We start from the raw sequence: 243,793 nt of genomic DNA, 5'->3' as shown, positions 1-243,793 counted from the left end.
GGCACGGCGCGGGTCTGCTGCGGAAAGGGGCCCGGACCTCTCCCCCTGGAGCCCCCCTCGGTGTCCCCGCGCACCGTGACCGATTCCCTTCGCTCCTGCCGGGGCAGCTCCGCGTCCCGGGGGAGGGTGTGGAGTCCCGCAGGTCCCTACTCACCGAGCGGGGCCGCGCCCAGTTAAGCCGCGATTACAGAGGGAATAAATCGAATTTAGGGTCTAGTCTTTGCCCGGCTGTGAGCACGCTGAGACCGGCCGGTGTTCGGGCTCCTGAGGGGAAGTGTTTGGATAAAAGCACCTGCGCTCGGGCCTAGCCATTCCCACCCAAGTTCTTAAACGAAACGAGGGGACGTTATGGGAGAAGGGGGCTCCGACACCGCAGGACTGACAGCCCGGCGACACGGCCCCGGGCAGAGGGCGAGCTGACAGGACCCGTCCCCATGCTGGGCCAGAGCCCGTCGCTCCTCGGCTGTCCCGGGGCTGCGGCGGGGCGTCCGCTGGCATCGGAGCGGCTCGGCTCACCCCGCGCCTCCGGATTCGCCTCCGGGGCTGTTAAAATGCCAAAGCTGCGTTTCATGAATTTCGGAGGGTTCAGTTCCGGGGCATTCTCAGTAGCCAACCCCGGCAGGTGAGCGGTGCGCCCTGCACCCCGAGGAGGCTCGGGCCCCGCACGGCCCGCGGCTGGAGGCTGCAGCGAGTTCATCTGCACTCGGGGCCCCGGCCCCTCTGGAAAAGGCTGGACAGGTTTCTTCTGAAACTTGGGATAATCATGAAGGAGTTTATGGTGGCACATTTACTGACCTGCTGAGGACTAGCATCCTGTGAACGGCTCGTAAAGCTGCATCACCCTCCTCTCATCAGGGCTCCCGTACCAGCTCCTCAGTGGCTTTTACTCGGTTTGTATTGTGTTTTGATTAACACCAGAACTGCATCCTATCGTAGAAGTTTTAATGTGAAAAATACCCTTGTTGCTTGGTGGAGTCAAACGTATCTCAATAAGAAATGTAACAATTTAGTAATTTCCCTGTAATTACCAAATTAAAGGGGCAGACACAGCCATGTTCACCATGATTAGTTTTATTGCTTGAGAACCAGAGTACTCATTTCTAAAGGCCTTCAGAGTTATGAGTTGAGTTTGCTTAAATAGAATTACTGTGTGGTTATAATGCAACATGGCACAGTAACAATACAGAGCTGCAGACACCCTCTGGGCAACAATACTTGCTATAAACTGGGCTGTACTGTTGAGAAAACTCTGCAAGCAGACATCAAATCATTTCCAATGGTAGTGATTTATACCAAAATCAAGCATCAATCTAATGCCATCGTGCAGTCCATGAACTCTGTAGTGTTCTAAATTAAATCAATAAAACATACATTTGTGTTTCATCAACAGACTCCCTAATCACCTTTTAATGTTGTATTTAGTGGTGGGAGGAAAATGTCTGTAACAAGACTATATTGTAGGCTGCACTGAGCTACTAACCAGGAAAATTTACAGTTGGGTTGATGGTTGCGTTTAGTTTTTTTTTCTTTAATACTGTATAAATACAGTCTGTGTCCAATACCGTTGCTACTTGAAGCAGACTATTATTTTCTTCTCCCGTGTTGTTATTGTTTCAATATAGAATATGGCACCATAAAACAGTAACAAAAGACGGACAAAAACAGTTTACAAAATTCTGGAAAGTTACACCCAAACCTAGCTAAGAACTTCACATTCAATCCTTAATATTACATAGAAAGAAGAGATTATAGGAGTAACAAAGTGAAACTGCTAATATATGTGCTATATAGTATGCTATATATCTGTATCAAGGATGGCACTGCTATATATTATTTATTATATAAATGTTGGTTGTTGATGTACACTTAACTAAACCTGCTAAGACTCCAATACTTACTGCTGATATGGCACTCTCAAGCATTCATATTGGAAAGTATATTTAGCATAAGTTTTGGTCAGGTTTATAAATTATTTATATATCTGTGTATATATACACATACATACATATATATACACACATATATATGTATGTATAGAAAGCAGCTGCTGTGTGATTCAAAAACCATGTAACATGGCAGTATAGTAAATAAAATGAGAAAAAAATTAAAAAATGAAAACCAAAATACTAAAACTAAAACACAAACCATAAGCCTTGGTCAAAAAAGAAAATACCATTTAAAACCATCAATATCTCTATCTATACAATCCAATGTACAAAATCCCAAAGTGGTAAAGATATATAATGGGTATGATACCTTTAAAACTTTATAATATGCTGAAATAGCTTTTCCACATTGACAAACACTTATTAAAAGTTGAAAGTTGTGAAATCTAGAATACATAACATCTCTGCTGTCTATTTAGAGTTTTGGCAACAGAACTGTGACATATATATAAAAAATAATTCCACATTTCTACTTGATGTCACATGAACATACAAGACAGTGAGGTATGTGAGGCGTCTCTTGAACAGAGTCCAGATGCTGAAGCATAGTGTACGATCAGCAGTCTAAAAATGTGGCACTCAGGACTGGATTTATCAATACAGCTGTTAGGATTACAGATTTCAGTGTGCTGCCTTCCCTCCTGGCTACAGTGTGGTTTCACGGAAAATCTTCTCACTTCGTAGGCATCTTTTTCCTGTTGCAGAATTGGCATTTTTTTAAAAAGAAAGATAAACACAGGGGAAATGATGTAGAAAATGTAATAGAAACGTAAAGAAAAAAGATGATATTTACCACCACATCACTGCACGACACAACACTTGTGCACATTTGCAATAGGTTTACCTGCCCCAGCAGCTATTCGAAAGGACAGGAACACAGGCTGCAGCAAGTTAGGGAAAAATAGAAGTTACATGTTTGAAACATATGTGTTTTGTTTTTTTTTTTTCTTTACAGTCAGTAGTAAATACAACAAAAAAATCTCTATGACTGGAAACAAAATATTGCAACAAGTTTTTGAATTAATCTAATTACAAAATGCATAAAGGAACAACATAATCTCCTCACAGATTTCTGCTCCCACTGAAACCTAAAGGAAAACTTTCCACAGATTTCTGTGAGAAGAGGTTCAGGTCCCATACACAACTCCCTTTAGTAACAGTGCTGCACCACTTTCGTGATGAAGGAAACAAAAACTGCTGTTTCTGAACTGGCTGACCCAGAGCTTTTTGTTTACTGGATAAATTAGTAAGTTGCTCTGTTTTAAAACCTTGGATGATTCTGGACCAAATGCCCTAAGTGCATTTTTCCTTAGAAAACAATTCTCTGTCTCACAAGAACTCTGACCATGGAATTAAATAGGGGTATGCATTTGTGAGTTCAGATTTGCAAGTACACATCCATCCACACATACAATTACCCCCTATCCCTGTGAATTATCATTCAAGAGCCTCAGTGCTGGTTTTAGATAGGCTTTCAGAGGTTACCTCCTACTCCTCAATTGGCTTTTTTCAGAGAAAGTAAATACTCTGTTTTATTGTATTTCAAACTTAGGTTTCCATCTGGTATGTTCAGCAAAGAAGACCATAGAATTCAGGTATTTTACTAATTTAAACTACTGGTATTTATTTATTTATAATTCTTTATCCTTTTTCTATATTCTTTTTATCACTTGTTGTTTGAATATGGAACTGCCAATATATTCTTTTACTATCAAGCACCTATGCATCAACCTAGTTGAAGCTATGCTTTGAAAGCATTGTTGATAACCCCATGAAATCACTTGTGTTCTGCTAGAAGAGCTTTAAGTGTACAGATGGCTGCTCCTCTTCGCTTGCATCGTATCCTGCTTTCATTCTAGCACCCATCCTGTTGATTTCATACAAGCAGCCATTCTGATAGACAGACTGACTGACAGACAGACTGACTGCAGCTGAATTCAACTTTGAAACATTTTCAAGGTATTACTTAAAAACAGGACAGAGACGTAGCTGACTTACAATTAGTAGAACCTAGTGCATACATTCTCATTCCTAATGAAAAAATTAGAAGATAAAAGACTAAAATGTTTAATTTAATTACCTTGTGATCCCCCATGCAGACATTTGGCCCAATGTGGTCATATATTACTATCTTCTCATCATTTTCTGACTAGTTTAAAGAAAAAACAAAAAACAACAAAACACTAGTCAGTCCAAGAATTCTCCAGATTACACACACAGAAAGGAACACTGGAAATATTGTGCAAATAGGTGAAACCAATTTCTGAATGAGGTGATATTAACACATCTTGGCTTGGCTTCTCCAGAGAAAGAATGTGTAAAATGAACTTTTATGCCCAGTACTGCTTGCAGTAATTTGTGCATTTTGCCTGCATAAAAACCCCCTGAGATCTCTATGCCTCTTCCCTGCTGATGGGACCTAGGGAAATATTTGTGGCTAACGCTGCACTAAGTGAAATGAGTGACTCGTTGTAGTTGCATTCCAGGCTTCTGCTGCAAAATGCAGCAAGCACATTTGGCCAGTCCTTTTTTAAGAACAACACAATTTTTATTGAATTAGGTGAGACAAATGTTCTTTGAATTAAATGCAATCCATGTTGCCTTATAACAGCATTTGATTTCATCATATAGGGGATTTTAAATGTTCAGAGAGATGAATGATTATTTTCAGGTTATGAGCATAATCTTTAACCATTTCTCTGAGAAAAATTTCTTCATCTGAAAAAAAGCACTCAGGGATTTTAAGAAAAGCAGCAAATGACAGATGACATTCCTCTGGTCTCCATTATGAATTGCTTTCATTTTGTTCCATGTTGAACTTTACCCTTATACACTGACTTCTTTAGCATTTTTATCTTAATGAATAATAAAATGTACTCATCTTTCTGCTGTTTGCAATAAACGTGATTTGGAGGAGCTATTTTGATTCTTTAGCACAGTACTTCAGGAATAAATACAAATACATTGCCATACAAAATGATTTCTTATTGTGCTAAACAATTTCTATAAGCTAATTAAATCTGTAATCTGCACACTCTCCAGTCTCTAATGCAATCGTAGATGTGCTTTAAACTAGTTCGCGATACTAATTTATTTTGTAGGAAACAGCCAAGACTTTTTCATCTGTAATCAGTCAAGTTTGACTGGGCAATAACTTTATATAAACAGTAGCATTTAGGACTATAAAGTTAAAACTGAATTATCTTTAATGCAGTAAGGAAGCTTAAGGTCAGATTTACTTTACAGCACGGCTGTCTGCCAAAAATATAAAAACATAACCTTCTGCATTGTATGCATGAGCACTTTCCAATATTTCAAGATCATAATGCCACCAGCATCGGAAGTGGAGATACATTCATCAAAAGCGACTTGATAATTTACAAAGGCAGCATAAAATTGTGGATTTTCAACTGCATAATCTTTAGACAGATAAACAAATTACAGCAGTGCACAAGCAGAAACAATATACACTTGGCTGAGCATTCATTACTTCATGCGATCAGGCATCAGCGCAGCTCCTGAGCAGTGGGCAACCTTTGGTGGTTTAGGGCTCAGGAAGCATAAAATAACATGATGGTGAGGTAACCGACCATGGCATGATAGATGATGTTGCATGAAAGCTGTTTACAGCCCCATGTCAGTACAATCTGTAATGCCTACTGTGTAGCTGAACACACTGTACAGTGGCAATTTGTGCACCCTATCCTTTCTTTACCTAGGATTTAAATGCAGATTAGCTACAATTTTTGTTTAAAATAAAATACAGAATTGCCTAGGCAGAAAAATAAACTCTTTAATTGTCTATAAGAAAAGGTAATACAGCAAAATAATTAGCCGAATAAGAATATTCAATAGATAGTCATGATTGAAAAAATTCTTTAAAAGTTCATATACATTTTTATTTTAAGGATTTGTTAATCAGTTAATTAAAATTTGCTTTTACTTTCTACAGAGTTCCTTTTAAAACTTGAAGGAATAGGTCTCTGCAGTGGAGTAAATTCTCAGTCAAGGCCAACACTGCTTCTTGTGTAGAACTACAGAAACCTGTGGTTTTGCCCTTTCCTCTATCAGTTTGGCATTATTTTCTAGTAGCTATTTCACTAGGTTTTATGGGCCAGAATGCTGGTTTGGCTTTGGGCTGGATAAGCAAACTCCTATGTTGGTTACAGACTCACTGAGTCAAAGCCCAGTGTGGCCTCAGCAGCACCCATCACTTTGCATACGAGCTTCAGGAGAAGTCCCAAACTGCCCGACCACAATTTGCAAATGCAAAGCTCCAGAGACAGAGCTGTGTGCACTTTTAAAGGTGAGCTCTGAAGGATCCAACTGATGAAGTTTCTGTTACACGGAGACAGGAAATTGTAACTGACCTCACAGTTACAAACTTCGTCAGCACTGTAACTTTGCTTTCCCTTGTTGAATTTTCTCCCATTATATCCAAGTCATAGCCCTCTAGATAATCAGAAAGAATTCCTTTCCCTCTGTACTGTTTACACTCTTCAAGCTTTTGTGTACACATTTATCTCCTTATTCATAGCTTTAAAAAAAAAAATCCTCCCTCACTGGCCACTCTTTTCATGGTTTTAATCCTTTGTTCTTTAGGAATTTCATGGTCGCCAAGCACTATCGGTAACATTTTGGGTAAAGTCTCACTTTTTCACATGACATTTTTGTGTAATGAAAATAAATAACACTGATTTTGACATTACTATTTGACTATAAAGCCTGTATTGCCCTTAGGCTTCACATTTTTTTACTGAATACTGCAGTACATGCATTGTCTAAAATTTTGGGTGAAATTTCATGATGTCACGCAGACACTTTTTACACATGAAAACATGTGAGGAAGTGCATTGACTTGGAATTCAAGCAGCTGTGGAAAACACGTTCCCAGCCTTTCAGTGAGTTATATACTGCAAAGCAAACAGTCTAATCACGAGATAAATAACCCCAATGAGAGAGAAAAAGAAGGTTATAAACTTCAGGAGAGCAAGTTTCAAGGGTGTAATTAATTTAAACTGGAAAAAAAAAGCTAAGAAGCTATAGAACATTGATTTACTTAGAAGATTATTTTCTGTAATTCACTCCCACTAAACTGCATTAATTATATAGGAGCACACAGACAGACACATGACTTTTGGCAATTTTAGGTTCAGTAAGTCTGTTAGAGTCATCCAGTCTGGTCAGCCAAGACAACCTCACTGCAGCACACCCATTTATGCAGCCACCCATGGCCGCTGCCAGCTGGCCAGCTCAGAACAGAGAAGTGGCAGAGATCTCCTACCACATCCCCATTTCCTGGTCCTGGCCCTCTAGGGCAGCTGGCAACCAGTGTCAGCCAGGAGCACACACACAGGGACAGGGGCACTGGAAGCTGGCACAGGTAACCAGCTGACCTAGTCCAGTGCTCCCAAGAAAACAAGGAGGGCAGAGTGGAACAAGAAGGAGAGAGCAAATGACAGGAAAGAAAACTGCAAGGCTCCTGAACCATATTTAGATCATTTAACCTTGGACAGAACATCACCAACCAACCCTAACCCTATCTACAAACACTAAATCCCAAGAGGAATTGTATGTTCTAAAATAATTGCACAAGCTTATCTCTAAAGCCTCAATGGAATGTCTAAATTTAGGCACCTAGCTGGTGTACCAAAGTTAGGAGCCTACCTGCTGGAGACCATCCTCATTCAGGGGACAGCGATAGATGTGGCCTACGTAGGATTTGACATATTCCTGGGAGTACCTTAGGAAATCTACCACTCTGGTAAGTCAGGTGCCTGCAGCTGTTGCAGTACAGGCTTTCTCTCAATTGTGCCTCCTCAGCCAGTAGCCACTTGTACCTGCTCCTGTTTGCATCCCTGCTGAATCCTTGGTAGGGGCAATATTGCTGCTTATGTCACTGTACGGTGGACTGGGCTGGGGGACTAATGGAGACTTTTCATAGGGTTTTTATAGGGGCTTTTTTATTTTCTGTTACTCTCTTTAAAGCAAGCAGTCAGTCTCCCAGCGCTGTGCATCCTTGCACAGAAGAGGCACAGGACAGAAGACAGTCAGTCATCATTGGCAGCTCAGATACCAAAAGAAGTGCTTGTGAAAGCTCATCTTTTAGTCACTGTCAGCAGTTTATGGGGACAAATCCCCCCTGTTGGGTGCAAAGCACTGGAGGCACACCCCTCCATTTACTACCACGGTGTGCTGTCTCCAGTTCAGCAAACTCAAGGGCAGAGTCTTCCAGCCATACCTGCCTTTGGTGCAGATAATGCAGTGTGGAGGCATCAGGGGGCTGCAGGTCTGTACTTACTTTCAGAATGAGCTCCTTGGCTGAGTGGGACATCAGGATTCTGTCGCACCAGGCTGGACATCTCGTGTTCATGTACTGCCTTCCCTGGCTAGAGTCCTCGCTGTAGGGATAACTGCAAACAAATCCCATCCACAACCATCAGTGACTCTTGGCAAAGCAGTCTGAAACCTCTGGCTCAAAGGGCCATATTACTTACAAAATGTCACTGTTAAAAAGCAGCTCTTCCAGACACTTTTTTTTTTTCTCCTCCCTCTTTCCTTTTCATGTGCTCTTTTTCTACATCTCTTCTCACGTCTACAACTCTACTGTATGGTTAAGAACTTAAGACATACACAGTTTAAAAACTCTCACCTCCTACCTTGTGTTTTTGTGAGAGTGTTTAAAGGCAGCAAACTGTTTATCTGTGTGAAGTACAAAAAATCGGCTCAACAACAACTTGAAATTAGACAAGAGACTACGGAAAATGTACATGCAGAAGTTGAGAAATGAAACCTAGGGGAAAAAAAGTTCATCTTATGTGATTTCTTCACAGGATTCTCTCAAGGGGAGTTTCCATGAATATTTTAACAGAAAACAAGAGTTCAGAGTGCTGGGACCGCTGCAGCAGTACACAAACTTCTCCTGTATGGATTCTTTAAGGGTGACAGAAAGGAAGACAGGACAAGATAGCAGGGTTTGCAGGAGACTTCTTCAGAACCAAGGAATCAGGAATGTGGTTTAAAGAAAGCGATGCTGACTACATAAGATCCCATACCTATGAAACTGTGTTAAGGAAAAGTATATTATTTTGTAAAGACATCTCGAATAGAAGCAGATTAAATGGTAGTTACACTCTGGGGCCGTCATAAACATGCTATGACATTGCCAGTGCATCCTAACTTAGCTTTAAAGGGCAACAGAAAGTGTTTATTTTAATCTACAGAATATAACTAAAGGCAACATACCAGTGTGAGCCCATGGGCTGAGATCATCTGAAGCACCTGAACGGCAACCTCTGGCTCAACCTCAATAAGCTGAGGCCAGAATTTTTCATGTCTCATCCAAATCTTCTCATCATTTTACTATGACAGAACCTTGCATTCAATGATGGCTCACAACACTGTAAGGCCCACTGTTTTCTTAGACCATTTCCAAAATGGCATGTGGGAGTAGCTAAGAAGGGGTTTTGGAGAAATCCAGAAGGTTTGTGACAGGCTCAACTTCTTGAATACTGGGCCTGAATTAACTGAAGTCTGCCCTTGATAAAACTCTTAAAACCCCCAAACATTTACATATGTATGTGTGAGAGTATTTGAAATGACATTTGCATTTTATTCTGCTCCTCACTGAATTGATAAAGGAAACACTGAGGTTTTTCTGATATGTGTCTTAAAATAAAATTTCTAGTATTGTAAAAATAGGGTTTGCATGCTTGAAGAGAAACTTATTTACCATCCTGTTTTGGTGTGATACTCTGAAACGGAGACATACAGCTCTCTACCAAATGGGTTTACAAGCTACACTGCCATTAAAAAGATTAGCCATGGCAAACATCCAAGAAAAGCGTACTGAATGTATTGGAACAAACCAGTGATCTCAGTACGTTTTCCACCTCATCAAACCTAACAAGACTCATTTTCAAAACATATTATGAGAATTCAATTTGCTGCTTCACTGACATACAGAAGTACAGCTTATTTCTGAGTGTCTGTGAAATATTTTGATGATGTAATACTATATTGGTAGTAGAAGCTCTTTGTCTGCAACTTAAGGGTTGACTTTTTCTCATAACCTCTTACTTTACTTATTCCAGAACCCCACATAACTGAAGCTACTTTTTATGACATAAAGGTATAAGAATCAATCACATTTCATATAATCCTTCCTTTTACAGCATTAACTGTATGGCTTTTGAAATATGATGTTCCATACCTGGAATGATCTGTTACTGCTATGTGTTAAAGCATTAAATCCTAGAGCCTATATTCTATTAAATGGTATTTATCAATTTGCTTTATGTATCTTAATGTTTTCACAGGATGAAAAGTTCTGCCAATTTTTCAAGGTCCTTAGCACTGATCACCCAGTCAAAAAGTTACTGTAGTTTACAAGTATCTTTGACAAATCAGATTTCTAATGGCTGGGACAGAGATGAAAATAAATGCTGCAAAATTGTCCAGACAAAATGGCCTGTAGGTAATAGTTTAATATAATAAAGAGAGGCAAACTCTTATTTTTATAAGAAAGAATCCTTTAAAGGAAGCAAGAAGCATGGAGTGTTGTGTCTCACTGCACTCCAATGAATAAAGCTCCCTCCCTGCATCCACTCTGCCATGTGGAAGTCCTAATCTCAGTGAAATACTGACACTAACATAATAAAATATCCCAAGATGCCCCCAAAATTGGGAGAACTATTAGCACTCCTTCATGCTCTAGAGGGGTCACAAACACTTTGGAATAAGCAAAATTCTTTTGTAGATGGGCTCAAATAGTGGCCATAGCTAAATATGAATCAAAATTCCCATGAGGGATTCTTTTTTTTTGTGACTTCTGGGGTTGTAGGGCTATTTTAGTTTATTATATGCCATTGATCTAAAATAGATTTTAGCAAATAGAAGTTCTATTAGAGGTTTCTGGAATATAACTGTCACTGAAGAAGATTTTGTTAAACATGCTGCTGAATGTATACTATTCCAGAACAAAACTTTTCAAATACCATACGCCTCAGAAGTTGTCACCATCATCCTGTTCCATAGCTAAGTGAACAGTGGCATGAAAATAGTGTGACTGCTTCCAGAATCATCTGCATGTGAACTCTGAAGCTTTTCTTGTTTGGTGTGTTTTTAAGAGTCCTGTCCCCAAGGACTCCCATCCCACAGCCACTGCCTGAGAGCACCAACCATCCCACAGCCACTGCTGAGAGCACCAACCCATCCCATCCCACAGCCACTGCTGAGAGCACCATCCCATCCCATCCCACAGGCACTGCTGAGAGCACCAACCCAACCTATCCCACAGCCACTGCTGAGAGCACCAACCCATCCCATCCCACAGGCACTGCTGAGAGCACCAACCCATCCCATCCCATCCCACAGGCACTGCTGAGAGCACCATCCCATCCCATCCCATCCCACAGGCACTGCTGAGAGCACCAACCCATCCCATCCCACAGGCACTGCTGAGAGCACCATCCCATCCCATCCCATCCCACAGGCACTGCTGAGAGCACCATCCCATCCCATCCCATCCCACAGGCACTGCTGAGAGCACCATCCCATCCCATCCCATCCCACAGCCACTGCCTGACAGCACCAACCCATCCCACAGCCACTGCTGAGAGCACCAACCCATCCCAGGTGGCACTCAGGAAACTGGAAAATACTTCCACTTGCTGCAGTGGGGAACGAGAGACACGAGTATGCCAATATACGCTTCTACTTGACTGTTCACTTTTTGTTCTTTCTAAGCCGGCTTCATGGTTTCCCTTCTCTTTTCCTTCCTCTCAATCCCACTTCTTGACTGCTTCTTTGCCTTTAGGCATAAATAATCTCTTAAAAATTGCTGTAAATTTAAGGTTGTGTACATGCAAAAAAGCAGAACTATTCTTGTAATACCCATCTTCCAAAAGACATTAGGAATAAGACTGTCTGTGATCAAGGGCAATAAGTTAGATTTGTTTTGCTGACATGTCCAGCCTCTTTTAACACATTTACTCCAGGCACGTAAGGAACTATCAGTTCTTAACTGAAAACTTGCTTAGTAATTTTAGTCAACAGATCTTCTGATTTGTGAATGGTAGAAATAATTACATATTTGATTAAAACAACTGCAGGTCTGATAAAAAGAAAGTCAAGGACTCTATACGAAATAATCAAAAGTTTGAAATTCCAATATCAATCTGCCGTTGGGGAAGTATTGTGCCATCCTTCTGTGCTTCCATGGTTAGTCTTGACTATCAAGACAGTGACTGTGGCAGAGAAAAAGGGAAAACCAGCTCTCCCTATCCCAATAATTAGACAGGAAAGAATGTATTATTTTTTCCTTTCATTAGAATTCTGCCTCAATCACAATCTACCTTGTGTAATACACAGAAAACAGTGATCTTGAGAATGAATAGGGAGTGCTCATGTAAAAATGATGACATAACAGATAAAGGCCTCTAGGTACCACTGAAACATAAGTGAGAGATAGATATAATGCTAACACATACAGGTGCTAGAGGTAAGGTAAGGATGTACACACTTCCATAGTATTCTGCACAGTTACACACTTTTCTACACACACTATATCATGTCTATTTAAAAATACAATGGGGAAATGGGGAATTCCCTGTGGAACAAATTTGATGCCCTATTTAAAACAGTGGCAAAGTTCTAGGAATTTAGGACCTTAGCCACTCATGTTAGCAGGGTAATAAATAGCAAAAAGAGACTGTTATTCTCTGTGTATTCCAGCCAGCAGAATTATAAAAAATACACTTTGACTCTGCATGCCCCTGGACATGCAGACAGGTAGTTCTGGAGCATCCACATGAAAAGCTTGCACAATTTATTTCCACTTGTTTAGGACTTACTCCTTCTGAAGATGCAGCTTCTAGCTGCTTTTCCATCCTGTTTCACAAACTTCTGTTTCAGTTGCACTCATTTAATCAGGATTACTGTCAGGTGGGTTTTCTGAATAAAACTTCCAGCAACATCATTAATATAATGTTCAATACTGTTGAAATTTAACCAAACACTTTGATGAATTGCTAACTTACTCTGTTAATAAGGAGCAGGCCGTCCAATGAACTACTGTTGTCACAGTCAATAAGGATGAGAACTACTTGGCAATTGTTTGGGGAAAATAAACCATTAAGAGGGTCAGTAATATCACAGCACTACTACTGTTGACAGGTATTGTCAGAGATGATTAGACACCTTTACAAAAATGCTTACTGCAGGGTGAAAAGTTGTCCGACATCATAAACCATCCTGTCAGCAGTGCCTTAACTCAAAACACAAGCCAACAATGCTGTGTATATAAATGTCTCCTTAACTGCCATTTCCAGTTAGGAAAAACGCTCCTAATGAACTCTTCTCGTGTGCAAGCATGGATAAAATCTGTTAGTGAGATGGGTGAAATGTACTTTCTAACAGGAAACAATTCATTCCCTCTGGAGGGCTGCTACCTGTAGCTACCACAGGCAGTGTCCTCTGGCTCACGCCGAGCCCAGCATGGGATGTGCTGGGACACCCCGTGTTGGGGACATCCAGTGCTGGGGACACCCCGTGCTGGGACAACCCGTGCTGGGACACCCTGTGCTGGGGACACCCCGTGCTGGGACATCCAGTGCTGGGGACACCCCGTGCTGGGACACCCCGTGCTGGGACATCCATGGCTGGGGACACCCCGTGCTGGGACACCCCGTGCTGGGACACCCTGTGCTGGGACACCCCGTGCTGGGACATCCCGTGCTGGGGACACCCTGTGCTGGGACACCCCGTGCTGGGGACACCCTGTGCTGGGACACCCCGTGCTGGGGACACCCCCTGCTGGGGACACCCTGTGCTGGGGACACCCCGTGCTGGGGACACCCTGTGCTGGAACACCCTGTGCTGGGGACATCCATGGCTGGGGACACCCTGTGCTGGAACACCCTGTGCTGGGGACACCCCGTGCTGGGGACATCCAGTACTGGGACACCCCGTGTTGGGACATCCAGTGCTGGGGACACCCCGTGTTGGGGACACCCTGTGCTGGAACACCCTGTGCTGGGGACACCCCGTACTGGGGACATCCAGTACTGGGACATCCATTGCTGGGGACACCCCGTGCTAGGGACACCCCGTGCTGGGACACCCTGTGCTGGGACACCCCGTGCTGGGACATGGACTGCTGGGGACATCCATTGCTGGGGACATCCAGTACTGGGGACATCCATGGCTGGGACACCCCGTGCTGGGGACATCCATGGCTGGGACACCCTGTGCTGGGACATCCAGTGCTGGGACATCCAGTACTGGGGACACCTGGTGCTGCTCTGGGACTCTGCCTTCTACAGACCACGCTGCCGGTGCTGCCCTGGGAAGTGTGGCAGGACTCACCAGGCAACAGTGGGGAAAATTCAGCTATTTAATCTTTTTTATTCCAGTAAAGGTCATTCTGAACAACTGCAGCCTACATCTAGGTTCAAATGCAGATCATTTAGCAAACTTTATCACGTTTCAGGGAGTGGAAATGCCTCCTGTTCAAAAACCCCTTGTGCTTGCTCATCTGTCAATTGTCCCCACTTTTTATATCACCAATTTTTTTATAATACAAAGTATTTGAGATGGGATGGAACTATAAAGCATCAATGAAAACTGAGCTCTTTATGGGAAGAACTGAGACAATTTTGATTTGGTTCAGATATTTTTGAACTTAGGTATGAGTCCTCACATTTACTAAACCTTTTCTCACTTTTAACTCCAAAAGGGGAAAAATCCCAACCACTCTTCATCAGGAAATTATTTACTATTTTCATATTTTCTGAGAAAATGTTGGATCAATTTACCTTCAGCTCTGATGTGCTCTCAGATTGTCTAAGATACTTTTACCTGAAGAAAGGATGGTGAACGTGGACTGCCAATACAACCTTTGGGTGTTCTGAAAGTTTTAAGGCCAAATATATAAATAAAAATATTTTGATATTTTTAATTTACAGTCAGCACTAGTGTGAGCTGGTACGTAAGTGTGATTTCAACAAAATGCCATTGAACAAATCAAAGGGTGACATCTAATTTTTGTCAGCTACCAGAGTGTTTCTTCCTCAAAATTGAATTAACACTTTTTATTTCCCTGAACCTGAGAGGGAGAGTTGGATTCCCTAGATCTCTTCCTAACAAATGACCCCATGTAATTTATCTTCATATGCACATCTTAGGCAGCAGATCTAAGCTAAGCTGTAAGACACACTGGTGTTTGAATTAGATTATCTGCTTCATAGGTACCAAAACACTAATAAGCCTTGGTGATGCTCTGCGAGCCAACTGGCCATGATACGTGTCTCACTTCAGCCAAATCAGGAGGGCAAACAGAGCCTGCAAACACAGTAGTTATGGAGCAATGTGTTAAACAGCTGCTACTTGCACAGGCTCCGCTAACACCATGGTGATAGTACCAACAATTGGAGTCAAAGGTGACAGTGGGACAGGGGGTCACCCGGGCAAACCAGCAGCAAAGGGCAGGATGGGTAAACAAGACTTGAGCCCTGAGTCTGGGCACAACACAAAACAGGAGGGTTAATGACATGGTATTTTTATCAGAACCTTTTTAATAGATTTATGCTGGGCATATTGCTTTTTGGCTTAACAGTCTTCTTTAGAAAATACTGGTCTGTAATATGCCTCAGAGTGAGCATTCCTGTATCACCAGCATTGCAGGACCTTTTTCAGTTTAAAATATAAATAAACCCAGAGCCCCTTTTTTTTTTCCAGAAAGCACAGTGCAACCCTTCACTTTCTGTGAAGAACACTCACCCAGCACTATGGTGTCCATAGTGCTGCTGAAAACCACCCTGTGGCCAAGCCCTGGTGACAGGAGGACACGTGCTGGCACTGGCTCCGGTGCCAGACCTGCCCAGGACCAGAGGCTGGCACACGGCTGATGGCAAGGGGCACACTGTGCTCTGCTCTGGCCCCAGAGCCATGGGGAGGCCCAGATGGCAAAAATTGATTATTTGGCAATACCAGTGCCTCAGCAAGTGAACACTGAGTGATGAACTCTATTGCATTAATAACAGTAATGCTGTACCTCACGCAATGTATGCAATACTGCTACTATTACAAGTGGATATATGGAATTATGAATAATGTTGGCTTGTTGGGAAGGACCCAGTGCTGACTTGTTGTACCAGAAGAGCCTGATGTTACTATCTATGACTGTGATTGAGCTTGATGTCTTTTCTGGTAATATGCCTACCTGTACTTCTCAAAAGTACCTTACTCTGGGGCTAAATTTTACAAAGCCTCATATTGAAAAAAAAACCCCAAAAACTGTGAACCTGAGGGAAGAAATGGATCAGGATTCAAGCTCCAAACTACTGGGCTTTTCAGCAGTACATTCAGATGGGACAGCCTGGCTGGCAGCAAGGACCATAAGCTCTTTTGAATATACTTTATTTTCTGCTGGCAGTGTGGTCTGTAGTCCTTACCTTACACATGGTGTAGAGTAATTCTTTGAAACTTTAAATTCATTTGTGGTCCTTTCTTTTCCCCTTTGCCACAATTCCTTAAACCAGACTTTAGGTAATGCTGTCAAGTTCCTCACAAATTAAAGAAACACCCTGTTTCAATTTGAAAATTGAGAATTGGTGATAGTGGCACTGGTTTAATGTGAGTGGAAACATGGAGGCAAGATCTGTCTGAAAAATCATTGTAATAATTAAATTCAAATTGTTTTGGAGGAAATGACAGCTGTCTCTGTTTCCAGCTGGGAAATTGTTGCTGTGCTTCAGCCTTATCTGCTGGAAGCACCCAGACAACTGCATCATGTCAGGTGGGAATTTGTTTCTTGGAGGGCTGAGAGATCCATGGATGATTTCAGATACCTCACTAATACCTGGAAGGAGTTTTACAGTGCATGAGTGAGTCTGAAGTATTTCTGTTCAGTAGAAAATACTTCTTAGTTGGCAAAAAAAAAAAAAAGTGTTATAAAAGTAACTGATAATGCAAGCATAAAAATAACCTAGGGCTTTTTCATCTGAGTGCCTAACTCCCCTTTTGTGAGACAACAGGACCAGCAGCATTACCGAGGAGAAGTTCTAGGAAATGAGAATCCCATTTGCTTCAGGAGTGCTGTCCTGCCCCATCTGCAGGCAGTCTGTATGATCTGAGAACATGCAGAGAGGCAGTGAGAACACTGGAAAGGAAGAGCTGACACCTAAACCATCATCTTGTCCTTCCATATTATACCCAAGGGTGACACTGGGGCTCTGTGCACTGGCACCCAGAGGTTCTACTCTGCATAGTCTCTGCAGAAGAGAAGGAACAAGGGAGCACTCTGGGCATTGCTTCATGCAGAGCTGGCTGGCTCGGTGTAAATCAGACCACAAAATACTTGTGTCGTTGGGCAACCTCCCAGAATGGAGAAGGGTCATGGGACAAAATACAAGGTAGAGAAAAAATATTTTATAGAATAAATAAGATTTTTGCAGAACAATGAGCCAGTGTTAGAGAGAATTCCAAAGGAGGAACACTGTGCCGAGAGTAAATGAGATTCAACCTGTCTCTCCTGCTCAGAGGCGTCAAAAGCCAAGACACTGCCAGCGCAGAGGGTCTGCTTGAGACAAATATCACACAGAGGGTATCTAAGACACAAACATATGTCCAACCAGTAAATTACATGACAGCCTAATTCAACAACAAACAAGAATAGGTCACTTTAAGAGAATGATTAATACATGAGATTGCTGTGCATGCAGCCTTATCTGAGAGCAAACCTTGTATGTGGGTGTGAACTCTTGCTAAAGTCAGCTCCTATCTTTGTTATACAACAGCTACAAGAATAATTATAATAATTAATGGAGAGCAGTGATAAAGGTAACAATTGCCCACCTGTATATTGACACACTACAATGTTTTTACTTCTTTTTTTCACACCTCCTGCCTTTTGCAGTGATTGTTGACTACCACGAAGCCCTTTGCAGCCTCGCACTGGGCTGTTTGCTCATGGCCAGACTCTTCGGCCTGTGAGTGACAGAGCTTACAGAGTTTAAAATTCTAACTTGTATTTAGTCTCCAGTGGCTTGGGTTGCTATATGCTACACGAGATCACAGAGGATAACAAGATGAAAACATGAACATTCACTATATAAAATAAAAGACTGCAAAATATAGGAGTGGGTGAATAATGTCTGAGGAATATTCTGTTGGAATGATTTTTACAGGTTGTCTAACATAGCAGACCTGCCACGTGGTCTCTTGTTAAACTGTGGCTACCCTCCCAGGCTGCCTTCACCTTTGGCACATCTCAGCAGGACACAGGGAGGGTTTGTGAGGGAAGGGTGGGCTCTGGACAGGGCCAGAGGAATGCCTGGCCCTGGCTGTCCTCCTGCCACTGCCCTGCAGGCTCCAAGGACCCTGGACAGAAGGTGTGGGAGGCCCTGTGGACACAGCATCAGCAGATCCAGGTCCAGAACAGGTGGAATGAGCCTCTTTCCCCTGGAAGTTCATTCACTGCATCCCTGGCATGCTCCTCTGGGCATAGGCATACAGGGTGGTGAGCTGACATGGTTTATGCACATACATTAAAGAACTGAATGGAACTCAGAATTGAAGATGAGTTTGGAAAATGCTTTAGGGATGCTGAACAGAGAGGAGATAACTGACAGGCCTGCAGATGCTGTCAGTGCTATAAAATCACAAAATGAAGGAATGGTTTGGGTTGGAGGAACCCTTGAGCTCAGTCAAGGCTTTGTTCTAGATGGTTCTAAGGGATGACTACCTGAGAACCCCTCCCTCTGCACTGCATCATGATGGTCACCCACATCAGGAAGAGGAATTCACAGCAGATCAAGCAGACATTTGGTCTTAAATTACAGTACTGCACTGGGGAAGAACAATAGATTAGTTTTGAGTTCCCTGAGTATGCCTGCAGAAATGCTAGGTTTAGATGTGGCTGTAGGAGAGCTCAGAAGTGGCTCTCCAATCCTTCCCACATTCAAAGTTAACTAAAAAGGCCTGAAGCTAATGTGCAGTAACACAGGGTCTGACAAGACTCCGAGGAAACTCCTTTGTATGTACAGAAACAATAATTTGCTGTGCTGCCTTAATACCATTGCATTTACAGATACAAATTCAATTTGTAACTATAAATCTCATAGAAGTATTATATAAGTAATTATTTATACACACCAAAAATTATGTATGACTGAAAATAGTAACGTATTTCTGTTAAAGATACATTACTGAGCCTGTGGCCATGCAAGGACCACAGGAGAGGCAATAGAATGTCCATGCCTTATGACACAGAAAGCAAGGAGGGATGGGTGAAAAAACATCCTAATAAAAAGCCAGTTTGCTCTTTATATATAGATGCCATCTCTCAGTATATAATTTTTTTTTTTTACCATTTATTATTATTATTACTGTTAGCTAGTTGTTGAGAAGGAAACAGAGTGAGTAGAACTAAAACACACAGAGATACTTACACCTAATTGCTGATCTCTGCTTGAGGGGAGCATGACACTGAAAAGCTCTTACAGAGTCTGAAGAAGCTGAAAACTATTCATGGAACAATGTATTTTTGGTAAGCCTTGCTCTGGCTGAAAGTACTAGTGTTGGAGAAACGAAGTAGAAGAGTATGTACGGCATAAAAATTGTATCCCTTCCCCTCACCTTCATCTGCCCTGCCCAGATACAAGACGAGTGAGACACGCTTAGGGATGTACACACCCTGCTGGTCTACTGTTATCATACTCAATCAATAGGGACAATTTAGAGTGGTGGTAACTCCGTGCATACTTCCAGTGTCCCAGGGGATCAATACAAATCAGTATCGCAGCTGGCTGGTAAGAAGCAATGAGATTATGATCACAAAAGGCAAGCTTCCCAAATTTTTTTTAGTGCATACCAAAACATCATACTTTCCTATCTATTCATGAAGCATAAAATAGTAGTATTTAAACATATTAAATCTATTAACAAGAAAGTATATAAAAAACATAGTTTTATCTGCCTTTTTTCTACTACTTTTTGAACTTTTTCTTTGTGAATGCAGTATTTCTTTCCCTTGAAAGCAACTGTGAGATTTGACTTCCTCAGTCTTGGAAAGGGACCATACCTGTACAGAATGGCACCAAATCTTCCACGCATTTCTCCCAAACAGAACTGCCATTTGCAAAATGCTTGGTTTTGTATGATAGCAATAGCTGTCCATCCATGGCTAAAACACCTCAGGGATACTGCTGACTAAAACCATGCATGTGTATTAAACCAGCCCATTTATGCTAACAGTCTTAAGTAGTTATATGATGTTTAGTGAAACTGAAAAAGCAGAATCTAAGTTCCTGCCCTCCTTCCTGATAGCCATCTTGGATTTCCCTGAGTGATGGCAGTAGCTCCACAGCCCCAGCTGACTGCACTCCTGCTGAGCGCCACTGCTGGCAGGCATCAAACAGCTTGAGGCAAAGACTGTCTTTATGGTTGCAATAATGCGATTTATCAGGTGGTCTGGGCCCAGTGCTTAGAAGTCCTTCCACATCTCTGAGCACACATTCCTGCCAGGTCTGTTTTAAGAGCAGCTATAAAAGACAGGATCAGCGGAACCCACATGATGAGCTATGGAGCACTACTGGCATGTGGTTTATTAGTGATGGAGGGGATGTGGGGAGAATAAACAATCATAAAAGGAACAGACATCATTATAATTTCTGCAATAAATATGGGAACATTCACATTTTACCAACAGTGCAAGTAATAATTATGTTGTAGCTAGTTAAATAAATGGATTATATATGAATCTTACCTGGGAGGAAATGAGATGTCCAGTTCATACAATCTGTCTTTAAAGACTGACAGCTCTCTGTCAAATTCTAAAAGCTATAAAAGATAGAAATAAATGCTTTCACTCTAAATGTTGAACTGCAGCAATTTAAAAATACTACATTATACAAAAGGAAATAAAAGAAAACTATGATCACACACAGCTTGAGGTATAGCCTTCGTAGAAGTGCAAAACTGTCTGGACTATTTTGATACATAAACAGTGCCTTGAGAAAAGTGTTGAAAACATTCATTTTCCACAGTGAAAGTTGAACACTGGCTCTTCACAGCACTGCCCTATAAGTGCACTTACACCACAGGAAGGCTGCATTTCTTGAAATTTTGTTAGTAGTCTCTTCAGAGAAAAACTAGACTAGCATTAAAAAAACCACCAAACTGATATGCTAACCAGCCCGTGAGAATGTCAGTGAAATGCATCATATTAGTCTGTATTATCTTTAGTGCAGATAAGCAGGTACAACAATCCCAATGTGCACATCACTCTTCCCAAGCAAAGCCGAGTTCCTGTACACCTGCTCTGGATGGTGCATGGCAGACAGCAGACAGAGGGAAATGTGACAGTAGGTAAAGGCTGCTCCCAGGCAGAGCACCAGAAGCAGGTGTTTAACAGATTTAATCTCCTGTATAAATATTAGTCCCAGCCACATTTGTTTTCTCCATGACCTCTACAGAAAGAATAAATATCCAGAGTCTTTGTTCATAAACACAAACCCACACACAACTCAATGATAATTGTCCCCATTAAACCCGTAACTGTTCTGATGGACACAAAGGATCTTACTCCAGAACCCGGCTGGGGTGCAGCCCATGTCCCAGGGAACTGCAAGCTAAAGACAAGAGCTCATCATGCCCACGATGTCCCAGGGCACTGCAAGCTAAAGACAAGAGCTCATCATGCCCACGATGTCCCAGGGAACTTCAAGGTAAAGACAAGAGCTCATCATGCCCACGATGTCCCAGGGCACTGCAAGCTAAAGACAAAAGCTCATCATGCCCACGATGTCCCAGGGCACTGCAAGCTAAAGACAAAAGCTCATCGTGCCCACGATGTCCCAGGCCACTGCAAGCTAAAGACAAAAGCTCATCGTGCCCACGATGTCCCAGGGCACTGCAAGCTAAAGACAAGAGCTCATCATGCCCACGATGTCCCAGGGCACTGCAAGCTAAAGACAAGAGCTCATCATGCCCACGATGTCCCAGGGCACTGCAAGCTAAAGACAAAAGCTCATCGTGCCCACGCTGCTGGCCCTGGCTCTGAGGGCCACTTGCTGTTGTGATGAGCGTCCCGGCACTGTCCTGCGCCACGGCGCTGTTTGCCCACCGTTCATTAATCATGTCCCATCTCACAGCTGTGCTGATACCATTGTATGAATGGCAGAGGTTCCCAAAGAAATTAGATCGTGTCCCCCTTTCCCCTCTGTCACCTCATAAATCATTCCTGAAATGTGCAATTAGCAGCTACTTGTACACATTAATTATCTGTGTGAAAAGCAGCTACCTGAACCACCTGCACTGCTGATTAGCTCCCTCTCCATGGCTCACCCAGCTCTCTCCAGGCTCTCCTGCCATATGTAGGCATCTTTACATGAGGATGCCAGGTGATGGGCAGCTTTCCCTGCTTTATTTCATTTGACACCAAACTCTATGAGTATGCTGGAAAGATTCTGCAGTACCAATAACTGTGACAAATTGTGCTTGTTTTAACATCTGATTGAAAGCCTGAGAATTCAATATGCCTAGATAAATATTTTGAAATATCTATGCGAGAACTTACAGTATGTATCTAATAATATACTCAATACTAAAACTGTTGGGCTGGTCCAGCACTCACTGGTCTAACTGAAGCAATCTCAATGCACTTGAAGAATAAATGGATGTTTCCATCACCATGAATGTTTCCAGGCTCTGATTCTGTATTTCAGTAAGCAGAACAGATTGGTAGCCACAATACATAGACACTGGCTATGAAAACAAATGTTACCATCCTTTTCTTGCTCTGTGTGTTTTCATTTTAGAGCTATCAGCCATCCTATGTGAATCTGAGATAGGAAAACAAGTTGCCATCCCCAGTTAAAACTATTAATTGAAATGTATGTCTGTACATTTTTCCTACTGTTCCAATTAAACTGCTCAGAGTAGGGAAGGGGAGGTGTCAGGACAAAGGCTGTTTCTGAAGTGTTAAACTGTGAGGACTGAATGAAAGAACAATGCTCCACAGAACACAATGGTATAAATTACTCATGGGCATCCCAGGGGTTGGCAAAGTTCAATAGATGCACTGTCCTCTCACACCAATTCACATTTTCAAAATTTTATACATTCAGATTGTTCTAGCTATGATGATATTTGCAAACTCAATGAGGCCTGGGGTTTAAAGGACTAAGCATTGGGATGTGCATTATCACCCACAGAAGTTTCTGCTGTGTTTGTTTGCTGCAGTTGTGTATGCAGTGTCTGTGCTATGCAGATGAGCTGCTGACACTGGTGGCAGATAACAGGAACAAGACAGCATTGTGTACTGTGCTGCCAGTTTCCCAAGTTTCCCCAGGTAAAGGGGCAGCTTCAACCTGAAGCCAAAGCCCAGCTAGGTGCCTAGAAGGATTTAGGGAATGCTCATGGTGAAGAATTCATCCTGCCATGTAAAACAACCAAATATTTTTACTGTATTATTTGCAAAAGCTTTTACTTCCTGCAATATATTAAATAATAATGCACTTTTATAAATTATTTTTTCCTAGTTATTAAGTGACTGTGTTACAGCACCTGTAACCTTCTGTCCAGACACGTCCACCGAGTGTGCACACAGACACCTGCTCGCTCTTGCAAGGGCAAGGACAGGTTATCTGTGTGCTCAGGGCTGAGCAGGGAACCCCCCTACAACCTCTCTGTGTTTACCTGGCAGCACTGCAGGCAGCGAGGAGAGGAACAGAAGAGATGATGAAAACCTGAACGGTGCATTTTGAGAAAATTGCAGTTATTCTTTTCAGCAGCAGACCATGTTTTAACTATTTTGTTTTTTGTGTGAAAAGCACTTGCATTCTCATTTAAGCCTGTAATCTCAAAATGCAAGATTTTTTGATGCAAATGCAATTTGTTCACTAAGCCTTGTCACAATGAATTACAAATGCCATTTGCCCTAAAAGCAACTTTAGTTAAAAGAAGGCACAGGGCCTGACATGGGCATCAGTCAATTCCATCTGCTTTACAGGTACATGGGTGCCTGGAGCAACCTGGCATGACAGAAAATGAATGAAAATTAACATGGGCAAGATGATACTGAGGAGCAGTCAGAATTTCACAGGGTAATGCCTTTACTTTTAAAGCATCTAACATTGTCTCTAAAAAACCCCATCTGGAACATACTCCTTTCATGGCAATTTCACCACAAGCTGCTCACTCATTTCCATACTGTACACCAATCAGCACTGTGAATAATGTCATTGCTGGAACAGGAAACATGAGTATGTCTGTCACTCTAAATGCCTTAAAAATGACCAAAAAAGTAAGTTCAAATGCCAGAAATCAATATATTGTTCTATTTAATTTACTCATAATAAGATCCTCTTTAGGAACCAAATCTTTAAGGTGTTACATGACATGCTGTGGTAATTTGAGCAATTACACAGACATTTTAAAATGCTGTGACTGGCAGACCATTCCAGAATTATATGTCATAGGCAGTTTTCAGAAGACTGTTTTTTTTCTCCAAACTCAGTTTCACCAATGTATTTATACCTAAATAACAGTGAAGATGATGCAGGGTCTACGTTTTATGTTTTCCAACACCAAGTTGATGATATTACATCAAGATGTTTGCTCAACAATGTCCAGTGACCAGCCCAACAGGAATGTTTGATGAGCACCTGAATGAACATACCATCCATCCATCCATCCATCCATCCATCCATGCATCCAGGTAGTGTATCAATAGTTAGCTACTACCTGTGAGTCACTGTGACCCTCACTGCTGGGAATGCAGCCACGCAGTATGTGTAGGAATGACTGCATTTGCAGTAAAGGATATTTCCTATTTATTTTGAGGAGAATTAAAAGCTTTCAGGACTGATGGCTGTGTCAGCTGCAGTGCCATCACCTCCTAGGGGGATCATCAGAACTGCAGGTTTTCCAGGGTGCTGTATATTCTGCAAAACCTGCTGAAGGGAGTCTCACCCTTTGTTCCCTTTTTCTTGGCAATTCTGTAACATGCATTTATGTGCTGGGGTGGAAGAGAAAGCAATGCACAAAATTCTAAATTCCTACATTATGCAGCTTCATAGTAATCAAAGGGTTATAAGAGAGTCTAGGCAGTTGCAGAAACCGAGGTTCTGCTTGCTTCAATTTAAAGCACTGGTAAAAGGTCAGCATCTATTGGGTACAATGCAATGGGCCACCTTGGCTAAAATCATACACGTATGAACCCCTTCAAACAGGGCAACTTAATTCAGTCATTGGAGTAGAACAACGGCAATTACTCATCAAGACCTACAGACCAAAGTCAGAGCACTGGTAGATCAGGAGGTGATATTAGCAGCATTTATCAAATCCATCCGCAGGGCCCACAAGAGAATTCACAGCTGTGAAAGGGAAATGAAGTTTCAGACCAAAAAGAGGAGATGAGTATACAGAAGTGACCTCAGAGAATTAAAACATGTGGACCCTGGTCACTGTAACCTCCTTTGCCAGTCCTGTGGAGCACACATTTTTTTCCAAGAGACTTTGGAAAGACAGTAATTTTATCCATCTTTCCAGTCCAAGCAAATTATTTAGAAACTGATTCAGCAGTCTACTGACTTCAGGTAAAAGCCTGTGGAAATGCTGATCCTTCCCCCTTACCCATGAAAATGCTGTACATAACTCTGCCTGATATAAAGCTACTTCTTTCTCTAACAAAGACTATGTAAAGTTATCTATATTACTACATATTTTGAATCTGAATCTTCTTTCTCTCAGTGACAGTCTTTAAAATCATGTTTCACAGAAATAAACCCAAATCACTGAATACAAATTTACCATTTTGCTGTTTTTGTATAATATTATATTTCTGCAGATATCTATGTATCCTGAATGGCAGCGTTGTCAAATCACAAACACCCACATAAATGTGGATCTATGGCACACAGAGAAATGTGGTCCTATGGCCGCAGAAATGGCACCAAAGAGATTGTTCTCAGCTTTAGGGGGGTGAGGCACAGCACAGTGCTAGTGGCACTGAGGGCTGACATGACTGGTATGGATAAGCTGTCAAACACCCTGCTAACAGTTCCAAGGGCTCTGCTCTGCAAGATGCAGCAGAGAATCCAGATCTCATCCTGTGAGACTTTCGTTACTTGAAAAAAACCACATCAGAAATCAGAACCTGTTGTGCTACTTAGGAATTAGCTCTCAGTGAGAAGATTGGAGTATATGTATAGGATAAACTAGTGAAGAAGCCAAAAGCACTGACAGAGGTTAAGCCTGGGCTTCCACTCGTGCAGCAGCAGTGAACTTTCTGCTGACCACAGAAGCTCCTTCCACGCCCCAAGGGCTGCCTGCCCAAACGCTGCCTGCAGCAGTGAACTGCATCCCATCCATCCCTCAGCTGCCCTGAGCCCAGCAGGGCCTGGAGCACAGAGCCCAGAGCCCCCTCACCCTGTGCGCAGCCAACTCCCCCAGCAGACGGGCTCTGCTCGCCCGTACACAGCCTGGTGTGGCACAGGCAGGGGCTGTGCCCTGACTGCCAGCTGGTCACAGCTGAACACACGCTTCCCCTTTTCTGATGGGAAAACTGGATTTTGCTGCTTACTCTCCTGGGATTCCAGTGCTTACGTCAAATTAAAAGAAAGTTGACTCTGGAAAAATGTATTCATGCAAACTGACTTTTCACAACTTTTCTGGGACAGACACTAAATATTATTGCAGTAATTCATATACTGTGCATAACAGCTTGTGACAAAGCTCCTTCAAAACGTCAGGAATGACTGAGTGGATGCTGTCTTTAAAACTAAAAGACTTTAATTAGGAATATCCTGTGACAGTGGTCACAAGGGTTCTTGGATGAGGGAAGAGACGGGAATGTTGACTCCATGTTCAGAAGGCTTGATTTATTATTTTATGATATATATATATATTACATTATAACGATACTAAAAAGAAATAGAAGGACAGTTTCCTCAGAAGCTTGCTAAGCTAAGAATAGAATAAGAAGAATGAAAGCAAAAGGCAGCTCACTCAGACTCTGTCCGAGATAGCTCCATCTTGATTGGCCATTAATTATAAACATTCAAGATGGGCCAATCAAAAATCCACCTGTTGCATTCCACAGCAGCAGATAACCATTGTTTACATATTGTTTCTGAGGCCTCAGCTTCTCAGAAGGGAGAAAAATCCCAAGAAAAGTTTTTTCACAAAAGATGTCTGCGACAATATCCTACTTGCAAATATGACACACTCCATGGATTATTTCATTAAACTTAATATATCTGTTACTGTGAAACATTAGTTTGTCCCACTTGGGAGTCCAAACCCCCATGCACCATCCTGTTACACAGTTACTTGTGAGCTGCAATTTGGCAAAAGCATGAAATATGGAGAATATAGTTTTAGTATTACTTGTAGAGTGGTTAAAAATGGAATTTTCTTGAGGAACGACTATGAAATTTTTCTTACTTGGGCAAAACTCCCACTGTGGATTGAAGATTCCCTGAGGCTTGGCTGGCATGAGTGTTTTGGGGAACAGCAGGACCACAGAGGCCTATCAATGCTGGGTGTGCCCCAGAGGGCTGTGGGGAGCTCCAATCGATCCCTCTGCCGCCCTCGCAGAGAGTCAGGAATCTCCCAGGGTCACTGGGAGCTTCCAGACACCTAACACTGGGGTGCTGCTCTTCCAGCAGGGATTCAAATTCATCCCGTCCTCGTGTGGGCTGCTGGAGGCTGCTCTGGGAGCAGCAGAGAGAAGGACTGCAGCCCGTGCCTCCCACACCTGTGTAACAAGAATACACAGACAGGCCCCAGAGCAGGGGCCAGAACCCATCTCTCCATCCTCACAGCTGGGTACCCCACTCCCATCTCTCCATCCTCACAGCTGGGTACCCCACTCCCATCTCTCCATCCTCACAGCTGGGTACCCCACTCCCATCTCTCCATCCTTGCAGCTGGGTACCCCACTCCCATCTCTCCATCCTCACAGCTGGGTACCCCACTCCCATCTCCATCCTTGCAGCTGGGTACCCCACTCCCATCTCTCCATCCTCACAGCTGGGTACCCCACTCCCATCTCCATCCTTGCAGCTGGGTACCCCACTCCCATCTCTAGCTGTGCCTTTTGGATGAGTGTCCTCAAGCATAACTTTTCATGTTAAACTTAGTATTTGCTTTTCTCTGTGCAATCTTTTGTGCATGCAGACATTCATCTGGGAGGTTATCAGGGGTACCTGGACAGCACGAGAGGACTGAGCTACTGTACAGAGATGGTGAAAAAACAATTAAGCACCTTTCTATTCTTATTTGGCTTGCCACAGGCCTCAGGCAAGATGTGGTAGTTTTGGTATGATGCTTGTGTGCACAAATATTAACTGTAGGGATGATGGTGAGATCCATAAACTTGGGGACTGGAATGCAGGTGCAAATGTTGCCTCCCTGGATATTCTCTTCCATGTTACACAGGTTAAAAAGGGCCAAAACACATTAGCAGATCATACTACAGGCTGGATTACAGAGTGCAAATACAGATGCTGAACCTATTCTTAGGGCCAGACTTAAACAAGAGCCAATGCCTAAAAAAATAAATATATCACAGTACACTTGAATTATCCAGCAGCTGTATAGAACAGGGTGGGGGAAAAGGTCATGAAATAATATTTATAACTTTGTGCTATGGACAAATTTTACACCAGAATAATTAATCTATTTGAAGCTTGCAGTAAACAGCTAACCCAACACCTCTGGATTGACTTCTTTGTGAAATCTGGATTTGCATTTATGTTTTGCTTGTGAGAACAATTTATTTGTAATATTTCCTATCTCTGTCATTTCTCATTTTGCAGTTTTTCCAGTGGCATATCAACTAATCACTAATTTTAAGCAAATGCAATTCTAAACACAAGAATGCTGCTTCTGAATAAAGATACAGAGCATGAGGCCATTTTCCTATTTATATTTTATGAAAATCAGGCATCTCAGAAGATGATGTTAAATAAAAGAAGCAGTTTCAGGATAGGCAGGATTTCCTTATGACTAGTCTGAGGAAGCAATGGTCCTAAGCAATCAATTTCCTTTCTCTATCCTAATTTGCCCTTATACATCATATTCAAGATTTTATCTGGACAGGGGCTGGTTGGCTCAGTGGATAAACCTCTGCCTTTTCACCCCTGGGATCATGGTTCAAGTCATACCCTGATGAAATGCACTTGATCGTCCTAATCTAGTTCCTAGTGGACAGTATTCCCATTATCTTTAAAAGGGTCAGAGCCAAGGCCATTGGGAAGAGTGCATTGTGCTATATCTTGTCTGTTGATTAATACATTTTCAGTGACGCCAGATCCTTAATCCTCATAAGCATACATATTCTCACAAAAATCTTAATAGAGGTCCCTTGTGGACTATATATTTCTGCTCAATTTGTGTATCATTTCAGGATTTCCTGGGAATACACGCAATACCCCCCCCAAAATATATTGCTTAAAATTTAAAAGTATGTTTGCCTGTACTGTTTGCAATAACATCTCTAAGTTAACTAGCATGATAACACATCACCTTAAATCACTACTTCTCAGAGGGAAAACAAGACCTTTAACTCAATCTGCACTTAGAGCACATTATAATTTTCTCTTAAGGCTGAACAGACACAGAATAAAGGAAATTTGTTCTGTGAAGGGAAACCGAGTCAGAACATAATCTCCATAAGGTTCACTGTTTGTCCTCTGCACCAGGAGAGCTGCTGCACAATTAAAATAAGAAATAGAATCACTTCCATTCCATAAAAATCCAGGCTTGGAATCACTGGGCTTTTCAGCATAACACTCTTGGCTCTGGTTTGGAACGAACGCTGGTGCCCCACCAGGGCCCTCTGAACCCTCTGGTGATCCTGGAGCTGCATGCAGCAGCACCCTTGGGCTAATCCTTCTGCCCCCCCAGCAGCCCAAACCACAGAGGGACAGGGGCTCTGTTTCTGTGGGCCTGGGGGGCTGGGGCAGAGATCAGGAGATCAGAGAAAAAAGAGATCATGATTTCAGCAGGAATATCATCAGGTATGATGCTTATGACATCATACCATCAGGTATGACAGAGGGACACGGGCTCTGTTTCTGTGGGCCTGGGGGGCTGGGGCAGCAGGACCCAGGGGCAGCGGGATGCAGGACCACCAGAGCAAGCACAGCTTCACTGCTAGCCACCAGCTTCCACAAAGATCAATAGAAAAAAGAGATTGTGATTTTAGCAGGAATATCATCAGGTTCCACTCTAAAGACAATTAATTCACTGATCACTTTTGCTACACAGTTGTGGTCCAAATCCTAAGGCCAGTGCTTTAGCTTCTACCTGGATTGATTCTTTAATACAGATCATAGGAAAGACAGGGATGTAGGTACCATTCCTCACTTCTAATTGCAGTTAAAGATTATAAAATGATTCCTGATGATTAAATCGTTCCTCTGTAGTCATTACAGGTTTTTAAATTCTTACTACAGATTTATTTAATTGACTACTGAAGAAATACAATTTAGTTTGTGGTTCTTTGGTATAAGTCAATAACCTGATTATATTTTTTCATTACATAATTACTCTTGGCTTTCTTTTCTTTTGATTGTTTTGAAATTAACAGAGAACTACTTTTGAAAAAAGACTCACTTATAGCCTGATCTATCACAAACAATTAGAGCATCTCCAAATATCTGGTAAAAGTGTAGGCCTATTCAAGAACCCCCTGCTCCTCTTCTGGAAGCACCAGCACAGCTGATTTTTATCACTTAAGGGCTGAAAATCCAAAGGTACAACTGTGTTTTGTGTGAGTGACATGCTGGTGAGCCAGAGTGATCTCAGAGCCCACAGGAAATCCGTGCAGGGCTCCAGGGCACTCTCTGCACCTGCTGGGCAGAAGAGGAGCAGGGCACAGAGGAGTGATGGGGGCATGGTGGTGGCTCCTGGTCAGGGGCTGCTGCCTCTGGGAAGGTGTGAGAACCCTCATTGTCCACCACTCCAAAATGAGAAGCCTCATTTGTGCTTTTCCATCACTTGTGGACAAGCCCCCAGAGCAGGATGACACCATGGAACCAATCAGCACAGCCTGGCTGTGTCCTACCATCCAGGTCAGAAATGCTGAGCTTTTGCTAACTGAAAAACAAAACCTAACTGTGACCTGTGTGATGCCAAAGTGGAACTCTGCACGCTGCAGCTCCTCCTGCCCACGTCTCTCAGTGCTCCCTGCAACACCCTCCCCACACACCCACAGGACTCACACCCTGGTCTGTTGGATGGACCACAACTCCAACGGACAATTCAGAACATAAGAATTAAATAATAAAACAGTTCTGCATTATTGCAACACCTGCTTGCAAATAGGCTTTATCTTTTTTCCTATCACCACACAACTGGTTAAATCTGGGTGTTTCTTTCTGAAACACAATGATACAGAACAATCATTGTACTCTGGGGTAATCAATATAGGTAATTGCTAAGCCAACTTTGGAATAAGCTGCAGCTAAGTCTGAATAAGCTACAGATTAGTTTGGGAAAATTAGACGCGACAGATTACAGTATGCATTTCAAACTGAATTTCTGTTAAATAGGTGATTTGTATCTGTATCAGATTTTTCATAAAAAATAATCATTTTTATAAATATATATTATGATTCTTTTTGTTGATTACAACGTAAAAAGGAAAGAATAACTGTGTATGGACAATGAAAAAGTAGCCTGTTGATAATAAATATTTGTCAGGCCTTGTCACATCCATATACATTCCAATGTTACTGAAGAGACACAGCACTGATAAAAAAATACCCTCTGAAAAATCAATGGATTTTGAGCTAAAGCAGTTGCTAAACACACAGAAAACATCTTTATCCAACAGCCCCAGTGCTGTGAAAATTCCCAAGCCTTGCATTGGTACAGCTAAGGAAAATTTAATCTTCCCAAATACTCATCAGGGCACTCCATCCTGCAGACCTGACAGCCCCACTTATAATTAATTATACAATTTCGATGGGAATATCGACTGCACAAAGCTATAAATCATAGAAAAAGTCAATAGGCATGGACACATTCAATCATGTCCCGACCAATGATTACTACTCTTAAAATACAATAATTATTTTCAGGAGCCAGCTTGAATTAAATTTCTGTCAGGCCGGTACAAGACCGGCGGTTGATGAAGGATGCGATGGATTTTTTGGGTTGAATTCGGCACAGAGACATTTATCGTTTTAGATAGGTAGTTTGTTTTTAGTGATCATGGTGCTGCGTGTTTAACTAGACCATGAAGATTAGATTATCTCCAATGGCTCATTATATCGTTTATCTCTTTCTTCCATGTTTGATCTGGAAGATTTCCCACTTCTTGATGCATGAAAGAAATGACTACTGATTTTGAAATGGAATATGTTTAAGTGGGATTCTGCCTGTACCTTCACACCCCACAGCCCTGTATGCAAATCAAGCAGCAGCCATCCAAAATACCACTAGGACAACCCAAACAAGCACCAAGAACAGCTTTACACAGCTTCAGGAATGCACTGGGGGAAAACACAAATGACAAATACTTGAGTTGTTTAAAAAAATCTGGAAAAGTTATATTAATTATATACACAGAGGAAAAATTTGAGACAGGAATGTGATTAATATGGGAAAAGGAACTGGGAGGAGACTTACTGCTTTGAATTAAATGTCCCCAAAACTGCAAAACATCAGTGAAAGAAACATTAGGCATTTCCCGAGGATGCATTCACCTTGTAAATTGAAACCAAAGAAGCCCAAACTGCATTTGAAGGTACCACAGAGGTACCTCTCGGAGTGAGCACACAGGCCACACGAGCCACGCTGTGGGACAGCAGCAAAGATCAGAAGGGGAATCAGATCTTCACCCCTCATGGGTCTCACTCATCAAACTCTTCTGACCTCAACAAATGAGTGAAATCTCAGATTCTCACATGGAATCAATCTCTCAGGTGAAGCCAACTTAAAATCAGAGAGGGCATCAGGGCTTCAGCTGCCCTCCATATCCTAGAGCCCTGCAGACAGCCCTCCAACAGCCTGGCTCTCTGTGAGCAGTGAGAGAATGAGCTGTAGGCAGGGGAAAAGAGGAGAGAGGTGGAGAAGCAGGGATCCTCTGCTCAACCCATCCCTGGGCACCAAGCAGCAATGTGCCCTGTGAGTGGGCACAGTGCGTGACTGGTTCAGAGTGCAGCTAAACTGGGAGCTGGGGACGAGGGCCCTCTCTGTCTTCCCTTGGATACATAACCCTTAGGAACCCTGGATGAAATGGAGAAAGCTGCAAGCAGTGATACACAGCTTTTCCAAAATGAAGTGGCTACCATTTGAAACAAAATCACATTAAAGAAACTACGATGCCCCTCTCCACATAAAAATCAGATTCCTTATTACAAATCAGAGGGTTAGTGTCCTCTAATCCTCTTGGGAAGCCCTGCATGCTTGTCCAAATAGTGACAGTCTGCTGCAGAGCTTGAGATTGCTATTCTACTTACTCTTGTGTTTCTAGTATATTTTTGCAGACTTAGAAGACCCAGGTATTTTCAGATGGGCTTTGCATTTAAGGGCTTTTCCTAAGTTACTGTGTGATGCACAATGAGGAGCTAGGAAGAAAAACAGGATGCTTGAAGAAATGCAGACTAGAGGACAGACAAGAAAAGTGAATTGTTGTGTACATTTAATTTACAATATATTTGTATAAAAAAGAAGGTAAACATGCCAAAGTTAGGAATCTGTACACAAAATAACTCGCTAAGTGGTGAGGAAATCTGGAGCAGTTATTGTGTGGCTGAATTATCTCTTCTCATTCTGCAGACAGGAGGGGTGATAAGGATAAAGGGCTGGTTAGAGAAATGCAATTTGTATGTGAGCTCCCAACTTACTCCTTTGAATGAGTTTAGCAATGAACTTACCGCAGTGCCATTGTTGTCTCTAAATACGTCTTGATTGAAATAGTCAAAGAGCTTCTTTTCTAATTGCAGCATAACCTAAATAAAAAAATAGGGAGAAAGGTCAGCAAAGCTCTTGGACTCAGCAACTCAACACCCAGCTGCTGGCAGTGACCCTTTCAGAGACACGCAGCCCTTTAAAACCACACATTTCCACATGTCCAAAGCCCCTTGTCAGCTTGCCCATTTGCTTGGCTTGCAATCACTTAAACAGATCCAATTAACTGAGCATTAGGTGTGACAATCTATATCCTCCCCTCCCTTTACATTATCAGTTTGGAACAACTATATTCATGCTTTGCAGAAAAGAAAATGAACATTCAACACCGTTTCTATTTACACAGGGGTGCCAAGGGCATTAAGTTGTTTACCTTTCGGTCATTATCAGATTCACGAAATATTAGCTTGACTACTTCATTTGTGTCAGCTGCCCGGATGGTCTGCATTGTGGCCTTTGCACACAGTGTCTAAGAAAAACATAAGGGGAGAAAGGGAAACGAGCTTATATGCAACAGAAGACCAGATTTAACCAAACATTATCAATAGATGTATCTTCAAAGCCCCCCATCAAATATAATTTGCCATAGGTCAAAATACAAAGCATTGCTAATTTAAGTCACTTCCACTTATGATGGACTTGAAACAATAAACTGAATTACCACTTGAAGAGAAACAGGCAATATGAAGAAAATATCAATCAGGAAAGGCAAATAGTCATTCAGCTTGTACCATGTAGACAGGTTCTTTCACAGGTATCACTGTATGCTGTATCACACATTACTTGCAAACATCCTCCAAACCACTGCTTACAGATAATGACCAGATTTTGTGCCGATTCTTAAGAGCTGATAATGACATTGAAACTACACTTCTGTGAGTTAACCCTTGTTTGCAAAAACATCTGCCTGTAAATTCATGTTACAAGTACACTTTGCAAGTCTGAGAAATGCTTACACAAATCTGACAGCAATTTTCACAATTTACTTTGCATTGCAATTTCCCTCTTTTAAATAAGAGACATCATGTCCCTAGATATTTTGAGGACTAGGTGCCTAAAACATGTTATGAACCAACATTTTATCAGGCACAGATGAACATAGATGAACACAGATGAACAACTTTATATCAGGCATAGTATGAATTTCCACAAAAGTGTTGGGCCTTGATCCATTGGCCACTGGCCTGGCTGGGACCCACAGGTAGTGGGGAATAACATGAAATGGGCTGCTCAAAGGGTTGGCTCCACCGCATGGCAATAGGTAAAAATCTAGAGCTTTTAGCAAAGCAGCTAGTGAAACTCTAAGTATGTTAAGTGCTTTGAAACGGAGGCATCTCCATCTTAACCAGGCACATTTTGTGAAGTGCTCTGCAGCCTCCCTGCCTGGGCAAAACTGCTGGCTGTTGTGCAGAGCCACCCGTGCCCCTCTGCCTGGCTGCTGGGAACCACAAGGAAAGTCAGAAAGCAGAACTGAGGAAATTGTTCAAACTGGGCACTGTTCAAAGACAAATGTGTCCCCACACCTGGGAGGCAACTCAGCATCCATGGCTGCTGCTGAGGCACATGCTGCTGACAGGATCTGTGCACAGACGAGGATACGGATACTGGCAAAGACCTTCCCGAATTATTTTGCTAGAGGTTGTTAAGAAAAGCGTTTTCTGTTAAAGAAAGTAACTGAGTCAAGGAGAAGTAGCGAGGTAAAGAGGTAACAAGGAATGAGGTGCTCACCCCATTCCTTTTCAGAATAACCAGACAAAAGGTTTTCATTTTGCATAATGTTAATTTGTAAAATAAATACGTTCTGTGGTATAGACTTTATGTTCTGTGGTACAGACTTTCACATCCTACTATATGCTTCTATCTCTCACAGACAGAAATACTTATATTTGGATTCATTATCAGAGGTGCAGTGTATACCAGACACAACACCATGGACTACAGCTCACTTCTCCTTTCCCCATTCTCGCCTTCTCCTGAAGGCAGGAATTCATGCCAAACATGTATTTAAACAAAAATCCATCTGCTTCCAAATAATTAAGATCTCAGCTGAGGATCTCAGTGCCAGAATGGGAACAATCTGCCAATGGACATTTTGCTCCCATTTCATAAAAATTTGATCCTTGATGAAGGCCCTTGCCTATTGGCACAGTACAAATAAAAAGCAGCAAGCTGAGTGCTTTCATTTTTAACAAGTAACTTGAATGGGGTTTGGTAAAAACCCACAAATCTTGTTATTTTCTTACAAGTTTGTGAATTAAACAGGTGTTGATTCCCCATGTCACTGAAAAAATGACGTCCATTTCTGACAAACTTTTCCTGACTGTTTCCTCCATCCCCAAAAGCAGTGCCACATCCCTCTGACTCTGGGTTTACTCTAGAACACAGCACACTCAAGTACCAGAACAGCTGCAAGGTGTGTGCAACCACGGGTTTCACTGGCACAAGGAGCACTGGTCCCACAGGCACAGGCACGGGCTGCTCTGCGAGTGCTTCATGTGATCTGCAGGACTTCAGGGTGGTTTTCTGAAGCCTTGGGAGAAGAGAGGTAACGCGCTGGTTCAACGCCACCCTGCCTGCAGGAGGAGAGGCATGCTGGACTCCTTGTGGGAGCTGCACCTCCGGGACCTTTTACTTTTTAGCACAGACCTCCTACCTGTTCCCTCGCAGCCAAGCAGGGGGATGATCCCTTTGTCTGCTCAGACACGCAGCGGCCGTTTTGCCATCTGTGCCCATAGGAGCTAGTGAGGTAATCCAGCAGCGAGCCATTCCCAACCTCGCTCCCTCCACGCGGGTGATTGAAATTCAGAGCACAGATCAGATAATCGGGTCAAGCCCAAAAAAAGAGGCTTTGGGCTCATGTGTCACAAATCAGTCTGGTCCCTTCAAACAGCACACCAGATTAGAACAAGCACCCGAACAAACCAGAGCGGAAAACCCGCAGCTCTCTAAAGCTGGTTTCAAAAGCTCTAACAAATCGCTCCATCTTTCACTCATTTAAACTTTCCAAATGAGGGTCAATACGGTCCCCGAGCATCCAAATGCTAATGCGCTTAAGTGCGCTTAAGCAGCTTTCCAGAGTGAATGGGCCAAAGAAGGGCTCGAAAAGACACGGCAGAGTTACTGTCACTGTCAAAAAGTCATTGTAGCCACCCCCAGAGTGGTTGCAATTCAAAAAATTCATGATTTCTGTCTCTTAAAGGCATCTGCTTGAGAACATTTTTTTCCCTGAGCTGCTTTATCTCACAACGTCAGGCTGGCTCCAAAAGAAAAACCCTGCGATCGACTCTTGAGAACCAATACAGAGAAAGGACCCACATACCTTATTGCTTTCAAATTTCACACACACAAAAAGTTACCTTATTCACAGACAAAAGTGATTGGGCAAAGGTTCATTTCTTATACAAGCTGGAGGCACTCCTTTTTTCCTCCTCCTTTCAATTTCTGCACAGTCGTAGTCACCCAAGCAGAAAACTTTCAGGATCATGTGCCTTTTTAGGCAAGCCTGCTTATGAAGGGATTTTTTGTTGCTAGCAAAGAAAATCAAAATGCTATGAAAACTCACTGTTCCTTGCTGGGTATTCCCTCAAAGGTATATTTTTACAAGGGCAGAAAAGTTGAAATCAGATATCATAACTTGACATAAGTTCTTTTTAAAAAAAAGCATCTTTTTTTCTTTGGAAACAAGATTTGTTAAAAAGCTTGCAGGAGGGCTGTATTCAGAGCTGAGAGAGAGCTCAGTAGCCAGCCTTTCCCTAGCAAACACAGCCATATCTTATTCCTGTTTTCCCATACTATACACAGGTAGATGCTTTGTAGCACTTCTGAAATAGCCCTTTGCGATAACTTATGTGTACCGAATTGCAAAACATAGTAACAACTTTCCTGACAACGGCCTTGGAATGTAATAACAACATCCTGTTACACAAAGCTAGGAGGAAATGGTTTTTATATTTACAAGAGACAAATCTGAAACTTCTTCTAAACTCAGCAACTCTCAGAGTTACACTGGTTACACTGCTGATTCACAGCATAACACACCTTCTGCTCCCCCATATACACCACAAATCATAGTGTGTAAGACTGCATTTCTTCATAGAGTAAATGGGATCCAGGCATTAAAACAACTGTTATATACATAAAACACACAACAGCCTATAACATACACTTTATATCGTGTGTACAGAGGAACACTGTGAGCAGCTGTGGGCTGCACTGCTGCCTCCTGCTTGGCTGGAAACTGCAACTGATTTTTCACTGATTCCACACTTCAGACTCGGAGTCCACCTCCTGATGTGTGAGCTATTACATGCTTGTAAGTCCCTCAATAATTTTTGGGGGGTGGGAGGGAAACCCCCCAAAAGGGGGCATTTAAACACCTACAGACTCAACCTGTCCTACTGCATCTGTCCACTGATGCTAAAGATGCGCACTATTGTTCTCTATTATTTGAATACTCAGGACTTATTATCACTTTGAATTCTTCTAAAAAACAGAAGAGAAAACAGAATATATACACTGTTCCTTTACAATAAAAAAGTTCAGCAGTAGCTGCCACTGGAATTTGCAGCAAACTGCATAGACTGACACAGATGTGCTCATGGCTGTGAATGCTAGCAGAGAAGTTCAGAGTGAAGATTCCTGACAGGAGCTAATTGAAATAAAGTCTTGAGCACATGAGCAACCAAATCAACTAGATTTAAGATATTTAACTTTTTTTCAGTTAAATACTCTGTGGATTCTGGAATGACAGAAAAGACAGACATACATGTATCATCTAATTATGAAAGTGAAATACTACTGAAATGCTGCTCAAGACCCAAAATCAATCTGACACTTATTAAACTAGGATAATTTTTAAAAAATTATTATAATCTGGATGCAAATTGTATTTGAAATAATCAGCAAGGTAAAAAATTTGCTACTTTGGGAATAACAGAAGCATCTGTCTTGTTTGGGCTCCTCCTTACCTTTGAGGAGATGACATGATTTCCTGGATATTGAGAATATAATAGCAGCAAATTCCTCAAGTCAAGTGATGTCAGAGAATTAAAATTTATAAGTGAGAAAAACAAAGTTACACATAACTTTCTGAATCAATGAGAGTTGTGCATTTAGCTATGGGACAGATAACACCGTGCTTTTTAAACTGCACCTTCCCATTGAAATGGAGGCTTATTATAGCCAATTTTTCACAGCCACAGAAGTTTTTGGCTTCACAGCTGCTGCAAAAATCAAGGGCATCCCAGGGCTCAATCTCCAGGGTACAGCAACCAAACCCTGTCTGAGAGGACATACACTTCTATTGAAAAAAATATCCTTTAGACTATATATTACCTTGTGTTAACTTTAACTGTGTGCAAATAGCAATAATATCCCAGAACAGCTACTACACTTTCCAGCAGCAGGAACTGAACTCAGCAGTGACGTAAGTGTTAGCTGAATAAAGAACAAACACAAACAAGTATTAATGAGAATCCACGTGAAGTACCAATAAAATTACTTTCTCTTTGGATGTTCCCAGCGGGGACAGCTCATGATGTCCAGGGGAGGCAGTGGCAGCTGAGCCGGGTGCCCGCAGAGCGGGGCCCTGCCCTGCCCTGGCTGGTGGCACTGCTCACGTGCCCTGTGTACGGCCCCTCTCCCGAGGGCACAGCACTACCACTGACACGGCCCTGCTGCCTGTGCCCATGTAGAGACTGACTTAACCTCACGGGCAGGCTAAAGAAGCACCAATCTCACCCCTGTGAGCGCCTGGCTCAGGAGCTATCCGGGACCTATGGGAGCTCTGGTCCCTTCCATGCAACTCCCCTACTGAACTGTGGCACAGGGATATTCTGGGATATTTTAAAATGCTTCTTTGGCTGGTGTCTGTGACCAAAATGTCAGCACCAAAACATTATCCTCATGCTCCCATTGTCCCATAGATCTCCTGCCTCCCTAAAACAGATGATCCCTGCTGGAAACAACCTGCCTTACTTTGGTCTCTATTTCACAGCAACACAAGGTTAATTATAAAATGTATCTTCTTGTCCAGAAACCGAGATAATTCATGACAAGGTTACCACAGCATGTCACCAGGCAATGCTAAACCCTTCCTGTTTACTTTTCAGGCACTGTGCTGAGTGACCTGAGAGTCCAGGGACAGCCCGGCCGCTGTCCGGCGGCACAGCGCACCCGCCTGCGGGCAGGGTGGCTCCCCTGCCCTGGCGCTGCTGCCCAAAGCACCACCCAGCTCCTACAGAGTCATCCCTGGCAGCCCTGTGGTTCCTGTGCGTGTTTGCTCAGCAGGCAGTAGGCCAGGCTTAGCACAGCATGCTGCTGTAGACCCTGGCCCGGGCAGGGATGGCCACTGGAATGGCCGGCTCACAGCTGGAACAGCTGGCCCCGTGCCAAAGTGGCCGGCTCAATGCCATGTGTCAGGGGCACAGCCTGCCCTTCTCCAGGTCTGGAGAGAGCCCCGAGGCCCCTGACTGTGGCCTCTGCCTCAGCAGCTCTGCTCTGTGCCAACAGCTGGTGGCAATTATGGCTCTTTTAAATTCTCTTCTTCAGAAAAGAATCTGAATTAATTGCAAAAGGCCTCTGCCTCTCAGATTCTCCAAGTTTATAGATCAGGCTAGAACTCCTTTTCCATAGTCCCCTGCACACTGCTTACCTTCTTATTTTCTCTCTCTGTCTCTCTGGTCAGGTTACACATCTTTTTGTACTCTCCTGTTTCATTTTCCTGACTATGAGCTCAAGCCTGAGTTCAGCAAAGCATCTACATGGTGATCCACAAACAATTTACCTGGAGCTGTCTGGCACCTGTGTGAATCAGGACATGGAACTGCGCAGGGTCTCTGTGGACAAAGGTAAAGGGCTCCCCTATTCACTTTCTTAGGCCTCAGTTTAAATTCACTTGCTGACATCAGACATCAATAATATGGATTCAGGACTTTGATCAGATCCAGGTAAGTCCACAGCACCACAAGATCGGAACTTGGAAGCAATCTGCCAGAAAAATCCCTTCCCTCCTCCTGTCCACCCTTCTAAATAATTTTGTATTACCACTTGATGTCAAGTAGTCCTGAGGGAGTATTCTAAGAGAAATATTTGCTTTTTCTTAATTACAGAAACTGGGACAGTCCAACTGTTCCTAAGGAAATTCTCTACATAAATGTAATATATATGTCTTGTTCCATAAGGCGTGATCCTCTTCAGACCTAGTCAGATGTTCTGTTACTTATCTTCCATTTTTTTTTCTGCTTTGGCTGTGCAGTAATGCCAGCTTGAGAAATTCCTTGTTGGAAACCTTCAGAGCACTATTCTCCTTGATGAAAGCTAAGATGGATTGACAGATCAGCATGTGTACACACCCAAAGAAGACTGGCATCACATAAAAACAGCTGAGGGTTAGAACAGTCAATGTGGAGAGAGGAAACAGGGTGGCACATTCTACGTACTGCCTCTATTCACCACCCTGGTAATGCAGCTCTGAGCTCCTTCTGGCTTGGTCTGTGATGGTGGGAGAGTCAAGTGTTGTGCAGTACAGCAATGTTCAGGACCCCCGGGACATGGTCTCCACTGGCAGGTTCAAGGTTCGGGACCAAAAGCCCTTGGCCAACTAGGGGCAAGCTGATCTGAGAGAGAACAACTTGGAGGAACGGCAACTTCACAGCACTGGCTGGGGATTCAATGGGATTTAACCCCGCAGTGAATGCTGATCCCTGGCTCATTTGACCCCTTCACTGAGGGCACCACTGAGTGAGGACAGAAAGCTCTGCAAGAAATGAGACAAGCAGGGTCCTCCTGCTTGTAACAACCAAAGACCCCCCCAGAGGGGATGGGACCTGACTGTGTCAAACAACCAAAAGTGTATTCTTCAGAGTTCCTGAAACAGAAATGAAATTATGCTTGTTACGCAAACCAAGATTCAAATATGTGAGACACGTGAGTACAGAAGAGTTAATGCAGCATCATTTTAGAGCTCGCAGCTGGGGCTGGCTTGTGAAGTGCTATTCTTTCCGCTGTATCTTTAAGTGCTGTTAAATTCATTTGTCACTTGATCGAAAGCCAACAGGCTACAAATCTCCCAAGCCCCTCTCGCGCTGAATAGTGACAGGAGGATTCTGTTCTGCCATCAGAAAACATTTGTGCGCAGCTCTGTCCGCAGTCATACACGCTACTTTAACTCATCTGCCTCCCCATTCTCCCCAGCCCGGGAGGACAAATTGCTCACTGTGGCTCCCTTTCAGAGGCAGCGCAGCGCGCAAAGAATCATGACTGAGCAGAAACACAAGGAACAGGCACATAAAAATTCATCACTTTGGCCTACTGACCTCTTGCCACTGGATTTGGCAAACCCCATCTCAAAAAGTAGCACCGAGGGAGAGCTAAGCAGAGCGGCTGAGTGAAATTACTGACAAAAAATATCCTGGACACAGGAAAACCCCACCAGATGCTTCATTGTCTTTGCAGAGAAGTGGTGCTGAAAAAGGGGGTGATCTACCACATGGCATATTGGGTGGAATAAGTAGTGCCATTGTTTCAGGGCAGCTCTGTCACTTTACTGACCGCAATACAAAGAGGTGTAAAGCAAGATTTAATCCTGACTTTTTAGTCAGCAGATTAAAACCAATCATGCCAGATGTCCACAAGACTGTTTAACATACAGAAAGCTTTTTCATACTCTACAAAATAGTAGAAGATGTAATAACTTCTTTATTTCCTCTAGAGAGGCCTTTTTCACTCACTTTTAGTCAGAAAAAAGGGAGATGTTGTAACAGATTTTAAGATGTGCTATTAATTTTTACTCTAGCCTTTCTTCTTTTCCCTTTTGAGACAAAGCTAAACAAAGTAAATTCTCTAACCCATCCAAAATTAGACAAGTATGCCAAAGAAAACTGCTGGTATAAGAAAGTTGTGATTTTAAAAAGAATTTATACCCATTAATACCAGCAATGGATGCTAACAGCACTGTTTAAATTCTTCAAGTCTAAGTACTTGAAGTGGTGGTCAGCATGCTGAGAAAGGAACAGATTATCCTTTTCCCCTCAAAACCGGAATCGTGCTGGTGACACTTCCTGCCAAGATGTCTCTCACAGCTGGTGGTGCACACCTGGTCCGAGGACGTGTGTGCTCTGCTGCCTGCCTGAACAGGGGCACACAGGCAGGGCACGGCCGGGCTGGGGCTGGCAGGACCCTGGGGAGCCCCGGCCACTCAGGAACCTGTCAGGACCCTGACCGGCACTCACGGGGGCAGATCCCTCTGTGCCAGCAGGGGATGTCACCTCCACAGCCCTTCCTGCTGGGGGACCCAGAGCCCTGACCACAGCCACTGCAAGCTACAATACAAGGGCTAATAAGTGAAAAATACTCACTGAGCGGTCTTCTTTAAACTCACCTACACAACTGTTACACGCTTTGGAATGTTGCTGCTTTCCTCTATGTCTATTTATGAACAAATTAATATCCAAAAGTACTACCATAAAGGATATAACTTCAACAATAATCAAAGCATATTTAGTAATTTTTTCTACTATATTAGCAAAGTGGAAAAGAGTCAGCGTATTAGTGTTTCCCTGCTGAATTTCCACAGCCAAAAATGCTACTAAATTCAGCAGAACTCAGAATGTATATTTACTTTGTCATATTAAATTACAAATAATTTATGCATTTAAGAAAAAAAATAATTAACCTCTCTTTGGAAAAAAATGATAGAAAAAATAAATCTCCTTGAAATTCCAGTATTGGGCTGATTTGTATCACATTTATCATTTAGTAATTCAGAAGCCATATGGCAACAAGATAACACCTTGCTTGGCAACCCTTATCTATCAGTTGTTGTGGAAAAAATACAACTTACATATTTAATTTGTTTTCTCATCATGTGCTTTAACAAAATCCTCATTACAAGCTTCTAAAACAAAAGTAACTATCTTAGTGAATCCCTGACCTAAACCAGTACTGTTAAACCATTTTCTTCAATTCATACCTGGTAGAGACCTACGTGAAGAGTTGAAATCATAAACCAAACAAACTAGCAAGGCACTGCTTTAGTTCTGCTGGCACTAAGCTAGGGACAGGCACAACTCTTTCCTGGCTGTTCAGTGCTTTCAGAGGAGCACCTGTAAGACACCTGCAAGCTCTTCCTGCTGGGTTACTGCTGGTGTGAAGGGGCTCACTGTGTGTGACTGCAGCTCCTCTGCCCTCCTGCCACCACATGAACCACTCTGCATTTTTCCAAAGCAGGGTGCCACTTCTGGAACTCATGTCAGAGTGTGTTTTGGTTGACCATGGTTTGCTGCATTATAAACCACAGCCACAGGTACAAGGGCAGTAGCCTGCTTCCTTACCGGAAGATGTGTTTCATTAGGTTAATTAAGATGCACAATTTATCTTTCTTTCATCATCATCATCCTTACTGTACTTCTTGCAGGTCTTGAATCATACAAGCCAATGATTCTGTACTGAAAATTTTGGACAGGCAGAACCTCCAGTAGTGCCTCTCATTTCCCCCGTGTACTCTGATGGCTGAAAGGTGTAACTCACTGGCTTTAAATCTTCTGGCCTCTCCCTGTCATACTGAGGGGATGTGGGCAGCACGGCAGTGAAGATGATGGTATTTTCTTTGTAACTAAGTCCAACTAGAGGCTCTCAAGCCACCTAACAGGAATAAGTCAACCAAGTGTAAATCTGACTAAGAGATTTCTGCCAGTTAAACACTTACTTCATTACTGCTTATTCCACCCTGGAATTTGCACAAAATTACAATTCTACTCTCTACTTCTGAATTTATCCGGGCAATCTTGTGGGTGGCCTTCAAGATACATTTTACCAATTTTTCATGCCCATCCCTCGAAATGTGACCCTGCTCCTGTGCTTTTATCTCTCTGACAACTTCACACAGGAAAACATGCAGCCCCTCTGATAGCATGAAATCGGAAACAATAGCCTCTGGAAACAAAGGGGAGGAGGGAGGCAGGGTACAGTCCAGGTCCTGGCTGATTTTAGGCACAAACAGATGTTCATAGGGCCCAATACCCTGAGCAAGCTGAAAGGAAAAGCTTGTAAAAGAAATGGACCTTAAAAACAATGTATTGAAGAGCTTTAAAATAAAGGCAAAGGGAAAGCAATATGGCTTTCACTGATAAATCTCAGCTAAGAAAACCAAAGTGGCACCATGAATTTCAATGATGCATTTTTCTTTCTCAATGAACTCTACAGCTCATTTTGAAATCTACAAATTGCTTAAATCTCAACTTAGTTTACAAGTCTCCCACAGCCATTAAAAGGTTACAATACAGGCATTTCTATTTCTTGTAACTAATCACCAGAGCTGGAAACACCCAGCGAAGCCCTGAAACATAGGCTAATGCCATTATTTTAAAAGCTGCTTACAGCTCAACAAAGAGGAATATGCTGAAAGAATCTTGATTGGAAAAAATCTTAGACTAGCTGTTGGAACAAATTATGTTCAATCTCCTGTTCTTTTCATGTGCACTATTTCAGACTCAAAAAGCCCCATGGAAAGAATCCTTGAAGCGCTGTCCTGAATTGGACTTGGGCTGTGTTTCACAAAAGCCAAAACGCAGCATTTACAAATGAAACAAAGTGTGGAATCATTCCTCTGACTGAGGTTTCTGCTTTTGTGATTAAAACTCTCTTCCTCTCTCTTGAAGAGCCTGCCGTCCAAAAGGCCCTGTGCCATGCTCCAATGCACAAAATACATGTATTCATTACAGGAGAAAAACCCTGAAAAATTTGGCACAAAGGCGGGTGCATAGCTTAAGTCCCGTTTAGGGTAGCCCTCACTTGAACTCCGCTCATTTGCATAGATTTTACCTATTGATTGTCTCTATCAGGGATACAGTGGATGGCTAAAAGGAATGTTCCATCAGCTGCTTGCGGTCAGGTGCAGATTTAATGTGATAGTTATTAGCATCAATGAGACTCACACAGTAAAGAAATAAAGAAGTGGAATCTTTTTCCACCAGCATCACAATCAGTAGGAATTATTTTAATGACAAACAAAGCTGAGACTGAAGGTATCTGAGCCTGCTTAGGAAGCTTAAGAAATTACAGCTTGAAACTCCATCCAGAAGTGACTGTGCATTTGTCTACTCTAATCATGCATACCGGATCCTACGTGGCACTGATTTAATCTCAACTGAAGCAAATGGCACCTCTTTGACTAAAACAAACCTTCAGAAAGGCATGACCTCTTGATAACACACAGGACACTCACTAATTCCTCTGGCAGCCACTCCAGGAACAGAACTGCTTATTGATCACTCTTACGGCTGATTTCCCGCATATGATTTTTCATTTTAAATTGTCTGTTAGCAGCTTCTAAACATCACTTAGACCCAAAAGGAAGGGGGACACTGCTGTGAACACAGCAAAGTTTGAAACTGCAGCCTTCTGACTGCAAACTCCTGGGAAACCCTCTGACCTACTGGCAAGGGGTTAACTGGAGGGGACCTCTAAGGAAGCTCGGCTCAGCAAAGCTGGCCCTACAAGCTCTGAAAACAACTCCTCCTTGGCACTCAGATCTGGCCCAGTGTCTGGGTAAGAGGATGGAGGGCCGGCTCTCCTCTCACACCAGACTGTGACTTTGCAATACCTGGAGTGGAGGTGTGAGATGGATTTCAACACACAGGCTCAGCAGTCACATGTAAAGTCAAATATGCAATTACAATAAATTTATCTAAAGATGCCTGAATGATTATGCCATGGTATTGTTGTGGGAGCTGGGGTTCAGCTGCTGGCAGGGGTTTGCCTTTGGTGTCTCCCATCGCTCTGCCACTGACCCCTTGGTGCTCCTGCATGTGCAACACAGACAAATGCAAAGTTAAACACTGGCGTTTCCAACAAACTCCTCTTGCCATAGGATCACTTGTTAATCTCAGGATAAACTGCCTTGTTCAAGCATGTTTTGTGACTGCATTTTCTCTCTCAATTTTCTTCTCATTACCAACTCTTGCATTAGGTTGCCTGAAATGAGTGTCAAGCTAATGAGCCTTCAGCTATTGACAACCTTGCCTGGTGTCTCTCTCCTTTCTTCCCCTTAACTACAGGAACAAATTTATTCTTCTAAAATTCTGTAATGTCCCAGGTACACCCATTTGTTCCAAACCAACTTTCAAACATGTTGGTTACAGATGGGCAATTACAAACGGCCATTCCTACTCTTTAAATTCCTGACTCCCAGGAATTCCAGTTCCTCCTGACTGATCTGTCAGGAAACATCACTCAGGCACTGGTGGCTCAAAGCTTTCCTTCATTTTTAAATTATACATAAATATATCAAGTTTAGGAAATTTCCAGTACATTCAGGGAAAAGCCTAATGATTTTTTTACTTCCAGATGTGAACGAGCTTTTGAACCTTTTATGGCTACAATACTGACATCCTTGTGAAATTCAGCACTTGTTAAAACAGCAAAAATAAAGGATAGAGATGAAAATAAGTTTTGCTAACTCTTTCTATGACATCTACAGGTCAGGTAATACTGTAAAGAGCTACCCTTCATAAGCCTTCCACCTCTAAGGGAGAGAGAATTTATATTCATCTGAATTTTTGGACTGTCATCAGAGATTTCTGCATGAGTGCTAATAATGTAGTATTACTTATAGTTGCAGTGCTGAACGATCTACAGCAGTGTGATTTCAGAACTGCTATCAACTGAGCAACCAGTGCAGTTTGCACTAACTTGGCACGTTTTACTCCATCAAGGACTTTAACTTCTGAAAGCTATACTCAGTGTGCAGGAAATTGAGCTGCTCATATTACAGGATTTTAAAATTACCATTACAAAAACCCACTGTGAACTAGTACACAGATCTGATCAGTTAAAAATCTGTAATTCACCAGCTTCAGTGCAAATTCCATTTGGTTCTAGAGAAATTATCAAAGGTGGGAACAATGTTAATGCTAACAGTCTATATATACCCTTCTGTATCTCCCCAGTGCACACACATGGCTGAAGGAAATCTGTGCGAGTTATTGGAAAAACATCAGGTGAAACAGCCATCTGTATAGGAATCATAGGCAGAAACTAGCTTTTATTTCAGTGGTCATGGTTTCACCAGAAATTCTGACAGCAAAGGGCCAGTGTCAGCTGTTTGCTGAAGCACGTATAACATGCAGCATCAGGCAGCAGCTTGGGCCCTCTGCACAGCCTAACAACAAAAGAATTGCAGCCTTCATTTTGTCTAACCCTGCTTTTATTGTTTGTCATTGTTTCTTAGAGTTATTCTGCTGTCAATATTTGAAGAACAGAATCCTGTCTGGGTATTGATTTCCTAAAGAGTTTGAATCACTGCCTTCATAATGCATATATTTTAAGGCAAGTGCATGCAAAAGGTGGAGGTGAAGTTGCTTATTGAATTAAATCAATACAAGATACTGCACTGGCAATTATCATCTAGTATTCATTTTACATAATGTAAAATACCCAGCAGACAGAAGAAAAACAAATTTCCATCCCCCTTTGGCAATCTTAATTTAAATCTCTTGTATACTCTGGACTTTGGGCTTGCTTAAGTTCAGCTGTTGTCACTCAGGCATTTAGCACACTCTAGTCAGAGCAGGTGATGACGGGGTGGCTCAGTGCCACCTCCTGTGACACTCCCTCGGCTCCCCCTGAAGGGAAGAGTCAGACAGCAGTGCAGCTGGAGTCTGGAGATGCTTCTCCAAGAGCAGCTCAGGGGCTGCACTGCAGCCTCCATGACTCAAAAAGCCCCAAATGACACTGACGGGGAAACACAGGACCCACACTAAAATCCAACTCAATTCAGCTTATGTTTGTGTTCTGCAAGCTTAATGGTAGTACTATAGTTACACTGCATTCAGCTGAGAACAAACAAAAAATTACATCTGGTTTAATCTTCAGGGAACCATTAGGGTTATATGAATAAGAATAATCTAGAAGCAGCATTTCAGAAGCACAACATGATCTCCATAAGGAGTTCCACAGTATATGCATTTCTTTCCTGTCTCTAGGGGAGCAAGGGGATCTGAGTGCCACGCAGCAGGCTTGCCAGAACTCCATGAGGACCAGAGCTGGATGCAACGAGCAGCAGGGCACCCTAATCCAGCCCAGACTTCTTGAGGCTGGAGAGCAAGTGAGCAGCCTCTGCCTGTCAGAGAGCTGTCTGCTGTGCTCAGGGCTGGACAGGAGATGATGGGAATCATCTACAGCTGCTGAACAGCCCCCTGCACTGAACCATGAGGCAGAACTCAGTGTGGGGCCCTCAGTCAGTGTTCCTGCCTGGCAAGGGCTGGGCAGATGAGCTTCACTAAGAGCTCAGGAAGATGTTTCCCCCAGGAAGCTGATTTCCTCCCTTTTATGACAGGAAAGCAGCAGAGGATGAGCATGTCTCTTCCCACTGCCTGGGCTGGGGATGGGGAGTGCCCCCCGAGCTGTGCCAGGAGAGGAATCCCCTGAGGCATTCTGTGCACCCTAAATGAACCCTGGCCCACTCCACAGCCTTTTCCCCACCTTGCAGGAGCTGTTTCCAAGGAGCACGAGGAAGCTGACTTGTCAAACACTTTTGATATGGGACCCACGAGTGCCACCACACAGGCTGAACTCAGAATCTGCTCCTACCAGGGGGCTGTTTCACATATACTGTTTCTTTTCATACCTCTACCAGAAAGTGCTATTAATTGTTAGCGTTTATTTGCATGAAAGTGTGGAAAGTCAGCAGCAAAGAAAACAACAAAAACCAGCAGAAGCCAGAGGAAACATGACTTCACAGAAAGGCCTATGTGGTAATATACCTTGTTCTTCCAGAGGAAGATGCCATGAAGAAAATATGAAAATTTTCAAGGATTTTATTGGCATACTCTTCACTCATTAAAAAAAAAAAAATCTATTCCATGATCGTTGAGAATAACATCAGGCTGTATAGGTCAAAAATTGACTGACATCACTCTGGACAGGCATTATTGAGACACACAAAGAAGCTGTTGTGCCTTTAAGCTTATGGTACATTGCAACGCAGTAAATGAAAAGCCACTATTATGAGGGGATGTTTATGTCAGTATCTGAAACAAATCTTCTTTTTACTAGGATAATACTGTCTTAAATTGTTAACTGTTGATCAGATAAACAACATGTGATAAAGATCCTATAATCTCTTTTCATACAATTGGTTTTAACCCTTTAGCAGCTTTACATATTAAAATATTACGCATTGATGACCCTTGTGAAAGCTTGAAAGAGCTGTAAATTACATCCTAACACACTTCTTCTGTAAGCAGTAATGAGAGAATTCAGGATTAGATTTTAATAAGGTGGAGATAGGAGATAAAATTTTCACAGGAGGTAATGTCTCAGTCACTGCTAGAACTTGCGTCCTGCCCCCTTCCCACTCTTTTGACCTCTGTGTGAGAAGAAAGGAGTTTGATCTCCCTGCTAAGGGTGCAGATTGAAGAGGTATTTCATGCAGTGCAGGACATAGAGAACCTCTCTTGCCATGTGTACCAGGCAAAGGTGACCCATTTCTGCATGACTACATAAAGGGCCAGGAAGCTTTATCTTTCTTTCCTTGGAGGAGGAGCAACCTAAATGTTACAGCAATTACTACAGCTGATTTGAGATTCCTAGATTGCTACTTTGCATATTTTGCTTTGAAATGTCAAATTCTCATCTCAAATTGGGACCGGGAAAAAATGATACATTATGGGAAATCCTATTCTGACAAAGGTAAAATTGCTGTCTGAATTATCAATACTAATAAAGTCAGATTTGTGGACACATCATGTAGATCAGAAAGTCAAAGCTTCCTTGAATAATGCACATGACAAAATGCAGTGGAGACCAGCAACCAATATAATTTTTTTCAAAATTACCACTGTGTGAGCTCTCCTCAGAGGGGCTGAGGAACAGAAGCTGCTGTCCTGTTTCTTTTACCTCTCTGCTACAGAACTGTGAGAGGAAGAACCATGAAAGAGAGAAAAGTATCAGGCTGCAAGTGCTTATTCCATGGTGCTAAGCAGTTCGGGGTGTGTTTCCTGAACTTTCTTAAAATTCATACTGATGTCTATGCTAATTTACAGTGAAAGGGCAGAGAGGGCTGGAGAAGCTGGAAGATAGAGAAACAAATAGAAAATCTGTCTGCCAAAGAGGAACAGATGCATGTACGTGTATGCCTGCATTGTAAGGTACAACCCAACATTCTGCACACCTTTGTCCTGCCAGCTTCTCGGCAGAGATCCACTGCCTGTGCCTCGGGGAAGGACAGCAGTGCTGTCCTTCAGGGGGTCTGTGCCACTGTGACAGGCACAAGCCCCGGCTGGAGCTGAGGGGCTCTACCTGCCACGACAGTTCAGATAATCGCACTCTGGGTAAGGCGGCTTGCGCTGCAATGAACAGATGTGATCAAGATTTCAATTACAAGCCAGATGATCTAATGCAACAGCAACTGGTGTCTCTCACCACCATCATTTGCTGCCTGGCCCATGCAGTATCCTACCACAAATAAGCTTTACATACTTTAGGCATCACCTTTGTCCATTCTCCCTGACGCTGACCACATTTACCACTGGTCAAACCTAAATAAAAATAAAGGTTTTTTTAAACAAAATATCCATCTTGATTTCTTAGTGCTCCTTTCTACAACTTTTGAGACTTACTATTTTCAGGTAAAATAAAGAAATTTTTTAATGTTTTAACATAGCTGCACACACATCCAGAGATTTTGTGCATTCAGTTCACCAACTCTCACTGTATTTCTGACTCCTACTCAAGAATAAAATTTGCCATCACAACAGGAGTTGCTGATGATAAAGGTAAATACGATCCTGTTCCTTGATTTTCAGATAGCTACCAAATTCCTTCTACCCAATTTTGTTTCTGATAAGCAAGCAAAATATTGTTCTTTAATACACAGTGTAATTTTTTGGGAAAAAACTCCCTCCAGGCTTCCATTTATGGCAATGAAAATAGGTATTCATAGGCTTTTAATACACCACAAATATGCAGAATGTAAACCTTTCCTTCCCCCTGCCTTTTGCTTTAGATCATCATTGGGTGATCTAAATACTAGTGCACAATTCACACACAGATGTGAAAAATTTGTATTGCAGTAACACCCAGGAATAAACTGAAATGTAGAAAGAATGCACTTTTTGTAGGTACATCTATTCCTTATAAAATGAAATAATTCTTAAAAAGAGGGATTTTATAGCATCTTCCAGGTGATATTCTGCCCCGGTTGAGCTAAGTTTCTAGTCTAGAAATAAACAAAAAAAACCAATTAACAGGTGGCTTTATTAAAGTACTTATTACAGATTTGCATTATGCATTGCAATACTCCACTAAATTATTCAGACTACAACTTTAAAGTCCAGATATTACTACTGGTTGGTTACATGTGTGTTTTTCCAGCCCCAGTCCCTGCTGCACCTCCTTGCCCTGCCTGAGAAGGGCTGGTTGCCAGTGCTCGAAGGTAAGCACGGCATGAACTGCTTCCCACATTGTGACTCCAACCCCAGTGGCAAAACCTCGGCCATGTCAAGTGACAGACACACCTCAGTGCGTGTCCAGCAGACACCGGCCTGCCTCCTGCAGACACACGGGCACTGTCACAGCCGGGCAGGCTGCAGCGCTGCCTGCGCCTGGCACTAGGACCGCACCACCTGCGAGCCACTGCTGAGCCCGCTTTCCCCCGTGCACGAACCGCCAGCGCGGGGAAAGCCGCCCGGTGCCCGCACATCCCGGTGCAGGAGCCGCGGGGAAAGCTGCCCGGTGCCCGCACATCCCGGTGCAGGAGCCGCGGGGAAAGCCGCCCGGTGCCCGCAGAGCCCGGTGCAGGAGCCGTGGGGAAAGCTGCCCGGTGCCCGCACATCCCGGTGCAGGAGCTCACGGGCACCCCAGGCCCGGTGCCCGCACATCCCGGTGCAGGAGCTCACGGGCACCCCAGGCCCGGTGCCCCACAGATCCCGGTGCAGGAGCTCACGGGCACCCCAGGCCCGGTGCCCCACAGATCCCGGGGCAGGAGCTCACGGGCACCCCAGGCCCGGTGCCCCACAGATCCCGGGGCAGGAGCTCACGGGCACCCCAGGCCCGGTGCCAGCGGCTCCCCCGAGGCGGCCTGCCGGCTCCGTCCCCTGCCGGCCCGATCCGAGGACGCCCGTGCGGCGGCCCTGCGCTGCCGGCAGGTGACGGTGACCGACAGCAGGTGCGGGGCGGGCGCTGCTGTCCCCGCTGTCCCCGCCAGCTGAGGGCACAGCTGCCGCCGCAGCGAGCGGGGCCGCGGCACAGGCCGCGGGATTCATTAGCTTAATGACGCCCAGCCCTATCAGAAAGCACGAGATAATTGTATTTAATTTGTGTACGTTTTAATTACGGAGCAGGCAGTGCCAAGTTTGATGAACGTATCATCTTCTCCGTTCTGCTCTGTCACCGCGTTTGTGTTAATTTGCATCTGAGGCTGGAGGAGCTGACGGCGCTGCTGCCAAGAGGACCCGTTTTTACCGTGTCATCCTTCACGGATGACGCCGTGCGGGACCTCCGCCTGCTGATAGCAGGGCCATCCCTTCCTGCAGCCACAAATTAAAAGCAGGTTTATGACCACATGCTCCGAGACCCTCTGGGGCCCTGCAGGAGGCAGCCAGAGAACAATCCATTCACTCAACTCTCCCCTTATCTATGATGGAAGTAGAAACAATTGCATCATTTAATTTACTGTTGCAACGGGGATATGGCTCATTGGCCCCTCGTTGTTTTGAAGATGGATTTAATTAACCTCCTATGAATCTTGCCAATACGTGTGGCAGCATCAGTATGGGATGAAAGATGTCAAAAAATCAGCTGCAGGGTAATGAGCATCTCTCAAGCTTGCTCTGCTGAGAGGACTCGTGGCTATAGAGCTTGCCCCAGCAGAAAGCTGTGGAGCAGATTGAGTTAATACACTGCTGCCTGGCCTCTGGGAATCCATGCTCGGGTTTGCCTTAGACTACTAAGAAGAGAGGTAATTGAATAATTCCTAGTAGCCACATGTACCTTTAACGCAGAGGCCATTTGCAATCACTGGAAAATAAATAATTGCAATTAACTACACTGTTAAGTAAATATATCCAATCCCTCAGGGAAGTAATCTGCATGCCTTTCTAAGTCTGCCTACAATATAAAACTCATCACAATGTCTATGAGAGTAATTTATAATGAACATTTAGCAGGTGCCTCAGATGTGTTGCTGCAATTTACCTACATTAATAAAGCTCTCCTTATTAGAACTGAAGTTGTATGCATTTTAATTTAACAAATCTTTATTACACTTTCCTTTTACAAAGGATGCTGGTTCCAGCATTTCCTAGAAACATTTGAGCTTGTAAAAAAGTTAAAATCTTTATGAGAAGAAGGTATTTACAGCAAACTGTTTGAGATTATAAAACCAATCCAGGATTTTACATGCTTTCCTAACTGGAATGAAAACATGATGTGAAAATTGTAAGCTATTGATTTATTCCATGATGCGCTGGTTTATCTCAGAAATAAAGCAATGTGGTTTTTTCTCTTACAAGAATGGTTTAGTATCACTTTACTGCAGGAGGAAGGGAACCCTGTCACAGTTTTTAACTACCAGCCACTATGGAGCAGGACCTCCCAGAGCTCAGCACCTGGTCATGAATTCAATGGTTGCACCTGATATCCCAAATGGACACCTGCACATTATCACTGCCCAGGAAAGGTAACACTCTGGTTCGGAATAGGGAGGCACAATTGACTATGCCCACAACTACATACACTTGCTTTATATGCCATGTCAGTATTTTTAATGCAAAGGAACTTTACTGGTTTCTCAAAGCAAAATTAGTCAGAATTAAAAAAAAAAAAATATTGCTGTCTTTGTAACAACAAGACCGTGCAATTCTTTCATGCCCTTTTCCTGATGCATTCAAAACATCTTCTGCAGATATTACTTAGATTAAAAAATATACACACACACACAAATATTTGCACCTGACAAGACAGCCAGGTGGTTGCTGGTGTCTCCTGAATACACGAGGAGAGCAAGAGCCTCATCCTGACAGGTGACCTGTTTCTGTCCAGGGAAGCACATCTGTACCAAGGAGGAGATAATTAAGTCTCCACATCCATCCATCACCTGACTATCTCACTTGAATCAGCTTTTCAAATCAGTGATAATTGTCTAATTAACTATTAATCTTTTTCATGACAATTACTAATGGGTCATTTGTTGGCTGGAGTTTGCAAGGATCTTTGTTAGTGTCCAATGCATGGGATGAAACAATTTCAACTTAAAATATTTCCCCAGATTTGAGTAAGATCTAAATCAATTATTCAGAGGTGAAAAGATGTTAATCAGCTTTTATTTTGAACAAGAGATGTTTGTTCAAAAGAGAGCGAGTGATGTCTCAGAGGAAGAGGTCCCCGTTTTGCAGGCACACCCTGTGGCAGTGCCAGGAGTGCTCCTCCAAGTTCTGCTGGCACGAGCACGCTGGATAAAGGGATACCATGCCCCCCCTGGCTTGCTCAGAATTAAAGACCACATTGTGCCAAGACAGCGTGATCAAATGGAAATTATGTGATTCACTGCAGCATCAGCAATACAGTGGCAGCTAAAAAGTCATGCCAGAAGGAAGTCATTCCTGTTTTATCAGATAATATAAAATCACATGGTCAGAGGTGGCAGAGAGGCACGCTGCAAGTGAATGATGGAGTCAGACATGTAAATTCTTATGAGCAGTTATTAGCTTTTAAAAAACATTCAATCAGCAATTCCAGTCCTGGCTTATCAAAGGGCTGCCTGGCAGAAGTCTAGAAAGGAAATATTCTGGTTGACTGTAACCCACAGAGCACACAGAGCGAGTGGACACGGTTAATTCTAAGATGAGGACGTAACTTTTTTTTTCTGCAGGTAGAGCTTGAAAGCTTTTTGTAGGCCAAAATGTCTGGAATTCTGAAACACCACTTCTGTTGTTATCTTTATAAATTTTCATATATGAAACACTTAATCCCCCTTCAGCTTACCAAGCAAGCTGCCACCAACCCTAACAAGACTTTAGTAATGAAAAAAAAGGTTTTTTTCCATTTTTTCCTGGATACAAGGCAAGGCTATGGTTTACCTTGAGCAAATGGATTTTGTGATTAATGTGACTTTCTCCTAAAGCCTGACAAACTGAACTCGTTACTGAGCTGCCATTCTTGGGACTGAGGAGCACACAATTTTAAAATTCTTTCTTGGAACTACAAGGTACTTTTCTAAGAGAGTCCTGAATCAGCAGTCTCAGAAAGAGGGTTTACTCCCAAAGCAGTCAAAATAAGCTCAGTTTCTTAAGCCTGTTTATACCTTCCTAAAATGGACATATTGCATGAGGAAGATTTCTAGTATGGAGATTCAACTAATAACTTCTTTAAATATTAAAATAAAGTAATTCTCAGAGATTAATACAGATTGTTACTATGGCCAGCTGACTGAAAAAATACTCTTCCTTGGTCTAGACCCACCTAAAACACTTGAAGGTAACTAAAACAGAGCAAGAGTGGTGAACTGGCCCACAGACAGAAGGAGAAATACTCCTCTGGATAAGCACAGCCACAGCTGGGAGCTGAGATGCTTTGGGCTGGGGCAGGGTACAGGAGAGAAGCAGCTCCAAGTTCCAGCACAGTGCCTGGGCAGGCTTGAATTTGTGAAATTTTAATATGTTAATATTTTTAATATATTTTTTTTTTTTATATTCTGTTGCAAACACTTCCATATGTGCTGGGAATAGAGGTGCTGGAAGGTATCTGAAAGCAGTGGGCAAATAATCAGAATGCTGTAACAGCCAAAAAAGTCTAGGATTTAAAAAAAAAAATCAGTAGGCAAAACTTTGAATTTAAACAGCAGCAAATCCTCAGCCAGCTTTGCCAATATAAAATTAAGTGAATTTACCTGGCTGTCAGGCTGTCAGACAGAAGATTCGGGTCTTACAGCACATCTTAGAGTGACCAAAACCCAAGGAAATGTAGATCTTTCTTCTGCAGTTACTGCCTTACTAAACACACTTTGTAACTACAAGGGTTATTTTTGCTGGCTGGAGCAGGGTGGTGTCCTTCAAAAGGCTGGACTCTAACAGAAGATTTTCTGGATGTTGTGCAGTGATAAAGCCCTGGCACTCACCCTCCTCAAAGCGAGAGCCTCGGCTGCACTGCCCGAGCAGGATGTGCTGGGACCTGGCCCTGGTGAGGCTGCCCAGGCAGGCCAGGAACCAACCAGCAAACACACCTGGAAAATTCACTGGTGCTGCCTCAGCAACAGCACCTGGCATTGCCCATGTGCCAGTAACAGCCTCCCCCTGCACGGCTACAACAACAGGAAAGCAGATTTTCCTAGCAAGGAAATCAATGTGACTTTAAATTAAGGCTCCCATAAGTGTTCAATAAATTACATATTAATGATTTATAGTCTATTAATTATGAATTAATATACACAACATTTTTTGCATCTGATTTAGGACACTGCACATCAGGGTCTGGACTCTACATTCTGAACAGCTCTCAGATTCTCCCTTTAAATGGCTTAATTGGGAAGTTATTTACAAACACGCTTTATTCTTTATGTTTGATTTAAGCACAGTCTGCATTTACACAAGTATTGCTTGTAGCATCTCAGTGTTCAAACGTTCAGCAGCTGTGGTCTCAAGAGGGAATTCAAAAGGTCAGCAAGAAAAGCAGAGATAAATTTAGTAACATACACAAAGATGACAGGTCAATGGATTAACCCTTACAATTCCCAGTATTAACTCTGCTGCTGAATAGTCCAAAGAGTGGTTAATATCCATTTGCATGGGCACACGTTTAAGAACCAGAAGGGACTGGGACAGCCTTTGGAGTGGGAGGTTCCCAGCTGAGCACAGGCTCTCCCTGGGGCTGGCACTGAGCATGTGGGACAGAAGCACCCCTGCCTCTCCTGTTGTGCCACTGCCAGCTGTACACGGCCGGCCCTGTTTGAGCTGCACCTTTGAGTCACACCCTTCACAAGCTACTTCGTGAGGTGATTTGGGCCTGGATCTTAAACACAATCAGACACCGAGTCCTGTCTAGTGCCATTCCCTCTAGAGGTGGCCTATAGCTCTGTCCTTCCAAATGGTACTTTAGGAATGGATCTGTCACCTAGGAGCCAGCCCTTACTGCCAGTGCTGCATGCTGACTATTAACTCCCTCAGCACTGTCCAGAGGCAGTCCCAGACACATCAGACAACTGTTTCTTACAGCTCTGGGGTCTGCTGACATACAGATTTATAAACTACACCAAGTACAAAACACTACAAAACAAACTTACCGTGACTTTAGCTGTCCATGTATAAACTGGAAGTTTCTGAATCAGCTTCAATTATGCTTAATTAACATTGCAGAGTAGCTGGGTGAAGTTCTGATTACTGGGGTATGCTACTTCTCAAAAAAAAACCCAATAGAAAATATAATTCTAGTGCTTTGTAGACTCACACAGGCTTGCATCTTAGGTAGGAAGAATGTGAAAATGAATTTGATTCATCTTCCAATTACACTTTTTGTGCTCACATGCAGCAACGTAAACCAGTAGGAGTAAAACACTCTCAAGATGCAGAGTACTGTGTCAGGCTCAGAAACCTCTGAGCTCACCCTACTTGCTCTGCAGCCACTCAGTTTCCATCATCTGGGGCTAGTGACACTATTTTGTTTGATGGGGATGATTTTCAAACTGACAGATATAAACATAGAAACCTTGATGAATTGGTACTAAAGCAAACACCCTGTGCAGTGTCAGTGCTGCAGACTGCTGGCAGTATGTGGGTCAGGAAGAGCTTGGAGCACCCTCATCAGTACTGAGTGCAGGGGGTAACTGCTGCAGTGTGACTGACAGGGGCTCTCAGACAGCAACACCCTCAGTAACAACACCACACCACTAGTGAAGAGAAAAAGCATAACAGTTCTTTGAAGTGATCACCATCAAGTGACCTCTGAACATTGATGAGAACTATGGCAGCCACAGGGGAGCAGAGCAGGTTTTGACCCTTAGCATATGCAGTACGAAGCTGCATATTCTGAATTAGTGACTTGACTTCCATTTCAACTATGCTTTAAGCTTCTTGGCTGACTGACTGCACTACAGAAAGGATTCCAAGAAGAAGTTATTAGTTCCATGTGAAATGTTGTAACATCAAACTCCAGTTTTTCAACGGATGGACTACTGATCACGTAAGGAAGGAGAACAGCACTGCACCTGAATGGGGGGCTGCCAGCCTTTGGCGCACAGGACATTTCCCACAGATTTACAAAATAAAAACTTTTGGCTCAAAAGATGCATGCCTACCCTCAAGGACACCAAAAAGACATTGCAGCACCTCAGAGAAATAAAGTGTGAAAGCCATAAGATTAAATACCCATTTCAATCTGGGTATTATTTCTGACACCACCTTACCTGAAGCTTCAGCATTCAGGTCAAGGTTATCTCAACTTATAATGAAAAAATTTAGTACATTATTTTGGCTTCATGCAAATCTCCTAGTCACCCCTCCACATCAAGATGCTACAGGCACAAAGGTCTGTACTGATGACTGCCTATACTTTTAAAGTGTGGAGTTCTACCACAGACATTGAGGAAATGCCTCTTGTTTTTCCTCAGAGTAAGAAGGTAATGCAGCACTTCCTCTGTTTGCAGGCAATTATTCTGATTCACTGTGAGCTATAAGGAGATGGCAAGAGTCACAACCACACAATGTTAGTTACTTGTTGGATGTTCCTGTTAGAAGCAGTCTTGGGCAAGTCTGATGTCAATATTAACATTACTTTGTCAAGTCACCTTTAGGTTTTCTTCAGAAAAAAAAAAAATAATTCCAACCTGGTAGGGTCTACAACAGAAGAAAAAGAGAAGTCTTACCTCTACTACTGCTTTGGCATCCAGTCTGAAGTTGAAATCTCCAAAGACAAAATACGAAACTTTCTCAAATCGCTGATCGATAATTCTGGAAAAAAAATGAAAACAGAACAAACCTGTCATTTGGCTTTACAAACATGCAAGAATATACAAGGACATACATGTTATCCTTTAGCACAGTCTCAGAAATAATTATTGGAACCATCAAAACTACCAGTTTGTACTGGACCAATATATTAACCATATTTTTCAGTTGATTTTCTTTGCTTAGGCAATTTTATCTCCAGTCCCTGTACAACAGTGCATCTAATTTCCCATGCCTGGCTGACAGAGCAAGCTGGGGAAAGCAACAGTTCATACAAATCTTGCAGAAGTGGCATTTGGGAACCATGGAAATCTTGAGGGTATCATGGAGGTCCTTCACACCTTGGAAAGTTTAAGGATATAGCTTTGGTCTGGGCAGGTAAGAATTAGGACTGCTGAATTAGCAGTGAGTTCAGAGTACAATTGAGTTTACTGATATATAAGCAACGTCACCTGTGTTTTGGGGTACTTTGTGAACCACAACAGAAGTGACAGGGTTGGGCTAGACATCAATCATCCCATCTGACAGACTAAGCATCCCTGAGGTTCCCAGAACAGCTACAGCTCTCTCAAGGCAGCTCTGTGTTGTTCACAGCAGATTTCTGCTGAGGCTGTAGCTAACACCTAACAAGTAATTGCTCCAGCTGTGAAGACTGACTTTTCCTCAAGCCTTTGCTCAGTCTTACCCAGGGAGATATGGCATTACTATCCATCTTTCAAATCTCATATTATTAAAAGCTGTCATATTATTAGCTGATTTATTATTAGCAACAGTTGTAAGGTACTCTCAACAATACACAATTTTACAGCTTCTAGAGATCTTGGCATTTAGAAATCCACCAAGTCGCGCTTATTTTCAAACCAGGAACCAATGTAATTCATCTCCTATCAGAGGCTGAGGAAGGCATGAAACACCCAAAACTCAACTGCCACAGCCACCAAGAATTTATACAGACAAAATGCACAGCACACAGAACCCCCCTGGGTGTGCAAGATGAGAGAGCTAAGGAACGAATGCAGGCAATGCCCTGTGAACATTCTGGGAATACATCAACGTTTAAGCATTACTGTCAGAAACTCCAGGTGAGCCTGGCAGGGCCACATAGGCAGGTGAAGCACCATCCTGCAGCGCTGCTCAGGAGGCACTGCTGCCCCATCAGGAGCCAATTGTTCAGATGGCTTTACCAGCTCTAATGCATTACACCCATTCATTCTCAAAGCTATAAGGAAAGATGTAACACTGGATCTGCAATGAGATACTGCTTCTCCTCTGAAAACATCTCACAGCTTTCGTCAACAGTAATCTATTACATAAGGAATATTATTCTATGGAAAAAAATTATGTGCATTGGGCCTAAGACACTGATCATTTGAGGAAAATCTCTTGCAAAGACTTATCTGTTTCCGCTATGAAAATCTCCAATCCTCCATTTAGCTGACAGATTATTGCAGGCACTGTTAATAAATACTGCCCACTGTCAGCTCCCAGCGAGCCCTGAGAAAAACCTGTCACTCCTGACCTGCACAAAACATTAGTTTGATTAGTGCCCTCACGGAAAATTGAAGGAAAATGAGAACTTAAAAGCTAAACCATTTACATTGCCACAGTTTGCTAAAAGTTAAACCATTTACATTGCTACAGTTTGCTAACACTATCATTGCAAAATCACATCAACTTATACATCAGAACAAGACTTTGCTTTGCCAACTGTCCTGATTCAAGGATCAGCTTTGGCTCTGCTCCCTGCCATTTACTGCTGACAGAGGAATGACAGATATTGCAGGAATGACATCAAGGTCCACTGAAGGCCTCTTGAAACAAATTTGGATTATGAGTACCATGCCTGTGATTGAATTATGCAAAGACAGATTTTCCAAATAAACAGACTATTAAAAAAATAGTCTGTGAAAATGTTTCCAAACTGATGACTGAAACAGCTAATTAATCTTCTTCTGATCAATTAATGAAAACTCAGCCATTTCGTAGTCCTGCACATTACCTGATTAAAATGTGATTTGCATACAAATCATTGTCAGCTCTACAACTAATAACTTTTGTCCATTTTCTCCCCTAGTAGCTTATCTTGTTGGACATTTTAGAAAGAGTGTCTCATGATAGGTTAGAGTCCAAATGTTACTTCAGAATGATTCTCCAAGTGGCTTCTGACACATCTCTTTTCACAGGTGGTGAAATTAATTCAGGTGTACAAGAAAATTCACAATGGTGGCACAGCAAAGGATGCACACATTTATGTACTTACTAAGTGATGTGGGGTACCTAACAATGAAAATTCCTTTAAGCGACTCAACTTAATACGTGTACGTAACCTAATGTCCTTGCCATTACTTACTATTAATAAGTGGAACTTACTGTTAGTTCAAGAGTTCCCAAATCTTAGACCTCTTTCAGCAGTTTGGAACTCTGATAGCTTTGTGCTGAAATGCCTCCTGGTACCTAAAACTGCCCCGAATCAATGGCACAAGAACCAGTTTTCCTGACTGTGCTTTCAGAGGCAGACCTCAAGTGTGCAAAGGAGATGGCAATAAAGAGGAGTACAGCAATGTCCCCTCCCCTGGGAACGAGCAGAAAAGCTGCCTGTCACTGAGGGCACTGGGACAGAAATGGGCAAACACAGCCAGCCTGGCCAGGGACACGGGGAAGGTGTTAGGACTGGAGTGAGAGCTAAACACAAGTCCTCTGTTCCTTGTGTTTCCATGTTCTAAGCCATAAAAATGTACAGATCAACACGTGTGCAGGCATCTGAGAATTCAGAAGACAATTTTTTAAAAAAAGAATGAGTGCTTGCAGAAAAACTAGGAAGGCTTCCAAATCTATGTCATTCTCCTTTGCTTTTTGTTTCTAAAAAATATCCTTCCTTTAACTACGAATCAAATCCTTTAAAACCGCCACCATGAATCACTCAATGAAGTGATAAATCTGAACCATATAAAAAGAAAGCAGCCAGCCCATGTCACCAGTATAAATCCAGTTTAGTGGGTTTTAGTGGGAGGACCCAGTGACATTTCCTTTAACAACTTTTACCAGCTCATCCCAAAGGGTTTCAGCACATCTGAAGGCTCTATTCCTGTACAACTTCAGATAGCTTATGACAAAACAGGTGACTCAGTTATTCATGACTGTAGAGAAGGCACAGGTATTTCCCTTGCACAATTCTACATGCCAGCCACACAAGTCATCAATGCCTTCACTGGCCATGCTGCTTCTTGTGACCTGGGCAAGGCCACCAGGAGGGGACAGGGGTTCAGAGTGGATCCAAAACTCAAATGCAAACGAAACAGAAAACTTTTCCAACAGATGACAGGCAGCGCTTCCGCTCCAGAAAGAGAAGTCTTCATTTTGAAAAGGGTGGAAGAACACATTCACCCTCCTCATCCTCTGCTCTTGCTCCAGAAGGAATCACTTACAGGAAAAGAATTTTTAAAATTTAAATTTAAATTTTTAAATTTTTAAATTTAAAACATACCAAAGAAAGATGTTTACTTCTGCACGTTTTGGAAATCAATATAACAAATTGGCAAATCAATCAATATAACGAACTGGAAAAATCAGCTGCACTGGGAAAAAAGCATGCTCCTATCTGGGCTTCCTGCTGTCCCTGGTAAACTTTAGAGCACACAACAATAAACACCAAAGATGATTTCACCTCTTCCAAAACCACAGAATTTGTAATTGCACAGAGTCCTTGATAACAGACTCTTCATACCTGGAACACATTTCTTGAATTATTCCGCCAGTTTCAAACACATTATACATTTTTAATTGATGGCACTACACTGAAAGTTTTCTGCACTGAACGGGTTAGTGTCTGTTTGTCTTCACACCTTGTTTTATTTTGAGAAGTAGCAGACAAGTTGGGTGAATGAGCAGAAGACTGTTTTAGCCACAACAGGGGAGTAAGAGAAGAAACATTCAAGTAATTGTTATTTTCAAGTGGAGTTTACAGTCCAAATTATCCCCATGCTGAAATGTTTTGATGAGTTAAATACATGATTTGTACTTTTTTTTTAAGGAGTAAATTTGACTGTCACCGCAAATTAACACTAAATTACAGCTTATTTGCTGCAAAATAAATACATGTAATTCTTGTTTTGGTCTAATAACTGCAATTTGGCTCACTCTGGGTATCAGCAAGAGCTTTACAGGCCCACAAAGAAGCTCCTGTGTTGCACTGGAGACATCCATGCTCTGCTGTGTCAGTCAGGCTTTGAGCAAACCTTGTTCCCTCAGCAGAGCCTTTGGCCTGGCAGACCCTGACACACTGTCCTGTGACAAAACCGTCTGTTATTCTGGGGGCATCAGGTGAATTATGAGGAACCTCTGACCTCCCCAAGCTGTGCTGCTGAACAGCTTCAGCCTGGGCTGCCCAGCCCGGCTGGGATGGGAGCGGGGCTCGAGGGAGAGGTCACTCAGATGCCATGGCAGGAGCCGGTGCTCGGGGCTGCTCTGGGTGTCCCCAGCTCCTCTGCCATAAGGACACACCTCTCAGCTTGGGTGGCAGTGCCAGCTATGCTGACTGCGAAGGCAAAGTTTCCTCAAAGCCACTTAGGAAATGTCCGATCCCTACCAAGACTAAAACAAGGAAGAGAGAGCAGTTCATCTTCTCAATACTACTTGAAATCTGGGCCTATTTATTAATTTCAGTTGCTACACACAGCAGGGTTCAGTGCAGTCCTAAAGTGAACAATTCTGTGTTATTAGAATCCCTGAAATCCTTTTGCAATATATTTTAAAGTGCTCCTTGTAGCAGCTAAAAATAAAATTACTTGATTAAATGCACCTCTTTTTATAAATGCTGTATGGGGCACTGTATACATACTTCAAAGCACTGAAATTCAGCCAGAAAATTAGAGAATCAGCTTCCCCTTGCTTTCATATTTTCCCTCTCCTACACTGTGCCCCCTTCACAGAATGGAGAAGACAAGGAAGCAGTTAAATATCAGCAATCTGGTCATGGAAGAGAGCAGCTGAACATGATTCAGTGTGACAAGAGGCACTGTGATTTGGCTAAACCATTTCTCAGGGCACTTTGTAAGGAGGATCAGCAGCATTATTCCTTTAATAGCCATGTCGAATGCAATAGCCAGCTGGGTTTTGTCCCAGACCAAGGTATCAGCATCAGGTCAGAAGGTAACATTCTGTTTACATGATTATTTCCTAAAGCACTTATCTTCTCCTCGGTGTGAAAGTTGACTTTTCTGTTTGTAAGGAGGCCTAAAGAATTGAGGGAATGGGAAAAATTAGCTACACTGAGCTGGAGCTGAATGGCATTAGGTGGGAGGTCTGAGAAAGGCTGCAGCGAGGCTCAGCAGGACACCTTATTAGCCGCGTCATCGCAGTTCATTCAGGCAAGCCATACCAGTGTCACCAGCATTCCCACACAAAGACAAAGTTCTTCACACAGTCTATAAACATGCCTCCCTGGCCAATTCATCCTAACTTGACACTGCTGAAAAGAGGGGCTTGAGGGTTTTGGTTTTTTTTAAACACAACAATAACATAACAAAACAAAACAAAAACCGTGCAGCTCTGCCAAGCAGGCTGAATGGGGGAGAAGGAGGGACACTGTCACATTTCTTGGGAAGAAACAATCCAAAGGTCAAGCCATATTTTATTCGGTGAGCAAATTTTTCTAATAACTAAATGTATTTAAGATAAATACCAGCTAATATGAGCCGTTCCATCTTTCTCGCACAACCTCTGGGGTAAGATACTATCTCTCCACAATCTATTTATTTCTGTGCATTATCTGCACATGGGAGCTACAGACAGAAAAGCTTTTTATAAAGGACAGAGAACCACAGAATGGTTTGGGTTGGAAGGGACCTTAAAATATGACTGCCTATATAAAATGTCCTCTCCTAAGTGAAGGAATATGAAGATCACAACTAACACACTGAGACAAGAGGAACAGCTCACTCCTGGTGCGACCATCATTTCTCAGGACAAGCTGCTCACTCTGTTTACTGCTGACCTGCAGCTTGGAGCCACAGGTTGTGTGTGGAGTTGATGCAGCAGAAGCCGTGCTGGGCTGTGTCCCCAGAGGGGCTCTGAAAATCCTCCCTCCCACTGGGTGAAGCCTTCAGGGCACCCGTGGGGCGCTCGCTGTGCACAGCGCGGGTGCCCAGACCCTCGACCCTGCCCGTGGCAGAGTGACTGTGCCAAAGGCATCATCAACTCACCTTCCCTGGCCAGGCAGGGTCTCACCCCAACAGGGAATGTTTAGAAAAGTGGCTTGGCCATCGTGTTGGCAGAAGCCAAGAGCTGGCTGGGAGGCGGCAGGTGACCTACGGATAACAAGGTTATACAACACCTTCATCTCCACGGATCTGTAGTGCCAGCGGCAGTGACAGCTCCTGCACTGACTTCTGGTGGAAAGTTGGGGAACGACAACGCTGTCTCCAGTGCCACAGGCACGTCAAGGCACTGAAGATCGAGAGGATGGAAACACTAGGTTTTGGCTTACAACAACCCAGACCATTCAGATTTCTGTTGCTCCTATCTGCGTTGATGAAAACTTTTAAAAAGAAAAAGCAGAGATCAGCCCAAACACCTGCACCTTGAGAACTGGTCCCCTCCCCAGCAGAGGTTTCAGAGACAGCTTTGAAAGAGAACCCTGTCTTCTCCTGCGTACCACCTCCCTTCAGCTCTGATAGTGCTCAGCTTGCACACTTTTGCAATTTCAAATACACATTTGGGGGCAAATTTAAAAAAAAAATCCCCATCAATTCCAAGTGCAAGTTACCTGGTGACTGATAGTTTAAGTATGCCTCAAAAGCCATAACGGAAGTGCCTTTATTGGCATGCCCAAGGTGGTGTAGTGCCGTCATTAAAAAGATAAAGTTTATAATATTTTTGTGCCTTGTTCTTTCTGATATAATGGCTAAAACCTATTAATAACACCAAAATATCTCAAAAGGTCAAGCACCATACAGCAAGATGAAGGGAATTGTCAAGAAGCTTAGGCAATCATCTTAGCACTCAAGACATTTGCCAGGGCTGTTTAATAATATGTGATGTTCACTTTTAATTTCAATATAGTGCCATTTGGGCAAAAATGTTGTATTTTTTAATTAATTACAATGTCAGCAGCTATTAAGATTAAAAGAAAGACCACATCAATAATAAATACTTAATCCAAAGAAAGGAATACAAGAAGAGCAATAAAAATCAATTTTTAGAGCTGGAAAATTGTGACTTTTTCCTCACTTGACTGGTATTTTCATTATATTGACAAACCCATGATCTTACCTGACACTGACATTCGCCTAATGAAATAGCAGCCCTGGATAATGATGTAAGGACTTGTCAATTCTGCTCCAGGACAGCACAGCACTACAACAATGGCATTACCATGCAAAGAAATTTTCATGCTCTTCAGCTGATACAAGAGAAAACTACAAGAAGAAACCAGAGAGATGGGATGTCTTTTTGGATCTTTGCTTTATCATGGACTATTAACATCCTCCCACACAGTTTCTGAGCTCTTTAGTGCTGGTGACACTTGGTGCTCAGCAGACAGCAGGTAACTGCCCAATCTTTCTGCATGAAGCCCAAGACATCCCAATTCTTGCTTTTTCTTCTGCAGGGCTTAAATGTGGGGAGCAAAGCCAAAGTCCTGCAGCCACTTAGTGTCAAAAGCACAAACAGTGAGACAGAAATAACCAGGATATGTGGCAACAGGATACTGATTATTGTTAAGCTTATAAAAGTATTTTTTGTGACATATTTAGAGCAACTCAGACTAAAGACACTGTCTGTCCTAAACAGCTCATTGACAGGAACGACAGCACAAGGGTTAAGGAATTTTGTCAGATTTGGGTCTTGCCAGACCTACAAGAAGCATCTTTTCCAGCTCCATCTCCTGTGATGGCTGTGTGGGCAGCAGAGCCACCTCATCCACAGTGAGGCGATGGGGACCTGCAGGCTCCACCATCACCATCGGGACTGGGTGACAGCTGGGCTCAGGGCAACTGTGAATTTAAAATAAACCCAAATGTTTCTAGAAGAGGGCAATGCAAATGGCTCAGACCCAGAGAGAATTCACTAACAAAGGATGAAACAATGCTCGATGCTGAGAACAGCTCATGAGCAACCAATTTTACATTATCCCTTTGAAAATCACACTACAGTGGAGCACCAGGAGCTAAGAGAGGGAACAAAAAAAGGGTGAGGACAGAAACGTTTGAAGTGCTAAAGAGAAGGGAACAACCCATTTTCCAAAGAGCACGGTGATCAAGAAAGTTAAGAACTGTCAACATTAGGTTTGAACAATGAAAATTCTAGTGGATATTACAACAGCAGGACCCATTTCCTTGTTGGAGCGAGAAACTGACTCATCTTGGTTGCATCTTAAACCCAGCACAGATGAAATGAAGATAAAGAAGCTCCACAACAGTCGAGGCAGCTGCATCAACTGACCAATCCAGCCCTGAGCAGGCTCTGCCCAGCCAGCTACATCCTCTCCAGCTCCTGCACAGGCAGACCAGTGGCTGGAAACGCTGTCCCTCCACCTGAGCATCCTCCTGTTGGGGAGGATCCGAATCTTTCCAGGACACGGAACACAGGAGGCAGAGCCCACAACCTCCTCCCACAGTGCTCCCACCTTATGGGAGTCAAAATCTCCAAGGTGGCTATTTGGCCTGGTGCCCACAGGCTCCAATGGGAGCAGAATGGGGCTCTTTCAACCATTCTCCATTTTATCAGCTCACAGCATTGTAAATAAAATCACAATAGCAATTTATTTTCATTTCTCTGCAAATGAGTAAAAATTGGATCAACAGCCCATATAGATTCTCCTTAATTGAATTACAGCTATTCTAGAAGATATGGCCATAGGATAGGAGATTTGAAAAGGCACAGACCACAATGGATGCTGATGTCAGTGTCACCTTTAGCTGGACACTAATGACTTATCTTCTTCCCGCTCCAGGCTCTCTAAGGAACAAATTACAGTAAAGAGAGAAATATAACTCAATGAGAATGTGACACTCTGCACGTTCTCATAGAAAGCCACTTTCTGAGCAAAATCGAGCAGGCAACAAGTTACTTGCAGTAATTTCTTTTTTAAGAGGCGTTCTGTTTTCTTGCATCACATGTTTAATTACACGTGCTCTCCTGGGAGAGGGACTGTTGCAGTAAACCCAACCTTGCCTGTGCTTACAGCGCTTACATTCTACCAGAAAGACTCAGCAGCCAACAGGGCAGCTCCAGGAGATCCTGGTAATGGAAAACAGGCAAAAAGGAGTAAAGCCTTTAGGGAAGATGAGGTGGAGGCCCCGAGTGCCACCAGACTGCCATGATCCACATCCCCATGGCTGGACAGGGACTGTGTGGGCAAACAACTCACTAAAACATCTCCAGGAATCCTCAGAGCTTGAACTGCAGCATTTCTTCTGAGAGAGCCACAATACTATTCACACTGGCCAGGTACAGCAAAAACTGGCTTAGTGCATCTACTCCATTTTTTCTTTAAATGACACCTTTCTCTGTGATACCTGCAAGTATCTAAAATTCTGGATTTAGGATTTCAGATCTTCGCTTCCAAACCTGGTACTGTTCACACAGATTTATCACAAAAGAAACATTAGATATTTACCATTTGAATAATGAATACTGAAAATTTATTATAACCTGTTCAGTTTGTAATGCCAAAAAGAAAAGAAGAAGAAAAAAAAAAAGAGCTCCAAATGCTGAAAACAACAGAATAAGGACAAAATTAGTGATTAGGATGACCAAAAATTATCATTCACTTAACATGGAACTGCAATTATTGTGTGCCCTTCAAATTATACTAGTGTATGCTTTCCATTACAATGCATACCAGTACAAAAATATTTTCCTGCTAAAAATACAATCCAAGTAAAATTCACAATGTGTCTGTGCAGAGAGGAAGGACACACGAGTTGAATTTTTGACAACTGCATCAAAGACGCCAAAGCTCAAGCCAGCAGAAAAACAAGGAGCAAGGAAAAGTGACTTTGGCTGTATTTGACAGGCTGAAAGTAACAAGACAATTTTGCTGGATTTACTCTTTAAAGAGCATATTATCCAAACACGCTAATTTTGAGAGCACTTAACCTTCCTCTAAGGGGGAGAATGACTGAATATTAATGAGCTGAGCTTCGGGTGTTTAATGAAAAGCTGTCGATTTGAATGTGATCCAGGGGTTTAAACCTTTGTTAGAAGACATTTGGCTGGAAGGTTTATTTGCCTTGAGAGTGCTTTTTATCTGAATACACAGAAATTTCACTATGCATTTGAAGGCTCATGTTAAAATCACTACTGCAAAAAACAAATAAAGTAAAAACAAAACCAAACCAAGACAAAAAAATCCCAAGCCCTCCTAAAGCAAGCAGCTTTGAGGATCTTCCCAAATGACCCAGATCTTTAGAGCAAAGTTTTCCTTTGCCTAGAAACTAAGTGGCTTTTCTTTTGCTCATTCAGCTGCTAGTTCTGGGAAAAGCCCAAAGAGAAACATTTAGATTGGAGGGGTCTTTGAGAAGAGGTGACAGTTGACTGATGAGCATCCATAAAATGACAAAGAATAGTTGTGTGGAGCCGGTGCATCACATCGCCTCTCCCTGGGAAACTAATTGCTCTGAATTGTTAATAGTAACATTATTTTTCTGGCAATCATTTCTTTTCAATACTCAAAATCAGCATGAAACAGCTCCTTTGACCGGACATAAAAGTTAAATGTCCCAATGTTGATCAAATTAACTTCAGCTATGTGACAATGGACTATATTTGTGAGAAAATAATGAAGGGCACAAAGGGAAGCTTTATGCTAAGATTTCACAGTTGTAATGTAAAAATGTTTCTGTTGAACTAGGCCAGGGAACATTTCAATAGGAAAACAGAAGAGCACTGTCACTTTCATTAAAAAAAAACCACACTCATTTTATGGATCTCAATGCTTGAGATAACTTCAGGAAGTTTAGATGGCTGGCACATCCCAAGAGCCAGGGATCAGGCTAACACCTCACGTCCTGTCCTTGCCAAACTCTCCTTCCCACTCTTGAAGGGCCCCATCCCGCAGCTTTTTCCTCATTCCCCAGCCTGGGTATTGCATTCTTACACTTTTGCCCATCAAGTGGCTACAGGACATGACTAATATGTCAATATAGTTAATTAATATGAAATATGCACAAGCATTAGTTATAACAGCTGCATGAAAAATTAAACCAAAATGTAAACTATTTTCCTCTCTTACTCGCATGCGTAGTTTACACCCTCCAACTTCAGAAAATACCAAAAACCAAGTATCATGCAAATAGGGCTAACTGTACATGGCAATTATCCAAAACGGGCTTTGAAGAATTTTTTTCCCTCCACAAAATATAAAGCAGATGTTCTTATCTCATTTTAAAGCAAATTCAGTTTTGACTGTAGACCTGTGCCTATCTGGAACAACGTAACATAACTGACTTCTGGGGGCTCAGTTTGGGTTTACACTGGTGCTGACAGAGACTCATTGCACACCTCAATTTTCTACATACACACTGTATGTGTATTTGTAAAGTTACAAGCAAATATTTGTTCAACAACAGCGTGATTCCAATCCTCTTGGTCTTTAAAGCAACAATCTGACACCACATCTCCCTTGCAAAATGGCAAATATTAAATGCAATCTGGCTCAGCACATACCAGTGAGCTGCCTTTAAAAGTGTTCTTTCTATTTAACTAATTCTAATGCTATTAAAGCTAAATCACTTCAGGATTAACTTTATTAAAGCAGAAGCTTTATTAAAGCTAGAAGAACAAACCCTTCTACTCCTCAAACATGCTATTAGGATTACTAACAGATTTCCCCAGGAGAAAACTTTTAGCATAACTTTGTACCATTCCCCCAATGCTTTTTCCTTGGTTTCCCCCCAGCCTCCCCCTGCTCACCAATGCTGTGATGTTGCACAGCGTTTTTCTTATGCGTTAAAACTTTGTGGCTAAAATAACTTTAGAGACAGCAACTTCCCTGGCAATCTGAACAGTTAAACTGATCCATTTTAGCTTTATTTGCAAACCCTCTTCTGGTTTGCATCCCCAACTCCTGTGGTAGCTGTTGCCCAGATAAAAGGCTGTACATAACTCATGTTTATGAAGATGCAGCGTGAACACAACTGAGCTTTCACTGACTCCCACAGTGACCTAAATCAACTGTGAGAAGGTGTTTCAGTTTCATTCAGTGAAGGTTTAGCTCAATAAACTGTTTTCCTTCTCAGCATTGTTCATCGGGTTTGAACTGCATCGCTGTTAAATGCTCTTTAGCAGTTTAAAGGCTTTAAAGGAAAAGACTTATCAGTCTCTGTTTTTAACAGCACTAAATCTGCATTATTAGTTCATGCAGATAAGGGGATTTGAAAGCTCAGCTTGAAACCTCTCTCTTTCTGTATTTATCTGACACTGCATAGTTCCAGTAGCTCAGCTGGAAATGTAGATCTATGAAGCTTTAAAGAGAGATTAAAGCCAAGAAAAGAAGTACTTTTCCCCCTATAGCTGCTCTCACTTTCCCTTTTCCTGCTGTCTGAGGGAGTGCTGGGGGACAATGGCCAAAGATGGTTCCCAAAGCCCCTGAATGGGGACACTGTTGGTGGCAGCATTCATTCAAAGTAAGCTTCAGTGTATTGTCCTCCCCAATCAGCAGATCAGAATAGAGTGTGCTGGTGGCTGCCAAAAGGTTAGTCCTGCCGATGAAAGGGGCTTCCCATTATTCACTGGCTACAGAACTCCCCCTTTGTGCCCGCCAGCCCCTCACCGCACTGTGGAGGTCCGGATCTGCGGCTGGCTGCTCCCTCAAAATGGACAATTCATCCACGGCGAGCTTGCTGTGCCACTGTGCAACCCGAAATCCAAGGGCTCCTTTTCTAAGGACAGCGGAGTTGGGGCAGTTTTTGGCAGTGTCACATTTTAATGATATACCATCGTGACATCCCTGACCCACGGCTGACACTAATACTACAGTCTTATTACCTTACCCTTGCCAGGGCATCGTGGGAGGTCCAAAGCCAAAATTAGCTAATGAAGCACACTGTATGCTGCAAACAAGTGTGCAATAAATAATGCAAAAGGCTCGCACAGGTTTCCCTCATGCAAAGCGTTAGAAAAGGAAAAGATACCAACGGAGCCAAGCAAAATGAAAAAAAAATAAACCATACTGCTCTACGCAGCAGAACTCAAGAATATGCACCCAGACTGCACCGAGATCCTAATCTTCCTGAGCCCCTGTTCTGTAAATTAGGGATCTTTTATATATATGCTATCTATGCAAACCTTCCAATTGCCTCCAGCATTTTCAAGTGGTTTGAGCAGGTTTTGCAAGTGATACAAGAGAAAGGCAATACTGGCTTTTTCCTGTTCACCCCTGGGTCATCCCAAAGGTGATGGTAAATTCCTGTTTGGAGAAATTCCTGATTAGCCCCCTGCTGGGGGAAAGGCAGTCTCTACTATCCCACCTACCGGCCCTACAGGACAGAAAACCCACAGAGAGGAAGGAAATTTGAGAAAGAACACGGGAAAGGCATTTACACACCACTGCAACATTTCGAAACATTTTCAATGAAAAGCTACATAGAGAAAAACGGGAACAAGATATTTTCCAACACATAAATTGCTTTGTTCAGGAGTGTCTGTAACTTGCAGGCTGCTGCCAGAGAGAGGCAGAAGAGCAGACTGTGGACAGGGATGCCTTATGGCTGTGCCAGGCAGCAGAGGAGTGGAGGCTGCCCATGGGGCCAGGCAGGTGCTGCTCTCAGCCAGCAAGGGCTGGCCCTGGCCAGTGGTGTGGCTCAGCCAAAAGCCTGAGTGGGGCAGCAGGATGGGGCTCAGCACCCCTGCCGGGCTGGGCCCCCCATTCCTCGCCCTGGGGAAGGACAGAGGTGACACTGGCCAGGTGACACTGGCCAGGTGACAGCAGCAGTGGTCCTGTGCTCATTGGGGGGCCTGGTGAAGAGGCTCATGGCCACGGGCTGCTGGGCAGCAGGGCTGGGGGCAGGAACAGCACACAAAGTGCTCTGGCTCTGTATTCCTTCCAGGCTCAGCAGTTGGTTTGAAGCCCCCCATTAGGCCATGGCCTGCAGTGTGTGCCACGCTGCTCTGAAGGGACACGTTAAAGCTCTGTTTCTCAGGCCAACATGAAGCTGGCTGGCACCTGCTAGTAGAAATACCTGTTTACTCTGCCAACACACTGATGCCCACACAGAAACATTGTTTTCTTACTCAAGAGAAAGCTGTCTTCTTCCTGGCTTTATAATTAGGGCAGCTGTAAATTTCTGGGTATTTTTGGGACTCCTCTGTATTGTACCACTCATCAGATGAACCAGCTCTGTAATACCACCAGAACCCGTGTGGCCACTAACACCAGCAGCGACGATACACAAGCGCTGTGTTGCTGCAGAGATGAGGTGCCTGCTGTACCCAGCTGGTGTGGAGATTAAAGCACACCAGCTCTGTGTGCAGGGACTCACAAGGAGAGGCTGAAAGACTTGGGCTTGCTCAGGTTGCAGAAGAGCTGTCTACATGAGGACTCTGTTGTTGCTGGCTTTACCTGTTTGGTAGTTACAGAAAGGAAAAAGCCAGACTTTGCTCAGCAGGGCATGCCAAAAGATCCAGGTGATGGACACAAACCACTTTAAGGAAAATTCTGGCTGGAAAATAGGGACAGAAAACTTCACAGTGAGGGTAGTAGAACACAGCAATGTGTGGCCCAGAAGAGCTACAAACCACCATGCTGGAGCTGCTCAAAGCTCAGCTGGACAAGCTGTTGAAATCAGCCCTGCTCTGAACAGAGGGATGAGTAAGGGACTTCCAGAGGGCACTTCCAACTGGAATTATTCTGTTATTCTGTAACTGAAAATGAACTTGAATGCACTTCACTAGAGCTCACATAGTCTAAAAATAAGCTAATCTACCTAACACATTTAGAAAATAAGTGTGGTTCCTACTCTGCAATTCTGGTGACTTCAGAGTGGTTCCCTGAGATCAGTTATTTGGCTTTAAAGAATAAATGTCATAAAGTGATCTGTAACCTGCACTGTCTAGAAAACTCTGGCAAGCAGTAACCACTTTCAGGTGACAGAATAAAACCCTCTACATTTCTGAGTGTGCCATTTGAAACATCCTTCATTTGCTGCTTATGAAGACAGAGATTGAAAGAGGCCAGGAAAGGCTAATACATACCTATCAAGTACATAGCCAAGAGCCTTATGCCGTATTCCTGAGTAAACCGATGGGCTTGTTTCCCAAGCAATTAAATTGGAAGCATCATGGAAAAGATGAATGTTTACCAAGTCAAAGGCACTATGACAAAAAAAGGAAAAAAATAAAATGATTCAGGATAAAAGAAAAAAAAACATTTATTGCATCAGCAAAGTATTCAACACAGCACTTACTGTATTCACGCTTATGTTACCTTAATATTTACTCACAAGAACTGTGCAGAATAAGCTATCATAATCAGAAAATTGTCAGACTGCCACCAAACTTACAGCTCATCCACAGGTAAGACTCCATCAAGCCTTTTGCATAAAGGATGCATAACATGAAAATGAAAAGCTATTTGCCAGTTACAATTCCAGAAATCAGGCAGTACCCTTTCACTAAAATATTTTTAAAACAAAATTAAATGTGTAAACAAACAACTTCCAGTTTCAAAGCTGCAGCTAAGTGTCAAGTAGAACTGTGGCTCTGCAATAAACAACACGAAAAGCTACTGAGAGGAAAATGTTACTGCCATTAAGGACTAAATCATATCACTGTGACTCCTTATCTGTCCCTGTGCAGAGAATGCTGACACAGCAGCAGCCAATACACACACCATGGACACCTGCTGCTTCTCTCGGTCCATGCCTGTGAGGCCACAGAAGCACAGACCTTTTTAGGCCAGAAAGGCCGCCTGAGCCTGCCAGTGAGGGCATGGACAGGCTCTGGCTGAGACAGACACCAAGCAGAAACCCAAGCTCTGCTCAGGGAGGTTTCCCAGACCATGGCAGAGATGGGAATGGACCAGGACACAGCAATAATGGCAGTGAGAACAGTGAGAGCACGGTCAGACACACAGGTCACACAGCACAAAGGGCTCTGCCAGAGATCCTGGTGAAAATCTCTGGCTCCAGGGAGCAGCTCATCCTGTCCACTGAACCCACACTGATGGAGAGCAGTCCCACTAACCTTCTTATAAAGAGATAATGACCACAGAACTACAAAACACGACACCTTGAGACATCCAGTCCTGTCTGTCTGAAGGACAGACAGAAAGAATCCCTGTGGGACAGGGAGGGTCCCAAGTCACCAGCTCACCCGATGTGTAAAGTTACCTATAACCCACCCTCAAGTGTCTAAAACATGCTTGCTCTTAAAATTTACTGATGATGGGCCTTCCACCTGCAACTTTCTTGTCCTTAAACTCAGCTTTTCATCATATTACCTATTTTCCTGCAAATTAAACTGATTTCTGCCCCTTCTGCAGGGCTGACAGCAACTAGTTTCCCTGCTGTGGTCAGCCCAAGTTTCTCACCCCCTGGCCAAACCCTTCCACCGTTCCTGACTCTTCCCAGCATACCTAGAGCACAGCACTGAAAGCCAAACAGAACACTCTATCACAGGCCTTGGCAGCACTCAAATAATTACCGTGCCTTCTCCCCTCGTGTCCTTCACAGCACCTACCTATTAACACATCTCAGGAAGATAATAATGATCCATATTCAATTCCTTCTCCCTTGATCCTTTTTTACAGCAGGGGTAATGAGTCAGTTATTCCCAAAAATAGTATTGGTGCTTTTAAATTCTCCTCTCAAAGTGCAATGCTCTGCATTTCCCTGACTGTCATCTTCCAATATGATTTCATTGAGAATATCAAAATTATTCTGGTTGCTGATTCTGACCACTGATACACTTGCAAACATCCCCAAGCTTGGTGCCCTGCCTAAATGCTGGAAGCACATTCTCTACTCTATTCTCAGTAGCAAATATGAACTACGTATGTAAACTGTATTTAAGACTGTAATGCATTCAGTGCACTATCTTGCACCTGCTAAAACACTGAGAACTATTTGAATAGAAACAAACACCTTCACCTTATAGTCAAGATACTAAAAAACCCCCACAAAATTAAAGTGCATGAATTATAAAGTTCTCTTTCATTTTTGCATAATGTGAAAAATCAGTGCCCCAGGATTCTTTAGTTCTTTGTCCACACTAAAGGTAAGTTAATGAAGAATAATGGATTTGAAAAATCTGGATTCACAGAGAAACTCAACTGGGGCAGACCACTGATCACAGAGGAAGAAAAAGGACAGTTCTCTGAAGAGTCTGTTAAGGTCACTTTTCTGGTTTTTTGGGAGTCCCTTGTTTTTGGCATGAGATACATTCTGTAATAATGTGTTCCTAGGTAGGGAAAATGAATAGTTCCCATCAAGGTCTCACACAGAAGTACTAACAAGTGCCTGGGCTCTATTTTTATTGACCTATTTGACTGTAGAAATGCATTGACCAAAAGTCATGATTTATGGAACTGGTTTTCATGACCATGGGCAGAACTTTGTTCATATGCACAGAGACTGGGTGCGAGCACTCATCACACCCTGAAAAGTCACATTATGCACTCAGACCTCCTCAGGTGGATTTTATAACAACCTGCATTTCCCACAGTATTTCACTTTCATTCTTCAGAAATTGTACATAGTAACTCACCCCTTCAATCTCCCATTAGAAAATCTGAAACCTTGCTAGATCATGTGGATCATAATTGCAAATTACACCAGACAGAACTACCACCATGGCTCAGCTCATTACAGACTAGGAGAAGCTGTGAGCTTCCTCATCCTCACTGCCCAGCACACCCAAACATCCCCTACAGCCAAGGACTGTCTTTTTTTAATACCCCCACAAGAAAACATTACATTTAAATCTGTCTCTGAAGAACCCTTTTTTCTTGGAAAGGCCTAAAAAGAAATTCATGTTGTTTTTTCAGCAGAGAGGAAATCCCAGAGGACAGAAGAGACAGAACCTAGGGAAGTCATGATGCAAGAGCAAAGTCCAGATTAGCATCTGATGTTAACACCCTCTTCTGCAATTATCTAGTGCTGGAATCACACCCCAAGCATATAGATCTGGAAAAATTAACATGAACCTACAGTATCACACAACTGCCTGCCCAATTTCTGGGTCAGAAACCCATAAAAGGAATAAACCTGGCACCTTTTCTGTTTTCACAAGCTGTCTAATTAAATAAACATGCTTATGCCAACAAAGCCAGAACACTGTTCAGTACTCAGAAGTCAACCTATGTGAACATTCATGAGATTTCAAAATCAAGCTTTCAATTGTAAGATGTGAAACAACCACATGAGGAAGGGAAAAGTGCTGAATGTTCATGTACATGACTACAATATAAGTAAGCAGTAAAGACCAAAGCTGTGAGTACACGGTAAAAAAGCAAGGCCAGATTTCCAGGTAGGCTTAGAGAAATCTGAAGAAGATTTTTTCAGATTTCCATGGAACATGCTCTCCCTGCAGGGGCCCCGGAGGTGAGGGCTGCACAGAGGCAGGCGAGATGCTGGCAAGCCCCAGGGTGGTGCAGCAGCAGGGGGACAGTGCCAGCCCCACGCTGTGCCTGGCCTGAGCCCCCTCTGACCGCGCAGGGCCACACCAACACCACCACAATCCACTGAGCACCCCACGTCCAACAGACAGGAGCAGGCCTGGAACCCCCTGCTCTATCAACAGACCAGTCTACACATGGAAACACCTGCCTGAAATCGTTGTTAACAAACGCACATAAAACAAACATAAGCAGAAACAACTTTAAGATGCAACTTACCAATCAGTAATACACCACCTTGTTCGAATGAAACCTTTTCTGGACCACTTGCACTGAAAAATAAATGAATAAGAACCAATCATCTTAGGTAAAGAATACTGTGAAAGTGAAATGTACCGACACAAAGAACAAAATGAAGCAGAGCTCATCCATACATTATAACCAAGAAGCACTGAACACAAACTGAGGTACCTTTAAAACAGATATTGTGTCTTTTATAAATCCTAGAATTAATTACATTTTTGATCCTGCAGCAGTTACAAAATTACATGTAAAATTAATAAAAGCCCTGGCAGCTGTTTACAAATCAAAGATAACCAGATAGGAAAGCTTTCCAGCTATATTTATGCTTAGCTTAAACCAGCAAATTCTTATTGCCTATGCAATGTTTTCTAATTTTTTTTGTAATTTTACCTGAACTGTAAAATGTCATCAGAGATTTACATCAAATTAAAATGAATGAGATCTGCTAGAAAGCTATTTCTCTTGCTGAGCCAAGCCACCCAATATTTCTACAAAAGGTAAGAATTTAAATAGTGGTAAAAGATTCCATTCATCACAGCCACACCATTGGTTAGAAAGCCACAATTCAGCTCGGGCCCATACATGTCATTCACATACAAGAAGGGGCTGTTCAGCACCACTTCCAAGCCACTGCCACAATCCACAACCTCCCATAAAAATACATGATTCTGCATCCTATTTATTCCTTGTTAACAATGCATGTGTGTCTGGGCTAATCTGCTCTGGGAATGAATATTGCACCATACAGGCCTAAATAATGATGCCAATGATTTTGTAGCTAAAGAATGTGAGTCCTTATTGTGAATAAATTGCCAGTCCCAGCAGAGCATCCCCAGTCAGAGGTACCACTCCCCCAAACCTCTCTTGAGGCACTGGCCAGGTGTATTTATTCTCTCTAAAAACAGACAGTTCTCAATCCTAAACTCTGCTGAGATAGTGAAGGGCCTCCACAAACCAAACCAGGCTAACTTAAAATGAATTACAGACTGGTTTGGGTTGCAAGGGACGTTCACCTTGTTCCAGCTTCCGTGCTTGGTCAGGGACACTTTCCAGTAGACAATGTTGCTCCAACCCTGTCCAACCTAGTCAGCATCTTCTGAGCATCCCTGAGGGAAAAGGGACCCATCTCCCTCCCCTTCTCCTCAGGCACAAGCACAGTGACAGCAGCCAAGACCAACCAGAAACAACACCATAATAATCGTATTTCAAATAACAGTTTACTTTATTGCCATTTTTTTAACAGTGAAAGATTAGCCTCTTCTGCAGGTCCAGCAAGCACTCAGGGGATGGCTGGCTGGAAAGCAAACACTCTACTCCTTCCTAACAGGATCCACAGCTGGAGCACAAACCCCACAGTCCAGTAATGTTGTTATTACATTGCAAGGGTTCTATTGTCATCATATTGCCAGAGTGTCATACCTCCTTGATGTTTCTCATAGGCATCTCCTCTAAGCACTGACTCTTCCTTCTTCTTGCAGCAGCCAAGGGCCCCTAGTTCCCCTCAGCCAACCAACCCACTCTTTTATAACACTCTTCTCATTGGCTACAGCTGCAGCCTGTTCAAGTCAGGCCTGCTCCCAACCTCTACTAATTGGCTCAGCTGCAGCTCCTTAAGGGGTAAGATTACTTTCTATACCACCTTTATTTTCTTATAATGTATCCCCCTACACAGTTAGGTCTCTTCTGTGATGCTCATGGGGACACAGTTACAAGTAGAGATGTCAACACTTATTCAAAAGGAAATCAATGAAAAAAATTGAACGCTAGAAACATTCAAAATTGGCTTGAATTTCATCTTGATTAAAAAAGGGAGCTTTGTCATTTCCTTCTTAAAAACAACTACACAGAACTTAAAATCAAGTAGTCCAAGCCTATGATGTGGTCCAAGATAATGTTTTCAATCAGGCTGCCAATCCTCATTTGCTATTTTCCTCTCTGGCAAAATAGCAAAAGTACTTCAAAAGATGCAACACCAAAACAGGCCCAACCAGATCATCTTGCTTAGAGTCATACTCAGCTGGGTTTTGAGCATCTCCAGGAACAGCCATTCCACAACCTGTCTGGGCCCATCTCCTGCTGTTTAACCTGATGGTGAAAGCTTTTTCCAGATTAAATCAGATTTTCCCTTGCTGCCTCTGCTGTCCCTGCTCCTGCAGAGCCCCAGGGCAGCTGTCCTCTGAGCCTGTCCCTTCCCTCTCCTGGGGCACAGACTGGCTCTCTGCTGTGTCCTGCCACAGCTCTGGGCCAGCCCCACACCTGGAGCTCTGACACCTCGCTAGCAGAAGTCCTCACCAAAAAAATACTGTTTTTAAAATCACAATTTGAAAACTGGCAGTTACATTCTGCCAGCTTTTCCTTTGTGAATAGAGTCCCTGAAGAGATTGTGCTGACCTTTTAAAACCCCCCAGAACCACCACCTACATAAATAACCCCTGCTACATCGGGGGAAAGGACCTCCAGGCAGCATTAACATGAAGAGAGAGGTTAGAGAGGGCTAATGTCAAAAAGCACTGTGAGCAATAAGTAATGCACACAAACCATGATTGATAATGACCAGCACAGAGCCTTAATTCATCTTTTCTCCATCATTTTACTGAGGGGGACCATATCAAATTAAATAGTGACCCAGAAAGGGTTTATTCAACCATACAAAGCAGGGCATGAAGGAAAGACATATTAAAGTGGTGATGACTGCAGTGTAATTGCAGCTCCTTAAAGGAACACCACAGCTCAGAGGGAAACCTGAAACAGGAATCAGCCAAATACTGGCAGCAATACCCAGCACTGACAAGGCTTCCTTGCCCTGGTGAGAACTCCTCCTCCTCCTCCTCCTCCTCAGAGCCTCACAGAGGATTCCACATCCCCTGCTCATGACACACTCAGGGTTTCTCTACACAGGAAACAGAGCTGGATTATGGCAGCTTGCCATGAAAACAATGTAGAATGTAGTTCCTACTTCAAAATACTGCCTTTCTTCCCTTAGATCAGTTGCTTCAGCAACTACTTGAAGTCAGCAGCTCCATAACACTCCAGACTGAGTCACTGCCAAAAAGCAGCAACTGGTGGACAGAGCCATGAGGGTTTGGGCCTTTTACCTGGGCCAGAGAGAAGCCAGGAGACCAGGGAGGAGTTTAAGCCCACAGTGGAAAAGGTCATACAGCTGATGCTGAATAAAGCAGGAACACCTGTGCTCTGAACTGTAAAATAACACTGGTTTCATTGTGCAACTGGCATGTATCCCAACCTGCAAACTACCTTTAGCTACTCATAACTCGAACACATTTAATTCCTTTAACTTCAGTAAATAATTCACGTATCAATAGCTTGTCTATTTAACGTTAGGAATGCAGAAGTTAGCAGGCTTCAGGCCTCCTAGTGCAGCCCAGGAGCCGGAGCTCAAAGCTCTGACATGAAGAGTCATCCTCAGCCTTGGGCACACACTGCAGCTGAACAACATGCCTCATGGACTTTTGGATCATGCATATGCTTCAGTATTTCTAAATGAAGTATTTGGAATGCAGAAAGTTTTGGAAACAGAATGTAAAAAAGAGTTATAGCTTGGGAAGGAGGAAAGAGAAATTTGCTTTTTATTGCAGATTCCAAAGCAACAATCTTTATTTTTACTTTAACAAATAGTCACTCTGCTATACCATCTGTAAGCCCACATAAAACCAGGTAGAGATGACATAGGTCATCTTATGCTCTCAGAGAGTGATCTACATTTTAAAATAGGAAAAAAAAAATCCTACTTCATGTCCCAGAAAGGGGATACCACATCTTTCACCTTATATTATTAAGTCTCTTCTCAGATCCTCTGTTAATAGGATTCCTTTAGCCAGCAGATGGATTGTGAATACAGGCAGTTTCATCTACTAAAAGACAACATAAATCATAATTGAGAAAGGAGAGACCGCAGTAAGGTTATCACCATACAGCCTCCTCCATGAAAGGTTTGCATTAAAGCATTAGTGAAATTAATTCATCTTTCATAAGAGCTTTGAGCAGTATCTGTGATCTATGATAACAACCAATTTCTCACTATGAGAAAAAAAAATTACTCAGGCCTGATAGACTACACAAATCTGCTTTTTTTAAAATGGCCTAACATTATCTAGAGTGTTGCTCCCAGAGGCATCATTTGAGGTTTATGCCTTGCCAAGAGGACCCATAAATCAAAGCAGAAAGTTTTGTTAGTTTTATATGCAGTGGGCCGTAATTATTTTGAATTGCATTATGCCTCAATCACTGTAATTACTTTTAGATCATCCTTAAACAGCTGCAATAAAAGAAATCAGTCTTAAACCATTTCCCACACAAAAAATTGCAGATGTGATATGAAAGGTCTGGCTAAAACACACAAGAGCATGTTAATGCAATGTTTGGGTAAATATGCTGCTCATGCTTTCTGCTGGGTAAACCCAAATTTCCAAAATACATATTATTTTGTGGCCTTTTAATTGCTATTACTAACATTTGTCCAGAGAGAAAACATGATAGCAAATTAATTTTAGCTTTACATATAGAAACATGCATCTGAGAACCAAAATATCTCCCTGTTGATTTTTGCTCTTGCTGCGTCTCTGTGCTTCAGACACTTCTTGGTCTCCAGTTCCACAGAAAACCAGCATGGTCTAAGAACCATTGCAATTACTTTCTAACTTTTCAAGTCAGATGAAAATATACTGGGCTGGCACATGCCAGGGTGCAGGCCAGGGGAGCACACAGGCTCCAGAGCTGCAGTAATTCAGGATGCTGCTGTTCCTCACGTCCCTGCAGACCTGCAGAGCCCGTGTCCCTTTCCTCTCCTTCTGTGCAAAGCTCTGCAGCAGCACGGCCCCAGCCTGCTCCATGGGTCTGGCTGCAACAGCATTCCCAGGAATTGTGCTGGGGGCAGGAACAGAACTGAGCTTTCAAGGAGCTTCAGAGATTAGTTCATTTCTTAATTGCATATATTTGCAGATTTTCTCTTTTCCTGTCTTCTCCTCCTCCAGGTAAACACTATCCCTGCCAACCAAGCCACAGAGGTTTCTGCTCAGAACAGTTGTTTAAGGCACTGGAACCCATGGGAGCAGTTTGAGGGTGTCACAGCCTCCAAAGGCAGCTCCTCGGGTTCCCTGCAGCCCCCATGGTCCTGTCCCTAAAGCAGCACAGGAGGGTTCTTGAGGAGGAGCTGCAGCTGCTAATGAAGGGAGAACACCTGACCCCTCAGCACCATGCCTGCTCCACAAAACCGTGTGGGAGAGCCCTAAGACTCAACCACTGCTCCAAGAGACTGTGAAGAATTATTGATGCAAGAGGGGTAATAAACAATGCTGAACAAGTTACAGCTTTGCCAGCACCACAATGAAGCAAGAGCAGTGAAGTAAATAAAGGAGGAAATAGTTCTCCCGGGTGTCAGTGAGCAAGGCACAGCTTGTCCTGGGGCTGTGAGGAACTCAGCTGCTGTGCAATGCTCTCAGCCCTGGCACAGCACTGCTGCAGCTCACTGCCTCAGAGGGGAAAACAAACACCTGAGGAATGGCTCCAGCTCCCTCAGAGTGATCTAACACTTAGCTTCAAACTATCTGACATGTTTATTCACAGGAACTGAATGCTTTGCAAAATTATGTCAAAGGCACTTTTCCTTCCAGTACTGAGATATAAAAATAAATAATTTAGTATCCAAGTCAAGAAAAAGAACAACCTTCATCCTATCAATCTCATAACTATTTATGCAATGCTCTGCCAAGCACACAAGCACTGTGTAAATATCTCTAAGTGTGTATATTTACAAATTCTAAATTAATTTTAGGAGTTTATTTAGTTCTTCCTTTTATTGAAGTAGTGACATGCCTGTTTGATCCCCAAATGTTACAGCAGTTCAACCAATTTATTCACTCGGTTTGAGGAGAACATTAACCAATTAACACCCATGTTCTAGATATTCTTAAGAAATTAAAATTGAGAAAACTAAAGAAAACATCAAAGAAGAGAGAGTCTGCACTTTCAGGTGCAGTGTAAGAAACCCCTCAGCTCTGCTTGTTTTGACAAGACCAGCAATCTCAAACGTGCAGCACCCCCAGGTCTTCTGAGAGCAAGTGCAAAGGGAGTGTGAGGGCAGCCTTGGAGGACAGTGTCAGTGTGTGCTCGGGTCCCTGCAGCAGGGCAGGCTCCCTGTGCTGGCTGGGCTGGCAGGATCCACAGCCCTGCCATGGCACACTGCCACAGCGCCTGGGCTTCACTGCACACAGCAGTCTTTGCATCACTGTCCTCACCCTTCACGAGGATTTCTTACTGGATTTTGGTACATCACGCCATGGCTTAAAACATGGATTACAGGTGTCAAGAAACAGACAAAGATTCCATTCTGCCCTTATCACTGAGAGGAGCTGCTCAAGAGTAGTCAGAGGAAATCAGAATCAAACCTGGTATTTGGGAATGCTTCACAGTTCTGTACATACCTCAGGGAAATAATCCTGTGGAAACTTCTCTTTTTCCAGCATGGGTGTGCTTTCTAAAGTGTCAGAGTAGATTTCTTTCCCAGTAACCTTTTTATACTTCTTAGCTAGGAAGAGAGATAAACCAAAATTAGCACACATAACTTCAACATTACGAGCATCTTCTCACACTTATTGGCAAAGCAGCAGCATTGGAAAAACAGCTGGTAAATCAACAGGATCGTACAAAAAATGTACAAGCACTGAACTGTTCTGGGGGAAAATAAACACCCTGTTTATATCAGACACCTTGAAGTTGCACAGTTATGATATTGTCATTTCTACGACCCAGAGCCCCATGAAGTGTTGGAGCTCTAATCATGAGCCTGATCTCTGTACACCCCTGCACTCAAATCCCATCTCAGCTGCTCTGAGACCCTGCAGCCCCCAGGCTCCATCTGATCACAACCCCTTCTGGCCATCAGCACATGAGGCATGGATTTTTACAGCTGGAATGGGTGTTGGACTAGTACAAGAGATTCAGTGGTGATGCACATCACTTTCCAGGTCTCTAATGAACAATTTCATCATAGACAGAAACAACACAGACTCCTATGGATCTACTCAGCTCATGAATGAGAGGTTCTCCTTGATCCACTTTATACTTGGTTTCTCACCTGATGAGAACAATGTACTGGCATATCTAAGGTGAGAACCTGACTTAGTTAACTCCTCTGACACAGGAGCTCGGGCAGCTAATGTTCCCCTGCCATTACCCTGGACCTGCTCAGCTGGAGTCAGTTTCAGCTGGGAATGTGTAAGAGAAAAACTCCAAGCATTATCAAGATTCCTAAACTGTTCAGTCCTACTGGATATCTGAGGAAGCATTTACTGTAATGCAGCCCAATGTCTTTGGGGAAAAAAAAAAGTTTCATTCTTTATGTGCCAACCCCTCTGAGGCCTGGCTCCCATGGGACAACTGAACAAATATCCTGATAAACTGGCATCATTCTAAGTAAACTGTGGATGGATGTGACTCTTTCAGCAAGTTTAACAGTGTCAGCAAAGAGATTCTGATGCCTTCTGAGTTACAGAAAAGACCTGGCAGAAGTGCAAGGACCGAAGGCACCTGCTGGGAGAACTTCAGGGACAGGCAGCAGCTGGCACAGGAGGCAGCTCTGCATCCCCCGTGAGCCAGAGGCTCGCTGTGACAGCGCTGCAGAGCAGAGCGTGCGGGGCAGCGCAGCCTGGCTGCAGCCAACACCCGCTCCATTGCGAACAAGATTCGTTCTGTAAATACAAGTGTCAACTTGGCCTAAACCCCCTCTCTTAGAGGACATCCCTTCAGAACAGTCAGCTTGGCACTAGTTTGAATTGTAAGCAAATTTTTGGGCCTCTGACCACTGTGAAAACAGCTCAACAGACCTACACTATAGCATATAATATGTGAGGTTGCAAGAGAAAACTATTCCTTTTTCAAAATGGAGATATGTCTTCCTAAGATCTGAAAAACAGCAACAATCTTTTTTTTCCAGTCTGTATTCAGTCACATCCAACTGTGCAGTGAATTTTGAAAAGCAACAGTGATGTTCCAGGAATACTGAATTGTGTATTAACATCTATTTTTTGCACACTTTCGAGTAGAACCAGAATTTCAAAATGATTTTTGTGCAGAGAATGTTTGTATCCATCTGGATTTTTCTTCTGATTTAAGAGCTTAATACACTGTGAAAACGTCAATAGTCATGAGAGAAGAGGCAAGTTTTACATTTCCCCTGAAAGATGGGAGCCTTTGGGGTCATACTTTACAAACCCTATGCTGGGAGATGGATTCTGCTCTGACAAGAACAGCGTGTGACTTACAACACTCATTCACCCATTTCCTTGATTTTTATTAAGAGTTTTTTCCTTCTAAATGATGTTTGGGCCAAACCCATCTTTATGAGCATGGTTCACACTGGCAAGTTGGCTCTGCTACGGTTTTGCCATGCAAAACAAAGCAGCAACCATTTAAAGCATTTCTCTTCTGAAACAAGCATCTGTTAATTGTTTTTCTATTAATTGTTTTCCTCTATAGTTTTTTCTTCTGTTTTCTCACTTTTTAAAAATTCTTACACTTTCTTTAAAAGCTGTACAGTAGCAAATAAGCAAATAAGCTGCCAACAAAGGACTAATAAATGCAGAAAGCTCCTCTTTTGCTAAAGCAGCTGTCATTTCCCTGTCACAGGAGCAGGACACCTCCTGTCTGTGACCACTGGGAGGGACCTACAGGTGGAGCTTGGGGCGAAACTGCTGCTGCTCCTCTGGGGCTGATGGGATGGAGCTGAGGGCTCAGGTGTGCGGAGGCAGCTCCCGAATCACTGGCACACAAAGCCATTTGCCGGGCAGAATGAACAAACAGCCTCGCAGAGGACAGCAAAGGGTCCCGCCCAGGGCCTGGGGGCTGCCCCCAGCCTCCCCCCCATGTGCACTCTCCATTCCTGCAGAGCTGCTCTCCTCAGGGACAGAGCCCAGGCGTGAGCTCTCAGGAGCGCCAGCTCCGCTGTGCACAGCTCCCACATGGTTTGTCAGAAATAAAATCACTCTGTCAGTGATATTGCAGCAAAAATGTTCCTTCAGCACTGAAACCAGTGCTAACAGGAGGACTTATGGAGGCTAAGTCTTGAATTGTACATACACAGAACCACTGTTCAAATATTTCAGGGCAGGAAGATCCTATATCCTCAATTATGTGAGCAGAGAGAATCTGCTGAGAAGAAAAATAATTAATCCATATAATGATGACAATTAGTTCAGTCCATAGTCACTACCATTTCAACAGTGTCTCACGTTAATGGGATGCTAGACATAGTATTAATGTGAGTCAGCTCAGTAAGCTAAATGAAGCTCAGGATATTTTTGTATTAAAGAGATACAGTTCTCAACTGAAAGAACATAAATTCTATATAATCTTTTCTATATTCACCTCAGGAAGCATTCAATAATTTTCTATGATATTTCTAATATTTAATGTATATAGCCCAGCTATACTTTCAAACTTGTGAGACACAGCAAGACCTCCAACCTGAGGGATCATTGTGGGTTAAACAGTGCCACCCTCCTACTGACCTGCTCTGCTCCCAAGTAATTTAAGCCATAAATCTACCTCAGCTGCTTTGCAAAATGGCCATCACTGCTGGACAGTTAAGGTCTTGGTCCTGTATCTGATCTACATGGAAGAACCTTGTGGCCATTCAGAGTTCTTCTGAAATCCTCAGGGATCACTATGGACCTAAAGGTGCATGGGAATGATTAATGCTCTGGCTTGCAGCCTGTGGCTGGTCCATTGACTTCTTCTAAAAGGTCTATAAAAGGTAAGAAAAGCAACACCTGTCACCAAGGGACCTGCCTGCATTTTACAACACCTGTCACCAAGGGACCTGCCTGCATTTTACAGGAGCCTGCATAACATGAAAACATTGCCAGGTACCACCACCAGAAAAGAGGATGGAAAAGCTGCCTTGATGTATAAAGCCAACTAACCATTAAAACATTTAATGCCTTTGCTTACCTTTAAAATCAAACTGGTAGATGTTTTTCAAAGATTCATGAAGAAAGTAAAAACTTCCTAGAGCCTGTAAAAAAAAAAACCCAATAAAACATGGAATTATAATAATATGTACTTTGGCTAACAAAACCCAAAAGAGCATCAGGCTTTGCAACCACAAAAAAAAAAACCCAGACTCAAGAAATTAAATACTAATAAATAAACCAATGTTTACATTTTCTAAGATCTATAAAAATTTTAATTTCTTTTGTTGCTTCTCTGAGATTTCATGAGTCATTATAAAGATGACCTCTAGCAGCTGACTGACTGTGGTAAGGGCACTGCCAGGTGTACACTGCAGCACCAAACAGATGGATGTGGTAGGTGACACAGACAGATGCCTTTCTGAGCCCCCAGAACAGACCCTCAATTCTGTTATAAAAACCTCACCATTTCTTCTTCACTTTCAAAGCAAAACCAAAGCTTTTAGAGCACGTGGTACAGGAAACGAGGGCAATTTTGAAGTTTTCTAACTTGCACCTAAAGCCCGTGCAGAAGAGGCTCCACGACCTCCCAGCGCAGCCTGATGTGGTTTTTCCCTACCCTGAAAGTTAAATAGTTCCTCAACAGGGACAGCCCCCCTTTGCCTTCCTGCCCCAGGCCCCTTCTCCCGTGCCCCTTCTCCACCCGTGGGCTCACAGTCCCTCCCCTGCTCTCATGGGAGCTTTGCCATGGGACACACACACAGACTGTGAGCTGGCTGCTTGCTGTGTCTTCTCCACAGACAGGCCATTTACTGCTTTTGCCCAGTTAATGAGAGGAAAATTACATATTAGAAGAGAGCAAATGAAAATCAAGTAAGAAAAAAAACAAACCAGAGCAAATAGATTTTATGCTGGAATATTTTAAAAAAAACCGAAACAACAAAAAAAATTAAAAGGACAACTTGATGAGCGTTTAGATACATCTGATGCACCCAAAAGAAACTGAAAAAACCCCAGCCTGTTACTGGAAAAACTCTTACTAAGAAGAATAAAAGAAGCAACACATTAACCAAAAAGGATGATTTGGTTTCATTGCATCTTTTCCTCTCCAACAACAAAGCCCCTCCCAGCACAGCAGCGCTTGGTCCGGTGACTGCTGCATTATTTATGAGATGCTGCACATCCAGAGATTAGACATTCTCTGATTTGTCAAAAGCACAAACAGGAGGTCCTGCCCATCTCCTTGGCATATTAGTCCATCCAACAGAAAGCAGTGCCACATGTTTAATTAATGAGTACATGTCCCTGCGACCCAGGCAGATTCCTTCAGGCCTTTGGGTGTCTATTTTATAACACAGAGGAGGTGAACAAGGAACTGCAGGAGACATCCCTGGGAAGGACTCAAGGTTAAGTGTGCTGCAACAAGGACACCTTGCCAGGAGAAAATAAATCCTCATACAAGATAAAAACATTGCCACCTGATATTCCCTTCTGGCCCATCTCTTTCTTCAATGCATAGGGCAAAATCTGACATATATAAAGGTAACATTTACTATATAATAATACTCTTTAAGAACTCAGTATACGGATAAAGCTTTTTTTCTTACATGGCCTTCAGAAGAAAAAGAAAAGAGCCTTGGCAAGCATCTGGAAAGTATAATCCCAAATGCATCCTGTCTGAAAAATTTAAAAGCAAATGAAAAAGGGATCCTGGAATGGGAAATCCTAGGCTATGTCAGTAACACATGGCAATCCAGCCTACCTGTAACATCTAAGGGATGTTTTTAAGTGAGCTTTTCCTTTTTCCCCACAATGCAGGACAGCAGAACCCTGTGAGAAGGGACCTCTGAGGTGTGCAGTGCAAGCAAGCCCTGTCAGTGTGGTTGCTCAGGGCACTGACAGGAGACTCAGAACTCTCCTGAGGTGGAGAGGTCCTGCCTTCCCTTCTGAGCTACTGCCTCTGTCTCTGACCACCCTCTTGGAAACCTTTTCCCTTCATTTTCATTGGAATTCCCCATGCCTCAGCTGAGACGGAAATTTATGACTGAGTGAAAAAAAGTAATTGGAAATAGTGACCGATCGAATTCAGGTATGAATAATACTAAAAACAGGTGACCATTTAAATCTAGGTGACAGGATTGTGAACTCCAAAGCTTCTCTACATCGCATAACAAAAAGTAAACCAAGAAAAAACCAGATGCTCTAAACCCCCTTTCACTCAGGGTGTCATAACTCTATTAAAAACAGTACTGCCATTCATGCTTAAGCCACAACTTCATTTCTGAGTGTCACAATTTGTTCATTGCTTAACTTTGTATAGTTTTAATCTCATTTTTAAAAACTAATTTTTAAGACTTATGCAGCAGAAGTTTAGTTTGATAGTGTACACTTGTGTCACTGAGTATCAACTACTCGTGCACAATGAATCTGTGACAGTGATGAAGTAACTCTGTCAAGTTTCAGGAGCTGATACCGCTAACATTCAGACTGGCCTGGACTGTGCAATTCCAAACACCCCACTAAAAAGAATCAAACCTATAATGGAATGGAAATTACAGCTATCACCATTTTCTGCATTATTATAGACTTAATCAGGCTTAGGTACATAAATGTAAACTTGCAAAAATGATGGAGTGCACTTGTAATTCTGTGCCCTAACACAATGAAATATATTAAAAAAACTTTCCAGGGCCTACTGCTTAGGCCCTTTTGTTGAGGCAATTATGTTAATTCAATTTGTTTCTCATAAATGTCAGTTTAACAATAAAGGTAAATGAGATTAATTTAAAGTTGAAGAGCTTTGCTTTATTTTCTTATTTACAATTTCAGTATCCTTTGGAAAAAGCAGACCTGGTGCATAAAATACTTTATGTGCAGCAGCACATAAAATATCTAAGTGATACAACACAGGAACACATTACAGATTATAAACCACCCAAACATTCTAACTTTTAAATATCTCAAACATAAGGAAAGAAAGCTATTATTTGTTCCATTTGAAAGGTTGCTGAGATGGATGACTTCTGCGGTTAGCAGAAATTCCACAGCACCTGCCATTAGGTGCCCGTACTGAAATGGAAGCTCAGCGGCCATGCTGTGCACTGTCCTCCCTTCCTCACTTTCAGGGACATCAGTGGCTGCACCACAGCACACAGCAGACCCAGGGTATTGCAGCCCTCTCCAGGACAGCCTCTCTGGAGCAGAAACCTGGACCATTACACCCGGGACCACTGGGGCTGATTTCCCCAGGCGTCAGGGACGAAGCACCGCCTGCAGCCGTGCCCCTGAGCAGCTCAGCCTGCAGGCTCTCATGCCCAGCACCCAGAGCAGCCCAGTTCCTGAGGCCAGGGCTCAGACACAGCCCAGCACCTCTCAGCTGGACGGACAGGTGACACTGCAGCTCCAAGGCCTGCCCAGGGGATGGCACACGCTCTGCTCACCACGTCTCACTGGAATCAAGTGCAGGCAGCAGCCACAGGTTCTCTGCTTGATTTTCCAAGCAGTCTGCAAACACAGACCAGTTGTGAGTTCTACTTCAGCAGCCTTAGGGCAGAGCAATGAATGGATGGCTCACAGTTAGGCTCAGGTCAGAAAGTCCCCAACTCATCAGGCCAACCTGGCAGCCCATGGGTGTAACCATATCAAGGTCATGGTACTCAGTACCACCAGAAGCTTCTAGACTTGCCCAGCCTGCTGGCCTCAGGGATAGAGGGACAGCACATGTTATTGCCAGGACTGATCAGCCAGCTGCACTGGGCAGGAATTGTTCCCTGGCAGGGTGGGCAGCCCTGGCACAGGTGCCCAGAGCAGCTGGGGCTGCCCCTGGATCCCTGGCAGTGCCCAAGGCCAGGCTGGACACTGGGGCTGGAGCACCTGGGACAGTGGGAGGTGTCCCTGCCATGGCAGGGCTGGCACTGGGGGGGATTTGGGGTCCCTGCCAACCCAAACCATGATTGTATGAATCCTTGATTTATACCTTACTACTAAAGTCAGGAGCTGACAAGACAGAAAGGACTCCATCACAGTCTGAGGTGCCCAGTTATGCCCAGAAGTACATGGGCACTGCAGAGCAATACCCGTGGCCATGAGCAAGTACCACACATTCACCACCAGTAACTCAGTGCCAAAACAGAAAGTCAGGTGGCACAGTCACGAATACTCGTTTGTAGCTTGGCCAAGTTCTTAAGAAACACACAAGACAATAAAACTGATTCTTCTGCTGTCCCCTGTTCACTACAACCAACAGCTTGGCTTTAACACCCCTCAAATCAGTCAGACCAGCACCCAAGATCCTGTACGCACGGCAGGGAAAATTTCCTTTGTAAACTCGCGGGACCTCTTTCGATATCATGGTCACTAACTGCAGAGTACACAGGCAAACACATCCTGGCTTTTGTGAGAATGGCCCTTATGGAAACGCTCAGGACGCAGGGAAAGGCCAGACGTTTTATCTCAGGCAATGCTGCTGTTAACAGAATGCTTTTTCCGGACTGACAGAAGTGCCTGAGCATTCCTACCACACCTGCGTGCACACCTGTACTGCAGCGGGGGACACAGAGAGCACACTGAATCTAAGGTGAGCACATTCATTAGAAGAGCTCCACATCTCCCCAGAAAAGTATTGTGGAGAAAAAACCAGGCATCTTCTCCCTGTTAGCACACTGAAGTTGAACATTCACTGCATTTAATTAGGTTCTAGAATGATATTCATTATGGTTATAGAGATTTCTTTCATTAATCCATACAGAAAGACTCATCTGGGAAAACTAGTGCTGATGGCAAGAGAAACAATTGGTTCTGATGGATTACACATCCAGCATTATTAAAAGTACTATTCCTTTAATTATACAGTAATTTTGCCACAAAAATTTGAAGATTTTAATAGCTATAGGGTTTTTTTAAACAGTTAATTGGCATAATTTCTTTTTAAAGTCGACCATTTCAACTGTGGATATTTAATGCAAAAAGGAAATAGATGAATAAAAGTTTAATTACTGTACAGAGTAAACATTTACTGCATTACCTCACTAAATGTGACAGTTAATATATAAAGATTGCTTTAAATATATTTAAAATAAATTGCCAATGATGACACAGAAACTGTAATTCATGTAGTCATAAAATCCATAATTAGCTTTAATGAATATTTAAAGTCAAAGTTCAGCCCAACTTTTTCAATGTTTAACCTCCTATATCAATATAGTTCAAGGAATTCATTTATCATGGAACATGACAATGTCTGAATATGAATTAGCGCGAGCACTGCTGACAGGAAGCCCTTATCTCCTACCAGCCTTTTTGGCTCTGCTGAATGTCAACAGTGAGTTTGGCACGCCTGACTCTATTGATTGTGTGCCTGCTTTGTTACCAACAATTAAAAAAGTATTTCACATGTTTATAAACCCGAACATCAAGCGCAGGCATTGGTTTCCCATTAGCGAGATGGAGTCTGTGAGTGGCCACCTCTCACTCAGGGCCAGCCCAGCACTGGTGGGGCTGCCACCCCAGACAGGCTGACAGCAGTGTCACCCTGCAGCTGCCACGGAGACTCCCAGTCGGGGCTCACTCATGGCACAGTGACGTTTCAGAGACTTCAAACAGACAACCCTGGAATGGGAGAAAGGAGAGCGGGGCCTGGGCCAGCCCGGGGGCTGCTAGCCCTGGCTGGGCTGTGGGTGCTCTCCTGCCCCAGACCAGACCCTGCTTCCCAGGGACTGGGGGGTACCTGAGCATGGCCTCAGCTGAGGGGGCACCTGGTCTGCAGGTACCCTGACAGGGTACAGCCACAGCAAAACAGCTCCAAAATTCTGCTCGGAAACGAGCCATGGCTGCCTTGGATTTTTGTGGCAGTTTGGAAACACTTTGTAAAAACACCTGCCCCTAGTTTGCCATAAAACGTCATTTTGATACAACTGCCACTTTCCCAAAAACAAAGGAAGGGCAGGCTGTGGTACAGGCTGGATCCAGCACACCTGAACAGTGAATGACAAAGTACACACGAGGGATGGTGCAGTTTTTGCCTGTGGTTCTGTGCACACTCAACCCACTACAGCCAAATTAACACCAACCGTCTAATACCCATTCAAGGTTAAAAAAACAGGCTGGGTAGACTGATCAAGTCATTATAAAATACTCTATCACTTCTTATTTGCAAACAAATTAGGTGTCCAGCAATTTATCATTTCCTGAATTAGAGTTATCAGCTAAAGCACATACAATTAAAGTGCCATTGAGGCTGCCTGAACAGCCCTGCTCCACCTGAAGCGCAGACAGACGGAGCCCGATCCGACCATTCCAAACAATTACACCCCACTCCTGCAGCTCTGCACTGCAAACACAGCTATCAGCTGCATTTCAACAGCCTTTGAGTAATTACACCTTTAATAAAGTGTCAGAGTGAGTGGGCTCCAAACACTCACTGACAAACTTTAAAAACTCTCTTGAAACAGACCTTGGTCTGTATTCATGTGTTCAGTTACATGTGATATTTTCATTAAATCAAATGGAACTGTCCACTCAGAAGGAATAAAACCAGTGGCAGGACTGGCACTGCAGATTCTCTTACCCCATAAAGCCTAAGCCAGTATTATGCATCATAATCTAAACATACAATGTCCATAAATAAATAATACATTTATTTTATTTGTAATGCCCATGTTGTGAAGAAGCCACCTGCAGCTGTATTTTAGCAGTGTCTCCAGTGCCCACTTCCCAGTTAAGACAATTTTGCTGGAGTATTAGATTCTAGAAGCAGCACATGCAGCTGGTAGGGATAAAAAGGGTGTCCAGCTCTAGGAGTCTCTAAATCCTGGGAATTTCTTGACTATAATTGTACTAGATCCATACTGCCAAATATCCTTCTGCATTTCTAAAATAATTTCCACATACTGGTTTTGTCTTTAGAAGTTCTTGTGCCTTAAAAAATTCCAATTTATTTGTAACCCATTTATTTCATGGATCTGCCCATTTTTGAGACTGACTCGTCCAGCTGCACATCGGCACGAGGCTGGGAAGTTCCACCCCGGACTGCTCTGTGCCAGGTGAATCACCTCTCACTGCCCGTGCTCCCAGCTCCAGTGAGCTGCCAGAACACTCGCTGTGGTTTCCAGATGTCCTTGACTCATCTGAATGCCAAAATCTTTGCTGTGCAGTCGTTGAGCACCAGCAGACATACCTGCAACATCTAGCACTGCTTCCTCACTCTTCCTTCTTTTCTTCACAGCAGCCCTTGCAAGTGTGAGGCCAATAACAGTGGAACCAACAAGAGGGATAATCACTACAAATTTACCACTAAAAAAATACAAATAATGAAAAAAAAATTCTAATTTTTTTGTTTTGGTTTTATAATAGTCAAATTAAATGTAATTGAGGAAAGAACTCATCCATAAATGTTCATACATAGCCTTATATCTTGTACTGTTTATTTCTAGTCTCTTTCACAAGATTTTGGTATATTCAGATGGGTTTATCCATTTAGATTTAATTCAAGGTTGAGACTTGTCTACACCACAGACTGGAGTAACTATTCTAAAAAATTCTAAGATATTTAAATCCCAAGTCATTTAAATGCTTAATCAAGAGATCAACATAAAAAAGAACTTGCTTGCAGTCCTGATCATTACAGATACCAGAGAGGTCTCTGCTAACAGCAATCAGCATGGCACATTTTCTGGAACAAAAACTTAGCCCCAGGAGTTTTAATTTTCCTATTCTGAAGACTAACAGAAAAATGAGGGATCTTCAGCTAACATAATCCACCTCTATTACCTTCTCTTAATAATTTTGTTACAGCAAATTAAAAGTCATACTCAATTTAAAAACATTGTTTGGGATCAGTTAATTTAAGAAGAGAAAAATTAACATACAAAATCTCTGAGCTTTATATAAACATGTCCAGTGAGTAAATGAATAACCTATATGCAACCTAATGCATGGACAAAGATTATTTAATGTCACTTTTGATACTGACATATTTCACAAAAAGATTTAATATTTTAATTACAAATCAATTAAATTAATAAAATATCAGACAGAGGTTCTTTTCTGAGAACCGAGATTAGTGCCAGCCCAAGGAACCAACGCAAGCTAAAGGAAGTGTATGTGTGCTGAGCACTTATAAAAAGCGCCACTTATCAATATTCCTGAAGGCAAAGTAGAGCCTTCACAAAGTCATTAATCACGTTGTTATTTAATATTTCTATTACTCAAGCACTCTGGAGGCCCCAATCAGGATAAGAGGCTCCCAGCTTGGCGGTGCCCCAGTGCAGGAGGGAGGCTGCGGAATACAGGATCAGAGCCGTGCTCTGCATGCCCCAGCCATCCGCAGGGGCTGAGAGGGCTCAGAGAGACAAAACCTCTGCTGAGGATGCCCTGAGGGCCTCGGAGCCAGTGCCAAACGCCCTGCCAGGCTCAGAATATTCACCAGCTGCTCGGGATGGGAAGGGACAGAAAGAAAGTCTAATTTCTAACTGTGAGCACAGCAGAGGATAAGCCTAAGTTCTCCTCAAAAGATACCCAGGTAAATGGTCACAGTTATTTCAGTGTTGAATCTTATGGAGAACCAAAACTATCCCCCAGGAAGTTAAAAATTCTTGACAAGCTCAAAAGATTATCCAAAGATCCAGATTTATCATGTGGATAGTGGCAACAGTTCTTGAATTTCAAGAAACAGAGCCTGAATCTCCGGTTGCAGAAGGTAATCTGCAAGTGCAGAATATTATTTTTCACGTGTATTGTACGTGCTGTTTCCCATTTATTTTTGCAGCCAGGGCCAGCTGGCAGGAAGAGCAGCATCAGCAGAAGCCCATGCTGCTGTGCAGGGGACAGTGCTGGCACTGCCACACTGACAGGGTGTGCCCTCAGCAGCGCTGCGGCAGCTGGGAGCCAGCCTGCGCGGAGTCTGAGCACAGGGAAAGGCTCACGGATGGATGTTCAACACTTCACCACAGGCTTCTTCTAGTAAAAAAAAAGGCACGTTATTTTGGGGGAAACTGGTAAGCTGTGTGACTCCTACTATATTGAGTTGATGCTAAATAATTTTAATTTTGAGAACTTTAAATCAATACAGTATTTCATTGATATGTTCTTACATAATACACTCAAGATGACAAATTCAATTTGATGAGGAGGCATAAATGCCCATTTCATTTAGCATTATACAGGTCATCTACAAATAGGAAAGTACCATGTGGTAAAAGGTTGTATTTAGCGTGTCACAGTCACTGGTGGTTGTTTTGTATCTCAGAGAACCTTTGTAGCTGCTTCAAAATAAGAGATGATTGATTTACAAAGTACCAAATTTCAAATTTCATATTCTAGGACTAAACATCAAATAATTGGACAAAGCTGTCCCCTTGTCTGACCCATCACAATCAAGCCCCTTTCAAGGTTGACTGCCTGCATAAGAAATATGTGCATAATTTCATTTTGTCTCCTGTCCAACATCCAATGGTAGAAGTTAATTAAATTGCTTGTCCATTGTATTCATCCACTTACAAAGTTAATGATATTCTGTTCTTGAATTAAAGAGAATTTTATAAAGCCTGCACTATGGAACCTGGCATGCTGTACACCGAGGAGCTGAACCCTGTCATGGTTCCTGATTGCAGCTCTCCTAATTAGGAAACAAAATGAATGTTTCTGTGTCTGCCAATGCAGAGGACAAGTCATTCCAACAGCAAAGGTAAATGCTCTGTACAATAGCAACTTAATAATATCTCATGTTTGACTATAATAAATTCTGCAGGATTAATAAACCTGTTAAATTTTTAAATTACCATAACAAAGATGAACTGCAGAAGAACAAGGCAGCCTCAAAAGAGGGTCACAGATTTGAGTAACAGAAGAGCTTCTTGCAAGGGCATCAACCTTGAGGACACTGAAATCATCGTTTCTCGTTCTTGCACAGATGAAGAAGGAAAACACAATGCTATGGCAATCTGCTGGAGAAGCTGGGAATATTAATAATTTCAGCTGTACCCCTCTGGTGCCTTTGGCTTAGTTACCCTGACCTGGTACTTCTGCAACAGTCCTGGGCAGCCACAGAGCCAGGAGTGTAACACAGCTGCAAATCCAGTGCCTACAGCAGCAAGGCTGCTGTCCAGGAATGCTGCTGGGGACAGCACTGACCATCATGAGCCAAAGCCAGAAACCAGCACAAAGCCTACATGCCACGTGAGAAAAAATAATCACAAGGTTACCATTTTTTCTACTCTCTCTACTATTTTTGTACATGGTTTGTAGCAGTGTGTGGTTTAGGATTCCACAATGGTTATTATTCTACTCAACCATGAGGTCAAGTAGAACCCCTCAGCACACTGCCCTGCACAAAGTCCTGTTTCAGTACACTGTTTTCTGTATCCAGAACGAAGGTGCCTTCCAAGGCTGATGTCCTTGGAGACCCAGTCTTTCTCACCTCAGTCCTTGCTCTGGGCAGCCTGCACTAGCCTGCCTGTGCTAGGGGGCAGGAACAGGAGGGTGCTTTCCAACACAGACTGTTGTGGGATGCTGTGATCCCACCTGGCACTGCCCAGGTGCCAGAGCTGGAGCTGGGAGCACCTGCCAGCAGCACAGGGCTGGCTCTGCTCCAGGGCTGAGCCCGAGCTGGGTCTGGCTGTGTGACCCTGGTGGCACAGTAACACCAGAGGCTGTCCCTGGTGACACAGCCACGCCAGAGGCTGTCCCTGGTGACACAGCCATGGCAGAGGCTGTCCCTGGTGGCACAGCCACGCCAGAGGCTGTCCCTGGTGGCACAGTAACACCAGAGGCTGTCCCTGGTGGCACAGCCATGCCAGAGGCTGTCCCTGCACAGCCATGCCAGAGGCTGTCCCTGGTGGCACAGCCATGCCAGAGGCTGTCCCTGGTGGCACAGTAACACCAGAGGCTGTCCCTGGTGGCACAGCCATGCCAGAGGCTGTCCCTGGTGGCACAGTAACACCAGAGGCTGTCCCTGGTGGCACAGCCATGCCAGAGGCTGTCCCTGCACAGCCATGCCAGAGGCTGTCCCTGGTGGCACAGCCATGCCAGAGGCTGTCCCTGGTGGCACAGTAACACCAGAGGCTGTCCCTGGTGGCACAGCCATGCCAGAGGCTGTCCCTGGTGGCACAGTAACACCAGAGGCTGTCCCTGGTGACACAGCCACGCCAGAGGCTGTCCCTGGTGGCACAGTAACACCAGAGGCTGTCCCTGGTGGCACAGCCATGCCAGAGGCTGTCCCTGGTGGCACAGTAACACCAGAGGCTGTCCCTGGTGACACAGCCACGCCAGAGGCTGTCCCTGGTGGCACAGCCACGCCAGAGGCTGTCCCTGGTGGCACAGCCACGCCAGAGGCTGTCCCTGGTGGCACAGTAACACCAGAGGCTGTCCCTGGTGGCACAGCCATGCCAGAGGCTGTCCCTGCACAGCCCCTCAGCTCCAGCTCCAGCTCCAGCTCCAGCTCCAGCCAGGCTCAGGATGTGCTGGCTCAGGTGTGAACAGCACCCCCAGCTCCTGGGGACCCGAGCTGGCGACAGCAGCACCAGGGACCTGACAGGCACGGGGGAAACCTGGAGTGCCCCAGCACAGGGCACGCCAGAGGGTGTGGTGGTAACCCCTTGGGAACACCCTCCCCACACCTGCCTCCTCAGCCTTCTGTGCAGCGTGCAGAAGTGTGAAACCTCTGAAAACACCACCAAAACACCACCAAACACTACTAAACACTACAAAACACCACCAAAACACCACCAAACACTACCAAAACACCACCAAACACTACCAAGCACCACCAAAACACTACCAAACACCACCAAAACACTACCAAAACACCACCAAACACTACCAAGCACCACCAAAACACTACCAAAACACTACCAAACACCACCAAACACCACAAAAACACCACCAAAACACTACCAAAACACCACCAAACACCACCAAAACACTACCAAAACACTACCAAACACCACCAAACACCACCAAAACACTACCAAACACTACTAAACACTACAAAACACCATCAAAACCCTACCAAAACACCACCAAACATCACCAAACACCACCAAAACACTACCAAAACACCACCAAACACTAGTAAACACCACCAAACACTACTAAACACTACAAAACACTACCAAACACCACATAATACTACCAACCACCAAAACACTGCACAACACTATCAAAACCTCAGACTTTCAGTGCTTACTTGTGTCACCAGCATTACATACTGAGTGACAAATACAACGAGAATTGCCCATATTTGAAAAGCAATCTCTACTAACTTTTTCCAATTTAATACAAAATATTTGACAGTAAAAATCAGAAAGCCTCTCTCCCAGCTTTTCTTTGTCTTTTACTTGATGCTGCTAATACAGAGACTTTGTGTTAAACCTTGTACATGTCACTGGACTGACTGAGCAAACAAAATTGACCCAGTGACTGCACTGTCCTGCTCTGTACGCTGCCAGTTCAGCTAGAGACAAAGATGCAGATTATATGCTTCAAAAAATTATTATTATTACTATATTATTATTATTATTATTATTATTATTATTATTATTATTATTATTATTATTATTATTATTGCTAACAAAGAGCCAAACCTGGTATTTCCTAACAGGCTTCACTTCACTGAAATGAAGAGCAATGTGATTTATGTGATTAGATATTTTAAGCCCTTGTGCCCTTTGTACCAGTTACTGCACTGATTCCATAAAGGAATAGCAATAGAAACCAAAGAACCAACAGCAGAACAACTCAAGCTTACTCTGTCACAGTTCAATAAAAATACTGAAAACTGAGTTAAGAACAATCTGAAAAAAGATTTCAATGTATGTAAACTAAAAATAAAAGCATAAATAAACGTGTGCAGCACGTTTGTTTAGCAAACATAAGAAAATACCAGGATTAATGAAAAGAAATTAATTTTCCTGGAATTATACAGAATAACTGGATTATGCAGGATAATTGAATGCATGCTGCCATTTTGCATTTCTTCATGTACACTTCAGAGCAATATTTTATTCTAATTAACTTTAAATTATGCTCAGCATTTTCTTCAAGTGGTTGCATTTCCAAAATAAAGCTACATGGAACAAACCCAAAGATGTATTTCAACTAATGTAACTTTTGTGAACTGACACTCATTAAATGGTATTGGCAAATCAATAAGGACATAAAGATGTAAAGCCTTTCTTTATTAAATAAACCAGATTATACTCTTCTAATCTAAATACTCAGTTAAGTCTATTGGTAATTAAATCACATGGAAAACCTGCCTTGTTATTAAAGTCTCTTCAGAATGTCCATGCAAGTTGGAGTATGTATATATATAATATATATTATTTATATTTCTACCTTTCAGAACTTTTCAATTTCAATTAAAATTCTGTAATTTTTATTGGGAATCACATTACATGCATGATAGAGATAAGTTAATTAAAGGACAATCAATTCTAAGAGATGGCCAACAATGAACCTAACCAGTTTACAAATTACCCACTGCCATTCAACCAGAGCATGCAGTATCTGTGGGCAATTACAAAAAAGCTTTAATTGATTTTTAAAATTTCAATAATATCGTGCATTTTGTACATTCATAAGTACTTTGCCTGAGCTGTGATTTTTAGCATTAGAGGAACTGCTGGGACCACCACTGCAAACTCCTGGGCAGAGCAGAGCCCGGATTTAAAGCTCAAAGCAAAGCTGACAAGCCTTGTGCACCCCAAACCAGCCGTGCCTGCATCTCAACTTGAACAAACACCCAGTTTGTGTGGTGTAATGCTTTAAGATAGTAATATTTTAAAGGAACTCACTCTTGAATAATTACAATTAGAAGGCATTTAGCATACTCCCTTGAAGTTTGTTACAGACACGTAGGTTCCACTGCTCTGATGGCAGACAAGAACATTATTCTCTGAAAATTCTGGCAATCCAACCAAATTGCTCAAAAACAAACAAAGTGTCACTCTCTGACTCACATCTAATACATCAAACAGGACTCCTTAATGCTCTTTTGCCTCAGCATCCTACAAAGTCTGAATGAAAGGCTTGCTATGACCTGTTTCCACTGCCTCCTCCTTGTTCCTCTGTGGGAAGGTCTGACAAGTCCCAGAGCACCAGCTGTGAGAAGCAGGAACAAGCAAAGGCATCTTCTCACTTTGGAAATCCCCAAAAAGCCTACATCATGCTAGGAAAAGAAGCTCCAGTGATTCTGTGGCTGCACGTAGGACACTTGGAATGTGCACGGCACTCATTTTGTGAGGCTGCCCCTGTACAACAGACATCAATGAACAGTGAGCAGAAAGCAAATGCTGGCTCACTCTTCCTGATTTGCCTGTCCTGCTGGGAGCCTGGAGATGAACAGGGCACTGCCCATATCTGCCAGCTGCCCAGGCACACCAGCTAAGATTTATCCTGAAGCAGAAATCCAGCTTCAAGGTGGAGAACTTGGAAGGATGCCCCTCTCCCTGCTGCAGAAGCTCATTTCACAAACCAAACATCATTAACAGTTTAGGAAGAACCTGCTAGAAATTTTTGCCATGTTTTGCTTGTAATTCATCATTTCCATTAATGCTTTACCTTTGGAAGTCTCAGATGAACTTCAGCTGTTGAACTGCAACAAGTGAATTCAAGGTGTTGAGCTAGAAACAATACAACTGTGCCCAAAGGCTTTACCAGCTTCAGATGGGGGCCCAGCTTACAAAGGCAGCATTTCAATGTGCATTCCTGACTTCTAAAAAATAAATTCAAAAAGAAAAACAAAACCAAAGTGCTCTACAGACCATATGAAAAGTGAGTTAAGATTACTTCATTTACTAGTCCTGTCACCACTGCCCTGCTCAAGGTTTTTGCTTGCCTGTTTTTGGCCTTGCTAGTATCACCATATTACCGTTGTTTTCTAGCTTTGAGCTAGAAAACAGTAAAGAAAATATATTTTAAGCATTTCAAGGACAGCAGAGCTTTGTAATATACTTTGTGAAGCTGATCCATCAATAACAGGAAGTTCACTGTACAAATAAGGCTCACAGCTCTGTAACGTGCTTCTTGATCACATGGAAGTTGAGAAAAGGGAGCTCTGGTGATGCAGGCTGGGAGCCTCCAAACCTGCAGCTGAGGCCTGACTTTATTACAGTTTGCAAGGGCATTAACTGCAGATCTGTTCCTGCTCAGGATGATGCCAACAGCCCTGACAACCCTGAAGAGGGAGGCACCTGCTCAGCCAGCCTGGAATTACAGCTGGGCTCAGGAGCCACCCTGTGCTGCTGCACTGCCAGGATTACTGTGCTTTTACACATCAATTTGAGCACAACTGAATGGAAACAAATTTCTACTTTTAAACTGGAATATGCTTTCTTACAGAAAACAGATTAATTAAAAGACCTAAAAAAAAAGGGCTCTTTTGAAGGAGTGCAAGGTATCAGCCAGTTTTGCTGTTAGCACACCCACAAGAAGGGCTTCTTGTCCTACAGGGTCACACCTGGATAACGAATCAGCCACCATCTGAAAGGAATGTTTCAGTAATAGTGGGAGTGAGAAAGAAAACCTCTATATAAATAGAAGTAATAACTTGAATTTTATTTTAAAACTGAAAAGATAAAAATAGTCTGTATAAATCAAGCAAGTTGTCTCTTCATGTCACTTTTATGATGGACATTAATCTTAGTTTCTAGACAGAACTGCTGTCTGATGTAACCACGCTTATTGACTTAATGGGAAGAAATTTATATTAGTCTAGGAAGCTGTGATGAATGCAGTCTTAAAGTTCAATGACTCAAACACTTAGTAACCTCAAACATTGACACAGATAGACAGAAACTTAAATCTTAATCCCAGAGCATAAGTTTATGCTTCATTCACATTTTGTTGTCAAGGCATTTTGAATCTTCCTGTGTTTTTACATCTGCTCATGCACACGTGTGTGTGCACAAACTGTGCCTGCAGGGCACAGCACTTCCACCCACAGACAGGCTGCCACTCCTGGGGTCAGGGTCCCCCTGGCTCTGCCCAGCTCAGGAGATCCCAGCAGCTCTCCCAGCACAAGCACCAGGGCACACGGCTCAGCCACAGCCTGGCCTCTGCTGGGCACCCACTGGCCCTGGCCTCACACATTTCCATGTCTTCTGGACTAAGATCTGATAAACAACCTTCACGCCTGTATGTTAGTATACATGTGTTCAATGAAAAGAAACATTCCTTAATCTGAGATCAGATAATATCACTGCAGCAAAAGCTGTTCAGCTGCTAGGATGTCAGCACTTTAATGCAGCCAACAGTTTACAGATCACAAATGTGATTTATCACACAACTGAAAACCTGTAATACTAACTCTTGCAAAGAACAAGGCTCAGGCTTTTGTGTAATTGGTTTGGTTTACAAAATTTGACAAAAAATAAACCAAACCATTAATGGCTTATGGCTCACACATTCAAAACTGGAGATCCTTGATGTGAAAAACATGTATGGACACCAGATGTTTGATTTGTTACAGGAACTATAGTGAAAACACCCAATTCCAGCCCCCCTCCACTGTCTGAATTTGAAGATAGTAATTAGCTAACTTATAAAGTACATTTTTATAGCAACACCCATTCCATACATCAGGAGAAATTCCCAGCTGGATATATTCTGAAACATTGGAATTAACAAAATGCACCAATCTACATGGGACCTTTGTGAGAAGATGGTGCGTGGAAATAGGAATGTTCCAAGTCAGAAGGAACAAGGCAACCTAGTTTAATCTGATTATTCTGAGGTTGAGGCAACATATTAATCAAGTGGACAAAACAATTCTGTTAATGACATTCAAAAGGTACAGTACAATAATCAATCATTTACTATATTGCAAATGATAAAACAAGCATCCAGAAGGGTTATGCTAATTACATGTTTCAAGTCAAATGAACCCATTCCATGCTTTGTCTTGTTTAGACAAATAGAGCGTTCCTGCCATTTAATTGTATTTCAGATGTCTATACCAGTGTCTGCAGCGATACGTTAGCCTGCACACAGCTGCACGTGGACTGGCCCCTGCACAGCAGCAGCACAGCGGCAGCACAGCCCCGCCGAGCCCCCGGCACGCGCCCGGGCAGCGCCGCCGGACACACGGACACGTGTACACATGGGCATGGGACACACGGACATGGGACATGGGACACGCGGACACGGGACACACGGACATGGGGCATGGGACACGGGACACACGGACACAGGACACACGGACACGGGACACGCAGACATGGGACACGGGACATGCAGACATGGAACACACGGACATGGGACACGCGGACACGGGACACACGGACACGGGACACACGGACACACGGACATGGGACACACGGACACGGGACACATGGACATGGGACACACGGACACGGGACACACGGACACACGGACACGGGACACATGGACATGGGACACACGGACACGGGACACACGGACACGGGACACGCGGACACACAGACATGGGACACACGGACACGGGACATGCGGACATGGGACACGGGACACACGGACACATGGACATGGGATACACAGACATGGGACATGGGACACGGGACACACGGACATGGGACACACAGACATGGGACACACGGACACGGGACACGGGACACGGGACACACGGACACGGGACACAGGACACGGGACATGGGACACATGGACACAGGACATGGGACACGCGGACACACAGACACAGAACACATGGACGAGGGACACGCAGACACGGGACACACAGACACAGGACACACGGACATGGGACATGTGGACATGGGACACACGGACATGCGTACACATGGACATGGGATACGCGTACATGTGTACACATGGACATGGGACACGGGACACATGGACACAGGACACAGGACACGGGACATGCGGACACGGGACATGCGGACACAGGACATATGGACACTCGGACACAGGACACACGGACACAGGACACTCGGACACAGGACACACAGACATGGGACACGAGACACCAGGACATGAGGACACATGGACCCCAGGACACATGGACATGAGGACATGGGACACATGGACCCGGGACACGCAGGCACCGGGACATGCGAACACACGGACACAGGACACACAGACATGAGGACACACAGACATATGGACACAGGACACACGGACACGGGACACACAGACACAGGACACACGGACATGAGGCCACAAGGACACAGGACACACGGACACATGGACACGAGGACACAGGACACACGGAGACATGGACACGAGGACACACGGACACAGGACACATGGACACGAGGACACATGGACACAAGGACACATGGACATGAGGACACATAGACATGAGGACAGTCAGACCCACGGACACTCAGACACAGGCACACACAGACACAGGGACACTTGGGCATGCAGACAGACGGACACAGGGACACTTGGGCATGCAGACAGACGGACACACGCCAGGCAGGGAGCTCGTGCCAGGCACCCTGGAGGGAGCGAGCGCGTGGCCGCTCCTGCTGGGGCAGCTCTGTGCCTGCACATCCCCCCTCACTTGCAGCACGGGATTCAAGGAAAACAGGAACATCTTAAAGCAAAAACTACTAAACCTACAAAATCAGCCAAACCCACAGAGAACTGACAGCAACCAAGCATGTTCCTAAGTCTGTAATTAAAAAAAAAACCCCAAACCTAAAGATCTTCCCCCAAATCCCAATCAAAACATCCTTTCCGATAAAAAAATAGGTAAATACAAATTTCCTTAGTTTTTAAAAGGAAGTTGTTTTTTAAAAAAACAAGCACAAATCATTGCTGTGTTTCGAACCCTTTTTCTGACTAGCAACAGATTACAGTTTTATTCAAAGCATTTTCCAGTGAAAGCAAAAAATATAAGCCATAAGAAAATTCAGCTTCCTACATTGCATCACCTTCCTCACTTTTAAGGACCAGTCCCTTGGTTACAGGGAAGAGAAGTGACCTCCTAAGGAAGCTACACTAACAACTGCACGGATGCTATTGACTTCAATGGGCTTCCTTGGGAATTTACATATTTACCAAATTTAAAAAAAAAAACACCAAAAAACCGCCTGGACTCAATGGGGGTGATCTGGCCCTGCTGTTCTCTTAAGTAAGAAAAATGTCCATTTTCACAAAGAAGACTCTTGATTTTGAATTGCAATGACTGCAAGTGACTCACACGGTATCCTGTGCAGTTACACTACTGGTTCTGGTTTTCCCTGATAAAAATAAAACGTAAGGCATGAGGAAAAGTAGCTGACTAGCTCAGGTCAGGGAAAAAAATAACATTGCTGCCATGTATAAAAACACAAAATCGACTTTGTGCAATTTAGTACCCACATTTAGTTTTGAATTTTTAAACTGCAAATTATCAAAACAGAAATACTTGTTTCCTAGCAACATTTCAATAAATTATTAGACAAATCCAAATCACTGAAATTAAGTTTTTAGCCTTAAAATACTGCGTATATACGTGCCTGGTCTTTTAAAACATGCTCCCTACCAGAGTGGTGACATTTTTTGTTTGGAGGTTTTACAAGGATTAGTCATCATTTTTGCTATTACATGCTGTATAATCACCCACGTAAACTCATGTCAGCTTGCCTTAAATTAACTTTAATTCAGGTTTGCCAAAGAAGAAAATCAGACTGTAACTAAATGAGGTCAAGGACTTTGAGGACCTCATCGAGTCCCACAATACCTGGATCTCTTTATGAAGTCCGTCTGCTCATCATGAGTCACACAAATGGGTGCAAGTATGGATGGCAGATTAAATAACTCTGTTTAATATTAGTCAGAAATAAGAAACAATAACTAATATTTGTAAAAAGTTACACCTGAAATATTCCACTCTGTCTTATGTTAAATGTACTTAGCAGAAAGGTCAGAGCTCCTGAATTTGCTAGATAAATAAATGTTGGTGAGGTGGATGAATCACTGGAGAATTGGTGCATGGCAGCGAATGAATAACCTGCAAATGCTTCCCAAACCCCATTATTTCCCTTTTTCCAGTAGGCCAAAGATTCATGTCCCTGCATGCCGCCAGTTCATTATGGAGAAATATCATTCCTCTCCTGGCACTCTCTGGGCGGCCTCTCAGCCCCACGAGGACCCTTTAATGTTTAATTCCCCATCATCTGCTCCACTGAACAGCTTAATCTCTGCTTGTATGATCAATACTATATCAGTGTAAATTAAAATGACAATTTTAAAGTAATTAAGCCTGTTAATGCTCGATTCAAATGTCATTATTTGCACAAGGGATTGAGGAGAAATTACATCGTGTCCAGGGTGACAGGAAAATGTTTGAGCCTTCTCAATCCTGTTGCCGCTGTGCCACTGGAGGCTTTAGCAAAGCAGATTAACTTCTAGCTCCCACCGCCAGGATACCTATCCAATTTCAAAAGAGGATAACACAATTTGATAAATTTAATTCCAGCTACAAACTCAATTATTGTGATAATGGATGAAAACTGGGAGGAGACACTAAACAAGACTCACATAAAAAATACACTTAACTTCAGAATGAGATACAACAGTAATTGTTTTATTTGATTTGCTCTATCCCTTTTGAAAACCCTTTAAATAATTGTGATTGTTAGAAGAATGGCCAGCATTTATTAAATAGCATGAGCTCTAAGATCAAAGTGGCTGCAGTTTAAAGGATTTTGGTCACAATGGAAATGTTTGCTATCCTTCGTTGTACAGCTACATTTATTAGACAAGTAAAATTACATCATTACAGTATTGGATCTCATAAATAGATCTATAAAACTCAACTACACTCAGATGAAATCTCAGCCCATTCTACGTGCTGGCCTTTCCAGACCCTACCTTGACAGCATGTAGTCATTTATTATTTCAAAGGAAGATTTTAATAGTAGAAAACCCTAAACTTTAAGAGACAGCCATAGGAGTGGGTTTGGATTTCAGGCCTGACCAGTGGAAAGTGCAGTCAAGCTATTGTTACCTGAGCTCTTCTTTAACCTTGGGATACAGAAACCCACAGCAATTTAGGCAAAACAATGGACAGGGCCATCAACATTTTATATTTTGGAGCAGAGAGCAAAAGTGAAACACTGAATGTCATGGTTTTAACTCATTGGTAAGGAAAAGTCAAAAACCTCTCATGCAAAGGAAGTTTCAACAGCATCACACTCCTACTGCAAAGGTGCCACCAGCCTGAGAGGTCTATCAGCATTCCTGTCACTGGATATTGTTTAATAAATTCCGTTTATCTGACCGTTTGCATTTCCCGAAGTTCTCTGAAATAATTATATTGAATTTTTATTAGTGCACATGAAACATTTTTGGCTTTCACTTCTTTGAATAATAAATGGCATATATTAAAGTGCCTTACAGGTCTAATAACTTGCATCAGATCCATGTAGGCCTGTCTTATTAACTTTTACTTTAAATTACAGCAGAATTCATCAATCAGTGTTTCTAAAAAGCAGACTGCACATTGCCACAGACTCTCAAGAAAAATGGATCTCAGGACAATTAAAACATCTACTGTGTCTCAAGTATTTAATCAGAAAATCTATCAACCCGCAGATTTTCTTAGATGAACTGTCTAACAAAGAACCCTGAAAGAGTAACCAAAGGCTATTAAAAATTTTTCATAGTGATGAAGAAAATGGAAAGAAAGAACTGGGCTTTAAAAACAAGCTTAAGTTTTTAAATTAAATTCATTAACTCTAGCAGAGAGTTCTGAAATGAAAATGAAGTCGAGCTGCAGTAGGCTCGGTGTTCCCTTGCTCGCTCCTTACACACAGCAGCTGCTGCCGTGGCACAGCTCAAACCCAAGCCCCGAGGGCTGTTTGATGTAATGAGAAAGATCTGTCTCCTGCAGGAAGAGCTGCAGATTCAAATCTGGGAGGCTACTGGAATGCTACTAATGTGAGTTAATTACATTTTGCTCTGATAATGAAACCTTTAAATGCTAAAGCTTCTGCAGCAAAACAGAACAAACTGCTATCTTTAAAAAAATGACCAGAAAGCACACCAAATGAGTGAGGCCATTATTGTTCTGGGATTCCCCAGTTCCTTCAAACTCTGCTTTACCCCCTCTCTTCTCACATCAGTGACAGGCCTAAAGACCTGGCTGCTGCCATAGCGTATGGAAGCATGCATGTGTTGGGCAGGGGTTACTCTTCTTCAGGAAACTTAAAAGAGGAAATTAAACATACATCTTTTGGAGGGTTTTTAAATTAAATTAGGAAATATGAAGTAACACTGTTTTCATACCACAGTGAAATTATCACCCCTAACAATATTATGCAGTATCTGCATTGACAGCTTGAGATATTTCCCGTTATGCCATAGGAAAAATTAATCCAGACATGAGTCCACATAAGGATTCCACAACTAGCTAGTTGAATTCATAGAATATATATTAAAAAGGAGTAATGTGCTAAGAGTACTGAACAAGGCACTTCTCCTCAAGCATCCAGCTCGCTCCCACAAGGCAAAGCAGGGAGCATGGTTCACCAAGGGTACAGATGAGGACAGTTGCCTAACCCCACTGTTCAGAGCAGAGTTCATTGCCTGCTGGCTGGAAGGAAAGAAAGAAAAAAAGAAAAATACAACTTTCAAATTAGTGCCTGAATAGACTATTAGAATATTTCCCTTTGTACCTCACCTAAAACCTGGGCACACGCTACTGCAGCTTTTCTGGCTTGCATTACTGGTAGGGCGTGTTAATGGACATCCCACCGTATGGAGCAACACATTAATTGTTTCCCCATGTACAATAATAGCTCCATTTATCATGCACATGTTGACCCATGTTGGCTTTGCAAAGCTTAATAATCATCACTGATCTCAGTGCCTGAAGAATGAAGGAAGCATTGGTAAAATTTTCCCCAAGTGACAGATTCATTCAGAATTATTGAACAAATCTTTGGTGTTGAAGATAGAACAAGTGTTCAACCTCACTTTGCTTTTCAAATTGCCCTGGCAGGCTTTTAAAGAAATAACACAGGTCAGTAGAAACAAACCAAACATTACTGGGAGTCCATCAGATTTACTTATCCTCATCACTGTATTTGAAAACAACTCTTTTCTTTTAATACTATATCTAGTATGAGCTGATTTTTTTTCTACTAGGCCTTTATTAACCTGTGAGAAGATAAGGAAAACCAAGTGCTTTAACAGATTACGAATCTAACTTGATCTTCATTCCTCCTATGCATATTTGGTTCATTTAGCACCTGCAGTAATGAGGGGCTCCACCTGGCTGATGGAGGGTCTTTGTCGTATGCTGACAGCTCCACAAGAAGCTATTCACATCAGGTACCCATCTTGGGCAAAGTAAACCCAAATAAAGCCTTTTTGGTGAGGCAGCAGATGGCCATGTTAGATCCAAACACTGTGAGTTCAGCCACTTCAGCAGAACCATCCAAACACACAAAGGACAGCAGCATTTTGTAAGAAATTACTAGGACTTTTCTACAGTTTGACAAAAAGGAACTTGATGAATTCCCTGAACACAGGTGACAGTTGTTCAGTCGCGGGGGGTCTCAAACCATGGAGTGAAGAGGCTCCCAGGTGCCATCCTGGTCCCAGTCCCAGCACAAGACATGAGTGCCTGTACGGAGCAGGATCTTGAACAGAACTGAAGATCTCAACTCTGAATCAGCCATCGTGACTCTGGCTCTTTCTGTTCACTGCTTCAGCGGGCTTCTGTCAGGAAATGCTAACAAGCCTTTAAGCTCTTCAAGAGCTTAACAAATTCTCAGTTTGCTCCTATAGATTTCATGTGGAATATTTGTTTCCCACACGTGGTGCCATGACACAGCACTCAATCACATTTGTCTTTTGCCCTGATATATGGTCCAACCACAGTACACTTGGTCAAACCTTTGCCAGCCTGTCAGTTACAAATTTTTCGTACTCTTTAGGAAAGTCCAATGACAAGTGATTGAATTAAAAGACAATCTGGGCATAACACTGATCTTATCATAAACCAACAAACTAAACACAACCAGCAAGACCTAAACAGCTACTAACTTCTTTTTTTTTTATATCACAGCCAAGGGAAGGTTGCTAAGGACAACGTGGCATGACCAGGGTAATGCCACAGTGCTGCAGTAGCTGAGGGTGCTCCTGCCATGTGATCTCTTAACCCTGGCACTGGTATTTCCAGGTGTCAGAACAATGACGGCGTTTAAAGTTCTCCTTTTTGCCAGTGAAATAGAAACATTTTTGAAAATAGAGAAAAATACCCAAATAGATAGTGGGTCTGTATTCTCTTTAATTTCCAAAGTAAAACAGAATCTAATATTGCTTTTCCACGTGGAAATATTCCTAAACAGGAAAGGAGAAAAGTTTTAGTGCTGCTGTGTTAGAGCCAGCTGTCAAAGATGCCCACAGGAAATGACTGCAAAGCTATGAAGGAGGGAGATAACATTTAAATACTCTTAGGAATTCTTTCTTTCCATCTTTATGTTGCTGCATGTAAACCTGTGGTTTTCTGCTCTTTTACTGGTAGCTTGGCCTACACTCTTAAGGACTTATTCCCATTTTTTTGATTACTGAACTGGATCTTTTATGAACAAACTCTAAGAATATCCATTAACCTGAAGTCAAAAAATGTCCCTGAAAATAAACACAGGATCTTTGCTCTTTAGCACAAAGAAAAGAGTATCAGGTCTACAAACTGCATTTACAACACTCACATTAGTAAAAAATCAAATTTCTTTTATTTCCTTTTGCCCTCACCACAAGTGATGTGAAAGGACATAAAACACACTGCCAGATTTCCCAGGACATGGGGAACCCCACCTGTGAGCTGGTGGTACCTACAGATTCCTATGTGTAAGCCTTACAGCCCTGGGAGCACACTTATGTGCCATGTCACAGGAATACCAGAAAAACAGATACAGGTTTAAAAAAAACCAGACAGGATGAACCCCAGGAATTTTAATCAAACTCCTGCACACTAACAATGTCTGATGAATAACCTGGCTGAAGAAATACAGTTATGGAGGGAAGTGGACAATGACCAAAACTGCCATTAGCTCCAACAAGTAATTTACAGAGACCCAGTTTTATTCCTCTTAATTGATGGTGTCGCTTTCAATTAAACAGAATAAACACATGACCCAGGATGTGGGTCCAGGAAAGGAACGCTGCAAAATGGGAACTCGCGCCTATGGAAACACATGAAGGTGTGAACAGTGACTCGGGGACTGCTGGGTGCAGAGAAGGCTCCGCGGGACAGACCCAACAGTTTAAGGGTGTTTTTAAACACTGACCAAACTCCTCTCTGTTCATGCAAGAGGCCCTCCCATGCCCACTGCAGCTCTCCTTTCCTGCTACGTTTCAGCACTGAGCCGGTGCTCTGCCATTTCTGCAACAGCTGCCAGAGAACAGCAACATCAATAAACCTGTTCAGAAGAACATTCTGATATCTAAAACTCAACTGGCTGCTTTTTAAGAGAAAATGACTTTTTGAAAATACAGGTGACTGCATTTTATCCTTTCCACTAACCAGGAAGACCTAAATACCTCCACCCCCAGAGTACACAATGCTGCAGCGCCAGGGCCTGAGCAAGTTCCAGTTAAAGAGCTCATTACACTGCCGCATACCTATTGCTGCTTGGATGTAAAATGAAGTTAAACCAATGAAGCAAAAATAATCCATTTAATGCTTATGCTCTGTGATGCATTTCTATGGGGTTTCTATTGTTGTTGCTACAGTGCTTCTGTTCATTCTTATGCTTTAGTGGTTCAACTGCAATTTATCAGCCTGGAGTGGAAAATACCTGGCACCTACTTAAAATGCATGGAGCTAGCAATAAAATTAACCTTGTGGCAATTGTTTTCCCACATGTTTGATAGACCAATGTCAGCTCATCTGTTAGAAGGAAATAAAAAAGTCAAGCCTAAATGTACAAAAAATTATGATGGAAGCCTTAAATAAAGCAAGGGTAATGCAAGTTTATTGAGTCAAAAATCAATCAATCAATGACCGAGTGGATTAGGAGCACCTCATAAGCCCCAAAGAAATAATTTGCCCAAACACTGAGATTTAACGGTAGAGGACCAAATTCCAACACTTTTAGGAAGTAAGTAATGAAAAATCAATTTGAAAGGAAAAACAGATCAAGAACCCTGGATTCTGACATGCCGACACATTTATTGCTGAATACCATTTCTTGGCTGACCCGAAAACTTCGGAAGGTGTTTATTTACTTTCAACACCTTCCAGAAATCAATATTTTTAATTTGGATCCGAGTTATTATTTTTCACATCACAGCATCGGGGAGTGGAGTAAAGTGGCTCATATTTTAGTGCTAAAAAGATCGATATGACAGTTTCACCTTCACTGCAGCCCCCCGCAGCCGCATGGGTGCACATCATCACGTCCCGCAGGGGGGTGCAGTGCCGCGGCACGGGGAGCAGGTCATCACCCAGCCCCAGCTCCAGACAGCCCATGATTTACCTGGTCATGAAGGGCCTGGTGCCCTTAGAAAACCAATCTTGCTTCTCCTACTTTATCAGGCCTGTCTCTTACCCGGTGTACGGGAAGGGGGAGGGGGCAGGATGAGAGAGAAGGGAAAGAGAGGGAGGGCAGGAGCAGAGCTGAAGACAATCAGTTTCACAAAGCAGATTACGTCCCTCATCGTAAATGCATCCATTCGTTTTTACCTTCCTTGAACCAGGGCACATCTGTAATCGATAATTAATTTTCCATAAATTTCAAAATATTGTTCTGGTGGCTGGAAGAAGTGGAGCGCACCGGGGAAGCAGGAGGGAGGATCCCTGTGGCACGAGGGGCTGCTCGTGGGCTCTGGCGGCTCCATCGATCGGTGCTGCAGGGCTGGGGAGAGCCACCGAGCCAGCAGCGCTGCCCACATCTCCTGCCCTGCTCCAGGAGCCACAGCCAGCCCTGAGCGCTCTGGCCTGGGCCTGGCTCTGCCTGCCCTCCACTGGGACACAGCGGCTGCAGAGGCACCTTTTACACACGGTCTCGGGGCTTCAAACCTCCCTGCCACAACAGCATCACCCTTCCAGGCTAGGAGACTAAGATGCTGCACAAACACCAACACAGCGCGTCAGAAAAAGGACGAGTGTTTCTAAATACTGAGAAGAGCACTAACTGCAGGTTTTTCTGTACACAGGTCAGGGACATGGAGGTCAGGGATGGGATGTGTGTGGCATGAGAACAGGCCTGTGGGACCTGTGGCTGGCAGAGCTTGCAAGACTCAAGCTTACCTGGGCATGCATGCACTGCACAGGTAACTGCTGCAGGCTGACTATATTGTGTGGACAAAGTAGTCTCCATGATCACAGAACCACAACTCAAACCCAAGCACTAACTGGACACCCCAAGTGATTTTGTTACAAAATGGTGATGTCCAGCCCTGAGAAGTCATTGGTGATACAATAACATAGCTGTTACTTGTTATTTAGTGCAGTAATCAGTTCCTTATAAGCACAGCTCACTTGAAAGCAGATGGATACCAAAATGGGAAAAGCATCTACCAGTAAGAGGCATTTATGAGGAAATCTCACACTTTCTTCGTAGTGTGTCTTAGAAAACAAGCAGCAGAGACAAGGAAGAAATGTGTCTCTGCAAGATGGGCTGCTCCAAGGAACACATTCTTTTCTCGGCATAATTAATAACTCACACTCTTTAAAAAATTGCCTTCATGAAGTCCTGTGCTTGGAAGAGTGATAAATGACAGTCATCCTCCTGGGGTGTGTTCCAGAATACTAACTGAAAAGTAAATGCAGGACTATTTCTCCAAATTATGTATCCGAGGTAAAGGTCATATTAAAGGAGCAGCTTTATGTAATGACATTAACTGAAAGCCAGCAGCTTCTGGCTTACTGACAGCAGCACTGCAAAGTCAGGGTAAGGAGACTTCCTCGGGCTCACAGGGACATGCACGGCACCCAAGCACACTGTCCCTGATACGCCTCTTCCCTATGGAGAGGGACTGATACCCACTTCTAAATTCCAGTTAATAAGTCCTTCTAGATTCAAGAAGTGGAGAACCGCAGTGACTGACAAATAACCCAAACATGTGGAGGGTCACCTGTGCTTTTGTGACACTGTTTAGAAGGAACGGTCCTTGGATTTTACTGCAAAGCATTCAATTTCCCAATTAAATCTTGCAACTCTAAGAATTCTTGGTTTGCTGATCTCTGTCAGTCAGAAACCAAGGCAATCCAGGCTGACAAATGACATTTTTTACTTTTATGTTAATAGTAGGAGATCAGAAAACACATACTAAAACCTGGCTGACACTAGCCCTAGGATCCTGGTGTTCCCAGGGGCTATTTGGAAGCCTCGCAGGGAACAAGTTTGTATCTCTCACCTGGGAGAAAGGCTGAGAATGGAGGACATGTCCAAGGCCCCATCCATCACTGCATGTGCTTTGATGCAGACACATACCTTGGATAATGCTCCCCAGACCTGTCCACTCTACCATCCTTGCTAAGGAACACATCCTTCCCGCTCAGCCAGTATAGACACAGCCTGTTACTGGCTGCATGTCTGGAGAAAACTCACAAACTCTGTGCAAGTGGTATTTTGTTGGCTTATAGTTAAAGGCACAAAAATGAAGCAGAGCTGTGGTGCACTGGAAATCCTAAGAAATGACTGTCTTGTTTCACAGCCTAGTTTAGGATTGGTTCATCTAAGTTTTTTAGGTTTGTATTTTCCAAGTGTTCTAATTGTTTTAGCTCAGATTTTTCTCACTCTTTCAGGATCACTGGAGATACTTTTTTTTTTTGTTCATCAAAAAAATCATTTCCATATACCAAAGAATAACCCTTGTCTACATGGAGAACCAGTCAATACAAATTTATAGCAAAGAAGCTGTTTTGCACGTCCACAGAAAACAGCAACTTCCAAATTATATTTTCATCCCTCCCTTCCCCATTTACTTCTGGTGTCTCTGGCCCACAGGCAAGTGTTCTCCCACTGCTGCCCAAAAGCTAAATGGAGGTACCACCAGAAAGGAGTCCCTGCTCCTGCCTGGAGGGTGAGTCTGGAGAGAGGACACACCCAACGAGTGAAGGTCCAGAGTGTGTGCAGCAGATAAGCTCTGGTTCAGCCTAAGCGTCCCAATGCAGAGATTTGCACTCTCTTTGTTTCACAAAAAAATGAGGCAGTACAGAAATACTCCATCTTTTTTGGAGACCTTTTCAGGAATGCAAGGCATATAAGACTGCAGCCTTCCGAGCCTAGGTTTAGTAAGCCATTACTGTAATTAGCTGAGAGAGACAAAAATTCTTGCAAAACGAGTTAGAGGATTTGTGTTTTGTTGCAAGTTTTTGGTATTTGTGTGTGTGTGTGTTTTGGTTTCACTGGGATTTTTAGAATAAAGTTATTATTTACTTTATCTTCTTCTACCCTCCCAGTGTACATGCATTTAATGATCATAAGGACTTTGTTCCCAACATTCTCACACATTACCCACCCATGCAGACTTCCCTTCCTTACATGATTCCTTACTCCATGGTCCAAACCCCCCAAGCTGCTCTACTCTAAGTGGTCAAACCATCAACTATGAATTTTAATATGAGGGCCACACGAATTCTGGCCCAGTTTCTGGGCAGCCCTATTTCCCACAATTTCCATGACTGTGAGCTGTACCTACAGGCACGTGCTGTCCCAGCCTGCTTCCAGGGACACGGACTGGCTCATCCCTGGCACATCTGCTGACTTCCACAGACATTAAAGATCAGCTCTAACACTGCACGAGATAGATTTCCACCTTCCATGGTATTTATATTATTTGCTGTTCCCACTTGGACAGGCTGATTCCCCTTCCCGCTCCAAATAAAACTCTGCTCTTTTACTGACCTTGTTATTTAGAAGAAACGGAATCCACTTTTCAGCTGCCAATTCCTGTCTATAGCACAATTTTTCCTATGTTTATTACAAAGCAGGTGTAAGAGAAACCTTCTAGTGTGAGGAAAAATAACACGGATGTCTCAGAACCCTGGTACAGCAACAACTTGTTCAGCAAAGAAACACATGTCTCCTTGTGAGAGATGGGAGCCTTTTCCAAAGGTTAGGATGAGTGCTTCTCCACTAAGCCTAAGAAGAGACGGAAGATGCACACCCTGAGCAGTCCGAGTGGAAGGACGCCGAGCCACGGGCGGCACAAGCGCACCCAAACCCCACGGGCAAAGCTGCCCTCCCCACCAGCCACGGGCACCGGGCCCCGTCACCCCTGCCAGGGAGGGACCCTGCACAGGACACACCAGCTGGGGAGGCTTTGTGGGTAGCCCAGGAGTAATGCCCATCACTCCCAGAACCAATGTTCACAGTGACTTTACTTCGTTCAGAAATCAGATTTTATGTTTTTCTCCAACAACATCTTTTTTTGCCTGGAAAAGATGGAATAGAATGGAACCAATCCCCAACTCCTTTACACTTTTGGTATGCACAACTAAAAGAAGGGAACAGATAACAACCCTTCCCAACTACAACTCCACCTCTGGAGACCTGGTATTTATCCTTTTTATTTAAAAAAAAAAAAAAAAAAAAAAAAAAAAAAAAAAAAAAAAAAAAAAAGTATGATCAGTTGCTTTTGTTTTGCTACATTTATTTATGCTAATAAATTACTGCCAATATGGCAATCTGTGTTCAGTGTAAAGGCCAGAACTGAGACACAAAGCTACTCCTGTACAGTGAGCCACTCAGTAAAAAGCAATATTTGGAACTGTTTGGACAGAGGCAGCAGTGTCTCAGCCAGAATTCATGAGCAAAAATCACTAAATTTGTCAAAATGACTAAACCCCACATTTCTACCTTTTCCTCTTTTGTTTCACACACTTTGCATGTCAGACAAATTATCAGGAAAATACTCCTTGTTTGACATTTCATTGCTTAATGCTTTACTGGTGCAGTAAAACAAGACAACTGCTGAAATTATAGGAAAATAAATTTGTAATTTCTTCCTCATTTAGCCATTTTTGAAGCTTGTGTATAGGAAAGTCATTAATGTTATGTCCTCCTATCGACGTTCCAAGCCTTTCAAGGGATAACTAATGTTTTTTCTATACTCTTCCATGTGGCCAGTTAAATTAGACACATTATTTCTGTGCTGTTAGGGAACACTGATCAATAGATACTTGGAAAGCCCTCTAAAACGAAGTGGAAACACTTCCTCAGTGTCAGAGGGTTCTGGTTTGGGTCTGTATGCTGCAAACATTGCTAAATGTAACGGAGCAGTGAGAGTGTGTCTGAGGTATTTCAACACTCCCGTCCAAACCTCTGAGCACTCAGGCTCCTGAAGGCACGACACGCCGTCAGCTGGGCCTTTGTCACTGGCTTCTGTCCCTGGGAATGGCCCCACTGCTGAAACCCACCGACCTCTACCAGCACAGCCTGCAGGCTTCACCTCAGCTCAGCACCACCCCAGAGCTGCGCAGAACCGTACCGCCTTTCCCTTGGATGTTCAGTGTCCTCCACAGCAACAGCCATACCCTGAGATACCATCTGGTGACATAACACAACTCCATCTTTTTGCTCCCGTTAGTTTTTATTTCATTGGGAAACAACAGCTGCGTTCCCAGCCTTTCTGCACGGTATGGTGGGTGAGCAGTGCAGTGAAACCCAACTGCCGTGGGATGTCCACAGTCAGGGTGTGAGCAGTCTCATGGATTGCTTTCTCTTTGGCTACAAATGCTGCATTATAACATTATTTCAAACACTAATAAACCCATTAATTTCTGTCAGTAAACACCACACATCTGATTTTTCCACAGTCACACTGATCTTATTTAAGTATTAATTTAGTGCCTCAGACAAACACATTAGCAAGTGCCTTAAGCAGCATTTCATAATTTCTCAAACAATTATTTTCATATTTTCCAATCTCACATCTTTTCTTAAAAGCCAGAGCTGTTCCACATCAAACATTTTGTCACACAAACCAAATTCCACAGATGCATTACCTGAAAAGAGCTGCTAATAACATGAAGGCTCTGTATAACTGGCCCTGCCCTTCACCTTACCACACACAAATGCAAACAAGATTTCTGACTGCTCCATACCTTAGCCTTTTTTTTCTGTAAAAAGACAAAACTTGGGAACTAGTTGCCCAAATTTCTAAAGAGGACCCCCAACGTGGGGCTTCGAAAATTTAAAGTATTTCCTGTATTATTTGTGTCAGATCCTCAATTACTTGAGTAGATAACACTGTTTTCCATTACCATTCCTTCTGTTCTATTAAATACACCACACTCTCCTGAGCACTTACCAAGCCTTTAGTGAAAATGCCCCAGAAGCCGCAGCCCTTGTCAGGAGCCTGGTCAGCAGGGGAGCAGTGGGCAGCGAGGGGCCGGGGACAAGGGCAGGGCTGCTGAGCACTGCCCCACAGCCCGAGTGGAAGGCGGGGAGGGATCCCTGTGCGGCAGAAGGGAAGAGTCAGGTCCGAGTGGACACACTGCACGACACTTCAGCGTCCAACACGTGCTCCCCAGTGTGCCGAACCCAGCAGGAACCGAAACACTCACTACCGACAGGGCAGCGCTGGGAGAAGAGACTGCTCAGGGATGAGCTGCTGACCACGGACACCGAGCAGCCCTCTGCTCTCCTCTCCGCTCCGGGGAAGCTCCCTTGCCCCTGGCCCAGCCTAGTCCGGCCCGGAGATGTTCGCAGTGAACACGCGGGTGGGGAATCACAGCTCCTGTGCCCACAGCGCCCGCTGGGGAGCCAGGCTCGCACTGAGCACCGGGCCGGCAATGAGCCGGGCCGAAAGTGCCGGGCCCGCACTGAGCCCCGGGCCCGCACTGAGCACCGGGCCGGCACTGAGCCCCGGGCCCGCACTGAGCACCGGGCCGGCGCTGAGCACCGGGTCCGCAATGAGCCGGGCCCGCACTGAGCGCCGGACCCGCACTGAGCCCCGGACCTGCACTGAGCCCGCCCGCACTGAGCCCCGGGCCCGCACTGAGCACCGGGCCTGCGCTGAGCACCGGGTCCGCAATGAGCCGGGCCCGCACTGAGCGCGGGGCCCGCACTGAGCGCCGGACCCGCACTGAGCACCGGGCCGGCGCTGAGCACCGGGCCCGCAATGAGCCGGGCCCGCACTGAGCGCCGGACCCGCACTGAGCCCCGGACCTGCACTGAGCCCGCCCGCACTGAGCACCGGGCCCGCACTGAGCCCGGCCCGCACTGAGCACCGGGCCGCACTGAGCACCGGGCCCGCACTGAGCCGGACCCACACTGAGCCCCGGACCTGCACTGAGCCCGCCCGCACTGAGCACCGGGCCCGCACTGAGCACCGGGCCCGCACTGAGCACCGGGCCCGCACTGAGCCCGGCCCGCACTGAGCCCCGGGCCCGCACTGAGCCGGACCCGCACTGAGCCCCGGACCTGCACTGAGCCCGCCCGCACTGAGCACCGGGCCCGCACTGAGCACCGGGCCCGCACTGAGCCCCGGGCTCGCACTGAGCCGGACCCGCACTGAGCACCGGGCCTGCACTGAGCGGGGCAGCTCCAGCGTCTCCGGGCTGGTGCTGCTCCGCTGCACCCAGCGCCACACAGCAGGGTCCTGCGGACAGGCAGAGACACACAGGGCACAGCAGTGTCAGCCCCTGCACTGGGGAGGGGATGGATGCCACAAAGCCGTGAGCCTTGTGCCTGTACCAAGACAGCCTTTAACCCTGCAAAGCCTGCTCCCAGCTCCCCTGCCGCAGAAATTTCCTTCCTTTCACTTCCAGAAGATTTGCTGTATTTTTGCAAAGAAACTGTATTAAAATAACAGGCGAGAAAACAAAACTTTTATTCCATTCACAGTAAGTGAGAATCTCTACTAGTCATGCTTTGGCTCAATATTCTTTACTGTTTGAATAGAACAAATTTATCAAACTGAATTATTCTTCAAGAGACATGTACTTCCTTAAGTTCTATGTTCTTCAAGTACTATGTACTATAAAAGGGAAAAAGCTAAGTAAAAATGGAGAACTCTCATGCAAAAAGCAGGCAACAAGTCTTAAGCTGCCATGGACTCCAAGCCAAAGCCTTGGAAATATGTAAGCAATATCACTGGACTGTCAAAAGCAGAGTTGTCAAACAAATGGCAGATGATTGAGAAGATTTACCGTTTGAGGTATGTGTTGAGCCAACCAATAACTCTTTCCATAAATCTTTGGTCAAATTACTTTAAGAACATGCAGTAATTAAATATGCAGCAAGGCAGAAGCAAACAAAAATGCCAGCTGCTCGTGCACTGAAACAAGAGCAGGTGGCCCCACGGCAGTGCCACAGGTGACCCACTGCCGGCAGCCCGGGGCGAGCGAGGAACGGCCCCGGCACTCAGCGCTTTCTGCTGCTCCTACCGCAACACACAGCAAACAAAACAAGCAGAACAAAACCCCAAACACTGTCTGTCCCGAAACATCCCCGGTGCCGTCCTGCCCGCGGCACCCTGCCGGCCCGTGGACTCCCTCCAGCAGCCGCGGGCAGGGCCCGCCGGAGACAGGGCCCGCCGGAGACAGGGCCCGCCGGAGACAGGGCCCAGCCGGAGACAGGGCCCAGCCGGAGCGGGGACAGGGCCCAGCCGGAGCGGGGACAGCGGCCCAGCCGGAGCGGGGACAGCGGCCCTCCGGAGCGGGGACAGCGGCCCAGCCGGAGCGGGGACAGCGGCCCAGCCGGAGCGGGGACAGGGCCCAGCCGGAGCGGGGACAGCGGCCCAGCCGGAGCGGGGACAGCGGCCCTCCGGAGCGGGGACAGCGGCCCAGCCGGAGCGGGGACAGCGGCCCAGCCGGAGCGGGGACAGGGCCCAGCCGGAGCGGGGACAGCGGCCCAGCCGGAGCGGGGACAGCGGCCGCGGCCGCCTCGCTGCCCTCAGCCGCTGCCCAGCAGCTGCTGCTCGTCGGCCGGGCGCTCCCAGCCCAGCCCCGCACAGCTCCCCCAGACCCGCGGCGGGGACACGGCTGCAGGGACACGGCGGCAGGGACACCAGGCTCGGGGCTGCCTGTGTGCGGCGAGCGCCGGCCAAGGACCGCCAGCCATAGCAGGCTCTGCCGGAAAGGAGAGCTAGGCTTTGCTTTAGCCTCACCTCTGCAGCAGCAATTAGAAAAGTCTCTTTTTTTAACCTTTAAAAGCTTAAAATAGTTGATTTCTTCTCGTGTACAGAGACTATAGTCTACCATTTAATTTCAAGTATTGCAGCTGTTATTTAGATAGATGAACTCCTACAAAAACAGGTTGCAATTATTCTTTACAAATAATTTTTTCCCCTAACCATGTCGTCTGTTACACAACTGCAGGATGAATATAAAATTCACAGCCATAGAAAATTCAATTATATATAGGAATTCCATAGCTGATACAAAACAGTAAAACAATTTTGTGGTTAAAGAAGCCGCTTTATCACCGATTTCCTCAGCACTAGCACATCTGTAAGCAACAGAGATGCACACATGGCTGTATTACTGGGCTACTGATCTGTGAAATCCCTCACTGTTTTATAATTATTCCTCCTCTCACAATTATATAAAAGTGTCAGAAAACAGGTGGAAGATGAGCCATGCCCTCCCAACAAGAACTCTGTGGATGGGTTAAGAGATATATTTCAAAAATGCACGGGAAAAAAGACAACTCAAAACCAAAGGAAGGTTCTTGCTTGTGGCAACACCTTTCAAATTCCATTTCCCACCTAGAAGAGATTGGAAGATACTACCTGACAGGCAACTTAGTTCCCTAAGAAATTAAGTGGGAAGTTTCATTTCAGGTGGTTGTAATAAGTAAATGTCCACGTCACTGAATGACAATACTTCTACAACCATTCTTCTAGGATTTTGTCAGAAGCTATAGGATTAACTTTGACATTCACCAGCTTTCTTCACAAACCCATTTTTGTTAAATTACAAGAAGATAGACGCTAATGAAGAGGTCAAACTTTGTGACGCACATTTCAAGAAGTTCCCAACCGTGTATTTCACTAAAACTCCTGAAAAAGCAGAAGGCTGTAAAAGGAAAGGATTCTGAGTTACAATGAAAACGATGAACGGGATAAGGATGGATACAGTGAGGTAAGAACTGCTGGAACATGTGCAGAACCAGTCTCCACCAAGCGCAGTACCAGCCCTGATCCCTGGCAGGCACTGCCACCACGAGGCTCCATCCTGCTTTGCATTTTCCCTACAGACGGTTTAAATTCTCATTTTTCCATTTCCATTTTTCTACCACACACACCTCGCTAGAAGCATTTCTGTGCATGCAAGCACATGGCTGGAGATTTGCTTCTGGCATTTTAGGCCCTTTATAAGGAATACTAACATGTTTTTCAAATGGTTTTATTCCTTTTATTCTGCCTAGTAAGTAGAGCTAGGAAAAAGTAAAGATCACACAAGTATCCAAGTAGCCAGCATTCGCACACAACCAGTGCTCTGCTGCCAGCTCTTGCCCAAGCCTGCACCGGGGCACTCTCTCACTGCCACTAGCCTTACACTGCTTCCTTGGGCTTAAATAAAACAAAAAAATCCCAAAGGACTGGCAGAGTAAGATTTGTTTAAAAATATTTATACTAACCTATCACTTAAGGAAAACAAAACAACAGTGAGACAGAGGGGAGCATTTGCTCAGGAGTGATGTGGGAAACTGATGATGACAGAACACTTGCAGGTTTCTCATATGTGCCTCTTAGAAAGAAGTCTGGACTTTTCTCCATCCCAGAAGATTGTTCTGTGGATGAACCTCATAGGAGTTAATTTGAGAAGAGAGTCTGAATGACACTTGTGGCTCCTGTGGCATCACCTGCACTTACAGAATAGCCCAGTCTCCAACCCTTCCTCCAGAGATCATCACATTTTGCCAAGCAGTGCTGCTGCCACCCACGCAGACAAATTCCTGCTTCTCTGGGTTGGCATAATTTTTACAGATACCAGTATAAAAGTAAACACTGGTATACAAATTATCTTTCTACAGAAAGGAGAGGGAGGAAGAAAGGATAAGATGGAAACAGGCTCATGTGAGTAGTAAAAGAAAATTCACTTCAAGACTCCAGTAATCGAGAAGCAAGAAAACACACTCTAAAGTCTCCTGTTCAGCAGTGGGCTACAGTGACAAATCTGGGACTGTGACCGACATCCCAGCAGCAGCAGCAGAGCCCCTTCTCCAGCCTCCCCAGGGCCAGAGCACTGGCCCTGAAAGACGCCCTCTGTGTGTGTGCCCAGTGTGCCCTCCCAGCCCGGTGGCAGCGTGTCCCCAGTGTGTCCCCAGCGTGTCCCCAGTGTGCCCTCCCAGCCCGGTGGCAGCGTGTCCCCAGCATGTCCCCAGTGTGTCCCCAGTGTGCCTTCCCAGCCCGGTGGCAGCGTGTCCCCAGTGTGTCCCCAGTGTGTCCCCAGTGTGCCTTCCCAGCCTGGTGGCAGTGTGTCCCCAGTGTGTCCCCAGCATGTCCCCAGTGTGTCCCCAGCGTGTCCCCAGCGTGCCCTCCCAGCCTGGTGGCCGTGTGTCCCCAGTGTGTCCCCAGTGTGTCCCCAGCGTGCCCTCCCAGCCCGGTGGCAGCGTGTCCCCAGCATGTCCCCAGTGTGTCCCCAGCGTGTCCCCAACGTGTCCCCAGCGCGCCCTCCCAGCCTGGTGGCAGTGTGTCCCCAGTGTGTCCCCAGTGTGTCCCCAGCGTGTCCCCAGCCGCAGTGCGGGGCTCCTGCAGGGTGTCCAGCGCCCGCAGCTGGGCACTGCAGCCTGGAGCTCCAGCTCCATCTCCTGGGGAAATCCTGCCTTTCTGCCGAGCCTCAACATTCCTGTAATACTGCTAATGAAGAAGTGGGCTGAGAACTCATCACCATGTGAATTCCCTCAATATTCAATTCAATTACAGCTCTCTTCCTAAATCATCTTTTTTACTTAACCAAACTCTAAATTGACAGAGCTAATAAGCTCAGGAGAATCAGTGTACACCATCCATTTCTGGGAACAGGACGATATTTTCTAAGATGCATTAATAACTACGACAGGATTTATGTGTAAAATAAATTAATTTCAATTTCCTTTTTCAATTAATGGCCAATTATTTGAACTCAGCTCAACCAAAAATATTACTCAAGTATCATTAATCTAACAAAAATTAACTTTACTATTCTCTCAGTAACGAGCAGATATAATTTTAAGGTACAATAACACACTTGAATAACATGTTGCCCATCTGTATTCTCAGGACCACTGCTCCCCCACTGGAGCCCCCGTCATGCTGGCTCAGGTTATTGCTCTTAAGGATAGTGACTGGAGCAAAGGTCTGCCCTGGATGCTGCTGCAGGCTACCAGTGCATTATCCACCCTGGAGTAAGAGCCATGTTACATTAAAAAAAGTACTGGTACAGAGTGTGTGAACTAAAAACAATCCGGGGGAAAAAAAGAAAGCACAACCTTTTCCTGCACGCCCTAGCAATGCCTGGACTTGTTTTATCCTCAGTGTTCCCACAGTCTGGTGCCAGCCACCCCCGGGGAGGAGCACCGGGTGCTGCATGGCCTGGGGCCACCAGTGAGCCCGTCCTGCCCCACGGGTGCAGGGGCACCACCAAGCACCAGTGCAGATGGCAGGGGCAGCCAGAGGGACAGTCAGCTCCCCAGGATCCGCGCCCTTGGAGAGGGGCGCGATGGCCGGAGACCACATGGGTGCTGGCTGACTGCTGCCTCTGCCACCTCCGGCACCCACACCGCTCTGCCTCAGTAACGGAACCGCAGGGCTGCGGGAGGACAGCTGGTCAGGAAAATGCCTGCTACCACTGGATTCTTCACTTATAACTCGCTTTGTCCACCCCCCAGGAGGTTATTGCAGGGATGTTTCATTTCAACCATTATCTCACAAACACGGGGAGCTGTGCAAGCACAGCATCCTCTCTCCCTTCAATCCATCGGTATTAATAAAATTCTGCTTGCAGCTTGAGGCTCCAGTGTTGTTTAAACACATCACTCTAATGTCAGAAACACTGGTTTTGAAAGGATGGGTTTTGTTCTGTTTTTTTAATTTGAATGAAACCTTGCTATACAATGAACTAATTGCAGTGCACTGCGCTGTTACCAGGAGGAGGAGGAGGCTGGAACTTCAGCACATCACGTAGAGCCCAGTGGCTATTTGTTCTGTTTGTTCATTGCAAGGTCACCTGTGGGCCCGGGCAGGCACACAGACAATGGAAGACTCTGTTTATTTTTTAAAAATAAGCCTATACTGGGGAGTAGAGCAATTACCCCACTGTGCAGATGCTTCTGCCCATCAGCTAAGGGCTGTGCCAGCCACACAGCTCTCAAAATGCTTCCTGAACACTCCAGGCAGGAGAGCTCAGGTCAGCTCACCCTTGGAGGTCTGGTTTGCCTGATGAACTCCAGCAAAGATTCTCTCCCAACCTACAGAAACCACATGTTCAAGGCAGCAAGAAGGCTTTAAGATACACAGGAGTTTCCTCTGTCTTCTCTGAACAATGAAAAGGAAGCCAAGGATTTGCTAAGCAATGCAAGACCTTAACTGAGTACTCCAGAAATCAATAAATACACGGCACAAAACAAAACTAGACTTGATCTCATTACAATAAAAATGTCACTGATTATACTGATGTGTTCTCATATAAAAATAGTTATGGATTTGATGAAAACATCAATGTATTTCTGACTGATATTTACCCTTAGTACATTTTCTTATTCCAGAAAAAAACACCTTATTTACCATTAACTTGGGTTATTCAAGAAGTATTGACATGCAAAAGTTCAACGCACCCAACTATTTTTGAGTAATTCTTCACATAGAAAAATGACAAGATTTATAATTTACCCCTTACATGAAATATACCAAGTACAATAAAATTAACAGAGAATGTAAATAATGGGATGTTTGGTAAAATCAATGGAACTGTAAAGACCTGTTTTGCTACAAGTGAAGTCCATTAAGTATAGTCACAAAAAAACCCCGCAATGTACTGAATTTTTCAGCTTCTCAGATTTTTACCTATTTCAGTCTTACATCTGTCTTTTCATTAATTGTACACTCTTCAACAGCAATCAAAATCTGCCCCCTATATAACATTTTATACAACAAAAGAAAGCACCATGCTTTCAAACAGGGATTTACAGGAGGCTGTGTTTCACAAGGATTTGCCAAGTTATTTGAGTTCTGAAATTTAGCACATGAGCCAGTTTATCCACCCTTGACTGCTATTGGTATTTCCAGTCAGAACTGAGACAGCAGCACAGCTGCCAGTTTAGTTAATCTGAAATTTTTGGGAAGCCATTGTCAGCCCTGCGGAGGCTGTCACCCACCATCCTCATCCATAACTGCTGGAAGCTCTGAGCTCCAGCACTGCCCCCTTCCCAGCGCTGACAGGCATCGGCTCTAATGCAGCAGCTCTCTGCCAAGAGATTCATCTTCAGGTCATTTTATCATTTTTAAATCTGAGAGAGCTGTGCCTCTCCCAAGTGTGACACGAACACTTCATCCCCTGCTGCCCCCAAGGCCTGGCCCTAATGAACGCCTTGGGCCAGCAGTCACTGCCCCAAGCTGCACGCCCAGCCTGACCCTGCGGGCTGACCCCTCCCTGGGACAGGGACCTGCTGCCCCAGCACCTTCCCCAGCCTTGCACTCGCTGCTCTGGGGCTCATTCTGTGCATGTGTTTAGTAAGTTTTGACTGTGAGAAAATCCCACACAGTCTCACCCTACCATCATTCCTAGCAGAACAAACACAATCCACTGAACCACAGCTCTCTCCCTCATCACAGCACCTACCGCACTCCCCAGACCTAAAACCAGCTGCTCGTACACCGGATTTGGTATATGTGACCATAAATGACAAATCCTGGTATTAAGATTTATGTCTGGGATGATGCAAAACCATCCATTTTGATCCTTCATACAATGTGGATTATTAGTTTTTAAAACCAAGTGGCTCCACTAGAGACACCTCATTATTACACTGGTTTCTTATTTCTCATGTGCAATTTGCACCTGTGCTGCTGTGAGCTGGAGACAGAGGCCACTGATAGTGCTGTCTCAGATCTTGCTGCCAGTCCTATCACGGCCAAGCTGAGTAACTGTGGGCAGCAAAATCTGGTTTAGTTCTGCAGGAGCCAAGCCAAGGAAAGCCTTACAGAGGAAGTGATGCCAAAACTGGTAAAAAAGGGGATGTGAGAGCAGCAGGGATAAAGGTTAGCCAAACTGTAACTACTTGGGCTTCTCCCTTTCTAAAGCAAATAGCATTATACAGCAATATATGATAAACATTTCTATTTCAGAGAGGTAATAATATAACGCCAAAGCTACCATCTGTGCCAAGTCTGTGCCTTAGAAGGGATGGAAAAAAGCCCACAGAAGTTACAGAACTTTGCAATCAAATAGAACTGACAAGAAACACGGAGACACGTGACATCGTACCAGGCAAACCACACAGGAGATAAGAGCAAAACTTTACCCTAAATGGACACACCACATGTGAAACCCCTGCTTGCACAGTCACACGTACACACACATGGAGCAGAGGAGCTGGAGCTCTGCCAGTTCAAATCAAGTGTGAAAAACCATTTCTATGAATCTTTGATTCCTGACACCAGTGCCAGGATCTGTGAATGCAGACTGGGAGCATTCAGTGCCAAGAAACAGACTCTAACAAGTCAGAATATTAAGGAGCTCAACGTGAAAGTGCACCCTCTCTCCTTTCTAGGTTTTTGGGCTTTGGTTGCAAGCCACTACTACCACAGTCTAACAATGAAGGTATAAAACACTCCTCTAGCACGCAGCATTTCCTCCCAGTGATAGTAACACAAAACATCATTGAATAATTGCTCTTCCTTTGGGTTCTGCCTTTTCCACACTAAGCAGATTCAGCTCTAAAAGGTTCTTAAAGTCACAAACAGCCTATCACGCGGAGTACACATCAAACACTTCTGTAAACCCATTTTTTATCTTTACAGTCACCACTTCAACAGAGGGTAATTTAACCAAACAGTAAGAACATGTTTTTGGTTACACAATTTCCATGGAAAACAACATTGGCACTAGCTGTCTTTTTTTTCTTTTCCCCTTTATTGAATCAATATGTTGACAGAACTTTTTTTTCCCCTGGAAGGCCCAGCTTTAGTAAATGAAGGATTAGGAAAAAAAATGCAAAGTAATATTTATGAAAAGAAAAGGAAAAGTACAAAGGTGGTTGGGGAATATTGCAAGAAACACAGTGCCTAGAAAATAATGCTGGTATGTGAAACAAGAAACCACGTTAGCTCTTGAACTGGGGACATTGCAACTGGGGGAGAAGGAAGCTTCTGCCCTGGGAAGAAGGGAGATGTCCAAAGGGATGTTTTCTCCTGTACGACCTCGCAGTGATCACTTGGACACACAGCAGACGTGCTGGCACAATGCACAGCACTGGCAGCAAGCACAGAAGCCTTTCTGCTCTGCAGCAAAGGCAGCCCCGCACACATGTACCTGAACACCGCTCGTGTGCTAATGCAAACTTGTGCTCTGGCTGCTGCCACCATGCCTCAGGCCAGGGAGGCTGTGAGCCAGCTCTGGAGATCCGTACACAAGCCCTGAACCCTTGCCAAGCTCGTCACCAGCTCATCACACTCAGTGCTGGCGCCACCTCACACTGCCAGACACTGACAGGCTCTGGAATGGAAGGTGATTCTGAGCTGCCAAAGTTAGTGTTGGAGGAAAAAAGACCTCAGACAACCCTTCTGAACAAAAGACACTGCACATTGATATTCTGCTCATTTCACATGGATGGACCTCTGTGAAATCAGCAGGTACACATGCCACGGAATAAACACTCTTAGTAAAACGCAGTAGTAGTAAAAACATAATCATCATCAGGATGGAAACAGCTCACAGTCCCACATGGGTCAAAAATCCCAAACAGAAGAAATTCACCTTCGGTTAAACTACACTCATGAAATAAAGAAATTTACCGTGAAATGTTCCTGTGATTTATAGTTCTCATCCAGGTAAACTCGAGCTCTGTTGTAGTCTTTCATTGCATCACTTGATAACAGTTCTCTGAAAGAGAAAGAAAAGACTGAGCATGTAAAGGGAGATACGAATGTACTGCCTTGCCTCAGCACTGCTCTGTGCTGTGACATCCCCAGCATCACCCAAAGGAACCCAGGGCCTCCCTTGTCCTCTGGGGGGAATTTCAGGGACACAGCTGTCCCCGACACCTGCCCGCACACTCCAGATCTGCCCTCATCAGCTGCACCTTCGGTGCGGATCGTCAGCTTCCCAGTGCCATTTGGACAGGGCTGGGAAGGGCGCGGGTCTGTGGGGCCGACACCACCGGGGAATCTGGGGGATTTGTGCCGCCGCTGCCGCAGCCCGAGCGCGACCCCGAGCGCGACCCCGAGCGCGACCCCGAGCGCGCGGCTCCCGCCGCCGCCAGCAGAGGGCGCGCGCGGCCGCGGCTCGCGGCGCTGCCCGCGTTCCCTCCCAGCCCGATCAATTAAACCGGCATCAATTAAACCGGGAGAAATTAAATTAAACCGGGATAAATAATCCCGGCACGTTCCACCGCTAACTGACCGCTCCTGCCCTTGTCCCCGGCTCGGGGGCCAGGCTATAGCCCCCACCACTTACTTCACGAACTTGTCCACATGAGACATTGAAGCTTCATAGTTTTTCCCTCCGAATTCTTGACAGTGTAAAGCCATGAAATGGGGCTTGTGTGCATGGACAACCTGGAACAGAGAGAAAAGCGAGTTTTAACGCTCAGCACGGCTGTGTCACAGCTCAGCACACAGCAAGAACCACACGGACCTGGGTGCTCAGGGAGGACTGGCAGCTGCTACCTGAGAGGTCACGGGCACAGCAACCAGCAAGGGCACCATCATCTGCTCTCCACATAAAAGATGCATAATACACAATTATGATCTCCAATATTCTTAACTAATATTTCCTTTTTTAAACTATGATTTAGTTCCTGGTCTGTGTATATATTTTAAATATATTTTAGTATTTATATTTAAAATGTAAATATATTTTTCCATCTCCCCTCAAAGATGATTAAGATGAGCCAAACCTTTCCTTGTCTGGGAGGTAGAAGAGTTCAAACAATTCATTTGCTAGAGTGGATTTTTTTCAACTTTTACAAAACTTCTCAGCGCTGTTTAGCAGCACTTATGTAGTTGTGTTTGATATTTTTATTTATGGAGTATCTTATTTACAAAAGTATTTAATTAACAGATGCACATACACACCTGTTAACACTGGAGACATGGAAATCCATCATGCTATTCCAGGTGTTAGTCTTGAACACTGCAAATATCTTAGATACTACATAGTCAGCACTAGGATGCAATTACCATACCAAAACCCTAGAATGTCTGCCTTTCCTCATACCTCAAATCAAATATAGTTTATAGCATTCAGTGTTACTCTGTCCTATGGAATTTTCTCTGCTTTGCATCTATTCAGAACTGCAAACAGCACATCCAAAATGTCTCTTTTAATATTGAGTCTCTATACCTTGTATTCCATGTCTTAGTGTGAATTAATGGACACAAGCTCCAGAACAACTTCAATTTTAAAAGGGAACAGTCCAAAACAACCAACAACGTGCCCGTGCAAGCATACACGGAGCGAACAGTTAAACTCCAAATGGGATCCCCTCGTTGCTCGTGGGTGGCACAGAGGCCACGTGCAGCCCTGGCAGGAGGGGTGGGGGGCTCTGGCAGCCCCTGCAGCAGCAGCAGCAGCTCCTGGGCAGGGCTCGGGGGGCTCTGGCAGCAGCAGCAGCTCCTGGGCAGGGCTCGGGGGGCTCTGGCAGCAGCAGCAGCAGCTCCTGGGCAGGGCTCAGGGGGCTCTGGCAGCAGCAGCAGCAGCTCCTGGGCAGGGCTCGGGGGGCTCTGGCAGCCCCTGCAGCAGCAGCTCCTGGGCAGGGCTCGGGGGGCTCTGCCCTCGGGGTCACAGCGTCTGCCCCGCTGGCACTGCAGGGCTCGAACCTCAACACACACAGCGAGGGAAGACAAAAGGGACTGCCCCCCCTTTCTGCCCTGCAACTCTCAAAAGGCACAGACATGGAACACTTTTGCACTCCTGCTTTTAGTTATTTAAATCATCAGTGACTAATATCACTGTTAAAAGGTCTTTAGGAATCATGGAATCACAGAACGGTTTGAGTTGAAAGGGACCTTAAAGCTTATCTCATTTCACCCCACCAGCAGGGAAACCTTCCATCGGGCAGGCTGCTCCCCGCCCTGCCCAGCCTGGCCGTGAGCACTTCCAGGGAGGGGACACCACAACAGTTGCGGATGTGTCTTTGAAACAACAGAGGAGAGAAACTGCCATTTGATGTGATGACAGAGTGCAAAATCCTTCATTCCTGATTGCACAAATAACCTCGTTAGACAATTCAGCTCAAAGACAATGAATTAAAGAATCTGAAGTGCAGCAGGTTCCATTGAGCCAGAGGCAGTCCCGGGTCCCTGCTTTGAAGCGGCAGAGCTGCCCGGCTCGGGGGCAGCAGCAGCAGGGAGGGCCCGCAGGAGGCAGTGCCGGACCCTGCCCCGGCTCCTGGGGCACGGCAGGGCCAGCCCAGCAGGGCTCAGCAGCACGGGCAGCACGGCCCTCCCTCCCCAGGGACGCTGCTGGCACACGGCTCCCCTCCATCAGAGCCCAGCACAGCCCCTCCGTGCCAGCGGGCCCCAGCAGCAGAGGGCACTGGGAGCCCCGCCAGAGGCAAGGAGAACCCGGTGTGCTGCCACAGCCAGGTCACACAGGGAGCTCCAGACAGCACTGCCAGCCCTCACCAGGTCACCCCTGCAGAGGGAAGGGAAGGGAACGTCCTGCCTGCCGTGCGCTTCTGAGTCACTTCCAACAGCCACTTCTCTGTGCCTCAGCTTCCTGGTCATTGGAACATCTTGGCACTGACCTGCTTGGGGAAGCATTCTGAGGTGAGCTGCTGCTGCAGCATTACTGGGTAAAGGGAAAAAGTAAATACTCCCACTCAGGTGTTTGATGATCACTGAGCACTTCCATTAGATTATTAATGCTGGTTGCTGCCAACAGGGATATCAGCAACTTGCTTTAAAGCATGCCACCATCGGTAGGGATGGAGAATGAGCCAGAGCAGGACCCAATATTAAGTTTAATTGGGGGAAAAAAAAAAAGCAGGTGACAGACCAGATGTCTAAAACCATATCTGAAATGCAAGAAATTATACTGAACTGGGACATGCTTTTCCTCAGATACACATTTCCTATCACAGATTTACGAACAGCTAAGACACCGTTGCTGAGAAGATGTCCCTGTACAGATGTTCCTCTCTCCCCAAGGCACTGCCCAAGGCACCACTGGCAGCAGGCTGCCATCAGAGCCAGCAGCAGCAAATGACAATCAACACTAAGGTTACCTGGCTGGTTCATTTTGTTGGCTGTCTGGAGAGCAATACTCACCAAACACAGCCCATGAAGCAGAGCTCTGGAACAGAGCTCATCTGCGGACCCTAACATCAGGCCATCCCAATTCTCCATGTGCTTCATTGCTCCCAGTCAGTTCTGGATTCCAAGCCCTGACCTTACCTACTTGGAGAGCCCTATGAAGACACCATGATCAGAAAGCAGTGTAACTATTTAATCCTGTAAAGCCAACACACCCACTGTCACTGTTTCAGGAACCTGCTGAGCATCGTGTCACTCATTTTAACTGTTGAGAGTTTGCTTCCGGAAGAGCTCTTCTTACACAGCCCATGAAAATATAAACTGGTGAGACAAAAACAAAATAAACTATTTCAAGTAAGATTTAGGAACCATCAGTCACAGGGAGCCCTGAATGGGGAGTCCTGCAGTGAGACAACACTGGAGAACAACTCTATTGTGCTGAAGCAGCAACAGAAAACACTTCCAGGCTCTGAAGATGCAGGACACAGTTTTTTTTGTTTGTATACAAATCCTTGAGAACTTGAAATCATAGTGGGTATTAAAAAAAAAAAAAAAAGAATTATGTCATTTTTGATGGGGAAACAGCATTGGCTTAATAACAGTGAGGTTCTTGTGGCATTTCTTGCAGGTTAAACCACTAGAACATACCTGAATATTAGTTATGTCCTCTCATATAATAAGTACCCTCCAACTAAAAGCAAATTGGCTCTGCTTCATTACCTTTTACTAGTTTTCTACTCTTATGGAAGAACAAACAGCACATAATAATGAGTAATGAATACTTCAGAGCTGAAAACTCCCAGTTGCCAGAGGTTAAAGATCATACATGAGACCATATAAACAATGAATTTGCATCCACGGCAGCACAGTGTATTTACAAAGTTGGGCATTATTTTCAATTCGGGATATGCAAAAACAGCGTAAAGGAAGCCACAACCAGGAGTTATTTTGGGGGATGTGGGTAAGTAAGCAAGATGCTCCAGCACAGCTGAGTATGAACACAGAACTGGTGAATGTACAAGCCCAACATCTTCCCAGTGCTGCAGGTGTTTGCCTGTTTGGGCAGGGGATGGGGAGCCAGGCTGGAACTGGGGCAGCAGCCAGGACAGACAGACAGACAGACACAGCCCCACGCTGCTGGCCAGGCCCCTCCGAGAGGGGCACAGGGACAAGGGCACCAGGGTCAGACCTCAACCCAAGCAAAGCTGAACGGGAGCTCCAGCCTCGATGGTGTGCAAATAGGATTGCTTAAAAAAAGACAGCAAAATACGAGCTGTGAAATACAATTTAGCATGTGTGGTCCTAAAGCACTTCAAGTATTTTCAATTTCTGTAAGCCTGAAGAAGAGGCTCCTGCTGGGGACAGGCACGGAGAGCCCTGAGGCTGCACACAGCAGCAGCCCAGGCCCACATCCCCCTACCCTTGTACAGCCCGTGGATTCAAACCAACACAAACAGCCCAAACAGCCCCCACCTGAGGAAAACACCCTCTGGGAAAGGGCCAGGACCTCAGCTTGGAGGAGCTGCAACACAGTTTATTCACCCCCTCTAGTTTAAAAAAAAAACTCTTAATCACCCCCTGTAGTTAAAAAAGGAGCATTAGGTCCACTAGAATAATTAAACAACCTTTGAGTGGCTGGGTGGGGTTTTGTTGTGATTTGGGGTTTGCGATATTTTTGTTTGGTTGGTTTGGGCCTTTTTTGTTTGTTTTTCTTCCTTCTCTCTGAAGGGTAACACACGAAGTTCCCATGCAGCTATACCAAGATGACCTTTAGCTATTAGGTAAACTTTTAACTTCTGCATTACTACAAATAAAAGCTCAAAATACTCTCAAACACATCAGGCAACATGGAAAATGGCATTAGAGGAAAAAACCCTCTGGCTCCAAGCTTGCATCTAAAATGACCATGTGCCACGAATGTGACACAAAAAGGCAGTTACTAAAATCAGTGCAGATTTCCACTAGCTCCAGCTCCTGAACTCCTCCTGCCCCAAACATAAGGCCCAGTGCAGATGGAGAAAGGGCAAGGGATGGGGAAAGGAGAGAGTGAAAAGGAAAAAGAGTCCTAAGTAAATAAATAAGTCAATAAAAGTTCTCCCTCTGTGCTCCTACACCTTTGCTTGCCAGAAGCTTCATTCATGCTCCAGGAGCTTGTTCCCCTGTCTTTGTCCTGTGCACTGACTGACATGGAGGCTGCCAGCCAGGGCATGGGCACTTGGCACAAGTGGGACAGAACTCCCATGTGCATATTCTCATTTGCACAGCAGCGAGCTCACCAAATCACCCCACTGCTTGTTAAGCACTACCATCTCGATCACCAGTCATCCCATTTCTTGGTAAGAACTGAAGTCTTCCCTATCACACATTAAACACTCCAAAACGCTGCCTCAGGCTGTTTCCACTCTCTCCCAACAACCCCTTTCCCCCCTCATTTCCAGTGTAGGTTTTTGGGGCAAGGGAATTTTTACTGGGAAGAGGACTAGTCCAAATTCAGCTCTCTCAGATCCAAGTTACCAGTACCTATCTGCAGTTACGAGATGGGGCACAATCCCCAGCACCAGGATTTCACTGGATCCTGCCTCCCCCCAAGGGGGCTTTTCCACCCTTTGATGCAATTCCCGATGATCAGGGCCACAGTGTGACATACTTGCTCACAAGCCTTTTTTCTTTTGTTTTGATTCCAGCAGATTGTCTTCAACTGCAAACACAATTTTCTGCTTTGAACATTAGAAACCAGAGCCAACTCTGAAAACCCTAAGATTTACAGCATCTTTCCCCCTTCTACTCCTGACAGGAACACAGGTTTGGTTCTGAAGCGGCACCGTGTGGCATGGAGGGTGACCCAGAGCCCAGGACAGCGCAGTCCTGAGCACGGGGCCGAGGCAGACGGCTGCCCCGGGGGGTGGATGTGTCTCCTGCCCGCAGGCTGGGGCTGCTGCACGCTCTGGGCCTGGAGCAAGGGCCCAGGGGCGCCCTCCCAGAGCCACTGCGCGACACCGCTCACCATCCCAGGGACTGATCCCACTGACTGATCCCACTGACCATCCCATTGACTGATCCCACTGACCATGCCAGGGACTGACCATCCCAGGGACTGACCATCCCAGTGACCATCCCACTGACTGATCCCACTGACCATCCCAGGGACTGACCATCCCACTGACCATCCCATTGACTGATCCCACTGACCATCCTACTGACCATCCCAGTGACCATCCCAGTGACCATCCCAGGGACTGACCATCCCAGTGACTGATCCCGCTGACCATCCCAGGGACTGACCATCCCACTGACTGATCCCACTGACTGATCCCACTGACTCATCCCACTGACCAATCCCACTGACCATCCCACTGACTGATCCCACTGACCCATCCCACTGACTGATCCCACTGACCCATCCCACTGACCATCCCACTGACTGATCCCACTGACCCATCCCACTGACTCATCCCACTGACCAATCCCACTGACCATCCCACTGACTATCTCACTGACCTGTCCCACTGACCATCCCACTGACTGATCCCACTGACCCATCCCACTGACTGATCCCACTGACCAATCCCACTGACCATCCCAGGGACTGACCATCCCACTGACTCATCCCACTGACCATCCCACTGACCATCCCACTGACTGATCCCACTGACCCATCCCACTGACTGATCCCACTGACCAATCCCACTGGCCTTGACCGAACCCGGACCCCTCTCTCCAGCTCAACAAGCCAAGCAGAGCACAGCGTGTGCTGCGCCGTGCCAGAGCACACGGACACCCCGGTGCTGTCACCCTGAGCCCACTATCACACAGCACAGTGCCAACGTGCTGCTCTCTGAGCTATGCCAGCAGCTGCTGCTAAAACCAGCCTGGAAAGGGTCTTTGAAGATATCTTCTTTCCCATTTGCATTTCTTGGAGAAACTGTTTCACTTACCAGCATTAGATCTGCCACATTTTTCATGTTAATGATGTAGGATAGGATATTTGTAGATCAACGGCAGAAGTTTCATAAATTGAACAAGTGACATTTGAATCTTATTTTAGGCCTCTGTATGCTACCATGTCCTTGGAAATGCATATGGCATATAAGCCAATGGTAACACATAAGTAACTTGTATTCACCCATGACAGTCAATAAAATCCCTTACTTTAATTTACTGGAATTTATAAACAAGTCCACAAAATGCTCTTTAACCAATATGCTCTTTGACATCAGTTCAAAGACATTACAGGTTTAATTTCTAGAAACATTTTAAACTTAGAGAGGTAATGGTTCTTCCTTTCCTGTGGAGAACATTTTGACTGCTTACACAAGGCCCTCATCCTCAGAAGTTATGCAAACCGCCCTGACACAACTGCATATGCAAATTGAATTCCTCAGAAGAATGGAAAAACTGCCGTCTGCGGTTTATCTGGTTTCAAGTTTACAAAGAGGCACGAAGAGTCATTTTCCAGTGCTGCTGCTGAACCTCAGTTCACAGAGGTTTCGCACAGAGCGTGTGGAATTGAACACAATAATCCCTCTGAGGCTGCACATTTGCTGGGTGGCTCTGAAGCCAGAGCCAGAATGGTGCTAAGTGACTTTTGGCAGGTACATGTTTGTCTCTTCCCTAAGGAGCTTTTTGTCAGGTTTTGTTCCACTTCCTACTGTACTGGAGAGCGTGGTGTGAGCAGCCAGCCCGCTGTGAGACCCAGAGGGGAAGCAGGACAAGGCCAGCAGCAGCCATGGGCAGCACTGCTAACTCTGTCTATTCTTCCTTTCTTTTTCTTTTTAAAAATACACTTCTCACATTGCAGGGACAGAGGGCAGAGGTACGGAGAGGGAACAGAACCCCCCAGCTGAGGGATGGGCTTGGGTTGGCCTCAGCAATACTGTCCCTGCTCTGGGCCCTGCAGTAGACTAGCACCATGGAGCATTAATGGGTAACTGTATTCCTCTTTGGAGCTCTGTACACACAACATTTACTGGGCCAAAGACAGACCGCGCTCGGTCACGTGTCAGTGGTCCCTGCCCTGAGATACCAGCAGCTCGCTCTCTTCCCCGCCTCTTCCTGTTTTCCACAAACTGTTCAGAAGTGCTTCTGCAGCGCTCATCCCACTTCAGAAAACAAATGAACACAGAAGGAGTTTCCTTGATACAGATACGTAAATCAGTCATGTGGTGATGAAAAGTATGTAGCCATCAAAAAAAAAAAAAAAACCAACCAAAAATAAAGAGTTCTCCATGTTTATTTGTATTTCCTGCACAGGAAGAGTTTTTCCTGAAGCTGTGGAGGGTTGGACTCAGAACTAGCTGAGACACTTGCATCGTGCAAGCACCATGTACATACAGCAGTGATCAACCAAGGTGGAAGAAGAAAAATAAAGAGATGAATCTGAAGTTGGCAGATACTAAAGAATGTAAGAGTGGTTACTTCACCTTGGATTTTTGCAAATCTCTTACCAGTAAAGTAAGTAATTTGCCAGTAAAAGTGAATTGCAGTATTTTACATCAACGTAATAAAGGTCACAGGCTGCACTGGCAACCTGAGAATGTAGAGACTTGTGGGATGCTTTCAATTACAAAAGGAAAATATGAAATTCTGCTAATCATATTTTCTGCACACAGTTTCACTTTACAATTTGAACAGCACCATTCTGTTGTTTAGCTATTTTTCTGTAAGAGAGGTAGGACTGGATAAAGGAATGCTGTGGCCCTTCAGTACCAGGTGCGCTTTTCCATGGCCAGGCCAGGCAGGGCTTGGAACAGATTGTTTTAGTGAAAAGTGTCCCTGCCTCTGGCACAGGACATCCAGATGGACTTTGAGGTCCCTTGAGGCCCTTCCAGTGCAGCCCACGGTGGGACTCCAGACTGCCCAAGCTCTGTCAGCAGTGACAGAGCTCTCAGCTGCTGCTGCTGCTGCTGCTGCCCAGGGATGGCACCTCCATGCCCCAGCAGTGCTCATTCCCTGCTTATCACCACATTTCCGCACAAAGACTGCAAGTCAAGTCTCTACTACAATAACACAGTGTGTGAGAGGGGCTTTTTAAAAACCCCCTCACACCAGAGGGTTACAGCACATTTCATAATATGGGTTTAGTGTCAATACTTCCACATTACCAAACAAGAAAATTGTTAAGAAAGAGCAGACAGGACAAAATTGTTGTATTTCAATTTTAAGGTAAACTAAACTTCCCAACAGATTTTTTTTAAGTACTCAAATATATATCTTATTTAGTAGACTTAAAAAGACCATTTCATGCCAAACTGAAGTCAATTTTATAAAACCTGAATCTATTTTTTAGGCAGAGAATTGTTGATGAGAACAAATTGTGCTTATATGCTGAATTTTTATAATGATTACTTAGAAATCCAGGAAGACACATATTTTCAGGGCCGTCTTTTACTATAAAATAAAATCACTATAAAATAGCAATTTCACTTCACAGAGCAAAAGATCCTGACATTACTAATTAGGTCATAAACAAAGATGCATAAAACTCCATGAGAAAAAAACCTTTACCTTACCTGATAAAATTCCCGAAGCCAATTCTTCTGTAAATTTTCTGGCTGAAAAACAAAAGGCAAAAATTAATTACAAGTAAGAGAAATCTATTTTTACAGCAATATCGTGATATTATTGGTTTCCTCAGTGCGTTCAAGAAGGGAGCTTTTTTCACAATTAAAGCAAAAAGTACAAACACGAGGATGCTCCTCCCCGATGCCACTGGACAGGCCTCACCCCTTCATTCCCAAGCCCCCTCTGATTCTCTCCAAAAAGGTGCCTTGGTGCATTTTGTGTGTGAGCGCACAGCACTCGTCCCCACGTGTTTATCAGGCAGTGGCACACTGAACTGTGTGCTGTTGGAAGGGCACATTGATCACCTGGGGATCAGAAACCCCACCAGCCTGCCCACACCCAGACCACTGCTGCCACCTGAGCTTCCATGAGCCAGAGCTACTTCACACAAGCTGGTTCAGAGGAATGACAGCGCTTTTGGGGATGCTCCATCCCATCAGACCTCCTGCCAAGGACAAACTGGGAGAGGCATTTTCAGATTGCTCCAGAAATTGCAAAAACTGATACAGCAAAACTGCAGTTAAGTGCTAAGTTCTGTCTTTTCAGGAACAGATTCCAGCCTCAGAGGGCTGAGAAGGGATCTCAGAGGGAGAGAATTGATTTATTGAGCTTTATCTTCAACAACAAGACTTCTGGATAATTTTTACATCCTAATGGGGAATAACAATACAAATCAGACTTCCTTGTCACAGCAGTGGCAGGAACGTCCAGAATTGGTGGGAGGCAGCAGAAACGTATCAAAGTGGAAACAGAGAGACAGCTCATCCATCCCTGACAAAGAGCCCTGACACCAACTGCCCAGAGGCAAGCACAGGCACCAGCCTTCTGCTCTGCTCTTTTCAAAGAGCTGGACAAAACTTCCAAACAAAAGTTAAGTTCTTATAACCAGCTCCAAGAAAGAGGGTGCTGAGGAGGTCTCTGGGGCTGCCAGCACAGACTCCTGTGCCCAGCCTGTGCCAGCCCTGTCTCTGGCTGATGCCTCACCCTGGCTGTGTGCCCAGCCTGTGCCAGCCCTGTCTCTGGCTCATGGCTCACCCCATCCTGTGCCCAGCCTGTGCCAGCCCTGTCTCTGGCTGATGCCTCACCCCATCCTGTGCCCAGCCTGTGCCAGCCCTGTCTCTGGCTCATGGCTCACCCTGGCTGTGTGCCCAGCCTGTGCCAGCCCTGTCTCTGGCCCATGGCTCACCCTGGCTGTGTGCCCATGGCTTGGGCAGCACAGGAAGGGCCCTGCTGCCTCCCACTGCTGTGCCCTCCTCCAGCAGTCCCTCCTCTGGCACCAACACATCTTTTCTTTCCACTTTCACCACTCTGTGGTACAATTCTGTAAGGCAGCCCTCACCTCGGACTCCTCTCCAGCCACCTCACATAAATGAAACAATTTGAACTTTTGAAGGACTGGAGATAACAATCAAGTAGAAAGACAATTTATCTTCCTCTTATTTTTCTGTCTAAAAATAGGCACATTATATTTCATGTCTTCCACAGACTTTGGACTTCTTCCTATCCCTTCTCTCTGCACTCTGTCCTTCATTAAATTATCTCATTCTTTCTGTAACATAATGGAAATTAATCTTTTCCCTGTCCTCTTTGATGCTAAATCCCTTCATACCCATTCACGGATGAACCAATTTCTCCCGGGTCACTAATCCAAAGGCCATTTTATCAGCCCCTGCCCTCTGGCAGTGGGAAGCACTCCCTGTGCCCTGTCCCTCCATGCCCTGCCCAAAGCCCCTCTCCGGCTCTCCTGCCACCCAAAGGAGCTGCAGTCTGTGCTCCAGGTGTCCCTCCCAAGCGCCCAGGGCTCTCCTGTCCCTCCATCCTCCCTGGCCCTGCAGCTCAGGCTCCAGGGAGCCCAGCCCTGTGCCCACCCTCCTGCCCAGGAGCACCAGGCTGGCCAGCACGGGTTGCTCACATTGCTCATTTCCCCGCAGGCTGCTCCTCAAACACCCGGACTCCGCAGGCGGAGCCCACAAATGCCCCTGTGCCTGGAGGAGCGCGGCTCTGCTCTCATCCCGCCTTCAGGCACACATTTCGACTCCACTGAGCCACAAATAGAAACCCTTCCCCTCAAACAAGCACAGCTTCCAGACAGCAACACCACATGGGAGCCATATTAAAAAACCAGGACATGCGTCCCACATGCACTGCTCCCCTCAATTAAAAGCAGTTTTGACCTTTTCCTGGAATTCCAAATCCCACTCAAACTATCTCTTTTCACAACGACTTTCCACTTGGAGTCTATTTATGTCACACTGGTCACTGTAATGGTGAGGTTTATAAGAAAAACCAGTGAGCTTGTGAACACATGAACACCACATGAGCTGGTAACAGCCCAAAAACAAGCGGCTTTTCAAATCCAATGTACAAGTAGTCTCTCTTCTCCCCAGTACTTCTATTTCCTACAAATTTACACTCAACAGCCAACAGGAAAGCTTTAAGCCTATTGCAAAAATATACTCATATGGGGAAGGAGTCTTTTCAAAAAAATGAGAAAGAGAATATATATTTAGACAGGATAAGGAGCCTTTCATTCAAAAGGGAAAAGGGAAAAGAACTAAATGAAACTAAATTAACAGCTTGGAAAATTTCTTTTCAGCTTTGTACAGAGGGAAATGGAAGAAAGCCAATGAATTATAGAAAGCAGGTTCTATTTTGTGAAGTTTATTTTTAGAAAAGAATAGGCTCATATTTTAAGCTAAAAGGAAAAAAAATCTTGACTCGCTTTGTGAAAACTGGGTTCCAAAATGAATCAGAGGACAACTGGCCACTTGGACTCTGCACACTGCCTGAACACACAAGGCACAAGCAGCCGCCTTTTCTACATGCCTGACTGAAACAGCCCCAAGAGCCCCACATGGGCTGAGGGATCACTGGAACCCTGAGTTCCAGAAGTCTCCTGGCATCCTACAGCACCACAGGGGCCCTGCTGCAGTCAAAGACTCCAAGGGTGCAGTCCCAGGCAGGACCCAGAGCCTTTTCATCTTATACTTCAAGACGCATAAAGAAAAATATAAAATACAGGTTATTTTTCCCTGCCTTTACTATAATTGATTTTCTACTTATTTAATGAAAAGCAAAACCTCTGATCAAGTTCTGTTTGACCAGCAATAGGCTTACTCAAAAACTTCTTTGGAGTCCGCCAACGTGGGTGACAATCACAGTTGTTCCAACAGAATTATTTATATTGTGAATTTCTGATCAGTATTTTTGATCGCTTATATTGCCTTTGTAAATTTACTGGCACCCTTTAGACATTTATATTCAAAGATCCACTGGATTTAAATATTTTTTTATTTTCAAATAGACTTGTAAGCACTGCTGTTGCTATGCTCTCTTGGATTACACAGATGATTCTGGCAAAACCCCCCATCAGCTGGGTGCTATTAATGTGGTGTTTTGTACCCACTTTACACTCTTAAATGACAAACAAAAAGATGGTAATCTGCATGTTCTGTTCACATCATGAGTTCACAACATTTCAAAGCCCATGTCGGCAAACCAACCAGGACCAAACAGCAAAACCAGAATTATGAGTTTAAGAAAAAACATTGAAAGAAAAATGCAGATTTTTCAAAATCCAAACTTTTACTTAAACACTGTGCTTTTATTCCATGCATTTGCACAAACAACTTACAAACACAACAGTGGTGTCCCTTAGTTCTGCATTTCTGAAAGCCTGCAACTTTCCCAAGGAGCAGCAGAAAAAGCACAGTCCCATCCTGGTGCTGTTACAGCCCAGTGACAGTCACCAGGATCAAGGAACAGGTACGGGGAAAAAACACAGCACAGCCTAATTAACACAGGCTGAAAAGCAGGGGTTGGACACGCGCCTCTGTCATCCAGGAGTCTGAGGCCAATTTACTCCCAGGCTGAGCAACGCCGTGGCTCGCGGGACGCCGAACCAGGAGAAAGGGAGAAAAAAAGCCAGCAGGTAACCCGGGGTAAAGCAGAGCCTGAGCGGAGAGGATGGGGAAGGCGCTGCCGCCACTCCTGGGACAGGGGACGGGGACAGGAGCTGCCCGGCACGGCCGCGAGGGCGGGCAGGAGGAGCACGGACAGTGCCTGTGTCCGCAGGGACAGCCCCTGCCGGGGAAGGTGACAGTGCCCAGGGCAGGGGGACATTGCCAGGAACAGCAGGAGGAGCACGGACACTGCCCGGGGGCCGGACAGTGCCCGTGTCCGCAGGGACAGCCCCTGCCGGGGAGGGTGACAGCGCCAGGGCAGCACCAGGAACAGCAGGAGGAGCACGGACACTGCCCGGGGGCCGGACAGTGCCCGTGTCCGCAGGGACAGCCCCTGCCGGGGAGGGTGACAGCGCCAGGGCAGCACCAGGACAGGCTCGGGCAGAGCCGGGCGGGCCCGGGCCCGCTGCTGGCGTGCGAGGCGCGGTCCGGAGCGGCTCCGGGAAGGAGCTCCCTGCCCCTGCCCTGCCCCGCGCTGCACGGCCGCAGCTGCTGCAAACACCAAACCCTCGCTGCTGACCTTGCCGGCTGATCTCCCTTCCCGTGAGCGCCTCTCAGCCGAGACAATGCTCGCTGGGAATACAAAGAGCAGCCGAAGCGGGGCCGGCTCCGGCGCAGTTCGGCAGCGAACACGGCCCGAGCGGCTCAGCCGGCAGCGGGGACAGAGGGACGGGGAACCGCGGGGACAGAGGGACGGGGAACCGCGGGGACAGAGGGACGGGGAACCGCGGGGACAGAGGGACGGGAACCGCGGGGACAGAGCGACGGGGAACCGCTGGGACAGAGCGACGGGAACCGCGGGGACAGAGGGGACGGGGAACCGCGGGGACAGAGAACCGCGGGGACAGAGGGGACGGGGAACCGCGGGGACAGAGGGACGGGGAACCGCGGGGACAGAGGGGACGGGGAACCGCGGGGACAGAGGGGACGGGGAACCGCGGGGACAGAGGGACGGGAACCGCGGGGACAGAGGGGACGGGGAACCGCGGGGACAGAGGGGACGGGGAACCGCGGGGACAGAGGGACGGGAACCGCGGGGACAGAGGGGACGGGGAACCGCGGGGACAGAGGGACGGGAACCGCGGGGACAGAGCGACGGGGAACCGCGGGGACAGAGGGACGGTAACCGCGGGGACAGAGGGACGGGAACCGCGGGGCCTGAGCTCCCTGGCACAACACAGCACACGCTGAGAGAAACAGACTCGGCACCTGCTGGCTGTTTCGAAGGCTCTGTGCTTCCGAACAGCCAAAGCTGTGTATGAACTGGTGTCTGCGTACAGGAGAAACCAGCAGCCCTTGAAACAACCGAAACCACCTGTCCCAGTCTGTAAAGGACCAAGAGACAGCCCTGCCCAGCCAGGGATGCTGAATTCTGAGCACAGAAGCACAGGAAATGCAGCCTAAAACAGGAACAGCAAACGGTGACCTGTTAATTAACTACTCCGGCCACATCTGAGGGAAATGTAAGGAATAATGTAACAGAAGCAAGGGTGAGGAAGCAAGTCCCTACCTCTTCAAAAGATCTGGATGTAAAGGCATACATAGATGCAGGTGTGTGTGTAACATATATATATTATACCACAACCATGCAATTAGTTGCTCCTCAAACAACACAGGATAGGGGAGGGGGAAAGAGCCACCCGTCTTTACCATCTACATAATAATGGTAGCATGTCCTGTCAGTGCTCCCATCTGGACAAGATCTTTCAAACCCTAGAGAACATCACTGACCAGTCTTACAGGTTATAAGACTCTAAAACAACCAAAGAATCACACAGATGGCCCCAAAAGCAAGGCTGGGAGCAAGCAGCTCATGAGCAGCAGCTGGAACAAGCTCTAGTTCTTCAGCTGATGAGGCCGATGCAGTAACAGCACTCAAAGCAGCCCCTGGATGGGACGGAGCCCATGAGCCCAGGGCCATTTACTGAACCCATGTAAAACAAACTCCTCTGGCCACATAAGTAAAAAATGAGTTAGAACAACAAATGCTTTTTAATAAAGAACATCTGTGTCAGCAAAAGCATTGCCAATTTAGTTTAATTTCGTGGCTGGGATGTAGAGAGTCTCTGGGATGTGGAGAGCCTGGTGGGCGCAGGTGCCAGGAGAGGGTGACCTGAGGGTGCCAGGAGGGTGAGCAGCAGCTCCCTGCAGGCAGGACAGGCCAGCGAGGAGGGAACACCACAAACACGCTGCTTGTTCAACAGGAGCGTGCAATTTCTTTGCTGCCCCAAAGAGCTGCTGTGTCTCAGGTTCTCAATGCAGACATTTGGGAGCCCCACCTAAACTCTGCAGACAAAGGAACAAGATCAACTCAAAAATATTCCTCAAAGAAAATAGGAAAGGAGAAAATAAAAACAGGAAACTACTCATCACCAATGGAAAAAGCGAAATTTACATGACAAACCTGAAACTGTCACCTAATTCAGCACAAATAATGGTTGCATCTAATACATGATGATTCAGGGCAGTGACTAAAAGCAATTTGCCATTCATAAGAACAACTAAATCTCAGGAAGTTCATCAATCACATACAATACCCAAGTTTGTAACACAATATTTATAACTCCCAAGTAGAAAGATGGAAACTGCACTCCTGTGGCTATGGAGCTTTAGAGCCAGCACCAGGAGTCCAAGGCCAGGTCGGACAGGGCTTGGAGCACCTTGGTCTGGTGGAAGGTGTCCCTGCCCATGGCAGATGGGTGGAATGAAATTATCTTTAAGGTCCCTTCCAACCCAATCCATCTGTGATTCTACAATATTCCAAGCAAAGTATTAATGTCTGTCCCAAGTCTGTTCCTTTCTTGGCTAATCCAGCCTCACAGAACAAAAGAAAAATACTTCTCTCAGCACAAATGGATCTCAACTTTCCCTTGTAACATCCCCACAGAACAGTTCATTGAAGATAGACATTTTTAGTAGAGTTTACATAGCAGGTAATTTTCTTAAGCATTACATTAGATTATACTGAGATGGAGCAATACAGAAGCTCCAGATCTTCAGAATTGCTGGTGAACAAAATAATTCAGTAGATCTGACAGCAACGTGACCAGGCTTACACAGGTCTAACACATACAGACCTTAAAACATGAAGTTGAGCTCTGTTTAAGCATGTTTTCTGCAGGTATGCAGCACACAGACACTGTTTATCCTTGGGCACTGGCGAGCTCAGCCTGGTTTGTCCCTGGGCACACAATAAAACCGGAGCAGGGCCAGGACACAGCCTCTGTGGGCTGAGTGCTCTCCACAGCCCACACTCAGGATAAACCCCGACAGGCACAAGCCAGAAATAAGAGAAGTCCAGAATCTTGGGTCTCCTGACCCCAGTGAACTGCCCATGTACTTCAAATTTAATAACTTCTATTACTGACATCTTACTGAAAGCTTAAAAGCTCCTGGATATTTGAATAACCAACGTGTTAAGAGCATTAACAAGAGTTAATCCAACACCACACAAACTCTAATTGTTAGCAAATAGCAAGATCAAAGACATTAATACACTCAAGTTTTCCACTGGTTTGTATCCTGATTTTGGAATGACACAGGGAAAACTGAAAGAGTGCAATCAAATTAATCTGCTTTCGCATGTGGATAGATAAAATAGATCTCTGGCAAAATTCACACCCACAGCCACCACCATGGCCTGTCCTGTGTATTTGTGGGGTTTCTTTCTATATTTGTTTGAAGTGAAATCTTTAATAAAACTCCCCCAGGCTGAACAGGGGGATATCTACAACTGTTCTTTTAAATCTGCATGGTACAGAAACACACACCCAGGGGAGCAGCACCATCCGGACTCGCCTCTCCTGGGAACCGAAGGCCAGTGATCCAAACGGTTCTTCCTGTGGGCTGAGTTTTATGAAGGCTTGAAAACATTCCACATATTTTATTGATCCAGTGGTCTGTGTCAGCTGCAGGCCTTTCCACAGCCCTGCTGTGCTGGCACCATGAAGCAGAACATCCCCAGACTCGCAGACCCTTCTCCACAACAAGTAAAGAGACTGGTGAGAGCACCACAGTCACTCATTCCATACACACACGTGCTCCTAGCCTGACACACCGACAGCTCTGGGCATCTGAGCCCAGCAGCTCAGGCAGTAACTGCAGAGACCTGTAGAAAAAATTGCCTTAAATCAATAAGGTACAATGTGCTCTGTAGAAAAATAAAAATGTAATTTTATCTAAGTGCTCATGTTTGTAGACAGTAACTTCTGTGACCTAAAGCTCAAGACCTAAAGGTCATGAGTTGCATGCCCTGCTGTGAAGCAGTGTCTATCAATTCCTCTGAGTAATAAATGCTCTTTCCTCAAGAAGATATATATCCTTATTTATGAGCCAAATGCCATGTGATGGAGCACTGTTCTGCTAGGGATGAAAGTCCTAGCCTTCTTCAGAATGGCTGCAGAATCAGTGCCAGGAGGAACACACCAGGAGAGTGCGAGCTGTCAGTGAGGCAGCTCCAACACACCCTACATTCTACTAGAAAAAAAGAGCCCTCACACCAAAATACCACACTCCCAAGACAGCTGTGAATTCACCAGCAAGTGAATCCTGGGGGAGTTCAACACACTCCCGGGACACACAGTGATCTATCTAATACATGTATTTGATAGCAGAGCAGACAATGCAGTTGTTTACATGCTATTTAAAAAATAAAGGGCTAAGGGAGATACTTGGAAATTTATTTCAATTTGATCTAGAGAGTAGGTTTTCAGGATTAGGGTTTTCTTCCTCCTCCTTGCTGCTATGCAAATTTCTGTAATAAATGCATCTTTGACCAATGGCCCAATAGTCCATAAAAGCTTATTTTCAGCTTTATTCAGAGCTGCCACATGAAAACACCAACCTTGTTTTGGTGATGCTGAGGGTGAGCCCAGCAGAGGGGTTTGGAACTGATGGCATTCTCCTATGGGATAACATCCTCTGCCAACAAGGCTCCCACAAACACACGGCAAAATGCTCCCCTGAGACAAAGCATCTCATGCTGGGAAGGAGCTCTGGAATCATCAGGAGTGACCTGGAGTCCCACAGCCTCCAGCCAGAGCTCAAAGCCCCAAACCCGCCCGTCAGGGGTCTGTGAGCCACCCAGTGCATCCAGCAAGGATGGAGGGCCAAGGGCTCCATGGCACAGAGCTCCTGGTGCTGAGGCCCCAAGGAACACACCTGGTGAGCACAGCTGGGGCTGCCAGGGGCTCCATGGCACAGGGCTCTGGGTGCCCAGCCCTGAGGGACACACCTGGCCATGCCATGGCACAGAGCTCTGGGTGCCCAGCCCTGAGGGACACACCTGGCCATGCCATGGCACAGGGCTCTGGGTGCCCAGCCCTGAGGGAGCACACCTGCTGAGCACACCTGGCCATGCTGGAGGCAGCCCAGTGCTGGGCACTACGTGCTGTGCCCCTGCACTGCTCCTGGCAGAGGGCAGGGAGTCTCTGCCAGTGCTGCCCGGCAGGGGCTGGTGGCACACAGCTCCTGGGAGCTGAGGGCAGGCTGCACACGCGATGCCAGGGCAGCAGCATGCAGAGGAGCACTGTGGTCCAGCTTGCTCAGCTCAGGTGAAGGGACCTGAAGACTCTTCTCCTGCCAGGTGATGCTGAAGCAGCCTTCTCCACTGCTGTGTGTCACAACCAGGTGTGCTCGAGCTAAAGGAAAGGTTTCTGATTTGCTTTGCACAGGAAGGATGGGGGGAAAGCACCCACCAACAAACCAACTGAACACAGGAAGCCTCCGTGGTCCCATATATATTATTACTGACATCTTGGTTATTCAGGAGCCAAATCCTTTTCCCTCCTACACCCTTGGGAGAGCCCAGAACAAGGTTTAGGTGCTACATTTGCACTTAACATGCAATTGCTATAAGAGCAAAAATTTATGAAGAAACTATCTAGATCATTCTTTATGGTAAAAATACAGCATACAAGGAGAAATAGGAATCTTCAAAACCATGGACAACTCAGAAGAAACAATTTAGAGAAAGTCCTGAAAGGAAAACAGCTTTGCTCAGTTAACAAGACATTGCTGATGCAGTTTCAAAGAAGCCAAAGCACCAAAACTGATATATGCAACTGGGAATAACCATCCTCAGTATTCCCTTAGGTTTCCACAAAAGGCCATCAGAGATCTGGCAGAGGCCAACTTAGAAAGAAATAAATTGGCAGAGATGTGTGCAGCCCTTCACGAAGTGTTTCATCCAGCTTCAGCAGAAGCAAAATTTTAAATGAAATACACAGATACTTTACTACTGCTTTTAAAACAGATGTACTTTAAATCTGACATTTATATTCATTTGGAAACCTAACTAACAAGCAATACTGAAACGGTGATTTTTAGATGTCTGGAATGCTGACATCACCACATATTTATTCAAGTATATAAATCTTAGGGGTTGTGTTTGGGCCCCAGTTACAGAAAAGAGCCTGTTCTTATATTGATCCATTCACAGTTGTAAGGTCACATAAAAATTGGATGTACAGTCAGTATTTCTGATTTCAGTCAGAATACATCTTACAATAATACACCAGGGCTCAATCCTTTTGTTACAGTGGGAAAACAAGCAAAAATCCCAAACACAGTATGTTTTGAAAGAGAATGTTTTCCTACTCCCCCACCCCTCAGACAAAAACGCATTCTATAGTATAAAGTGGAATTTTAGCAGCTTTCATGAAAGAAGAAAATAAAGAGTAAACACATGAGATGAAACAAAATATACATTCCAAACTGATTTGTGCAACATTATATTAATTCATATGAGGTTAGTACAGTGCCAAAAAGGCAGCACTGGTGGCAGTTCTGGAATTCCAGAAACCCTTCACTGCACTGAGCACTGATGGGCAGCAGCTCAGCACTCCTGTGAAGGACACCTGTCCAGAGCTGCCCGGGAGCAGGGTGGGCAGCACCCCTACCTCACCTTGCAAAGAGACATCCCCAGCAAGCAGCTGTCAATCCCCAGCCTCCCCAGCTAATGAGCTGCGTGCTCCGAGCTTCCCTCACTGTGGGGACAGGCAGAAGCCAAACTCGCTGCTGTCCCCGAGCAACCCTCCTTCTCCCACTTCTTTTGTGAATTCCAGCTGCCCCCGGAAGCTAAAGCAGGAGCAGGGCCCCAGCTGTGTGTCCAGGCAGGTGCGTGATGGCCCCAGCTCTGCCCCTCAGCCAGGCAGGCCCTGGCCCCTCCGTGCCCACGCAGGGCAGGGGCAGCTCCTGCCAGGACCTGTTCCAGGTCTGCTCTGCTCCCTGCAGGGCCCCGTGGCCCCTCTGCAGCGCCAGCCAGCCCCGGATGAGGATGAGGGCCGCAAACACAGCGGCCAACAGGCTCGGTGACACCTGCCACAGGTGCTCCGTGTGACCTGAAAGGGGCTGAACAGGCTGGCAGCAGCTGGGGTCTCTGCCCACCCTGCAGGTGCGCACTGCAGGCTCTCAGGGACGTGTCAGGGGCTGGAGCATCCCCGAGGATGCAGACCTGCAGCCCCCTGCTCAGACCCTTCCCTGCACTCAGGCTTCCTTCACCAGGCAAGAAAAAATATCGTTTCTGTGCATATAAACTCTTCAGGGTTTCACTTTGCCTTTTTTGCCATTAACTTCAAAGTAAAAGTCAACTCTCCTGTGGGTGCGTTTCCACAGGAAATCCTGCCCCTTGTTCACTCTTATCCTTAAAGAGAACCATTTCCTTTGGCTTGAAAGCAAACTGCCTGTAGCCCTGTGCCACAGTGAATGCTGTTCAACGCTAAATATAGACTCTGAAGGAAGGAAACATCAGGCAGACAACTGCAGCGAGGAGTGTCAGCGTGCCGTGTTGGATGAACACGCTCTGCCAACACAAAACCTGCAGAATAACCAACAGTGAGATCACAGCTTCTCTTGAGTTTGAGGAAAAAAATCATCCACCATTGCTGAAAATAAAATTTAAAAATATCTAAAGCAACAAAAGCATGCACAGATCAGAAAAACACCGTGCCAGCACTCCAGCCTCACAGGATCCTGACTGCTCCTCATCGTGTTAAAATGCTCATGTGAATGCAACCATTATGCTTTTAAGCAGGTGGAATTTGCTCAGCTCTGAAAGCCTACACGTTGTGTTACTTTGGGAGGTGTCCTACACTACACAGAACCCAGCGTACCCTGCCTGGTGCCCCTTCTGTGCTGATCGCCCCAGCCCCACAGCTCCTCAGCCCAGCCACTCACAGCTTGCCCTGGGAAAGTGAAACCTTATCCCTAACACCCCTAACACAGCCTCAGGAGGTTGTGAGCCCAGCCCCATGTGAGAACCTGCAACACGAACATCTAATTCCAGTTCTGTCTTCAAACCATCGTGCTGTTCCCACGACACAAGGCACCGGCGAGCAGCAGTGTAACCCAGACTGGGAGCTGCTGCACCCCTTTGATCATTTCCACTCAAACATCTGGCTGGGAAAGGAGGATGCTGGAGCTTGCCAATGCACCAGCTCCCACACTGGGACTTCCCACAGGTACCAAGCCTGGGCTCTCCTCCAGCTCCCACTGCAGGCACCATCCCCACTGCTGCCTCCAGACCACCCTGTCTCCGGCTGCAGCGGCCTCCCCTCCTGCACAGACAACTTCTGAGCTCCCACACCTCAGCTGTTCGTGCCAAGAGCCCTGAACAAGGAAAACAAAACTAACAGAGTACATTTCTTGTGTAAAACAAACGGCAATGAACTCAAATCGAAGACTCAGTCCAAAAGTCTTTGCTTTTGCCCAAAAGAAGTGCAATAAGCGTTATCCAAGTACAGCCAGAGGTCAAAAGACAAAGCCTACTTTGTTCCCTGGTCCTGTTGTGTATGGCCAAAGGAGCCCCTGTGCTCTGGAACACATGGACAGTTTGAGGTGAGAAGCAGCACTCCCAGCACAGCTCAAACGCTGTGCTACCTGTTCCTGCCCCTACAAACAGCTATTCTACATGTATCCCTTTTGTCACATAAAGTGTCAATGCATATTTCTCAGATTTCCATTCGTTCCCAGTCAAGCTCCTCCAAGCCTGTTAAACTCAGCAGGACAGCACATTCCCCAAGGATCATTTCCCCCAGCATCACTGTGGATGTGACAGCCAGAGGGGCTGTGACCACCCCCAGAGGGGAGCACCAAAGCTCTCATGGCTCTCAAGGCACACACAGTCCCAGTTCCACCTGAATAAAGGTTTATTACTTGTAATTTGCATTTACAGTTGTGAACAGACTAATTGATTCATTAAGTTACTGTCAAACCAGTGTGATCAGTGGGTAGTGATGCAAAAGGTATTTAATATCTAAACCCTCCTGGCTGCAAAGGGGCTGCTGAAAACCAAAGTGGTAGTTGTTACTACAAGTCTTTTGCAAAGAGAAAAGCTGTCACAGCAAGCTTTGGAAGAGCAGCTGGGCTTCCATCACTTCCTATCTGCATTTCCTGCACAATTTTCCAGGCTCAGGCAAGAGGCTTTTTGTTTGAAACTAACAGAAAACAGGGACAGATATTAACAAAGGACAATTTGTGTTATTTTCACAATTTTCAGTATAACTCTGCAAAACAACAATGGCATTCCTGCCCTACAGCAAACCTCAAGCTTAGGTGTGGCAGAATTAGGGCCCAAACCACCTTTCTGCAGATTTTCACCGAACACTAGTGAAAGGGAAGGATCACATCAGGCAGCAAGTGAAGAGTGCAGAAATGAGAGCACATTTTCAGAGGACACCTGCTGAAGGTAACCAAGTACCTGCCAAGCAGGAGACCATCCCAGGAACTGAGGCTCCAGCATGCAGCCCTTCCCAGGCATTTACTGGAGAACAGTGTGTAGTCAGCTCCTACTACTGCATCGACTGCCTCAGCACTCAAAACTTGTGCTTTGTGTTTGTGACTTAGACCTTTTTAGATTATTTTTAAAGAAAACTCCAATGGCCAGGTGAGTACCTCAGATATCGTTCCTATGAAAAATGTGACTTCTCACACTTTCTCTCTGTGGCTATATGAACATGAAAACATCAAGCATTCTTTAAAGTATAACAATCAGAAGCAAATGAGTAAGATCTCAAATATCCTGATTTCAGGTTTGTTGCCACAGTTTTAGTACCAGGCTGGGGATTGGCAGCTCCCCCAATGCTGCCCCTGATCATCCCATAACAAGGGCAGAAACACCTCAAACTCCAGCCCCAGGTGTGAGAAGAAAATTCTGTTCACTGCATGAGCAGTGATCTGACAGGCTGCACAGCTGCAACCAGCTCCAAAGGACTCAGGTGCTGAAAAATTGCTTTTCAAAGTGTCCTTTTTGTAAAAAACAAAAGCAAATTTATTTGCCATGCCTTATAAAACATCTTTTGTATCTGTGCTTGATATTCAGCAGCACTAGTTTTACTCAAGCAAAGGGTAAAGCAAGGCAGTGAGCTGAACAAACAAGAATAAATTGCAGAAGTTCCATACATAATGGCAGAAATGTGAAGCACCACCGTGGCTGGTTCAGCAAAGCTTCACTGCTCAGGCAGAGGGTGAGCAGCGAGTTTTGCCACCCAGCTTAGAGCCCAGGGCACCTTTCCTCCAAGGCTCCTGGGATCTGCTCCCCATGCGATGGGGCCCTCCATCCCCCCTCAGTGTGACTCAGGTTCTCATGGTGCATTTCACAGGTAAACACCTGGCAGCTCGTCCTGTTTGCATCTTCCATCGGAGCTTCCACTGCAGCACAAGCTACCTCAGCCCCCCGTCCCTGTGACACCCCAAATTACAGCAAGGAGGGGTGCCAGCCCCACAGTGGTACCCAGTGTGCCAGGCACTGCAGCCCAGGCCCCAATTTATTCTTTAACTATAAACACATATAGGTGGTTTTTATACATGCAAATATATGTTAAAATGATATTAGCTGTGAAGGCTGTAAGAGTACAGGGAGCTCAGCAGGCTAGAAGCCAGCATAGAAGGCTGTTGTTCGAGCACACAGGCTGTTCAACACCTCTCAAATTTTTAGTGTCCCCCTCAAGGTTTTGTAGATTTCCACATGGTTTTGTCCTGCAATAGAACAAAAACATCTCCTGGCAAATCCAGTGTGAGAGCAATCAAGACAGGACGCTTTGGCCAAACACAAATAAACAAACCAAGCAACCAGAAGTCAGTTTCCCACTATTGACACAAAATGTCTTGGCAAGGCTGAGCAAGCCACAGGGCTTTACATGAAGTTAGGGAGCTTATCCTCAAAATAATGGAATGTGAACTAAACCAAGAGACATGACAAGGAGCAAAGGATGTGTGACAGACTGAATCTGGCAGGCCAGACAGGATCTGTGTGTGAGCCCAGCCCAGACAGATGCGATGCAGAAAGTGGGGAAAGCCTTTTACAGTAACCAGGAGCAAAGCAAGAGCCTGAGCAAGGCAGGCAGCAGGGCTGACCATCGGCCTGGGCAGAGCATTAGCAAGGTCACGACTGAGCCTGAACCTGAGGAGCCAGAAAAACGTTGTCTACACTGGGGTTGGGATAAACACTCCTGTGGGACTCCTGAAGAGATTCTTAATAAGCTCATGGGGAAGTTGCTGCTGGCAGAAAGTGACAAAAAGAGCAGAACAATATGGCAAGGCTTAGCAATATACAAACCCACAGGTAAAGTAACAAAAAAATACACATGGAAAACACCTAGAAGTGTTTTCCCCCAACTCATTAAATAGCACTTTGCTCTTCTACAAAATTAATCACAAGACACAGCCAGGAATAGAGACTTCTAATTTAGAAGTTACATCTCCAGAATGTTTTTCCTCATTTGTAACTATATCTTGCTCAGATAAGAGACAAGACTGCAGCAAGAGAATTGATGCATACATTTCCCCAGAACTGTTGAACTCATCCCAACCTACTGTACATATACACAGTCTGGCACACTGGACTTGAATAAGCACCTGCTGGAAAATTAAAATGCAAGTGAAGCACAACAAGAGCATGCACTCTGGGACCTGCTTATCAGAAGGAAAAGTGTCTTAGAGAAAATCACTCTCTTTTGCTACACAACATTCACCATCCACTGCTGCTGACAAGACAGACTTTGGAGGGAACAGAGGGAAGACATCCTCAACTGAAAATCTTACTTTCCATCTCCAACCCCCTCAGTAATTAGAAGTAAGGGTGAGTCTGCCACAAGGATGGGCCCCAGGAGGGGAGGTGACTCCATGCTGGTGGGCAGCCTGCACTCCCCTGGAACATCCTGCAGCTGGCATGGTCACACTGCTACTGCTAAGGGGTCACACAACCCTATTCTATGTATGAGAAATTAAAAAGCCAAGCACAAAAATGCATTTCCATAAACACGTTGTGGACACATTTATTCAACCAGGCTTGATCAAACACTGAAACCAAATGTGTGGCATTGTGAAGTACCTGTGGAAACCCCCCAACACCCAGCCAGCAGCAACACCACCGCAGCCAAAACTCATTCTGTGTCCGTGGCTCCAGAAATCCAAAGGCACTATGGAAAATATTGTATATTTAAACCTAACTATTCAGAGATATCCTGTTTGCAGTGAGGTAACACCTCTATTTTTCTCTGTCACAAGGAAGTGCACTTCACCTAGTATCAACATTCCTCATGGTGCTGGAATGGCTCTTTTCCTGTTTAGGAAAATGGGCTTCAGGCTTCAATTAAACTCTGACAAAAAGTGAGGATAACTTTATTGACTTTTTCTCCATGAAATTTTTTTCATATTTTAAACATCCCAAATGAGTTGTGGGTTACAGTGGGGAAAGCCACCTTGAGTTTTCCTCTGATCACCTAAAAGAGATGAAACTGCAGACTCATCACTGGCTACCAGGGCACAAGGATGTGTTTCAGGACAATGCTGCAGATTTGGGGACACACTCACAAGGACAGCTGCATATGTTTTTGCATGCTTTCTAGGAGAGCTCTGGAAACATATATTTATGCTGAAATATGTGAATTTTATTTAAAAAGCAAGGGTAAAACTGTCCTTAAATTCAGGATGGAGAATTGGGATTATCAACACAATTGCCATTCCCCTCGGTTGGAAGCTGCCCCACAGCCCTCAGGCTGGAGCTGCTGCCTCCCAGCAGAGAGAGCCTACAGGCAGCACGACAGGGAGAAGGGAGGCTGCAGCTCAGGAGCCACCACCCTCCAGCAACCCTGTGCATCAGACTCCCTATATTGGGATTTTTTCTGTGTGCCACACTTTTCTACATTGACAAACTGTTCTCCACCTCATGGCACCAACACAATCTACAGCCCATTCCACAGGAAAAGAGTTATGGAAACTGTCAAAACCTACAGCAAATAATTAATCACATTAATTTAGTTTAAACAATAGCAACTATTTCCATCCTTGAAACGGATTTCATTTTTCAGAGCAGCTCAGCACTAAAAGCTTGGTCTCTCACCAATTCCAGCCCTCCTGGAGGAGCACAGGGGTTGCTATTTGCCAACACACCCACAGCCACCCACCCCAGCGGCCCCACTGCAGGTCACCAGTGTCACCCCACCTGGGTCACCAGTGTCCCACCACACGGGTCACAGCCTGGCCGCACCCAGTGGCGTCCAAAAGGCCCCTCTGACACACAGAGGCAAAAGGAGGAGTTTTAATAGGTGACCTGAATGGTGACTTCAGATCCACATGAGACATGGAATTTCCTCCCTCAGAAAAGCTAAGACCTGTACTCTACTGCTGGAATATTTTGTTTATTCATAAAGTGAAGTACAAGTGAGGGCACTTCACTCAGTATTTTAAAAAAACAACTGCACAAGTGAAAATTCTCTTCCTGCCCTGTGCTGATAGCATTCTTACATGCCCAACTGGATTTTGTTTCCCTCTTAAGTTTTCACACAGATATTTTCCATAGTAACACAAAATTTACTCAACTGCAGTTACAGGTTAATAAAACTAACTGGAATTACTTATTAATGCACTCTTAGTTAGTATCTGATATGTACAGGCTGTCATATACCTGGTTTATATTTCTACTCAAAACTAAAAAGGTTTGATACACTGGAATTGGCTCCATCCATCCCTGTACATTGTCCAACTTCAGAAGTTGCCAGAGTCACATCAGAACAGAAACTTCCTCCCAAATTCCACAGCAAAACATCAAGTTTTTTATACTTCTTTTTCTGGGGCTCAGGAGCTCAGTTTTCCAGCCGAGCTGCCAGCACAGGTGTCCTCATGTGACAAGTACACTCAGTGTCAGCTCACCTGCTTTGCCACTTATTCTATTTTGAGAACAGATAGTTCAAAGTGACAGGGCACAGCTTAATACATGCAAAATAGACCTACTTTTGTTTGCAACCATAACTGGCCTGTCAGAGATCCTTAAAGGCACACCAAATGTCTGAACCATGTTAGAACTCCACAATTTTCCTCCCATTCTCCAATTTCCAGTCTTTAATTAACAAGAGGATATTAGCCAGGGTGATCATTTCACAGTTCTCATGGAGATTAGAGCGCAAGCCACAGTAAATGATGAAGCTGTGACCCCTCCTGAGGCTCAGAGGGGCTCTGAGGGTGCAGCCTCCCTTGGCCTTGAGTCTCCTCATCTGGCTGGTGCCTGAAGCTGCCAGGGGCTGCTGCAGAGCCACAGCCACAGCCCCCAGCTGGAATTAGGGCCTGTGACAAGGGACCAGGAGGTCCTTGTGGAGCAAGGAGCTCCCCAGGGAGCAGTAACTTGGGCATTTGCAGCCTCTTCCTCACGGCAGTGTGTTGGTGCCATCCTCATCCCAGAGCAGGGCTGGGCCTGGCCCACGGCCGAGGGGGCTGCAGCCAGGGCAGGCCTTTGAGGGGCCCCGTTTGCAGGGGGACAGCACAGCTCCCATCAGCATCTTGCCACACACCCTTCTGTGCAGCTTTGCAGCCAGAAAACACTCAGGATGAAAACAACAGATTCACAGCCAAACCCCAGCTGGGGTTCCCTGAGCATCCCTCAGACTGGGCTTCTCCCTGGCACCATCCCACACAGATGGGCTGCTAATGAAGTGACCCAGATTGCACATGCTCAGCTTGGCTCTCCGCGTCAGCTGTGACTTTTAAGCTGTAATTACATTTACAACCCAATGACAGGAGTGTACATGGGCAGATTCCCAAACCCCAGACAGAGCCATAGCACATCTTAACATTAACCACGAGTACTTTGCTGCAGGCTGGTAGAAATGGTGCTCAGGGCAGCCACTGGCCCTAAGCAGGCTGCAAATTCACTGACCCCAAAGCAACACTGTGCCTATATACACCTGTATATATATATCTCTCTGCTAGGAGGAATTAAAGTCCTTGAGGTGCAAACTGTGAGTGACACTTCTTGCTATAACAGCCAGACAACCCACGGTGTGCTGGGAGTTAATTACACAGTGGGGAGACAGCACAACCGTGCAGTTTACAGCGAACAGCAGCAGAAACAGGTGTGCACTAAAACTAGCACTGCCAATATCGAGGGGAAGATTTCACTGACTTTTAAAAGCCAAACAAGATGATAGGGTCAACAGTTAATTAAACCCATTTTTCTTCCAATTATCTGCCTTTTCAGCTAAAGTATGAGCAAGAAGGGTCTAAGAGCATCATTCCATATTTACAAAAGGAAATATTTTCATTTTTTAATTACAAAACCCCCAGCTTCATTAGTATTTTTAAGGAGTTCCCTAGAAAACTTGGATAATTTTGGATTACTTTTTTTTTTAGTTCTTCATTTGCAGTTCCAACACAACCACAAGACTAGAGACAAAACCACTTCACTCAGTAGCCTGAAAATTCAGAGTCAAGGTTACTCAGGAAATACCTTCTAATTCCATCAGAGGTGATCCTGGAAGCAGACCTAGGCTTCCAAAACAGAAGTGTATTGTTGAAGGCAAGTGCCTGCTATTCAGAGCTCTTCAGTGGGGCTGTTGAACACACCAACTATTAACAGAAAGGAACAGCGAGAAAGAAAGGCATCATTGTTCTCACACTGACCAAATCTTGCATCTACTGTAAATACATTAGAACACTTAACAGCAGGACGCCTTTGTGTCTTCTGTACCTATGCAAACATCTCATTGTGGTTTTACCTCCCTTTCAGAAGGCTCTCACATCCCAAAATATTCCTTCCTGTCAATTTCTTGTTGACAAAACAAGAAAAAAATCCTGATTTCTTCCCCTAACTGTTGATCGGAGTGAGCCTGCTGAATCTTCTCTGAAGGAAACCACCAGGAGTGATGCACTCCAGCTTTTAAGACAGGTATGTAGCCCACAAGATCAAACTCGAGGTAGTCTGAACACTGCTGTTCAAAATCAACAGATTCTCTCACTGCTACCAAATGGTATAAAAGTGCAAAGACATAGCGTTTTTAACTGAAGTGTCATATCTTGTGTGATTTAATGCATTAAACAGACATTTCCACCACAGAAAAGAAATATACCAATTAAAAGAATTTTTAAATATCAATAAAAATAATCAGGACTTGGTCTCCAAGTCCACTTTAGAGCTTCTGAAGCATTTTAACCTGCACTTCAGTCTGTATTACCCAAGATACATTATCTCCCACAGAGACAGAACGCACTTAGCACAGACCTCAACAGTGCCCAAGGCAAAGCTGGAACAGATGCTGAATGTCAGGCTCGCTGTTCCCAAGCAAACAGCTCTGTCAGGCTGCAGACCAGCAGGAGACAGTGCAGTGAATTCCAGCTTGCTCCATCCAGGAAAACCGGGAAATGCAAGCCATGAAACATCCCCAGATACAGCTTCTGTTTCCCCTTAGAGAGGATTAACCCCCAAACACTTCCCCACTTCCTTCATATCTCATCAAATGCTTAAATTTTCTCTAAGTCCCAAATCCCACTCTCTGTGCTAGCACCAGGCAGCTCATCCCCACCTGTGCCCTGTATCTAAAGGAATTCTACAGGGAAAACAGGAGAGTATCTGTCTGGGCTTCCTGCAGTGAAAACAGGAAACTTTTGAACAGGTGTGTCCAGGTGCTCACCAGATGGCCACCTGCACGCTGAGCGGAGCCACCCCGCTGTCCCTCAGGGCTGCTGCCCGGGGCCCACGAGAGCTGCCCGGCCTGGGCTCCAGGGGCACACAGCTGCCCTGGCACTGCAGGCGGGCACTGCACAGCCCTCACAAAGCACAGCCAAATGCCAGCTGCTGCCAGGTGAGCCCGGGCACCTCCTGGAGGAGGCCATTCCCTCCCACGCTGCCCTCAGCTCTGCCCCAGCCTCTGGTACTGGCACTGCTTTACACACGCGGCAGGATGATTTATTTGTTCCCTGGTACGTGCAGCAGCATCTCCCTCACTCATCTTCTGTACAAGAGCAAGAGGAAGACATAAATGTAACAGAAGCAGATCTGGAGTTTATTATTACATTGAGAATCTGAGCTAAAGGTTAAAATCTCCTCAGCCTTATTAACAGCAGAGAACCAGCCTTCCGATGTCAACACCGGGCAGGGAGCTCGTGTCCCAACAGCTTCTGATCCTGCTAAACACAAACCTGAGCTCCACCACAGCCAGAGCCAGCACAAAGCTGATGTCCTGCACAACTGGCCAGAGGCAGAGCCATTGCAGTGCTGCTGGGAGCCAGCACACCCAGAGCTGGGGAGGGATGGAAGGCACGGGCAGGGCTGGCATCCAGTGTGCTCAAATCGAGAGTGGGTAAACCCTGAAAAGATTTTGCCTGTGCTGGTTTGGCCCCTCCACCTTCCCAGCTGCTGCAGCTCAGTCAGGGAAGCTAAAAATACTTTACTTTCTAAAAATCCCTTTCCCATGTGAGGCGGAGCTGTGGTTACCACAGAGATGGCACCACGCAATCCCCACAGATCACTCCACATCACCGTGGCTGCACGGAGCTCCCAGATAAGCTCCTGATGAGGATGAGATCACGCTGCAGCCAGGCTCACCCCCACGGTCAGCAGAGCTGCCCCAAGAGGGGCTGGTGACCCTCACCCAGGACTACCAGCCAGAGGGGAGGAGACTCCCTCTCTTTAGAGCAAACACCCACAGAAACCACTGCCTTATATTGCACAGTATTCCATAAAGCATCATTTGAGCACCAAACCATTCACACGTGACCTTGCTTATGTACAATTAATCCTGATGGATGGGACAACTATTAAGAACTCGTTCCATCTTCTGTCTTACCATCAAACAGCAATTCTTCAAAGCCAGGAACACTGCAGGCACACAGCCCCCCTGACACTGCCAACAAATCCAACAAGCCATGCTGTTCCTGATGATGCAAAGCTGAGCCTGCTTTGAATCTTTCAGACTCTAAGAAGAAAATGTCATTGGTATGTTTCAGAAAGATTCACCCTATTTTAGTACAAGGGATTGAAAAATTACAGTTCTATTGCTCTACTGATATGTGATCAGCAGGAAGAATGCTAAGAGAAAGGATGGTACAGTGTAAAAATGAGGACATGCACGAAAGAAGATACCTAGAAAAAAAGAGGAAAAAAAATCCCTGCATAGAGGATTTAACAAAAATTCATCCCAGATTAATACATTCTCTGCACAACCTTGCAGGAAGCTTGATATTCCAACAATCAGTAAGAGATATTAAAAGACCAGGCAACAGGGTGGTTTTGAAATACAAAACCACCAAATTTCCCAAGAACATCCTTAGTATAAAAAGCAAATGAATACAAAGTGAAACCACCCTCCTCAAACCCATGGCCCTCAGCAGCTGAGTGCTAGATATCCCAGGTCAGATCCCTCTGGTGATCTGAGCTGGTGACAGAGACACCCTCCATCCAAGCCCTGAGTTCTAGAGAAGAAAGAATATTACCTCCATTTACTGGACCTGGTTCTAATAAACTCATTAATTTCAAAAGACTCTTAATCAGTCCAGTTTTAAGGATGTACATCAGTAGCAAGAGTGGCAATGATTGCAATTAGGTTCTCCAGCTTAAAAAGCTTACTGTACATTTCTTCATCCAAAGGAAAAAGGGGGAAAATAATCAATCAATCAATCAATCGCATTATGAATTTCTGAGAAGTCCAGATACATGAGATACTCCATGGACAGGAAAAAAAGTAGCTTTCCCCTTGCCTTTAGTAAGTCAGCATTGCCAAACACTGGAGCAACAGAGGAGGCTCCTCTGCTGAGCACAGGGCTGGAGCCCCTCTGCTCTGCAGCCAGACTGGGAGAGTTGGGGCTTAAAGGCACCAAAGGGGCTCCAAGAGAGCTGGAGAGGGACAGGGCCCTGGAATGTCAGGACAGTGGGAATGGCTTCCCACTGTCAGAGGGTAGATTCAGGTTGGATATTTAGGAGAAATTAGTGGAAAGGCCACTGCACAGGGTGCCCAGTGCAGCTGTGGCTGCCCCTGGAGCCCTGGCAGTGCCCAAGGCCAGGCTGGGCACTGGGGCTGGGAGCCCCTGGGACAGTGGGAGGTGTCCCTGCCAGGGCAGGGCTGGAAGGATATGAGCTTTGAGGTCACTTCCATCCCAAGCCACCCTGCGACTCTCTGACTGAATAACAAGGGTGCAAGTCAGTCTGACACAGTAAAGCAGGGTCACAGCTGCTTGCTGCTCCCCAGGATCTGTCCCCTGTGCACAGGAGAACAGGTGACACCCTCACACAGGGCACACCTGCCAGTATCATTTGTTCCCTTCGTTTCCCAATGGTTCCCACACTGCCCACAATGCCAACAGATAGAGAGCCAAGGTTGTCATAAACTCAACAGCCAGAACCAGTCATTAAATCCATACTTAATGGGCATCTTCAAATTAATCTTCAAATTAATCTCACAGATGATACCAACTAACAGGAGTTTTCTGTAGATTCTAAAAATCCAGCAGCTCTGTTTCTGCGAGGTTCTCATTCTTGAATAATTTAAAACAGGCAGTCTCTCCCCCTCTGTGTCTCTTTCTGTCCTCCCCCCGCCCATTTCGCATTCCTGTCAGTACATACAAACATTCTGCAATAGCTTTCAGAGTTCAAAAGGAACCACAACATCACAGCTGGCCTCTGATAAATTTCACCTACATTCCCATACACTGTCTGTAGAACTTTTAAATTAAATATTTCTATTCTCAGCAGATTAGATTGGTGAGAGAAAGCAGATGCCAGGAGAGCTGGAAGCATCATTAACCCCAAGGGCTCCTGCAATGCCTGGGAGCTAATTAGGTGAGATAAGAATGAAGATGATGCATGAAGCAACCCACAGGCTGTGCTGCAAATCAAGGGAACACTGAAGAGCAAAGCCTGTCTGCTGGCACACCTGAAATCCAGCTTAGCCCCCAAACACATGAATAAAACATGCTGGCCAGGCATCTGAGAGACAGGCAGGTCGGGAACACTGGGAACAGCCTGTAGGACAAGTGGAATCTGCTCTTCCCTTCACCAGCACGGAGAAAGCTTCTCAGTGGGAGCTTCCCCAGGGCTATGTGCTTGAAAGGAACAGCACAGTCACCTGTCCAACGCCCTCACCAGAGCCTCAGTAAAAGCTCTGGTCCCATCCCCTCCCTCACTGCCATGGAAATCTGCATCTTAAGGACGGAGCTTGGCAATGGGTCCAGACAGCTGCACCCATTTTGTTTGTGCCACCTTGGTTGTTGTGCCTTGACCACATGTGATGCCAAGGGAAAATAAAAGGATCCACTTGCAGAGCACAGCCCTGATCTGTGTTTGCAAAGCTACATGGAGAAGGGAGAAGCCAGAGGAAGGCTGGAAGAGGAGAAAAGCAGCAATCAGGTGGTGTCCAAATTGAGTGGATGAAGACAACTTTGAACGAAGGAGGCTGTCTCCTGCCCAACAAAACTCTACTGCACCAAGTGCACCCCAAACACACACCCCTGGCCACAAAGCCTTTACCTTTGGCTCTGAATAATTTCACTGCAGAATTCACCTCTTAAGATGCAGCATGTCCCACATGTTGATGCTGAAACCATTTTCCAAAGAAGGATTTATCAGAATTTCAGCCCTTTGGCACAAAAGAACCTTTATGAAAGATGAAAAAAACCCCAAAATGGCTGGTTTTATCCTGCTAGGTATCTCCCTGCACTGAAAACTCTTGAATTACATTACAGAAGGAAAAAAAGCTCCACTGTAAGAGTTAGTAAACACTGCACCCTGTCACTCAAAACCCAGCCTTCTGGTTACTCTTTCCATCTCTGTTTTACCTAAGAGGCACATATGTGTTTCTATCATTACAGCCTTAACCTGAAGATACAGTGCCCTCAGTTTATATATATCCATGCACAATACTTGGTGAAGGCAAACAAAATACAATAAAAATATTGCACTGGAGTGTAAAACTTGGTTTATCAATTTTCAAAAAGCTATCCAAGGACATGGCTCAGGAAAAAAAAATTTAAATCCAGTAACACTTTCAGGCAGCTGTTAACTGCAGTCACAGCATTCATGCTTGAGGATCAGCTGGAAATCCACATTATTTGCACTGTAACACAGAACATCATGAGAGAGGCTCCCAAGGAGCGTGGGAATGGAATGGCAGAGTTTGAAACACACATGGCCAGTCCTTTACAGCCAGTGACGCAGCAACATCATTTTCACACAATCACTCTTCCAGCAGTTACTACAATTTAAGAAGAAAAAGTAATTTCAGTGAGTATCTGGGAAAAAAAAAAGCATATTAATCCCTAACACATAAAGGTCTCATCAAAACCTTAAAAGATTTCCTAAGCACAGTTATTAATAGTTTGCCTATCTGCTTTGATTATATTTGACATAGTTTCCATATGGAAACTTAAACTAAATTTCATCAAGAGCTTTACTTTGTTTAAAACACCAATCCATCTAATGTAATAAATATTTGCAGATATAGGAAAACATCACCTTTGTGGGTTATCCTTATACAGAAGAGTGAGAGAATTCACACACAGCTTCACTCCAATGCTTCCTACTTCCTTCCTGAATAATACACACCTTATCCTCCCACCCAGTCCTCAGTTGTTTCACTTTGAATACAGCTATTTTGGCTTCACTGCTTGTATTTGTGGAAAATCTTATTTGTTTTCTTTGCACCAAGAGGCTTGTGGGGTCGATGAAGTTACTTACATAGATAAACCCTATGAAATCTCCCATCAAAAAAACCCCAAAAAATTAACAGAGCTGATAAACCAGTAAGAACAGATACTACAGATACTAGTTCATCATTTTTCCATTCCTGTCTTCCCTTGTACACAATCACAGTTTTTGTGCGATATTTAATGAAAACCCACTAATTTATGCAAGAAATAGAAGCAGCCACATCAAGGTCAAAACTCAGATAAATAATTTCACATCATTTTCATTAGGACTGTCATCACAAGTTCACGTCTAGCACTCCCAGTACCAAGTCCCAATGCTCTCAGGTGTCAGCAGGTGAGCGCCTGGGCCGGTGTCTGGAGACACGCTCAGCTGAGGCCAGCCCCCTCAAACACAGCCCTGCACACCAGCGCCACACGGGCACTGGCAGGGCTGTGCCAGGGGTGCAGCACACCCCTCCTTCCTCCCACCCACGGCTGGGAACGCAGCCAGAAACACGGAGCACTGCATCACCTGCCTCTGGCCCAGCCCCGGCACACAGCTCAGGCTCAGCTGCCACATTCAGCAGCTCTAAAACAACAAAGACCAGGTTCAACACATGAGGAAAATCCATCAATTCAGAAGTGTACTTCAACCTTTCTGCTCATTAATACATAAAGATGTGAAGGTTCCTCTCCCTGACAGGTAGGAAGGACTGACATCAGTACAAGAGAAACACATTGCTGCAACATACCAATTAATAAAAATCATTCTAAAGGAAGAATACAGCAATTGTGCTTGGGGTTTTTACTTTTAGCTATTCATCAGGTTTAAAAACTAGCAGAGTATTAAACTTGGTTTATCATGAAAATAACATATTCTGTTTAACAAATTAAAAAAGGTCTATTCTAGACATGCTAGTCCTAAACATTGTTGAACTACCAAAATTCACAGTTACTTGGTAAAAATCCAGGAACTGGCATGTTTTCATTTCCCTGTATCTGCAGTGCTCCAAAGGAGCAGCAGAGCTCTGGGCTCACACTCTGCTCACAGGCACAGCCACTCACAGAGGCTGCTTTCACAAACCCAATGCTGGGAATGCCTGTGCCGAGTTTAAAAAAAGAACAGCAACTTGAGAAAGAAAACTCAAAGAAAATCCAGTTCATGGATGGCAAGCAGAGCTTCTTGTGGCTAGAGATTTCAGGGGGCCTTGGCAAGCAAGGATGGCAGACACATTTCAAAAAATATTCAATTAAACAAAATGAGGTACAACAGAAATTGCACATTGCCTCCTTTTTTTAAGGCCAAATCTGACGCTGCTGTGTTTGCAAAGAACACTCAAAGAAGTAAACAAGATGCAGCGATAAATTCCAGCGAAGGTCTGAAGCACTGCTCAATGAAAGCAGGCCAGTTTTGCTCCCTGCCTTGGTTTGTGCTCTGCAATTTATCAGAGGAGCAAATGTCAGGCAGTCTGGAGAGTGGACACTTCAGAAAACTGTGCCCCTCAATTTTCAGCACACTGCTGGGCCAACCCCCCATCACAGCCATTTCCAGAGTGCCATGAGGAACACAGGCTTTTCCAGAATGGTTCTTGCCATCCCTCACTTCCACAGCAAACCCAGCTGTGTGCTGATCTCCTCTGCAGAGTGTGCCCAGCACCGAGCAGCCTCTCTGGTACTGAGCTACCCAACAGCACAGGAACTAAAGGGGGAACCAATTAAATAACGAATCAATTAATGTGCCAAACAAACAACGTGCGGAGCACGGCCACTTCGCTGATGGTGCAGCATTCCCTGAAGTAATCTCACCTCTATTCCTACTTACAATATTTAAGCCAACGCAGCCTCTGATGAGAGGGAGCAGCAAAGCTGTAGAGCAGGCTGTCTAAACCCAGCCCACACTGCCAGCAACAGGCACCTCCAGCTCTGCTCACACAGCAGCCCCTGCTTGTCAGGCACCTTGGGCATTTAAATAATCTCTGTTAATGCCATGTCCTTTGGCATTTGCTTTCTCTTGTTCCACAAGGTAAGATACTTGCTATACTCCAGGCTCTGTATCAGGCACTGAATTTTAGGGAGGTTTTAAAACCAGTTTGTTTTCCCATATTGAGACCTTGTCTTCTCAGTACACACTATCATTTACAATGCGTTTATACTGCCAATTGTACTTAGGGCTCTCCAGGCACCATAACATTAATTAATCATGAATACGGCCTGAGCTCAGTTCACCTGTTGCTCCTGTTTGAGATCCCTAAACAGCCAATACATCTTGCTATATACGAGACTTCTGTATATACATACAGAAGTATTTATGCAACATGGCTTTAGACAAAAAACTTCAATTTTTATCCATCTTTGAGGCACAGGTAATGATAAAAGGAGAAGAAAGGTACAAGACAGACAGAAGGGAGAACACAGCTCCAAGAAAACTCACTACCATGGAGCCTGGGTTACCCTTCCAAACCTAGGAGAGGATTAAAAGGACCAAGGAGATTTACTACCTCTCTAATAACTCATTTCAAGCACAGTTCACTGGGGCAGTATTTACTGCAACCTGTTCACATCACTTTACCTTCAAGTTCATTGTCAGAAATCAGTTACTTTCAAAACACATTTAAAAAAAGTCACACAACCAAAACCCCCAAAACAAAACAATTAAAACACCACCACAAAAAAAAAACCCAAAAAAACAAAAAAAACCAAAAACCAAACCAAAAAAACAGTGAGCAAACAAAGAAACAAAAAAGCCCATCACACAACCAACTAACTGCATTTCTAAAGCCTGGAGAGCAGTGCAGCTGGAGCACACCAGGGTTAGCAAACAGCACGGATGGACAGAGGCAGGTGTGAGGAGGGAGAGAGCAGCGCTGGGTCAGGGCTCCTCCTGCACACCTCAGGCCACTGCAGCACACCCCACAGCAGTGCCAGCCCCAAACACCCTGCAACCCAGGGTTTGCTGAACACAGACCGCTGGAGTAAACAGCCAGACTGTTTCCATAGCTCTGTCAATCACCTCAAGCTACAAGGTGAGCAGCCTTTCCAGCTATTTTTTATTACTCACAATAACCTTACTTTATTACAAAGGCCAATTTGCCTGTCCTTGGTTCAGGGATCAGAGGGAAAATGTGACAAGAAGTGGGGCAAAGATCCAGCCAGCTCCCCCTGGGCCTTTGGGGTGAGCCCAGCAGGGCAGCACCCCCCAGGAACATCAAGGGCCACTGCTCCACAAAAAGGCCAGGAACCCCAGAGCAGGCTGAGCTTTGGACCAAAGGGCTCAGCACTGCCAACACAACACTCAAACAGCATCTCCCTGACACACAGAACTGCACACACAACACTCAGCATCTCCCTGAGACACACAGAACTGCACACACAACACTCAAACCTGCATCTCCCTGAGACACACAGAACTGCACACACAACACTCAAACCTGCATCTCCCTGAGACACACAGAACTGCACACACAACACTCAAACAGCATCTCCCTGAGACAGTGAACTAGTGCTTTGGGAAGAATGCAGCTTGTACTCTCTCTTCTCAAAGATCTAACATCTATTTCCAAAATGCATTGAAGAATACCATTTGAATTCATGGTTACTTAAATTATTTTGAAAAAGCACCCATTTGTCTCCCATGGCAAGTCACAGCTAGTGAACAGTCAAATTAAGTAAATCCCCCAATTCCAGATGGGGTTTTGGCAGATTCACCGACTGTATTTTCACATTATGATTTACTTATGCTCTACAGAAGAAACACTTGCACAATCCCACAGATATCTTATAGGACATAGGATTATACTTACAGTGATGTACCTCAGGTTGGGCACACAACAGAAAGGGATACACTGCCCTGAAACATCAGGCAAACAGCCTTGGAAGGCTGTGGGCACCTTTCCTCTACAAGCACTGACACCATACACCTCCTATTCTTTACCTTAAAACATGTACTTAAAGGAAAAAGACCCATTTTAAGCAAGAAAAAGCATGAAAAACAGAACAGAACACATGAAATAGTCTAATAAGTGGTCTTTGTCAATGTCACATTTCAGAAACACTGGAAATTTCTACTTTAACAAACAACTTTGTAAGTTTCCCAACTTTTTTATATGGCCATTTAATCAGAACTTCAATTTTCTTAAAGCTTTTAGGTTCATGGATTTAATTAAGAGGTTTTGGAAGAAGCACTGTGAAGTCAAAGTAAGAATTTCAGTTCTGCCAAGATCTCAGGAAAACACCTCATATTTTTCAATTAATTAAAATACTACTGAACCGTCTGGAAAAGCTGAGCAGCTGCAAGTATGTCCCTCTAGGACAGTGTGATGCACATTTCATGCAAAGATAGTAAAGTGCTGTCTAACACACTCTCCAATCCCCAGCGAAAGCTCTGAGGAGCTCTAAGGGACACGGTAACATGACCCAAGCATTTCCAGGTTCCTCAGCAAAGCCAGATTTTCACTGAAGCTGAGATTCACCATGGGCTTATTCTTGTACTTGAAAGAAAAAACAGTAACAACCTTCCTGCCGAGTATGAGGCTACATAACATTCACTTTTAACTGTCTGAGGGTTTGGGGATGTGCTTGGGGTTTTTTCTTGGCTGGGTTTTATTTGTTTGCTGTTTTTTAAAACTTTTTTAAAACACCTGTCTCTTATGCAGGATATACATTGATATTTCAGTATTTGTGTGACATCCCAGGGAGATGGCTGTGATTCTGGATAAGAGCCCTGTCCATCCTCTCCTGCTCCAGTCCTTGTTCCCGTTTCTGGATCCCACTGCAGAGGCGAACCTAAGTCACAAACCATTCAAAACCCAGCAGTGTGTTTATGGTGCGTGCCACAGATGGGGCTCTCCACTTCCAGGACACGACCCTGCACAGGCTTTCAGGATAAACCCATGCCCACCGCCTGGAGCAGCAGGTGAGACAGAGACTCCTCCCATAAAGAGCTCACACAGCTGCAAAGCTGCTTTGCGTTGGCGGAGAGGGGACGCGGAGATGGAGAGACAGCACTGCCGATAACCCATAACCACGGCCTCAAGAGCCGCCTCCAGCCCCGCCTGCTTCCGTGACCCTGCCCCATGTCCGTGCGCCGTCCCCGTTCGGCCGGGGCCGTCCCCTCGGGCTGTGCCCCGCTCGCTGCCCGCGGAGCCCCGGCCGCGCCGCCCGGTGCCCAGCGGAGCTGGCCGGCCCCGGGGGGAGCCAGCCCGGCAGGGAGAGCAGAGCCCGGGCCCGGGCAGAGGGGACGGTGCCGGCTCGGGCAGGAGCGCCGAGCCAGCAGGAGGCAGCACGCTGTGGGCCAGGCCTGGCGCTCCGGGCACGGGCAGGCTCCGGCCCGGCCCCGCAGCGCTGCGGGCGAGCCCGGCCCTGCCGAGCCCCCGCGCCGCCAGGCCACGGACGGCGTCCCAGGGCTGGCAGAAGCTCGGGCCGCGCCAGGTGAGTCACTCCAAAGTGAACGGCAGGTCTCTGTGCCGTACGTGACAAGGGCATTCAACAGAAACGTAAATCCATGGAAAGGAATGCTTTCTTTTTACTTTCTGTCCTATTACGGCTTTTCCCGGCTCTCAGCACAGTTGTTTGGACCAATCATACTTCAAGTAAAAACTAGCAATGATGCAAGCTCAGGAGTAGGTAAAAAAGAAACATACAATCATAGCAGTTTCTCTGCTTTTGAATCACTTCTCAGCACATGCTGGCTGCAGCTTCATTTTGGGGTAAATCCCACATTAGCTGCCAGTAAACCCTGTGGATCCACTGCCCTGATGGTCCCAGGCACTTGGAACCTTCTGCCGGCTCTTTCCCACTTCTGAAGTAACTGGGAACAGCGTATTTATTTTGCTACTGAAATGTCAACAGAAAAGCAAACAAACAAAACAAGAGCTGCAGGCCTGACTTGGAGATTCCCATTCCCACACACTAAGAGAGCATGAGGAAGCTTTCCCAATATTTAGAGGCTTTATAAGCTGACAGACATGCATGGTTTTCCTCCAATTTTTAGGAAAGCATGCACACGTTCCAGTTCCTGGACCAGTCACTCCACAAAGCATCTGGAAATGGTCTACATCCATAACAGAAATGCAGATAAAAAGGGAATGAGGATTTGCCACAAGATGTTGGACAGAGAAGTACACTGTCACCCCTAGCAAATGCTGGAAGGCAATGGGCAATGGCATCAGCAACAAAGACAAAACCAAGGAAAAAATGTAAAATGTCTGACTACAGAGTCCCAGAATGTGCTGGAGTTTTGGAGGTGTACTCCCTGCTCCAGCAGTGTCCCAAGAGTCAGGGGCCCAGGGCCCTGTCCAGATGGCTCCCAAGTACCTCCAGCGATGGAGGTGCCACAGCTCTCTGCCATTTCCTTATGGACCTTTCCTGCACTGTTCCCAATGCAGCAGTTCCTACCCTTATCTGTTTAATATGCACTTTCATTATACAACACTGAATGTTCACAGAAGTTCATTACTTTTAAGAGCCACAAGCAAGTCTTGCACAGAAATTCACCCACTTATCAAGGATGTCTCCCTTCACCTGGCTGATACAGTTGTGTCTTCCTCCACCCTGGGAGACAACTTTCTGTTCACATACCTCAGTGACACTACAATGATAGTAAGAGCCCACAAAGACAAGCAGATACACACAACATTCATATAATTTACAAAAAAGTGGGAAAGGAACTACAGATCTTTCTTTTCTGAGATAAGTAAAAGGTGCACAATGGTGATAAATAAATACTTTAATATTTAGGAAGGACAGCTGAAAAGGGTTTTTTTTCCTTTTTGCTAAAAGGCTGTCCCACAAGACAAATGAGAACTGGCTTCAGAGTCTGGTGAGCAGTGGAGCCAGGATCAAGCCTGTCCTCCCAGCCCAGAAAAACAACACTGCCAGTTCATGAAAATAAACTTGTTTCAGCAGAAGACTTTTGGGTCACATCCAGTTCGCTGAAGTGTGTGGGTTGGTCCTATTGTACAGTCCCACCCAGTTCTTGACTTCTTCATGTGCCTGGCAGCATTTGAAGTTAAAAATAAATATAATAAATACCCAAACAGTTTTTCAATTTCTTCCTCCAATAAAAAGCACAATAGGAATTGTAGATCAAAACTTTCACTTTGAACAGACAGTTTTTAAAAACATTTTGATTGGCCAGGTCTCTCACAAAGAGCCAATGCTTTTGTCAAAGGGAACCTTCTTCGTGCAAATCTGCTGCAGTGCTAGACCCAATGACAGCTATCAGCCCAAGAGTGCACGGAAAGGTCTTCTCTGCCCAGAGAGTCTGAGAAAAGCACAAATTCTGTCCTTAAATAAAAATTCTGAAGTAATTAAAACAGAGCCAATGCTGGCTGATGGTACTTGATGAGTACAGATTTTCAAGTGATTTTTGAACCATTTCATATTCACTTGACACACAGAGTTCAGCACACAGTTTTGAGCCATTCCTACAGGAAAACTAGTTTTGCTTTTCCAAAAGGATTAGTAAAGCCTCTAAATTTAGAGAGTTTGCCACACCAGAAAAACAAAAAGCTTCAAAACAAGCTCCCAGCACATCACTTTGAAAGCTTTAATGAAAGAATTCAGAATTAGGTCATGCTCCCAATGCCTGTGTGGCTCTACTGTTCACCCGCTGCAGTGCCCACAGTGCCACCAGCCCCGCACAGAGGTGCTCCAAAGAGCCCAGCCATTAATATGCAGAGCCTTGCCAACACACTCAAGCATTCCAAGACAACTAAAAAAAAATTCTTTTCAAGAATGCAGTGGAAAATGGGAAGTGAGGAGTGAACATGTAGAGGCAGCTCCAGCTCAGGCAAAGTACAACAAACAGGTTTTGGATCCTGCGTGTTCCCATGGTACCCAGAGCCTGTGACCGGCCGCTCCTGTGCCGGAGCGAGGCCTCGCACCAAGGGTGAATGTTCTAGAGAAGGTGACGTTCTCCACATCCTGTAAACAGTGTCTGTCAGCCTCACCAAAGCACAGACTCACACGGAGCAGCTCTCCCTGCTTGTACTTACTCCCATAACTAAAGAGAGCTGGTTTTGCTTTCAGCTTGTGCAAGCCAAGAACCTCTGGTTAAGCAGAAGGCTCACACAGCTCAGATTATCTGAGCCTTTGTTTGGCCAGGAGCTTCTCCAGCAACCCAGGGTGGTGCATGCCCACACAGGCTGCGCTGTAGTCCACATGAGGTGTTCCTCTGCCTTTCCTGAGCTGAAGCTGGAGGAACAAGCCATTGCTGTGGCTCTCCTCCATGGCCCACACACTCCAGCTCCCCTGACAGCTCCCTGTTTGCACACCTGCTCCAGCTGCAGAGCCATGCTCACTGCCATCACAGCCCTCCACTGCTCTAGCTCAACATCAGACCCTCCAAAGCATCCTTCCAAAATCCTCCCCTCCTGGGCAGGAGAACCAAGACGCCGTGTCTGCAGCCTGTCCCAGGACTGGGAACGCCTCCATCGGGGGACCTGCTGCCACCTGCTCTGGGTCACAGAGGATGCTCGTGGTTGAGTGCAAACTGAGCCCAGATTTCCAGAGCCCAGCCCAGCATTCCCACCATTAACCACACTCCTCCTGGAACACCCCTTTTGCCCTGAAGGCAGCTATTTCTTTCTCCAGGCTGTTTTGAGGGTCGGACAGTCCAGGGCAGCTGCTGCACAACACAGGCACACAGTCACTGTCTGAACTGTGGTGGCTACTGGTCTCCCATGCTGTGATCTGCAGCCTTGGGTGCTGCAGTCCAACACCATGGGTTCCAAATTTGAGCCTAATTTAAGGAGACATTTTGTGTTGCAAGGGAAAACCTCCAAACCACCTCATTCCAGCACCATTCCAGACTGTCCCTGGGCATGTCTAAGAGGAACAGTGCATGGCTTCCAGATGCAAATCAGCCCAAATCAACACTTTTTCCTTCTGGCTTTCAAAGACTGAGCACAAGCAGGATATGAGCAAATGCCACGTGTCCAGTGGTTCTGGAGCTGTCAGTGACCTGCAAGGAGCAGGCAAGCCCAGGGCACACGTGGCCCAGAGCTGGCCAGCTGACTGCGACCTCCAGCATGGATGCAGGGAGCGGGCAGAGGCAAAAACACGTGTTTGTCTTAGAAAAAAGCTTGTGTGTGAGAGATCAGGATTTCTTCTCCTTTACCCACAAGTTATCCAAAAGCTCTGGCTGAGCAGAGCCCCTGGCCGGCTCTGCCCAGGGCAGGCACCCCAAATCACCCATCGCCTTCTTTCTGGCTCTGCTGCAATTCTGTGTGACATTAAAGCCTCTCCCAGCTAAAACTTCTGGATGTGAACTGTATTAGAAAGGAAACCAAGGTGAAACCAGGGAAGAGAAGAAGAGATAAAAGAGGTAGGGACAGCAGGCAAGAAATATAGGCGGGAGAGCTTTTCACCAGCTTGGGAAACAGTACAAGAAAAGATCAGAAGCTGTTTTACTGCAGACAAACCAAAACCTGAAGGGAAAATCCTTCCAGTCACAACCACAAGCGAAAGGAAAGCTCTCCATGCCGCACCCTGGCCCTTGCAACCACACCCCTGAGCCATGGTCCGTGAAGCACAGCCCAGAGGGCTCAGCCGCGCTGCAGGTAACGAACACCCAGGTGTCAGTGACACTCACACCCCGAGAGCTGCTGCAACGCACCCCAAGCCACCACCAGGGAACAACACCCGCCACAACGCCACAGCTTAATTGCTTGCCTTAGCTCTGATCTTCTGCTTTCAAGGACATCATTTGTAACAGCTGACTGACTCATGAAGATGAGTGCTTAACAACTTGAAGACATTAATGAAAACCATCAATTATAGCTGACTTCAAATATCATAAGAACAATGAACACTTTTGTTTGCTTCAATACATGCTTTAACTTCAAGTTTTGCCAATAACAGGAAAAGCATTAGAAATTAAAGTGATTAAATAAAATATTTACATTTTAAATGTATGTACTAATACTGATAGTAGTGCTAAGAATGTTGAGTAACTGCTACACACCATTGGAAGAAAAGACGCCAAAGTAACATTTTACTTCTAATACTCACTCTTCCCCAGAATGATGATTATTGTGCTTAATGTGACCTACTCCACATTATGAAAAATAGCATATTTCCATGGAAATTTCAGCAAGGGAAGATGCCACTTGAGTAATAAAGATACCAAAAGGATGCTAAAGGACTCTGACAGGCCATTCAAGCAGCCACTGAAGTCAGAAGGCCCTGTTTTCCCATGACCACCTCCTGTTCTCCATAAAGAAAGTGAAAGATGGTTAGAGAATATCAAATGAAGTATTAACCTGCACTAACACAGATGTATTTTGGGAGTTTCACATTCTAAAAGCACACAACTGGCTTGCAGTCACACCTGGCTGCCTTTTTCCTTTATTTTTTTTTTCCCCATTTTAAGGTAAGAGTTTAGGAGCAGAGGACAAGGCAAGTGGCAGCCAAAGTGGCTGATCTTCTGCAGGGTGGTGGAAGAGACACCTCCCAGAGCCACACTTAAATCCAGTTTGCCTTCCAAGGCAGGAAGGGTTTCCTGGATTTCCCTTGCCTTCCAAGGCAGGAAGGATTTCCTGGATTTCCCTTGCCTTCCAAGGCAGGAAGGGTTTCCTGGATTTCCCTTGCCTTCCAAGGCAGGAAGGATTTCCAAGGCCACTGGATTTCCTCTTCCCACTGGGATGCCAGGGCACAGCATGACCATGGTGGAGAGCAAACTGGGTTTAACTTGGCGGGATCCCCTGTGCAGCAGAGAAAAGAAAAGAAAAGAGTGTGCCCAGGGCAGCCACGCTCACCTTCCCACAAAACTACAAATCAGAAACACCCCTTCAAGTGACTCCCTTGAAATCATAAAGGAGGAGTAAAGGAAGAGCTTTCAGAAGGAGGTGAGTACACGTGGTACCAGAAAGGGAAAGAAAGCATCTGAGGTAAAAAGAGGAAACATATTCATGGGGGTAGAATATATAAACAGTATGACTAAATAAATAATAGAAAAGGGGAAAGAGAGAAATAGTAAGTAAAAACCAGATCAGCTTTTTATGTAAATCATAAAATCTGAGGGCTTGACTCATATTCTGTGTCTTTGAAGTCAAATTTTGTGGTAGAAAAATTGATGATGAGAACTTTGAAAGAGGAACAAAACCCTTAAAATATGCCCTAGTGCTTGTCCAAGCTAAAAAACTATGTGACCTGTGTGTAAAGCTTTCTTCCTATGGTATCCTACCCACATTGCATAATTTCATTTTTAAATATGAAATAAAATAGGAACTAAGTCCTTTTAAAACCTCACACTGATACACTGATGATTTGTGGAAGCCTGACAAGCTGCAAAACGCCAACTCTACTGCTATAAAACCACATTGAAAGAAAGGTGTAATTATAATGTGCTTTCCTACTATTACCTCCTGGTGCTCCATGTGCTCTAGTTGTCAGCGATAACACTTAATCAAAAGGGAAAAAAAAGATAGTCTAGAAGATAAACCTCTGAGCATCTTTCTTAAGGAAGACTAGACACTGTACCAGCTGTTAATGGAAACTCTTTTGCTCAGAAAATTGTAAAACTATCTGCTAAAAAGAAAAAAGTGCTGGATTTTTGCTAAAGAAAAACTCCACCTTGGAAGAAACCTCCACCCTCTGTGCTGCCTGTACTGTTACTGCTCCAGTTATCTTCAGCAAGTTAGAGCTTTATATTTTACAAGTTGTGGATGCACGATAACGTGTCACTGCTTTCTTGCACGTCTGCTTTGGGTCTTGCTCCTCATTTCTACTAAACAGAGGACTTTTCTGTGCAGCTCATGCTCAGCTGTCACTGTGAGTACACCCAGGGGCTGCTGGAGAGCAGGACACGCGCCCTGGAGCAGGGCACGAGCTGGGGATGCTCTGAGAGGTGACCACTGACCCCAGCACACGGACAGCAGTCCTTGGCCTGCCCTCGGGATGCCAAGGACTGGCACTCACTCAGGGAGCTGAAATCAGGAGAAGCATTCAGCTCCTCTCCGAGCAGGCAGCGGGGCACTGACAGTGACCCCGCACAGCTGCAAGGGCATCACCCTCCAAAGACCCACAAAGGAGGGGTTCCTAACACCACCACCCCCAGCCAGCCCACCGCTGCTCCGTGTGCCCAGACACTGGAAACAGCACCTGTGCAGCACAGCCCAGCAGCTGGGCACTGCTGCTGCTGCACCCTACAGCCCACACACCTCAGCTCGGCCCCAGCGCACAACACGAGCAGCAGAGAAGGATTTCCAAACCAAAATCCCGTTCTACAGCATCTAAAGGGCACCCAAAGCCAGGGCTGTTCCGCAGCCAGGTCTACCTCAAAGTTCCACCTCCTGCACAGGGAGTTCAGGATAGAGTGAAACAAGATAGCCTCCTAAAATACAACATAAACATGAGTATGGCAGAAACTGAAAGAAAAACACTTGAGAGTCTGCCACAGAAAACCAAACAAACAGAAGGCAGCAACAATATTTAAGAAATTAACAGGGCCACTCCCACAACAAAAAAAACCCAGAAAGCAGACACCAAAACAATCAGAAACTAGAAAGCAGAGTGTAGAGTCAGAGAAAGGGAAGCTGGAGATTACTTATTTCTACAGTTCCCATCGCAGACAACACTGAACAATACTTTTCTGTTGGCCTTATGTGTTATTGCTCAAAAAGTACATGGCCCTCAAATGCAAGTCTGAGCTATGAGCACCCAATCTTGCAGCATCAAAGAGAGCAAGACAAGAACCGCCCGGTGTGGGGCCCTTGTGAGCCAGCCCGAGCGCTCAGAGCCAGGCTGCAGCCCTGCAGAGCCGGCCGGGCACAGCCCCAGCTCCCCCCGGTGGGGCAGCACAGCGAGGAGCACGGACCCATGCAGGGCCAGGCCCTCCCCACAGCCTCTCCCTCTGCTCTTGCCCTCGCCCGGCCAGGGCAGCAGCCCGGGCTCCCTGCGGAGCCGGGAGGGAGCAGAGAGCCTCCCAGCCCCTCCGTGCCAGCCCGGCTGTCTGCGGGAACGCTCCCACCCTGGGCATCCCAGAGAACACCACCCTCACCTGCTGCCTTCGGCTGATCTTCCGCTGCAGCCCGCACCAACGCTGCCCGACCTCGCCCTCAGGGTCAGCGCTGGAATAACTAGTTTCTTCTAAAAAGTCACAATGAATCAAACTCCACCTTTCACTCAATTTCACAGCTGTGGTTTGAAGAGAGGGTGCCTTGAATTGCAACATGCTGCTCTTAATGCTTATTTAGAAATCAAAACCAAACGAATACATTTCCCATCCTACCACATTTGAAACATTCCACAAAATTGAAATAATTATTCATGGGGGAAAGAAATCAAAAAAGAAAACCAAAATGAAGGCCAAAAAACCTTTTATAGTTTTCAGCTAATACCAGCTAAATACACAGATGTCCAATACCAAAACAAACCTACACCCACTACTTCAGAATCAGAAAATTAGAATCAGACATGATAAAGAGAGACTACACTGTGATCACCACCCATCAGAAGGCCAGGCTGTTTTAAAAAATTATCATGGGAACTATTTCTACTTCAAATTCAATTGATTGACTTCAGCTTCTAACAGAAGTAAAGAATACTTCAAGTTCATACTCAGAATTAAACAGTAAGTTTATTTAATAATACTACTAAAAGGGCTTGAAGCAGGAAGTTCCATCCCTGCCTTTCTTTGTGTACTTTAAAAAAAAGGGACACATTCATCCAAATGTGGATAGGTGAAGGCCACCTTGGAATGTCAGAGCTCACTGCCCTACCATGGCACTGTCACATGAAGGCCAGTGTTCCACAGAGACAAAGAAAACAGGGCTCAGGTAGGGCAGTGATGCTGTCAGTCATTCAGAATTCTGGGTATCAGCACCATACAGCAATTCCCTGGCACACTTCTCCCCTCCTTCTCTTTTAAGCTAATAAAATAACATGTCCTGGTTAATTTTTACCTACCTTGTCATCATTGCACATCTATTCTGACTAAACCTGTCCTGAGAATTTAAGGATTACATACATCCAGTGCATGAAGATGGAAGGGTTTTGCAAGCTCCAACCTGATTTAGGCTCATGCACTGCAATTTCAAAGACAACTGGAACAAATGAACTATTTTCCAACTGGGGAGAAATGTCAGAACCTGTACAGCTAAGTCTGCCGGGCATCTTGGAAATCCTTTCCCTAAAGACCTGCATGGAGACACTTAACGTCTGTCTAATTGTGCGGGGACACAATCTGTGTTGGAAAACCAACCCAGATGGTCAAAGTCACCTGAGACTGACCCGGAGCAAGAGATGATTCTCAGGTGAGAGCACCAAGGTGGTTTCCCAGTGTTTGTGCCTGCACCAGATAAACACAGAGCACACAGCAACCAAACTCCTGGGGCAGCCACAACAGCACAGCTGCAGAGGTGCCCCTGCAGCAGAAGCAGCCACAGCTCCTGTGCTGAGGGCAATGCCTCCACTCACCTGCTGCCCACAGCCCTCTCCAGGGTCTGCCGCAGCAAAGGCGGCACTGAGCTGTTTAGAAGCACCTGAACAGAGTGAAGGGGATATACCAGATTGGAAAAAACCACAGGACACAAATTAAACCCCTGTACAGCAAAAGCAGTGCAGTGCCAGGCAAATGGATTCTGTGCCCACCACAGCACTCAGCTCACTGCAAGGTACATGTGAAATTTTGTCAATGCAGAGAGAGGAAGCAAAGGAAGCAAGAAATCAGGGAGGGAGAGAGAGGATAGATAACAGGTTTGAGTTGGAAGGGACTTTTAAAGATCATCTAATTGCATTCCCCTGCCATAGGCAGGGGCATCTGAGAAGGGGGAAAAGAGAAAGAGTGACTCATGGGTAGGGTGAACTCCATCTTTTGTTACTGTGTATACTGTGATAAAACCAGGAAATTATTCTACAGCAAGAAAAGCATTAAATGCTTAACTAAACACAAAGGTACCAAAAATCATACACATTCATATTCATGAAATGCACATGTTCGTGTAACTTGGAAGAATATTTGAAAATCTAATATTCCACTAATATTTTTAATGAAGCAGCAAAGCTACTAGAGGAATGAAATGAACCCAGCTCAGTCCCTCTTCACTTTCACATATTTATTCATGAGCTCCCAGGTCACCACTGCAACAGGTAATTAGTGGATGGGGATGGCTGGCAGGAGCAAACTCATATGTTATCCTGACTTGCTTCTGGCAACTGGAGAGCAAAAAAAGCAACTTTCCCCTCTTTGCAAAAGTACAGGCAGGTCGGCTTTTCCTGATCTAGGAAAGACTGTCCACCCAGGCCTACCTGCCTACCAAAGGTATTTTGAGCTATGAAATGCTGGTCTCAAGAGCATTTGCACACACAAGCAAACAGCGCTCACACAAAACACACCTGAAGTGCAAACCATGCTGCTGCCACACAGCCCCGCTCAGGAACAGAGGGACACAGGGCAGCCCAGAGCCATCAGGGATTTGCTGGGTGGGACGGGGCTGGAACCCCCCAGCACCAGAGCCCCCTGCCCAGACCCAGCCTGGCCCCGCAGCCTCGCACACGGGCACCTGCCCCGGAGCTGCAGAGGGAACGCTTCCCACAGGGAATGCTCCCCAGAGGGGAATGGCTCCCCCAGAGGGCTCAGGGGAATGCTCCCCAGAGGGGGGAAGGCTCCCACAGAGGGAATGGCTCCCACAGAGGGGAATGGCTCCCCCAGAGTGGGGAAGGCTCCCCCAGAGTGGGGAAGGCTCCCCACAGGGGGCTCTGGCCACTGCAGACAGGAGCCCAGCACAGGGCCAGCAGCAGTGTGTGAGTGAGGGTGCCTGGCCTGGCCACCCCATCTGCCAGCACCCCTGCACTGCCCTGTGACAGCACACGCTGTTACACAGCCTGGAGCTCAGGCTACATCTCACTAAGAGTGCAGCGTTAAACTAAAATACATATCACCCACTGAAATCAGAAATAGAAAACACGAGTTAAAGGAATGGGAAGTGGTTTTCCAGCCCAGCTCTGGCCCAGTTCATCAAAGCAAGTCCTTGTTCAGGACTGAAACCATTCCAGGTCACAGCAGAGAAACATATTCCTCGACTGCACGGGAAGGGCCCAGCAAGCAGAAGCAGCCACTGACAGCTCCCACACACAGCTCGAGAGCCAAGTCCCCAAACCCAGCTCATGTCACCTTCTCTGCACCCAACCTGCACTAATGTAACTGCAGAAGCCCGGCCAGGCAGCCCCCAGTCCTAACTCCAACAGCCACACACCAGGACCACAACCATAGACGTTCAGAGCATCTTTCCATGTCCCACCCTGCAGTGGAACTGATCCAAACACGCCCGGTTTCGCTGCTGCAGAAAGCTCAGTTTGTGATGGCAAGGCAGCAGCTGGCTGGAGCTGAAGCGCGTTCCCTCTGCAGCAGCGAACGCCGCTCAGCCAGCACGCTCAGGAGCCCCAACACCCACCAGGAACAGGCAGGAAAGGGCCGGGGAGCCTGCGGGGGCACTGCCCCTGCCAAGGCACAGGAGGAGCACAGCGAGTCACGGGGCTCATGGATAGTGCACAGAGCTGTCACCCCGCGGCTCCAGCACGGAGGAGGAAAAAGGCAGGAACCACCTGCTGAACACTCCAGCATCACTCACACACAGAGGCTGGGTATGCCCAAGGCCACAGCCACGGCAATACCCGTGACACGAACATTTCACAACGTTATTTTAATACCAAGCGGCACGCCCAAGTGTAAAATTAACTGTGGTGATAACAGTAAAAGTCCATTTAAGTTGAAGAGAAGGTGAACTGCATCCTTTGTCTACAGCAGTTACAATCAAAGTCTGAACGCCAGAAAAGGCTTTAAAGTGATGAAAAAGCTAAGTGGACTTTGAAGACCAGACAAAAAAACTCCCTGGGTTAGTGCACCTCGGGGCTCTGTGCATCAGGCTTAGAGCAAAGCCCCTCCTAACACACAGCACAAGCCTGGACCCAATTCTCTGCCAGAGGTGCACTACTTTATAACGAGCAAAGCCCTGGAAATGCTCCCCTCGCTCTGTGGGACGCGTCCTCACTGCTCGGGCACAGGGAGGCTTTGCTAGCGGCTCCAGCGGCTCTCGGGGCAGCGTCCGGGGTGCGGAGCCTAGCGATGGTCATCAGCATCTGCCTTCACTCACGCACCGAGCCGAGCGGAACCGAGCGTTCCTCGCCCTGCTGGCCCGTGCCAGCTGCGGCTCTCGCCTCATCTGCAGGGACGAGAAGCGTTCCGGAGCTCTGCCCTGTCACTACGCCGAGCAGAAATTACGCTGCATTTTGGTGCCCCACTGTGCCCGGCGGCAGGAGAAGAGCGCCCGGAGGCGGGCAAGGCGCCGCGGAGGGGCCCGGGCGCTGCGGACGGTGCCGCCCGACGACCACCCCGGGGACCGGGACGCGGCAGCGGCGCTCCCTTCCCCCGGCGCTCCCGCGGCCGTGCCGCCGCCCCGCGCTCCGGCAGAGCCGTCCCACCCCCGGGAGGCGCCGGGGCTCGGCCGGACGGCCGCCGGGCCCCCAGCACCACCGGCACCCGCGGTCGGGGCGGCAGCGGCAGCGCGGGGGGCGGGCGGCGCTGCGACCGGCGGCCCGCGGACCCCCGCTCGCCCCGGTGCCCGCGGTACTTACGTCGTCGAAGAGGGACCCGACGTTGGCGGTGACCAGGAGCACCCCGGCGCCGGCCGCGGCCGCCTTCCCCGCCATGGCGCGGGCGGAAGCGCGGCCGGGAGCGGCGGCGCTGCGGGGAGCCCGGGGGCGGGCGCGGGGCGCTGCGGCGAGCGGGGCGCCGGGCCCGCCCCGTCAGCGCAGCGAGAGCTCCCGGCGCGGGCAGCCCGCGAACATCCGCGCCCTGCGGGGCCGCGGCTCAGCGCTCGCCCGCCGCCGCGCTGCTGCTGCTGCTGCTGTTGCTGCTGCCGGGACGGCTCCCGCCGGCGGAGGCTGGCGCCGGGCCGCGGCGCATGGCAGGGCGGCGGTGCCGGCGGGGCGGTGCGGTGCGGGCCGTGCAGGGCTCGGCGGGGCCGGTGCCGGGGCGGGTCCGGGCGCTCCGCGGTGCCGCCGCCGCTCCCGGCTGTGCGGGCGGGCGGGCGCGCCGGGCTAGCGCTCTGCGCGCGCGACGTCACCGCCGCCTCGCGCCGCTCTTAAAAGGGCAACGCCACCCGCGGCGGGCGCGCGCACGCCCGGCGGCGCCGTCCCGCGGCCCGGCGGTCCCCGCGGCGCGGAGCGCGGCCCGGGGGACACGGGGGCGCCGCTCGGCGGGGGCCGCTCCCCGGGGACCGGGCGGGACCGGGGCTGCCCCACCTGCGCGCAGCGGCGCTGCCCGCCCGGTACCGGGGCTCGGAACGAGGCGGGGCGGGCGCTGCCTCCAGCGGGGAGCGGCTCCCCGGGCCCGGCGGCCCCTTCGGCGACCGGGGTCTGTCCCCGGGGACGGAATGAGATGAGCCGCCGTTGGCCCCGGCGGTGCCACCGCCCGAGCGCGGCTCGCGGGAAGCGGTACCGGTACCGGAGGGGCCCGGCGCATGTCGCGACAGGGCTCTGTCGCGAGGGGACGGCGACCTGGTTGGTGATGCTGGAGGAGCATCCCGCCGCTCGGCCCGGGAGCGAGCACCCCGCCGAGGGCTGCGGTCCGTGCAGAGCCCGCGGCTGCCCCAAAGTCTTCCGCAGCTCACGGCAACCCCCGCTGCGGAACAAACCTGCCCGGTAACTTCGCCAAAGAAACCCGAGAAATGACAGATCAGTCACTGCTGCTGTGCGTGAAACATCCCCGGTGGCGGTCCGTGTCTCGCCGCTCGGGGACAGGGACACGAGGCGCGGAAGCCCCGCGCCCGAGCTGGGGAGCCTGGGCAGGGCGCGAGTGACGCTGGGCTGAGGGGACAACCCTCCCCAGTCTCCTCTGTGGCAAACCACCAGGCAGGGATGCGGCTGGAATGGCAAACGCCCCTCCAGATCCGGAGCACCGGCCTTCCTTGTCAGAAGATGCAAATCAAATATATAATTAAATGAAAAGCATATTGAAATTCTGCTTTATCCATGGGATACTTGCTGACCTCCAGTGATCTATGCACGCAGATAGATGCAATGCAGAAACAGGGAACAGTGCTGGACTTCTCTGGAAAGTCTTCTCTAGGGTTTCGCACAGCTCCTGAGACAGCTGCACAAAGTTGCACTGTAGATGCAGTGATCTTACGCGGATGCAGCTATCAGCTGTCGAAAGTGAGCTGATCCAATACACCACCCTGGTGTACTTTGATATATCCACAGACAGGGAAAAAGAAAATAAATCGGGGAAGGAACTTTTGCTGCTGTTGTGTTTTTGGCACAGTCTTACAGCGTTCGGCCAACAGCGATTACATCAAAGCCAGGCTATGCTGGAGGGAGCCGTGTCAGGTTACACCAGCTGGAGAGGCATCCCAAGCCCTATGGCATCCAGGTGAAAAGTTTGGCAGTGCTCAGAACAGGAAACTAGAATGAGCAGAACCCAGCGAGGAATCGCCGCTGCGATGTGCAGGGACTTTGCCAATTGCTGTGGCAGAGGCAGCTCTGCAGTGTGAGAGCATCACGGCTGCACACAGCAGAGCAGTGTCCCACCTGCCCGGGCTGAAGGCTGTGAGCCCCCACCTGCTGCACAGAGAGGAGTGGGTAAAAGCTTAGAAACAGGAACATGAAGAATCACAGCACACACAAAGCATGTTCAGATGAGTTCCCAAGAGCCTGCTTTGGCCAGTCAGGGATTATCATGGAAGCTGTTTCCAAAGTCAAGGAACGCTGAAGTGAGTGAGGTGCAGTGGTACCTGGGAGCAGCAGCTGTGGGGAAGCACAGGGCAGACAGAACATCCCACATGCCCACGGAGGAGCCAAGGGGACAGGACCAGCCCAGACGTGCGGCCTGGGCTGCTACAGGCACCAGTACAAACATGATGGAAGATGCAGGGGAGGGCTAGAGGGACATGAGGTGGTTTGCAAGGCAAATTGTGCAGGGCTGATACTTTGGTCTTGTTAAATTCGGATGAACAAGATCCATACCTGCGCTATGTGGGAACAAAATAACTGGGAAAATCTGCTTGAACATGAAAGTTTGCCCGTGGCAATGGGGAAATGAGCAGTGAGTAAAGCACTCATGAAAGGTGGGGGCTGAGTTCTGTGTCCTGACGTGAATGTTAAACCTCAGTGGGTGCTGCAGAGTTGATGCTTTCTTTCATCTGCTGCACAGGATAACTCTCCGAGGGGATGGCACAGTATAATGGTGGGGAAATGGGAGTAGGATGAAAATGCCACTTTGCATCTGCTCAGTGAGCAGGGGCTGTGGCTGCACCAGCTCCAGCATTCCCAGCTCTGACCCTGAACTGAGTCCCACGGGCTCAAGGGTCAGATGCAGGTCAGATATTTCCCTTCCTCCCCACCCAGGGCTGGAAGGCCGGTGGGAGCTGTAGGGAAAGCACCACTGCTAGCTAAGGCTGCCTCAAGTTCCCTGTCCCTCGTTTCCCAGTACTTAAAACCCAGACAGTGTAGTCTGAGTGTTTCCAGTCTTGGTGCCTGCCTTGAATGCTAAGATCCAACAAGAGAGCTCAAGAATCAGGTTGGTTTTTACTAAGGAGCTTTGCAAGAATGAGGGGGAAATGTTCTGCAGGTTTGGCTTAGATATGGAGCCTAAATATCTTTAACCATCACTAATGATTCGTCCTGTGAATTGTCGCGATTTTCCCTCAGGGTGAAACTCCCATCTCAGTGTCCCACAGCTGCAGTGCCATTTGTATTAAGAGCCTCTTGCTGTGATTCTGGGCAGCTGCAACTGATGAGTTTAACATGGAAATTGAGGTGATGCACAGTGGAGCTGTTCACAGCCCAGCACATACGTGCTGCCTGTTTTGTCTCTGGAGGATGGCAGAGACCTGCTCACACTCCAAGCCATGAGGGAGGCAACAAGGAAATGTAACTTCTGACAGACATGGACTGTTCTCTATAAGCATTACAAATGCAATTTCTTTTATTTAAAACTCTTTTTTAAAATGCTGCATTTGATCAGGTCTGTGACACATATGAGAAGATTCTTTGTATTTCCTGGAGTGAATGTCCCTTACCCCAATGAGCACCAGTCCATTCTATGCACTGAAAACACTGCTTTAAAACAAATAAATAAAATACTGAATTTGTTATTCAAAAACAATTTCCAGGTGCACCACAATGTTTCCCAGTGTGCTTGAAACTATTTGGATGTTTTGTTCTGCGTTTACAGCCACGGTGATTTACAGGAGGGATGATGCACACTTTGAGGGCGGTGAGGCACTGGAATAGGTTGTCCCAAGAGGTTGTGGCTGCCCCATCCCTGGAAATGTTCAAGGCCAGGCTGGGTGGAGCACTGAACAGCCTGGTCTGGTGAAGGTGCCCATGGCAAGGGCTGGTCCCTTCTGACCATTCTGTGACTTTTGCAGTGGGTAGGATGTGATTTACTTTATGCTGAGCATACAGGTGTAAATGAGGGCAGAAAGGACATCACAGGCTGGTGTCTTCAGTGAGGCTCTATTTCTTCCAGCTACTCAAGAAGTGAGATGCTGCTGCTGCTGCTGCTGCTGCTGTTCTTTGGCAGGGGCAGCCCAGTGGGTGCCTTGTGCAGCTCCTGCAGTGAGGTGAGGCCAGGGGAGCAGCTCTCATCCCACTGCAAACAACATTGGGGCAGGTGGGGAAAGGGCAAACGGTGAAGTTTGCACCTTCACTGCCCTGGGCAGCTGTGTCAGTGTTTGTCACCCTCAGTGACAAAGTACACAGGAAAAGGGATCCTAAGGAAAAGGAGTGGTACACACAGGAATAAAACTGAGGACTCACAAATCCCCTCCTGTAACAGCAGGAATCTGCCCTGCCTCTGCAGCACCTCCACAGTATCTCAGCAGTCCACTGAGCACTCTGTGAGAACCAGAATGTAATCCCCAGGAAGGTGGTGCCTGGACAGCTTGTGGGCATCTCTATATAATGTAAGAGACGAGGCAGACACCCAGCAATAACCCAGGGGCTCTCAGGGAGGTGCTGCTGGCACCAGCTCAGTGGGGTGGCTTCTCTGAGCAGCACAGAGCTTGCTGAAGGACCTGTGCCCAAAGTCTCTTGAGCAATAAGAGAAGTTCACACTGATGATCATCTTCAACTATGTCAGCTGTATTCATAAAATAACAGAATCACTGAGGCTGGAAAAGCCCCCCAGGATCGAGTCCCAGCTGTGCCCAATCCCCACCTTGTCCCCAGCTCAGAGCTCTGAGTGCCACCTCCAGGGGACACCTGCAGGGATGGGCACTGCAACCCTCCCTGGGCAGCCCCTGCTGATGCCCAGCCACGCTTTCAGTAAAGATTTGGGGCACAATAGGGACAATAACCCTTCCCCATTCTTGCCTTGCAAGCGTTTCGGGATAACGCCGGTGCAGCCAGCGCGGGCGCGTCCCCTCGTACCTGGGGGTGTGTGGGGTTTGCCCAGCAGCCATGGCACACGTTCCTCGCTCTCAGTCCGGGCAGTTGCAGGGAAGTTGCCACCAGCCCGTTGCCAGTCAGGGATGATTTCACTGTGTGCCCCAGCTGCTCTCCCAGCGGTGGAGCAGGTCCCTGTCCTGGTGAGGCATTGCTCCCTGCCCAGCTCTGGCTGCTGTCCCTGGGCACGGGCACCCCGAGGCACGTGGGGGCTCTGCAGACTCTGCAAGCAGCCAAGGGCAGGGAGGGCAATGTGGTGAATAAGTGAGTGGTTTTCATCCTTTAAAGCGTATTTCCAGCCAAGCAGGCACTCAATGAGCACTGGGAGGTTACTGGTGCAGTGGGTTGGCCACAGTGGAGCCAGACTGGGGCACAGGCAGTGGTGTGGCTGTTCCTGCATTTCCTGGAGCCCCACCTAAGGCCTCTGAGCCTGGACTAACTGTGGCATCCAGGAGAGCTTAGGTCTGCTCAGAGCTTAACTCTGCCTTTGTGCTGCTGTGGTCCCTCTCGGGCATCCCAGCTGTTCCCACAGCATCCCAGGGCTCTCATCAGTCTCTGGTGCATCCCTAATCTCTGGCTGCCTTTGTAGTGTTCTCACACACATTTACAAATGAAACTTTCCAGGATTCCTCTGACAGCAAAACAAAACCTACACACGTTTGAGATGGGTTAGTGTTGTAGCACACACATCCAAATGAAACTTACTGGAATTCCTCTAACAGCAAAACGAAACCTACACGTTTAACATGGTTCTTTCTGTGTTTGTCATTTGCCCAATAAAGATTAACAGAGAGTTTTGAGCTTTTAAACTTCAGCCAGAAGTATTATAGCAGAAGCCAAGCAACAGCCCTGCCCCCAAACTGTTTGCTGCTCCTGTTTTTGAACATTTTGCTGAATAAAAGATTTTTTGCACATTCTTCCAACTCTTTGTGTTTCTCGTATTTATTCTCTTCTTACAGTTCTTTCCCTTAGAGGATTTAGCTTCAGATAGATCCGTCTGGTCTGCTAAATGCTATCCAAATATTTACTTTTTACAGCTCATAAAGAGTCACACCTTGCAAACACCTCTTGAGAAATCCTAAAGCATTGTATAGATTCTGTTTTGGGGTGTTTCCTTGATGAATGAGGTGCAGCTGCTCCTGGGGGAGCTCATCACCAGGCCACCACCCTTCAGAAGCAGAGTCAGGTAGGAGGAGAGTGCCTGGGAAATCACGGGTGCCATTCCCAGCCCTGCTCACCCTCGGGAGCAGGAAGCCACGTTCCAAGCAGCAGCAACTGGGAAGGGTTGGGCCTGGGCTGCTGGGAAGCTGCAACACCATTTATTTGTTCAACGGAAATATGGATTGAGTTTATTTATTGTATTTATTCCAAAACAATAAATGTGCTGCTGCCATGGTGGGTTTCAGCTCCCCTGAGTGCTTCAAGCTCAGCTTTCCTAGTGACAGCAGGGACAGCACTGAGCTGGGGAGTGCCACTAGGTGCTGACCCCGATTTTCTGCTGAGAGCATTCAAAACTTATTACAGTTGGATTTGGGCCTCTGCCAGCTGGGGATGAGCTGTCTCTGTTTGCTCTTGGCTAAAGTTTAGTCTCTGCTGCAAAAAAGCTGTATGTATAGAAATGTGTGAAATGGAAAATTTTATAAATATATAGAAAATATTAGAGAAAGTGGGATATCTAAATAGCAAACCATTGGTCATTCTCCTGCATAACCATCTCCCAGAGCCCTGTGAGACACCTGTGAGACAAGGTGTGAGCTGCACCATTGCCTCCATCTCTTGTAAAGACTGAAAACAGTGTAACAAGAAAAGTTGAGGACTTTCAGCTGATTCTACCAGAAAGTGAACAAAGAGGGACTTCATGGAATGCTAAGAAATGCTCAATTCCTCACTTTCATATAAAGCAGTAAGAAAAAAACACCAAGACCACAGTGTCATGGGATTAGTGTGGAAAAAAGTCACAGGAGAAAGCAGAGCTTATTAAGCATGAATATATTCACTCAGCAGGTATCACAATATTTATAAACTATTTTTTTTGAAGTCTGGATTTGTTATATTGTCCATTTATACCTGGTAGAACAAACAAGTCCCTAAAAATAAAGAAAAAACCCAGAAAACCATGGGGGCCTGTGAGAAGCATGGTGGCACACTAAGGGAATTAAGGATTTATGCCGAGCAATTTCCTCATGAAAAAATTTAAAACCCTCTTCCCAGAAGGTCGTTAATTTTCGTGATAAGAAGAATTAACCCTCCTTTGGCCATCCTAAATTACTGAGTTGTTTTTGGATGTCTGTGGAGGACTCTCAGGCACCTTGGTGCCCAGCTGTGAGCAGGGCTGGCCACTCAGTGACCCTGCTGTGTGCCAAAGGGAGGCGCCAGGGCAGGAGCTGCTGGGGACGGTGCCACCGAGGGGTCCTGGTGTCACTGAGGGGTCCCGGTGTCACCGAGGGGTCCCGGTGCCACCGAGGGGTCCCAGTGCCACCGAGGGTCCGGCCAGGGCCATGAGCAGGGACAGGGGATTGCACTGAGCAGGGACAGGGGATTGCTGAGCAGGGACAGGGGATTGCACTGAGCAGGGACAGGGGATTGCACCCTGCAGGTGCTGCACAGGGACACCAGGACATGGTTTGGGGCTGCTGGTGGCAGCAGTGGTTGCTGAGGGATCTGTGCAGCTGCCCCAGCTCCTTCCCAAGACTTTCACAAGGTCATGACAAGGAAATTCCCAATCTCATAAGCAAATCCTTCGCACATAGATGCAACTAATTTATAATTTAAGCCATTTACAGTTTCTCAGAATTTGGTTTCTTTTGAACAAGAGCTATGATATAATTTGGGTGTCTGTCTGTGTGATTAGACCAAACCTGCTGTCTCCATAGGGACAAAACTCAGAATAATGACTCCAGTTCTTTTTCTGCACCCAACTTTTTCTAGAAATTTGATTTTCCTGAAACCTGTTAAGAAGCCTCAGGCTGTGTGGGTAAAGCACAGGGGTGGGGCACTGAGAAGAGGCAGGGCAGCAGGATGGGTCCTGCTGGGCTCTGGGAGCCCCTGGAGCGAGGCTGGGTCCAGGGGTGCCCTGCCCACAGCCCCGGCAGAGCCAGGGACCCCCAGCCTCTCACAGCACCGCGCTGGCAGAGCAGGAGCTGCTCCCCATGAAGGTTCTTCTCCTCTCTGTGAGCTGCCCACACGCAAAATACACAAAAACATAAATATCCAGGTGTAGTTTGGAATGGGGAATGCCTGAATTTGGTCTATAGCCTGTAGGTTGCAGCCACTGCACTTTCACCCTTTTTACCCTGCCCTGAGGCTGGGATGGAGAGGGCCTGGAGGAACAGAACTTTCAAACTAAATTACACAAGGAGTAACAGTGTCAATATCATTGCTGCAGAAAGGCTATTACCTAATCACCCAACATTAAAGAAATAGATTAACATGGTGTCTGTTCTCCCAGGACCATAGATATTTTTGTGGGATATGGCATTATAATAAAAATTCCCCAGACTTCTACTTAATCTAGAAAACTCATTAAATAGATTCAATACACTATGGAATTCTATATAGATATATTATTGTTAATGTGTACCATATTTCTCTGCCTTCTTTTTCCAGTCATTTTCATCTTGTAGCATATTTTACAGTGTGAAGGAGATAGAAAGAAGACTCAGATCTGATGCTGGCTTTAAAGACTAAGAACCTGTGTGCATTCAAAAAACCATTTCTATTTCATAGAATCACAGAATGGTTTGAGTTGGAAGGGACCTTGAAGCTCATCTCATTCTGTCCTCCTGCCATGGGCAGGGATGACTTCCACTAGGCCAGGTTGCTCCAAGCTCTGTCCAGCCTGGCCTTTACCATGTGGGAAGATGGGAGGAAATGGGCCATAATTTGTAAAATACTTTATCATAAAAGATGAGCTCAGCATGAACAGAAAATCAGGACTAAACCATAACCTGGTGAGGTTTGGATCCTCAGCCAGAGATGTGTTACAAAAGACATGCATCTCACCTGAGCTACAGCAACACAACTTTCCTGAGCCCACAGCCATCAGCCTGTGGGGAATTCTACCTAAGGATGAGTTCCAGGGCATGTCTGACCAGGGTGCAGGAGCATGGCCCCCTCACTCCACCAGAGTTTTGGGGAGCCTCTATCAAGCCAGGATCCCCATGTTCCTTGCAGGGTCCTCCACTGCACAGCAGCAGATCAGTCATGGGCAGGGAAGGTCATGATCAGTAGCTTTGCTCATCTGGAAAATAGGTGGCAACCTGTAAAGCTTTAACTTAAGAGCAGAGAGCAAAACTGTGAGGACCAGCTTGAGATTCCTGCAGAGATTCCTATAGGATCTGAGGCTCAGCAGGAATCCCAGTGTTTCTGCAGTAGATGCAGCTCTGAAGCTGAGCCTTCCTCACCTGGGTACTGTCCTATCCCCCAGATGGTTAAATACTGCACACGGGAGGAAAACGCCTCGGAGCACGTGTGATTTCTGCTCCAGAGCACTCAGCCCCTCCTGAGCTGCACCAAGCACCAGCAGGGAGCCAGCCTGGAATGGCTGAAGCCACGCAGGGGCAGCTCCTGAAATGATGCTCTGATTGCGCTGGTGCTGGAACTGCTGATGGAAAGTTCCTTTCCAGCAGTGCAGCTGAACCCAGCGAACCAGGTGTGTGTGGATCAGGAAGGTTTTCTGTACTTTGAAGCATTGGAATGGCTGAAATACCGTGAGCAGAGCGAGTTCAGGGTGTGGAGGGTTTTTGGGGCTGTACCCAGGGAGAGCTTTCCTGAAGGAAAACAGCATTGTCCTGCAAGGCAGAATCCTGGTTTTCAGCAACATATGGAAGCAATAGCTTCAAAAATGCCTTAGAATAAACTCTCCTGCTGCAGATAAACAACAGGGCACTTTATGGAGTGGCTGCATGGCTCTGCCGCTCCCTTGGACACCACTTGTGTTTAAAAATAAGCTGTTTGGTTTCTGCACCACTAGTGAAAGTAGAGAACGTTCCTGCTTCAGAGGAAATGGCTTCCCATGTGGAGCAGGGAGGGAGGCAGGGAGGGCGAGCAGCCAGAGGGGAGGAAGAGGGAGTTGAAGGCTGAGGCTCCTCCTTCCCAACTGAGTAATGGAAAAACGATGTAAGAATTCCAGCATCTGAATAAATATGTGCCCTGTGACCTTAATCCCCTAGAAACCAAAAACATCCAGAGTCAGATAAAAATAGTAAACCCTTTACATTGGTGAGGGAGAACAGCACTGCTCACAGCTAATTAGCTAAATCCTGTTAACAGAGGGGAGCTGGGCAGCCACAAGGAACCAGGTCTTCCAGAGATGACTGAGTGGAAGGCACAGCCAAGGATGAAGGTGAGGATGAAGCTGAGGATGATGCTGAGGCCACACACACCTGTTGAACCAGGAAGGAGCTGTGAATGGCCATGGGAGGATCCACCATAGCCAGGGCACTGAGTGAGCAACGTGCCCTGGAGGAGACCCCCAGATGGCAGCTGCTGTCTTAGACCCAAAACCTCAGATTGCAGACCTTGCTTGTGCTGGGAACCATAGCTGGACAGCAAGGATCCCCCAAAAAAATTAAAAAGAAGAGAATTACAGGGATCCTGACAACAAATGCCAATGAATTGTTTGGGTTCAACTGTGCCACTTTATTTAAAGTACAAATTTCACAGTGAGCCAAAGATGAACTTCTATTCAGCCTGTGGTGGAGACAGTGGATTGCTTCAGTCAGCATGCACAGCCATTTGCTCTAGTCCTGAATCCCTGTGTCATTAGTCAGTGTGGGGTTTTCCTTACAGTTCCCTATGTGCAAACATGAGCACCAGGTGAGGGTTTTATTCACCCTACACCTGCACACATACACAAGGTTATTGTTTGTGCACAGCCTGGAGCCCTGTGTCAATTAAATTTTCTATTTAATAGCTTAGACTTTTGCAGCCAAAGGGAAACTCGTCAGAGGGCAGAAACCTCACTAGTGGATCTCAGTGGCTGCCACTCTCCCCACTGGGGAGAGCTCTGGAGCTGACCCAGAGGTGGGATTTGCTGCAGTGCAGTGACTGCTCAGAGCCCTGGCCAGAGCTGCCCCTGGCTCCCAGCCCTGCTCAGGCAGTCTCTGCTCTCTCCCTCTGCACTGGTGCCCCAGGGCTGCTCCTTTGGCACCACCTGCACCGACTCCTCCGTGCCTGTGTCCCTGCCATGTCCCTGCCATGTGGGAGCCTCTGGCCCTGGTGGGATGGCAGCACCCGGAGCACTGGCGCCAGCTACAGCATCTCCCTTTGCAATGTGATTTTGGGCTTCTTCAAAGCCGAGCTGAGCCCAACCCCACCATCACAGCAACAGGTTTGTGTTTCAGCAAGCAAGCATGAGAGCTGAGAATTGCCATGCTGTGGCAGCTCCTGGCCAGGTGCACAGTCCAGTCAGGTACAGCACTTCCAGCTGGGACCTTCCATATGGTTGTATTGATAGGGAACAAGGGAATGTGCCAAAACAAAAGCATCTCACACGAGTGCCAACTCCTCTAAAGAGTCACCTTTTCTCCTCTGTGTCTCCTGCTCTGAGCAGGTTTAAGGAGAGCTTTTCCCCAGGAGCAGGCATGGTCACTGGGGATCCGCTGTCAGACAGGTCCTGAGGCAAAGCCCAGCTCCAGAGCCAGCCCCGCTCAGCCTGCAGTGGGTGCTGAGCACAGCTCGGGGCTGAGGGGCTGCAGCAGCAGCTCCGTGCCAGCAGGGCCCTCCGCCTCACACAAACCCTTGTAAATGCTTGTGGAAGATGGTTCACCTCCTGCAGCAGGAACAGAGCACATCACCTGCTCACAAGATGCCCACGGCTGCTCCAGCTCTGGCAGCCCCCAGCGCTCGGGTGCAGGGACTGCCCGAAGAGGAACGGGCAGGGGCAGGGATGCAGGCACCACCCGTGCATTTCTTCTGCCCTAGAGCACGAGAGCAGGAAGCCAGGAACAGGAACTGCAGTAACTCCAAGGCAGGACTCAAGTTATTTTCAGTGAGCACTTCCTTTCTCCTCCTCGCTCTCCAGAAGCCATCCACAGAGACACCTCACCATGAGTTCATTTGCAGAGCTGTATTTCAATTTCTTTATGAACATGTATTGTTTAATGCCCCTTTCATGGCCAAAATTGTTTGCAATTTTAAAGAAACAGCTTTATTTTTCTTTTTCAGTAGCTGTCAAGAGACAGATAACCAGATAAAAAATATTCTCATGATCCTGTTTCTACTTTTGACAAGAAGCCTAGTAGAGGAAAGTGAATCTGAGAATAATATCCAGTGCTTCCCTTCACGTGAAAATTCTGCAAGACATCATATTTGTAGGCTGCCTGGTGAGTTGGCATCAGTCTTCAACATGGACTAACTGTACTTCCCCTGTTACTGGTGAGGGCCATGGAGAAGTACAAGAATGGACAAGACCTGGATGTGGTTAAGTGCAAAATGCCCTTTTTAAAATCCAGCCTTTAATAGAAAAGTTGTTGTAAGGACACAATTCCCTTAATTGTAAAGAGACAATTATTTAGGAATGACTTTTTCTCCAAACTGACCCAGCTGGCTCCTGTGGGTTTGCCCAGGAGCACTGGGCTCCAGCCTGGCATGGCCACTGTGATTTCACTTCCCTTTCCAGGCAGTGGATGGACTCAGGACCTGCAGAGAATGGGAATCTTGGGCCCACCAGGAGTGTTTGGCTTTGGAAAGCTCAGGGCTCTCAACACTTTTGGAGCTCATCTCATCTTGGGGACCAAGGGTGGACAATCTGCTGCCCTCCTTTCTACTTGTGGAGAAACGTTTTTGGCTTTATTTTAACTAACTTGGTTTTGTTCTTCAGGAGCTGTTTGAAACCAGGGAAGAGGTGTGAGCTGGAGACCACCCACTGGCTTACACTTATGTAAGCCCTTTAAAAACAGTAATAGTCCCATTAAAGGGAATAGATTTGTATCAGGACAGAAACATGGTGAGCAGCAAGAGACTTGGCTGCTTTGGGTATAGATTCATGGAAGTCATTTCAAGGCTCTCTGGGAGCATAATTAGAAACATGAAGTCCTGGGATGTCTTCCTTCCTTTTTAATCCAAAACTACTTTTAAGAGCTGCTGGCAGCTTGAAAAATGGTTATTAAAAAAGAAACAACTCCAGCCAGTTTGAGGGACAATCAGCCTGCAAAGTTTCTGCAAATTATAAGGTTTGGAAAAAGATCTACTTATTCAATTGGGAACAGGACACAGGCTGATTCTGGAACAAAAAGGGATGTGAGAAACATGGAAAGAAAGTAGTTCTTTAATCTCCCACATGGTGATTTAGTTCAAGATGACAGATACCTTTGCTTTTTGGAGCAACACCACCTGCAGAACATTCAGATGAAGGGAGGCTTTAAAAGTTCCCACAATCCCATAAAGGGTACATGGGGGAGCCTGGCAGAAGCTTGTTCCTGTTACATTATCTAGGGACAACAAATCAAGCATAGAAATGAAATGTTAATTCATCCAAGCTATTATTTTCAAAGGCTTCTCTGCCATGTTAAATAACAGTTGCCTTTGAGCAGAGTGAGGCCAAAGCAGTCACTGGCCATGTGTTAAAGCTGCTGGAGGGTGCTCAGGCAGCAGGAGAAGCTGGGAAAAGGGAGCCAAGGTTGGTGTTTTTCCATGATTGAAAGACAGCTTTCCCTTCCCCTTCTGAAGAGCTTGCACAATGATATCTAAGTGGACCTGAGCTCATTTTGGTGCTTCCTCTAAGGGTAACACATATCTTTCCTGCTTTCTCTCTTGAAATGGTTATGTTGGTGTTTTAGAGAAAATCACAGAAATCCAGAACTGTTTAGGTTGGAAGGGACCCCAAATCCCCCCCAGTGCCAGCCCTGCCATGGCAGGGACACCTCCCACTGTCCCAGGGGCTCCCAGCCCCAGGGTCCAGCCTGGCCTTGGGCACTGCCAGGGATGCAGGGGCAGCCCCAGCTGCTCTGGGCACCTGTGCCAGGGCTGCCCACCCTGCCAGGGAAGCTGTAAATTGGAGGATTTTGGGGAGGAGTGGGCAGAGCAGAGTGGAATGCCCTGCAGGTCTCCCATGACAGTGACTCAGGTGGGTGAACAAAGGCTGTAAAAATTAGTTTAATATTTCCCAAATGTTTGACAATGCACAATGTGTTGCAGAGATGGGCAGCAGCATCAGGAGCAGAGCTGAGAGGCTTTGTAGCCTCTCCCTGGGATGCAGAGGAAATGTCAAGCTGTCCTTAGCCTGCATATGAAAAGGTTACACTGAATTAGGAAATCAGCATGGACTGAATGACTTTTTCTCCCCCTTAAGTCTGACAAAATGTCAAGAAGCTGTCCAGCTGCAGCACAGGGATGGGGGCCCAGGGCACTCTGGCCCAGGGGAGAGCCTGGGGGACAGGGGTCTGCTGGGACACGGGGTTGGGCCAGGGACTCTTTGTGGCTGGCAGCCCCTGGCTGCAGCAGAGCCCAGAGCTGACTGGGGGCACCCTGGCGCCTGGGCTGGAGCTGCCTGCCCTCCCTGAGGAGCGAGGAGCGGGGGCAAACCCCAGGCTTTGGTGTCTGCCTCCAGCTGATAAATAGGGCAGCATGACTGGAGCAAACAGCTGGTCAGAGAGAAAAGCCAGAGGAAAAAGTGACTCATGGCTTGGCCCTGAGGAAGTGCCATCCAAGACCAGGCACAGTGTGCCAGCATGAGCTCCTCTGCCCACCTCGGGTGCGCCACCAGGAAGCTGGGAGAGCTCTTCTCCTCCAAGCAGGGTATGAATGAGTGAAACATGGGCACTCTGGAGCATCTTGCAGTCTCGAGCACATTGCAGACTGTTCCTGTTTGCTGTGGCAGTGGAGAGCCCAGCTGGGCTATGATTCCAGATCCATTAGTCCCAGCCTCTGTCACCTGGACAGGCTGACACGGTGTGGTCACCGGTCACATAATCTGCTCTGCATGAGACCAGACCATGTTACTGTGTGAGCTCTAACAAAATACCTTTTCCATATGCACTAATACATCTAATACACCACAAAGCTGGTTGATGCCAGGAAACAGCCACTGGATAAACTGTCCCAAAGAGGAATGTGAAGTGAACCCTGCTGCAGCCAGTGCCGTGTCCCTGGGGCGGCAGCAGCAGCAGGGGCAGGAGCAGCAGCAGCAGCAGCAGCAGGGGTCTGCAGAGGGTCCCAAGCTGCTCCCAGGCTGGCTGTGTCACAGTGTTCCTGCTCTCCAATGCGGACAGTCTGCAGTGCCAAATGCTTGTAACTTCAGAGGAAGGATATTCTTAGTGTAACTGTAATTTTTTTTTTTTTTTTTTTTTTTTTTTTTTTTTTTTTTTTTTTTTTTTTTTTACTTTTTCTATAATTGAGGTGAATTAAGTGTAATTGGAAGCATCTGCTCCGATTTTGGCGCCCGATATAGCGTGGTATTCTGCATCTCCTGGAAGACACTCTCCTTCTTCAACTCCCACTAGAACCAGCTAAAAATAGTTAATCTAAATCACATTCTCTCGGGCAGAAGTGCTCTTCAGCTCTCAGGATTTGCCCCTCTGTCCTGCAGGAGTAGGGGGAAGGCACCCAGGCCCTGGAGAAGCCCCATTTTGTCCCAGTGTGTCACCTGGGGGAGGTGGCAGCTGGTTCTCAAAGCTGTGACAGGCCCAGGGTGGGGTATGACCCCCAGGGACCCCCGTGGCACAGACTGCAGCGGCTGCAGCCAGGGCAGGGACGGGCTCAGCCTGAGGCTGCTGCACCTCCTGAGTCACACAGGCTGTCCTGGCCATTCCTGCAGGGAGAAGGAACCACCCTCACCCTGTGAGCATCAGCACAGGGCTGTGCTCCCTCTGCCACGGGCTGGGCAGCTCCTCTGGCCCAGTGTGAGTGCAGTTGTGTTCCTCACGAGGGTAACAACATCTTCTAGGGTTAGTTTTTATCCTCATTTTTGAGCTTAGCATAGGCTGAACAAGCCCAGAAAATTTCTGGAAAGAAACAGAGGAAAGTTGCACAAAAGGGTTTGCATAGATGTCTTGGCACAGCTGCAGAGAGTTGTGGGAGCGTTTGCTCTGTAGCCAGCAGGCCTTTGTTATGAGGCCAGTGTGTTTTCCAGAGAGCAGCATTTTGGTAGGGAGAGCTCTCTTGGTGCCACTTCACCCAAAATTCATCCCCTGCCTGCAGGATCCCTAGCCCTGAGCTGTGCTTTCACCTGCACACACAGGGAGGATGTGTCTGGCCGAACAGGAAAGGTCACTGGAACATTTTCATGTGCCCAAATCTGTGCCTATGTTTAGTGCATGCATTTACACACAAGTGCACATTGCAGATTGGTTCCCAGGTCCCAGCCAATACCCTGGCTCTCACTATATAAAACTGAGCATTGCACTGTATTACAGAAATTGATTCATTGAGCTTTATTTTGTCTAAAATTTATCATGAAAGGAACACCTGATAATATTACATGTAATTTTGCTTGTAGGCAAGGCTTAATACTTTCCTGGAAAGGTTTACAGTCTCAGAGCATGACTTTTGATTGAGTTCATATTCCCATGCAGGAACTGTCATTGTGAGTCAGGATTGAGGGTACGTGGAGAATGAGATGAATAACACAGCAAGTATGTTGCAGTTTCATTAGACCAATAACTGGAGATTCAGAAAATTCATTTAACCCTGAAAACTGAAAGTGGGGAAGCTGTGAAGAAAGCCAGGGCATTTGCTCAGGTTTCTTGGTCTCCTCCCATGCTCATGCCAGCAGACCCTACTTGTGAGAAGGAGGATTTCCAAATGAATTCCTTCCAGAAAGTGCTTCAGGGTGTGAAGCTGCTAAAGCACAAATACCCAAGTCATGAAATGGTAGTGTCTGAAGACCTAAAAGATGATGACAGCCCACATATTAAGGATATTTTTTGATTTCCTAGAGGGAATGAGAGCTTCAACATTTTGACTTTCTCACTTTGCTAAGCCTGAAGAAGTCAGGGGTGTGGGGTGGGTCACCTGTGGAATCTTAGGGCTGAGGAGACCTGGGGTCCTGATAGGATCAAGGGGCTGCAGCTCCTTTGCTGCCAGGCCATGGGTGTAGGGGCTGGGACTCATCCCCCCTCCCTCCTTCCCTCCATTCCTCTCTGCACTCCGGGGAGCACAGGCAGTATTTCCTACAGGCTGTGCTTGGGTATCAGAGACAAGGGCTGGGAAACTCTGCTTAAGGCTTCTGAATCTCATTGTACCCTCTGGTCCCCGAGGGCAGCAGCAGAGCTCCCAGCACCCCCCGGCCATGGGCACCCCCAGCCCAGCGCCCCCCAGGCTGCCCTGGCCCCTGGCACTGCTGACCCCAGCCCAGGCACTCAGACCTGGTGTGCTGCCAGGCGTTCCAGGCTGTTCCCACCCCTGTTTGTGCTGGGAGTTTGGTGCTGTAGGGGCTGCAGCAGCTATGGAGCTCCAGGGACCCATTCCCACCCTGCAGGCCACCGTGGCCACCCTCACCCTCGTCTAGAACTCCCTTCCCTCCCTCACCTCCTCCAGAGCTGCCCCCTTGCCTGGTTCAGGTGTGGGCAGAGCTGCTGGACACTCCCCTTGCCCCCACACCACCATGGGCCATGCCCCTGTGACCGCCTGTGCCCGGGCTCTGCTCCCCAGCTCCTGTGGCAGCTGCCATGGGGCACAGAGGTGCAGGAGGAGCTTCCCTGCTCCTCTGCCCCGGACAAGGACACACTCTGGGCTGTGCCCCGAGCCCGCTGTGTGCCCTCAGAGGAGCTCAGAGCCCTCTCCTCCTGCCCTCAGCAGCCACGTGCTTGGGGCAGGAGGCAGCAGAGTGCTTGGGGTGTGTGCTGGGTGTGAGCCAGTGGGGCCACGTTCACCCCAAATGAGAGGCAGGGTCACAGGATCATTTCTCGTGGTCCTGGCTCTGCCTGGCTTTGCCCGTGGCAGCTGGACCTGCCAGCAGCTCTGGGACTGCAAGGGGGGAGAAGTTTAATGATGTTGCTGCCCTTCAACCCCCCCTGAACTAGCTGTGTAGGTCAGCAAGTGTTCCTGCCCACACAGACAGGGCTCCCTCTCAGCTCACATCCATCTTGTGCTCATGAGGGCTATAAATACATCTTGCATTCTATACAAACCAGGCATGCACTGAAAATATTTATACATTGCATCCACTCACACAGTCCTCTGGATTCCAGCCCTGACAACAGCAAAAGCTATCATTACTCTATAGGGTGGAGGGGAGAAAATTCTAGTGTGAAAGCAGTTTGTCTTTTAGTGAGTTTGAGGAAATTTCAGTTGTGCAGAGACTGTAGCTCTGGCAGCTGAGCTGGGCTCTTTAAGGAAATGTCCTCCAAAAGAAGGCAAGGTTTATTGGGTTTTGTGCTGTTGCACTTTTAGACTGTTCAAAATTCTCCCAGGAATCCTTTTAATATTCCCATAAAATTGAAATATGAGTTATGCAATTATAATTAGAGCACCATACTCCTGATAACATTCACTTCAAGTCTTTTAGGCTGTTTACTTCCTAACTTGTACCTAGAAGAAATCTTAAAACCCCAACGAAGAGCTGACCTCTCCCCTGTCACAGCACAGACCAAAACAAACAGCCAATTGCTCTGAACCTATTAAACCAGTTTTCATGATCTGTTTCCATAGAGCTGCTGCTGCTGTAACCACAGCTGGGCAGGAGGGCTCAGCACAGGGCTTTTCCACCTTAAAGTGTCAGTGGCACCCTCGAGGCAAGAGGAGCTGAGAGCCATAAGGACGTGTGACATTATCTTTTCGTTCTGTAAAAGCAGGACACCTGAAATTTGGGAAGGGCTGGATGCATCAAGTCCCCTTATATGTCAGCTGCCTTCCCTGGGTAAGTCACAAATGCTTTGTAAATTAAAAACCTACCCCCTGTCCCCAGGTTGGCAAAGACCTGGGTGTAGCTTGGTCTCTTCACCCAAGGAACAAGCAGCAGAACAAGAGGGACCCCTTGAAGTTGCACCAGGCAGCTTTAAGTTGGATATTAGGGAAAATTCCTGTCTGGAAAGGCCGAGCACAGGCTGCCCAGGGAAGCAGTGGAGTCACCATTCCTGGGGGGATTTAAAAGCCCTGTGATTGTGGCACCTGGGGACAGGGTTTAGTGGTGGCACTGGCAGTGCTGGTTGGAACAGTTGGACTCAATGATCTTAGAGAGTTTTTTCGGATTGAATGACCTCAGTGTACCTCATGGACCCCCCTGGGGCACATGAGCTTGTCATGTAGGGGCTGGTGGCTCCTTGAAAGAGCGGTTTGTGGCATTGAGTCCTGATGCCTCAGGTAGCTCAGTGAGAGACAAGAGATTAATGCTGAGGCAGACTGTTCTCTTCCAGTCCAGTTTCATTATGAAAGTAGAAATTACACAGTTTAGGCCTTTTTATGCTGTGGTTTGACAGCTGTTAGAGCCCAATAAAAGCATTACCAAGTAATTTTCCTTTTGCTTCCCTTTGATTTTAGCACTCTTGGGCCTAGTGCTGCTACTTTATATTATGAGGCAGCAATATCTGTGGCGTAACCCACAGAATTTAAATTCTGCAAACTACTGGGGAGCACGGATTTTATTTTATTCTAGAGGAGCTCATGTATGTGAGCAGCAGAGATGGTGGCACTGCATATGATGAGCCCTTTGGACACCATCTCAGCATTTTGGTGTCTGATGCATTCGGGGCAGCTCTGGGACAGCTGCCGTCCCTCCGGGGGCAGGGAGAGAGCGGCAGTGCCGGGCTCTGGCACCGCAGGTCGGCGGGCTCGCTGCGGCTCTGCTCTGCCCGTGCGGCTCTGCTCTGCTCCTCCTGTCCCTGCTCTGCCCGTGCGGCCCGCACTGCACACCGCTGTCCCCAGACTGTGTCCCACTGTCCCCGGGCTGTGTCCCGCTGTCCCCCCGGACCTGTCCGGACCGCCGTGCCCGCCGTGCCCGCCGTGCCCGCCGTGCCCGCCGTCCCCAGTGACAGTCAGGGCTGCCAGGGTGACACGGGGCTGCGGGCAGGGCACGTAAGCCAGGCTGGGAAGGAGCTGAGCGTGCCGCGAGAGCAGGAGGGGTAGCTGGCGAAGGAATGCTGGCGAAGGAATGCTGGCGAAGGAATGCTGCTCTGCCCAGGCCAGGCGAGAGGCCGGCACGAGCAGAGCAGCTCCTGGCTGGGCAGTCCCGGCACTGCATCCCGCCCGGGGCAGCGCATCCCACCCAGGACAGTGCATCCCGCCCGGGGCACTGCATCCCGGGACAGCGCATCCCGCCCGGGACAGCGCATCCCGCCCGGGACACTGCATCCCGCCTGGGACAGCGCATCCCGCCCGGGACAGCGCATCCCGCCCGGGACAGCGCATCCCGCCCGGGACACTGCATCCCGCCTGGGACAGCGCATCCCACCCGGGACAGCGCATCCCGCCCGGGACAGCGCATCCCACCCGGGACAGTGCATCCCGCCCGGGACAGCGCATCCCACCCGGGACAGCGCATCCCGCCTGGGACAGCGCATCCCGCCCGGGACAGCGCATCCCGCCCGGGACAGCGCATCCCGCCCGGGGCACTGCACCCCGCTCGGGACAGCGCATCCCGCCCAGGACAGCGCATCCCGCCCAGGACAGCGCATCCCACCCGGGACACTGCACCCCGTCCGAGGCACTGCATCCCGCCCGGGACAGCGCATCCCGCCCGGGACAGCGCATCCCGCCCGGGACACTGCATCCCGCCCGGGACAGCACATCCCACCCGGGACAGCGCATCCCGCCCGGGACACTGCATCCCGCCCGGGACAGCACATCCCACCCGGGACAGCACATCCCACCCGGGACAGCGCACCCTCCCGGCTCGCCCTGGACGCTCGGCGCCGCCCGCACAGCGGAGCCTCCTTCCCCTGCCATGTTTGCCCCGTGCCCCGGAACAGGAGCTGTCCCTTGCCCAAAGCTCCCTTGGTGCCCCAAACTCTGTCCAAGCCCTCCTCGGCAGAGGATCCGGTGCTCCACTGTGCATCCTCAGAGCACCCTGGCCAACAGTCCAATTGTGATTTTAAAGTCAAATTGTTTAATTACCCTAATTACACTGAGGTTTTAAAATAATGTTTATCCCAAATACTTCTGTCCTCACTTCACACATCCTCAGAAGTCTCGAATTTATCTTTGCCAATAGCTGCAATATTTAATTAAACAGCCTCTCAATTCTAAACAGAATATGAACAGAATGTGAGGGGACAATATAATCAGCAGAGCTCAAAGGCCCCTGTAGCCAAACTGAGCCTGAGCTGTGCCAGAGCCCCCATCCCAGTCCCCAGCTCCTGCCCTTCTCCAGCCAGCCAGGAGCAGCAGAGAAAAATGTTCTTAACCTTTGCAAGGAAGTGGGAGCTCTGGGGCTGGTATTTGCACTTCAAAGCTGGAGCCAATGCCATCCTCAGCAGACAGAACAGAGGAGCTGTGTGACACTTTGGCACATAAATACTTCTGAAATCATGCAATATGAAATGAAATTATTGTTAACATTCTGTGAGCTTGCGCAAAGCTGATATTATTATTCTCAGTGATGTTATTAAAGCTCAGACAGCATGTGTCACCCAAAGCCAACGAAGTCCTGCTCCAAATACTTCAGGAGAGCGAGGCAGATTTCAGCTGACTGCAGAGAGCAAGCGGAGCCCCAGCCAAGGTCACGGGACATGCCAGCAGTCCCGTCACCAAGGGATGGAAGAGCTTCACCAGGCACCCCTGCTGGGAAAGGGGCCACCCTGCCTTTCTTCCAGGGTTGACAAGTTGGCTTTCAGTGCAGGACCAATCTCCTGAGGAACCCAAAAAAAGAGACTGACAGTTGACATTAAAATCTAATGAAGTTAGAAAAGCAAGGGGACAGACAGTTTAACAAGGAGCCATTTCTGGTGGTTACTAGATAAGATTTTAAAAAATTGTTTCATCCTCACTTGACCTAAATGGAGTGGAAAATTACCATGACTACATTTATCTGAAATCATAAAGTGTGTTCTGATTAGAGCATGATAAAAAGGATGGTATAAATTGATCCAAAGATAAAGAAAGGGCAGGGGAAATGAGATTAAGAAAAGAAGCAGACGCTAAAAAGGCAGGATAATACAGCAAGTCTCTGAAGCTCTATTAAAAATAGCTGTAGGAACTGGAACATAAATAGTTTGGTGCTTCACTTTCAGTGGGTTGGGCTGCAGCCCAGCCCTGTACTGGGGAGCCCGAGTTATCACCTCGTTAATCCCGAGCCCTTCAGCCAAATGAGAGCAGCTCTAAACCCAGCAGCCGCTTTGCCCAGGGACTGAGCCTGGGCTGGAGAGCACTGTCTGTCCATCTGTCTGGAGCAGTGTCCATCTGTCCATTCGGAGCGGTGTCCACCTGGGGGGGCCTGGGGTCCCTCCTGGCTGCGCTCATCTCTGCAAGACCTCCTGCCTCCTCTCCTCAGTGAAACCTGTGGCTGGCTGGTTAATATGCTTCAGTCCCTATCAAATTACACGGAAATTGGTCAAAAGACTAAAAACTAGTGTAGTGGGTCTGGAAAACAAACCAAGGCAGGAAGAGCCTTTGGCTGAACTTCCCTTCCTAGAGAGACAGCACTTGCCTCTGGCAGAAACCTTCATGGTCATGGAAGCAAATATACCTCTGATAAAAGCTGTTTCAATTTCCTAGGAACAAGTTATAAAATGGGAAATAAACAAATATTGGTTTCCCCCCCCCGCCTGGCTGCATAACTGGCTGTCTGGGGGCTTGGTGTGTGCGCCACTGCCACGGCACCGAGCAGGGAGGAAAGCACCAGCACAAGGCCAGAGCTGGAGCAGAGCCTGCACTGGAGGGGCTCTGTGGGCTGGTGGGATGGGGACACAGCCTGGTGTCCCCTGGCTGAGTGCCGTCCCCAGCAGCACCCGGGTCCTGCGGTGAGCAGCAGTGTGAGCTGAGACCAGCAGTGTGCTCCATTGGCCAGCTGCTCCTCCACCCCCAGGTGCCCACCCGGCCGAGGAGCAAGGCCCTGACACTGGCAGGAAGCTGTCCTGAGACAATCTCTCTCCCAAAACCCATCCTTGACAGTCCAGAAATGATGCTACTGCTGCTGCTGCTGCTATTTGATACCTGTGGCTTAGGAATGGATGAAGGGCTGACACCACCTTCCTTTTTAGCTGTTTTTTTATCTTCTGCCTAATGACTGAAATGTCCAGCCTCTCTCTCTGCAGAAAACGAAAGCTGTTTATTTACCTAATCCCTGATGAGTCTGATCTCAATCTGCTTTTTCTGAATGCAGCACTGAAATCCCCAGCATCCTGTGCCCCCAGCTAAGAGCTCCCTCCTGGACCTTCCAATAGCCAAGCACGGCTGGTTCCTTTAGATGAGGCTTAGCAAAAAGCCTCATCTAAAGGAATGTTTGGGAAACTGCTTCTCTTTGCATTTGGTGTAAACTTCCTTTTCCACTCTCTGTTTACGTTAACATGGACATATGTAAATCTTCCACCAGATTTCCTTCAAGGAGAAAGCCAAGGCAGAGAGTGAGAGGAAGCCCCGTTCCCCCCAGGCACTCGGATAGTGTCAGCAGAGAGGCTGCTGCTGTCCCCTCCCTGGCCCTGTGAGGTGGCCCAGCATCACAGGCAGACACTTTCCTACAGGACTCCAGGAGCAGCTCAGGGTTTTCTTTCTGTGTGAGAAACATCCTGGTATCCATGTCTGTTCTTGCTGTCCTGACAGTGCCACAAGTCCATGGCAACATTAAAGTTCTCTCACTGGCAAGCTTTCTGCAGGGTAATTAACCAGTCACAGACAATTTAATATCCCTAGATTTGTTTTAATTAATGTCCAGCTACTCAGCTGTTCCAAAGGGTGTCTGTGCTCTCCCCTCTCCAGCTGTGAATATTCCATTCTTGAAAACAGGACTTACACAGCTGATGAGGAGGGATGGTGAGGGGGTCAGAGGCCAGTGCCAAAGCTGACACCACAGCTCTGTGCTGCCATCAGCTTCTTCCTGCCTTGTTCTCCTCTAGCAGGAAGGTTTGGGAATGATGTTTTGAGTGCTGGGTGATGTCCCTGGGGACCATCAGCCCTCTGCTTCCAGAGCCTGGTGGGATTCTATTTACTGGATTTAGGAGGATGCAGGATGAGGGCTCACTTGCTCCTCACACAGGTGCCAACCAAACAAGGCAGGTATTTTGCTATGGGAGCAAATTTGTCTTTGCTGATTAGTAGCAGAAAGAAACCTGGGAAGATGGCAATAAAGCTGAGTCTGGGTCCTAAGCTCAATGTGATGAAAAAGAGCTCTGTGCCATGCCTGGGAGGTGATCCCAGGCAGGCAGAGGGTGCCCAGCTCCCAGCAGCTTGGCAAAGGAATCAGCCCTTGCTGGGGAAACTCACTCCCTTGGGAACTAGTGGATCCAAGACCAATAGAGATGGCAAAAACAACATCCAGCTATTCTGCGGTCTCATCTGTGCTGAAGTCTATTTTCATTCATGCGAGTCTGCCATTGCTGCCATGGTGACCAACTTAGAAATTAATTATATAAAGACGTTAACAACATATTTAAATAGGAACATTCAACCCACGGTTCTGGCAAAAAGATCCACGTATTCCTAGGTTGTGCCCTCCCACCTTCCCCTGGGTCCTCCAATACACCATTACCTCTCTGCTGATGTTAACAAATATAACCAGACTTCTGCACTTTTAATTCTTTTTTTAAACTCTGAATTATATAAACCAGATATTCTCTGAACAATTCTGTTCTGTCCAAACCTGTGTTGCTGTGAGCCAACCAACGCTACCTTGTGTAGTACACGAGGTATGGGGTTTGAAATCCTGGCTTCAGACAAAGGAAGCCCCAGAGAGGTGCTCTCAGAGCACGGGCTTGCTGAGACACACACTGCGCTCCTGCCTTTGTGTCTTTGGGTTTTCCACAGGAGACAGGTCACAAAATGTACCACCAGAGCCAAAAGCTCATCCATGGCTGGGGCAGGGAAGAAAACCTTACAGAGAGTGCCTTGCTCCTCAGCCAAGCGGTCAGCCCCTTTCCCAGAGGGAGGCAGCAGTTCAGCCTTGCTCGTTCTCCTCTTGTGACTGTTCTCCAAGCAATGAGGCTTTTCAGTGCCTGAGGAGGCCCCTCCACACCTGCTATGAGCAAGCTCTGCTGCTTTCCCTGGTGTGCCCTTCCCAGGCATGCTTTCACCTGTGTCTGATGGTGCCCTCTGTGCATCTCCGTCACACACAGCCTTTGATGTTGGCACTGTCATGGAGATAATTTTTGTGCTCTTTTCTGCAACGATTTACCATTGACTCATGTTGTTTCATTTTCCTGTGTGTTTTTTAAATGCATGAACATATATCTACCCTTACCACATTCCTTTCAGTTCAGCTTTGTGTTCTCTCAGGAGGTGGGGACAAGCAAGAGGGGAGTGACCTGCACCTGAGTGTCAGGGAATCTGGCTTTTCAGGGCTTCCAGTGAAGTGAATGCAAACCAAACTGTGCTGCAGGGAACATGTGCCTGTTGGCAGGGATTTGTGAGGGAAGGACTCACCCCTGGGATGCAGCCTGAGCTTTCCCACTGTACGAGCTCGTTTGTTTTGGCACTCTCAGGGCTCTCACATCCAGCCACTGCTCAGCTGCTGGAGTATTTTCCTTCAAAGAGCTGCTGGGAAAGAGGCCTAAAAAAACTTTGCAGACATGCCTGCATTAGTTCTGCTGGAAGAGACACTAAACAGAGTGGAGTGACAGATGCCTTTCCCCAGAGAAGTGCTGGTGACTGGTGGAGCCATGGCTGGTGTCTGGGTGCTGTGGCTCCATCTGAGACAACCAGCCTTCCCACCATGGAAGGGACTCATTTCAGAGTAACCACACAGTTCAGGGACTCATTTTCAGAGTAACCAGCCTGTGCAAACAGGAAATAACAAAAGAAACAAACAAAAACCAATATCAAGAGGACTGAATATACTTACAGAAAGAAGGTGACTTCTCCATAGATGGAGTTTGCTGGATCAGCTGGGATGGTGCCTGCTGAATTTCACACAAAGACAGCACTTTCCAAGAGATGTGCTAAAACTGCTGGAAGGTAGCAAATTCTCAAAGATGTTTCTTCTCAAATATCTGTGTAAAGGTTTAATCTGCTCTCCCAACACAGCCTTCTTGAGAGAGGAACACAGTGAAGGGAGGGAAACTAAAGGATGCAAGGAGATAATGAGGGTGAAAGAGAGCAGAAAAAATGCAGCTCATATTAGCACATAATCAGGATTACCAGGAGTGTTTACTGGGTTTCTGAAGATCAGTTGTCTTTCAGATGGATGTCATCCCAGGTGCTGCTCTGTACTTACAAGAGGAAATGATTCACCTCTCTAAATCACTAACGTGTCTCGATTACGAAGTCTCCTTTAATGATCAGCTGGTTCAAGAAAGAGCAAGGCCTAATCCTGGCTCATCAGACAGGGTTTTACATTTCCTGGTGTGCCTGAAGCTATAGGAAGAGAGGCCTGATGTAAGTGACAGGAGGAAGCATCAATCTTGTCCTTTGGGAGCAGAGATCCTGGGAGGATGGGGAGCACAGGGTGACCTGTAAGGGCTGAGTGTAAGCATCTTTTCAGCTTTTTGGTGAGAAACAGTTGGGTTCTGAAGATAGCAAGTGTTTGATGGACAGAAAGACTGGGGTTCAGCAAGCCAAATCCATCATGTCTCTGATTTGGTGGCTTTAGGGAACATATAAAACAGGAAGAAGGTAAAATGAATATACAAAAGATGAGCACAGAGCAGCACCAAAGAAATATGAACTATTGCCCTGAAAAAGTAAAAGCCTGAACCTCAACTGAACTCAGCTCCAAGCTGGTTCTTGGACTTCCTGGGGGAGGTGGATATTCAAAATCCACTGAGGCCTGAGGAGGGGGAGTATCCCCACTGGTGTGCCTGCTGGAGCTCTGTTGGGTGGGTGCCACTGGCAGGGCAGGGTCAGCCCCTGAGCTCCACGGTGGTGGCAGATGGCAGGAATGTTTCCCATCTGCTTTCCCAATGGTGAAGCCTTGGGCCAGCACAGGAGGGGGGCTGCTCTCTGCATCCTGAGCCATGGTCCCACACCTGGGGCCAGCAGTGTGAGGAGCTCTTCACCTTGTGAAAACATTGTCCCTCTGTGGAGGGAGCAGAACAGCTCGCACAGCACAGCAGCCAGAAAAACTCTGGTGAGGTTTTCAGACAGAGCAGGGGTTCTGGGGACAGGTTGTGACAGGTGACACCAGACAGCTGCTGAGCTCTACATCTAAAACAGGGCTGAGGGCAAATCCGTGCTCCTTCAGAGCCCAGCAGCACACTGGCAGCTGCAGGGCGAGCCCTGGCATTGCCCGTGGCACCAGAGCAGGGGTGGCACCGTGCCCCCTGCCTCTGTGGTGTCCCTGGCCAGGGCTTCTTGCCCTCAGCTGGGGCCTAAAAATGGATCTCAAGTGTTTCATTTGCAAACCTTTAACAAAGATCACGCTGACGTGCAAATAGGAGAATGGCAAAACAATACGTGACAGCCAGCTTGCTACACTTCTTTGGAAAACTCAGATGTTTTCTTGTCACAAAGCTGCTCATTCTTCCTTTTAACATAAACATCATAATGGGAATAAAATGGTTCTCTTTCATAAAATGCTGTGTGTTGGTGGTTAAGCAAAATTAACATTTTGTAAAGCAAATGAAGGAAAAAGGCAGCTCTCTGACAGATTCTGGGAGCAAAGAAATGGTTGTTTTATGTTCTGAACAAATGAATTTCACTTTGCTTGGATGCTGACCCAGACGCAAAGCTGTGTCCTGGGGCACTCAGAAGGGAAATGGTTAATAAAGCGTCCCACCCTGTGTGTGAGCCCAGAGGGAAGGGATGTTTTAGTCATGCTCAAACCTTGTGCCTTCACACAGCTCCACAGAAGGCAGAAAAACATCCTGTGGTTCTCTGTACAGCTACTTCTGAGCAACCTGGGCTGTGGAAGGTGTCCCTGCCCATGGCAGGGGGTGGAATGCGTCAAAGGCCCTTCAAACCCAAATTCTGAGAATGTATGATTTATATAAATCATTAATCCCAAATGAACTACAGTAATTGTGTATTATCACATCAACAGTCTGACTTTTGTGGGACTGTCAAAACGGTCAAAGTTTGTCAGTGTCAATTTTAGCTTCAGAGTAACATTTATATTAATGGTGTCCAAGAAACAGAATGGAACTCTGTTTGGTAAAAGAGGAGACAAAATTAATTTGGAATTATTGTCGTCTCTTGCAGGAGGACAGTAATTCCAGGAGATTTTTTCCAAACAGGAGATTTTTTCTTTTAAATTGGAAAAGTGCCTATACTGTAGGCCCTGAGCAGCAGTAAGGAATCTCCTGTTGAGATAAATGGGAATTACGTTTTTGGCATCTGTTCCACAGTTGCTCAATGAATTCCATTGCATTTTACAGCAAAGACTGTTCTTCAGCACAAGCCCTTCCTGCTCCAGACCTTGGAGTTGGGAATGTGCAGATTAAGGCATTATTTTGACTACAATCTAAAGACCTTGTGGAAAAATTGAAAAAATTCCAAGGTGCTGCCAGTGGTTTTTCTGGGGACAAGATTAATATTTGCTGGATTTGCTGTATCCTTTTAACTGCTGCTTCCCTCCTCCTTTCAGTAAATAAATCTGCCTACTAGTTAAACAAACTGACTCTGATAGAAACCAAACACAAGAAATGCATTAACAATAATCTGCTGTTCTTAAAATAGACCAGCAATAGTGAAGGGAGCCCTTGGGTTCTGCTCACAGCTGGGCAGTGCCTGCCCAAATGTGGGCTGTGGCAAACCCCAAGGGCTGCAGAGGATCCTGTGGGCTCCTGAGGTGTCCTGACAGCCACGTCACCCTGCTGCGCTGTGGTGACAGGGCAGGGCAGTGCCACCTCCTGCACTGGTGTGACAGGGCAGGACAGTGCCACCTCCTGCATTGCTGTGACAGGGAAAGGACAGTGCCACCTCCTGCACTGCTGTGACAGGGCAGGACAGTGCCACCTCCTGCACTGGTGTGACAGGGAAAGGACAGTGCCACCTCCTGCATGGTGTGACAGGGGAGGGCAGTGCCACCTCCTGCACTGGTGTGACAGGGAAGGACAGTGCCACCTCCTGCATGGTGTGACAGGGGAGGGCAGTGCCACCTCCTGCACTGGTGTGACAGGGAAAGGACAGTGCCACCTCCTGCATGGTGTGACAGGGGAGGGCAGTGCCACCTCCTGCACTGGTGTGACAGGGAAGGACAGTGCCACCTCCTGCACTGCTGTGACAGGGGAGGGCAGTGCCACCTCCTACACTGCTGTGACAGGGAAGGACAGTGCCACCTCCTGCATGGTGTGACAGGGAAAGGACAGTGCCACCTCCTGCACGGCTCACACCAACCCGGCAGCATGAGCAGCAGAGAGGACAGTGGAGGGCTGGAGCAGACCCTGATCTCAGTCAGCCCCAGATTTCCTTCCCTGTCCCATGAGCTGTGTGACATGGTGAGCAGACAGGGAGCAGCTGGCACTGCCACCTGGCCACTGACGGCTGGCATGGAATTAATCAGAGAATCGCAGATGGGTTTGGGTTGCAAGGGACTTTGAACCTCATCTCATTCCAACCTGCTGTCATGGGCACGGACAGTTTCCACAAGACCAGGCTGCTTCAAACCCTGTCCAACCTGCCTTTGGAGGCTGCTCCTGGTGAATGTGCCACCATCAGTGTCTTTTCTTAAGAAAAATGAAAGCTTCTTTTTAAAAGTACAGATTATTTGTTCCTTGGAAACAAGCAGGAAAGTCTGGCATGCAGGTTTTGAAATGGGCATCTGCTCAGCAGAGATGATCTTCTGTGTCATAAGGTACGGGCACTCAGGGTGGCTTTGTTGTGTGCTGAGGAGGCTGTGCCAGCCAGGGCATTGCTGCTGCCTGCAGAGCAAGTTAGGCAGCAGCCAGACATCCTTTCTAATGCTCCATTCCGTACAGGCAGAAGTAGTAAATTCTGGGAGGCCTTTGGGGCCCTCCTGCCCTCCCTGTTCTGGGAGCTGGTGTTTGGGGCTGTCTGAGCACCATGCCACCTGGCCTGTCCCCACCTTCCCAAAACCTACTGTTGGGTCCATCAGGATTGCAATAACGTGTTTTGCCCTGGTTTTTACTGCATGCTTGGGATTGTAGGGCCTTGCTCTGGAACACCCAGAGGACACTTCCTTGACCTCGCTGCGTGCTGTGGCTGCTGTCATGGCCAAGGTGCTCCTTCCGTCACCCTCCTCTCTGGGACAGAGGGAGCTCCTGGGAATCTCAGCAGTCTCCCTTCAACTGTTTGGGCTGAATTATCCATTAATATTCCGTGATGTGTAGAAAAAGCCCTGAAGCTCACAAGGACCCAGGGATGCCTCATCCCACTCCTTTCCCAGTATTTAGGTTGGAGTCAGGCTCTCCCCACGCTGGCAGGAGCTCATTTCTCAGTGGAAGGGCAGCCCCTGGCCCAGGAGGGCACGGGGACCCGGGGCCCAGAGCGGTTCTGGCCTTTTTTGGAAGAGCCGGGCCGGGCCGGGCCGGGCGCGGCGCCGCGGCCTCGGCGGCTGAGGGCCGGCTCCCGCGGGCCGCATTCCGTGCTAATTTTAACCCGCTCCCTGGGGAAGGGCCTGCAGCGCTACGGACTTGATTTATTGCTCTTCTCCTTCTGAAAACTTTGTTCAAGTGTCTCGGGGCAGAGGTAAAACCAGACTGGGATTCTCAGTCTGGATCCCGACAGAAGTTTGTCTGCATCACCAAGTTCTGCCGGGTTTGTTCAACACCAGCAGATTTCCCCTGAGGCGTCTGCGGAGCAGCACTGCCATGGGCTGCGTGGGGAGCGTGTGGTGGCCATGGCTGCTGCCACCCTGCAGATGGCATTGCCCAGCCTTGGGCCTTGGCCGGGCAGTCCAGGGCTGCAGTGTCACCAGGGTGTCACCGGGGTGTCCCTGGGGTGTCCCTGGGGTGTCACCCAGGTGTCACTGGAGTGTTACCAGGGTGTCCCTGGGGTGTCCCTGGGGTGTCACCCAGGTCTCACTGGAGTGTCACCAGGGTGTCACCCAGGTGTCACTGGAGTGTTACCAGGGTGTCCCTGGGGTGTCCCTGGGGTGTCACCCAGGTCTCACTGGAGTGTCACCAGGGTGTCACCCAGGTGTCACCAGGCTGTGACTGCGCAGTGCTTCCCGGACCCTCCCTCCCAGCCCATGTCCCCTGTGCCGTAGCACCCCAGAGCAAAGCCCCAGGCCCCTGTAGCAGATCATGCTCCCCCAGCCCTGGGGCAGGAGGGGATCTGCCCAGTGTCCAGCAGGGCCGGCCTTGCCCGGGGTGGCCACTGGCCTGGCAGGTAAGGGCAGGGCAGCCGGGCTCCAAGGCCCAGCCCAGGGGTGGGTGATAACCTCAAACCAAGGGGGTGAAATTGGTTGCTGAGGCTGAAGAGCCAACCCCAGGAGACAAAGCCAGCCTGGAGCACTCCCACAGATGTCAGAAAGGGACAGGGGCCAGGCTGCCCCCTGCAGCAAAGGGAACAAACCCTGTGTGCTTCACCTGGCACAGGAAAGGTTGGGTTTCGGCACGAGGAACTCAGTGGTAAGTTCAGCTGATGGCAGAACCAACTTTCTAGGGACTCTGCTGTGTCCGTATTGTTGGGTATTCCCAGGTGCACATTCAACTAGCACATGCCAGGTAAAACCCTCAGAGCTGGTCCTGGCCTGGGACAGAAGCACAGTCTGGGACACCAAGGCAGTGCCCAACCCTGCAGCAGCAGCTGGAGCCCCCCAGAGTGCCCAGTGCCACACAGAGTTATCCCAGCACTGGCAGAGATGGGCAGGGATTCCTGGAAAAGCTCCCCTGCCTCACTGGCTATGGTAGCATTTCCTCAGTACCACAGTGTAAGATCAGAGGATACCAATCTCAGTCTGCACCAGCAACCAAACCAGCATGAAATCCACAAGCTGGGTATTTGAGTAGAAAACATTCCAAAGGGAAATACTGAATATTTTCTTCTAGCCAGTTTCACTTGCTTGTTTCCCATTTGGATTTTGTGTGTGCATGCACTAACATCCATCGCCAAAATGAGGCTGTGCCCCTGGAGAACGGACAGCAAAGTCCTGGTCATGCTTTTTATTTTCTTTTCTTCTTATTAATGCAGAAGAAAAGATGTTCTGTGCTTCTGCTTGGCTGCCCAGCTGGTGGCCTGTGCCAGAGGAAGGTGCCCGAGGCTCTATGGCACTCGGGGCCAGTGGGTCCAGCCCGGTGCTGTGCCCACAGCAACAGCCACCCAAACCCCAAAGGCTGTACCTTGGAAAGAAACAGCACTGGCCTCGTTACTCTTACAGAGCTGATGCTTTCTCTAAGGTGTTTTGTACTTAAGACTGAAGAATTAAGCAATGCCTACAGTTTAAGATTTTGTTTGTTTGTTTGAGATTTTCCTGTCCAGCTGCCAAGAGTTTCTGGCTCAGCCTTCAAACAAATTAACTCTGCCATGACCAACCAATTTAAATAAACACTGGTTGAAATCTGAGGCTTGAAACAGTGGGGAACGTGGGCCTGGAGATGCTCCAGAGTTGTTAGCTGGGCGGTGGGGCCCCGAGCCCTGCCTGGAGCACAGCCCTTGCCACGTGCCCTGTGTGAGGAGGCATGAGGACAGCAGCTGGAGCAGGGAGTGCCACGGGGCCAGCATGGCCCCAGCAGCCACTGCTGCCATTTCCACCCAGGTGGCTTCTCTCAGCTCACCTGGGCTTGTTCCCAGCCCACACAATGACCCCTGGTCTGTGGAATTGCCAGCTATAATTAAAGTGTAGAAGCTGAAAAATAGAAATTATTGGAAAAGGAAAATCCTAATTAACCTTCACTGTTATTGGGAATATTGCTGCTGATTACTCTGGAGCTTGAATTCTGAGATACACAATGAGGAGATTGAGGAGGGGTCTAAACCATGGCGTGATGCCAGCACCAGGCCCTGGCCCAAGCCCTGCTGCAGCCTCCCAGGACACCCACACCACAGCAGTTTCCTGCCCCTCCCTTTGTGTCTCTCCCTCTTTTCCCACATCAAACTCGAGTGCTGCTCACTCTGCTGACACTGTCCAGAACTCTCACACTGCCTGACACACAAAGTCAGTTCCCATCACCTTTTGAGTTTTGTGTTGTTTTTTTTTCATTTTTCACCAGGGCTGTCTATGGGAACACCTTTACTGTGGCTCCTGTTCCCCATTCCTTCTGTTAGGCTGTGTGGTCATGGTTAATATCCAACCCCAGTGAGTTTATGAGCCCTGTGGGCTGCCAGGAAACTCTCCATGCAGGAAAAAAGATCCTGTCACCATTCTGTGAAAAATGTTTTTTAATTCTTAAAGTACCCTCGAATCCAGCTCAGGTTTGGGCACTTTTTCAGCCATATTTAATAGTTTTTAGTAGTAATTTCAGTTTTCTTAAGGAATTTCTGTTATCATGAAAGCTTTACAAGGAATAAGGTCTGTGAAAAGGCTGGCTGAGATACCTTCAGGGCTGCACCCCTGGCAGACAGGAAACCCTGACAGCCCCTGGTCACTGGAGCCCAGGACAGCCCTGAGCAGCCTCTCACCAGCAGTTATCCCCAAACCACACCATATGTCTCCTTACATAATATGCTTTTATCTCGTGGTCTGAATCTCCTCAAAACAGCAAAAAACAAGCCGTATTTGGGTAACAACAGGAGATGAGGAAAATGGGTTTAGGGAGACAAGAACTTTAACCTGATGGTGTTCACATCAGCCCATTAAACTGTTCTTGCAGTTCTCAGCAGCATTAGCCTCTGGGACTATAAAGTGGAATTCCTAATATTTTCTGGTTTGCTACAGTCCTAATGCTTTAATCCACCTTGTTTTCCCTTTCAGATACTTCTCTCCTGATCTCATTGTTGCCTGATTAGAAGTAATTGAAAATAATCAAACACACAGGGAAGAAGGAAAAAGGACATCCTAGTGGAGGCGTTTTAAGAAGATGGGATTACGTTTGAAAAAAGATTTCACATGTTTTACGGAAGTAACAGTCCCATGAGTTACAGCAGCTGAGAATGGATTTACTTTTCTCAGTATAAATTGATGCTGTTTCTCCCCAACATGCGTCATCATTTCCTGTTATTTTGAAGATAGAACAAGGCAACTGAGAAAATTAATGCACTATATATCCATATCTTCACTTTTAGGACTTAGAGATTGCTGTCAATATAGCTAACTTAGGGCCAGCACTTAAAAAAGGCATTAAAAAATTAATAGTGAAAATAGTTTTTCCTTTGCTAGTGTTGTTGGTCAGTTGAACTCCCTCCAAGGCACACCTGAGGGTGAGCAGCAATGGCTGTTTGGCTGTGGGGCACAGAGAGCACAGAGACAGCCAGGGATGGGGCAGTGCTGGCTGTTGGGAGGGCTGCACCAGCTGCTTTTGGATCCCTAGTTTACAGCTGCCATTCACCCACCAGCCTCACAAACACCCAGCCATGCTGAATAAACTCTGGAAAGGATTCTCCACCCTCCCAGCCAGTCTGCAGCACGAGCAGGAGGGGAACCAGAACCCTCAAGCTGTGGCTGAGTTAAATGCATTGTGCCATCACTGCAGGCATCACCTGCCAGGGTTTCTTTGTGCCTCCTCTGTGCTTTCCTCTCTCCCTGCACGATTTCCTTTATTTCAGGTGGAGGATTCTTAGTTTGGGAATGCTTGATGTGAGTCAAACTTGGCACCCTGGTGTCTGGAGCACGGCAGCTGGTAGAGGGTGCAGGGCGCCAGTGCTGGGTGCCAGTGCAGGGTGCAGGGTGCCAGTGCTGGGTGTGTGGTGCCAGTGCAGGGTGCTGGGTGCCAATGCAGGGTGCCAGTGCTGGGTGTGTGGTGCCAGTGCAGGGTGCTGGGTGCCAATGCAGGGTGCCAGTGCTGGGTGTGTGGTGCCAATGCAGGGTGCTGGGTGCCAATGCAGGGTGCCAGTGCTGGGTGCCAGTGCAGGGTGCAGGGTGCCAGTCCAGGGTGCCAGTGCAGGGTGCCAGTGCTGGGTGTGTGGTGCCAGTGCTGGATGTGTGGTGCCAGTGCTGGGTGTGCAGTGCCAATGCAGGGTGCCAGTGCTGGGTGTGTAGTGCCCGTGCAGGGTGTAGAGTGCCAGTGCTGGGTGTAGAGTGCCAGTGCGGGGTGTGTGGTGCCAGTGCTGGGTGTCTGGTGCCAGTGCTGGGTGTGTGGTGCCAGTGTAGAGTGTAGAGTGCCAGTGCTGGGTGTGTGGTGCCAGTGCAGGGTGTGTGGTGCCAGTGCAGGGTGTGTGGTGCCAGTGCTGGGTGCCAGTGCTGGGTGTAGAGTGCCAGTGCTGGGTGTGTGGTGCCAGTGCAGGGTGTGTGGTGCCAGTGCAGGGTGTGCAGTGCCAGTGCTGGGTGTGCAGTGCCAGAGCAGGGTGCAGGGTGCCAGTGCGGGGTGCCAGTGCAGGGTGTGCAGTGCCAGTGCTGGGTGTGTGGTGCCAGTGTAGAGTGCCAGTGCAGGGTGTGCAGTGCCAGTGCGGGGTGCCAGAGCAGGGCCATGCCCCTGGCAGTGCCAGGAGTGCCGCAGCCGTGGGACACTCCCGGCACACCGGGGCTCCCAGGAGGGGTGGGGCTGTCCCCTCCATGCTGCTCTCTGCTGGCACTCTGACCTTGTGACTGGTGCGTTGTTTATGTGCGGTGCCCTTTGCTGTTCCAGCACCGGGTCCCCCAGAACGTGGCAGTTGGACACCTCGTGTATCTCGGGCACTTGTGTTCTCCTCTCCAGGTAGAAAAATCAATCAGGGGTTTTCACTGTGCAGTAAATGTCAATTGTGCAAACATTACAAACCCAGAAACATCTGTAACTATGGAAACTTCAGAGGAATACTCATTTCAAGAATAAATTATGGCAAGAAGCTTTTTAGGGCTATTTTTAAAGAATAAACATAAATTAAAACAAGTGAATTTCATAGGCACAAGTTAATTTTACTTTTTAACCTTTAGTGCTATAGCTTTTCAAGACATGTTTATCAATATTGATGTAGAGAAAATGGTATTTTATTGATGTTAGTATCCTAAGAATTGGCATTACTATTTGTATTGCTTCAAAATGTTCTGCTAAGACAATCTCCACTGTGTTTCAAGGAAGAGAACACTTTTCAGATGACTAATGGCCCACCCTTAGAGTTTATGGTGTTATTTATGCTTTTTGCTACATTTTACAGTTACAAAAAAAAATCAAGTGTTTGAAAGGAAAACAGTCACACCTTTCTTGGAGTGGCTGGGACATTGCAGGATACGAGCACAAGGCCTGGGCGCAGCCACAGATTTGGGAAGAAATCTGGGAGTTGTTCTTCGCCCTCTGCACTCACTCCCTGCTCACAGGCAGTGTGAGGGGTCAGGACTGAGCTCAGCGTGGGACTGAGTGATCCCCCTCTCTTCTCCCCTTTATGATTGCACATCCCTAATGCATGGAAGGTAAATCCTTGGAGATAAAATTTGCTGTTACTTTCAAAAAAAAAAAGAAAAGCCTAGTCATAGAAGGTTTTGCTGTGACAGCTGGCCTGCTGAGACTGGCAATTTCTTGCCCATTCCTTGTTTGTAGCACATGAACCCCTCATGGTTTGTCTCAGCTGTCGTGGCTGTGTGTGCCTGGAGCAGGGCTGGGAACAGCATCCCAGTGCAGGTCACCCTGGCAGGCTGCAACACTTACTGCCCAGCCCTGCTCCTGGCAGCTCAGAAGCATCTGCTCTTCATCTGAGGGCGTCCTTGGAGACAAAACCTGCATGCAGTTTTCCCTCTGTCCATGGGAGTGTGAGCTGGGGAGGGCAAAGGGTTGTGCTGTTTGCAAAGACATCGCTCAGCATCCTCTCAGCAGCTCTGGCCACTAACATGACAGGACTCCCAACTCCTTCTCTGCTGAAGGGTGGAGTCAGACCTGCCATCGGTTCAGGGAGATTTGCTGTGGAGCCAGACCTGCCATCGGTTCAGGGGGATTTACCAAGTCCCCTTCCCATCGGGAGGAAGCAGCACAAAAAGAGGCTAAAAGATACAGGGACCCCTGGGGTTTGGGGACAGGGGAAAGTAGGGACAGGGCAGTGGTCAGAGAGGAGATGGGCCGGGGAGTTAGGCAGGGGAGATGGGCAGGAGAGGTGGGCAGGGGAGGTGGGCAGGGGAGGTGGGCAGGAGAGGTGGGCAGCCCCGGTGGGCAGGGGAGGTGGGCAGGAGAGGTGGGCAGGGGAGGTGGGCAGGAGAGGTGGGCAGGAGAGGTGGTCAGGGGAGGTGGGCAGGGGAGGTGGGCAGGGGAGTTGGGCAGCCCCGGCTGGCACAGGGCACGCAGCCGGGAGCAGCACGGGCTCCGCCGGCAGCGGGCACAGCACAGCTTTCCCCGGCTGTGTTTGTGTTCCTAAACTCCTGTTCCTCCTACAGAGGTCTTCGGAAATCGGGGCGGAACAACGAAGCGAGCGAGCGCAGAGCAGGCTGCGACCATCGGGGCTCAGGCTCCCTCTGCCTGTGGAAACAGAGCGGATCCTGGTGGAAGGTTCATCCCGATCCTGTGCAAGGCTCATCCCGATCCTGGTGGAAGGCTCATCCCGATCCTGGTGGAAGGTTCATCCCGATCCTGGTGGAAGGCTCATCCCGATCCTGGTGGAAGGCTCATCCCGGCCCTGTGCAAGGCTCATCCCGATCCTGTGCAAGGCTCATCCCGGCCCTGTGCAAGGCTCATCCCGGCCCTGTGCAAGGCTCATCCCGGCCCTGTGCAAGGCTCATCCCGATCCTGTGCAAGGCTCATCCCGGCCCTGTGCAAGGCTCATCCCGGCCCTGTGCAAGGCTCATCCCGATCCTGTGCAAGGCTCATCCCGGCCCTGTGCAAGGCTCATCCCGGCCCTGTGCAAGGCTCATCCCGATCCTGTGCAAGGCTCATCCCGGCCCTGTGCAAGGCTCATCCCGATCCTGTGCAAGGCTCATCCCGGCCCCACAGCCCTGCTCTCTGCTCTGCCGCTGCTGCGGGATGGGACCCCTGCAGAACCCACACTGATGTCCCTGGAGAGTGTTCCAGGAGCGACCTCCCGAAATCAAAGCACCACGGGCTGCCCGAGCCTTGGCTGGGATCACACCAACATTATTGTCAGTGTCCTTCATGCTTTGGGGAAGAGAAAGACTTGGGGCATATTACACGAGGAGCAAACTTGTTAACAATGGCCCAAAAAAGAATGTTCAAACAGGATATGTGAGTGATTCTACCAGAAATGCTCAGCACGGTCACAGGGGTAGAGATGGCCCAGGCCAGCAGACAAAAGGACATGTGACAGTCTCAGTGCCAGCACCGTGTGACAACATCAGTGCACAGCACAGAGCCCCTGGCTGGGGCACAGAAAGCTGTGCCCTCAGGCCTGGTACTTGGGCTAAAATACAGCATTTTGAAGGCCAGGCTAGAACACCATGACTTTGTGACCCTATGGTGTCCTGGAGCACAGAAGAGGAGCAGTCCAGCTCCCTCCCAGTCAGCGTTTCCCTGGCATTCGCCCTTGCAATGATGGCTCAGGATCGTGCTGGTGTCTGACCAGCTGTCACCTCTTCCACAGCTGGTCACAGCCACCCCACAACCCATTGCTGCCTCTAACTTCTCTCATCTTCTTGTACTCTGCCTCTTTTTGCCCACTTTGAGCAGTTTCTCAGTATTTTTTTTTTTTGCTTGGGTACCCATATTGAGTGTGTTACGGTCAGCAGGCAGTGGCACCTCACTCCCACTCTTCTACAGTTTTTGTGGGGTTTTTTTTTGTTTTGTTTTGGGGGGGTTGGTGGTTTTTAGTTTGTTTTGGTTTGATTAGTTTCATTTGTTTGTTTTGCCTTTTTTTCCTTTAACACCTACTGTCTCTTCCCACTGGGAACTGCAGCTGACATCAACTGTAGGCTTTGGATGCAGAACCCCTGAAAGCTGTTTGAAATGCAGGTGCATGCTCTCGAACACAGCGCCCCCTCTCTCCCACTGACCCTTTCAGGACCTCAATAAACTCACAGGGAATTGTTTCCTTCCACAGCCACCTCTGCCTCTCTCCCACCACATCACCCAGGCAGGGTCTGATAAGGCCCTTTCCTCTGGCTGGGGGCAGAGCCCCATGCAGGGGTAAGAGCAAGAGCTGCCTCCTCGAGGGTTACATAAAGGGATTACAGCCCCACACACGCTGCTCAGGGGATCAGTGTAACACCCTGCAGATTAGAAACACCAGTGGGGTATTTCAGCATTAAGCCTGCTTTTGGTTTCCTCTCTCTGTGTCCCGGGGTTCTGGCCGGGCAGGTACCAGTCCCACTGGCCTCAGCTCCCTCAGACAGGCGCCTCCTTCGGGGCTGAGGGACACAGCAAAATTTCCAGGTCTTTTCTAAATCTAGGTCTTCCACAGCGGCTGCCATGTACCAAGCCCTCAAGTGAAAGCTAGGAAGGCACTTTTCAGAACAAAAGGGATATTTCCACTGTAAATTGCACTACCCATACAGCTGTAAAATACAAAATCTAATATTAAAGTGTCTTACTAGAATCAGAAAAATTACAGCTGTTTACAGAATGCCTCCAAGCAAGGCAGATTCCATGGGAAGCTGGGCAGCTCCAGGAAATCAATGCTCCTGGCCTGGCTGCTTGCTGCCAGCATCCTCCTGCCTCCAGTGCATCCCTCTCCCAACGCTGCCCTGAGATGTCTGGGTGTGGGAGCAGGCAGAGCACCAGTCCCATCTCCACAAGGTGCTGCTGAGCCCCAGCCTTGAGGCCTTGGGCACATGGAGCAGGGGCTGGGAGCCCCTGGAGCCTCCAGCCAGGCACTGCAGGCGTCTCCTGTTCCTGCTGTTCCTCCTGTTCTTCCTGTTCTCCTGCAGAGGAGCCTCTGCCTGGGGCTCCTGCTGCTCCAAGGCTGCAGCTCTTCCATCCCATTTCAGCCCAGCTGCCCTTTGCTCTTTCACTGTGGTCCCATCAGCCTCCTAACTCTGGGAGAGCTGGAGTAAAACATCAGCCAGGGTTTCTTTTGGCTTCCCCCTCGGCCAGTCAAACTGGTCATGGATCCAAGCACCCAGGCTTACACCCACAGGAGGGCTTGGCCTTGGCTCTCCCAGAGTGCAGCGCAGAGGAAATAATGCTCATTCCTCAGTGCTGAGTTAATCCACGCTGTCAGCTGCTGCTTTTGCAGCATTTAAATGTTAGAGATCATGTTACAGAATAGCTGCTTATCAGAAAGGTCTCTGGCAGTGTTTGTGGCTGAAGCTGCTCCCACAGCACCTGCAGCCAGAGACTGCATGGCCCCACCAGCTCCTTCTGCTGAGAAAAGGCTGATTTTAAGCAGGGTCACTGAACAGACTAAGGAGGCACATCACTTACATCTGCAGCAGGCTGCTCCCCAGTGGCACAACCTGCTTCACCTCCTCAGTGGCTCCCTTTGCACACACGTTACCTGAGGAGGTTACAGCAGTCACAGTGCCAGTGCTGGTAAAACCACAGCGAGCTCACAGGATCCAGTGTATCTGTCAGGCCTCCAAATTGCACTACTCCACATCTAATGCCCATTTCAGCCTGACGTACAAGCCTACTTCCCTAAACCCAAATGAACAAAGAGGCACTGCAAAGGGGAACTGAAGGACTGAATGGACCAGCTGCAGAGCTGGAGGAGGAGCCCAGGGCTGACAGATCCCAAACCTGTGTCCAAAGAGGGCAACAGAGCTCACAAGGGCCTGGAGCACGAGTCTGATGAGGAGCAGGTGAGGGAACAGGGGTTTGGAACGAGGTGGTCTTTGAGGTCCTTTCCAACCCAAACCATTCTGGAATTCCACAGCATCCTTGAATGAAATGGGTTGAAGACAATGAATCCCCTGGGACCCCTGGCTGTGCTTCACTTTGCACAGGGTGAGCTGTGGCAGCTGATCTCCTGACCTGCTCTGCTGCCTGGAAATGCCTCTGAGAGACTGCAATTCCACCTTGTTTGAAGTGCACTGTGATGGCTTTAAAATGAAGGAGCCTCAAAAAAACCCCCTGGAATGCTGCTCCAGCGGTGTTTTAAAACATTATAAACTTCTAAAGAGAAGACTTAGCAGAGGGGAGTTAAAAAGGGAATATTTTTTTGGCACTTACACTGCAGCCAATTTAAATTAGGTAACTGAATATCTATAAATTGTCTAATTAGGTCAACTTTCATTGCAACCTCGGCCTGAAATGCCCCAGCAATAAGCTCTCATCAGAGAATGTCTTTTACACCCCTTGATCCCACATAGTACTTCAAAATGATAATGATCCACTTAATCCTCAAACTGACTTGATGTTTTCCAGAAAACACTAACTTCAAACAAATACATTTCTCGGGAATGCATGTCTCTATGTATGGAAGGATTTGTCCTGAAAACCATAAAATCTCTGTAAGAGAGCTCTGCAGTACGGCTGCATAGTGATATAAATGGTGGCTTCAAAAGGGCAGTAATGTTTGCTTTTCATAAAGCTCTGAATTGACAGAATTAACTAAGAAAAAAGCAATTTTGTTAAAATAAACCTACCCTCTTGTTAATGAGAAATGAGGACTGACGTGGTCAGAGCCCATGTGGCCAGAGCTCACGGAGTTCTGGGACAAGGCTCTCGGGCACAGAGTGTCCTGTGCAGGGCCAGGACTCAGTGATCCCTGGGGCCCCTTCCTGCTCAGAATGTTCTCTGATCCCCACTGCCCACTGACCCCCTGCAGCAGCTCCTGCTGACTCTGTCCCATCACACCTGCAGTGTCCTCTCCTCTGCCTACTGTTGCTGAGAGCCTTTGAGCACCTCTGAGCACCTCTGAGAGCCTCTGAGAACCTTTGAGCACCTCTGAGAACCTCTGAGAACCTCTGAGAACCTTTGAACACCTCTGAGCTTCTCTGAGAACCTCTGAGCACCTCTGAGCACTTCTGAGCTTCTCTGAGAGCCTCTGAGCTCCTCTCCCTCCTGCCACCCATCTGTCCCAAGCCTCCTCAGCTCATTGCCCCAGATGCATCTCTGACTTTGGGTGGGTGGTGCCTGCTGAAATCCATTCTCTGGAGGACATTTCTGCATGCCAGTATGACCTCTCCTGTGCAGCCTGGAATTCTGCTACCATCACCACCCTCCCTCTCCCTGTGTCTGGGCTCCTGCTCCCCTCCCCTCTCAGTGTGGTTTCTAAGTGGCAATTAAACAGGAGTTTAAAGCACCAGCATCATGCTGGCACCCAGGCCAGGTCCCTGGGCTGCCTGACCCTTCCTGCTCTGCCAGGCAGCCCTGCAGGGACAGGGCCTTGGAGCAGGGAGCAGCAGTGCCAGCGCTGGAGCCTGGCGAGACAGGCCCTGTGCCAGGGAGCAGACACATTCCTGGGCAGGTCTCATGAGGGGGAAGCCCACCATTCGGCCCTGGCATGACATTTGGCTGTAGGAAATAAGGGAATGGCTTATGTCGAAAAAGCCTCTCAGACCATCCAGACCAGCCATGCTCCCAGCACTGCCAAGGACCCAGCAACCCATGCCTCCAGAGGCCACATCCACATGGCTTTTGTGATTACTAGGAAGAGAAACTGGGAAAAAAGGACAAACAGGAGGCCAAAAACCTCACATTGAAATGCTGAATTTCCTCTCCGATTCGGCCATGGGATCTGCTCCTCCCCAAGGCACTGCAGCTCCCAGCGAAGACAAACCCTTTGCCTTTGTTTATCTGCTCAGAAACAGATCATCACTCCCTAAATTAGGGCAACTCTGCAATTAGTCCTTAATTGGTTTTATTTTTTTCCTGCCATTCCAATTAGAATTGCCAGGCAGTGCTGGATCACCTTACAGAGGATTTTGGTTTAGGGAAGGGCAGCGGGCACGTCTGACACACCTGGGGCTCCCCCAGGCCTGGGTGCACTGGGGGCACCTGGAGCCCCTGGGAACAGCCCAAGATGAGAAGCTCTGCCCCAGTATCAGCTGGTGCTGCCCCAACACTGTGCCCTGAGCCCAGCAATGCCCCAGAGCCACCCTGCTCCTCCTGCCCAGCCCGTCCCTACTGCCCATCCCACCCACAGCATCCACACATCCACACCTTATCCTCTCTCCTTCCCCACCTGCAGGTCACATTAGTGCCCCTGTGCCTGCCCTGAAGCCCCAGAAGTGGTTTGGTGGAGGATCTCCTCAGCCACAGCTCGGGCAGGCTCCTGAAGCACCACTTGGGAAGCCAAATGTGCCTTTGGGGGATGTGACAAGGCCCAAGCGATTTTGGGGACCTCAGGTGACACTGGGTTGAAGTGGGGGCTTGGGGACACGCCGAGGGCTGCAGCAGCATGAGCCACTGCTCACAATGCAGCCCAGCAGCTGACCAGGAAAAATGTGTACAGCACTTGTGTTTGCTCTTCCCAACACCACAAACCTTATATTGAACAGGAGAGCTCAGAAATCACGAACTCGAGCCTGGGAGAGAGGCTGCTCCTCTCTGTTACACTGAGCTGGGCAGACACAGCACCACTCACATTCACCCACCCGAGAATCAGCATCTGGAATTTGCCTCCTGCAATCCCAGGTTACCTTCACCCTCAATCTCAGCTCCCTGACATCTTGGTTATTAGATAGATCATTTTTATGGATTATGTCATGCAAGGGCAACATTTTAATGAATAGTGGAATTAAATGTTTGCCAGAATTTTTTATATAAATGATCAATTACTGCTGGGTGCATTCATCACATTTATTAGCTCCTTCTAGAAACATTTCTCATAACTTGCAAATCGAAATGAGGTTGAAGTTGAATTTTATTTCTTCTTCAATTGCCTGTAGTAAATACAGTTCTTGCACATAAAGCAGTGGGGTTTTCATGTAATTCTTTTTATGACACAGGATAAAATTCTTATTAAAATGCTTATTCATTTGAGCCTGTTTCTGCTGGAATACCAGCCCCATGTTCCCATGGATTTTAGAAAACCATTATTAAGGAGAAAACTTGGAAAGAAAATTCTAAATGTTCACCATTTGGAGCTGCATCTCAAAACAGAGGCCTTTTCCAAGGTGCTATTTCTGTGCTTAAGAAGGGAACTACTGCTTCTCCCATTGCCCCTTCCCAGAGCATGCTCCTGTGGCTGCTCCTCCACCCCATCTCCTGCACCCTCCGGAGTGGCCAGCAGCCTGAGTGACCACAGCAGCCTGAGTGACCACACATGGCCAGCAGCCTGAGTGACCATGCATGGCCAGCAGCCTGAGTGACCACAGCAGCCTGAGTGACCACGTGTGTCCAGCAGCCTGAGTGACCACGCATGGCCAGCAGCCTGAGTGACCACACATGTCCAGCAGCCTGAGTGACCACAGCAGCCTGAGTGACCACACATGGCCAGCAGCCTGAGTGACCATGCATGGCCAGCAGCCTGAGTGACCACAGCAGCCTGAGTGACCACACGTGTCCAGCAGCCTGAGTGACCACACGGGCTCTCTGTCTCTGCTCTCAGGAAGTGGCCCCGTGCTGGCTCAGGAAATGTTGTTTATGGGGTCTCATTTCACAGGAGCCCCTTTTACAGCTGCCCCAACCACTCTGCGTGCTCCAGGGCTGAAGGAATGGGGTTAATTAGTCTATGCTGATAAATCGTGGTGGGCTCTGAGTGCTGTGTGTATGACTGTGCACATAAATAATGTACAGATGCCACATCCCAGCTGGGGAAGCAGCTCCATCACTCCTGACCCAGCTGGTTATTCCCTGGCTTGGTGAGCCCATTTTCCCAGCTGTATTCCCAGCTCTTTCAGCACACGGTGCACTGGAGTTGCAGGGCAGTGCAGTGGCCCTGAGGTGTGTGTGCTCCACAGGCTTGTGAGCATTCCCCAATTCTGCCATCATTCTGCCCCCAGGAACTGGGGCTGGGTGGGATCACATTTCACAGAGAGATTTAGATTCACATCTGCTTTACCATGTGCTACTGATAAACGTCTGCATGTGATAATGTAAGTGAGAAATAACATGATAACGGATGGAGAGATCACATCTAACAGGAGCTGGAGGTGGTTTTTCTCAGACAGTTCAGTTTCTCAGATCAGATCCATCCCTCCACTGGATTGGGTATGGAAGGCATTAAAGGAAAAGTCAACCCAACAGCGTGACAAATTATGTTCTAAAATAGAGGGAAGTGCACACTGATTATATCAAACATAGCTTAAAAGCACAGAGCTCTATCCCAAAATTGTTTTCTGATGTGCAAGCAGTTGCCATGCCAGCCACACAAGGAAGGGGCCGCTGTGCTGGGCAGGGTCAGGGCTGTCCGGAGCTGTGAGCCCAGGGCTATCCAGAGCTGTGAGCCCGGGCACTGTTGGGCTGTCTGGAGCTATGAGCCCGGGGCTGTCCGGAGCTGTGTGCCCAGACACTGTGGGGCTATCCAGAGCTGTGAGCCCGGGGCTGTCCAGAGCTGTGTGCCCAGGCACTGTGGGGCTCTCCAGAGCTGTGTGCCCAGGCACTGTTGGGCAGTCCGGAGCTGTGTGCCCGGGGCTGTCCAGAGCTGTGTGCCCAGGCACTGTGGGGCTCTCCAGAGCTGTGTGCCCAGGCACTGTGGGGCTGTCCAGAGCTGTGAGCCCAGGCACTGTTGGGCAGTCCGGAGCTGTGTGCCCGGGGCTGTCCAGAGCTGTGAGCCCAGGCACTGCGGGGCTCTCCAGAGCCGTGTGCCCGGGCACTGCGGGCCGGGGCTCTCCCAGCTGGGCAGGGGCTGCCAGAGGGCAGGGGCTGCTGCACAAGGGTGTAGCCAATATGGCCTGGCCCCACCAAGCTCCTGACTGGAACTCCACAGACCCTTCAGTAAAATTGTCTGCTTCCCACTCATGTGAGAAACGAGGGAATTACAGAAGAGTGTCATGGCAAATGACAGGGAAGGGTTTTGGCAAAACCCAGGTGTTTGAGTGCCCGGCCTGAGGTTTAACCAGAGTTTTGTCCCAGGTGATGGGATATGTCTGTGAGGACGAGTCTCACCGCAGGAGAAGCCCTTTCCCATATTCACAATTAAGAGGAGCAGGGAGAGCTCCTCAGTGCCCTGTTAGCTCCAGGCACGGTGCTGTGGCTGCTCAGAGCACCACCAGGGAAGATGTGAGCACGGAATGGGAGCAGAGCTCTGCGCTGCTCCAGGGAAGGAAGTTGTCATCATCAGAGTCACTCTGGCCCCTGAACCCTGGGCAAATAGCACCGTGGCATGCAAGTGAGCCCTTATTCCTGTTGCTTCTCTTACAGTGTGTGCAGCCCTTGGAACAAGCTCCTCATATTGTCCGCAGGGGCTTCATTCCTTGGCCTGGCCAAGGCTTTGTTGGGCAGAGGCACTGAGGGACAGGCTGGCTGTTCCCACCTGTGGGCAGGCAGCACGTGCACCAGAGCCAGCCAGCCTCTGCATTTTCCCTGGCTGCATTGGTCTCTGTGGGCAGTCATTCTAATAAAGTACATTTTTGTGCAAGGAGACTTTCCTGGGAGGCTGTGCCCTGATGGGCACGGTGCAGCCTGCTGCCAGGATTGCCCAGGTCCCTCCTTTGCCACGTTAATGGCATCACAGGAATCCTGCTTGCACGGGCTGGTGAGGCACAGCCAGCTGCATGCGTGGGTCTCTCCAGCCCCTGGGAGCTGCTGGTGCCTCTGCCTGTGCTTCTGCTGTGGTCAGCAAGCTCTCTGTGAACCCAGAGCTGCTATCAGAGCTCCACGAGTCCTCTGCTGACTGCCAAACCTTGTGTGCAAGAAGGCAGCACTCCTTGTTCTGATTTGAGATGCCACATGGAATTTCACTAAAGCTCTTCAGTGCTGTGTGTCAGAGGAACATAGAACAGCACTCGTTTTTACCAGCAAAGGCCCTGGGATCAGAAAGCAAGGGAATATGTGCAGTGCTGTGTGTGGGTAGTGCCTGTGCCATTGCCAGTGTCTCTCCAGGCTGCTGTGGATTCAAACATCCCCATTTCCGCTTGCAAATGCTTCCAAGTGTGACTTTGTTTCTTTGGGTTTCCCAGAAGGACTGGGCAGCTGTAACCCTGTCTGTGGGTGTGTGCCTGGGAGGGCTCGGTGCCACACAGGCTGTCCTGAGCCACCCAGAGCACCCTGGCTGCGGGACCTCGAGGAGGGGCTGGGTGGAGACACATAATTAGTGGGTTTCAGTACCTCATTTGTCTGCAAAGCTCATTCTTAACTGTCTGTTCTGCTCTGTGGCTGGAGACTCGTGCCTGAAAAATAGAAAAGGGGGGCTCCTGAGGGAGTTATTTCTGCTCCTACTCCATAGGGCAGAGCAAAGCTGTGGCTATGCAGACACACACGTACAATCCAGTTTTACCCCAGCCCAGGGTGGGTGCTCCAGATGAGCTGCAGCCTGCAGAGGCACAGAAGAGGGACTGCAGGGACCAAGTGCTGCCTTGGCAGATGCACCACTTCAGTCTCAGCACGCCCTGAATGCTGCTGAGCAGTCTGCAGTGTGGAGCAAAGCAGCTCTGGGCAAGTCCTGGCCTTGAACTCATCCGTGCCGTGCTCTCCCCCTTCCCACAGGGTGGTGAGCACGAGAGCCATCACCAGCAGAGCCATTGCCACCAGAGCCATCACCAGCAGAGCCATTGCCACCACAGCCATCCTCCCTGGAGCCATTGCCACCAGAGCCATCACCACCAGGGCCACTGCCACAGCCCCGGGCTTATCCTTGGCCTGCTCCTTTGAGCATTTCTCTTCCCACATGCTGTGAGTTCATCCCACCCCAATCCCTGCTGAGGGTGACCCAGAGCTCCACTTCTGCTCACAAAACTGTTTTGTGTGGTGTCATCTGGGAAGCAGAGCCCTGGAGGCACTTAACAGCCACTCAGGGGAGGCCACAAGGGCCTCCCTCATTAGAGGGGGGCACACGTGCCCCAGTGTTCAGGTGACCCCAAATATCCCAAGCCCACCCTCCCATTCACGGCAGGCTTTATCCCTCTGGGGCTCAACTGCTTACTCAGTTCTAAGATGTGCAGTAGGAAATGGATTATTTTGGGCACTCCCAAGCTGCTGTGGTGTTTCATTTCAAGGAAAACTGCTATTTTAGGGGTATGGAACCAGACCTTAAAATATTGAAAGCCAAGAATAGCTTGTGTTCTCCATTTCTCTGCTGGATAGATGTGCTCAGCCATGAGAGCAGCTCTGTCCCAGCACCTCGTGCCATGGGCACCAGCCCCATCCTTCACACCCGTGTCCTAGCAGAAGCAGCTGGTGTGTGGGTGAAGCTTCATCTGCCCCCTGAGGCCACATCTGTTCTGGAGGCTGTGGAGCAGCTGCCCAAGCCCTGCTGTGCCCACGGTGAGGGCAGGTGCTCCTGGGCTGCCAGGCTGGGGGGCTTGGCACTGCCTGACACAGCCACAGCCACAGGCACAGCGGCTTTGCCAGCAGGGCAAGGTGTGCTTAGCTCAACAGCACCATTTCCTTTTGTGTGCGTGCTCTTCTGGCCTTCCCAAGCTCTCCAGCATTTGTGTCAGACTGTTTTCATGGGGGCATCCATGGACACAGCCAGTGTGCCCTGTGACACTCAAGGATAGCAAATCCAACAGCCATGAGGGCAGGAGCTCTGTGAACCTTTCCTCTCAGGACAAGATGAGATGCAGCTCGTATTTCCTACTTGGAAACTCACCAAAGGTTAAGATGTTCTTTCAGCATTTCACCCGAACAGAACATTTTCCTTGAGCAGGATGTGCCTCCACTCACGGGGGCGGCACTGCAGCCACCAGGCACCTTCTGAGGGCGGGTGGGAGCAGGGGCAGCCGGGTGGGTGGTGTCACATCGGGTACCACATGGCCAGCGGACAGTGTCCCCACCGGGCCACAGCTGCGGCATCAGCGCAGCGAGGGCGCAGAGCTGGCAGGGAAGGAGAGCACGGGGGCACCTGGCACCCTGGCAGGGAAGGAGAGCACGGGGGCACCTGGCACACTGGCAGGGAAGGAGAGCACGGGGGCACCTGGCACCCTGGCAGGGTAGGAAAGCACGGGGGCACCTGGCACCCTGGCAGGGAAGGAGAGCATGGGGACACCTGGCACCCTGGCAGGGAAGGAGAGTACGGGGGCACCTGGCACCCTGGCAGGGAAGGAAAGCTCGGGGGCACCTGGCACCCTGGCAGGGAAGGAGAGCATGGGGACACCTGGCACCCTGGCAGGGAAGGAGAGCACGGGGGCACCTGGCACCCTGGCAGGGTAGGAAAGCACGGGGGCACCTGGCACCCTGGCAGGGAAGGAGAGCATGGGGACACCTGGCACCCTGGCAGGGAAGGAGAGTACGGGGGCACCTGGCACCCTGGCAGGGAAGGAAAGCTCGGGGGCACCTGGCACCCTGGCAGGGAAGGAGAGCACGGGGGCACCTGGCACCCTGGCAGGGAAGGAGAGCACGGGGGCACCTGGCACCCTGGCAGGGAAGGAAAGCTCGGGGGCACCTGGCACCCTGGCAGGGTAGGAAAGCTCGGGGGCACCTGGCACCCTGGCAGGGAAGGAGAGCACGGGGGCACCTGGCACCCTGGCAGGGAAGGAGAGCATGGGGGCACCTGGCACCCTGGCAGGGAAGGAAAGCTCGGGGGCACCTGGCACCCTGGCAGGGACTTGGCACGGGGGCACCTGGCACCACCGCAGCCCCAGCAGGCCGAGGGCCCAGGTCCTGCTCAGGAGCTCCTGGAGACCCTCTGGGAAATGCTTGGTTCTGGGTCTGGGTCCATCCCCGCCGTGCCGGGACGAGCAGAGCCCGGGCTCCAGCGGCAGTTCTGCGGCTGTGAGCAATTCCCCAGGGCAGGGAGCCCTGTGCGTGCCCTGCCCGAGCTCTGCAGCTCCCACGGCCCGAGGGACGCGTCCTGACACCTCCCGAGCTCTTCTCCGGGATCTGTAACTCGGAGGAGGAAGTCAAACCACTCTTCCTTCCCTACCAAAAAAACCCAAAAAACAAAAAAAAAACCCAAAAAACCAACCACAAACAAACAAAAAACCAAAGCACACAAAAAAAAACCCTTCCAAAAAAAAAAAAAATCCCCAACCAAAAAACTAACTAACCAACCAACCAACCAACCAAAAAAAAAAAATCGTCATTTTCCAAAGGATTACCATTCTGTGCAAATAAAACAAAAGAGTGGCGGTGCTTTCCTTTGGCATCCGCAGGCTGCGCTGCCCTGCCGAGCTGTCGCTGCTGCTGTTCCAGCTGCGGCCAGGAGATGGGATGCTCGGCACAGCGCGAACGCGGCCGCGATGCGGAGCCGTGAGCCCGGGGACGCGGAGCCGCCCCTCCAGCCGAGCCACGGGCAGCGCTTCCCGGCTCGTTTCTGGGACTGGCCGCACGTGCTCCAGCTGCTGAGATTTACCCGCTGCAACCCGAGTGCAGCCCCACACCTTCACCAGTCCCGGGGCTCCCAAGAGCCTTTTGCTCAGTCAAGTTTGATTATTGGGCAGAAAACGAGGATTTTGTCCAACAGCTCTAACCAACCGTGTCCAACACCCCTGAAACCTCTGTTCAGGGATTTTAAGAAGCCTCCTCTGAGTTTCCATCACTGCCTGGTTTCTCACTGGTTTAAGAGCTCACTGGGGTCGCTGTGGATTTCATGGGAATATCTGGGGCCTCTTCTACCGAGGAACAGGCAACAGGACAAGAGGAAATGGCCCAAGCTGTGCCAGGGAAGGTCTAGGTTAGATATTAAGGGAAATTTCTTCTTGGAAAGGGCTGCCTGGCTCTGGCACAGCTGCCCAGGGCAGTGGTGGAGTCCTTATCCCCGAAAGGATTAAAAAGCCACGTGGATGTGGCACCTGGGGACACGGGTTAGTGCTTGGCAGCGCTGCAGGCACTCGTCCTGTGGCTCCCAGGAGCTGCAGAGCCCCTATCACTGCTCCATCCCTGCTCAGCCCCAGCAGGGCTCACAGACCCTGCCCAGACTGTGCCTTGCGCTCACTCAGCTCATGAGTGAAAACAAACCAGATTCTCAGTGCCTGAACGACACAGCCAGGACTGAAGTGCTGCCCTTTGCATGCACACTTGAATTTTACAAGTGAAATGCATTCTGCAGAAGAGCCAGCACAGGTTCTGCTCCAAACAATTTGGAGAAAAACATTACCTCATTTGAAATTTCATCCTGCAGCTGTGCTTTAATCCTTCAATCCCCACAGCAACAGTTTTCTTGTAAATTAACAGCATGAAATATATTAGGAAATTAAAGTAGCTTCTTTGGCACTCATGTTTTTGTTCCTTCTTATCTTCCTGGTCTATTTTTAGGATACAAGGTGTTATTGATCAAAATCTCATAAAAATGATTTACAATGGTTAATAATTACTGTATTAATGCACCAGACTGCAGCAAAATTAATGCAGGCTGTGTCTGCTGGGCTGGATTCAGCGCTGCGCACTCAGCAGCAGCAAACCAAGCCCCAGGGCCGTGGGGGATGTCCTGGGAGAATGTCCTCGTGCTGGGGGGTGCCAGGGGTGACCCTGGGGAGCCTTGGCCACCCTGCTCCATTCTCAGCCCGGGGTGGCCAGGGATGCTGCAGGCACTGGGCTGGGGTAGCACTGCAGGCTGGAGAGGTGTGGATCACTGGCACCGAGGCAAAACACCCTCAGCAATGGCAGGGTTAAACAAAGGTTCTTTGAACAGCCGAATTGTGCTGCAGCACAAAGGGCCTGACTCATCGGGCACAGTAAAGACAGGGCAAGGGAACCTGGCCCCGGTGGAGCATCAGCAGTGCCCATTCCTGCATCCCTGGAGTGTTCCCAGGCTGGGCTGGGCTGGGCCGGGCTCTGCTCTGCCTCTGGCCCATCCCCTGCCCAGGCCATGCTGTGTCACACAAGGTCACATTGACATCACTGCAAAGCCCTGCCTGACACAGCTCTGATCCCAGAGCTCCCAGCAGGAACAGACCCCAGGATCTGCTCCGTGGATCCCAGAGCTCCCAGCAGGAACAGACCCCAGGATCTGCTCTGTGGATCCCAGAGCTCCCAGCAGGAACAGACCCCAGGATCTGCTCCATGGATCCCAGAGCTCCCAGCAGCAGGAACGGATCCCAGGATCTGCTCCGTGGATCTCAGTCTCCTGCAGCACAGGACAATCTGTCCTGGCTGTGCTGCTCTCCCATCCCTTCCCTCTGCACTGGCACTAAACCATCACCTTTGGTGGAGCAGCTCTTTAACAACGTCCTTGGCATTCCCCTCACTGCTGAGAGCAGGCAGGTGTGTGGGCCTGAAGTGCTTTTTGTGAGGAGCCCCAGCTCTCATTCCCGAGCACAGGGAGAGTTTCAGCCCACCAGCCTCTCACAGGTTGCCTCTGATGAACCACTGGAGCAGAACTGTGTTCCCCAGACATTATGGGGTGCCACCCAAATCCAGCAGGATGCACTTGCCAAGGAATCAAAGCTGAGACTGCAGAGAGCACTGAAGGCTCGCTGTGAGATCTGCAATGCATTGATGGCAGCTTTGCACCTCTCCTCGCTGGGGCTGGGGAAAGCAGGGTCAGGCAGGGCTGCTCTGGCAGCCAGGCACCCAGAGCACTCTGATTTGTGCCTTCAGGCCACACCAAAGCAAATCTGAAGCTGAGCAGCCTCCTGTCCCTCCGGCAGCAAGGAAGAGCCCAGCACAAACCCACCACATCCCATCCAGCTCCCAGCCAGGCTGGAAACCCTCCAGTGATCCAGCTGGAAGGAAAAACAGGATGTTTTCCTGCACCAGAAACCTCTGACTGACCCAAATGAGCTCTGGGAAACGGTGACAGTGACAGAGCGGATGACAGGACTGAAGGGGTTTGCCATGTATCCCATGAGAAAGAGCCTTTTAGTATATTTAGCATTTCACTGTACCAAATTGGAGAGAGAGCACAGTTTGATCCAGGCTTTAATCCCAAGGGCTGGCCTTCCTTCCTAGCCAAAGAGCACCATGAATTTAGTGAGACAAGTTCTCCCTCTACAGATCTTTTTGGTAGTGATAAAAACCTGTAATAACCAGCCGTGTGCTTTTGCCACAGTCCCTTGATTTCAGACATCTGCAAAAGCTGAATACCCACAGAAAACACAAGGAAGAGACAGGTTCCTCATGATGCCATAAAAAAGGGGTGCTTTCCTTGCAACCTCTGCAGAATCCAGCAGTTAAAATACCAGCACTAAGCTACCAACAGCAGCTCTGAAATTTTGGGGTGTTTTGGTTTCTTTGTTTATTTTCCTCCCTCCAATGTGTCTCCATCCCATCCTGAGAGCTGAAACACCCCAAAAAGCAGCTCCATTCATCGTCAGAACATTGTCAGGTGCTTAAAACAGTAATCTCTGCTTCAGAAAGGTCCCCCTGCAGTCCAGGGACTGTTTTATCCATCAGTGGCCACTGTCAGTGTTTCACAGTGCAGCAGGCATCCCCGTTGAGGGGAGACAGGGCTCAGGGGTGGGAGCTGAGGGGAACGCTGCCTGCCTCGGGTCACACACGGCCTCTTGCTGGGACACGGCCAGGGCTCCTGATCCAGCACTTTCCAGCTCGTCAGCACATTGGGAATATTCTCCGGCAGGAAGGAAATGCAGACAGCAGCACTTCAGGCACAGCGCTGCTGCAGCACCAGCTGTGTGTGTGCAGGGCAGGGAGCGCCGGCATGCTGGGGGCGTGGAGGGGCTGTCCCTGCTCCATCCCACTGCTGCATCCCATCCCATCCATCCCATCCCATCCCATCCCATCCCATCCCATCCCATCCCATCCCATCCATCCCATCCCATCCCATCCCATCCCATCCCATCCCATCCCATCCCATCCCATCCCATCCCATCCCATCCCATCCCACTGCTCCATCCCACACACAGTGACAGGGACTGGCCATGGCTGAGGGACAGCCATGCCCAACCATGCCCCAGCCATGCCCAGCCATGCCCCAGCCGTGCCCCAGCCGTGCACCAACCATGCCCCAGCCATGCCCCAGCCATGCCCCAACCATGCCCAGCCATGCCCCAGCTGTGCACCAGCCATGCCCCAGCCATGCCCCAGCCATGCCCAGCCGTGCCCCAGCCATGCCCCAGCTGTGCACCAACCATGCCCCAGCTGTGCACGAACCATGCCCCAGCCGTGCCCAGCCGTGCCCAGCCATGCCCCAGCCTCCCTGGGCTGCAATGGGCTCCTGAGCATGCTGGAGAGGGCCCATGTGGGGCTGGCCAGGGGCATTGGGCTCAGCAGTGCTCACACCCCCAGGGTCAGGCAGCCTGGAGAGGTTGTTTCCCCTCCTGATTATGTCTGCAAAGGCAGCCATCGGTGTGTGCCGTGCCCTGGTGCTCTCTGGCAGGGAGGGTGGCTGTCCTACACGCTGTGCTGGCAGCAGGTGTCACCTGCTGGGACACCCAGGGCCACCCAAGTGTCCGCTGACGTGGGCTGGGGATGGGAGAGGGCTGGGAGGGCTGGAGCAGCTGGAGGGGTTGGAAGCACTGGAGGATGGACTGGAGGTGGGTGCTGTTGGCCTGCACGGTGCCCAGGGCCCTGCTCCTGCCTCAGTTTCCCTCTGCAGCTGCACTGCTGGAAGGGCCACTGTCATTTTCTCCTTTGGCACGTGGTGACCGGCCTTCAGCAGTGTGGCACGGAATTAACCCAGCCAGAGGGGAATCTCCTGTGGGAAATGCTGCCATTCTGACACTCAGTTTTACCCAAAATGAGGGTGGGAAGAGGAGACACGGAGCAGTTTCACAAGACTTCAGCTCAAAAACAGCTAAAAGAACTGTCCCAGCAGTCGGAAATCTCAGCATGAAAATGTGATTTAAAATCTTTCATTTCAAATTACCGTTTTAGAAGAACAATTTAGCGAAAGATTCACCCTCCCACTGAAACTATTCCAGGGAGGAATGTTCCACTGACTTTAATGCTGAACATGAAGGAGCTTAATATGTAACAACCAATGTGACTGTGCTCGTGTGTGCTGTTCTGCACTGGGAGAGCAGCTATTTCTGATCTCTTTTCCATGAAGTCCTATGTAGATTAAAGTAAATTTAAAGGATATATGGATGGATGTTATCAGAGAAACCCAGTCTGAAACTCAGATGGACACTACCTTTGTCTCTTTAATCAACTCCCATTCCAACCTAATTTGCATTGATCGTGAATGTGGAGATGGATTTCAGACCCACTGTGCTGCTCCTGTTTGCAAACAGCCACTTTGCACTTGCAAACTGCTGGATTTTCATGTCCCCAAGGGTAAAAAAAAAATTAAAATCTGGGAATAAATTCTGATCTATGGATGCTCCAGAATACTCTGGAATAGAATACTGGAGCAAACAGGCTCCCTGCATCCCTCCTGGCTTGGTTTCTTAGTGAGCACCAAACCCACATTTCCTAGTGATTTAAATTGCTGTTCTTTTAAAGCTGATCCAGCGTGGAAGCCAATAATTCCTCACATCGGCTTCTCCACCATTTTGTAAAAGTTCTGGTGACAAAACTGTGCCTTGGGATCTTCTCCATGTCATCCGGAGGGTGGCCAGGACATGACAGAAGCTGGGAATGTCTGGAGCATGCTGGGGTGAGCAGGGTGGTGTCCAGGGGCTGGGGCAGTGCAGGGGCTGAGGGGCTGAGGGGCTGACCCAGCCCATGGGGACGGACCCCTGCCTTGGGAAGGCTGTCCCAGGGCGCTGTGCCCCCCTCGGGCGAGCTGGGGCCTGGCTCTCCCACCCAACCCTGCTGGTTTGCAGGGCGAGACCGGGAGTGCTCCTGCCAGGAGCTCATCTGGCATCCCCTGGAAAGAGCACTGCCAGTGCTTGATGTTTGCTCCTCACATCCACACTCCTCAGGTCCATCCAAAAAACGGCTATGTGCTTTCTTTATGCTCAAACCCAGCAGAAACAAGAGAATTGAAGGAAAAGGGTGCCCAGGCAAACCAATCCCTGCCATCTGCACCGTGGTGTCAGCAGTGCCCAGAGCCCTGAGCTCTCTGCAGGGATGGACAAACCCTGTCCCACTGAGCCTCTGGGGCTGGGGCTGGGGCTGGGTCACTGTTCTGAGCTCAGGGGCTGTGTTCGGTGCTGAGCCTCAAGACAGGGCAGGCAGGAGTCACAGCCATGGGGATGTGCCCCTGTCACACTAATAAGGAGATTTCCACAGTCCACTGGATGTGAAGTCAGACAAGAATCAATCCATCTGGGAGCACAGTGCCATGAGAACCTTGGGCTCTGGGTAAGAAGTCACAACCCATGAGCCAAAGCAGGGCCCCAGTGCCTGAACCCTCAGGTTTAATTGCCTGTCACAAGGTGCCCTGCAGGTCCTGGTGGCAGCAGCACTGGGAGCTCAGCAGGACAGGGCTCTGACAGGGAGGGGTCTCTGTGGGGGAAAAGCGGGGCTGCCTGGGGATGCAGGGACACAACTGGGTCCCCGAAATGGGCACACGCTGCTGGTATGCCCCCAAATCACTGTCCTTAAGGCACTTCTCTGGTAAGAGATGTTTCAATAATTCATTACCTGCCATAATTTAAAAAACCCACTCTGAATATGGGGCTGTCTTCCTCTTGTTCAGCTTTTCCACCAAAAGAGAAAAAAATCACTGTTCTTTTAATTTCAAACACAATCAATATCAGTCTATACAGTCCAAGGTTCATTGCTTTCAGGCAACCACTCATAAATATTCATTAGAGAATTAAAGAGCTATTAACAAGGGTAACTGTTGAGGAGCATTTTTTAACTGTCTCCCACAAGAAATGAAATTTGCATTTCTCGATGTAGAAACCCACAATGAGCAATGGCTCCTTGCATGACAATAACCCATCAGGTAAAAGGCGGCGGGAGGCAAGAGCCCCCGCAGTCCCCACACAAAGGATGGAGCGGATGAGGAACACTGGGGGTGACCCTGGCCCAGTGCATCCCAGCCAGCCCAGCCCTGCAGCGCCTGGGCCCTGACCCCAGCAGCCTCTGCCCCCGCTCCCTGCGCTGCACAGCACAAAACTCATCTCTCCCGGCTCTGATTCATCCTCATTTGCATGCCATGGTCACTGCCTCCGCGTTCCCTCTAATTCATTCCCCAGGAGGACACTCCGCCCTGCCAGCTGCCTGTGATAAGTTCTGCTGGTGTTTATCCCAGCCCGAGGCTGTGGGACCGGGGTGGCGATGGGGGGATCAGGCACCTCTCAGCCCCAGACTGGCCCTGCTCTGGGGCTCTGTGCTGCTCCCCCTTGCACACAGGGACTTTACTGTCTGCTCACGCTGAGCTGGCAGATCCATCACCTGCTGCTCCCCCTTGCACACAGGGACCTTTACTGTCCGCTCACCCTGGCCTGGCAGGTCCATCACCCACTGCTCCCCCTTGCACACAGGGACCTTTACTGTCCGCTCACCCTGGCCTGGCAGGTCCATCACCTGCTGCTCCCCCTTGCACACAGGGACCTTTACTGTCCGCTCACCCTGGCCTGGCAGGTCCATCACCTGCTGCTCCCCCTTGCACACAGGGACTTTACTGTCCGCTCACCCTGGCCTGGCAGGTCCATCACCCACTGCTCCCCCTTGCACACAGGGACCTTTACTGTCCGCTCACCCTGGCCTGGCAGGTCCATCACCCACTGCTCCCCCTTGCACACAGGGACCTTTACTGTCCGCTCACCCTGGCCTGGCAGGTCCTTCACCTGCTGCTCCCCCTTGCACACAGGGACCTTTACTGTCCGCTCACGCTGACCTGGCAGGTCCATCACCTGCCAACACCCTGGGGCCCTGCAGTATTTTAGCTAAGAACCCGGGCAAGGCTTTCTTAGCCAAAACCAGGGGTCTGGGTGGGGAGCAGGAGGAAAATGATCATTTTGAGGGCAAGAAGGTGGATCAGCAGGTGGGCTGTGCCGGGGGCTGCCACCAGCCCCACGAGGGAGAATTCCCCACGTGCTGATTCTGGGGCTGTGCAGCACCACCAGGCTGTGGAGCTGCTGGGTTTTCCTGCAGCTGCAGCAAATGGAAACGCATAAGTGAATCCCAGGGGAGAATCTGTTATGTGAAGCAATTACTTCTCAACCTGAAGGACAAGGCAGGAATCACCGCCTTTTGCATCTCTTATAAAGCACAATTCCATAATTAACATCAGTTCTTGGCATTTATAAAGTCAGGGTGTGTAGAAACAGGGGGCCCAGCACAGCCTGAGGTTCCCTCAGCTGGGGTCATCACGATACACAGGATTTTCCCCAATGGATGGGCAGTCATGGGTTTTGCCCTGGGATTCCCAGATCCTGTGGGTCCAAGGCTCCCACAAAATGCAGGAGTGTTCTAGGCAGCCTGAATTCATTTGGCTCCAATGGAGAATTTCTAGGGCTCTGCATGAGGAAAGAAATACTGACAACCAGAAGTAGAAGAGGTGCCTTTGCTTCAGGGCTTATTTGATGCTGCAGCCCGTGGCCTTGGGAAGGACAGAGACACTGGGCTGGTGCCCAGGTTCCCACTGCTGATTTCTCCTTCCAGGTCTGAACCACCTCAGTGTGGATTGCAGGGGGAGGAACAGACCCACTGAGCCAATCCTGACTCCCAGAACTCCTGCAGGAAACTGAAGTCCCATTCTGCTCCCATCAAATTAGCCATAAGTTATTTCCTCCATCTCTGAACAGGGATATTTGAAATTGCAAAGTCACTGTGGCCAGGAGCTCTCACAGTTTTTCTGTAAAACCACAGTGAGCTCTATATACATGTAGATATGCGTGCACACGCACACAAACACAGCTGTGTCTGTGTGTGTATACGTATGTACACACACAAAAATACATGTACAAGCAGGCTAACCCCATGTCTGGCAGTGGGGACCATGCTGAAGTATGGCAGTGCCCAGTGAGTACCTGCTGCTCCACACTGGTGCTGTGCGAGGCCCAGCAGCCACGTGCCAGGCCCTGGGAACAGGGGGATGGATATTCCTCCCTGTCCCAGACGAGTGGCAGGCAAGCAGCAGCACACACACACACTCTGGAAAAACCCTGTCTGCCCCTAGAGAGCTTTTCAAAGCTAAGCTCTGTGCCTCCACACTCTTGGGGTGACTCTCCCCATGGATCCTGAGTCACAGCCCTGGAACAAAGGCCAGTGGCAAACAGGATGCTGAGGGCTCTCTGAAGTCATGCAAGTTAGGAAACATTTTCTGACTTTCAGGAATGATTCATGACTTTTACATTTCTGGGTTGGACATTTTCCTTAGTCACCGGCAGGGTTTCAGTGACAGATGAGCCTCTCAGAGCCTTCAGCTCTCCTTTTCACATCCAGACTTTGGAACTTCATCCCTGAATTATACGTCATGCAGCTCCTTTTTTCCCCTCTCTCTGAAGATGTTGTTAATCTGTCTGCTTTTAGCTTGCAGAAGAATCTGAGCCTTGCTGTGACTTTCTCCTCTGTCCCAGGAGGTG

At 47.0% G+C, this 243,793-nt stretch overlaps 1 protein-coding gene across 4 annotated transcripts; it reads right to left on the bottom strand.

Annotated features, from left to right (window-relative positions):
- Window positions 1-1,055: 1,055 nt before the first annotated feature.
- On the bottom strand, window positions 1,056-185,319 carry INPP5A (inositol polyphosphate-5-phosphatase A). 4 transcript variants are annotated; one of them, XM_071445998.1, is made up of 16 exons: window positions 184,861-185,317; window positions 141,388-141,429; window positions 132,078-132,178; window positions 131,417-131,504; window positions 88,632-88,695; window positions 85,106-85,209; window positions 78,642-78,694; window positions 75,002-75,121; window positions 59,728-59,812; window positions 34,249-34,344; window positions 33,842-33,916; window positions 20,713-20,786; window positions 8,248-8,359; window positions 4,027-4,095; window positions 2,791-2,827; window positions 2,454-2,641 (listed from the first exon to the last, which is right to left on the bottom strand). In XM_071445998.1, the coding sequence occupies exons 1-16, from the start codon at window positions 184,933-184,935 to the stop codon at window positions 2,592-2,594; spliced, it is 1,245 nt and encodes a 414-aa protein (XP_071302099.1). In that variant the 5' UTR covers window positions 184,936-185,317; the 3' UTR covers window positions 2,454-2,591. The 4 variants fall into 4 exon arrangements, with proteins under 4 accessions (XP_071302096.1, XP_071302097.1, XP_071302099.1 ...); XM_071445999.1 differs by having other exon boundaries at window positions 2,504-2,641; window positions 2,740-2,827; window positions 184,861-185,316; XM_071445995.1 differs by lacking the exon at window positions 2,791-2,827 and having other exon boundaries at window positions 1,056-2,641; window positions 184,861-185,318.
- Between the last annotated feature and the right edge of the window lie 58,474 nt (window positions 185,320-243,793).

Source organism: Agelaius tricolor, unplaced genomic scaffold, assembly GCF_023055355.1.
Source record: "Agelaius tricolor isolate 1412-34295 unplaced genomic scaffold, bAgeTri1.0.p SCAF_22, whole genome shotgun sequence".
NCBI lineage: Eukaryota > Metazoa > Chordata > Aves > Passeriformes > Icteridae > Agelaius > Agelaius tricolor.
Note: the sequence above shows the minus strand (reverse complement) of the source record. Positions and strands in the feature narration are given on the sequence as shown.

Bases quoted from the DNA above. Each gene is read 5' to 3' on its own strand.
- INPP5A (XM_071445995.1), bottom strand. From the start codon at position 184,935: ATGGCGGGGAAGGCGGCCGCGGCCGGCGCCGGGGTGCTCCTGGTCACC. The intron at 132,179-141,387 runs GTAAGGTAAAGG...TCTCTGTTCCAG, and splicing joins GGCTTCGGGAATTTTATCAG to GTTGTCCATGCACACAAGCC. The intron at 59,813-75,001 runs GTATGTATTAGC...TTTTTTTTCCAG, and splicing joins CTTGGCTATGTACTTGATAG to AATTATCGATCAGCGATTTG.